The 288,358-nt window shown below is 43.8% G+C and overlaps 1 protein-coding gene across 1 annotated transcript; it reads left to right on the plus strand.

Annotated features, from left to right (window-relative positions):
* The first annotated feature begins 53,059 nt into the window (after positions 1–53,059).
* FBN2 (fibrillin 2) lies at positions 53,060–242,869 on the plus strand. The gene is made up of 65 exons (XM_058677557.1): positions 53,060–53,735; positions 54,553–54,635; positions 59,466–59,564; positions 62,056–62,151; positions 66,054–66,149; positions 102,453–102,650; positions 112,592–112,717; positions 134,142–134,267; positions 144,413–144,565; positions 146,288–146,524; positions 147,421–147,558; positions 153,778–153,897; positions 154,750–154,875; positions 155,644–155,766; positions 157,383–157,505; positions 158,964–159,116; positions 160,783–160,836; positions 162,345–162,470; positions 166,779–166,904; positions 171,017–171,136; positions 176,901–177,038; positions 177,547–177,597; positions 178,039–178,164; positions 179,346–179,573; positions 180,016–180,141; positions 183,145–183,273; positions 183,887–184,012; positions 185,254–185,379; positions 185,742–185,864; positions 186,019–186,144; positions 186,395–186,520; positions 188,098–188,220; positions 190,595–190,717; positions 192,529–192,654; positions 197,755–197,877; positions 198,346–198,468; positions 198,757–198,918; positions 199,509–199,577; positions 199,969–200,094; positions 201,303–201,428; positions 201,963–202,115; positions 205,787–205,855; positions 206,718–206,843; positions 206,982–207,107; positions 207,566–207,691; positions 209,363–209,479; positions 210,871–210,999; positions 211,436–211,555; positions 214,785–214,910; positions 215,530–215,682; positions 216,464–216,529; positions 216,836–216,961; positions 217,837–217,956; positions 218,902–219,024; positions 219,366–219,497; positions 225,537–225,662; positions 227,523–227,729; positions 227,964–228,089; positions 229,446–229,568; positions 230,680–230,796; positions 231,351–231,479; positions 234,658–234,777; positions 239,196–239,427; positions 240,553–240,724; positions 241,862–242,869. Exons 1-65 carry the CDS (start codon positions 53,482–53,484, stop codon positions 242,234–242,236), a joined length of 8,742 nt encoding a protein of 2,913 aa, XP_058533540.1. The 5' UTR covers positions 53,060–53,481; the 3' UTR covers positions 242,237–242,869.
* The last annotated feature ends 45,489 nt before the right edge of the window (positions 242,870–288,358 follow it).

Here is a 288,358-nt window from a genome sequence, read left to right on the forward strand (position 1 = left end):
AGATTAGGTTTATTTAGGAGTAATTATGCTATAATTAAGCTTATTTCTAGGTTCTAAGCCTCATCATGAGCTTAAGGGATGTTTCTTTTTGGAGACAAATAAGCCCTGAATCTAAGTGCATTTGCATGAAAAACTGAGGAGATTCCTGGAAAATAAGTTACAGCGGAGTCCTGCACATTGTCCTGACTCACTTTAAGGAAGATAATGTATAGGTCCTTACAAAAGTGCTTGCTGTCTGCCTTTCCACCTAGCCCTCGTGCTTACATGCTTACAAAAGAGTTGCCATAATCTTGAGATGATGGGGAAGAAGAGTCAAGGTCTGAAGGAGCTGTTTCAGTTGGATGTGCATCTATTACACGGAACCCTTTGCTACAGAGCACAGAATGGATCCACACGTGGCCTCAGCATCCCAGGGAAAGAGTGCTCAGTAAAGTCCACCTCTGGATTTCCTAGCCACTGCTTCACTCCCCAAGTGCCTGAGACATACAGGGCTGGGCCAGACAAAAGCCAGGATCTAGGAACCCTGTCTGGTCTCCCGCATGAGCGGCAGGAATGCAAGTACTTGAGCCATCATCTGCTGCCTCCCAGGCGCATTAGCAGAATTTGGATCCAACTGGAGTAGCTCAGACTTGCATCAGCCACTCTAATTTGGGATCCCAACAAACGGCTGAACGCATCGTGCCACAACACCTGCTCCAGAAACATGACTTCTTTAACTTTGATGTAAATTTACTAAGAAAATAAGACTCAATATCCCCAACATGTATAACACATACTGAACCTCTTATTTCTTAATTGGATTTGTCAGGGAAAGCAAATCAACGCCTGTACAAACAAAACCAACATCTCAGTCATGTATGTAACAATAGTTCATCTTTCCCTCAAAATGTGATTCTGAGTTCCCTCTCAGCATTTTCAGGGTCTCAGACTTTTTCCATTCCATGGATCATTTTACCCATAGATCTAAGAATCCCCTACTAGATTGTCTATACACATCCAGGAAAATGGTGGAGAGAACAACCATGGGGAATGGCACAGACTTTTTAATGGATGAAGTCTGAAAGAATAATGCATCAACTTATCCATATGGAATTAGACAGTATTTGGTTGCCTGACAACATTCAACTTTAAAGAACATTGGCATGTCTAGTCTGTGGTTCCTGGAGAGGAGAAACAAACATTAAGAGTTAAAAAGTAGATTTCTCCATTACAAATTTATCACCCACCCACCCACCCTCACATAAATATTCAAACATTAGGCAGAACTTTCCTATAATGAGCTATAACATACTCTTAGTGACTAGTTACCATTAAACAATTTACATCATAGCTTTAACATACATTACAAATTGCTTTCTCTAATATTACACATGTAGTTTTGGAATTTAGGTATTACTTCTAGAGAAATGCTTTAAATATGCAGCAAATATGACCATGTAAGAAAATAAACCCTGGATAAAGATTATTTTACTTCTTAAGATTTATATAATTAAAATGCAGAGTTGCAGAGAAAGAGGGAGAATCAGACAGACACATACAGAGATTGAGAGAGAGACAGATGTTGGTTTACTCCCCCAAAAAGCTTCAGTGGCAAAAGCTACGGCAGGTAGCAGCTGGGAACCTGGAACTCTGTCCAGGTCTCCCATGTGGGTAGTAAGGTCTCAAGCACTTGAACCACTTTCCATCTTCCAATTCCTTCTCAAGCACATTGGAGGGAAGCTTGATCTAAAGTAGAGCAACCAGGACTCAAACTGGTGCCCAAATGGGATGCTGGCATTGCAGGCAGTGTCTTAATCTACTGTACCATAAGCTGGACCCAGGAAAGATGTTATGATTACAACAGATTTGAATGGAAGACAATTACAGGCAGTTGGTTATCTAATTTTTACAAACTTAATAAGTAAAAAGTGTTTTTAACTACACTAAGATAATTATAGATTACAGAAATTCAATCTATGTTCATTTTACATTCTAAAAGATTATATGAAAAACAAGTCATCTGAAAATCATAGAACAATAATTAAAAATGTGGAGAATATACTTCATAGAGGTCTATTCCAAGGAAAACTAAACAGAAATTGCATAAATTGGAGATCTTAAATGTTCTTTTTGCTTTACAATCTGGAAATGAAATAGCCAAATCCAATTTAAGGAAATACTCCAAGGATTAATTTAAGATGTTTCACCAAAAAATTCTTTAGCTGTCCCAAGGAAACACAATATTCTTAAACAATATTTCAGCAAACCTTAAAACTATGGCAAAAAAATCTCAGCTGCATATTTATAATATTTTAATTTTCATACCAAATAAAGACCTCATATGTCAGATAGCTCTAACAAACTCTATGAAACACCTCTTCTGTGTCCCCTCACAAGATATCCTGCTTGTCTATCTGGTTTCTTTGAATGACCTCCTGGGAAAAAGAAAATGATGCCTCCTTGGAAACACTTAAAAAATCATTTTCCAGTCAGCAGTGTTTAATTCTCCCCATCCATTCACTCATGCAAGTCCAGGCCAAGAACATTCTGGCATATTTCAAAGCTAGAGCACTGGAGGGGTGGTGCCTGGTAGTTTGTTCTTTGGAACAGCTATCATCGCTGGTGGAACAGTGATTTATTGGGCCAGATTTATGTGTCTGAGGAGCAAGCTGGAGCGCCTGGGCAGCAAGCCTGGGTGCAGGCACTGCAGGGTAACAGGTAAGATGTCTTTTCAGCATTCTAGACTGCTGGGCTTTCAGTCCTTTTCCGTCTAGGTTCCTCAGCGAGAGGCTCACTAAGCCTGGATGTGGCTCCAAGCATCGCACTATCATCTCAACCTTTTCTTTGTTCTCTCATCTTTGATTCCATTTCTTCCAGCCCACTTCATTATCCTAGAGTGCATTTGTTGATACGACCAATTAACCTTCAGTAATATGCCTTGTTGTCTGCCTGTTTCTACATACCATAGGTATTTTAATGTAGACCTATGGGATATGGGAATCTTTGACTTCTGTTTTGTCAACTGATATTCTGAAGATGCAAGAATAAAAGGATCAAACCCATGACCTTGACAAATGAGTTATATAACTGTGTTCTGTCTGCAGACTTCTTATTTAATACTGGGCCATATTTCTATGTTTTCCCTAATGTATAATGTGTTTATATGAAGAGGATAACTTTTGATTAGATATTTATATAATTTCATGCTACATGAAGACCCTGATTATTATGTTATGTGAGACCCAAAGTGATGCTGACAAGTTCAAATGTTTACAAGAAGTAGTCAAGTAAAATATAGTGTGAATCTTGTGTGCATACTTGTACTAGAAGTATTTTAAGTTCAATTATTTAAAATTATGTTATCCTGGCTAAAATAAATATGATTGCTTCCTCTGACGTCAGATCCTTAACAGTGCAAGATGCTGAACCCTTAACAAATGTGAAGTGAAGTCTTGGCCTTTTCACTTCGAGGATGTAAGAACTAAGATTTCCAGCACAGCACGTTCAACCTCCTGGTGCTGACGATGCAATAAAAGTGAAATCATCTTTTACGTAATAAAAGGAACAGAGATAATCACATTTTCAGAGCATCTGGCCTAGTAGCTAAGACACTTAGTTCCACATCCCAGGTCTGAGTTTGCACGCTGGCCCCAGCATGCGACTCTAGTTGCCTACAGATGCAGATCCTGGTAAGCACAGGTGATGGTCCAAGTGGTCGGATTCCTGTCATTCACATGGGAGACCCTGACTGAGTTACTGGCTTCTGGCTCCCACACGGCCCAGCCCCAGACATTTCTGGGTAGTGAACCAGTGGGTGGAAACATACTACCTCTCTCTCTCTGTCTCTCTAATAAATGAATAAACAAACAATATTTTAAATAAGAAATAAAAAATTAGGATATTTCAAAACACTGGTGGGAAAAAAAAGCATGGCTTTCAAAAAAAGTTGGAACCCAAATCAACTTATCTTTGAATTCCATTTTCCCATGAACTTCTTGCAGTATCCTCATATGTCCACGGGTAAACAGATGGGATGATTATGGGCTTTTAATTCACTTCCTTATAATCTAATCAACCACAAGTTTTATAGAAAAACAAAAACTTCTTTTGTAATCAGAAAGTAATGAAGTTCCTTTTTGCTAAGATTGTATGTTTACAAGACAGCACTGACACTGGTGTGTTCACATGGCTATGTCTATGTGGCAGTCCCAGGGAGTCAGGCCAGCACGTGAGCAAGTTTCCTGAGAATCGGGGGTGGCTGTGCTGCTCTCCAGCACAGATGCACAATGGATCATTCTGCACTGATAGAATCATGGGCTTTGCTCACCAAGCTGTCCCTATTGCTTACAACTTCTGTGTACTTCTCCAATTTTCTCTGGTTGTTTTTGAGTTCCAGTCTATCCAAATTATAATGAGGGGAAAACAAGAGAAAAGGTTTTTGTCATTATTTCAGCAGAGGAATACAGAGGAACACAGCCCTGGGAAATGCAGCTTGGTGATGGCAGCTACAGCCACAAAGTCCTCCATGAGGTAAAACAAGAAGCTCCAAGTCAGTGGAGCAGGGTTCTTGTTCCAAAGTCTCCCCAGGAACTTGGAGGCACATTTTCCTACTAGGGAAGATGGCATTTCCTAAAATGTAGAATCAAGTCACGGAATGTCCTCAAATCCCCAATTTGTCATTTTCTTTCACGGTCCTCAGACATGCCTTTACAAGAGAAAATGTGAGGTTCAGGCTTAAACCTCAACAACTCCATTTCAAAAAAAAGAAAGCCAAGTGAGTTCACTGAGCTGGAGAGAACACTAGAGAGATCCTCCTCAGCCTCTGAGCGCTGCTCTCAGTCACCATGGCTCCTAAGCAAGAGGCGGGGAAGGAAAAGTCCCTGGCCATGTATTCCCAGGGACACTGGTCTCCAGCAGAGCCAGCAGGGTGCTCTGATTTCCTCTGGTGCTGGGAATCTCTATGCCATCAGCCTGAATTTTGCTTTTTCAGGGCTGACTTCTTACACTGGGCAGATCTAGATAATCCAGGATAATCTGTCAGGTTTAAGGCCTGTCCATGTGTAACCGTAATTACATCAGCAATTCCTCTTCTGCTGTATGAGGTAACACGATATCTCATCACAGCCACAGATTCCTGGGATTAGAAGATGGAATCTTATGTTGCAGACAGGAGAGGCACTTCTGGCACTCTGCCTGCCCGAGTCTCTACTTAGTATTCTCTTCTAAATCAAGACAACCCATTCCCTCAGCCAGCCCCCTAGGGTGTAGTCTCTGCTTTTCATCATCTTGTCTTCTCTTCCTAGAATGCATTTTTTCCTCACACTCTGCTGCTCAAATGCCTGAGGTCCCACTAACACCTCAAAGGGATGTTCAATCATGGATCACTCCTTATTCATCAATTATGATTACTGTCTATCTCTGGTTGCTAATCACACACTGCATTTCCTTTTGCTGGCTTAGTATGTGGTCTCCATTTAAGGTTTGGGTAGCTGGAGTTTGTTCTCTCTCATTTGAAAGTTAGTAACACCCAGAATGACATTTCCTAAAGAAGAATGTTGTTCAGAGGATCCCCATAAGCCTGTTCCAGCCTACAACCGATTTGTTGCCAGATGATAAGTAAGTATACAAGTGAAGATGAAGTTTAGAGGCTAGTCTGGCAACTTGAAAACCCATGATAACTTTTTGAAAAATTTATTTCCATTCAAGAATTCTTCTGTGAAAGACTAGAAATTTAAAAACAGCAACTATCCCTTTACCCCAAATAATTGAAGACAATACACAAAACACATGCTGAGGACAATTTCATTTTTTCACATGGTAGGTCAGCTTATCTCACTGAAAAGAAGCAACCATAATATGTGTTCTAAAATGTTAAAATTAAAGATCAATCTTTTAGAGTTTCAGAGATGATGACATCTGTTCCCCTGAAAAAAACACTCAGGTAAATTCAGTACTCCCCTCATGAAGCGCAGGACTAACTGCTGTTGTCAACTGAACAACCTGCATTTTGGACAATCCCCCATCCCCCAAAGAAACATATTGTCTTTATTCTCTGGCACACTTTTGGTAAAGACTTAGCAATGTTAACAAGGTCCACATGCAAAAGGTGGTGTAAGTTCCCTTTCTAAACAAGTGGAGGATACAATTCTGAGGGCCTACGGTTTCCTCTAACCAAGCGCAATGCATAACCTACATCTTTGCTCTTCGCTTTTAACTTCAACCACAAGTTAAGATGACCCACAGGATTGGGCAAGGTTGTGTGCTAAGAACTATCTTTCGGTTTAACCAAACTAACTGTTACATTTTGTTTGTTCAACAAATATTTATTGAGAGCCTACATTGTGCTACATTCTTCTCAGACAGAGGTAAAGCAGTAAACTAAACAAACACAGATCCCCTTGGGTATGGAAATCCCACCCGAGCGGGGCTCTTCCATTGCAATGAAGCTGGTCTGGGAGTCACCATTTTTTGGTGCCTGCTCCCACCCCATGCTACTCTTTCACAGCCTCCTTTAAAGTTCATTCTTTGCAATCCACTAAGTAATTATCCTTTTGTGCACAGATACCTAAGACACACTGGGATTCAGTTTCAGAATTAACCTTAAGGTGTTAAATCAACAAGATATTGGGAAGATTGCTTATGTCCGGATGTGAAGAGCCCTAGAAAAACCATAAAAATAAGATTTTGAAAGGAAGGAGAGGGATGCAGTTCTTTGTGGTGAAAGCAACAGCTTCACATTAATCTAGGAATCAACATCTTTGTAACTACTACTTAAAGGCCAAATGTCCCAGTCTATCAACACTTCCTCATCTTTAATGATGCATAATATTAGTCATCAACAGAATGAGCATTAATAATTAAATATAATCACTCAATGCTTACTGCCTGTTTATAGATATGAATTTAATCCTCTTCTTCTAGACAAGAATTGGCCTAAACAAAAGTTTGTCCTGTAGGTAAGCCATCAGGAAGTGACTGTTTATGACTTGTTTGAGGAAGAGTAAGAATATCCTCAAATAGTGTAAATTAATACATATTTCTTTCTAGCAACTTGGTCTACACCAAATCATGTTTCCAGATGAAAAATAAGAAAACCTCCCTACTTCCACTTTTAACATAGCTATAATTACAATGTCATTAAATATATCATTAGTTTCAAAGGCATTAATTGAATTCTTCCGTGTGAGTTGACTAATATACATATATATGTATATTAGTATATACATATATATACTATATATATCTTGATTTTATACTTAATAGGTACTTTTCAAGATTGGGAACTTAATTGCAATAATGCTTCTTTGGATCAAAATGTATGCATAGAATGTAGACATCAATTCACTGATTCACTCAGTTTTCAAAGATTGTTTATAAATGTGTTTTTGAAATCGTCTGTCTTGTTTAGTTATTCTGTTAGTAGATTTATTCCATCTGGGCTTATGGAAGACAAATATTTTACAAAAGTTCATACACAATGGGTTGAGCCATAGCTTCCAATAACTCTTTTCTAGTTAACATGAAGAAAAAAAATCTTCATATCTCCATTGAACAGAAGATAATATGGATAGTTCAATCATATATAGATCTTCCCTCCTCAGTGCACATATGTTAGAAATACACAGAGATATATACATATTTATAGAGAGGGAACCTTTCCTGTTCACTGAAAAGAATGATCTAATTCTTCTAAAGAAATAGCACCTGGTGATCTTCCTTCAGGACCTTCTGATGTATCTATGTGCTACCACTTTCAGCATTTTTCCTGTTACAGTCATATTTCCTCTATTCACAGCCACCTCCAACAATAAACCCCTGGGGCACAGGGACTGTCTCATTCATTCATTTGTTTGGCACATGTTACTGAATGTCCCCTTGTCTTAGTGTATTCAAAATGTTAAACTATCATTAACTTAGTTCTCACAGTCCTGGGGGCTACAAGTCCAAGACCCACGTATAACCCATCACATGGGAACGGCTGCTTCTTCATTCACAGATGGCCCCTCCTCGCTGGGTTAGAGCCAGCAGGCTGATTCTCTGGAGCCTGTTCTGTTAGGACACTGATTCCATTCATGAGGGATCTTCAATACTGAATCACTTCCCAAATACCCCATCTCCAGACACTCTCACTCTGGACAGGGAGACTTCTACCGCAAATATTTACTTTCCTTTGATGATAAAGATATTTAAAATACTAGGAAATCATATTTTTTTTCTGAAAACTCAAAAATGAGCTTCTTTCACTAACGGTTATCTGATTTGTGATGCTTACAGTACTCAAACACCACGTCTAGCATATCTACCATATCAACCAGCTTACTGCACTGCCTCCTTCTTACATGATGTTTTTCAAGATGTGGCATTGCCTTAGTGCCAAGTTGTTTAAATCATCATTTGTGTCACAAGAAACTCGACATGCTCCAATAGCCAAACGTTTTGAGAATTCCATCACCAAATGAATTTTCCAAAGTTATATAACATCAAAGTTTTATACTATTCATCCATACACTTGAGTACTAAATACATCAATAGATGTCACCAGGCAACCATGACCTACACAGTTCCTGAAAAGAACAAAGCCCTAGGGAACAGCCTTTGGAACTGGGTACTTACTCACTGTGATGAGTAGAGTCCACGAGACAGGAGTAATAAATGAGTTAGCATGACCCAACATCAATAAATATTTTGTCCACATGCATTTTATCCAAGGCAATTTGAAACTTTTGAGGAGGAAAAAATAGTGGCAGAGATCCTGGAAAACAAGAATATTTTGGAAAACTTTAGGAAGACCTAACATCAGAATTACATCCAAAGAGACTAAAGTATAAAGTAGGTGAGATTAGTGAGATCAACCTACAAAGTGCAAAAGAGAAAAAAAAAGTGTGACTGGCACATGGAATAAATTCTTGTTGAAATAAGAGTTTAGACGTTTTTCAGACGAGTACATATGTAAGGTTTTAGAAATTTCAATTGACTTACAAACTGATGGTGTTATTGATCAACCATGGATTGTCTTCTGATACACCAGAAATCTTCCGCCTCTCAGTCCCTACTCCAAATCCACTCTCCATCCTTCCCACCTTTCTCACTGTCCAGGGAAGACAACTTACCTGGGTTTCATCTGTGGGCTTCCAAATTCTCTGGATTCCAGTGGCTTTGGCCCACAGGAAGGATGGGAGGACATTGCAATATACTTTCACAGCCCATGATTTTGGACCCTAAATCCATTTTTCAGTTGCTGGTGACTCCTTGGAAACACCCTATGCTGCTGGGTGTTGGTAATGAATTCCTGCCATTGCCCTTTCAGATCTGGAGTTGTTCAAAGCTTGCTCCTGCAAACTCTAACTTTCTTTACCATCTCTTGTGTTTCAAAAGCATTAATCTTCCCCCCTACTTTGCTGATTAGTCCCTTACATAATTCAGCTCCCCTTAAGTTTGCCAAATTTGAGAGCGGTATCTCTTCCCTGTGACATCTGCAGAAGTGATATCTACAGTTCTCATGAACTCTGTTTCTACTCTATAAATAACCACAAACTTCAGTTATTTATATAATTTATATATCGATTTTATAGTCACAAGAGTCTGGGCAATTGGCAGTTGTTCCCATGCAATAGCATCATGGTCAGAAATTATATTGGCCCAGTTTTGGCTGATCTGGAGGGGAAGAAGTGATACTGGGAGCTATATTCCTGGCATGGGTGTTCTGTACTAAAATGCACTGTGTGGTCCTGTTGCTTATTGTGCGACACTGGCATTCATGACGCACACCTGGCTAAGATGAAGGGTAAGCAGCCAACAACCCGTACTAGGAAACTTGTAGGAGACCTTGGTCATCTGTATTTAATGTTAAACTGAGTATCCAGGAACTCTCATGTGAATTTTAGTAACTCATCTTAGCACCTGAAATTGCCTGATCTTTGATGATGATTTTGAGGAATACAAGCTTGCGTACATACTGTCCTGGGAAATGGGGATGGTTCTTGTCATTGTGAATCATAGCTGCACTGTTTTCACTCTCTGGCTTCTGACCATGTGAACTCGCATTCACCAGTTGTCCCTGAGACTACTCCCCGTGTAAATCTAAATGTACTCTTCATGTCTGTCAACGTATTAGGAACACGCCTGATGTCGTGATTTAGATTTTACTTTCATACCTTTTCTTAACAACTTGAGATCCAATTCTTAGTATCACACTGTGAAAAATATCAGTAAAACACAAATTCCCAAGGCCCAAGCAAAAGGGGAATCTAAAAATAGAAGAGCTTCCCTGCTTGTAAGACTTAGACCATTGACTTATGTAATTTGTAAGGTAAGCAACAGCACCTCTCCCGGATGGAACCATATCAATGCCTCACTATATAAACACCAAAAAGGGGAGAAATCATATTTAAAGATCAGTCAACCAGAATAACCTGATTTGTAAATGTAATACAAAATGACCACAAAAAACATAATGTTTCTACCTGTTTCCCTAAGGTGGACACAATTCTGTTGGAGGAATCATCAGGATTTGCAGAACTCAAAAAATTCTAAAACTAAACTGATTTTAGAAAACAAGTAGATTATAGACAAAAATAATTTCACAAGTGATGTGGTAATGCCTTCTGAGGAAGAATAAGCAATAACAGCAAACAGAAACGTTGATATTTCAGACACTGGAAATATTAAAACACAAACTGAAAACTAACTTGTCATATTTCAGGAAGTGAAAGACATACCTGAAAACGCATTCAGATAGCAAGAAATTATTCCAAAGAAAACCCACCAAATAGACCTTAAGAATCAGATAAAACTTTTAGAAATGAAAATTTATTGAGGGAAATCACTACTGGGGCCGAGGTTGTGGACTAGTGCTAAAACCAGCCCTCAAGTGACATTTTGTGTGCTGGTTGCTCCACATCTGAGCAAGCTCCCTGCTAATGAGTAGAAGCAGAGAAAGATGATCCGAGCGCTTTGTAGGAGACCCATCTAAAGCCCTTGGCTTTGGGCTTGGACTTGGATCAGCCCTGGTCACTGTAGCCATCTGGAGTGTTAATCAGCAGATGGATGACCTCTCTCTAACTCTGACTTGTAAAAAAATGATCTTTATAAACTAATTACTGAACAAATTTAACGAAAACAATAAAGCATCGTAGCATAGCAGACTAACCAGATGCTTCCAGTGCCAAACTTCCATGAGCACTGGCTCAAGTTCTCAATTGCTCTACTTTCAATCCAGCTCCCTGCTACTGTGCCTGGGAAACTAGCAGAAGATGACCTACATGTTTGGATTTTGCACCAAGTGGGAGAATTGGAAGAAATTGCTGGTTCTTGGCTTTGGCTATTATGTATGGCCTTTGGAGAATGAACCAAAAGACGGGAGAGCGCTACCCTTCTTTATATCTCTGTAACTCTACCTAGAAAAACAAATAAACATTAAAAATGTTTGAAAAAAAGTAAGAAAAAAGATCACTAAGAGTTTCATATGCTTGGCCTTATTCTAACTTATGTACAAGAAAAAAAGCAATCTTTCTTTTACATTTACAGATTCAGAGAATTAAAACAGGTAAACCCTTCAAACAACTTGTGAGTATAAACTTACATGCCAAACCTGACAAAGTACAAAAACAGAAAGATTTACACCACTCTTAGAAATACAGATATGAAGGCTGAATAAAACATTAACAATTCATTCAAACAATGTATACAATGCAATGTGTTATGAACAAATCAACATAATATAAGCCTAATTTAATAAGGAATCTGTTACTATACTTCTTCACCGTAATAAAAGAGCAAAATCGTACGATCACAGCAGGAAGTCAAAAGCATCATTAAAATAGAAACAGCTCACTCAACCATATGAGAGAAGGATTTCTTAAAATATTCACACTTACAAAACACTTACAAAATATTAACACTTACAGTATGATTAGTGATCTCGTGTGCTAGGCAAAACAACAGAGTGACAGAACTATGCCATTTGTTCAAGGTCAAACAGATATTGACAAATAGCCAGAGACATGCTTTGAATCTCTGCAGTAATTTAGTTTACTCTCAGAATCACTGTTCCAGATTTCAACAAATACCACAGCTACTTCATTTTCATTAAATACATTTAAATTGTTCCCTGAGTCCGCAGATGAAAGAAAATTCCATCCCAGCCATTTCGGGGACACCAAATCAATTACTTGAAAGTTCTGAGCCAACCTGAATGCAATTGTAGTTGAGTGCTTATGTGCAGTGGCAACAAATTTATTCTAAAATATCACAGTGCATGTGTCTCTAAACCACAGTATTTCTGCCAAAGTCCCACTTACATGAAGGTTCAGAAACAATGCAGTCAGGTTTGTAGAGTACTCTTTTTCTACAAGTTCATGCTCAAACCTCAGAGATGATTTGGGCCAATGCATTTGGGAGAGACCCCCTTGCCTCAAGGTCCTCCTTGGACTGTAGACCAAAATGGTCACTGAGGGCTGTGCTCATCATCAGTTGTGCCTGGTCTCTGAACATCAGAGGTGCTCCTTTATTTGATGCCAAGTTGAGCCCAATGTGGGCCAGCCTCAATGCAATATCCCCCACCCACCCCATAGGTGTCCTGACAGTGCCTGGGGTGCTGGGAGACAGTAGAGTACAGAAGCTCTCATACAACTATCTATGGTCTAGTTATGGGAGTGGCTCTCAAACCCCTTCTCCTTTCAAGTTATACAAAGATCCTAGACGATCAGAGCCTGCTGCTCGGTGAAGCACTTTTGACAAATCGCTCAGTGAGCATTGCTATTTCTTTGGCAAGTTTCACTTCCAGCCTTTTCATGTAAAAGTTCATATTAATTTCCTTCATTAAGAGACACTTGGCCATCATTTTGAAATGTAAAAGGGAAAATTACCTCTGGCAAGAGACCAAAGGGAAACTCACTTCCTAGATGATCCCACCTCTGGGCATGTTTACTTTAAAATAGTCCTCATGGAAGTACCCCACAGTGCTAATTGCATACATCAGCAAGCCATGAAATATTAAGCTGCTTTTTTTTCCCCTATATTTTTCAAAGTTTTCACAATGATAGTAGATTTGTTTGATTTTTAAAATGTTAATCTTTTATTTCAAAGTGGTCACTTTGGCAGTCTGCATAAACAAATACCAAAGTTCATTTTTTTCTTCATTTAAGAATAACAAGAAAACTTTATAGTTAGAAATCAGACTAATACATCCTAAGATTTATATAGCATGTAATTTCAATAAAGGGGGATTGCATATATTGGGCTTTAATTTAACTTTAAAAATTCTTTAGAGTGAAAAAAAACTATAAAATACCATTCAACGCTGGAGGCAAAAAGAGAGGAGCCAATGGCCACCCACTCAACTGAGAAGTGAATGAGTCGCAGCCCTCAGGATGCCATTCAAATGGCTCACAATGGCTCCACTCACTGTTCCAGAGGAAAACATTTTATTCAGAACTCAAAAGTTAGTGGTGTTCAGAAACAGTGAACATTTATTATGGCGGACCTTGTACACATTAGATCACTTGCAATGATGTCAATCACAGGGTAGAGTCTGACTACTGAGATTAAAATTCATGTCACAGTTACTCAACTCCAGCATATTGTGGGTTTCTTAACTGGCTTCCTAAAGCTGAGTATCCCTCCTGACGCTAAAGGTTAGACACTGATTAGGCGTGTGTGCCAATGAGAAAATGAAACAGACCACCCCAGAAGTTAGAATATTTCTAACATATTTTGGGGGCACAAATCGTTTTCCCAGAAGTTAGAAACAAAACCTGTAATATTAAGTGCTGAAATTCCCCATATTCTCATGGTTTTCCTAAAAAAAGGTTTTCAAGAATTACCTAGAAACTCCATGAAAAATGTTGAAAATCAGCTTCCAGACGTAGCTTAGCACTGAGATGTTAATTAGGATTCTCACACATTTTCAAGAAGGACTTTCAGATAATTTACTATTCATTTAACTTCAATATCGCTGATTTATTTCACTGTAGTAACTCATGTTTGAATTTGTAGTGTTTCATTAACAGTTGGAAGGCAGGACTACCTTAGTAATTTATACTTGAAATAAACCAGGAACTACCTACACACCTTCTGCATGGGTTTCAGGGATGCAAGTCCTTGAGTCATCATCTGCTGTCTCCCAGGGGGCTTATTAGCAGGAAGCTGGATGAGAAGCAGAAGGAAGAACTACTGCAGGCACTCCAAAACAGAATTAGAGTGCCCCACATGCTAACTTAGCCAATTGGCCAGAATGTTCTCCCTGGGTGCTGGCCTTACCAGTCCTAATCATGAGTAAGGACACTCATTTTAGCCAGGAGTTCCTGAGACCAAGTTCCCCCTCTACATCCAATTCAGCTTCCCGCTAAAGAGCACATGGAGAGGCAGTGGGTGATGACCTAAGTATTTGGATCTAACCATGAGGGAGACTTGAATGGAGTTCCTGACTCCTGGTTTTGGCCTGGTCCAGCCCTAGCTGTTTTGGCTATCTCACGAGTGAACCTACAGATGGAAGAGCATTCTCTCTCCCTTTCAAATAAATAATGCACATTTTGGGAGAAAAAAAGCAAGATAGTAAAAAGAAAAATGAACACTTTGGGTTTTTGCAAAGATAGACATAATCTTGATGTAAGTGTCCACATAAGTAAAATGGAAAAATTAAAACATCCCGCCCCTTTCATTTTCATATTGTTACTGTTTTAACTTGTACTTATTTTAAAATATATTTCAATTTACCAATGATTTTTAAACATTTATTCAAAACACTAAGACAAAAAAACCACTCCACTTCCAGTCAAGCTCTCTGCTAATATGCCTGAGAAAGATGGTGTCTGAAGCAGTGAGGCACCTCCCACCCAAGTGGGAGATCCAGATGAAGTTGCTAGCTTCAGCCTTTCCCCACCCTGGCCATGGCAGCTATCTGGAAAATGAACCAGTGTCTGAAGCATTCTCCCTCTCTCCTTTCTGCAACTCTATCTTTCAAACAGACGAATCTTCACGCTGGGAAAAGAAGAAACAGCTATAAAACAAAGAATGAAAGCAAGCAATGTTTAAGCAGAGTTGTGAAAAGCTCCAGTTGGTTCCAAGTGGAGCAAAGCTCCCAGTCCTCACAAAGCGTTGATGGATGGGCAGGAAAAGGAATAGAATCACAAAGATGTCATTTTAGATGTGTAGTAGCAGAAGGAGGTATACCTTAGCATTTAAGATTCCCAAACACAATTTTAAAGTGCTTGGGTCCAGTTCTTGTTACCAGCTCCTGATTGTAATTCCTGCTAATGCATACCCTGGGAGACAGTGCTGGCGGCTCAGGTTATTGAGCCTCTGACAATCATATGGGATATCTGGCTTGCAATTCTGTCTTGGGTTAAGATCCAGTTCCAGTTGAATGGGTATTTGGGAGTGACCCAGCAAATGGGGGCTCATTCTCTTGTCTCTTTAAGCCAGGATGTGGCAGAAGTAAAAACCGGAGCCACTCAGTCCAGGTCTCCAACATAGAGAGCAGAGACTCAGCTATCTAAGTGACCATCTGCTGCTTCTGAGGATTTGCACTGGCAGGAAGCTGGAGGAGGAGCCAGAGGCAGGAACTGAATTCAAGTACTCTGATCATATGCATAGGCATGTTAATCATTAGCTCAAAACCCAAATCAGAACACTCCATTTTAAAAAAAAAGATTTATTTATTTTTTTATTGCAAAGTCAGATATACAGAGAGGAGGAGAGACAGAGAAGAAGATCTTCCGTCTGATGATTCACTCCCCAAGTAAGCCTCAATGGAGCCGGTGCTGAGCCGATCCCAAGCTGGGAACTAGGAACCTCTTCCAGGTCTCCCACGTGGGTGCAGGGTCCCAAAGTGTCCTCAACTGCCTTCCCAGGCCACAAGCAGGGAGCTGGATGGGAAGTGAAGCTGCCGGGTTCTAATCGCCCATATGGGATTCCGGTGCGGTGCGTTCAAGGTGAGGACTTCAGCTGCTAGGCCACGCTGCCGGGCCCAGAACACTTCGTTTTAATGTGAAAAGAAACACCAGGATCACAGCTAGTTGGGATGCATTTAGACTAGTTAGAATACATTTCAGAAAACCAAGAGCTCTAAAAAGGATGTTTAGAGAACTCAGCAAGGGATCTTTCTTGGGAAGAAAAAAAAATGAAGTTGGCCAATTATCTGCTCTCTTTATTTATGATTTTGTTGTATGGAGTTTCACAGATCAGTGACAGAATTTGAATATTATTAGCAACATGTATAGTTGAGTTAGCAAATGTTCTTGGTAACTCCAAGAAAAACAAAGAGCTTTATAAGAAGTAGAATATTTCTACATGATAAGTTTAGCTGTTGACAACATTAATGTATTCAAAAGAATGTAGACACTCAATATGGATTTAGCCAAAATGATGTTATAGCCACACTGAACATGATGAAAGATGGGAATTATGTGCACTGGTGGTGAGTGGTGATAAAAGAAGACTAAATACTTAAGTTTTATAGTTGGACATCAGTAAATAGTGCCTAAAACCCAGAAAAAAAAAATCAAGGCAACTGAAAAAAAAATGTTACTTAGAAATACAGTATAAGAAAGGACTAAGACTAGAAAGCTATCACTGCTGTGAAAAGAAACTATGCAGGCTGGGATACGTGAGGGGCTCTTGTTTCTTGTAAGCCTCTGCTCCCGCTCAGCCTCTGAAAATACATATAAACACTTGCTCTTGTAAACATTATAATTTAAAATCTTTAACTATTTAGTGAAACTGCAGGTAGCTTGAAGATCTACTTTTCCACTTTCTGTCCACTGAAATACCATACATTCCTTGACATATCAAAAAAGGAGTGCAGAGACTTCAAGTAGGGTGATCGTGGTGGATTTACTACATGCATAACGTCAGCATTCCATGCTGGGGGAAGGATCAAGAATTCATTTTCTTCACCAGCGTTTGTGATGCACTGCAACTGAGAACAGCACAGTATCCTAGAAACATAACATCTTTATGATTGTTTCCTTGGATGTTAACAGATGTAACTCCCAAAGGTTTGGCTTCCCTGGTTTCAGTAAAATGTCCTTGATGCGGCATTACTCCACAGGAGAGGAGGTACAGTTACCACAGCAATCAGAATGACCTAACCTGGTAATTATGACAATGGGGTTAATGGGTTTTAAATAGAATAATCCTCTTAAGTCTTATTTGTATAAATTTTGGGGGGAAAAGGGGGATTCGGTAAAGAATACCACCAAAACAGAAATTGAATTCTTAGTCTCTCACCTAACTGCTAGGAAAAGGACATTTCAAAAGATCTAAGAAGCTGTTTTAATGAAAAAGAGACTGTTAACCATGAAGGATAATAAAGCCTCAACTAACTGAAGTAGAGATGGCTTGCATACAGATAAGAACTTGTATTCTGGAGTCATACACTCGGGTTCAAACACTGGCTCCATCACTGCTGGTGTCACTTTTGGCATTTACAAAGTTCAATGTAAAAAATTTGTGTCAGAAAGAAATGAAAATACTCAAATATTTAGACCACTAAATTACATTGTTTGAGAGCCAGTTCTTGAGAAGATAGGATTCTACTACTATCTACCACTATTCCATTATTCCTAGAGTAAAATGGGCATGTTGTCTACCTCAACATAAGCTGAGTCACAGCATCCCACACAACACTGCTGTCCAGAAATACACTTCACAGCAGAAATGACCACTGGATATACTGGTCTTATTGTTGCATCCATCATCTAGAGGCAAGTGGTTTTACAAAGAAGTAAACTCGGTTAATGGAGATAGATTGAATCATCACGTATAATATATACCTAGAGAGTTGGGGGTATAGTTCTCTAGATGCAATAACTAGTATGAACTGGCAAGCAATAACTGTTTTTCCCAAAACTAAATTGTATTTGTTGAGCAATTAAAGACTAATCAATAGCACATAGAAAAACGGTTCTAGTCACCAGTTTATACGTGGTGCTTTTGTCTAATTAGTAACTATACCTTGCAAGATTTTTCCTTGTAGTTCATCATCTCAAGGCTCTACTTGTGGGAAGGTTATAGAAAACTGAGGAATGCTTTCAGTATTTCATGGAACTGAGACTTCCCCTGGGTCATTCCATACTCTTTACATCACTTAAAGAGCAAGGGACTGGGCACTTGTGTTTCAGCCTGATTTGAGGGATTCTAATTCTCAAGAAAAAAACAGGATTGCTGTCAAATAAACACAACACCTTCTCATGTTACCATGTCGAATGCTAAACATTAATCCAGGACTTGCAATCTAATTGGGAAGAACCACCAAAAGCATAGATTCCTCAGGAATGAAGGCTTGTGTGACCCTGCTGTGCAAGGAATCAGCCAGCTGAGGTGTTAGCAGAGGGCAAAGCAAAAAGAAATGTCCAGTGGAGGGAGTAAGTCACAAAGGCCACGACAGCCCCGTGGTCCGTGGGAGAAATAGGCACTACGGCCTCTACCCATGTCTTCTTCCTTCTTGAGTCATCACTATTTCCACATTTTAGTTAAATTCCCTTGTCTCAGAAGCTGATAGTAGTCATCAATGATAATAATGAGTGTGTCATCAGTAACTAAATAAGTGGAAATATGCAGAGTAAAAGCAAATAATAATATTCCCTGGAAATCCTAAACTTCTGACTTCACTTTGGGTTTTCTCACTTAAAAAAAGGAAGGAGCATTGTACAAGGATAATTGTATTATGTTAGGTGATGACATTTTTTAATGTAAAGTACAAGGCCACTTCAGAACATTCATGGAAGAAAAATCGAGAGACAACTTTAATTTGGTGCAAAATACTTAAAATGTGCATATAATTTTCTTGTAGTAGTTTGCATGAGCTGCTTGAAGAACTCCCGTCTATGTAAAAGACTAACACACACAGCCAAAGAGTAAACTGCACTGAACATCAGTCATTCATTGGCCACACTGATCTGTTCCTGTTGGAGAGACATCTCCACTTTGTGTGAGCCCTGGCAGGAGATGCCTCCCACTTCTATATCCAAAGGCCAAGGGAATCCAAGCATGTGTCCTCTGTGCCTGAAGGACTGGTGCCACAGCTCAACCACTGGATTCTTCTACCCAATTTTTGTGCTTTTAGCGAATGTGGTGGTATGAAGGAACACTTCATTGCGGTATCTGTCAGCAAATGTGTGTTGAATGTGAGTGAGACTGACTATGCTCCGGCATTTTCATCAACGGAGTTAGGACCACTGTAAGGGTGTGAAGCAGAGAATTTCTGAGGTGGAACTCCATCCGTGTGCCTACTTCCTGAGCTCCCTTATTCTCTGCTTTATACCACTCCAATAAATTCCATGCCCTAAACTAGACAAATTGTTTTCCATTGTTTGCAAAGAAGAACCAAATGAGACAAAACTGCTTTCACTACTTTAGAAGAAGGAATGACATTACACTGGGGTCCATCTGAAAACAGGAAGGCAGGAAGATGTGGGCTTTGTTAAAAGAGACTCTATATGCTTGTAGTCAGAAGCTATAAATGCTTGAACGTCAGAGAATAATCAGCCAAGATCTCTGCCCTAAACCGTCACACCTAAGAGAAAACATCACATGATATAGGAATGAGACTTGGAAAAGACTGGCTGCAAGCCTCCAAGCACTCAGTTTCACAAAGGTGTCTATTCAAACCACACAAACTGTGGGTAAATTTTAATTAAGTACAGAGACAAAGCCACCAATGGAATCCTCAAATTAATTATGACTGGTTCAACTACTGATTAAATCTTGAGAACACAGAACTAGGCATCACCGTTAGCAAGACAAAGGTGAAAAAACCACAAAGTACATGTTTGTGAGTCAAGGCTTAATTTCAAGAACTGTACCAACTTTCCACATATGTGTCTTTTCTGCAGAATTCAGTAATTCCTCATGAAAGAGAGTTTGCTACAGAATGTATTAACTTCTCTTCACTTAGTAAATTTCAAAATATCCCTTTTGCCTTTCCAATATCATAATTCAGCTGTTGTATTTTCCTCTTCCAGCGCCTGTTGTTCCAAATGGACGAGTGTCCGGCACCACTGACGGCAGCATCTCCCCCCTGGAGTCAATGCCTTCCTTAGAGGATGATAATTCAAGTCTCCTCTGTTAATCTAACTCTGGTGCTGAAAAAAAAATTGTTCCTGGCCAACTACCCCCGTGAGTCAGTTTCAAATGACTTCATCTGAAGGTGCAGTGCAGTCAAGGCAACATGATCCAACAGCAATGCCTCTCTGCTATGTCCTGTTGGAGCCCTGGCCTTCTGCTTTGCTCCCTGTTTCAGAAAGCAGCAGCTGGGGCGATCTTCAAAAGTGCATGGGCATAAATAATGAAGACCTAGTCCTCACCGTGCCTTCATTAGGGCCTCGGACACACGCTGACATTTACTCCTATGCGAAGATGCCAGACTCTCCTTTTCACCACCCTAGCGCCACACTGACACCTTTGTTATTTATTCATTAACATCGTGTGGATGAAGGCTTAATATCCTTTTTTTTCTTTTTGTTCTCCCCGTGGTGCACTGTACTCAAGGAGATACATCATGGAAATGTAATGGAAATTAATACCTTCATAGGTGAAAACAGAGAGAAATAAGTCCTCATGCATGCACTACAACAATGGACTCACAACAAAATGACTGACAATCTCCTACATTGTTGGGAGACACTCCAGCAGCAGCATGGTGGACTTGTGAAAATTCATGAAAGACACCCATTGTGAGACTGGACAGGAGTACCGAGGGGAGTGGAAGGAACTCAGGGGAGGGGGAAGGGAGACCCCAACGCCAACTAAACTCTGTCAAAGAACAATAGAAAATTTTTTTAAGTACATGGGAAATGTACATTTTATTTCCACTTTCCCACCAAATCTACAGATTTTGCTTATTATGAACACAAGAGAGACACAAAGGGAGGAAAGGAAGAAAGGGAAAGAGAGAGATGAACGCACAGTTGTCCTATTCACTGGTTCACTTCACAAATGCTGTAAATGGATGGTACAGCACTGGGGTTGGAACAAGAGCCAGCACACATCTGTTAAGTGGAATGCAGGAAATCGATTACATGCCCTCTGCTGCTGCCTCCCAGGGTTTACATCAGCAGGAAACTGGAGCCAGGAGCTAGAATGATGCCCACACACTTATATTTTTCCACAGACTTTCTGAATGCTCCAAATCAAACAGAACTCAATTCTTAGCTTTTCTCCTCCTTGCCTATCCTCAAAAGCTTCCCACTACCCTCTAGAGTCCTGTGCCAATGCCCACTGCCCTCTAAAGACCTGTGCTGGTGCTCTCCACACCGCACAGGGAATGCAGCAGCGGCTCTCAACGGTTCTTGAAGCTTGACCCTCTCAAGCAGAGTGTACACTCTACCAAAAGAACTTTTCCAAAATGAATCATTCTTCTGCTTTAAATCATTCAAGGCTTTCTACTTCCTTAGGAAGAAATCCATATACAATAGCATACATACTAGAACATACAGAATTTATTTCTCCCCTGCAAAGAGAGTCTAATTTCTGGCACTCCCTGCCTTACAATCTTCCTGTACTACCACATAAGCATCCTACTGTCGCCTGAGACTCTTCCACTGGGAGAGGGGCAAAGGAAGAAACGAAGCTTTGAGCATCATTCTTTCCATCCATTGTTCCCCAAGTTAAATCTGCTCTTCTGTCTATTCTAGCTCAGATACTGACTTTGCAAGAAGGCCCAGCAGTTGCCAAGATCTCAGAACTCTGAACATACCCACAAAGGCTATGCTCATGTTGTAATGTCCTCTTTGTCAGTATCCCCAGTGCCAATCAACATATGCTCTGCAATGTCAGGCAACCTGAAGTCCTGTAAGCAATAAATAGTTGCCAAAGTTTTGATTGATTGACCAACACAGAGGCTTTCATATCATTACCTCCCCCTCTGTAGGCAGAGATCAAAAGGAATCTTCAAAAGGTTTGTACAAAATACTCAGTATGACAAATTAAACATGGATTTCAAACCTCTTTTTCCACCCGTAATATAAACTTTTTATTACATTTCCCCTGAACATTTTCAAGCATCTCATACTCTGTAGGCAATCAGACAATGATTAGTTTCATCTTTTAATGAGTTTCACTTATTAATTTTATTTCTTCTCTAAATGTCTTACATTTTTAACATAGGACAAAAGTAGCTAAGCAAAGTGATGAGGGAAAATACTATGAATATAGAAGATAGGACAACTACATGTTAAAGTCACACTAAAGAGATAAGATCTACCATGTAGAAATGAAAGGAGCTTGTTCAGCAAGTTAGGGTTATAACATATCTCCGCCTCCAGGGAATAGACGCTGTAGACTTTACACACCCAACTGGTCAGCTTCATTTTTACATGCATTTGCTCTTTAATTTGAGTGGCGGAATTTGGAAAGAGACATAGAAGTTCTATTCACAGACACCCACTTGCCAAATGTCCGAAATGGCCATAGCCAGGAACTCCATGCAGGCCTCCCAGGGAGATGGCAGTGACCCAGCCATGAGAGCCATCTCCCCTGCTGTCAGGTTCTGCTTTGGCAGGGAGCTGGAGGTAGGAACCAGAGCCTTTTGGAGCATCTGGAGAGGGAACAGAGGATTGGAACATACTCCATGCATCTCTCTCCTTGGGCCTCTGTGTCTCTCCAGCTCTGCCTCTTAAATAAACACACATGTGTTTTGTTCAATGCAAAGACTTCCAAACCCTGACTTATCTAAGAATTTTTCTGCACCTCAGATTGACATGAACAGTTCTGGGAGACTGTTACGTGTCTTCTCAGAAGTCTGGGCTGAAAAAATATTATGCAAGTGAAGCGCCCTCATGAATGCATTTGTGATTGCATCACCACATTCCATTTTACAGAATGGCAAATTTCATTAACAACCCTGATAATGCTGCCTAGAATCAAGAATATTCATCTATATATTTAGCTCGAGAAATGTATTTATACTTGTCAGTTCTTCAGTTAGTGCTTTTTATCAAATAACATCAATGAGAAAGAATAGTGATAGTGTTAAATAAATTCACATTTAAAGTTATAAGACACTGCAAGACTGTTGGAATTCTGCATTCATTTCCTTTATTATGGAGACCAGGTAAGAAGTTTTTGCAATATCTTCTTAGAATTGCTACAGAAACACTATATTTATAGAAACTCAACCAACATGTATATTTTGGAAGCAACATAATTTTTCTTACTCCAGTTTGCATATGATGAGGACATGAGTGGAAACTCCAAGTGGTGAGCAAATACATATTCATATACTTCTACTGAGACAATACAATTCAGTAAGATTTTTAACAAGTGGGGTATATTCTGAGGAAAATCATACTGTGCGATTTTCTACACTTCCATAAGAAATAGTGATTAAAGTCAGAAGACTATGAATGAGATTTAGAACACAATACAGTGAAGGTCATTTTTATGGTCAAATGTTTAGAGCTGGAACTTCACTTTTTTAAGTGTTTAAAAGCTCCATTAATCTTTCAAAGTACAGTAGTTGCCTAACTTTCCATGAGTGTTAATATGAGTTAAGAGCATGTCCACAAATCCTGAAAAGAAGTTTCCTCAAGTATTTTTTATTATTTATATTTCATTTGAGACTAGAAGGAAGGTAATATTCCCTTTGAGTCAATGAACAATAGCTAAAGTGCTTAATGGGAAATCCATCAGTTGTTAATAATGGAGAGTCCTAAGTTCTAATTTCTGCCTTATCTCTCTGTTATGCTCTTATTCAAACCTGGGAAGGGGATTTTGATAGAAAAAAAAGGGGGGGGGCCTTTGTGAAATTAGCAAGCAGGTTGGGAGGATGAGTTGTGATTCCCTGGTGCCCAACATCTCAATTCCTTTCTTATAATACCAAGTTGGAATCAAGTGCGAGAATGCAGTTGTATCTGATGTTGATGCATTTTGATACCATTAGTGCATTAAGACACACTGTGGTTTGCCCCGTGTGGGGCAGGTTAACAATTCACACAGAGGTTTCAAATTACCATTAGGTCAATCACTCTTAGCAGACTCCCTGAGTGCTGGAGTTTTTGCAAAAGATCTGAGTTGCCTGGATTGAGTGTGAAAGACTTTGCAAAGACAAGTTCTCTAGCGGGCCACATAGAGAGCCCTTTTTAGGAGAAAAGAGAGTGGTAATCATTCAGGTTTCAGTGTTCTAGCCAGCTCAACAGGGAAAAAAATATTCTCTTGTCCAGGTATTGTCCCAATAAAGGAGTGATAGTAGTTAATCTTGTACAAGATGATAGTGTTAGATAAAACGTCCAATTTCCACATGGTGACAAAATTACTGTTCCAAGGATAAGACCCAAATTCTTCACAAGATTTTGTTTTGAATAGATACAGATATAGATATAGATATATTTGAAATGGCGTTTCAAAATTAGAGTATGTTCGGTAGGAGGGAAATCAGTCTTTTGGCTTCCTCTGGCATTTCTGACAAGTAATTTCCTCTACTGTTGTGTAGAGAAGAATACACAGCAGCTATGATTCTCCATGCCACATGGTGCATGTTGCTCAGTCTGAGATCTATGGAAAGCTTCTATGACATTTTCAGTCTTGCTAGCTCTGGCATTTACTACTGCCTCAAGACTCCATCGCATCCTTCTTCCAAATGACTGAATGAAATCAATATTTATTCAAATTCTGTTGTTGTATATATATCTTAATATCTAAAGGAAATACCATTTTTATCTACCAAATAGCTTTAGAATGATGTAAAGAGCTTTAAAAGGTACCTACAGCAGGCAGTATGGTTTAACAGAAACAGGCCTATGGCAGCTTGGCTTCAATTCCAATCATGTTTGGTGTTTTTAGTGTAGGATGGAAGGGTTCCTGCTCATTTGTATCATTTCACCTATCCAATCCATGCCCAATTCCCCAGGGCTCCCATCTCAGTCACATACCATTATCTTCAGACTCTTTAACTTCCTACATCCTTTGAGCATCAACATAAGATAATGTCCTTTACTATCTGAAAAAAAAAAAAAAGTGGAGGCACTAAGAATGATTCCAAACCCTTTTTACTAAACCTTCAATCGCGTCTGCAGCATTTCTTTACTTATTTCATAATAGGGAACATTTGCATTTAAAGGTAAATGGCAAACTGTTGGGTTCACGACCTCTTGGACTCAAAGGGTGAAGAGGATTTAAGTTGCTGAACTTTTTTAAAAGCTCATTTGTGAGACAGAGCTCTCATCCGCTGGTTCATCCCCCTTTCCCTGGAAGGGGTCCCTGCCTGGGACTGAAACAGAGGAAAGGATTAAGTTCAAGTCTCCCAGAGAAGATAGGAACCCAAACACTGGATCCAACAGCGCTGCCTCCTAGGAGCTGAATTAGCATGAAGCCGGGATTTGAAACAGGAGATTTTCAAACTCCTTAATAAATTTTAAATTACCATCTTATATACAAATTTCCTAGATCTCAAAATCATGTCAGTAAGCCATGATACATTGCTTTTCTACAGTTGACAGCTACTGAAATAAACAAGAACATATAATCCCATCATGCCTTCAATTGTCATAATTACACTTTCTGGTATCAGTCAGAGGAATTCTGAGCCAGCTTAGGCTGAGTGGTGACAAAAGTAAAAATACTCATCCCCATTATCAAGAACATATTCAAAATAATTAATGACACTATACAGAAACATGTATACACGCAGAAGTGTTCATGGTTTTTATATCAAACAATAGAATCCACTTGATCCTGGAAGTACCAAGAATATCAGACATCCAGAGACTTTTTGTTAAGTTTACTAATCATGGAATACACTATGAAGAACAACAAATGAATAGCGAAGATTGAGTAGACCTGTTATAACCAACAATATTCTAGACAATACCACAAAAACATGGTGTCTGAATGAATGTTCTGTACTTAAAAGCCTCTGAATGCACACAAAGCCAGATAAATTAATGAATTAATTACTTTAACACTCCATGATTCTTCCTCTCAACCTTTCCAAATGAAACACAAAGTACTTTGCACTATGAAAAACATTATCAACATTTTTAGGTGAAATTGGATACTAAGATCACAATCAACCTTAATTCCAGCACCCATAAAATCACTGTGGCCTAATAAGATTGACCATGAATGGGGCCATGATGGAAAATGGAGAACTTTCCCAAGATCAGTGGAATGATAACCCACCCAACTATTGCTTTTAAAGCTGAGTGGACGATGGACACCTTGGCCACAGAAATAATCCCTATCCTGTTTCACTGAACTGCAAGAAGCAATAAATGATCTTAGTGTTTCTCAATGCAGGGCCTAATACTAACTGCACAAGTTTGAGCCAAAACAGGAGGAGACGTCTTCACATTATAGTCCACTACAAGCGTTTATGCATGACATATTCTTTCACAGTGTTTCAGACTTGTAGGATGTTTCTCACTTAAATCTCTGCACTTTACTATGGCATTATTATCACTGTCTTCATTCACATTGCAGCAGTATTAAAGACTGCAGAAGACATATACCACTTGCTAATGTCTATCCTAAAATGGAAGCCATCATTTTTACTTACATTCCTTTTGCTAAGTCATACTCAAAGGATCACATCTCATTTCAAGGTGTAGAGATATCCTACAAGTAATTTCAGGAGAACTAAAATAATTTTGGCAAAGCATCAGAAGTCTGCCACACGGTACAACACATGAGATATATGCCATGGTAAATACTTAAAACATAATTTTGTTAAACATACACAAATAGATGCATTGGAAATTTATATTGTCTAGGCAATTGAGGAGAAAATGGATTTTCTCTTCATATGGTTTTCTCTAACAGCTGATACAAACTGTTACTAAGTTAAAGCCCTTCTCCAGTCTGTCCCTGAAAGATAATGGGAAAAAGACGATCCTCCCAACAGACCTGTGAGTTATATAGCTCTTTTCCTGCCATTTCTTTAAAGAAAAATAAGCAAATAACAGTTTTGTACTACTGAGTAGGCACTGGTTAATGGTTTGCCCAAATGGGCCTCTGAGAATAGACCATGGCTAGTAATGTTTATGTCCCAAGTGAATGTTCACCAGAAAGCCATCACTGTTTAAAAGGTGTTTAGAAAAACAACAATGACAACAACAACAACATATGCAAAGGATTGTCAAGGGAGGACATAAATAGTAAAGCTTTATGACCAGCTGCAAGAACAAGGGCAATATATCATCTAGAGATTCCAGACTTGAAATGAGTTTACTAAATAGGTATCATCATGCTAACCTACTTCATGGTGCTGAGATCTTGTTTGTGATAGACTGTTTTGTCAGTTGAGGATATTTAAATTGTGTGTGTGCCTGTGTACTTTTATATAATATATATTATGTGTATATATATACTTACGTGTATATGTAGTATGTGTGTATATATGTGTATATATATAGTGCGTGTTTGCATGCCAATAATTCATAATTGGTGTGTTTATGTGCATGTGTGTTGTGTGTATACTGGCAGGCTATTAACAGATTCTGAGCATCTACTGTTTTTCCTATGTAAAGCAACTTACTTATATTTATTGTTTAAAAAAAAAAACAGGATTTTAGAATTAATCTTCCCCATGGACCTCTGTGGATGACTGTATCTATTTTTGTTTAAGTAGTTAGCACTGAATTACTTTATTGTAACCTAAGAACAAAAGACTTAATAGGTGGCTTTAAACATTAACTGGTGCTTTTATGAATGGAATCGTATGTGGAACCCAATGGATCTATTCCTTTGGCCATGCTGTTACCTTACTCTTGGAAACAGTATCACTTAAAAAAAAAAGGTAATGCATAAAATATGGAAAGTGTTCATCCTTATCTAAAATAAGCAACAGTTCTCTCTCTTGACAACAGAATACTAAAAACAAGTATAAAAAGTAATCAAGCTGAAGTCAGTGAGCAAACACATGTTGTACATACAAAGCAGTAAAAGGAAGCTTTATTACATTTACAAAGGAGGAAGAGAAAACTTGATAGCGGATGGTGGCTAAAGGGGAGGTGAGGGATCATGCTGGAAAGGGGTGGAAAGGCAGGTGTTTGAATATTGGACAGAAAATTGTGTCACTGGGATAGAATTCCTCTTTCTTTTAAGATTTTCTTTAGAATGTTATTTATCTCCATCTACCTGAAAGCAAAAAGACAGATGAAGAGCTCTCCCATCTCCTGGTTCACTCCTCACACGGCCAAAAGGCCAGGGTTGAGAGAGGCCAAAGCCACAGCCAGAACTGTCTGGGTCTTCCACAGAATCTGAGCTATCACACGCTGCCTCCAAGAATGCATTATTAAGAGATGGATCAGAAACAGAGCAGCCAGTACTCAAACCAACAAAGCTCCAGGATGGCACACAAGCCTATCAAGGTTAAGCCACACAGCAGGTTAACCCTGCCTAACAATGCTCACCCCTCCCAAGAGACTTTAATCTTCAAATAATGCATGATTAAAAAAAAAAAACATAAGATAAAGGGAAAATAGTACTCTTTGAGTTCTTAATATGAAGAAACGGTACATAAGTACGACAATGAAAAGCAATGAGAATTCTACTGCATCCTTCTAACTTTAATGTTCATATGCCACACAAAACTGCGGCTCCATCTAAATATAGAACGCATCTCCAATTGGTTCCATGTCCTGTATTTAGTCAGAAAATGCTGCATAAAATAAATCTGTGAGAGGGCTTCTACTTGAAAGAGTAATTAACATAACTCCACATGCTATGTTTATTTAGTAGATTTTAATGCCCCCCTCCCAAATCATTATACTGGGGACAAAAAGAAGCCATTGTCTAAAACATGGCACAGTTTCCCAGGAACTATTACAGGAAAAAAGTAACACGTAAGGTTGGAACTGATAATAAAATAACAAAAACAACTCCCTTTTTCCCTCTCTTTTCTATGCTCACCCAGGTCAACCACTTGGAAAGTTTCAGTCAACTTCTCTTGAACTTTCCATCCCGTATATTCTTCTCCCGATTCCTGTTACCCACTTGCTGATTCTTCAACGAGCTCTGAACTTCCGGCCCAGAGGCAACCTCTGGTGCTCCTGCCTTTCACTGAGTACCTTGACTCTCTCCTCAGAGTTTAAGGAAATCTTGCTCATTTTTCAGTTTCCAGCATATGTCACCATTCCTAAAGCCCCGCCTAGAGCAAAAATAAATACTTTGTCATGTGTATCCCTGCCATTTAGGATTACGCCTTCATGCCAGCACTTATCACCCTTCATTGTAACAAGTTGTTCACGTGGTGAATTCTCCTGTAAGCTGCTCAGAGGGGAGCGCTGCCTTATTTGTTTTTATACGCTCTGCATTTAGCACAGTGTCTTGCTCAGCAGAAGAAAAATCAATAAATGCATACTGAATTCTGGGCGAGGAGGTCAATGGAAAGGAGCAATAGGAAATATTCTGGTGTGGAAAAGCAGAACATGAACAGAATAAAAAGTTCTGGCGGGTTTAAAGATCATGGTTTGAAAATATTGTCTCTTCTCCTGAAACATGTAACAATTTAGATTACGTATGAAAGAAAATCCAGATAACACAACAAAAACCAGAGTACCCCCAAGGCCGTGAGTGGAGACAGAGGCACGGGTCTCATTGGTGTTGGGTTGTCAGCAAGTGAGGGTTACAGGCATATCCCATGCCTGTTATGTGCAAGGTAAGATACAGGAGGCTAGAACTCATGCAATATCTGGATGGCACAGGTTGGTTTTGTGATTTCACTTTGGGAGCCCAGTGAAAGCACCAAAATGCTCACATCATGGAATCCAATAAGAAAACATGGCACATGAGCAGAGATTTGCCCACAGTAGTGCCATGAGATGCCCTGGGCCCAGCGCAGTAGTGTAGCCTAATGGCTGAAGTCCTTGCCTTGTACATACTGGTATTCCAAATGGGCGACTGTTCTAATCCCCATAGTCCCGCTTCCCATCCAGCTCCCTGCTTGCAGCCTGGGAAAACAGCTGAGGACGGCCCAAAGCCTTGGGATCCTGCACCCACATGGGAGACCCAGAAGAGTCTCCTGGCTCCCGAATTAGTATTGGCTCAGCTCCGGCTGTAGCATCCATTTGAAGAATGAATCAACGGATAGAAGATCTTCCTCTCTCTTTCCTCCTCTCTGTATATCTGACTTTCCAATAAAAATGAATAAGTCTTAAAAGTCCTGCCCCTTCTGCTTTCAATTATAAGACCTAGATAACTGCTTAACCTCTTTGTTCTTCAAAATGGGGTCCCTTAACCTTTCTCTTACCTTAAAAAAATTACTAGTAAAATTACTAGTAAAAATGTTAGACACATACATAACAGGGAAATAGGCGGCACATAGTAAGAACTCAAATTCTACTTATTTTAACTTCTTTGAGAGGGAGGGAGGAAAACGGGGAGGAAGAGAAGGAGGAAGACAGGGAGAGGAAGGGAGGGAGAGAGATTGAGAGAGAAAGACAGAAAGAAACAAGAGCTCTTATCCATGGTACACATACTCAAATGCCTGCAATAATAAGGACTAGGCAGTGTTGAAGCTGAGCCCTGGGGACTTACCCAAGTTTCCCATGTAGATAGAGGGTGTCTAAATCACTTCAGCCATGGCCACTGTTTCCCAGGAAACTATAGGCGGGAGCCAGAACAGCAAAATGAAGCTAGCTGCTGTAACTTTGGATGCAAACACCTTGATCACTAGGTTAAACACCTACACCCGAGACTCAAATTTCAGACATTTTAACTATCATGGAAGCTTCAGTTTAAATAAGAAAGAGAAACTTTGAGCCATTGGAAAACTGTACTATCAAGAGACTAGATAGGATATCATGTAATCATTCGCTAGAATTAACTCCCACTGTTAAACCATACTTACATTTAAAGACAAAAAGGAAATTTACCAAAAAGCCACCAGGCCCTTGGCTGTTAACTGAAGAAGTTGGAATGGACACAAGATCTTATTTCTCAAGAAAACGGATAATTTCACATTCTTCAATTTTTAATGTTGGTGTACTTAAACTCTCAAGACCACTCTTAGGTTCATGATTCTTAGGTTTCCAGGACTCAATAAAGCTGCCTATTCAGGGTTTTAAGTTTCTGCAGGGAAAGGATACAGAATAGAACAGCAACAGGAAAAGGCTCACCAGAGAGTCCCAGAGAAAGCATTTGTAAGTTTGCAGCAGGCCTTTCCCTGTTGAGTCACACAGACAGAAGTTCAATCTCCCAGCCACAATGTGTGACGACAGAGAGACTCATCCAAGCCCTTGTGTTGTAGGCACACACCACATGCCTGACCAATCTCAGATACCCACAGCCCGGTCCCTGAGGCCAGACTGGTGCTCATGCCCAAAGTCTCAGGTATATGAAAAAAATGTTCACCAAAACCCATACTGCATCCCTTCCTCCTCTTAGTAACAGGGCCCCCATTTTTCAGGTAACCTCCCTCTAGTCCAATAGTGCGGAAAGTAATGTCCAGGGAAGGATCACATGAGCCATGATTGGCACAGGCTGCCAGCTTACGGACAGACAAGTGATCCAAGCGGAGGAAATGAAAATCCCTTTCATTCCAGGCTAATAGAGTACAGAGATCATGCCCAACTCACTGACACTGGTCTTCTTTGCCACCACAGATTGACAGCCTGAGAATGACAGTCTGATTCTGTAGAATAATGGTGAACTGCTCCAAGATTCTTCAAGGTTGAAGCCACCAACCTTCCAAAGATACCAACAGGTTTTTCCCAACCTAAACTGGACTAAGTGCATTTCTGTCACTTGCAACTGGAGTTCTCACAAAAGCATGACCCCAGCCGGAAGACTTCCAGCTGGAAGCTAAAATAAAGGAGGGAATGTTGTGATGTACAGAATAATCAACACAACTGCAATTTATGTTTATGCTAAATATGTCGTTAATGGATGTTAACTGATCTTCACTGACATTAAGAAATGCTTACGATAGGCAAGCATGCAGAATATAGTTGTACTGTATAAGATGACTTAGTTTAATAGTCTTTCTTTTAAACAAGTTTTAGTTATAAAAGCTAGTGAACAATGTAAAGTTTCTGTATGTCTCTCCTCCCCACACATACTTCCCCTAATTAATGATCTATTATTGTGATACTATTTTCCAATGTTAATGCATCAGATTAAGTGAAGTTCATAGTTCTCTGATTTCTTTTCACCTAAATATTCCTTTTCTATCATGGGATCCCATCCAGGTATCAAATTACATTTACTAGCCAGGCCTAGTTAGCCTTCTCTTGGTTGTGACCAAATCACTGGCTTCCCTTGTTTCCTATGAGCTTGATGGTTTTGAGGCAAATGAATGAGATGTATTGTGGGATGCACCTCTATCAAAATTCTTAAAATGTTTTCCTCATTAAACCGGGGTTGGCTACAGAATTTTGGGAATAAGATCACAAAGGTAAAGCATCGTTTTCATGGCAGCATGTTCAGATGACAAGGATCGCCATGATTTATGACTATTGATGTTGGCCTCCATCATAGGCCTGAAACAGTGTGTCAGATTTCTCCATGGCAAAGTTGCTGCTTTGTTCCCACTTTCCATCTTGCATTCTTTGGAAGCAAGTCACTACACACAGTAAAGGAACAGGGACTCATTCTCCCTCTCTCTCAGCATGGAGTAACGATTAAAACTCACTGCTGGGGAGATCTGTGTCCTTTCTTTCATTTATTCATCTACTCCGTAATTTGTTTATACTAGTGTGAACTCATGAATGTTTATTTTATACTTTGGGTTGGAATCCAGTATTACTTTATTTTATTGCACAAATTTTCCTTCTTTGGGCACTGGAAGCTCTTTCTGTTGGCTACTATGCCCTTTGGCACACCCCATCAAAGTCTGGGGTTTTATTTTTTGCTTTTTAAAATTTGTGTTTGTTTTTACCATTTCATTACTTTTCTGATACTAGATGATCCTCTAGGTTCATCATACTTCCTGTCTCAATTCTAGAAACAGCCATTTTTCCCAATTCCATTTTAATGACAATGGAATTATAAAACAAGATCTGGGTACAAGGGGTATGTTTGTTGCTACTGCGTGTGGTTTTACTTAGGCCTCTCAAGTGACAGAGCAGAGAAATGTATCGATGCATATTAATCCATGTATACACACGCATGTCATAAATGATTCTGTATTAGCTATTTCCAGGTACGTTAAGGTGAGAATCCTACTGAAGACTCTCCAATACTCAGTTCTTACCATGTGGGTCATTTCAGCTTCCTCCCTTTGGTTGCCTATAAATTCCTAACCCAACAGTGATAAAGATGGCTGTCACCCTCTTTTGTGTGTTTAAGAGTTATTCAATTCTAGTAAACATGCAGAACAGTAGCAGATTGTTAACTATATCTTGATGAAATCAGGAATCATTCTGTCAACTAATACATGGAGATTTCACAAAACTGTACTTGTTCATTGTTGATGAATAGTAAACCAGTTGCCCTTTCTCTACTGACCTTGTATTCTATAGCCAAGCTATAATTGCTTATTGTTTTCAGAATTTTTGTTTTTCTTTTTGCTCATTTTGTACAATTTTCTACATAGATGATTATGTCAACAAAGTCAGCTTAATTTCTTCCTTTCCAATATGTGTAACTTTTCTTTCCTTATTCCAATACATTGCAGAGTAGGAGAGGTGAGATGAGGCATCATGCTGTTTACCCACTATCAGGGGAAATACATATAGCTTGTTAGTCACGTTAGCCATGGCTGTTTCACTGTTTTCAAGCTGGAAAAGTTGGCCTCTTGGATGACCTTGGATTTTCAGCCTCAAAAACTGTAAGCTGAATTATCTTCATTAATTTCTAAAGCAATCTCCTTCGGTACTTTGTTATAGCCACAGAAAACTGATAGATTAATGGGGCTATGCAGCTGATTGACAAAGCTCTACAATTCAACTATAGCCGTCTTGATGTTCTGGCTGTTAGAAAGGAAGGAAGTACTAAAATCCCTAGCTATAGTAATGGACTTTTCTACTTTTCTCTGCAGTTCCATTAAGTTTTTGCCTCATGTGTTTTTGGTGCTCTGGAGCCCCATTAATGTCATCATCAGGTGTAGGGTGGGAAAGTGTTATTTATAGTTATGATTACATCTCATTCTGGAGTGGTGACCTTCAGAAGCATTTGTTAACATTTTCTTTTCTTCCCCAAGGAAAGGCAGAAGACCTAGGGGGAGGTGGGGCTAACCAGCTTCCTCCCTTGGTGGACACAGCTCTAGTGAACCCCTTTTCCTTCACAGCAGGCCTTTGCTGTAGACTACGCAGAGTATATTTCATTATTGCTGCTGTTTCCCTCCTGGTACAAAGAGGATACGGTTTTTGTTGGATTTTCCTGGAGGCATCTATCACAAAAGCATGAATATCCCCCCAGAGTGGGGTTATGAGTTTCTTACTCTCAAACTAGTAACCACTCAGCCTCCACCGATTCCTCACAATCGCCCTTTCATTGTTCTCTCTGTGGATCTAGCAGCTTCCACTCTGGGTGGATTGGGTTCGGCTGTGATTTTTCACCATGCACTCTGGGTCTCTGTATTTCCCAGTGATGGCTGGCCCTGTAACCTCAGTTGTCTCAGAAGTCTAAGGAAAGTTATTGGCTTTTGGTTTGTTCAATAACTTTCTCCTTGTAAAGGTGTCACTGCAGTGACACCTTCCATGCTTTTTACATGCCAGAGCTGATTTTTTTTTTTCAAAGTCAAACTGGCTACTTTAAGGTGAATGACCTTGTGACTCAATAGGGTCAGGAGGATTATTTTCCAATTGTGTGGATGATATAGAGTTGTACAAATAATGGGGGGAAGCCTGAGGCTTTGAATCTCTGTCAGGAAGGGGTGGTGGTGGTAGCGCATCATTAGTCTGAGTACAAGAAGTTGTTGAAAATGAAAATATAGGGTAAAATTTTAAGAATTTTCCAAGCATGTATGCTAGAGAAAGGTGATATAAGTGGAACAACTTGAGGAAAATGAAAACTGTCCAAATGAAACTTTGACTTATCAGCCTTGCTTTAATGTTAATAATAAATTTTTTAAATCTCTAAAAATAATGATGTGACAAAATACTGATAAAAATTATGAGATTGCACACAAATGAGAACAATATGCTGCTAAACATGACCTTGGCACTATTAGCTAATGAAGCACTCATTACAAGGGAAGAGTAAACTCAAAAAATTACAACCAGTTTAATTATTTGGTAAGCTGTTCCCAGGAACACTCTGTGAGCATACTTGAAAAATTAGTCTTTAGGCAAAGATATAAGAAATCGTCATGGTTCATGGGGAAAGAGTAAAGATGTTTGCAGAGTATATAATATGTTCGTCTAGGTTGATTTATTGCTCCATAAAGCATCTGACACAAGGACAACAGAAGAACAGATTCTTAAGTGTTTAGATCAGTTTTAAACACACCATCAAATAAATTGGCAAAGATATAGAGACATCTGTATTGATGATGAGAAAGCAATGGCGGAAGAGACCCAGGAATAGAAGCAAGCTGTTGCCAAAGCATGTTCAGAGATTCATCGTGCTTCCTAGACAAGCACTGGCCGTTAAGGAAATGAACATCACTGGGAAGAGTTCTAAATGAAGCCAGCCACCACCCTCGGAGACAGTCTCTACCATGCCGAGTTCTCAGAGTGCAGCATAAGGACACGGGCAGGGTGAGGTGCAAGCATCTCCGGAGGCTTTCGGCTCTGCTACCCACACTGAGGACAGTGAAGAACTCCTTCCATGGAGACTGGAACTGCCAGGGTGCTGCTTCTCTGCAGGACAGTGCATAGCAGGTGACTAAATGCTTTAGGTAGTTAGTAAGTGGAGCCAGGCAGCCTTTCTCATGCTAAGACACATTCCCTGGGCCCTGGTACGTCTAGAAACTCTCCCGTCTGCTTCTGGTTGGAGTGCCAGTGACCTCTTCTGTGGCTGTTCAGTTGCCCTCTCTCATGAGGTACCACAGGTAACACAGAAGAGGACAGCAAAAGGAAGGAAGAAGTTGTTGGCTCCTGGAAATGGATCCATCGTGTCCTTGGATTCTCCTGTCAGAGGCAGGCATTGTCTTGAGTCAGTAATCGCTCAGTGTGTTCACTCACACAGGTTTTTGCTGAGCTCAGCCACACTGTGCAAAGCTAGGTGCTGGAACCCAGCTACGCAAGCTCCCCCAGTTATAAAGTAAAAAACCCTATGGTCCGTTAGCCACAACTTAAAGCTCTGTCTTCATTTTACTAGTAAAAGAAAGAGAATTTGTTGTTGTTGTACTGAGTTTCTTTAAGAGTAAGTCAAAAGGTAGAAATATCGCTTGTTACTTAAAGAGAAACACGGTAACTAAAGTATTTCTCAAATGGTGGCCACTAAATCCAACTGATTTTTATTGGCTGATCTCCACATGGGCTGTTCCTAAAGCTACTCACATAAAACCCTTCAGCAAGGGCACAAACACACAGACACATTTAATTCCAAGAAGCTCTGATGACATCTTGAGGAAGATACAGAGGAGTAGTTTACACAGTCACTGCAGCAAACTTTCTAAACATACTCTTTGAACATCAACACCATCTTCCCCATCCCTCAAATCTTGCATGCCTCTCTCCTTCATCCTGCCTGTGCCTTAGTTGCTAGGACTAAGCTGACTGCCTAATTGAGCTTCTGTGCACTGTGATCAATGGTGCCTTCCAGTAGGAGGTAAGGGTAGGCTAAGAGGTTGAGTTTCTTAAGCCCCTGCCAGGCAGGGTGGCCCTGTGCTTTCTGTCTCCTCTAAAGGGAGTTTCACCCCTTTGAAAAAGCCCTTTCGTCATAGGATTTGCTGCCTGCATTCTGCTAACCAGTCTTTCCCTTAGCATCTAACGGTAATAAAACCTTTCCTTCCTACTTGAGGAACTTTTTCTTACCCCCCATGATCTCTCTACACACTGCCTTATTTCCTAGTCCTCTTATTAAATTCACTTCTAATGATCTCATTTGGATATGCCATCTATTTCCTGACAACCACCAACTGATATACATGATCCCCACTTCCCCCAAAGCTTTATAATCAAAGTCCTTGTCAACCTCAGCGTATCTCCCAGCCTCTTCCACACACCTTTGCTCAGAGAGTGCTCCAAAGGGTGACCCTAATCTGCACAATCCTAAGCTCATCCAGAAGACCCAGTAAAATAAAATCTATCAGTTAAAGAGAAAACCATCATCTCCCTCAAATTCTGTTATGGGAAGATTCAATACATTTTTCCAGTTAAGGCCAGTTAAGAAACTGGAATACTCTCTTGTGGCACCTAGAATCTCCCCTGCTATTGATTGGTCTGATACCTGTCTGATCACCCTTCCATTCTCACGGAAGGTGGAGTGTACAACTATTTCTGAATGTATTTACTCTACCTTCTGCGCCCCCCGCCCCTGCTGGGTTCATCAAAGGCCTTAGAAACACAAAACTAAGGAAGGTCCACCTTCACAAAGGCAGACAACAGTAATTTGGGGTCAAAGGAGTAGAGGAGAGTGGGGTTTGAAGGCAGGTTCTTTACCCTGACACTCTAACACTCCTTTATGTTTCAAACCCACATCTACAACAGCACCAAGGGAGCATTTTGCCTTCGGATCTCTGCCTCATCTGAATGTAGAAATAAAGTCAACCTAAAATGATCACTGCATTTTCAGTGAATGCTTGCATCCTCCTCCTAACTTCCTGCCACAACCACAATAAATGAAAGGACACTTCAAACCCCAATGTCCAGGGCAAGCTTCCATTTGATTGTGAATATAACCTGTCATTACTATTTCTTCTGGATGTCACTCCTTTAGAAACAGCAAGGGTTCAGAATGTCGTGCCAAAAAACAAAATTTAAGTCAGAGGTATGATTCTTCTACTGGCTATGGGGAGCGAGTCAGTTCAAATCTCCTCTAGATCTTGCTCAGCAGTTCAGATGCAGGGTGCAAAATCATATGCTCTACATCCTCAGCATCCCTGAGTCAGCCAGGTGGCTACTAAACACTGACAAGCCATGTTTAACCAGTCACTAACCCACTAACCTACTAACCCACTCTGACTCCAACTTACAAAAACTGGAGAGGGCGGAGTCACCGTTGCCCAACACCTTGACACAAGGCTTGTGTCAGTCTCTCCAACCTAAACGTATGTGCAGAGCCAACCTATGCTGCCAATTCACAAGCTCTAAAGCAGACTAGACAACAGAGGTAAGCTAATCTGCCAGGCCCTGCTGCATTATGTTTAGGTGGAGCACAAACACAGATCCTTAACCAAGCCCTAGAATCACCACCTATAAACTGTCCCTTATTCCTCCTGTTCCAAGACCTGAAAACTGCATGTCTCTGAAAGATGTTTGCAATGGCTCAAAGTCATTTGCCCTGTTTGCCACTGTCCTATTTGAAAATAATTTTGTTTTTTGCTGGCAGCTTCCAATTTCATAGTTCTATTCATGATTCCAGCTCTATTTTGATGTCCTCCCACAGGCCTCAGGTGCATCTATTAGTTCATGGATGAGTGACTATTACGGAAAGGCCCAGTCTTATCACTACCATTTGTCATGTAAGCTGTCAGTACCACATCTGGAGATTCAGATTCTGCTCCTGAAACATTCAAGTCAAATGACTTTTGACTAGTCTCTTAGCTTCTCTGAGCGTCAATGGTACTTATTAGAAAATCAAAGGACTAGACGAAATCAGGGAGGTTAGTTAATCTAAGTGCTTTGTCCCAGTTTATTTGAACTTTGGTTGTGACAAAGATTGTATTGTACTGAGAAATACTCAAGAGTCAAGCTCAGATTCAGCAGGAAAGAAAGGCATTAGAGGGGAAGGGTTAGCAGCTATGTTATGTAGCTGCTTCTCATGGACATACTTGACCAAGAGCTGTTAGTGGACTGGCGGATACATCTAGCAGCTACTTGGCCATTTTGCAAGTACAGGTCTGTTACAGTGCAGATACTGGCCAGCGATCCAAGCAATGTAATAAAAGCTATCCTTGCTACTGCACAATTCCTTCTGGTCCTATCTTTGGCCTTGTCAATATCTATGAAAAACAATCATATTCATCCTGTGGTTACAGTAAACATAACCACATGACAACTATACTATTGGGTATGCTGGAAATAGATATAAATTTTCTTCAATATACTGTTTCCCTCAATTACTACTTAAAAATACAAATTACACTTCTTTGCTTTCAAATACAGGGATTGATATCAGCAAAGGAATTGTGCATTGAGTCTCAAACATACTTGTTCCCTTAATGGTAAAATACCAACTCTCAAATGACCATTTTAAAAATTTTTGCCCTTTTTTTTCTGTTAGTAAAACACATGTACAATATGTGAAATATTTTACCCTGGGCTCTAAAGGGGAAGGGCGTAACTAACATTTCCTTTCCAGTCTGAAAATTTACAGGAATGCACTAAGACATCTGTATGGAATTAGCCAGGCTGAGTCTATAGATTCATGGAACTCTCCATTCCTAGTTTCGGTGCTGCTGAGGCCTGCTGCTCCCCTTTTTCCTTCAATAGAAACATGAGTTGTCTACATTATGGGTAGCATAGTTAAGCCAGGATAGTACAAGCTTGTTTAAATATAAGCTCCAAACCATCAAGTTGCTTCATATGTTTGCATTCATTTATAAAATACGATCTCCTGAGATATCTTTCATTGGGCTAAACACCAAAACAAGCAAATGGATTCTGAAAAATAAAAAGACAGCCTTCTGGGATTTCAAAGTTGATAAATTAAGCTTTCCTATGTAATAAAATGATTTCATCTTGGAATCCTCTTATGCTATTTAATTTATGGACTCTACGTGATCCAAGCTTACATTTCATAAATGTGTAAATATGTTTAAGACAGATCACACTTGCTTCATTACTCATGCCATTAGACTTTCAGCCCTCAACGGTAATCTTTCTTATGTGGCTCCACTGGGAAATCCTTCATGAGGTTACTATTTTTAACTCCCAAGGGCTTGTTTATCTTCTTTTTAAACTTATTTAAAATTTAAATTCAAAGTTTTCACATAGAGAGCCACTGAAAAGGCTACAACAATTAAGCAATAGCGACAGACTATGCTACAAGGTATTAGGAGCTATAAGAACCAGACTGCTGAATTTTTTTTTTTATATGAATGGTCCACCATGACAAATGAGCTTTCTTCCATCAATAAAAATACATGTGATTATATAAACACACATTTAAGAGGTAATCTACAAGCAAGCACAAACTAAAGTCCATGGAAAATTTCATGTTTAAGTGTTTAGGACAGTTATTAAATATGTAGTACAGAAGTCTGCTCATAAGGAGAATGTAGAATGGATTCATTTTTTTAGCTGTATTTTGCTAGAAGAAAAATTTAAGTCATGTTCCAGATAAAGTGACACTTACAGAAATGTGGAGAGGGCATGATAATAGCATAACTGTACAGACAGATGGATAATGATGATGATGATGATGATGATAACTATAAGTGAAGAACAGTTAAAAAAAAGAAATCTGATTTGTTTGACAAGTGTAGAAATCCAGACCATGGAAACTACTTAATATGAGATTGGAGTAGTGAATAACGTGGAATATACCCTAAGAAGACAGAAATAATTTTAGAAGCTATAAAAGGGGATGTTTCTGAGCTGGCAATGAGAAAGACTATTTGTTTAATGCGCTCTAAATTTTAAAATCTATACAACGGTGGGATTCATCCTAGCATGAGGGATATTGGATAGCCTATGTAGAATATCATTTGGGGGGAGGGCCAGAGTAGTCTGAAACTAGGCAAGCAACATGTAGAGTTAAACTGAAAACTGCAAATGCAAGTTAGTGTAGAGAGAAGAAAAGAAGCACGAAACTTACAACCCTAAGTAAATCAATGGCAACGTGTTGTAAAATAAAGTGCAACTTCATCATAAAGAGCCACTAAATGAAAGAAGGTCAAATATCACAAGACTTTTTTTTTTTTTTTTTTACAAAAAATAAGTGAATATCCTATGAGAATAAGTTCAAGTCCTGGATGTTCCACTTCTGATCTACCTCCCTGATAATGGGCCAGAAAGCAGCAGAAGGTTGCCCACATGCTTGGGCCCAGCTTCTCCCAGGAACATTGATCTGGTTCATCCCTGATTATTGCAACCATTCAGGCAGTGAACCAGTGGGTGGAAGACCTCTACCTCTGCCTTTCAAATAAATAAATATGTTTGAAAACCCCTCCATAAACTCTAAAATTACCGAATGAAAGGGTTATTTTAAAGGCACTAATACCAATATAATAAAGCTTTCTAGAAAAACAATTTTACCTGCCTTATATAGTTAGGAAATACAGACTTCCAAAACACCAGTTCCTTATCAGAGAGGCTTAAATTTCCCTCCACAATAAGCAAGGAGCTATTCTACATTTGAACAGGAAAATCTTATTTTATAAAGAGCATCCTCATCCTAGAATGCAAAATGTACTAGTGCCACTGGCTTCACATATCATCTCCGTATACAGCTGAAAGATGGGAAATCTGAAACTGAGGACCCAACTTACTTTTTAATCTTTGAGTATTTCAGAGGAATGAAGGCAAGAAAAGGAGGTGGAAAAAAAAAGAAAATGGGAACTTGGGAAAATAAAATACACTATTAATTAAAAATTTAAGGAAAATTTTAAAGACAAAAGTATTTTAGCAACTTACTGTCAACTGCATAGACAAAAATCCCTTTGGTAAACGGGCCAAGTAAAAACTTGTATATTCAGGGCCAGGCACCATAGCCTTGTGGCTAAAGTCCTTGCCTTGCATGCACCAGGATCCCATATGGGCGCTGGTTCGAATCCCGGCGGCCCCGTTTCCCATCCAGCTCCCTGCCTGTGACCTGGGAAAGCAGTTGAAGACAGTCCAAAGCCTTGGGACCCTGCATCTGCTTGAGAGACCTGGAAGAAGTGCCTGGCTCGGGGCTTAGGATCGGCTCAGCACCGGCCATTGTGGCCGCTTGGGGAGAGAACTAGAGGACCGAAGATTTTCCTCTCTGTATATCTGCCTTTCCAATAAAAATAATAAATAAATCTTTTTTAAAAAAAAACCTAGTATATCCATTTGTTCATCCATGCTGTTAGAACGAGTGCAGCGGACATTTACTCTGTAGGATCACCGCAGCATTCATTCCCTCTGTAGAGCTGTGTTTATACTCCTTCCACAAAAACCTTGTGCTACAAGAGAATCTGACTTCACCTGTCCTCAATCACCTGCTCCTGCTTGCTCTCCAGAATGCTGCTGAGCAAGGCTCCATGAACAAGGATATGCATTGGCAGGTGCTTTCTTAGAAGTTATCTGGGACAGTGTCCCTTGGCTCCCTGCTGGAAGCCATCTGCTGAAACAGGGCACATGACACTAAGCTTTCAAAAGTTGCCATCTTGACTGATTTGAATATGAGTCCTCTAGTGAAGGCACCAGGAGAAACAGGAGCACACAGAGAAGGGCAAAGCCGGGGAGATCATGGAGAAAAGAGAAACCTCTGGACAGCCAACACAGCCAAGTCCCTCCAGGACCACACATACCCCTGTGACTGTCGTATTTTTAACTCCTCAGGATGTTGGCTGCTCCCTATGTTGTAAAGCTTACCTTGTTAATACGGAAACAAAGCTATCTTTCTGAAGGGCCTTTGTCTCAGATATAAAGAAACAAGACTTCATTTCTGACATCAGACACACCCAAAAGAGGTCTGAGTTGTATCAGAACTGCACTAGAAACAGAGAGGGTGGTGCTGTCTCTTTGGGGGCGGCAGCACAGTGTGTCCTGCAGGTAGCAGTCGAAGTGGTAGACAGAGCAACAGCTTTTGAGACGATTCAACAACAGCCTCCATCCCTCCAGTCTTCTAGTGACCTCACAAGCTTTCTCTGTTCCTTAACAAACAGCAATTGATAAGAACAGTGAATGCTGTTGTCCACAGCTGAGAACCATGACCAATACCCAGCCCCACTTCTGTGTGCTCCTATTTTTAAAGTTGCTTTTGGCTGCAAATTCTGTTACTCACAACCTAATTCATTCCAAGGTAGCAAAGACAACCTGGAAAAAAAGATTAAGAAAAACTAGTGTTGGCATATACTAAACATTATTAGTACCTGAAAAGATCAGCTGGAGAGGGAATGTCATCAGAGAGTCAGCTGCCAGGGCCACTTACTGGGCTGGCACAAGAGAAAGCTGTAAGACTGAAATTGCTAGGTAATGAGGCCAGAGAAAAATAACACTGCCATACCACTGGGGCCAGGTCAAACATTTTCAAAAACAGAAGGATCAATTATTGCTAAAGTGGGATTGAGTCAAACGATTAAATGAGTAAAATGAATACAAAACAACACTCACTAGATTTAGTAACTTAGGATTCACTTGTTAACCGCGAAAAAAAAAAATAAAGATATTGCTGCTTACAGTTCAGGAAAGACCTTAGCTGCCACTAAGCAACTAGTCACAGCACTAGTTGCTCCAAGACCCTACAGATTTCACATAACTGACTGACATCTGCTCCCTCTGAGAGCAGGTGTGTCAGGGAGTGCCAATGCATCAGAACCCTTCAGAAATATCAGAATGACACCCAAGAAACCACAAGTGGCCATTTGCCGAAATGGTACTGTCCTGCTATATGGTTTGCATGTCCCACCAACAGTCATCTTGGAATGTAATATTCACCATGGAGCATCAACAGCGTGAAACCTTAACCTGGACTATGGTACTTAGAGATGAAACCTTTTTGGCAGCAATGAAGACTAAATGAGGCTGTAAGAGTGAGGACCTAATCCGAGGGGATTGTGCCTGTATAGGAGCAGGAGCTAAGGCTTTAGCTAGGACATTCCATCTTATCATGTGATATCCTGTGCTATCTTAGGACTCCACAGAGCCCCTCACCAGAGACAACTGCCCCATCTAGAACTTCCTTTTGAAAAAAAAAAAAATTGTTTGTTAGGGAGGATGTCAGAAGCAGACACAGTATCTTTTATGTGCTGATTCACTTTCCAAGTGTATTGAGCCAGACTGAAGCCAAGAGCTAGAAACTCCACCAACTCTCTCACTGGAGTGGCAGGAACTGAAGTATTTGTGCCACCATCTTTTGTTTCCCAGATGAATTAGCAGGGACCGTGACTAAATAAAGTAGGGAAAAATCAAACTGTCACTCTAACGTTGAATGAATGTGTCCTAAGAGGCAGTTTAATCCACTGTACTAAAATGCCACCAACAGCTCATGGCTGGGACCTGAAGCCAAGAACTGGAATGCAATCCAGGTCCCTCATATAGGTGTTGGAATGCAACTACCTGAAGCATTGTCTGCAGTGTCAGGAGACTGGAGTCAAGGGCTAGGCTGGCAACTGAATCCAGGTGCTTCAATGTGACGAACCACATTATAACCACACAGTTAAACACTCACTCCCTAAAAATAAAGAATAAATATTTATTTAGAAACAAAAGAGGAAAAGAGGCAAAATATTTTCAACAAACACTGAAGAAGGAAAGGGATTATCATTAAGGCACAAACAGATTTTTATAGGAAGACCAAGAATAAGAATTGGAGTCTCATCCTTCCTTTTAGTTGACTGAAAAGAAAAATATATACATATATACAGAGAGAGAGTCACAAAGATATAAGCTCACTACAGCGAAAGAAACCTGAAAAGAGGGTTTATCCACTGCATAGAGAATTCAGCAAAATTAAAAGACAACCAACAAAAATATACAGTGTTCAACTATTAAGTTTCAGAAAAGTGCAGTGGAAAATGGAAGGACATTGATCAATCATGGAAAAGCTGAACACCAACACTCCTGAGGTGAAAGGAGTTCATGAAATGCTCAGCTGGAAGAATCAAAGAAATTCTGCCTTAGGAAATTTCAGAACCCCAAGGAATAAAAAAGATTAACACACATTTCCTTGGAAGAAAAGAACAAAAGGCCAGCTCATGCACAATGACACCGGAATCCAAATGGCATTCATTCTCAGATGAGTCTGACAGACAAAAAACAAAGAGCAATTTTAAAAGTTGAGGTGCAGGTGCAACCAACAAACTAGATGGCATGCCCCAAAATGTACCAAATAAATTGCAAGTCAGAGTAAATGCTTTCTTAAAATCAGGAACAGTAGAATGTTGTTGGTTTGTTTATATTTATTTGTATTTTATTTTCACTATTGGTTATCCAATCAAGTTCTTTCCTGGAATATTCTCCATTGTGTGAAATTCTAGAACTCAGTTCGCTATCTTCAATAGATATTTTTTTCCTCTAGGGGTGACTTGGGGGTAACACATAAATTCTTCACCTGCAAACCACTACTCATAACTTGGAAGAGGTCAGTGAAGCAAATATGAAAGCACAGAAATAAATTACTAAGTAGAGCTGTATTATCTAGTGTTGATTAAAAAAAAAGCCAATCTGATAAAAGATGGTGGCCATACTTTCTTATTGAGTCTACTTGTTTCTGGAACCTTATGCTATAATCCTTACACAATTCATGAGCTATACAAGCTTCTTCTCATAGATTCCTTTCTACTTATGGTATTATATCCACATTCTGGCTCACTCTACAATTAAATCAGATTGCATGTAACACCTTGAAAAATCAGTACAGAAATCTGAGGAGACTGGAGCTGAAGGTCAGTAGTTAATAATCATATTGTTTCCTTGGTTTCAACTGCCTTCTGAGAGCAAGGCAACTGGAAAAAAAAAAAAACGGATGAAGAGTACAAAGAATCAAAATCCTACTATAGGCACAGGCTACTTCAGAAGGCCTGGTTATGTTTAGAAAAGGAATACCTACCTGATGGATCTTCTCTCAAAAGCATAGTCATAGATCCCCAATGATGTTCCTCACTACACAAAGTCCAGATTCCAGAAATTCCTTGGTAAAACAGAGAGGAAAGAATTCAGACTATGGGATACAGGAGTGTAGATGTGTGCTTATCAAGTGTTCTGTCCACTCCACCCTATGTCTCTGGAAAGATTACAGGAAACTCTCCCTTTATCAAAGGCCTACATCATACAAAGATAAGAACAAGATCACTTAAGAAATGAATAGATAGTCAATAGGTGAATAAAAGGTTTTCATGTCTCACAATTTTAAAAGGCTTTCATGTCTCAGTCCCCTCTTCGGGCCACTCATTGATTAGGTCAGGCCAGCCACATCAGCAAGATTAACCTCATATTTACAAACTGATGTTAGAGCTTTACTGAATCTACAGAATATCTTCATAACTCATAGATTACTAACCGATTGGCATAACAACAATGGCCAACTTGTCACACAAAAATCATCACAAAGTATGCAATTAATAAGTAAAAATAAAGCAATACCTTCTCAGTAGCATCAGAAATCACAAAATATGCTCAATACCTCCTCACTAGAAATTTCACTGCTAACAGAAACTAATGAAAACTTAAATAAATGGATGCTCCTCCAAGTTCACAGGATCTTACACTGCAAGGTTCAACATTGTTAAGACATTCATTCTTTTAAACTTGACCTACACATTCAATGGAATGTGAGTATCTCAACAGGCCATTCTGGAGAATTTTGTACACCAACTGTAAAATTTGTATGGGCCAAGTCTTTGGCCTTGTAGTTAAGGTGTCAGTTGGGGCACCCACAATCCAAACAAGACCTGGCTCTGTTTCCAATTCTGGATTCCTGCCTATCACACCCTGAGAAGCAGCCCACAATGGTTTAAGGAGCTGAGCTCCTGTCAGGCCTGTGGGGACCTAGACTGACTCTCCAGCTGCCAGCTTTGAACTGGCCTGTCCCCGTCATCCCCAACCCGGGGAACTAAATCAGTGGGTGGAAGCTGTTCTGTCTGTCAGCCTCTCAAGTACATAACTAAATTACTTTACACATGAAGTGTAACAGAACTAGAATAGTCAAGAGAATTCTGAAATAGAACAAAGAGAAACCCCAACAATTTCTTTTGAGGCTTAACATTAGGCTAAATTAATCAAGACAATCTGGCATTGATTTTAGATAAAGGTATACAAGCCATTCCATGGGTAAAAGAAAATCTTTTCAACACTGAGCACTGGAATTATTTTGTTTGCACATACTCACAATAAAAAAATCTATTAAACACAAAAATATTCTTTATATCCTACACAAAATTAACTTCGAATGTATCCAAGACCAAGCTGTAACAGAAAATTCTTCAAAACAAAACATGGGTCAGGTAGTGACATCTTAGCTATAAATTGCTACTCACAAAACTGTAAAGAAAAGATAGAGTTCTAACTCACCAAAATATAGAACCTCTGCTCATACACAGACACCATTATGAAAATAAATGGCACCTGTATGCTGCCAGAAAATACCTGGAGTTCCTACAATCTGATAAAGGACTTGTATCCAGACTGTTTAAACCATCTCCACAACAATAATAATGATCCAATACAAAATCAGCAACAACAAAAAATTCCACTCAATCAAGCAATTCACACAGGAAATTACAGAAATGATTAAAAAGCACATTGGAAAGTGACTAGCATCAATGCTCTGTCATCAAGGAAATAAAATTAACATGGCATATACCATATTGTCATTAAAATGGCAAAGATGAAAAAGATTGGCTATACCAAATGCTTTTGAGGATGTGATGCAATCAAAAAGCTCACACATTGCTGGAGGGTGCAAAACGGAACGATCAGTTTTGAAATTGTTCTAGTACAACCAGCCTATAACCAGAAATTCCCCCTTTAGGGGAAATCACTCAGGAGTAATGAAAATCTGAGTATGCAGAAAGATATGTCCAAGAACATTTTTAAAGTCCATCATCAGTGGAAAGAATAAACAACTTGTAAACAATTTTATACTTTTCAGCAATAAAAAGGAATAAACCACAGATACGTGCTACAATATAAATGAAGTGTGAAAATGTTATGCTGTGTGAAAGGAGCTAAACATAAGAGTGCATACTGTATGATTCAACTAATATGAAGTTATACAAACTAATCTTTGATGAGAGAAAAACATACAGTGACCGTGGGATGGGGTTGGGGTGAGATGCGGATCAAATGTGAAGTTGTGTAAGTGATCTTTCTCTGGTGTATTTTAATAGAAGGGGTTACTAGGCTACATGTAATTGTCATAACTCATCAAAATTTACACTTAAGATGTGTGTATTTCACAGTATGTAAATTTTTCCTTCATTCACAGAGGAAAGGAAAAAAATACTTCCCAGGAGTAAGTTTTGGCCTAAGTCACAGTGGAGCTGGGCTCAGTTGTTCCTTAACACAATATTTTTGCATGATTTGATTTGTGGCCATTTGTTTGTATTACTTTGATTAAAATTTATTTAAAGGACTCATACAGACTTCCAAGTTAAGATGGTAGAATAAAAACATCTGAAACTCTCCCTTTCCCCAACTCTAATGATAGAAAAATAAATAGAACCAAACCAGTCAAAATACCTCAGGCTCAATCAAAGACAAGGGGAGGACTTCATGCCATACAACTCAAAATGTGCAGCTGAGGTGGTAGGGTGAGTTCTCTAAACTCACTTGATTCTTTGCAATAAAACATCACTTTTAATCTAAATCCCCAGCACACATGTATAATATAGTATGGAAGAAGCCTGAGTGACAAGTTTCAAACACTTAGATTAAGATCATCAAACATAAAGAACAATGATTTGATGTACAAATGGTGCATGGAACAAGGAAAAAATACAAGGAGGTATAATCTCAATGCTCATATGCTAATAAGAAACTCAAAGGAACGATATTAGCCAATAGTAACTGAACAGGAACTTCTGAAATGTTGCCTTTTAGCTGGGTATAGTAATGTAAAGAATAAAATAAGAAAATAAAGTCAGTAAAAAAAAAGAACAAGTACAGAGAAGCTGCTACACATATGACACAGATAACAATTTTAACTAGAAGGTAATGAAAGAATCAAGAAATTTCCCTATAAATACAAGCTTTTTTAGTAGAGGGAAGGTGTTAACATGACAAAAGGAGAAAACCTTTAAAAAGATATGAAAAACAACACAGTCAAATGAAAACTTTAGATCTAAAAAACTAAGAAGGAAAACCAAATCAAATCCCCACAAGAAAACTAAACTTAGTAGTAGCGTAGTCTTGGCTGATAAATGGATTATCAACAAAGAAATAACCACAAGCTGAACACAGGAGAAGACAGTGAGTTTTAACAAAGAAATTGTAGGGCCCGGCAGCGTGGCCTAGCGGCTAAAGTCCTCGCCTTGAAAGCCCCGGGATCCCATATGGGCGCCGGTTCTAATCCCGGCAGCTCCACTTCCCATCCAGCTCCCTGCTTGTGGCCTGGGAAAGCAGGAGAGGACGGCCCAATGCATTGGGACCCTGCACCCGCGTGGGAGACCCGGAAGAGGTTCCAGGTTCCAGGCTTTGGATCGGCGCGCACCGGCCCGTTGCGGCTCACTTGGGGAGTGAATCATCGGACGGAAGATCTTCCTCTCTGTCTCTCCTCCTCTGTGTATATCTGACTGTAATAAAAATGAATAAATCTTAAAAAAAAAAAAAAAGAAATTGTAAAGAAGAGACATCTGAGAAAAAAAACAGAAGATTGCCTCTTGTAATCAGTAGACAAAGACTGTATCACCACGTACTTGCATCTTATTCCTCCTTATAGAATTTCATAGTTTCCCTCATGTACGTATTGTGTGAGAGTTCTATGACAGCACTTTTCAGTTGCAAATCAGTTGCTTATGGGTAGGTAATAAAGAGTAAAGCAACCGATGTTTTCTACATTGACCATGTATTCAGTAAACTTAATAGAATCTGGTATTAGTTCCAGGAGACTTTTCCTGATACTTCAGGCTTTTCTTCAATGAATCTGTCAACCTTTATTTCTCCCTTCCCACTCTGCTTTCTTGTTTCAGTGAAGTTGGGGGCGGGAGGAGAGCCTTGCCTTGCTCTCATTCTCGGAAGAATACCTGTCCAAATCTTCCCTTATGGGAGAGCATCCAGTTTCTTACCATCACGTATGAAGGTAGCTCAAGGTATTCTGTGGCTCTTTATTAAGTTCAAAAAACTTTTCTTTCTCTGTATTTCTAGTTTGCTGGGATTTTTTTTTATAAATGCTATTAAATTTTCAAATGTTTTTTAATATCAATGGGTATTGGATTGGTGTGATCATAAGATTTTCCTTCCATGTAACTGATAAACTGCTTTGAAAATGTTGAGCCAATATTTCATGTTTGACATAAATGTTTGTAGGTCATAGGATGTAATTCCTTTTACACATTGTTTAATTGTATTTGCTATTATTTTGTTCAGAATTTTCACATCTATGTTCGTGAGAGATATCTGGAATGTTCTTGTACCATCTCTGTTTTTGACATTAGGTTACAGCTAGTACCATGGAATGTTAGGAAACGTTTCTTCTGCTTGTTTTTTAGATTGTACAAAGATGCTGTAATGTGCTCTGTAAACTGTTTGCAAAATTCCATTCAATTTGTAGAAGCCACCACTGAAAAATCATTTGAACCTAGTACTCTCTTTTGGAAAATGATTGACTCAGTTTAATAGGTATAAGCCTGTTTGTATTTCTTATTTATCTTGATGTGAGTTCCACTGGTTGGTGTCTTTTAAGGAATTATACGCTTCATTTATTACCTCTGTAGCACAGGGCTGTCCAGACAATTCCTTTCTTGTCTTCTAATGCCCGTGGGATAAGCAGCGATGATTCCTTCACTTAAGACGCTAGGAACTGTTGTGTCTTCTGCTTCCTTGGCGAGCTTCGTTTTGTATTGACCAACTTCACTGATCTTTTCAAACACCCAGATTTTTGCTCTTAATGATGTTCTCCATTGTTTTGTTTTCAATTCCATTGATTTGTTATGATTTTACTATTTTCTTCCATGCACTTTGGATTTAACTTGCTCTTTTCCCAGTGTCCTAAACAGAAACTTAGATCACAAATATCAGACTTCTCTTCCTCCCTCATACAACATTCAGTGCTATAAAACTCACAATTTTAAACACTTTAAGTAAGCAATTCAGTAGCATTAACTACATCCACATCTGTTGTATGGAACCATTACCACCCCTGTTTCAGAACCTTTCAGCATTGTAAATATAAACTAATTACATTAAACGATAAGTCAGCTTGTTTATTTACTTCAGGCCCATCAAACTTATTTGTCTTAACAAAGTACCTATTCTGTCTGCATTTTGTCTTTTAAAAAAATACTTAACTACATCTATTAAAGCTCATGCAGTATCACCCGTTTTTAAGGCTGCATAGTAGACCACTGAATGAATTAAACCGTAGCCAACCAATCCCTTCCTGGGGGAATTTTGAGTTTCCTGTCTGGCTGTTAGGAACAGTACTATGGTGAACCGTTTCATGTACCAATCACTCTCATTTTCTCTTACATATTCTTACACAGATTGCTAAAACTTGAGTTGCTGGGTGAAAGGGTAAAGGCATACGTTAACTGTGGAGCACTTGGATTCAACGTGCTAGAGACATGGGCTCCATCAAGCACTAAAGGATGTTTTGGAGGGTTTTATTAATGTACTCTTCTTACCCCAGATAGTTCCTTAACTCTCATCGCTTGTTTTGCTTGAAGAGAAGTTCGCGAAAAACACCTCTTCTGCTCTAATATCTTCGAATTTTAGCAAAGTTATGAATTCCTAAATTTTCTTTCTTTGTAAGAATATCCTGAGTGTACCTGGGGGGAAATAAAGAAGGGAGCTATGCCAATTCTCAGAGAATTTTGGCCGTCCAATAGCACATCTGGGCAATGTGGACCAGATTGATATTTATGCAAGAGATGTGTGTGCAGACACATGTACACTTACATATAAAGGGATTTTTTGAAGTCGCTAGACCTGAGTGATTCAGACACAGCTCTCTTGTGCTGTTTTCCCAAACCGTGCTTGGAGAGAGTCATTCTCAGTTTTCAGGGGGCTTGGTGGTTTTAAGTTGTGAAATTGCACTAATGAGGAGGAGGGCTTCACAGAGCCCTCACCAGGGAGGCCCACAAAAGGCGACCCGGGCCTGAGAGGCGCGCTGTGGGTTAATCATTCATGGGAAGCGGCCAGGCCCGAGAGCGCGGGCACAGGCCCCCAGACCCTCTCCGACCCCTCAGGGTCTCTAACCCCTCTCCGAGGCCAACCGGGCCAGGTCTCCTCAGAGCCCCGGGGCACTCCCGTGGGCGCGTCCACCCGCGGCCACGGCCAGGCTCCCGGCCGGACCCCAGCCCTGCCGCCGCTCCCGGTGGGGCCTCCTCAGACACAGGCTGCCAGCGACTCCCACGCGGGCCCCTGCTCGGGGCTGCCGGCCACTCCCTCGCCACCTCCCGCCGCCCCCCGGGCTCCGGCTCGGCTCTCAGCCCTAACCTGGCGGCGTCGGGCCCGACGGGCAGTGCGGCCCGAGGTCCGGCCGAGCCGCGCGCCCTCACGGACCCTCGGGCCCCGGTCGGTCGGTCGCCCGGCGTGGGCGGAGGGGGAGGGGCGGCCGCCTCCGTGCCCAGATCCGGTGCGCCGCGCCCCCTCCCCCGCCGTCTGCGCGCTTTGTACAGGCAGTCAAAACAGGGGCGGCCCGCCGAGGGGGACGGGAAGGCTCCTCTCGGCCGCGGCCCTCCCTCCCCTTCCCCACTTCTCGCCCTCACCTCGCCCCCATCCCCCGCTCATTTCCTCTCGCACCCGGGGCTCGCCACTCCCTCGCTCCGAGTCCCTCAGGCAGCGCCGGCCTTCCCCTCAGGCTGGGCCCCCTTCTCCCCGAGCTGCGTCCTCTCTCTCTCTCCCCTTCACCACCGCCGTTTCCTCCGCCCCTCCCCCACCCGTGGCCCCTCACCGTGGCCCCGCCCACTCCGCGCCGGGCTGCGCTCCACGTGTGGACCGTGGCGCCCCGGCCCCCACTGACAGCCGCCGCCCGCCGGCCCGCCCCGCGCCCCGCCGGGCCTCTAAAAGCCCCGCGCCGCGCCCTCGGCCTCCGCATCTTCCCCGGCGTCCAGCCCGTTCGCTCGCCCGGGCCCCGCGCACCTCCGCCCGGCACCGCAGCCGCCGCCGCCGCCGGCGCGTCTCTGTCCCCGAGGGACTCGGGAGCGGGCCGGGAGGAGACCCTGCTCTTCTTGCGGGAGCGACTTTTGTTGGCTCGTCTGCTTCTTGCTGGTGACTTTTGCAGCTTTCCAAGATCGGCTCCTCTCGGAGCGCAGGGGAATCCGCTTGAGCCGCTGCGTGCAGGCTCCCTCCCCACACCCCCCCCATACACACACACACACACTCCCTCCTCCCTTTCGAGGTCCGCTTTCTTTGTAACTTTACGCCGCGGCTGCTCGGGTTACTTTTGTAATTTCCCGCCCCCACCCGCTGGCGGACCAGGACTCGCTCGGGGCCGTGGCCCGGGGGATGCAACGTGGACCGCGCGGGGCTGCCGGCCACTCCGCTGCTGCCGTGACTCGCCGCCCACTGCGCTAGAGCCTGCGCCCCGCATCCCGCGCCCCTGGCAGCCGGCGGCCCGCGGTCTGTCTGCTGCTCCCGCTAGAGCAGGGTGCCGGAGCCCAGGCGGCCGACGAAGGGCGAATCAGACCCCTGATTGCCCACCACCACTCTAACCGGGCCCTCGCAGGTTTTGTCTTGGGTAGCTGCCTCTCTGCGGGCCTCGGTTCGCGCGCTCTCGGAACCGGCGATGGGTAGACGGTGGCGGCTGTGTCTCCAGCCCTACTTCGTGTGGCTGGGCTGCGTGGCGCTCTGGGTGCAGGGCACGGCCGGCCAGCCCCAACCTCCGCCTCCCAAGCCACCCCTGCCACAGTCGCCGCTGCAACAGGTCCGGCCCGCAGCGGTGGGCTCCGAAGGCGGGTTCGTGGCGCCCGAGTACCGGGAGGAGGGCGCCGTGATTGCCAGCCGGGTGCGCAGGAGAGGACAGCAGGAAGTGCTCCGAGGGTAGGTGGGCAGCGGGCTTGGGGAGGGGGTGTCTAGGCTTGGCCGTTTCCCATCACACCTGGTCCCTGACCCTTGCTCTGGCAGCCGGAGCTGCAGCTGCCTCCGGAGACCTGGAGATCCCCAACGAGCACGTCTCCCCGTGTGGCTGCACGAGCCCTGAGACTCTGCGGGGCTGAGAGCCCTCCCTCGGGGTTTGACTGGCGGTGAGGCTGCGGGCCCAGGGTGCGGATCTCAGAGCGAGTGCGGAGCCCCGTGGGGAAGTGGGTTCTGGAGTTCGAGCAGAACAGTGCGCCCCGCACTGGGGCCGCCGGAGCCTGCGTACTCGCAGCCGTCGGGGGCGCCGCCGCGGAGCCTTTTGTTTGAGAACGTGTGCAGGGTTCTGTGCTGCTCTCCAATCCTCAGCCCGAGCGCTCCACCTTCCGACGCGCCCAGCTTGACACATCGGGCCCACGGAGTGCTTAACTGAGGAGAAAGGAGTGGATTTGGGAAGAAGATAAGGATGGCCGAAAGGGGGATAGGTTCCCTTTGTTCTCTGCATCCGGGGGCTTGAATCGTAGCAAATCACACGTTTTTAGGTCTCCACAGCTCTCTATAAAGGCAAGCAGGGGAGTGTCTGGCTCCCCCATCCCTGAGTCTCTGCCCTGGACCTCCTGGTCTGCATCACCCAATACACACACCAAAACGCCAGGGATTTGGGGTGCTTGGGGTTTGATGGTTCTGATATTTACACGGGGACACTTAGCTGCGGGGGACTTCAGGGACCTCATTGCGCCCCACCCCGCCTCCTTGCGAATGTGACTGCTTTGCTCTGTCACAGGCCCAACGTGTGCGGCTCCAGGTTCCACTCCTATTGCTGCCCGGGATGGAAGACACTCCCCGGAGGAAACCAGTGCATTGTCCGTGAGTGCGGGCCTGGGCAGAGGGTGGACACGCGCTTCCGGTGAGATCCAGGGGCCTCTGGCAGGGATCTTTGGGCCACACGCGGCTCCCTCCCAGTGGTCAGGAGGCAGTATTGGCCTGTGTTAGGGTAGACTTGGAGGCCACATTCTGTTGAAAGGCAATAATGATAAAAGCTTGAACCATATTTGGAACTTTTATTTTTCCATGTCTGCGAAAACTCCAAGGAGGAGCAAAGCAATCTCCCAGATAGCTCAAAACCACTTTTTTCCTTATCAAGTAAATAAATAAATGAATAAAGACCACAGTGTTGCCATGTGAATGGCCTGGCTTTTGAGTCTGGACCTTTACGCCAGCCTTTGGCTTGGGTTGCATCTCAGCTACCTGGCACACACGTGCAGGGGGGAACTGCTGACAGTGTAGTTGACCCAGATGTAAGAAAGTTTTGAACACAACCCTTCTGATTGCCTTAACTGTCCAATTTCCCTTTTTCTCCCTGCTGTTTCTGGCAGATATTTAAAGGTGGGGTTTCCAGACCCCAGGCTCGCGGCGTGCAGTTACTTCTAAAGTGTGACCCTTCACACCAATTCTGCATGCCAGACTTTATTTCATGAGTGAATTCTACTCCTGCTGTGCATAAGGCACCCAGTCCCCTCTTGAGTTCTAATTGGAAGGCTCATTAATCTCCAGCCCCATAGTCAGGCTGGAGGATGTCTTCCTTCACCTGCTTGTGAAGTGGTGACCTGAAGTGTGGCTGGCCATGCCCGGGTCTGCTGGAAGGCGAGCTGGGGATGAGGCAGCGCAGGCTCCTGCAGCCCCTTCTGCCTCCAGAGTGACCTCAGCAGTCACCAGGAAAAAGATAATTATGCGGTGGTGAACAGAGGAAAGGACAAGCTGTAAGAGCCAGGGGATAAACAGGGATGTAGTGGCGTCGGGGACTGTATACTTACTGGTTTTGTGGATTTGAGATAGAAACCCTTCATGCTATTTCTGGTTGCTTTTCAAAAAGGAATGACATCTCAAATGTGCCAAAGACTGGTTTCCCCTTATCTTTTTTTCTACCCTGGAACTCCACAAGAGGCAAATACAGGAAACAACAAATGTGGTCTTGAAAATGATTCCCCAATGTTGGATGCGAGTGCTCCATTGTTTGCCCCTGCTTTCAAGAGAAAGGAAGGATGTTGGCAGTCCTTCCTTCCAACACAGAAGTCCAGTGTGGATGGAGCCTTTGCCCAGGGTGCAGTTGCCCTTTCAAACCAGTAGGGATTACCATGGCTGCTTTAATGTTACAAGGTTTCCTAGAATCCCCAAACAGCTCATGTCACTCACCCCACACCTGCCATCGTGGCCAGGAGTGACTTAGGCGCTGCGGAAAGTCTGACTCACTAAATGTAATGAATGTGACTGCCATTATTGAGTTGGAGAGCAGCCGAGGAGAAGGGGTTGCTTTATGGTACGTGTTGAAAATCTGTAAAGTCAGATTTTATTGGATCAGAATGGAATGGGAATTCCAGAGAGCAAAAGCCACTCTATTTACAGTAGAAATATGTCTGTAGCCCATTTAAAGTCAGCTTTAAATACTTGGGGTCTTTGAGTAGCACTGAACCCTTGATTTGTTTAGAAGATCAGCTTTGAGAATACCAGAGTATTGTGATCTGTGTTTGTATTACTGGTAAAACTCTAGTGTGTATGAGTCACAGTGGAATTTGTATGTATCAGAAACCTATAAAACATAAATTTTGAAATGATGTTTTTGTATCTACAAGAGACATTTACAATGCTTAATGTTGAGAGACCTACAAACCATCAAAAATAACTCAGATACCTGGCAGCATGAAGCAGTGTCCTAAACAGAGGGGAAATGTTTGCCCTTAATGTTCTGTGGTGGGAATCTCCCCTACCTTTTAATTTGTAAGAGAGCACATTAATTATTTTCATATTTGTTTTATATGATCTTTGTGGAGGTCCTAAGCAAACTAATATTACAAATTCAAACTCAAAAATTTTAATTATAGGCTTTAATTGTCCAAACAAAATAAGCTAATTACTGTCTTTATTGAATTTATTTACATTCCATTATTTAGCAAAAGCAAAGTGCTGAGAAAATTGACAAAACAAAAAGTAAAGCAGATTAGGAAGTTCATTTTTGTATATGGGTATGTCAGCAATATTTCTGTGTAGATAGATTAAAATGATCAGCCTTTTGGAATTTTAATCAGTCTCTTTTTGACTAAGATTCATGAGGAAAAGAGAATAAGTGGGAAATAAACTTTGATTTGTGTATGTTTGACTTTCTTCTGCTCTTAATTGTGTCCTGAAAAGTTCAGTGAAACATTTTGAAATGTGCAAATACTTTAAAAAAATTTATTTACTTACTTGAAAGGCAGAGTTACAGAGAGCGAGGGAGAGACAGAAATAGACAAAGGCAGAGAGATATTCCATTCCCTGGTTCACTCCCCAGATGGCCTCGATGGAACTCCATCCATGCCTCCCATGTGGGTGGCAAACCCCAGCACGCAGGTCATCTGCTGCTGCTTTCCCAAGTCACATGAGTGGGGGCTGGTTCAGAAGTGGAGCAGGGACCAGTGCCACGGCTCAACAGGCTCATTAATCCTCCACCTTTAAGAGCCAGCATTCCATAAGGGCACCAGTTCCTGTCCTGGCTGCTCTGCTTCCCATTCTGCTCCCTGTTTGTGGCCTGAGAATGCAGTTGAGGACAGCCCAAAACCTTTGTCTTCTGCACCTTCATGGAAGAATCTGGAAGAGGCTCCTGGTTCCTGGCTTTGAATTAGCTCAGTTCTGGCCATTCCAGCCATTTGGGGGATGAACTAGCAGATGGACAGTCTTACCCTCTCTGACTCTCCTTCTGTAAATCTGCCTTTCAAATGAAAATAAATATATTGTTTTTAAAAGGGGGGATTCAGGTGGACAACCAGGACAGGAAGGAGTGCTTATATGGGCGAATAGCCTCACAGGAGGCAGCGTAACCCCCTGCACCACAATATCAGCCCCTGATGCTTGTTTCTGAAAGGATGGAACTGACAGTTGCACTTTCCTATTGTTTATTCATCTCAGTAGAACATGGGAAAGTTTCTATGAGTGTGTTATAAGATCATGCTAGGAGCAGCAATCTGGTCACTGGAATAACAGTGGAAAGAGCTGGATTCATAGCATTTGAGACCAGAACATCTCTTAAATCGCATCAAAAGGATCCCTCCATTCTGTGTTACTCATGACAGTACTGAATCCGGAGAGGTGGCGGGGTACTTGCGGTAGATCTGTGGCATAAGGAGCACTCAGCCTCAGACTCCTGGGAATACCCCATGCTGCTTGCCTGGCCGTGCTCTGCTTACAAACACTGGACCTAGGTTGTCTCTCTGTGCATTATTCCTAGATCTCATGATTTTTCCGTATGCCAAGTCCTATATTTAGGTGAGCCTTACCATCATCAAAGACAGATAGGAGGAGGGTGAGCTTAAGCCCACTGTGAGGAGGTTCAGCTTTGAGCTCATCAAGACTTCCTGGCTCAGGGCACTTTGACACTCACCTGAGACCCCTAGAGCATCTACTTGTTGGGGAGGAGGGAATTTTGATATAAATGATACTTTAATGACCATTGGCCATTGGAAAGTTATCAGTGATCAAAACTTCAACTCATTTCAGGAGTAGTTCTATAGTGAGAACCATATTTGTGCCTAAAATGGGTTTTTATTTTATGTAAATCATGACACCAGACTATTTGACACTTTTTCTTCTTAGAAGGAGAATACTGACGGTAATACTGCTTATATGATTTGGATTTCAAAAGCCTCCTGGAGGACATGATTTGCCTCCATAGAACATGTTATTTACATCATTTGGGGTGGAGGATCCCAGAGCTCTGTGATACTTGCTGGACACCCCCCTCCCTAGCAAAGGATACCTATACACCCTGGCAGAAATGTGGATAACTGGCGTCAGGCCTTTCCCAGATTATTGTTCTTATCTTGGGGTTTATGGCCTTGGAGTTAGAAGGTTATAGATGTATTGAGTATTGATTAGATAAGCAAGCATCTTTCTCTCCGCTCAGAGAATTCAGTTGTGGGTGGAGAGAGAATGCTGGGATTGACAGAGCTGTCCCATGGGAGGGCATTCGGTCCAGGGTTAGGGTCTGGGGGATGTGTGTGTTTTGGAGCCTGCTGTTCTTGTCAGTGATGACCCTCATACTTCTGTGGTCTTTGGAGGTCACATTTGTGGGCGACCTTGTCTTCCCTCCACCTCCAAACAAAATGTCACAGTAGCTTTTCTGGGCAGCAGAAATAGGCTGGGTCATGGAGCTTATATGAGACAAGAAAACTGGAGGCCAGAGAGAGGGAACTATTAAAGAGAATGAAGATTGATGAAGGGTTAGGTCAGATACCAGCTGGGAAGGAATGTGCGTGGAACCCCTGAGGCTCAGCCAAGTCATTGAGGCCTGGAGTCGCCGGCTCAGCCAATTTCACATTCTCTGACTCCTGGGAAGGCCCTTGACAGAGCAGCTGGGTTTTCCAAGCAGGGCCTTGGGATTTCCCCAATCTTCCCTGCTCTATTAGGTAAAGATAGTCTTCTTTTGGCCAATTGTGCATCTAACTACCAGTCTTGAATGGACAAGGCAACGTTCGTTGACAATATTGAGTTTAAGCAACAACTTCGTTGTTTGCACATCTTGTTAAGGATACTGAAGAGACGAATAGTAGTTTGTACCTACAGTATTTTATATCTTGGATTTTCATGATTACTGTTTTGAAGTACAGTTTTCTTATTTGTAAGCCATGGTTCACCATCTGTTTGCTTTCCTGTTGTGTTTTTTTGTAGCGATTTGCAGAAACAGTTGCGGAGATGGATTTTGCTCCCGTCCTAACATGTGCACGTGTTCCAGTGGCCAAATATCACCAACCTGTGGGTCAAAATCAAGTACGTTTCTTGCGTGTAGCCTTGTCCATTTACTTATTTCAAAGTCAGAATTACAGACAGCGAGAAAGCTTTTCCATCTACTGGTTCACTCCCCAAATGACTGCTTCAGCCAGGGCTGGGCAGAGCAGAAGCCAGAAACGGGAGATTTCTCCTGTGTCTACCATGTTGTGACAGGGGCCCAAGCATTTGGGGCATCTTTCACTGTGGGAAAGATGTGGCAGCTGGCATAGGAGTCAGCACCCATAAAGACATGGACATTGAAGACAGGCAGTGTTGTACCGGCTACACCACCGCACCATACCCTTTACTTGCTTGCTACTACTGGTCCACGATGCTCCTTTTCTTGATTATCACTTTTTATTTCTTCTCTTCACCTACCTTTCATTGAAAGTTCAACACTCCCTCTGGCCCGGTGCAGTGGCCTAGTGGCTAAAGACCTCACCTTGCACTCTCCAGGGTCCCATATAGGTGCTGGTTCTAATCCTGGCAGCCCTGTTTCTCACCCAGCTCCCTGCTTGTGGCCTGGGATAGCAGTCGAAGACAGCCCAAAGCCTTGGGATGCTGCACTCGTGTGGGAGACCTGGGAGAGGCTCTGGGCTCCTGGCTTTGGAACGACACAGCACCAGCCATTGCGGTCACTTGGGGAGTGGATCACTGGATGGAAGATATTTCTCTCTGTCTCTCCTCCTCTCTGTCTATATCTGACTTTGCAATAAAAATAAATAAATCCTTTTTTTTTTAAAATGTTTAACACTCCCAAGAATATTCCTCCCAGGGTGAATTTACTTATCTATAATGATGTATCTAGTATGTTGGCAACAGTAACATGTACTAATTGTCTCCAGAGTAAATTCTTCACTTACATGGCCCTTTGTGACCTGTTTTCCTTCTGTTTTTATCTATTTTTAATTTTTTATTTTTTGTGATACCGTTCTATACGCTCAGGGATTTCTCCTACCTCCCTCCACTCCCCCATCTGATTTCCCCTCTGATTATTACAGTAGTATAGTCCTTGAACAGTCACAAGTCCATCATCCTGCTATGTAAGTGTGTCCTGACATTGTAGATAGACAAAATGACAGAGTCCAGTGTCTGATTGTCAAGATGTATGGAGCAGTTTGCTTGGGAGTCCAGCTTTGATTCGGGAGTAGAGATGAGAACTGCAGTGTAATTCACTTCTCGGTTGTTGGGCATTTCTGCCTGAGGCACAGGTGACACCTGTTGCAGCACCGTGCTCGTTCTGCAGCATGTCCAGAAGGATGCTGCGTTCATTGCTGACCACACTCCTGAGCAGAAGGCGCTGCCAGTACACCCAGTGCCTCCATAACTGCTTCTTCCCGTTCTCCACCTCCACTGTTTCAGCAAGCCCTGTCAGTCTCACTCACAAGTATGTTGCAGCTGGCTCTTCCTTTCCAGTTCCACTGCCATAGCACCATAGCGTGGTTATTCTTCCTCTCTTACCTGAACTCTCACCTCCCCGATCCTCCAGTTTATCCTCCGCAGGCAACCTGAGTCATCTTCAGAGAAAAAAAAATCATATCACTTCCTCCTTAAATTTTTAAACATCTATTCAGTTGAAAGGCAGAGAAATGGAGGCAGGTGAAAGAGAGAGTACTCATGTATTCTCTTTCCACCAATGCCTGCAATGGCCTGAGGCAGGAAGCTGGGAACTCTGTCAGGGTCTACCCTGTGGGTGACGGAGACCCAAAGACTTACTCTGACATCTGCTGCCTCCCAGGGTTTCCATTAGCAAGACGCTGGAGTCAGTAGCCAGAGACAGGACTCGAATCCAGCTACCCTGGTGAAGGCCGTGGGTCTGGTGTCTTAACTACTTCCACCTGACTCTGATATTTGAGCCCTGTCGGTGACTCTCTGGTGCACAGGACATACAGTGTAAGCACTTGGGTGACATTATTTGATGGCATTCAGCTTGGCTTGGCCAGGTCTTCCTCTTCATGATGAGAATCTGTTCTGTTTTTGGTTTTTATTGTTCTGTTTTGTTTTTAGTATTTATTTTATTCTGTTATTTGGAAAGTAAACAGACAGATCTTCCATCCATTGGTTCAATCCCCTAATGGCCATGACAGCCACAACTGAGCCAATCTGAAGCCAGGAACCTCCCCCAGAGTCTCCCGGGATGGTGCCTCCTTTAGGAAGGGCCAAAACCCATCGGCAGGCACTCAGCCCCTGCGCTCTGCGTGGCAGTGAATCTGGCTCCTGCGTGCTGCAAATTTTTCCACTAGTCACCTTCCCTTGATTTCTTTTTGCACCAAAATTATGATGTGTTTTAAATCCTTATTGAGAAACATAGCACATTGGCCCATGAATGCACTTGGGATACAGAGTTGTGAGAATGTGTGAGTTATGGCCTGTAGTTTTTTGGTGTACATTGGTCAGTAAATTCAATGTTTGGTTCATGGTGTGCTTGCTATGACTCAGCTTGTAGTCAGGATTAATAGGTGTGTGTGTGTGTTGTTGTTGTCCTTTGCAGTTCAGCAGTGCAGTGTGAGATGCATGAATGGAGGGACCTGCGCGGAGGACCACTGCCAGTGCCAGAAGGGATATGTTGGAACTTACTGTGGACAACGTAAGGAATGCTGGAGGAGGCTTTGTACACTGGTCGTAATTTTATTTGGCAGGCATTTCGATTAGATTGTCATTTTAAGATCTTGTAAAGCATAGATGGATACGGAAAACCCGGCTAATGAGCTTCTCATTTTTATTCTGAGATTTCTTCTAATTCTTTTAGAATGCTTGAGCTTTGGAAAATAGAAGTTGAATACCACCAATGTCTTAACAAATTTGACACACACCACAGATAAATTTGTGTAGATTTTCAGTCCAGCCCCGTAAAACACACATACTTTCCTGGAAAAATGGTGACTTTTGCTTTTATCTTTCACCCTGTATTTCCTCCTCTTCCTCTCTCTGAGTTTTTTATTATCTCAGAAGTAATCCTGGCAGAGCAAGTCTCTTGAGTTACTCTTCACTCAGATATATTTAATGCCATGTGATAGACTGTGGAATGGTTTTGTAAAAGTTGACATGGTAAAAGATGAAGTTCTAACTCAGGAAAACTATATTTTCACTGGTACACCAATCAAAAACAATCTTTTAGCAAAGATCCAAGAGTTGCAGTTTGTAGATTGTAACACATCACTGGAAAATACTTCTGGTTGGTGTTTGGTGAGACTTGTAAGAATGCACATCTCTTTAAATATGGAAGAGTACGAAGACATGATATTATGCAAGTTCATCTCTTTCGATTCAATTGCATTTCTGTAGATGACAATCAGATTTTATTGTACATCTATTTTACAGACAGTGAAATTGAAGTTTCATGCAATTTTCACTTCCCAGAATATTTTAACTTTTTAAACACTAAAAAATGTGAAAACCTCTCTGATCTCATAAATAGTGCAAAATCCACCTGTGGGCCGCCTATGGCCTGAGGCCCAGGGTATGTACACCTGGCCCTGGGGTTTGATGAAAGCTGAAGAGGTATCCTGAGACAGGCTACAGTTTGAGCAGAATTGTGTAGGTACATAAGAGAACACGGTGCCCTGCGGCCAGTTATCTAGTGTGAATAAGCAGGGCCAGCGGAATCCCTTTCCTGAATTAATGTTGGCCAGGGGAACAAGGAGAAACTGGGTGACAGTGGAACAGAAAATTACAGCAAAGTTTTCTTGTTGTTTTGTTTATGGATGCATTTTCTTTGTACTTTCTGATATTTGTGACAAATTTTCACAGTGGACTCCAGTATGTAAACAACAAAAAAGTGAAGATCTGTTGGGAATACCATATTTATATCAGATTTTTACCATTCTTTATACCTTACAATATTTGTACATGTGATTATACCTGTTTTGAAGAGGTTAGTAGCCAGCAAGAAGACCCAGTCATACTTCCTAAAACTCAACCTTTAGATCTGTGGGGGGAAATGATAATTATTTTGGAATCACAAAGGATAAAGCCTTGTCTCAAACAGTGTTTCATAAGTTTTTCTCCCATCTGAGGTGAAACCAGCTGTTTTCACAGCCAGAATTCAACCTGTCTGCCTGTCTTGAGTGTGTGTGGTGTCTGTTTCCTAAATGTACAGAACAAGCTCTCTTAGGGAGTGTGTTCTCTGTTCTTGGTACAGAAATGAGAAACTGCCCCATGTCACACCATGTTGATGCTGCCATATTTCCCACTTAGGGCGATGTGAAAGGCTCTGGGTCAGGAAACTCAGTGTGTACCCGAATACTTGGTCTTCAGGTGATTCGTAGAATGCAACTCTCTTGGTTTTTGCTCATCTTGTAGCAAGACAAGCAGTGCAGCCCATAAAACTCAATAATGAACAGATAGTTTGAACCTATGGTAGCTGGTAGATACCCATGTAAGAACTGGTTTACGAAGATAGCTTTTATGTCGTTCTGCACTCAGAGTATCACAGTCTTAAATGTAGTTTTTAGCTTGAGATGCCATAAAATTCCTGGAAATACAGTTTTTGCTGGCCTGGGAATGGAAAAGATTTCACCTGCGTAGCTGTTTTCTCAGAAATATAAATACTACTTATAAGTATGTATATAAATGTACATACATATAAGGTCTTTAGTCTACTAGTTCCTTCCCCGGATGGCTACACCTGCCAGAACAGCACCAGATGCAAAGCCAGTAGCTTGGAGGTCCATCTGGTCTCTTACCTGGGTGGCAGGATTCCAATCACTTGGACCACTTCCACTGCCTTTTGAGGTGCGTTTGCAGGGGACTAGAGGAAATACAGCAACTTGGACTTGAACTGGACCCCTATGGGATCCTGGTCACAGGTGGTAGCTTAACTTGCTGTGCCACCATACTTGCCCCAGTATTGCTCTTCAAAAAGTATTCTTTTTTTTTTTTCCAGCAATTCTGGCTAATGACTGTGTGCCCTGCACTGGGCAAGGTGCCAATAATGCATCATTGAACAAGTTCGATAATGCCCTGAGCTTATATCCTAGTAGAAAAAATTATTAATAAATTAGACTAAATACAGCACCCAAATTTTAAGTAATGGGATTCTCTCAGAGGAGAAAGAAAAAGGGTTAGTGGGAGAGAGTCGAGTATAGATTAGCAGTGTTCAGCTATTTTACATCAAGGTCCCAAAGACCTGATTCCATGCTTTTATTTATTTATTTATTTTAAAAGATTTAATTTTTTGAAAGAGTTACAGGTAGAGGGAGAGACAGAGAGATGAGAGAGAGGTATTCCATCTGCTGATTCCACTCCCCAGATGGTCACAGCAGCCAAGAATGAGCCAGGCTGAAGCCAGGAGCTCCAGCTGGAACTCCACAGTCATGGGTCGCTGGAGCCCAACCCTTGAGCCATGCTCTATTGCTTTTCCCAGGCCATCAGCAGATAACTATATGGGAATTACAACAGCTAGGACACGAACTGGTGATCATATGGAATGCTAGCATCACAGGCTATGGCAGTGGTTTTGCTTGCCACTCTGCAAGTCTGTTAGATTCATGAGAAAAGTGTTCTGGGTGGAGGGAAAAACACATCCAGAGGATCTGTGGCTGGAAGCAGTAACCTATGTGTGTCTGGGGTATTGTGGGAACAGGTGTCACCATTGTAATGAGGTCAGAGAGAGAGGTGTACAGCCATACAGGCCAAGGGAGAAAGGTTAGCCGTACCCTCAGAAGGGTGGAGCATTTTGAGCAATTCGCTCAAATTCCACTGTGTTGAGACTGGCCTGTAGCAAGGGCCAGCTCAGAGGCTCAGTGGTACCGGGGTCATGGGGCACAATGTGTTTCGGACTCTTTGGACAGCAGTTTGTGTTGATACATGGACCAGGTGAAATGGGTGAAGAAAAAGGTGGGGAAGACCATGAGTAATAGTGGATTTTGATGGAAAGGGCTGCCTAGGGGTTGAAGGACCTGAGCAGAAGACTTCAGTGTTGTATCTGCAAATTCCTGCAGCAGCTGAGGCCGGGCCAGAGCAGTCCAGGCACTCAAATGAGGAATTTGGAATCCCAAGAGACCTCCTAACTTTCACGGCAGAGGGCTTCCCCTCTACGTGTTAAAGTTGGTGCTTCTCTTTATTTGCCTTCAGTTTTGTTTTTCCTGTTCCCAGTCCCTTTTTTCCTGGTTGTCTTATTTATTATTCTCCCCTCCCCCCTCTTCCTACTCCCTAGATTTTACTTCTTTTTTCTATCTGCTTCTCTAGATTTTAAAATCTCATTACATGTTAAAAGTCATATGATGAGGCTAACAGAATAAAAGTCTGTGTGGCCAGTCATTGAGATTCTGATTATTTAAGAAAAAAAAGTTGTGGACTGCTTGCTTTGTGTGATTTATGGAAATGTGTCTCCATATACGCTTAAGTCTAATTATTACGATATCTGATGCAACTTGTGCTTAAACTGTGTCATTCGATGTAAGTCCCTTATGGCAGTATCTCACCACCCACCTCTTTTGAACGTGGAGGCTTCCTCTGTATTGAGCGTGTTGCCCTTCTCCTGTGCAGCTGTCTGCGACAATGGCTGTCAGAATGGCGGGCGATGCATCGGACCCAACCGCTGTGCGTGTATTTATGGATTCACTGGTCCACAGTGTGAAAGAGGTAAGAGGAGGATCTTGGTGTGAAGAAGTTGTTTATTATAAAAATGGGTCTTCTGGTAAGTGAAATTTCTAAGAAACTTAGCATTTCTGCTGTCCTCTAAGTATATGTGTAAACTGCTCTGCTCTGATTGTGTTTTTAAATGGAATGTTTGCAATTTTGAAACCTAACTGATAGAAGTGGAAATGTCTCAGTTTTTTCCTGTCCCGGTGACCTCAGTTTGTGAGGCCAGTTCGGGGCTGTGACGATTAGATAATTATCACCGAGTGATTGATGGCAAATTGTCACAGAATGCTCAATTCAAAGTAGAGTTCCTTTGAGAACTACTGAAAAACATAAGTATCGGGTGTTCTTTGCTACAAGACTTTCAGAACATGTTGCAGGTTGCTCACAGCAGCATGGAAGCATGGTAAGGGCTGGCGAGTTGCAGTTTGGATATGATCAAGGCTTGCACTCGACTAACTTGACCTCTGTTTGCATTGTTTTGTTGCACCTGGAGTTGTGTGTGTGTGTGTGTGTGTGTGTGTGTGTTTAAGATGGCTCTCAGCAGTCATTGATGCCATGAGCTTCCTTATTCACAGCTCAAAATCCTCTCCTCCAACCATGGGCCAATAACGGCCTCTGGAGATGTTTTCTGTGCTGATTGGCTTAAACTTGACTTTTTAAAACTGCGTTGTCAGGATGGTGGTGGTGCCTGTCGGGTGTAGACCTGTTTTTGCAGCAGGGGATGATGGAGTTTCCTGAATCCTGAGAGTGGGCGGGCTCCGCACCTGCTGAGCAGGACAGCAGAGCTGGCAGAGTGGATGGTTTGGGTTCATACCCAGCGCCTCTGCCCCATCCGTGTAGATGACCAGTTACAGTGAAGAAACCAACCCAGGATGACAATGAAACTCATGAGCTAGAGCCTGCTGAAAATACCCATCACTGATCCAGTAAGTGATCTGATAGTTATGTCTTAATGGCAAGTCATTACCATGACATGGGAAGAAGTTTAACTTAATAAAATGTGATAAGAAGCATGTGTATCTCGTTAAGACACGTGCTGTCCACACTGGAAGTGATTCCTGGCTTCAGCTGCTAACTCTAGCTTCCTACCAGTGTAGACCCTAAGAGGTTTGGTAACTAACTTCTTGCTGCCCATATGGGAAACCTGAATGGCGGTCCTGGTTTCCAGCTTTGGCTCTGGCGCAGCCTCAACTTTCGCAGGCATTTGGAGAGTGGACACATGGATGAGACTTCTCTCTCTCCCTTCCACTAGCCCCCCCCCCCTGTTTGTGAATCTTAAATAAGTAAATTTTAAATGTGTTGAATAGCTATATAGGACCAGGTCTTGAGTAAGAACAAAAGCTTAAGCTCAAGTAGTACTGTCTGTGTAACCTCTCGTTATTATGTATGTCCTCAGCCTATTCTCGCAGAGCTTGTCGTGACCTCTGAAGTTACACAGCACTCTCTTCATTTGAAAGGAGAGTGTGTGGAGTTATATCAGAGAAGTATTGCTTATAAGTTGTGGTGACAGTTGATATAGAGAGAGGCTTTGGATTTCAAAGATGCTATGTTTTACAAGTTATACTCACTACCTTCATAAAACTTCAACTTATTGTTCAGGTGAAGTCTTGAGAAGACACTGAGAAATTAGAATTATATGGTAAAGTTTGAAAAGTAAGATGTATGCAGCTTTTAAACATTCACTAGTATGTATATACACTCAAGATATTTACATTATTCCTAATGTAATTGAGATTTTTTGGGACTAAAGTACATTCCATAAGTGACAGTTTGTAGTTAAAGTTAGGATGAATTTAAATGTCTTTACCAGATGCTTTTATTTTTTGGAAAAATTACAAAATGTTAGCATAATATGATAAATTATTCAGAATAGAATCACACAAGTTTCTTAGATGATGTTAAGTTTATTTAAATGCTATGAAATGGAGAGCAGTTAAATTTAAATTTTCAAATGTAATCATAATTGGTAGAGATTATGTTCATTTTTCTGGCAGTCATGTAAACTCTGTGTGTCTTGTGTCCTGAAGCCAACTTCAAGTTCAACTTGTAATTGGCAAAGGAATGGAGTGGGTGGTCTCAACTGAGAAGCTTCCAGGCAATACATCAGTGTTGTTTAACAATTGTCCGTTCATCAAGTTTGTTAGTCTTTGCGAAATTCATGGGAAGCCGTGAGTGTACCCTTTGCACACACAGTAGTGTATTTCCAGCACTCATTACAAAAATCAATGAGTGAATTTTTATCCTTAAGGATTTTTTAAACATGAGTTTGTTTTTAAAAGTGTTTTCAATCATTCCTTCTTCAATGGATGCTCTATAATTACATTTCTTCCAAAGAAGTAGTTACTCATTTCCACTTAGATTACAGACATGAACTTTTCACATATTAAGATAAATTTTCAATTGTCTTTTTAAAATGTGTAGTGTAATAGTTCATTTTACTCAAAATGAAGTTCATAATTTTTCTCCAAAAACCTTGTTTACATTGATCGAAAAGAGGTAACTCATGAGGTTAGTGACTAGATTTTTATGTTGAATTCGTGTGTTTTTTCACTATTAAGTTTCTAGATATGTGTCGCTTAGATACAAAGAGAAAAAGACTTTTGTAGACTAGGGATCGCTTTCTTCCTCTGTGTTGAATGCACATACTTGCCTTCCAGTTGTCCTCCTGGGCCAGTTGTGTGATAAACCTTGGCTGCTTTTCCAGCTATCTGGGTTTCTGGCAGACTAGTTTCCGGACTGGAGGCAGAGACTGTGATAACTAATGACTGGCAACTTGAGTCTTGGTGTTGGTTCAGCTGTACCTCTTTGGAATTGTCACTCTTGCTGTAAGGCACAATGTCCTTTTATACTTAGCATCCGAAAAAGGAGTTCTTGTGGCCCCTTCCTTACTCTAAAACAGCTCAGCTACATCCAAAGCATAGAGGTTCAATTCGTTCTGCTTCTCTTGGTGAGTAATGTTTCAGAAAACCATCAGTGTTGCACTTAGTATACCCGGGGATAGGTAGAAATTGGGTTATATATCAATTGGGTTTTAAAGATGTTTTTTCTGTACCATTGAGTATGAAATATACTTTATTAATCATCTGTAGAGACTCGTTGAGGGCAGACAGGCAGGATGTGAATTTACCCAAGGGGTTTCTCGACAAAATAAAATAATTACTTGACCGCAAACAAGTATGGCCTGCCTAGAATCTCATTCTAAACTTCTTTAACTTGAATGACTGTAGAACTCTTATTTTGTAATTGAGTCTTCCATGAAGACTTTTTAAAGATCATCTGTTAGAAATATAACCCAGACTCATCTAAATTACACAAAAATTACTGCTACAAAGTTATCATATAGATCTTACTTGAAAATGTCTTCAAATGCTATAAAAATGTTATCTAATGCCCTGATGCTCAGTGACATTACCTTTAAAATGTACGCATTTCAGTAAAATACGTTGATAAAGGAACAAAGTATTTTTTAAATACTAATATTTTCAAGAAAAGAATAGTAGACTGCATCTGTAATGAAAAAAAAAAGCTGTGAGAGCAAGTTGCAATGTTAAGCTTTTATGAAATCTGAACTGCCACACTCTTCCACTCAGTTCTCACTCGGCTACCTCCAGTCACAGGAACGAGCCCCACGTTGTTCTGCTGTTGTCCACGCGAGGTGTTTGAGGTGTGCAGCAAGTCCCTTACTATGTATTTCAATGGGAACGTGACGATGGTAGCTTCTCTGAAGGGAGTTGGCCACAGTCAGGTGTGCCTGACCGCAGATGCAAGTTTATGTAAACTTGAACCATCCCAGGATTTTACTATAAACTGGGGTCGAAAGTAGGATATAAGAAATACTCTTCTAACCAGGATTTATTGCCATAATATTTTGTAGAATGAACATCCAGTTGCCTTTCTGTTCTACTGTGTGCATACTCGTAGTGTTTACAAAAGATGAGATCATTCCACTTCTTACTGGAAACTGTATGTCTTCTCTCTTCCTCACCTGTGTTACTGAATGTAAGGCTCTGTAGGTTGTCATGGCTGCAGTGCATATTATAGTAATGTGTATTAGCCATATACATTCTTCCCAATAGTAAGAGGAGGCTTATGAAGTGAATTTTCTCAATCTCTCAGATGAGGATGCTTTTGTTTAGGCTAAATTTGTAGCTCTGAACATATGAAGCTTTTTTTTCTAACAAAAAGTTAAACTTAATTACTATATTATATACACCTGCACTCAGTTACCTGTCCTGTTACTTGATGTGTTGAGTCACTTCTAGGTTTCATTTTTGTTTTGTTGGCTATTTTGCATTTTAGCTATGTGTGGCAAAAATCTCTGTAGATAATTCTCTGTTCTTGATTATATTTCTAGAATATATTTTAGAAATGTAATTGTTAAATCACTAAATTTTTAGAGCTTTGCTTTCTAGAGCTGTTTTTTTTATGATTTATTTCCTTGATATTATATTTAGAGGTCGTTTCCCATTCCCAAATCGTCTATAAACCCAGATTTTGTCTAGTGCTTTTGAGATTTTGTTTTTTTAAATCTTCTTTATTGTTAAGTTATGACATATAGGAACGTAAATAAATTAAATTTTTTATAAATGTTCAGTGCTGATTCATCCAGTATTTGTGGAGTGCTTTTTAAGTGTTAGGTTAAGTTCTTGAAACTTGAGTTATGAAAGTGCAGAATACACTCCCTGTTAATGAGAAGCAAATTGTCTATTTAAAGACCAACACTAGTCAGCTATTTTAAGCATGCAGATGAATACAGCTCAGTAAAGACCATAATAGGAGTAGAAACAAGTACAGAGCCCAGACATGGTTCTTGATTGCAATTAGAAGAGACTTCCTGTCAGTGAAATAGATGGTTCATTTTCATGGGGATACTGTAACTGATGAATTCTTACATTAATATTATAAGATGCATCATGATTGAGTCTCATGCTAAAGTTGTTGAAACTCCAGGATTCATTATCAGGTACCACGATCAGAAAGCTGAATTTTTATGAAAATAAAAGCCTGTCCTTTCTATGGAGCTCCGAAGATTGGTCAGAAAGAGAGCTCCGTGGAGCGGGAGGAGGATGTTGCCGATTGTTCACGTCGAGCATGGCGCACTCTTGCCTTGTCTTTCTGTCTCGCGCACACACGAGAGACAGAAAGACACTGCACTTGTGAGGACATTAAGAAGAACGTTTTATAACCTTGCACTCTGTAAGCTAAACTTAGCCTTAAATGGGCATCAGAGAAATACCAAAAAATCTGTGGGAACTTAACTCTTTGGAACTAGCTCAGATGACATCTTTATCTTGAATGTCGTTAAGACTGGAGGGAGAGAAAATGAGGGAAGAAAAAGCAGACAGTGGGAAGAGAAAGGAAAGAAGAGGAAGGCTGAGGGAGACAGGAGGTGCAGTGTGAGGCAGTGCATGCTCTGTGTTGTAAAGGAAGGGTTTAAGTGTGGGAGAGAGTCCATTCAGGACTCGCTCTGTCTGGGATAGACCAGGGATTCCACTTCATAGTCCTTGCTTTAAGCCGCTTCTGTTTAGATCTGTGGGATAAGAAGGAATGTTTTGGCAGCCAGTTAGACCCGGTTATTACCCTCTTTTGAATTAAAGCAATGAGTATGTTCGTGTATTCCAGCTGTGAGCACTTACTTTAATTTGGTTGCTGGTTGTAGGTTTAGCTACCTAGAGGCAAGCAAAAGTGGAATATAAAATAAAATATTCAAATGTTTGATATTTGTGAAACTCCTTAAATAGTCTGCTGTTGCAGTTCCACATCATGTTGGAATGTCAGTCAAGGTTTATACGAGTATGGAAACTGGGCAAAGCCATCATACACACAAACAAATTAAACGTAATGAAACATGGGATTTTGTCAAAGGCAATTAGCTGAAATGTGTGTATGGGAGAGAATGGTTTATGTATTATGTGTACTGTATGTTTCAGAAATCCAAAACCTGATAAATTTCTAAATAACATCTGTTTCCAGAGCTTTCAGATAGAGTCATGGACCTACAGTATTGCCACAGAGTGACTGGGAAGATTAAAAACAATAACGTGTTTAGCACCAGACACATAACAAGTGTTCTTGGTTGTGTTTAAGGAACATACAGTCTGATCAATATCAACATCAGACCCTGTATCATTTGAAAATATGATTATTCTGTATGAATCCTGTGTGTATCCTCTGTGTCTATTGTGTCAGCCATGAAATCTTGTAAATTGTAAAATGTTTTTGAAATACTAAAGGATAAGTACAATACCTAGTACCTAATAACATAATGATCATCAAAGCGTGTATCTTTTTAACAGGACTCCTAGCTGGCAATTTCAAATGGGACACTCAAATGCAGAATTTTGAGTGGAAAAGGAGAATTGTTTGAGCTAGTTGAGTCAGGCAAAGGCTAATACTGTTTCATGGCAAGGAGGACTTGGAATAAGCAGGGATTTCTTGAAGGAGAATCAAATGGGAACTAAAGCACCTTATAGTGGCTGGCTCAGAGTAAACATTGTTACCAAAACGCTCTACTACAGCATGCTATCTTAGATAAAATTACCTGGAAGAATGAGAAAGACACTTCAAGGTCAATTACACTGTCCTGCTTCAGGCTACCTCAGTTGTGAACAATGTTAAACTTTACCCTTCTGAGGTCCCTGAGTGTTTGCTACCTTACAAACTGTGAAATACTGTATCTTTATCACCACCTAGCTCGTTTTATTAGGCTTGCTTGTTGGGATGTATTTTTAACCCTAAGTACCAGGGTTGTTCTCAGGAATTACTTTTTAACTGGTGTTTCTGAAGTTCTCTTACTGCACCCGTGCCATGCCATTTGGTTTCACAGTTACTTTCGCTGAAGGTGGTTCCAGCCGATAGACCGGCAGGTGGCTCAGTCTAGGAAGCAGATCAGTGGGGTCTTCAGAGACCAGAGGGAGTTTCCCAAGGCTTTCCTCTCACACCTTCCCATGCCCTGCTGTCTTTTCATCCTAGTCTGCCTGGACTGTGATCCTGCCAGGAGCAAAGACTGGTGTCTTGAAGTGTCTTTGTGTTCCCTCCATGCCACACAGAGCAGTGCAATGGCCGGTAACGGTATCTGACCACACTGAGGGAGGCTAGAAAGAAGACTTCAGATGAAGAAAGTGTACAACTCGTAAAGGTCCTTCAGGCTTAGTCATCTTGAGTCACTGACAAGCACAGTAGGTGAATGGGAAGAGTAGCAGAAAAGGCTGAAAAAAACAGTAAGAGTTGGCCCTTCGTACCCAGTGTGGAATGCCAGTCACGAGGCTGACCGCTGAATGGTAGGACTGTGCAGATGAGGTCTGGGTGACATCTGGGCTCAACAGCAGATCTCTCAGGGACAGCCTAGAGTGATGACCAGGGTGGGACGGACGGAGGGGGAGCCGCACAAGCCCTGAGAAGATGTCTGCGTGTCCCCAGTAAAAGCAGGGAAGGAAGATAATGTGGTACTGGGAGACGGTGACACTTACTGAGGCTTTACCATGATAGGTGCTTTGGAAAATTACTTCTTACAGTAACCAAAAGGGGCCATGTAAGCACGGAGTTAGATTTCATGATCCTATTCGGAATAGCACATACCATAAAACTGATGGATTGCTCCTCTTTTGGTGTGTTAGGATTATCGCTGGCCACTGTGGAGCCACAGATGCTTTATGCTCACTCGATGTGTCAGCTGTCCAGGATGAACACAGACGTGTGGCACATGAGGCTGACTGAAAGAAAAGCTGACTGACTTATTTCAGATTTTTTTGTTAAGGACCTAGGTAAATCCCTTTGCCGTAACGGTTCAGACTTTATAACTAAATTGATAATATGCCTAGTGTATTTTCACGTGTATGATCTTTCAGAATAATTACTCAAGAAGCGCAGTGCTTAATAATGAGACTTTGTTGTGTGGCCGAGAAGGACTAATGGGAATCAGTGAAACTCTCTTGCGTGTAGAGCAGGAGCACAGGTCAGAATCTGCAGCAGCACTTTCCAGGACATTGGGTAGCAGGTTACCCAGATCACGGAATCCCCGACAAAGGGAGCGTTTGATGTCCTCTGCTTGCTGCTAGAGAAGGGTTCTTCCAGCAGTGCTGCAGCGAGAGGGAGCTTGGCAGAGCCTGGATGATTCTGAGGTTGGAGAGAAGGGCTGACATCCTGGTAGGCAGCATCTGATCACTGAGCTGCTGACAAGCCCCAGCAGATGGAGTGCATCCAGTTATCAGAAGGACTGCATAGCAGGAAAAGAAGTATGGCTAGAGAATGGTTGAAACTTTTCCAGGTAAACAAATGCTGTACATCAGAAAACCAAGGCCAACAAGCCAAACCAAAAAAACATTAATCAAGTTATATCCAGGGACGTCATAATCAAATTACTCAAATCCACAGATACAGAGACGATGTACCACCAGCAAGAGAGGAAAACAGGGACCTTTGTTACAGAGGTAAAGAAAAAGAGTGATAACTTTCTTGTTGGAAATTTGAAAGACTGCGGAGCAATAATACATTCTGAGTACAAAATAATAATAAAGATTTTCTATATTCAGGAAAATGCCTTTCAAAAATAAATGCAAAATATTGTTTTTAGACATACAAAAAGCATCCCAAAGCAATTTTAGAAATGATAATGACAGTGTTTTAAGACAGAAAGGTACTCTTATACACAAAGGGAAGAAAAACATCAGGACAATGTAACTAAGTCGAGATACATTTGTTTTGTGCTGAAAACTGAAATATCTTTAAGGAGCACTTGGCTGTTGGAATGAAAGATAGAATATCCTCTGGGGTATATAACAGATGTGAAACAATAACAGATTAAAAATGACAAATGTTGAGGGTTATTAGTTAAAACTTTATGTTGGGCCAAGTGCAGTGGCCTAGCAGCTAAAGTCCTCACCTTGCACATGCAGGATCCCATATGGGAGCCGGTTCTAATCCTGGCAGGCCCACTTCCCATCCAGCTCCCTGCTTGTAGCCTGGGAAAGCAGTTGAGGACAGCCCACAGCCTTGGGACTCTGCTCACACGAGGGCGACCCGGGAGAAGCTCCTGGCTCCTGGTTTAGGCTCAGGAGAAACTCTTGGCATTGTGGCCGCTTGGGGAATGAACCATCGAACAGAGAATCTTTCTCTCTGTCTCTCCTTCTCTCTGTATATTTGCCTTTCCAATAAAAATAAAATAAATCCTTTTTAAAAAACAATATGTCAAAAAATACTACTTGAAGACAGATTGAGAAGTGTGTCTGCATTATATTTCAGGACTTAAGGAACCAGTGTAATTCACCATATTAACAAAATTATCGTGTGAGCCTCTAAATAGATGCAGAAAAGTGACAAAATCACAATTCTGTGAAGTCAACACCAGAGAATTGAAAAGACTTCAAGGTGATACAAAGATGTTTCCAGAAATTCCGAAACTACTAAACCTATCATGAAATGCTTTGTCCTTGCACCTCAGTATTAGTAACCAGGAGAAAGGTGGTGACTTAGCTCTTCTGCTTTTAATGAAGGCTGTAAGGATGAATGAAAACACATTGGAAAGGAAGAAGTAAAACTACTGTATTTGCAAATAAAACCATTGGCTGTTTAGGAAACTTGGTGTGTTTTACAGAAAAAGGCTACTAGAGTGCATGAGTTTAGTAAGTTTGCAAGAAATAAGATCAATGTGTGAAGGTCAGTTGCATGTTTATACTTTGCGGTGATCACTTGAGAAGCTAAATGTAAATGAATACCATGTACAGCACTTTATGAAATCTCAGGGATCATTCTGGAAAAAAGATAGGCAGGATGTGTGTGCTGAAAACCACAAAACACTTCTGAGCTAAGTTGATGAAGACCAGATAAATGTAGACATACACTGTGGTCATTTGTTAAAAGACCCAATTTTGTGGATGTGGCTGTCTTCCCAAATTGACTACAGATTGAACAGAATCCTGATTGAAATCACAACAAAGTTCTGGAGAAATTGATATAACTTATGGAAATCAAAGAGCCTAGAGTAGCCATAGAAATACGAAAAAGAACCAAGTTGGAGGATTGGTCCTACCTGATTGCAAGGTTTTCTTCTTCTTCCTCCGTTATTTCCTTCCTTTCTTTCCTCCTTCCTTTTCTCCCTGTTTTCCTCTCCTTCCTGCTGTCTCCCTCATTATTTCCTTTCCTTTACCCCCCTCTCTTTCTGAAAGAGAGCGAGAGAGAGAGAGAGAGAGAGAACGCACATATGTGAATGAGCTGTCTTATCTGGTTCACTCCCCAGAAATGAACAGCAGCTGGACCTGGACTGGACCCAATGGACTCCAATCTAGGTTTTGCATATGGATGACAGAGAGCCGTTATTCAAGCCATTACTGCTGCCTCCATGGGTCAGCAATAGAAGGAAACTTGGAGCCATGTGTTAAACCCATACCTTCTGTATGGAATGCAACCATCACGTTCACATATACCTGACTCTGCACCATGTACTGACAGCCCCACGTGCAGGCCCATCCCAGATGGGCAGAGGAAATCACCTCTGGGCTTCCCTCTTTCCTCTGGAGAACAAACCCTGCCCCACATCTTAACCACTAGACCAGTCAAGCTGTAGCAATCAAAGGAGTTTAACAGCTAAATGAAGGGCACCCTAGTAGGCCCCATACATACATGGATCACGGATTATCAACACAAATGCAAAGGTAATTGAAGTGTTTTCAAGAGTGATTTCTATGCAGAAAAGATTAGCTGCCTCCTTTGTCCCACCAGACACTAAATTTAAGTCAAAATGGATTGTAGAACTATGTGTGAAACCTAAAATGATAAAGGCTTTAAAAGAAAATAGAAAATCTTGGCCATGGAATAGGTGCAGATCACTGCATAATCCTGTAAAAATAGGTAATTTTTTTTTTCCATCAAAGTGAACAACTCTAGTCTTTGAAGAAACTGTTAAGTCATGGCATGAGCCTGTAAAAACGCTTACAAATAAGGTGCCTGATAAGGACTTCTCCTCAGAGTATGTAAAGCCTTAGAACTCAATAGAAACAGAAGTGAATTCCCAATTAAAAGCAGAGGCAAAGATTTGTACAGATGCCTCGTTATTGAAGAAGATATATTATTGACAAATAAGCATGTATAGATGGAGTTAACATTATTACCGACTGGGGGAAGTACAAATTAAATTCACAGAGATGCTACTACACTGGAACTTTGATATAACTGCTTGTAATGTGCATGGTGACAACTACTTTGGAAAATTGTTACCAGTTTCTTTAAAAACTAAACATATTCCTATTGTATAATTTAGCCTTTCTGCCCCTACTTACTCGCCCTGGCTAAATGAAAGCATATATCAATGCAAAAACCTTATACTCAGAGGCTTTCTGCAGGTGTGTTTGTAGATATCCCAAACTTCAAACCATCGTTTGTCCATCTGAATGAATGGGTACGGCAATGTGTATTCGTAAAATGGAGTGCTTCTCAATGATGAAAAGTTATGGAAGAATTGTTGCAGGCCATAGAGGTGGACCTCAAATATTTATGCAGATGAAAATGAGTTCCTACCCTATAATACTGTTTTCATGTAATTTTAGATGATTCAAGCTGGTGTGTTACAACAGGCCAGTCGGCAGTTTCCAAAGGATACAGGCACACGTGAGTGGGATGGAACAGTTTACGGAGGAACAAGAGGGAACTCTGAAGGATAGATGTGTTTATTCTGCAGGTTATGGTGTCATATTCATGGGTTTATGCCTATGTAAAACATACTGTATGCCTTAACTGTGGTCAGTTTATGTGTTCTACTCTTCACTGAAGCATTTTTTTTTTAAGAAAAAGATAATGAAAGTTGTTCCGTTGATTATTGAGCAAATTGGGTTAAGTTTGGAGACTAATGCTGTCAAGCGTCCATGTCATCTGCTTGTAGAGAAATAGTAGTACACTTTTTAAAACTTGAACGTCACTGCTTCTAAAGAAGTAACAGGCAATGAAGAAGTCCCAGTACTTAACTTATGAAGAGAAGTAACTGGTGAAGGGGGAAGGTATACATATGTATATGTGTGTATCTACATATTTATAAAAAATACATTAGCATTATAATTATATAACCAGTTCTTCCCTAGAAAGATGCACAATCCTTCATGGAGAGGTGGGTTTTTTTGTTTGTTTGTTTGTTTTGCTTTTTGTTTTGGCCTTTGGCTGGAGTTGAACTTGTTTTTAGGTGTGGTTAGTGAAATGACAGTGAAGGACATTTCTGGAATTACGGTGCCCATGCTTTTTGAGACTTTATTTTGGAACTGTGAGAATGTGGTGTTATTAATATTTATTATCTGAGTAGCTGAAGTGAGTTTCTCAAGAGATGGGTAGCCAAGAATCGAGGAGATCTGACTATAGAAATGGTATTTTATTCGTCCAAGCATAGCAAGCACCCATTTTAAAGATGTTATGATGACATGAGGTGTGTTTATTTATTTAGTTTTTGAGTTCATGTCGTTAGCTTAGCAGTTCTGCTTTTCTGACCTAGGCATTCTTCAGTTCTTTTATTTCTGAATACATCTTCGTAGTGCTTAACGTCTATTCTGTAATGCAACGGTGCACGATGTTGCTTTATTTCTTGTTTATATTTTTCTTATAATGGTGTATTCTTGTTTTCTTAATCTGCTTTGTGCCTTAAAATAACTAGTCACGAAATGTTGGGTGGTTTCTATACCTTTCTGAAAACTTTTTTTTCTGCTTGCTTAAATTAGGCAGTTGTGCCCAGAGCTTCTGTGAATTTGAGCAAAATGTTTGCAAAGAATGGATTTCAATAATGAGTTTCCCAATGCACAAAAGACTACATGCATGTGGTTTGCATGGTATGTGTTTTTCATGAGCTTTCCGAAGACTTTTCGTTATACGTGCATTTCAGAATTTTCCTATCCTGAAGTAACTTGATCATTAAATTCCATATTTTCCAACAACTTGTTAGAGTGCCCTCATATTTGAACGGCTTTCATGAGGGTCCGTTTTCCTGTTCTGCCTTGCAAAATCACCTGAGGGAGTTGTCTTTCCTAGCTGCTGTTGAAGAACCTGGTTCCTTAAGTGCTTCCTGTGCTGGGCCCACCCAGCGGAAGCTGGCATGATTTCTGATACTGCAGCTGAGATTGACAAGGTTGTGGCGGTTTATTTACTTGAAAGATTCATTATTTGAAAGGCAGAGAAAGAAGTCTTTCACTGGCTCACCCTGCAATATGGCTGCCAAGGTGGCACTTGCTCAGCCAGAGACTAGGAATTTCCTCCTGGTCTCCCATGCGGATGTCACAGGGCTATCTGCTGCTTTTCCAGGCATATTATTAGGGACCTGAATTGGGAGTAAAGCAGCTAGGACTCGAACTCATACAGGACACCTGCGCCTAGCAGCTTAACCTGTTGTGCCATGACACAGGTCCCAGTAGTGGCAATTTATTAAATTTGCACTGTTGAACCAAGAACCACTGGTTTTATGGCTTTCTCATCTTCTGTGTATTCAAAGCTGTGTTTCCCATGGCCATACTTAATGTCACAACTTAATACCTGCCAACTTCTTCCCTATGGACAAAGTCACATGTCTGTGAGTGTCTTCATTTGCTTTAAAAATAGCAAATTGTGGGGCCCGGCATTATGGCCTAGCGGCTAAAGTCCTCGCCTTGAACGCGCCAGGATCCCATGTGGACGCCGGTTCTGATCCCGGCAGTTCCACTTCCCATCCAGCTCCCTGCTTGTGGCCTGGGAAAACAGTCAAGGACTGCCCAAAGCCTGGGGACCCTGCACCCATTTGAGAGACCCGGGAAAAGCTCCTGGCTCCGGATCGGCACCGGCCATTGCGGTCACTTGGGGAATGAACCATCGGATGGAAGATCTTCCTCCCTGTTTCTCCTTCTCTCTGTATATTTGCCTTTCCAATAAAAGTAAATAAATCTTTAAAAGAAATAGCAAATTGTGAACATGATTTTTTTCTTCTAAAGAATTAGTTTGTTAATTTCACAGTAGAGACTTTAATTACATTTTAGCATTATGTTCTTGAGCAAGTCCATTCACAGTAATTTCTTATTTAAAAAATAGGGACATTATGTTAGGTCAGCATCTATGCATCTTTGTTGGTTTAAAAAAAATGTCTTAAAGCATCCTGCTGTATCCTGTCATTATGTGCAGCTGATTTTGTGTCAGCACAAATGCCTGAAGCCATGGCAGGATGTCACGCGTGTCTGTGCAGGTGTGTAAATCGCCAGGACACTTTTGCCAGAAGCGCTCATTTCTGTGCCTGTGCAGACTCCGTCTCAGTGCTCCCAATGCAGTGATTTTCAGCTGTGGATTAGTAGGACTGTCACCATGGAGACGTTGAGTCTTCATCCAAGCCAGTGAGGCCAGGCTTTCTGGAGCAGTGGGATCTCTGTCCAGATGTTAGCATTTTTAGAGCCGCCAAGGTAATTTCACTGTGATGTTTGTGAAACAGTGACTTAGGATAAGCCCCTTCCAAAAGACTCCAGGATATTTCTGTAATAAGACCAGCTTAAGAAATCACCCATTAAAGTATCTCCAAGGCTTTATCGAATAATTCAATTTTTGCATTGAATAGAGCCAAATGAAGTCATTCTGGCAAAAATTTACTACTAGATTATTTTGAACAGAGTTACAGTGTTTTAAATTTCTGTCATTTTAGTAGATTTTGCTTCCCTCTGATTTGGCAAAATTGAATTTGGAATGAACCAAATGTTTCTAACATTTTCTCGGTATCACGTCATTAAAATGCACAAAGACCTCAATAAGAAGCGTATACTTTGTTCAGGGCCCAAAATTGAGCCAGGAGTGTTTATAATGTTTTTAAATCTTGGTTTCGTTACTTTGTGGCGTACTAAGAAATAACCCAAATATATTGTTAACACCATATTTTGAAAGTAGCAAACTTTTATTTGGTCTTTTTTAAGGTAAAATCTCACTTGTTTGTACCATCTTTTACTAAAGATAAGCTCTATATTTAATCGGATGATTATATTATAGAGTTGTAGGTTATAGCAAGGTTGTACTGGGTAGATCATAGCAAAGTAATTACAGACCATAGTTTTTCATATCACCTATATTTTATGATACATTTTTTAGAATTGTTCTCATTCAGAGGTGTTCATGTCTTGCTACACAATTGTTTCCTCCTGTTAATGACTCTGAAAATAGTTCTATAGTAGACATGGCAATAAAATAGCTGCATGCGACGCCGGGGGAACTTGAACTCATTCTTGTCATAAGGGCAGGAAAGAAGGTGCAGGAGAAAGAGTCTGAAAAGCCCTTTGGTGAGCAGACAGGCTGGAGGGTCGAGCTGGTCCTGGGAAATACAGCAGGCATCCTAGGGTCCAGGCGCAGGGCATCTGAAGAAACAGTTGAGCTAGAACAACACAAGATCCAAAAAGAAGCTATCAGGGAGACAAAGGAGCATGTGCTTGAGGAAGTTGCTGGAAAAGCACTGCCCTCCCTGTGTTGACATGTTTGAGGGGTCTTTGGTAGGTGTGGTTCTGAGAATGCTCCTGCAACTTCGGGCTCCTGGGCGAACCTCTGCATCAGCTTGCTTGAGGTATGTCTGCCTAGAATGCTCGAAAGGCCAATGTGCTCATTCTCATGGGCGTGCCCACCACGCGCTGTACACCCGAGCTCCCGTCGCCCACCTGCGCTGCTTCCCTGGTGCTTGGCACTGCTTTCCCTGCTCTCCTTTCTGCTTGGCCTGTGCTTTTCCTGCAGCCGGATGAATGCTTGCAAGGGAAGAGGGGCCTGAGGACCAGCCTTTCTCAATTGGGATTCGTATCACAAAGTGCACTGTGATACATGGGAAGAATTCAGGCAACTGTATGATATGAATGGCTACTAGTGATTTTCTCTGCTTAAAGTACTAGAATTGTGAAACGAGCCCACCCTGTTAATCAGTTGAAAGCTCTTAGGAGATTTTGCGGTAACTATTTTAAGAATCAGATCCTTTAGAACATCTCAAACCAGTGTCAACCCTTCGACTGTCAGCTGAAAGACACCCCCGGGCACAAAGGTGCCTGTGTCTTGGTTTGCCCTTTTTTTCTGTTTTTTTTTTTTTTTTTCAGGGAATGTCTCCCCATGTATTTGTAGTTGGAAATTTCTTTGTGCCACCTTTGTACTTCACAGGGCATATGTTCTGCAAATCTTTTGTCAGGATTACTGAAGTGGTATTTCAAATGAGCTTGTTTTCTGAATTTTACTTTGGATTGTTTGCCACTAAAGAAAAGAAATACAGTCCGTTTTTCTGTGCCTTGGTATTGCATCCTGCAGCTTGCAGAACTGGTTGTGTAAACTAATTCAATCAGCACAAGTGGTTTTGATTGGATAGGTTGGAATTGTATGTTTATACGTTTCTATGACATGTATGCTCTGGTTATCTATATAGTTTACGTATTTTTTCCATAAGCAAAGCTTTTTATTGCCTAATTTACCTAGTTAGGACATGAAGTGAAATGTTGACTAGAAGTGGCCGGAGTAGATGTCCGTGCCTTATCCCCGATCATTCAAAGGAAGCTGAAAGTCTGTCACCATTATAGTATTTGTGGTTTTTTAGATGCCCTTTGTCAAGTTCATGAAGTTCCTTTCTACTGGGAGTGTTTACATTTTTATCGTTTAGACACTTTGTATTTTCAGATACTTCTTTTCTCTTGAAATAATCCTGTTTGTGTTTTTTTTAGCATATTTGCATCACTATTCGTATATAGAAATATTGATCTGTAATTTCTTTGTGATATCTTTCAGTTTTGATAAAAATGTAATTGATGAATGAGTTCAGGAATGTTTTCTCATCTTAGCAATTTTGGAAAAATTTGTGCGTACTTACTCCTTGATAGTTCTTTCCTAAGTGTTTGGTAAGATGAATCTGGACTTTACTTGATGGGTAGTTTTCTGTGCCCACTGTCAGTCCAATCAGAGTTTGTAATTACTCTCTTTGTAGTTGATGTCTTTCTAAAAGTTTGTCGATTGCCCATTTGTGGCTTGTTGGCACACTGTTATTTGTGGTCCTGGTGCTACTCTAGGAACATCTTTATAGAATCAGTAACTGTGCACTTTAGTGCCTGCACGCCTGGTATTTGTACATTTAATCTTCTTTCTTTTTTCTGGACCACTCTAGATAAAGGTTTGCCAGTTTTTTCATCAAAGAACTTTGTCTCTTCCTGGGTTTTCGGCATTTTTGTTTTGTTTTGTTTTTTGATTTTGCTCACATCTTCAGTAGCTCTTCTTTCTGCTTTCTTTGGGTTTGGTTGCATTTCTTTTCCCAGAGTCCAAAAGCTTTTTCTGTCCTCAGTTGTTCTGAAAAGAAATCATTAATTAATGTGTGGGGCTTCCACTGAAGGTGGTGAGATGGTTTTCTCTTGCTACCTTCAAGATTTTCTCTGTTTTTAGCAGTTTTGCTATCCTCTAAGAGTACTTCAAACGATTTGTGAAAAAATGAAATTAAAAGGGCATTTTATTTTGGTGCACAAGTTTTTTAATTCTCTGCATAATTTTTTCATGATATTTGTGAAGCCTTTGAAAACTTTCTGTTTGCATGGATTTTGAATTTTTTGTTCTAAAGCAATTTATTTTTAACTTTATTTTCCACAGACTTTGTATAGTGTTTTCCCCTATGTAGAGTTGGATCTTTATAAATTGCTTGGAATCTGTTTAACTTCTTGGGAAGAGTAGATTAATAACATGTTTCCTCTAGTGTGGGAAATGCTGTGCTGCCATATCTTTGGTTGATTCTTTCTGCTTTTTCTTCTCTTCTCACACCTTTCCTCCTATTGTGCGTATTTTGCAGTGCCTAATTATGCTCCACACTTTTCTGAGATTGTGTTCACTGTTCATTCTTTTCCCTTTTCTCTACCCTTGAAGTAAGTTACATCTGTAACAAAGAAGCCCAGGGATTCTTTGTTTTGCTGGCTCACATATGCTGTTGATCTTTTCTAGTAAATTTTTCCTTTCTGTTACTGCATTTTCTAACTCCAGAATTTGCACTTGATTCTTCTTCATGATTTCTGCCTTGTAATTGATGACTTGGTGATTTTGGAGAGAAATTGTTGTCATGATCGGCTTTCGCAGCATGGTTTCCTGTAGGTTCTGGAACACATTCCTACTTGCTGCTTTGAAGTGAGTCCTGGACACACTCAAAGGCAGCCTTTAGTGCCTGCTTTCTTCTGTGGACTTTGATGTTGGCTTTTTTTTTTTTTTTAGGTTCCCAGAAACTTCATGAAAACTATGCACTAAAAATAAGATACTGTAACATCTCTTAATATTGTCTTCACATATGGGTTTAGTATTATTGCTTACTTGTTTGGTGACTTGACTGGAGTTTTTAGTGGCTTCTATTTTGTCTTCAGAGCAAAGCCTCTCGTATTTATCCTCAAAGGCTTCAGCTTATTCATAGCCACCCCAGGTGGACAGTGGTTTTAGCAGGGATTTGTGATGTAGCAGGTGGCTGTTCTCTTGATTTCTTTATTGTGCTTCTGTTGGTATAGCACCCATCTGTTAGGTCCTACTAATTGTTTGATAATTGCTTTATTGTTTTAGAAAATAGTGTCTTAGAGTGTAAATGGCTCTATAGCTTGATCTCAGTTAAATTCTGGCTCATTTGTCAGAGACGTTTTTGAGAGCAATAGACTTTTTGTGAACCTGGGAAGCTTTCTTCCATGTCTGTCTGTCCTTTGTGACACTAATTTGCCTGTGGCTCAGCTCCTAGAGGTACCAGCCTCCTCTTGGTGCTGCCCATGGAAGTCTAAGAGCGCTTTGAGGTGTAAGCATTCCTCCTTTTTCTCATTCACATAAGACTAGTTCTGCATGGGAGTACTTCAGAGATCTTTGTTATTACAGCCTACCTTTACCTCTGAGAAGACTCTCAGAGACACTGACGTGGAATGGAGATGAGGACAAGTGTAAGCCTTGGATTGCAGCACAAGGCTTTCACCTTGGGGTATCTCAGCTGGTCTGTTCTGGTATAACACACTGAGGCATCCTGATGGTGCAGGTGTTGTCAGGGCCCCAGTATTCTTGGCGTGCTGCAGTTAGAGGAGAGCCTCCACTCCACAAGAGGTGCTCATGGAGAAAAGGGACCCACCATGACTTGTCCACCATGCCATCCTTAAATTTAGTTTCCACATGAAAAGGCCGCTTGCCCTTTCTGAAGAGATAGCACCATCCCTGAGAAGTAAGGGAGTGAAGGAACTCCACCTTCTTTGTCACGCTTGCACAGATTACAGATTCAGGCTCTTTTCATACCGAGCTGAGGGAGGAGTGAAGAAGTGGACTGTGGCTCTGGTGACATAGACCCTACTGCTTTGCAGAAATTTAAATAGATTTTCCTGACTAGGTGTGTCTACATTTCATTTTTGTCCATAACACTTTTAAGAGTGTCTCACTGAGGACTGACACGTAACAGCATTCTCGGGCTGTAATTTTCTTCTTGTCAATATCATTTATGGAAATTTATGCTTTCTTTATATAATTTGATTTAGTTTTGTTTTTGCTGGACAAAAACAGCAAGAAAAATGGTTACATTAAAATCGATAATATTTATACCACTTTGTTTTTCTCTGACTTCCTCTATTTAAAACCGTTGCTGGGCCATGTAGAATGTGTGCCATTCAGCTTGCTGCAGGTACCATGTGCACCATGATCATCAGGATCATGGGAGATTATTTAGAACTGTGTCAGTAATGGGTCTCAAGCCACATGCAGGACTCAGTTGGATGTGCATCTTCAAGGAGCATTGCTCATTCATTGTACGCATCTTGTACTTTCAAAACCAATGAACACCACTGTGGGGGTGGCGGAGATGGAATTGTGTCCATCACTTCTGTATAGAACTCATTTCGTTTTCAGATAAGAGTTATCATCCTTCCAGGCAGAGTATTCCACCACTTTTAAAATGGTCTAATTGTGTCTAACAGTGCTGAGAAGGAGTTCACAGTCCCCGCAAGAACCACCAAAGTGCAGCTCTCCTAGCACAGAGGTTCAGTGAGACCTTGATCACAGAAACGATTCAGTCCTCTACACCTACCGTCTGTGTACAGCTGGGCTTGCTTTGGGGCAAAGTCGGAAGTCAGTGAAGCAGTCCCTTGTCCGTCGCAGATTCTTTACACAAACTGAAGTGTCATGTCTGCCTACTTCAGAAAGAGAACTGAACCGTCAATTCCCTTGAATCCGTTTTGTACAAAGAAGACCCAAGTCTGGCTGAGTGAACTCGGATGGGTGACAGGAACCCTAGCCTTCCTGTTAATCATTTTCTACCTCATTGGTTTTGATATGTTTTAAAATAACTCGTGTCTTTGTCCGTTGAAGATTGTTACTCCCCTAAGATTCTTTCTGTGCCAGTTCTCCACTCTCCGCAGCTCGCTCGATCTCTTGGTCAACAGTGGATGCTCAGAGCTCTATACTTAGTGTTACTTTTTTTAAAATAAGATGTATTTATTTTTATTGCAAAGTCAGATATACAGAGAGGAGGAGAGACAGAGAGGAAAGTCTCCATCCGACAATTCATTCCCCAAGTGGCTGCAATAGCCAGAGCTGCCCCAATCTGAAGCCAGGAAACTGGAGCTTCTTCTGGGTCTCCCACATGTAGGTGCAGGGTCCCAAGGCTTTGGGCCGTCCTCGACTGCTTTCTCAGGCCACAAGCAGGGAGCTGGATGGGAAGCGGGGCCTCCAGGATTAGAACCAGTGTCCATATGGGATCCTGTCATGTGAGAGGCAAGGACTTTAGCTGCTAGGCTACAGCACCGGGAGCCCCATTTAATTCCATTTTCCATGAAGTTTTTGAAGTTCTTTTTGAGAAATACTTTGTATTTATTGGTACTGATTAAATGAGTTTATGACATTACAAAGGCAGTAAAGACGGTTGCAAGAATATTAAGGTCTTTAATTGTATTAGGAAAGAGGTATGCATTGTCTGAACATATGATAATTTTCTGAGTAGAATGGAAAGGAACAGATTTTTAAAAGAAAGGATTTGAAACTAAGAGACTCAGGACATTTTGAAGAGAAACTCACTGACGATCCGTGGCTGCTATATGGTCACTGGCAAAAGTGTGGTCACTGACAGGGACTGTTTGTACAACAGGCCTCATGCTTTACATGTGACAGTTGTTGCAGAATTAGGGCTTTAGTGAATACCAACTGAAAATTTCACTTTTTTTAATAGATTCTAGAGTCTAGCTTTACTGAAGCATGAACTCGCAAGGTTTTATCCTGGCAACCAAAGATATATGGAGAAGAAATAGTCATAAATATGACTGAGACATTTATGAAATTGCCGGGAGAGAAGTAAGAACCCTAGCTTAGTAGATGTGTTCTTTACAGCTTCAATAAAACACCACGTTATAATTCCCAAGCCTTCAGATGTTGAGTAACTTTAAGCCTGCACTCTGCTTATATGAACTGTGTCTGAGTTTAAAATATGTTTTATGATAAATCAAGAAATTCCCTCTAACATAAGGTTCTCTGAATTGAAGTGGTTATATCCTTGATGTAAGATGCACACTTTAATTTAGGGTTCACATTAGAAATTATGTGTTGTCATTGGAATTCTTGTTGACTATGGATCAAAATTTAGAAAAATAGCTGATAATATTATTTTAGGTTAAGTAAAGTGAGTCCTTCATTCATCATATGTTATCTGCTGGTGCTGAATAGCCAGGTGACCACTGCAACCAGGGTGTTCAAAGCCTTTTGGTGTAGTGGCTAAAATCCTCGCCTTATATGTGCTGGTAATCCCATATGGGTGCTGGATTGTATCCTGGCTACTCTGCTTCCCATCTAGCTTCATACTGGTGGTCTGGAAAGGCAGTAGAAGATGGCCCAAGACCTTGGGACCCTGTACCTGCTTGGGGGACCCAGAGGAAATTTCTGGCTCCTGTTTTCAGATCAGCTCAGCTCTGGCTGTTGCGGTCATTTGGGGAGTGAATCAGCAGATGGAAGATCTTTCTCTATCTCCTCTCTATAAATCCGCCTTTCCAATAAAAATAAATAAATCTCAAAAAAAAAAAACCCCTATGTATATATTTCAGATTCTTTTGCACCAGAATAAGCTTGTCTTCCATCCACTTTCCAAATTGTTTCAAGTGCTTGAGATAGCCAAGTATCCCATGTATGTTAGTTGTCAGGGAGCTTTGGTCATCATAGTTGCAAAGGGGCTTGGAGTGCAGGACACTCTGTCTCTACACATGCAGCTGTCCTTGCAGAATCCAACGAAGTGGGGATGTGATGAAGCTTCTGTTCTCAAAGTGACCTTCAAAAGCCTCTTGGTATAGTTGCAAAATGTTCATTTTCTCATGTACCTGAAAAGAGGAAATTAATCAGTTGTATAGATCCACAGGTTGGGTAGGAACTGGCTGTTTAAACAATTGAAGGAATAAGTTTTTGGTCGAGGACATTATGTGGGAAAAGGCCCTGAGGTGGTAGGGAGATGAATGTGTCTTAAAAACATGTAAGAACAGAAAGGAAACTGGAGTGTTCTAAACACGTTTTCATACAATAGTTTGGTTAGAGACTCCTTGTTCTGAATACCCTGCTTTTTCCATTAACAGTGTTAGTGAAAGTAGTAAGTGACCAATATGGAAATATTTTCTAAGTGTTAATCACCTAAGTTTGTTTCATTTGGGTTATCTTTAGCTTGAAGTGTATTGTGTTGTGTTATGGTGCGACTGCAGTGGTGTGGACCATTGGGTCATGATAGCCTTCTTGCTTTGTGCTTCCCGTCACTGTTAAGGCTCTTAGGCTTGTAAGAACAAATGTGTTGTGTTTCTCCTAGAATTTGATTTGTCTCTGGTATCCTCTGTTGGGTAAGAGAATTAAAGTTGTAGGGAAAAAGCCTATGAGGCAGATAACACAGCATTCTAAATGTGAAGTTGTTTTTATATATGGGCATTATTGAGATATCTGATCTTCTGCAGTTCAACTCTGAGAAATGCCTCCAGATAAATCCCATACTTATGTGATAAGTGTGATTTAGTCCTGGAACATAGGAAAGAATTCCCCCTGATCATTCAGTTGTTTAGAAATGTTCTGTTCTTCATTAAGAACATGATCTGTTTAAGTATAATGCTTGGATAATTTTTTAAAAACCTGGAATGCAGCCAAGGACATTTCAAGAAGTGTTTCGTGTGCTTACCATCCAAAGGAAAACTAACATGAAAAAATGCATGAAGATCAGTTTTTGCCGTTCCTTTCTCTCCTTCAAAAAATGCAAATTTACTGATAAAAAATTCCTAGCCTTTTGATTCCCCTTCCTCTTTCTTCGCCAGAGGTAGCGGTGTCAGAGACTGCAGTGTGTTTAATCTTCGCTTAGACTGTTGCTGTCATGTAAGGTATTAACTCCGATCACTGTCCTTGTCTGGAAGATTTTAGTTTTAGCTGATTTTCTTTACTTATCTCTTATGATTTTTTTGCTTAAAATTAAATAAAAATTTCTGGAAAGGTTGAAAGATAAGAATTCCTTTTTTAGGTAATCCTTACGTCATAATAACTTGAAAGTACTTGCATATCTATGTTATTATTGAGAAACAGAGAGAGACTATGAATGAAACTAAGTGTGTTCCTTTATGGATAATAGAACAGTGTGGAAGGAGTTGTTATTCTGTGAGAACCTGAAAAAAAATTCAGTGTACTTGTACAATAAGCATTACCTCCATGTCCCTTGCCCATTCCATACGTGCTTCAGTCTCTGGGAGTTGGCTAGACAGCCCCATCATAGCTTCCATCACACATGTGGGGAGAATTGTTACCTCCTAGAACTGAAGTCAGACATGATGGTAGGTTTGAAATGCTGTTAAATAGCCTTCACTGGCAACTAGATTTGTTCACTCCTTAAAGAAGATTATGTTTTTGAAGAGAATTACTACATATTTAATTTTTTTTCCAGCTATTATCACTTAAAATGTTTTAGTAACTGCCTATTCATAGGATACATTAAAATTCCCTGATGTTTTTCCCACCAGACAACTCATTTTTTAGTGCTTCGTATAATGTTATGGATCCAATCATGTTTAATGTGTCCCACAGATTGACTTATCCTGGCTGTTTCATTAATATTTTAGCATAGAATTAATGAAATTTCAGAACTTAAAAACGAGCAGACTTTAGGCTTTCTTGGTTTTGCCGTCCTAAATGTTAACAGCTTGCTTTCTCATTGTTGGCCCCTTCCAAAAGAAACGAAAAAGTCAGCCAAACCCAGCTTGTGTTCCAGAAACTGTCTTGCATTTTCGGTCAGCTTATGTTCTCTCCGTGACTTGCTCGATGTCATCTCTCGTAAGGTATCTCATATTCATTTCAGCCCTAAATCAGAGCAACCCTAGCAACTCATCATTCATATCTTTTAGAAAACAGTCAGGTTTGCACATTACGATGATTGCAAAGACTCTCTATTGAAGCATGTATGTCTTTATAAGGGTTACTCCTCATTTAAGCATCTTAATCATTTGCAAGTGGTGTGGACAAGATTTAAAAATTGGAATTCTGCTGGAGTCTACTAATTTATGAATGTTTTATAATTCTGTTGTAAACTTGGACATGCGTGCAAAGAGTGGTAACTGTCCATGAGCTCCACTCTCTTTCTGCAAGTGTACAAATGGATAGAATGGTGTAGAGTGCTTAGGTTAAACAACATTTTTCTTGTGAATTGGGGTAACTTTTTTCCATGAAGGGTTTTAGTTTAAAAAATAAAAAGAAGCCAAATGTGGTTCATTTAATTAAACATAACAACAAAAGAAATGGGAAGATGTTGAGTAGATCCTGGAACCAGTGCATGGTTTTGAGAAGCAAGCTTGGCAGGGTAAGGAAGCGGTCAGCAGAAAGCAGACCTGGACCTGCTGGTTGGTGCTGTGCGGGTCCTGTGCCGTCTCCACTGTCCTCTGTGTTCCTGTCCTCAGGAAGCACATGATAGAATGGCCCCCACGGGATAAGGAGACTTAGACACAGGAAAAGGCAAATACATCCACACTCGCCATCCTTAGCTCATCATATATTTGTGAAGTTTGCACATGTGGACGTTCCGCTGAGGGCCTCTTGACTGTCCAGGTCATCAGGGCCTCTACCAGCAGCTCTGGCACAGACTGTCCCCCTGGGTTCCATATGCTTATAACTCCTCCTGGTTCAGGGTCTGCTCTTGTGGCCCCAGGCATCGTCTCCTGGCAAGGAGAGAGAGGCTGCAGGTAGGAAATCTGAAAACCAGGTAATGTCATGGCTAATCAGGAATTGATGATGGTGCTTTTACTGCCAGGTGGGAGCAGGACTGCTGGCATAAAGGCTGAGGGCCATGAATCAAAGGGGTGCTCTCTTTCACAGACCACAGAAATGAATAAATGTGGTGCTTTTTTATTTGCCGACTGTACTTTCTGGCAAAGTAAAAAGGGAGGGTTTTTTCCCCCCTTAGTAAAAATGATGTGGGTCTGGCATTCCTCTTTGCAGAATAATTTATTTCTGGCTGTACAGTATTAATTTTCAGCCTGTGAAACCTGGCTTTGGTTCCAAACAGATCTTTGGGAAAAAAAGAATCTTGAAGAATAGAGAAAATAACTCTGTAAGGAAGTGTATTATTTCTTGGAAGGATCCTGCTATCCATTTAAGTGGTTTCCTCCAGCCTTCACATCCAAGAAAACTTTATCCATATATAATTACGAGGATCAAAGCCATGGAGAAGTTTATGGAGAAGTCCAGCCTCTCTCTTCATCCTTCATCCCGCAGTGTCACTGCGGTAGCATGATGAAGTAAAGCACAGGGAAGTGGTTCGTAAAATGTGGAGTGCTGTCCAGTGCTCATCTAGTCATGGCCTCCACAAGAGCAGCTACCAGATGCAGTGTTGTGTTCTGCGCTTAGGTTTTTAGTCGCATTCCATGCACACATTCACGTCATATGTTGTAGATGGGGTTTGTGGGCGCGGGGTCTATGGGCCTTGTTCTAGGTTGGGAAGGGAAAGGTGGAAGACAGAAGCATTCCTGCCACTCACCCTGTGTCTGTGGCAGAGAGGTCCTCCTCCTGTTCCCAGGCTGTATAGGACCCAGGAAAGGGGTGTGTTTACCTGACACCACCCCCAGGCTCCAGGGGAGGGGAAGTATATCTCCAAGAGGGTCATTTGATTGGCAGGCCAATAGGATTTACTGAATGGGGGAGATGTGACTTCCAACTCATGACCCTAAACTAGCTACCAACCTATCCCATTTCGTTTTCTCCCTCAAAGATTTCCAACCCTTCATCTTTAAAGGATTGCTGGAAGATGCAGATTCATCACTTTTTCTGTAGTTACATACTGATCGATAAACTCATTTTTCAGTTGAGGCAAAGTAACGTACTCATGGCCATAGGCAAGTAGTTGGTGACCCTGGAATTCTGGTTGTGAATGGAGAAGTGACTGCAAGCCAGGACTCTTAGTCACTATGCTAAGTGCTTCTAAATGTACCCATCTACACAGGCCGAATCAAAACTGTCATCAATGTGACTTTGATCAGCTGAGGTTCCCAGCCAGACGGCAGACTGCGCCAACAGCTCAGTACTGTGACGTAAGCCTAGGTGCTTTGCTTTATCATCATTCGTAGGTTTTGAGAATTTTTTGAATCTTTATGAAATATTTTCTCCTGGTTCAGCTGCTTTTTATGTCTTTTTACTTAAAAACAGTTTTTAAAATTTTTATTTGAAAGAGAGAAGGAGATACAGAGAGAAGGTCTTCCATTTGTTGGTCCACTCCCCAATGGCCGTAGTAGCTAGAGCTGAGCCAGTCCGAAGCAGAGAAGCCAGGAGTTTTTTAAGGTCTCCCGCATGTGTGCAGGGGCCCTAGCACTTCACTCATGCCCCACTGCTTTCCCAAGCTGGAAGCAGGGAGCTGAATCAGAGGTTTAGCAGCAAGGACGTAAAAAGGCACCTGTGTGGGTTGCTGCTGCCACAGGTAGAGGCCAAGTTGGCTATGCCAGGGCACTGGCCCAGGTTTTTATATTTGTAACCTTGGGCAAGTCATCTCATTGTGCCTTGGTCCCCTGTCTCTAAAATGGATGTTATAATTGTATGTATTTTTAAAGCTTTAGTTATGTATTTGAAAAACAGTTTCTGGGAGGGACAGAGGACTTCACATTCACTGTTCACTCCTGAAATGACTGCGGTGGGTGGTAGAAGGGGAAGGCTGGGCTAGACCAAGTTCAGGACCCTGAGAGTCCATCTAGGTCTCATATTAGATGTTAGACACTCTGGCAGTTGACACATCTGCTGCTTCCCAGGTGAATCAACAGGCAGCTGGATCTGAAGTGGAGCAGCCAGGACTTGAACCAGAGCTGCTATGGGATCCTAGGGCTGCAGAGGGTGACTAAGCCCTCTGAGCCACAATGCCATAGCCTGATAGTTTATATTTCATTGTGTTGTTTTGATGATTACAAAAGCAAAATGCATGTGGATTATTATGCATGATCATGTATTACAATACTGGTAAGTTCTAACTGTATATACATACGTGTCACTATTTTCAGAATTTCTGGTAAAGCCCTCTAGAAGATTATGAGATCACATGATTTCCATTGCTAATTATGACACATTCAATTTTAGGTGCTTGAAGAATCAGACTTTGTCCACCTTTAGTTCATAGACTAACAATGCAGGAAAACAGAAAAACCGCTGAATTTTGGTCACTAGTAAATATTTCAAATATTGTGTGGTGCTTAGGCAGTAGTTTGGCAACTAAGAAAAAGCATTGTTATTAGTATGTCACAAGTTTCTGAAGTTTTCCACAACATTTATGATAATGGTGATGTCATCTAGAGGACACCAGTAATGTTAATGATACTGCAGTGTTAAATAATTCTCAGGCATTTAACGTATGAAAATTCAGCAAGGGGCCCTAATGCTGATACAGTTATAGGAGTGTTTGCCAAAGTGTGCTTCATCCTGCAGTAGTCTTCAGGAATGCTATTGAATAAAAATATTTTATGAGCAAATAAATTTTGAAGCCTGCCTTCTCTAGCCGCCTCTTGGCAGCTTATCACACACAAGTACATGAAGGGCTCCTGAAAGTCATGCAATTTCACCAGAAAAAAAAAATCCATTTTCAATTCAAGTCTAATATATTTTCTAATATATTTGACTACAAAATCCTGTCAGTGACACAGCACTCCTAACACTCTGGAGCCGGTATTCCATTGTGGGGTAGTGAATTGGAGCGCTTTCTGCATCTTGGCTGCCCAGGACCCCTTGACACCCTGGAACCAACCAGTTGCAGGTGTACTATTCTCTTTTGCCTTGAGTACTGCAATAGGGCAGGAGGCCCACGCGGTTGGCAGCAAATCCTTTTTTCTTCGGGCAAGTTGCTGAAGCTTTCTGGACTTCCTCATGTGCTGATCACATAATCAGATCCAATGGTTTCTAAGGATCTTCCCTAGGTAAAAGCTACTAGTGAAAATCATCACAATGTATTTATTATTTTTCATGATGTGATTGTACAGGAACAGGGATCCCCGCCTCCACTCTGCCGCCTCCTTGGCCCCACTGTTTCCTCCCGTATTATTACAGCTGCTAAGATCCTTCCGCAGTGCCTTTCCTTAGGACTGTCTGGGATACCTTTGGGGGAGCTGGCAGCAGAGCCCGACCCCTGCTCAACAATGTCGATTATGTTCAACCCTACTGAGTTTGCCTGCTGTAGGTCGGCTGTGCAGCTTCTTCCGCGCTTGGCCAGTGTTGTCTGTCTTCTGCCACCACCACAGCCTCTTGAGCTTCAGAGTGATGCTTGTTCAAGGCTCTCCCCATCAGAGAAGAGAAGCTTGAGCCACGTACTGTGTGAAGGGAGCTGTGAGAAAGTAGTGCCAGGATGAATCTGCACAGTTAGTCTAAGAAGGGCTTGCACTCTGAAAGTGCTAGGAACTCTCAATGCCAGGGAAAGCCAGCAAGCTGAGGACTGTAGCATCTCAGACGGCCAGAGAAGCATTTAATATACCAGGCTCATTTACCCACTCATAAAAGGGCTAACTTAAAACAAGGGAAAGAATCAAAGCATATAGAAAATGGCATTTTACTTCAGAACAAACACTGTTGATCAAGCACAGTCACACGCACAGTCACACACAGTCACACACACACACACACACACACACACACACTCCTTCGTGATAAACAGTGTACCTGGGAGATAGCAGGTTAGACGTTTGGGAGTGTGAATTTTGGTGTCACATTTGGCATTCAAATTCTGCCAATGTTAGGCTTCATCTTGGTTATGGGAAATTCCACTTCAACTAAGGCTATTATCAGCTGTTAAGGAAAGCTGTTTCTGTTGATTAAATAAGGATGTTTAAGCAAAATTAGAGATAAACCACTACACAAACAATGTGGCTGCTTTTATGTCATAATAAAAGATATCATTATGATTAGTCTTATCTCTAAAACTTTGGGACTTTCTGTTGCTTTGACCGGCTAGTAGTTCTAGAACATGTCTGAATTTTCTCTCAGTGTCCGTCAGAATCCACCTAGTTTTAAGCAGAGCCTGTGAAGGCCTGCTGGCTTGACAGCAGCCGCTGTTTGATTCTGCACTTGTCTGTGGTGCTGAGAGCTCACGGCCTGTTGGCAGACCGTCCTGAGACAGCAGAAGTGGTCTGTGTGCCATGCAGTCCCGAAGCCACTAACCACGGGCAGCTCCTGGGCACTTGACATTGGCATGAGCCTGGGAACCAAATGTGTATTTTATATAATTTGCACTTGAGGTTTAGAAAGCCTCATGTGGCCAATGGCTACCGTGCTGGGCTGCACAGCTGAGTATACGTGAGGGCAAACTGTACTGGATGCACTGTTCGAAATAGTGCAGCTTCTTCTTCTAGGTAATCCATTTCGTAATCGAAAAATTCTTTAATGTGCCTGTGATACAATTTTTTAAAGCACTCCTTTACTCAGTCAGCAGCCACATTATTTGAAATCCAACGTGTGAAGACTGGGAAAAAATGCCTTTCATCTGTGAAAGAGAGAATTCTCGGTAGAGAACTCAGGAATCAGTCTCTAATTGAAATACTGATGTGTGGGCCCAGCGGCGTGGCCTAGCGGCTAAAGTCCTCGCCTTGAACGCCCCGGGATCCCATATGGGTGCCGGTTCTAATCCCGGAAGCTCCACTTCCCATCCAGCTCCCTGCTTGTGGCCTGGGAAAGCAGTCAAGGACAGCCAAAAGCTTTGGAACCCTGCACCCGTGTGGGAGACCTGGAGGAGGTTCCTGGTTCCTGGTTTCAGATCGACACAGCACCGGCCGTTGCGGTCACTTGGGGAGTGAATCATCTGACAGAAGATCTTCCTCTCTGTCTCTCCTCCTCTCTGTATATCTGACTTTGCAATAAAAATAAATAAATATTTTTAAAAAGTGATGTGCGGGCTAGTACCATGGTATAGTAGAATAAGCCTCAGCCTGTAGTACCAGCATCCCATATGGGTGCCAGCTCCTGTCCTGGCTGTTCCACTTCTTACATAGCTCCCTGCCTGTGGCCTGGGAAGGCAGTAGAGGATGGCATAAAGCCTTGGGACCCTGCACCCGTGTAGGAGACCCAGAAGCAGCTCCCAGCTCCTTGCCTTGTGTTGTCTCAGCTTTGACTTTTGCAGCCATTTGGGGAGTAAAACGGGGTGACAGACATTTCTGTCTCTCCTCTCTCCATAGATCTAATTTGCCTTTTCAACACAAATAAATACGTCTTTAAGAAATTTTTTTTCTGGAGTCAGCTCTGTGTCTTAGTGGGTAAAGCTGCTACCTGTGGTGCCAGCATCCCAAATGGGTGTGGATTCAAGCCCTGGCTGCTGCACTTCTGATCCAGCTCCCTGCTAATGCATCTGAGAAAGCATCAGAGAGGCATGCTCGAGTGTTCGTGTTTCATGACGTCACTCTCCCTGCGCCCGTACTGGTCAGGTTGTATGGACAGTTGCAGGTCCAGCGCGGCTGTTGTGCTTTCCTGAGGTGGAGCTTCTGCGCTGTGATCTTGCAGGTGAAATGCGGCTGGGGGTCGTCTCGCTCTTGAGTCTTTCCCCTTGTGTAAACCCGAAGGTGGGACTCCAGTCGGCAGCCGGGAATGATTTGTTTTATCAATGTCTGGGTCACCAGTGCCAGTAATATCTACTTTTCTTCATGCAGCATGTAACAGGTGCATTCCACCCACCCACGACACCTTTTCAGTTCAAATGCATCTGTCGGTAAGCTGGCTGTATTCTCAGAGGAGGCCAGGGGATCGAAGGGTCTTTCTTTGTGTTTTGGCATTTTTCCTAAAATCTCCAAATAATGAAACCTCATTAGCGAATCACGTAACTTCTTTCTGTGTAAAAATCTCAGCCATCTAGCTGAAATCCTGTATCAGGGTGCTGAACCGGCTATTTGGTCTTCCTATCGTATAGTTCATCAACTTCCTAGGAAAGGTGTGATTGATTAGATTTTATCAACTTAGTGTGCTTGGCCACCTGTACCGCTCAGAGGGCACTGATTTTGGCAGAGGTTTCAGCATGACAGTACTGCCCCAGAAAGGCTCTGTTAGATGAAGAGCTTGGCAGTAAATCGTGGGTACTGAATGTATTCACTGCCACCATAATCGTAACCAGTTTCATGAACTCATGATGTTTGGAACTAGGAAAGTATTCATGTAAGATTTATTCTAGATGTTTGTTTCCATGAGTTCCATTTCTGACTTCCATGATTGTGTTTTGTGAGAATATGCCACTTTTCCCTGAACCTTTAGTCTACCTAACTATGCTTGAGGTTTTTCTTAGATGCCCTGATGTTATCTTGCATGTGATCCATCCTTGGTGTTAATCATTTGCATCACTGATCCCTCCTTTATTAACTCATGTCACACTATTTTTGTGTCTTTGTTCTTCAGAAACTTCTGCTCAAGTAACCATCTTAGTTCTTAGTACTCGGTGTTTTATGTTGTCCTGAAAGCACGTTAATTAGCTGTGCTCCTGGGAGAGTGTTCTTCACATCCACTGGCCACAGCGTTTAGGGCCACATCTGTGACGGCCTTCATCTTTATGAAATGTGACATCAAAGATAGCAATTTTGCTTGCATCATTGGCCAGCACCTCATTATCCTTCTTGCCTCTTCATTCTTACAGTGCTCTTTGATGTCAGTCTTAGCCCTGTGTAGAGGGAGGTGAAAGCTATGTATCTTTGCCAAGGCCACATTCCACTGATGCATTAAATAGTGGCATTATGTTAGGAATAAAATGTAATGCCACTGTGACAACGAAGGCTGCCACTCATCCATTGGCAAAAGCAAAAATCTTTCGTGTTTCTCTCAAAGCAGAGGCAGGTTGCTCCTACCTGATATGACCTGACTTGATGGGGATCCATCTTGGAAAGAAATCGCAAAAGAAGCAAAGCTGGGCTTGCTGCTCAGGATTTGGAACACATGTTGGTAGGAGGAAGCTTCTGTGGTGCTCACTGAGGCGGTGATGGGCTTTGGTCAGTTAGCAGAGGGCAGAGTTACCCCAGGTGGAGAAGGCAGCTGACGTGTGTGTGTGTGTGTGTGTGTGTGTGTGTGTGTGTGTGTGTGTGTGTGTGTGTGTGTAAGGGGGGCGATGGAGGCACTCAAGGAGTGAAGCTTTTCACAGCTACAGCTAAGCTGCCATGCCACCTGGTCTTGTGATTCCCTACTTATTCATCTCGGCTCTTGAGTTTCTTCTTTTGTGAAAGTGGCAAGAATGTTTTTTTCAGGACAGAAGAATCTGCTTCGTGGGAAGGGGTATTGCAAGGTACCCATCATCAAATTTAATTGCCCTTGATTTTCACGAGATGGGATGATGTGATGTTGTCATCATTGGAAATAACAGCAAGGCATAATTTTTCACCCCTTTAAGTGGATAAAAATTAAAGCTGTTTTCTTCAGTGCTGGAGAAGATGTGAGGAAACAGATTCCCTTTGTCATTGCTGATGAAAGTAAACATTGGTGCCATCTGTCCCCAGGACAGTTCTGTGATATGTTTGAAACTGGACCTTGAATGCAGCGGTCTCAGTGCCTGAGCAATTAGCTCACAGAAACACTCACCCTGGTATGTGGCCAGCAGGTGTGACCCTGGAGGGCCATACTGCCCTGGACGTGTTGTGAACAGATAAAAAAAAAATAGATCCCATCATTCTTTTGGAGCTATTTTATATATTGAATTTATTTCTTTAGATACTTTGGATAGATACCCTAGAGACCTTTGTAAGTACTCAATTATAAGACAGTACATTTAAAACAGCTTGTAGAAGTATTCCAGTTAATGAATGTATAAAAACCTGAAGTTTGCTTAAATGATTCAATTTGTATGTAAACCATAGTAACATTTTAACTTATAAATCGCAAGTATAAATATGGTACTTAACTATTTACTCTAAATCATAGCTGGAAGACAGACCCATGAAATGGTCCCTTTGCTATGAAACGGAATGTTTGCACTGATACCTTAAAGCTGAAACATTAAACATTTCCATACTTAATTCTAAAACTTCCTGAGGTTGAATGAGTTTTACTACTGAAGGACGACAATGGCTCTGTCAGTTTGCTGAGTTTATTTACCACTTCAGATTCAGAGCTGCAGACAACCAGGGCCACTGTTAGTGTCGCTAAGGAAACTCTGATCCCGTGGGATTTTAGGGATGTCGTTCTCAGCATGCTCTGCTTGTATTGGTCACCAGGGACTTCAGAGGTGCACTTATTAGCTTTTTAGTTAGAACTATAGTGAGGTGCATGGAACCCTATTTATAATTGCTTTCAAAACTCTGTGACTCAGAGAAGTCACATAGCTAGGAAATGAGAATCAGGTTATTGTTCGTATTTGTGTTCCCAGTCTAGTGGGTCCAACTTACCGAGCGATAAGCGGCTCTTCCTTTTACACTTTGGAAGCACGCTTGCAAGCATGCTTTTGACTGTCAACAGTGAGCGTGGTATACAATAAGATTTTCCCCATGGTGAGTCTTTTATAAAGGTAACACATGGCCAATAACAATCAGTTAAGGTTTTCTTAACACCCCTTTGTCCCTGACTAAAATGCATGAAGAGTTTGTGACAGGGTGCTTTTATAACGTTAGGATATTTATATGTTTTTTTTTTCAGTATCTAGTGTTTGCTCTTATTTTATATGTTAGTAATTATTTTTAAAAATTAGGTTAAGAATGTAAGCTTCAAGTTTGAGGTATTAACTGTCCATACTATATAAAGGTGGACACAGCACAATTTGTAAGGAAGAAAATGCAAGCAAATAAAAAAAAGAACTGGTACACTTGCTCCTGGGTGGAGAAGTCTGAAGTCACCATCAGAGACACAGAAGGTGACCGAGAAGACAAACAGCTGTCCTTGTCCAGGCACTTGCCTTCTCCCCAGGGACTTGAGAGGATGCAGTTACAGTCCAAAGAATGAATGCGCTGGCCAAGTGATTTACTTAAAAATGATGTTGTGAGGGAAGCCAGCATCCGGGAATCCTGCAGGTGTACAGAATAGAAGTATAGGTCTGTATGGATGACTAAAAAGCATTTAATTTTTTTGCAAAAATTAGACTGTTTCCCACATTTTCACAACTGATTGTAATTTGTAACCGAGAGTCAAATATTTATTTTAAATGGCAAAATGTGTACTGTCTAAAGGATGGTTGAATAGGTTTGAAAGATTTACAATTGGTGGTAGAGGAAGTGTGCTTATTTATACGGTTGACACATCCCTGCATCTACTCCAAAGATAGTTTTTTTTTTAATATGAAAAATGCAATTTGCAGCCAGCACATCTGCTGTTCTTATGTAGGGGATTAAAATGAGCTATTTTTGTTAAAGTCTATCAGCAGAATAACAGAATATTAAACCAGCTTGCCAAAAAAGTTACCTATTCTTGGTTTTCTTTCTATGTGTTGAACCTATAAAATGTTGTCTTCCTCTGTGAAAAGGCCCCACTTCCATTTTGAAAATAGAAGTTTTCTGTTAAACACCATTTTCACATGCTGTGGCCTCCACCCCAGCGTTCTGAATGCTGCAGTATGTCTCCGTGTGATGCTTCCCAGTGACAGGTGGTTTTTTTTTTTTTAATAAAAATCACAGTAATATTGGCTCTTCTACCTTTGAAATAATTTTGTCCTCACAAAAGTCAGTTCAACCTCTCCTGTTGCCCACTTTGAGTGGAGTGCCCCCATGTGTATGGGCTAATCAGACAAGCTTGAGTGAAACATTCAGTATTCCCAAGAGTTAGTATGTACACAGTCTCTAAGAAAGGAAAAAACAGAACGACTTTTGCATGTCTTTCTGCTGTTAGAACAAATGTGAAGCACTAAATTCATTCATTCTCAAGAAGCTGATCATTTCCATCTCTCAGAACAGCAACAGCCTCAAAGCTTAAACTGAAAAATGGTTCAATTCTTGGTGCATGTCTGTCTACCAGAATGTGCATCAGTTATCTGCAAAGCTCCCTGAAGTAAATGGTGGCAGAAAGAGGGATAGAGTAGAACGACCCAGCAGTGTGTCAGTCCTTCCTAAGCATTAAGGTGTCTGAATCGCCCAAATGTCTGTCAGTGATTGTGGATGGAGATCTACAGCTGGTCTGTGGGTCATACGTGGAGATGCAAAGGCTGCAACCTCAACCCGTGCGTCACATGTAACTCACATTTTCTGAGGTTTTTGACCATCGTTGTTGCAGACATAAAGAGTGGTGCAGTCACCTGCCGGAGAACCCACTCTTGTGACGGACTTGTTCAGGGTCATGGTAGGACTTTCTTCCTAACTGAGCCAGCCAGGAAAGTAAACAGACTGACACAGAAACAGAAATCAGACTGTTAGAGAGCGAATCGTTTATGTACAATTCAGGCTGCCCAAAGGTACTTGTGATAAGGAAGAAGTATTTATTTCCCGAGCTCTTGGCCAGCTCATTGGAACGAGGAACTTTCGCTCAGTACAAAGCAGGTGCCTTCTGGGTCTGCATGGGCTTATCAGGGAGTGATGAGAGCAGAGAAGAGGGAAGGCTGTAGCGTGGCATGATGTCCCAGGGAGAACCGTTTTGCTCCTCCCTTCCCCTGGTGGCGTGGCATACCTAGTGGGGCCAGAACCTCTAGCTTAAAGAAAAGGCAAAAATAAAAATTTCATGTGAAATGTCCCAATTTTATAGCATTGGCTACTAATTGAAATTCCTCAAGAACATGAGCTGGGCCAAGAAAGCACATCTGTGCACCAGATACGGCCACGAGCCAACCCCTCACAGTGTCTGCTGTAGCAGGCATGGACGTCTCCAGCGCTTCTCGCGACTGAAACATTACCAACTTTCACAATGAAGCTGCCCGGGTTTTTGTCTTCAGGTCCTTTGTTTTAAGTGTGTGGAGCACTGGCCTGGTGTGCAGTCACAAAACCTGTCTTTCCTCCTTCTCTCACATTCCAGATTACAGGACCGGCCCGTGTTTCACTCAGGTCAACAACCAGATGTGCCAAGGGCAGCTGACGGGCATCGTCTGCACCAAGACCCTGTGCTGTGCCACCATCGGGCGGGCCTGGGGCCACCCCTGTGAGATGTGCCCAGCCCAGCCTCAGCCCTGCCGCCGTGGCTTTATCCCCAACGTCCGCACCGGGGCTTGCCAAGGTGAGTCAGCCGCCGGTCCGTGTCATTCCCCGGCCCACCAGCCCCGCCGCCCCTGTCTCTGCTGTCACCAGAGCTGGGGAATGTGGTTCCACAGATGCAACCTCTGACATATTCCCCATGGCCCAAAGAGGCCCTGTTAACAAAGCCAACTACAGGCTGTCAGTTTATTGTTTAGCCACCTCATAAATAAAGTTGTTTCTAGTCTTGACATTAACAGCGGGAAGCAAGTGGGAGGGAGATATGAAACACTGGGGGAATTCAGACATGAAGATTAGCTGTAATCAGAGGATGAGCCGCTTGTGTGTTCATCCCAGTGGCATGCCACATCCCACTCCCACAAATTGTACCTGTGTGGACAAGTGGGATCACATTCCAAGTTGTGGAACCTGAATGCCGGTAGCAGGGAAAAGAGAGCCTCCCTATCTTCGCCCATTGTGCTGAATGATGTTCTAAGACAAGGTGTAAATTCAGTCCGCACTCCTATCAGAGCTGGTGATCCTGGGACAGTCATACTCTGGATTCCCAGCAATCGTCTGGACTCCCAGCCATGTGCATTCATGACCTTCAGTTAGGGGGCAGGGCTGGCGAGTGCTACACCAGCCACCTCCAGTCCAGGCAGCTGATAATTGTTCTGTGTATTCTGCTCCTACATTAGCATGAATTTTCAGTCACCAGTTCCTGCCTTTTCTGGTACTGTCCCAGAATACTCACGGCGCTGGATACAGTTCTAGAGCCTGTATGCATGACCTCTGTTGAGTCCTCAAGCATAGCAGTCAAACCATAGGGAAGCTGCGTTGTCTTTGGGCTATTTACAGAAATGGAGTTGCTCACATCTGAGATGAAGGAAGGTGGTTGATTTGCTCTGATTCAGTCATGCACAACGTGAGACCTGAAGGCTTTCTAAGTGATAGCGTAAGTAATGTTGCAGTGAATATGCAGGGCTGGCATTGTGGAACAGCCAGGGAAGCTGCCACCTGCAACACGGGCATTCTGTATGGGTACCAGTTCATCTCTGGCTGCTTCACTTCTGATTCAGCTTCTTGCTGATGACGTGGGGAAGCGGCAGAAGATGGCCCAAGAGCTGTGCCCTGTGCCCATGAGGGAGACCAGAACAACTGCTGGTTTCGTCTTGGCACAACCTTGGCCATTGTGGCCATTTAACAAGTGAACCAGTGGATGAAAGAGCTCTCTCTTTGTCTGCCTTGCTGTAACTATTTCAAATAAGTAAATAAATAAATCTTTTAAAAAGATAGAGGTCTGCACAGTGTGATAAACGTATTCCCAACCACAGCCTCCAGGACTTTTTGTTAGTGTTCTAGTTTTTATAGTAACATAGTACAGGTGGAATATCCCTAAGCCACAAATTCAAAATGCGCTAAAATGCTCTGAAATGCTTTGTGAACACTGGGATGTGGTGCTTCAAGTGACAAGTTCCACACCTGACACACTATATTCTCATCACGTTTTTTGAAGTAATTTTCTCTAATCTCTAGTACTTGTCACCTTCTCACGACATTGCTGATTTTCTCCTCCAGCCCGAGTGGAAGCTTCGTAAGGGCAGAACCTTGGTGTTCACCGATGCCCCCGAGGCGTGTCAAACAGTTCTTAGCATGCTGCAGATGCTCAGTAAATATTTTCACAGGGAACAAGGGGCCTTAAAGTTGAGTTGCTTTCCAAACCCACTGTTTCAGAGACAGAGACCCATTAGGTTGAGACAAGTTTTTGACTTCAGCCAAAACATCCCAGTGACAGACTCCCCTCATCCTCTGTCTGTATACATGTGCTTTTCCACTTGGCTATTTCGTTGAAGTTTTTTTGAGCAAAATCATTTGAAAGATCTATCATGTAATTTGTAATTTCTGAATTTTGTTTAGGATTTAGTAAAGCCTGAAGACTTACTAATTTGATTTTGTTTATGCATCAAAGATAAGTTTTAAAGTTTGTTTGTCTGAAAACCTAATGATTTAACTCAGAAATAGGAACAAAATGAAACTTGTCCCATAGACATAGTATCTGGAAAGGCAAGTTGAAAAGTTCTGTTTTATTTCAAAGTTGTGGCATCATCAGAAAGTTCTCGATTAAATACTAATCCTCAGTTGAGGCTATTTCAAGATGATATCCTACTGTGATTTCATTTTTCTTCTTAAATTCCTAGACAGTTTCGCAGATCTTTTAGCCAAATTAATATGGAAGAGATGAAGCATGAAGAAATGAAGAAATGACATACTAAAATGTGTTGTAGAACCCAGCATACTTCTTTATAGAAGTGTCAGTGTGTGGGCAATGCCTTAAAATGGCTTACTATTGTTGCTAAGCTCTGGCTCGTATCACTCAAGCCAAGGTGTGCCTGAAGGTCTGAGTCTCGTGCTGTTCTGTAGTGAGACTGAAATACGGCTTGGTAGCAAACACGGCTCCTGTAGAAAATGAGAACAGAACATTAAGGTGCTACTTCAAAAATTAAAGTGTGAAGAAGTCATCATTTTTAATGCATTTTTTTAAGGGCTGGCAGGTTGGTGTTTTGGACTTGACTAAGCCATGTAAGAAGGTGCACATTCCTCAGGGGCTGTCGGCTCAAGCCTAATGGTTCTTGACTTGAGAGCTGTGCGAGCCCCAGCTTTTGTGCTTAATCCCCGTTTAGTCTTCTTCCACTTTATGGTACACTGAGGAGACCTGTATTAACTCATGTGGCCTAAAAATGTAAGCTTTCGTAAATTGGGTGAAATACTTTCAAAACAGCATTAAGCCTGTTTCTGAGAATATTTACACAGTTTAACTATGCCACAAGCTGCCACATGTATAGAAAGGCATTATTTTCCGACAAATGGTTTGTTCTCTTTTCATCCGTAGTCTGATAAATGTAATTGGAGGTGATATTTTATTTAAGATTAGTACTTGATGTTGGGTCTTTGAGTTTCCCAAGTGAATACACGTAAAGTTTCAAAATGTATGTTAAAGTAAAACTCTTAGTTAGGTCATTCCATTTTTAGGGATAAGTTATACAGCATTCAATACACAAATTACTCTAAATGTTTTAAAACTGAAGACTTTCGCTTGTTAAATTCCATCTGTTGCTTTATCACTGACTCCAGCAACACATGGATTCTAAGTTTCTGCTGTGTTCCAGGTTACAGGAGAGAAGCAGAGGAATTTTGCATTTCCGAGTCAGGCCCAGGCCAGGACCCAGGCTACACAGACTTGAATAGGCAAGCATCAGGACAGACCCTCGCTCAGTGCCTGACTAGCAGGTGTGGGTGGCTGCTCATGGGGGGCACATTGTACAGAATTGGGTATTCCTTTAACCAGCCTGATCATGCACAGAGTAGAAGTTAACATAACTCAAACCAGGCTGGTTTGGCGGGCTCCTTCAGTTGTGGAAAGACAGGCTCTGAGGCTCCCAGTGGAAACTGCTTTTCTGGCCTCCTACGATTTGCTGTGATCTGAGCAGTGGCTGCATCCTCCCAGGCTCTGCTGCGGCAGGAAGCTGGAGGCAGAAGGCAGGAATGGGATACAAAGCCAGGTACTCTGTCATGGGGAATGGACATCCTCTGGAGAAAGTTTGTTATCTGGCCATGTGCCGACCCAGACTCCTGAGTAAAGGTAACAGAGGATGTAGCTTTTGTTATCCCTCCTCGGATTCGTATGAGAATTAATAATAGAGGACAACAAACACCACCTTCTAGAAGCTGTAACATGTAGTTGAAAAGCACTAATGAACCCATGCAGAACAGTAGGTAAATGGTTATAGAACTGACACATGTGATTCTAGCAGACTAACGTTAATTGATGAACTGGAGATAAAATTCTTTAAGAGAATTGAAACAGTGAAGGACTTCAGTGTGCATATTGTAAGATATGAAAATTTATTTAAAAAGAGGAGAATCTCATGGACATAGTAAGAATAAGTGCTGTATTTCTGTTTAATGTCTTTAGATCCTTAGGTAATAGCATGCACTTGATTAGATTTATACTTTGATGCAGTTACTCTACTGACAAGGAACTGGGAGCTAAACTACCACCTGTTCATACTGACGTTCCGTATCACAGTGGCTTCTAGTCCTGCCTTCCATTTCAGCTCAAGACTCAGGTGGAGTTCCTGGGCTTTGGCTTCAGCCTCCAGCCCTAGGCATCAATAGGCCTTTTGGGGAGTGAACCCACAGATAAAAGATATGCTCTGTCTTTCTTGCTCTCCCCTCATCCCCTCCATCCCTCTCCGTATTTCTCCCCTGTTCTGCTCCTCCCTTCCTATCTCCCCCCTTTGTCTTTCTTTCCTGCTCTTTTCTCTCCCCTGTCACTGTGCCTTTCCAATAAAGGAATGTTAAAAGAAGAAGTAGTTATGCTAATGTTGCTGTGTAAAGTCGACTCGGGGGTCCCAGGAGTGAAAGCAGTAACAGCAGGCACTAGGTGCTGGCCTTGGCACAGGCAGTAGATGCTGGAGACCTGGCGAAGGCTGGGGACCCACCTGGGAAGGAAGTGCTTGCGGCTGCTGCAGAGATGTGGGAGAGGTGAGTGGGAAATGCCAGGCTTATCTCCTGGGTTTTTCTGACTTTGACCGTGGCACTTGTTGAGATAAGACTGTGAGAAGACCTTGCCTTGTTCCTTCATTGCAAACTCAGAGTTCTGCAGGTGGTGAGTCAGCCGTATTTGCTGGTTGTGGTGATCAATTATTCATCGTTTGAATTTTTATGTCTCAAGCATAAACATATTCCACTTGAATATCTTCATGAAGATTTCAGAGACAACTGGACCTGTTCTTTCAAACAGTGCTTAAAATCTGCTATTTTGGTAAAGATTAAAAAATGTGCTTGAGTATTCAGAGTATGGGAATAAGAATTCCCATCTTAAAAATGGATTTAATTTGATGGTAGGAAAAGCTAAAAATACCATCCAGTGTAGTAATCGTTCTTTGTATACCTTGGTTCCCGCACATGTAAATTAAATTGACCATTTTATAAGCCTGTAACACTGCATGTATTTTTCCATATTTGAACATGACCCCAAAAATAGTGTAGCACCTCATACTGAGTTATACAATAAAATAAGTTTTAGTCTTTCTGGACAGGTTTACTTAGAGAAGTCAGGGAATAAACAAGTTCATAAATAAAGGTTATTTCACCTTTGTTAATAGGTTCATTAGACAGGGGCTGAAGTGATTATTTAAGGTTCAAGTTTTGTAATGTTAAATTTTATGCTATGGGTCCTTATGTATGATTTGAAATAATTCACTGTTTAATGAATTTAAAAACAAAAACTGTGCCTAACCTGAAGGAACAGCATCGCACCTGCACGTGTGAGTGGTGAGAGGCAGTCACGTGGCGGCACCTGCCCACGCTCAGGCCCTCAAGGAGTCCCTGCACCCTTTGGAGGGCTTAGGCTTCCGTGGTTTGTCTTAATGAGATGTACATTTGTGCACTTCTACCTCTGAATTGGTTATTTCTACATTTTGTTTTTAAGTTTTTTTTGATTAAACTTTTGTTATAACTTCCTTGAGAGAAACTAATTCTATATAGGTGCGTAGTGTAGGAGACTTCACAAGTAAAGCCGTTTTATGTTTTCTGAGAAAATACTTTTTAGACAGTTGGAAATTAAACCATGTAATGTTAGATGACTTTTCCTTTGAAAAAAATGACTGAACCTACTAAATATGTAGTCTTAAGATTTTCATGAATCATATAAAAGGATTTATAGATCTGGCCTTCATTCTCAGCCTATACCATAATATTCTTCCTTAAGTCTGCCAGGGAAAGTAGCGTTTGGGGCTGTTTCATACCACAGTGTAATCAGGGTGGGCGTGTAGTGCATTCTACAGTCATGAGGTTTGAAATGTTCTGACTTAAACTGTGCAGGGTATCAACGTCTCTGCTAAGTTTCAGTCTGACTGATCTCAATTGTATCAGTTAGCCTTTAATAATAAGACCTTGAAATCTGTTTTAATTTCAGCACCAAAAAACACGGACTTTGGGCTGTTACCCTTTAATGGATACAGCTAAAATGAGGAGGAAATAATGAAAATGCTAGCCCTCTGGTAGGCTTGAATTCTCTATCTTGTACATAAAAACATGCGGTACTGCGGACCTAGTGGACCTAGTTGATACACACTAATGTGGAGCTATGTATCCACAACATATTCTTTCACTGAAGAAAGCCAGATACAGAGCAGTCTGTGTGGCAAGTGTGCCTTCCTAGGCACATGAGCAGGGAGCTGGACTGAAAATGCAGCAGCCTGTGCTCAGACAAGTCAGCATTAAGGGATGCTGCCATCACAGGCTGCAGCTTATGGAGCTGTACTACAAGCTGGCCCCTATCTGTTCTTGAGTGGACCTTCACCAAAATATGAGCCACCAGGATCCAGCAGCATATCAGGCAGGTCGTCTGCCCGGAGCAGGTGGGGTTTATCTCTGCCATGCAGGGATGGTTTAACATTCGCACATCAATAAATGTGATTCACCACATCAGTGAATTGAAAAATAAAAGCCTCGTGATTATGTCAGTAGATGCAGAGAAGAGATTCAATAAAACCCAACACCATTTCATGTGAAAAACCTTAAGCAAGATAGGCACAGAAGGAACATTCTATAACACAATCAAAGCAATATACCAGAAAACCAACACAGGCATCATACTAAATGGAGAACTGGAGGCTCTTCCACTAACAACTAGAACTAGACAAGCATGTCCACTTTCAACCACTGATCTGCAATATAGTATTGGAAGTCCTTGCCAGAGCTATTAGGCAAACAAACAAACAAACAAACAAAAACAAATAAGGAATTCAAATTGGGAATGAAGAATTAAAATTATCCCTGTGTGCAGATGACTTGAGTAAACCTTGATATTTATGCCTTTCAATGGAGTTGTACGTTTCATTTTAATTACTACGCTTAGTTCCTTAAAGTTACTTGTATTATTTCCTTTGACTCTGCCATGTCTATAGAATCTGTAGCTGTGGGCTTACTTTGGTCTGTTGTGTTGATAATTTTTCTTCCTTTAGCAGTCTTAATAGGGATCTATCAGTTTTGCTTATATATCTAACAAGCCTGATTTATAGTCATTAACTTGTTTGTTTTATATCTATGATTATGAGTTTCTTGCTTATAATTGCTGTAGGTTTGATTTGCTTTTCTTTTTAGTTTCTGAATGTGAAATTTAGTGCACCGGTTTTCTTTGCGTAAACATTTTAAACTGCTCAGATTACTTCGAAGAACTGTTTTAGCTACATTCTACAAATTTTGATATGATCTGTTATATTCCAGTTTTCTATGTAATTGATTCTTTGATCCCTGTAGTTCAAAATACGTTGTTTAAATTAAAAATACTGCAGAATGTTCCAGATGTCTTTCGTTATTGATTGTTACTTTAACTTTGCTTTGAAAACATACTTTGAAATGTTAATCCTCCTTTGCAGTTAATGAGCCTTGTATAGTGCCTCAGAATACAGCCTGTCTGGGTAAATATTCTGTGTGCATTTGACAAGGAGGTGTGCTCTGCTGACATGGAGTAGAATGTTACACAAATATCAGGACGGGGGATTGAAAGTGTGGTTCTGCATGTCTTTACTGATTTTTCCATCTATTTGTTCAATTATTTACTACAAGAAGTGTGGGAGTTGTTAGTATATTGTGGCTTTATCTGTTGAGTTCTGTTTCTGAAATTCTGTTTTCTCTAAGTGTTCAGTGTTTCATGTCTGTACTATATCATACTCAGTACTTACACAAGTGATTTGATTATGTCTTCCTAATGAACTCGGAGTCACTATGAAGTGTAAATCTCTCTTCACAGTGGTATTATTCTCAGGAGCACTTTGTACAGGGTTACTATTGACCCTCCTTTCTTTTGATTAATGCATATTTAGTGAATCTTTTTCATTTTTTAAAATCTGCTCAAGGTATATAAGCAATACAAAATTGGGTCATGCATTTTTTTAAAGATTTATTTATTTTTATTGGACAGTCAAATTTATAGAGAGAAGGAGAGACAGAGAGAAAGATGAAGTAGCCACAGTGGCTGGAGGTGAGCCCATCCAAAACCAAGAGCCAGACACTTCTTCTGGGTCTCCCATGCCAGTGTAGGGTCCGAATGCTTTGGGCTGTCCTCAACTGCTTTCTCAGGCCACCCACAGGGAGCTGGACGGGAAGTAGAGCAGTCAGGATACAAACTGGTGCCCATATGGGATCCCAGCGCATGCAAGGCAACGGCTTTGGCCGCTAGACTGCTGCACAGAGCCCAATGGGTCTTGCTTTTTAAAGATAAAAGCTGAGTGTCTCAGCCTTTTGAATTTGATTATTTATAATATTTACATTTTGTGAAATTACCAATATAATGGGTTTAAGCTTATATTATTCTACTTCTTGTCTGCTGGTCTCATCTGCTCTTGGTTTCTCTTTCTTGCCCTGCCTCTTTTAGATTGAATTTATTTGGTGTCAATATTTTATTTTTTTAATTGGATTATGGATTATACCTCCTTTTTAATGTTTATTCCAAGATCTGTAATTTACCACTTACTATTTGGAATTAATATTATGCCATTTCACTGAGACTAGTAATTTTATAGTAGTATTTTTTTAAGATATGCTTTTATGTATGCGAAAGGTAGAAATACACAGAGAGAAAGAGACCATCCATTCACTGTTTGACTTCCCAAATGGCGGCATTGGCCCTTACTGTGCCAGGCTGAAGCCAAGTGTGAGAACCTTGATTTGTTCTCCCATTGGAGTATAGGGGCCCAAGACTTGGACCCTCTTCTGCTGCTGTCTCAGGCACTATAGCAGGGAGGTGGATTGGAAGTGAAGCAACTAGGACTCGAACCAATACTTGTGGGGCTACCAGCATTGCAGGCATCAGGCTTAACCTACTATGCCACAATTCTTTTCCCTGAAATAATATTCTTGCATTTCGTCTTCAGTGCCCCATGCTATTACACATTTTTGGTTTCCTACCACCTCTAAAATATAGGTTGTTTTTGTTAGTAATTACCTCTAAACTTGCTTGAAAATTATAAAATTGCATTTTATACATATCAACATATTTACTATTTTCAGTGCTTTCCAATCTTTTGTGTATAGATCATAATTTCCACCTCACTTTATTTTACCTGAAGAACTTTTAACGTCTCCTGTAGAATCTCAAACTTTGTTTGAAAAAGCTTTATTACAATTTGGTGAATTTCGTTCTATCAATATTGAAGATTTGTTTCCATAAAAGTATGAAATTCATAGACAGTTTAAAGTGTAAGGAAGATAATTGCAATGTATGAAATGGATCATATTTTAAATTTATGATAAAGCATCAACTTCAATGTGACAACATACAAGCAGTATGGAGATATTATTGCTAATACACACAGTAATTAGTTTTTTCAAAGAAATGAGAGCTAAAGAAACAGTTAGTACCCCTTATAAATATTAGGCCAATGAACAAAGGAATATGACACAGTGGTATCATGTTCGCAGGAATGAGAAATGCAGGGCCCTTTACGAGCAGTAGCGTGTGCAGACCGCTGCTAGTGTGTAAACTGCTGGTGGTGTGACAGCTGCCACAGACACTGTATCTGCTCTGGACTCATATGAAGTGTTTGTCCCCTGTGGCCTGCTGACTCTGCTCTGGTGCACAGCAAAGGTGGGAGGTTCTCTCCGTCTTCCAAGTCCATAGGCGCTCATCTCCAGAAAGAGGCCCAGTGAGGCCATTGATGTTATCCTTCAGTGAGGTGGTGAGAAGGGAGAGGGAAGCCAGCTGGCTTGCATAGTGTTCTGTGGCAAACCAGAGCGACAGATGCTGCACGTAACAGCAAGCTTCAGATGTTAGCAGCACAATCTCCAAAGAGTTTTGTGTAGAATAAGAAGCAAAATGACGTGTATAGCATTACACTGTTGACATCAACTGCAATGTATGTTTATTCAATATATTTAAGAAATACAAGTAAGAATACCTTCTTCTTCTTCTTGCAGATGTTGATGAATGCCAGGCTATCCCAGGGATATGCCAGGGAGGAAACTGCATCAATACAGTGGGCTCCTTTGAATGTCGGTGCCCGGCTGGTCACAAGCAGAGCGAAACTTCTCAGAAGTGTGAAGGTGAGTGTCTTTTTGACTTTGAATCTGAGAAAAACATCAGCTGAGTTGGAGTCTTGTAGACTATTACTTAACATCATTCTTTGTTTTAATAGGAAGATGTTGGCATAGCAGTAAAAGCACATTTGGATTGATTTAGATATTCAAGGCTGAATGGGCTTGATTTGGAAATTACCAGTGAATATTTTGCAGCTGCCTTTTATATCTCAGTTACTGTTAGGCAAGAGAGGAATACTGCCATTGATGTGTTTCCTTAATAAAATCGTTTTGACTTTCAATCAGAAAATTCGTCGAAAATTGAAAGTAGTATAGAAAGAAGTGCAGGTGAAATGTAGTATCATGTGTGATATATGGTAGTAGTTGGCACCAAGTCATATATTGTTAACATTTTAATTACTGTGTTGAAAATCGTTGCTTGACTGGACACCAAATTAAAAAGCAAACAAATTTACCCAGGAAGAATTTGGAAATTGCTTCAAACACTATATGTAAAAATAGTTTGCTAAAATAGAGACTTTTAAAAACTAATGGTTTTCTGGAACATGAAATAGGATTTTGACAGTGAGTTATCAGCTCTACCGTATTCCTCAAGAAGAATAAACCACATATTGACCCGTGATCAAAACTTCTGTTATTGCAAAATTCAAAAAAAGTTTCTACATGTCTAATTTCAGTAATCATGGTTATTTACACGAATGTTGATTCTTCAAGAGTGTTGAGTATGTTTATCTTTCTCTCCTTATACTATTTAAATTACTTTTTTCATATGATAGTTTTTCTAACGTGAAGAATAATTTTTCTTGTTTTTCTGTGACATGAGGATTCTCATGAGCTCCAGTACCTCTTTTTTCTCTGTCTAAAGGTCTAGAGTTCAAGTATAGAAAGAAAGTGGGAGCATCAGGTGTGATGTCAGATGAGAGGTAGGCTGTAGGCACTGCAAGCCATTGCCTCAACTTCAGAAAACACGATCCTACCTGACCAGTTTCCACTGGCTCTGCGTTCATCCTTAGCTCCCAACAGGTCGTTACATCCTTGTAACTTAATTTCATGCTCCCCCCAGTAAAAAAGAACAACAAAGATGCAATTGATTATTTTAAGAATAAGTAAATTTTCTCTCCAAATTTTCCCAAGAATGCTCAGTTTGTGCTACTTAAATACAGTTTGACCATCTGAATATGCCTGTAATGATACAGTTAAGAAAAATACTTAGAAGTTGGAAAAACATTCTCTTGATTAGCAGAAATTTGAGGATCTAAAGAAATCTGGGTTGTACTGCTGTTTCTTTTTTGTGCTTTTCCTCTTGTTTTTTGTTGTTGGGCAGAATTGGGCATTGACTCTTGTGCTCTCATCCTTTTGTCACTTCCCTTTTACTGTTCTGGAATAATCCTCAGATCAGATCAAAGGTTGCAATGGTACGCTTAATTCAGAGACTGATGGAAGTAGGATTCCTTATGAAGGACCACACCATTGTAGCAAAATGGGGAAAATCTGTCGGGGGTGAGAGTTTTGAGGGGGAATCCCAGTCTATATGAAATTGTACCACATAATTTAAAAATTCAAAATAAAAAAAAAGAAACAAAGACAGTATTTGAAGGTGGATGAAAAGACATGGCTGTGTACTTCTAGTGATTTTAACATTTCCATTGCTTAGCTAACGATTTCTTCTTAGTTGAAAATGGAATGAATGTTTTCAACCTCACATTTAATCGAAGCAAGGCTAGCCTATTTGGAAAGACAGTACGCCTCTTTATTCGCCGCTGTCTGTCCTTTGGGCAGAAGGGCCGTGAGGGAAGGTGGGCTCTGCTCGGAGCCCTGGATCCAGGCGTGCCCCTGATTACTTCCCGCCTGGGCAGCCAAGTCCATTTTACCAATGCCCAGAAAGAATTATCTGATTTTATGTTTAGCGTTGATGGGGAATAACAGAACTGGAAGAAGTAGTAATTAGAATTTGAAAACTAAGGTTTTGTGAAGTCTTTACTGGAATATCAGGCATGTTTAGGTATGTCTTAATGAATTTGACCTGTTCTCATTGGCTAATATTGATCCTTTAGGTGAAAGAACAATGGGTATTTTCTTATATAAAATTAATGTAATTATGGTAGCATATCTAGAAAGACTCTAAAATCTTCGTATATTTAGTAATGTGTTTTGACTGGAGTCAGTTCTTGAATAGTGTCCACGTGAAATATAATCTCATAAAGTTAATGTTTACTATCAAGAAAAATAAAACCATAGCAATTATTTTTGACCAACTATCGAAGGAAAGATAATTTAATATCTTGAGTTATAATGTGAATATGAAGTATAGTGGCACAGGAAAATTTATTTTTAAATAATGCTCTTCCTATTTTAGCATTTTTCGTAGTTCTGTTCATACAGCACTGGAATTTTAGTGGAAGCCTTTTCAAAGACTAAGTTATTTTAAGTTCATACATAAAAGAGATGACATGAGCATTTGGGGTGTGAGTGCCTGGGAGTTGATGGTATTCTTAATAAAAGGCTACACAGAGAGCTTAGTGTTTGGCCCTTGTGATGGTGTTTCGTGCCTGTACTTTGTGTTGATGGTCTCACACCGGTCTCTGAGGAAGATTCTTGAGGACAAAGACACTGTCTAGTGCAGGATCCTGGAACCTGGGTTGGTTCCTGGCATGCGGCAGGCTGCTGACAAAGCACCTTGGCGGCTAGGAAGAGGGTGCCTAACAATTAGTTTATTTGATTCGGGTTGAATGTATGAAGAGAACCTAAATTATGAGTCCAGAGTTCAAAATTGCATTTGGGAAGAGGCTAGTGGTGTTCTTCACGGGAGTTTCCCCTTCATCTCACTCTTCATTCTATTAAAAGTGTGATTTGCCCTTAATGGGCTAGTGCTGCTGGGGAGTTGGAGCTCTTCCATGTCATTGTTTCTTTGGGGTGCCTGGGTGAAGGTGCTGCTTCTAAGGTGAAGGACCTTAGAACACTGCTCCTGCAATCTTACCCTCAGAGGCTTCTTCTACGCAGTTTGGGATTTGAGCAGATTCAGTCAGTGTTAAGATTTTTAAAAGTGGGGCCCAGTGCAGTAGCCTAGCGACTGAAGTCTGCACCTTGCACATGCCGGGATCCCATGTGGGTGCCAGTTCATGTCCCAGTTGCCCCGCTTCCCATCCAGCTCCCTGCTTGTGGCCTGGGAAAGCAGTCAAGGACAGCCCAAAGCCTTGGGCCCCTGCAACCGCATGGGAGACCCAGAAGAAGCTCCTGGCTTCAGATTGGTGTAGCACTGGCCATTGCAGTCACTTGAGGAGTGAATCATCAGACGAAAGATCTTCTCTGTTTCGTCTCCTTTCTGTATATCTGACTTTCCAACAAAAATTTAAAATCCTTAAAAAAAAATCCACATTGCACATTGGCGTACCTAAATTCAGTACCCAGCCCTGTCCTGCCTTCAGCCTCCATTGAATGTAGATGCTGTGAGGCAGAACTGGTTGTTAAAAAAAAAAAAAAAAAAAAAAAAAAAAAACGATATTTAAAAATGCTAGGAGAGGCTTCGTCTCCTGATTTAATGTCAGAAACACATGGCATACTCATTGTTCTTATGCATTCTGCAGAGCCTGTTTGTTCTCCCCCAGGGTAAGGAATGAAGCACTCTGTAAGGTACAAATCTAACCTAAAGCAGAGAGTGTGCTTCTCTCGCTTCACGGTCGTATTAAAGACAATAGTGGTCACTCCCTCCTTTGCTCAGGGCCCTGCATTCTACAAAACTTCTTATGTTGTGTGCTGAGATCAACTCCTGTTTCTTCTGGGTCTGTTTGGTCCCAAAACCCAATTTCCTAATTCTGTCATGCAGTGTGTAGCGTGGTCCTTCAGTGGAGCCCACCATTTCATCAAATCCAGAAAGAGGAGTCTGTTGGTCACCTGATCTATGCAAACATCCATTAATCTGAGGGGGAAGAAAATACATGCTTATGTTAGGAAGTGGCATGACACCAGCCAGCCCGGCATTTCCCACCTTTAAAAATAGGCCCCTTTGAATTTCAGTCCCTACGGATGAAGTTAGGAAGTGCCAGATGTCCTTGTATGACCATCTTTTCTTTTACATTCCTTCAGCTGTTAGTCTTTCCTGGATTCTATGAGAGGTACAAAAAGAGCATCATTCTCTTGGGAAATCCCCTTCAAAGGCTCTTTGTGTATCAGAAATGTTTTTTGTAATTTACTCCATAATCTACAGCTTTGTTCTGTTAACACAGCATTTTGTTGTAGGAGATCTGATCTGTGATGCTGGGCTTATTTATGCTCATGAACCTTATAAAATTTGTTGGTACAAACTCTGTAGTTGCAACTCTGATAAACATTGGAGAATAAAACATTTCATACTCCACTGAGAAGTTCTTGCTTTCATCTGCATTGCCAAAAGTATGTTCTTTTTATTAATTTTAAATTTTATGGTACAATTCAATAGGATCTGGGATTTCCATACCCCCTTTCGCAAATTCCCAACCCCCCAACTGATTTTCCCCATATTATTACATTAATATTGTCCTTCATAAGCAGTCATAAGTCCAACAGTCTGTTATTTAAGTGTGCCCTGACATTGCTGGCACAGACAATGTCAGATAGTCCGGCATCCCATTGTCTGGATATATCCAACAGTTCCATTGGGAGTCCATCTTTGATTTGGATGTATAGATGCGTGCTGCATTGTATCTTCACATCTGAATATGGTAGTCTCTATTATGCCATCACTATACATTCCCGTAAATGAGAAGCCACGAAACAAAGTCAACAACAGGTATGAAGTTGAAACAGAATATTTACAGCACCAGGGAGTAAAAAAAATGCACCACTGAATAACCAACGCATGGGTGAAGAAATGAAAAAGAAAACACAAAAGCTTCTTGGATAAAATCATGCCACCATGAGGTCCATGAGCCAGCAATTAATTCAACAGAGAAAAGAAACTATTGGGAATAAATGAAAATAAAAACAAAAACATCAAGGCACATGGGATGCAGCAAAAACAGTATGGAAAGCGTTATTGATCTTACAATTTGCATGAGGGCTGACTTATATTAGAGAGAACATGTGGTGTTTTTGTGATTGACTTATTTCACTGAGCATAATTGTCTCTAGTTGAGACCATCTAATTGCAAATGGTATAATTTCATTGTTTTAATGGCTGAATGGAGTAGATATGCCACAGTTTCTTTAACCACTCCTCTTTGAATGGGCATCTGCCAAAGTATATTCATTTTAAAATAAATTAAAAAAATAATAAGTTCATTGACTGGTTCCTAATGGAGAAAAATGGAGATTGAAGTAAGGGGGTTGTCAATTGGAAATAAGTAATTATTTTTAGATTATTAGGGTAAAACTGTGAAAATGATCACCTTTTACAGTTCTTTAAAAAGAAAATCGTCACAGTTAGGAGATGTATTCCCTCCCTGCTAAGTGAGAAAGCTGGAATTCCTGAAGGTTCTGCCTGCTGTGACAGTTGATTCCTTTGTCACTAGTCAGCTAAATGGTTCCTTCCACATGACTTGAGCAGTGAATTTATATACACAACAATAACATTAATAAAAACTAGTACTTATTGAACACAATAGCTAGGCAATGCTTCTGAGCCATCTCACATGGCACAGCAGAGCTGTGAGGATGGTCATTATTATTAACCCACTTTACAGAGGGGCACACTGAATAACCTTCTCAAGATGAGACGGTAGGAAATAACAGAGCCAGAATTCCAACATGCTGTGTTCACTCCAGAGCTCTCTCTCTCTCTCAAATCACCCTGCCTTTTTTTTTTCCCAAATAAACAAATAAGTATTTCTTTTTAGAAATTGTCTATTGCTCGCATACTGGGAAGTGAAGATACATTGCAGTATGCATCTCTACTCCCAAATAAATAGAAGATGCAGCCCAATGAAACTGGTAAATATCTCTTGAGAACAGAGTGTCAGACTTTCTACCATTGTCTGTACACACAGTGTCATGATACACGTAAATAGTGACAGTTGTTGAAGGACTATACTATTGTAATAACAGGAGGGAAGTCAGTGAGGGGAGGGCTAAAATAGGGAGGGTGAAAAGGGAAATTCCTGAGCCTGTGGAATGGTATCAAGAAAAAAATTGCATAAAAAAGTGTCAGTTGGTAACAAAGGAAATGTCAGTGACTGTTATAACGGCAAAACAGGTTTCCTTACTCAGAAGGCACAAAGTGATAGCACTTATTTGATGTATACTTGGATGAAAGAAAAATTTTAGTGGTAAAGTGTATTGATGAAAACGGTGGGAAACAAACATAAAAAAATTAATCTTTTAATTCTAAGGAGTTACCATACGTGTCTGTTCTCATGATCAAGAAATGGCAAGCAGGTGAAGAGCTTCCAGTAGCTTGAGCCGTCGCTAGTGCCTCCCAGGAAACTTGAATTGGGAGGTAGAGGTGGGAGTTGAACTCAGGCAGTGCAGGGTGGCGTAGGAGCCCCTTAACCAGTATCTGAACCAGTAGGCCAAACACCTGCAACCCTGCAGTTATTTTAAACCTGATGCTTTAGTAAGAGGCATCCATGAAGTGACCCAAAGCATAAGTAGCCTGCTGTAAGGATAGTCCTAACCTGCCTTATCACCAACACTTTGCTTTGACTCCTCATTTCCTTTAGTTTTATTACATCTGTAGATACTCCGTTTTTCCATTATTATCATTTCCTTGTGATTTCTTTAAACTTTAGAAAAAGAGGGCCTGACATGATGACTCAATTGGCTAGTCTTCCTCCTTCAAGCGCAAGGATCCCATATAAGTGCCAGTTTGTGTCCCAACTGCTCTACTTCCCATCCAGCCCCCTGCTTGTGGCCTGGGAAAACAGTAGAGGATGACCCAAAGCCTTGAGACCCCGCACCCAGGCAGGAGACCTGGAAGAGGCTTGTGGCTCATAGCTCCTAATTAACTCAGCTGTTAACTGCCACTTGGGGAGTGAACCAGTGTGAGTCACACTTGTTTCCAGGCTGTTTAAAAGAGAACTGTTAGAGAAGCTGAAGAAAACAGTATTCCGTCTCTTTTTTCGGGAAGCACTGTGAGCTATAGCACAGGAGGAAGGAGGTGGGAGTGGAGCTGCAGTGACATCAGGCTAGCTATGCATCTCCAGAGACGGAGCAGCAAGAACACCAGAGTTCATGCCTGCCAGCTGAAGGCTGGACCAGCAAGGCAGCGCTCTGAGCAGACCCGCGAGGGCCTCTGCTCTGACTGCTGCCGCAGGGAGGGTGACAGAAGGCCGAGTCGGCTGCCCTTGTTAGTGACTGCACAGAGGTGGTCTCTTGGGGAGGACTGGTGAGAAGCTTTAGTATTCAGGTCTCCCTAAAGGATAACAGGTGCTGTAGGCTCTGGAACCATCCGCAACACCAGAGCCAAGGGTGTTTTCATTCCTTCGGAAACATAGTTATGGAGCTCCTGCTGTTCTTCTAGACCTTCGGGATGAAGTAAGGAACAGAATGAACCAAAGTCTTTATTCTCAGAAAAGCTTCACTGCAGAGATGAATGGTAGATAAAAATAACTAGAATCTTCGACAGAAACAAAGTTTCGTGAGAACCTATTACATACTAATGAGGGTGCAAAAGTCACTGACACAGGGGTGTTCAAAGATCTGATGGAGATGAAGGAATCAAAGCATGGAGGTTTGAGGATTTCTGGCAGGTCAGTGTATCTAGTGGCCTTCAGGCAGAGGCATGGCACGGGTGAATTGAGAGGGAGGCAAGAGTGCCTGGAGCAGAGTGGTGTGGCTCTCACCACAGTACGTAGGAGGAGGGATTTAGAGGGACACACTGGGTCCAGCTTTTGGGGACTCTATGCCCACTTTGGACCTTAAGCTTTCTGGATGGGAGCCATGAGAACGTTTTCAATTGAAATAGTCCAAGCTTGCATGTAAAAGATTTACTCTGGCTGCTGGATGGTCAAAATATAATCAGGATAAAAGTTGGGAACACAGACACCAACTGAAATGCTGATGCAGTAATCTAAGTGAGATTTCATGATCCTGACACAGATATTTATTGAGAAACGGTTGAATTAGCAAAGTAAAAGAATTAGATAATTCCAAGATTTGGGTAACCGAAAGATTGACAACACCATTATTTGGAATGGAGAGTATCTGAACGGAACCTAGCCAAGCAGAAAGTTATCAGGAGGGTAATTTTACATGGTTCATTTGAGGAATTTAGTAGACATCTAGGTAGATATTTTTATGAGCCAAGGGCGAGGTAGAGACTGGCAATACAAGTTTTCTATTCTTCATCTCACAGGTAATGTTTAAAGTCAGTAGACTGGCTAAGACCAGCCAAGAAAGCCATGTTTAACAGAAGAAGTTCATGTGCTGAGGGCTGTAGTGACGCTAGTGGGTAGATTTCCAGGTATTGAGGAAGAGCTAGCCTGGAGATGGAAGGTAGGCAGGTGCGTGAGAGTGCAGCTCCACCAGGGACGTGGGGTCGGAGCTTGCAGTGCCTGTCCTCTCCCCTGCCTGCTGCAGCCTTGAGTGTTCGTGGGAGCTGCTAGCCAGGAAAGAGGCTATGGAAATGGAAAACAGGACACTGTGTCACTCCATCCTGAAGACGTCTAGTCCTCAGGGAGGCCCAAGCTGAGGCAGAGAAAAAAATCACCTGGAAGAAGAAGGAGAACTGCAGAGTTTTCAGTGTCTTTGTGGACATTTTGTCCCTGTGAAAATGGACGAGAAAAACCAGTGGATGGTGCCTGAGATTCCTAATGTCAGGAAAGAACTGGTCTAGAGAATGTGCAAAATGGCAGTGAGACAAATGTCCGCAGCCTCGCTGTTCCCAATACGATCACCATATGTTCTCTCCATTACTCTGATACCACTGAGGACATTTCCAGCTTTGTGAATTACAGTTCTACGTCTACAAGCTGAAGTTTAGCTTTTGCATAAATCACCTCATAGGTGCTGTGAGTAATGTAAGCAAAATGGAATTCCAATTAAGAAATCTCTCAAAATCTCAGTCAAGGCTCTCGAGGTGTCTGAGCACCCTTTAAGGATTGTCCAAATAAATGTGTATGGCAAAGCAACAAATCTGTCCCTTGCTCCACAGTGCTCATCCAAGTGCTCTATGTGTGTGTGTCCCAGTGGAGTGTGCATTCAGGAAGGATCACTCAGAACATCGGCAGTCTGCTGTGGCATTTGCATTCTGCATGTGTTGGGTTTGTGCAGGTCCTGCACCCCTTGAGAAGTTCAGTGTGTGTGCCCAACAGGGGTGACCCTCCACGCTCACACATGCACATGTACACAGCCGTTTTGGACATAGACACCAAAGTGTCCGGGGGATTCAGTGTATGCTAGCTAGCTTTTACCTTTTAACTGGATGGATGTGAATGGAAGCTGTCAGGAATGTCAGGAAATCAGTACAACGATGTCAAAGTGAAGATTTACTCACTTTGTAAGAATGGCACATAACATGCACTGAGTGACCAAACTGTTCTCACTGATTTTTTTCCTTTTATGCTAATGAATATGAAGTACTAGGGTCAGTGCTCATTTATATAGCAATTCAGTAACAGAATATATGACACATTTCTTTTTCACCTGTGTGCCGTTTATTTAAAACTTGCAAAATCAGTACTGTAGTCATTAGAGTATTGATAAAAGACTTCCTAAAATAATAACTTTAATGTAAAATGTTGAAAATACACTTAGAAGTTCTCATGGTTTCAGGATTCTATTTTAATATCCTGATACTTAATGAGAAAATACTGAATTCTTGCAATTTTGCCAAATTCAGGTGGTTATAGTAAATTTAACTTTGGAATTTCCTGACTTGGATATTACTGAAATTTTGGATTTTACCTAACATGAAGCCTTTCAATTTACTTTCTAAATACAAAAGTGATTCAAAAAGTTCCTGGGGAATTAAACTAAGCAAAAATAATTTTGGTGGAATAACTTGGAGATCTGAGTAGCTCTTTTCCTGATACACATTTTTTTTCATGTTATTTCTGGAGTACCCTCTTTTTTTTTTTTTTTCAATTTTAGGCAGTTGAGGAATGCAGGGATAATTTGAAGAAAGATGCTATAGGCCAAGGTTTTAACAGCTGTTACTTAAGCTGTTCTACAGAAGCTCAGTGTCATCATGCGAAATCTTTGGTAGTTTTCAATTTGTAAACAGTTTGATCTAATTTGTCTTGAAAGCGGATGTTCTAAGTTTAAACTTTGTCTTTATGTCTTCAAAGTTTAGGTTAACAGAAGGGCAACCAAATGTTTCCATCCTGTGTATATCCCCCAAAAAAAGAGAGGGCGAAGAGAGAGAGACAAAAACCACTTCTGGAAAATGGTTGTGCTTCCCAAGAAATGTAATTTTGGGGTGCAGACCAAAAACTTGAGGTCACATTGCTTGTCTATATTATCTAATTTTTATGCATTTTAAATAGAAATCACTCTATTGTAGTGTCCAAAGGCGCTGTGTTGGAGTTGCCTCTTGCTACCGTTGCTTCATGCCTGAGTTGCTCCAAATGAGTGTTTAGAATGATACAGTGCATCATTCCCTTCAGGATTGCAGTAGCAGCCGTTTAAGAAATGCCAAAGTGTACCAAAAAAAAGAAACCCTCTTAATTAAAGAGTTCCCTAAAGCATTCTTTCAGATAAGCATACAGAGACCACTTTAAATGTACTCCCATGGAGTGACAGAAATAGGAAAGAGGAGCCAAGAAACAATGAATCTTGGTAGCCAACACAGTGTGCATACGGTGGATGCAGCGAGATGGACACCAGGCCACCAGCCTCTGCGGAGACCACAGTGTTTTCCAGCACACTGTTTCCATTTGTTCCCCCCCTTGGTGTGACTGCCCCCCTCTTCCTTCTCTTCACATACTGTGTAATGTGAGGAATGGCCTCACCCCTCCAATGCAGCGGGTTTCATAACCATTGTGATTATGAATCATTCCCTTTCCTTTCTGAAATCCCTGATACAATCGTCGATATGTTATTGACTCTCCCAGATGGAAAAGACTCAGAGTTGAATCTTCTAACTTCTCGTGCATCTGTGTCCCAGGCATGCACACCTTAGACACCCCACAGTCACCCCAAATTCAGCATATAGAGTCCTTAGCGCCACTACCACATTCCACATGCACCTTGTCACCATTCCCCGTGTTCCCTGACACATTGATTGGCACAGCCAGTCTTTTGCCCAAATCTTAGATGAGCACCACTGAACCATTTTATCAAGTCCTTTAATTGGATTCTACTTATGAAATGAATAGATTCTGAATGCATCCCCTCTCTGGCCTTTTATCACTACCATCTGTTCTTTCATTTCTGTGGTAAAACTCTTTTGAGCTCCCTCCTGTCTCTTCTGTTTGAACCCAGTCTCCATAGGGAAGCCACATTGACCTAGATCCCAAGCTTGGCCGCACCCTGGTTCTCAGGGTTGAGTTTTGTGTTGATTTTTCTGTTTACATCTGTAGCCTCATTTCTTTCCACATGCTCTCAGTCAGACACATTGATATTTACTTAATTCCTTGAATAAATCATGCTCCCTCATACAACCTCTTGCCTGCACCTGGAAAATCATACTCTGCTGCATTCTCGCAGCCTGTCCTAAGCCTGGCTGTCTACTTTGGCTTGACTTTGGCTCTCCTGTGGAAGTCTTCCCAGTCCATTTCTCCTCTCTGTGTTCCTGCCCCACTCTTCATCATTTATCACACGACACTGTTCTCAGATGTAATCCTGGTCTCCTGGCCACCACCAAATTCTGGGGGAGATGTTCAGCACAACCGTAATTGAAGATAGGCTCGTGGCTTTGCAGTTGTATTCCTGGCCCAAGGAAAAGTTCAGCTTGTGTTTTGAGACCAGCTGGATCTTTTGTGGTGGTGCTTTTCTCTCTCTACATGTCATCTGTCAGTGATGTGTTTTTGGATCACAAGGGGAGTGCCAAAGCATCGTGATTGGAAATGGAAGTCTGCATGCTTAATAATCTGTCCAGGTGATTCTCACACACAGTGATGTTTTGTCACATCTGGTCTCTATTTTACCCTGCCAAGAAGAATGAAAGTATCTGACATGAATTTCCTCTGATTCTCTCTGTGATCGCATCCCCATTTTGCCTCTCCCCTGCCTTTGATGAGGCTTCTCCTCCCCCATCCCCCCTTTTTTTCAGAGAAAAAGGTTCCAAGCCTTTGCTTTGTTGAATCAGTTTTGCATCGTCCTTTGGATTCTGGCCATTAATTATTTCATTTTCTAGCTTGCATGTTTCTTTCCTGTCTTTACAATCAGGGCCATCCTGTAACACTTGAAAGCAAAATCTTCTCTCTCATCACATCTGTCTGTACTATTTCTTGCTTTGTTTCCTGTGAAATTTTCAGAAAATTTAGTCTGTACCAGTTATCTCAACTTCCTCAACACCAACTTGTCTCTTACTCTTTTGGTTCTTTCATTGTTTCTTCTTCAAAAGCCTTCCCTATTATACCAGTTCCTTATTGCTGCCGCTGCTGCAGCGTTTTACCACAAGCCTGGTGGATTAAGCTAACACAGCTTTAAAGTTTTGTAATCTAGGGTCAGAAATGGGCCTCCCTGAACTGAAACCAAAGTTTGAGCAGGGTTGTCTTGCTCTGAGATTGTCTAGGGGAAAATTGAGGATCTTTCTTTTCCCAGCTTCTAGAGGCCACTGTCCTTTCCCTGGCTTGTCATTGCAGCTGCACAGGCAGCAGTGCAGATTCCTCGGGGGGCCTCTGTGAATCCAGCGCCTCTGTGGCCCCGCTCCACTCAGAGGCTCGGATGACTACTTTATGCATAGGACGAGGCTCACCAGATTGTGTCTACATCTCAAGCTCAGCCCATTAGCAACCTTCATTCCTTTTTGTTATATAATCATGGGTTTCAGGGATGACAATCACTAAATGGCTACTTGTCGCTGTCCCGCAGCGATGGACTTGGTGCACGGAGCCGATAATAACACGCGTGGACCCTGACTGATGGTCAAAAGCCGGGGTTTATTAGTAGCATCAGACTTTATACTCTGAGGGTCATATAGGATAAGGGAGGAAGTGCTGAGCTTATTAACAAAACCATTAATGCTTGTTTGGAACTCCTTTTGTCTTGTATATTCCACCAGGTGTTCTCATATACATATGCAGATGATATCCAATAAGGTATACAAAAGGTAGCCATTTGGTTATTCTCCTCCAAATATTATCCAACCAACTGTAATCCTGTGCTCACTGACCTTTTAGGGTCACAATGTCCTCCTACAGCTACTGCCTTCTATTCCCATATCCCACCACTCACCAACCCCCCCCCACCTTCTACTTTTTAAAATATATCTTTATCTGAAAGACAAAATACAGAGTTGGGGGTGCGAGAGGTGAGAGAAGGAGGAAGTAAGAGTAATCCACTCCCCAAATGGCTACAACAGCCCGAGCTGGCTGGTCTAAAGCCAGAAACCAGGGGCTTCTGGGAATCTCACGTGGATGTAAGGGCCCTAATACTTTTGCAGACACATTATCTCCCTGGTTCAGAAGTGGAACAGCAGGACTTGGTATGGGCACTCGTATGGAATGTCTGTGTCTCAAAGATGGCTTTAACTGATTCCCTGTGATGCAAACGCCTACATACCATTCTTGGCTTCCTAAAATGATATAGCTTTTCAGTGTGCTTGGTGACTTCTCGTTTCCTTTTTTACCTTAGTCACTGGTTTTAGCATCTTCCTTTGTGATGTCTTTATATTCTGCATCTTGCTGTTCTTGTCCACATCTGTGGTCCCAACTGTCAATAGAAGCCATTTACCTTCCAGAAGCCATTTGTGAATGTACAGCTGGTTTCAGATGCTATTAACTAAAATGTGAATAACAAAGCCATTTGCACTTACTCTTTTCTGCCCTAGTCCCAACCTCATTAACTGAAACTTAACCTCTGTCATCTCTACTCCCCCGTCCCTGTGTTTTGCCAGCAGTGGAATTCTGATCATTTTCCATGTAATGCTTTAGTTGATCTCTGTTACCTATAAATCAAGGACAGATTGCCGATAATAGCATCTAGCCTTGCGCTTAACTTACTGCCGTATATTCCACATTAACTCCTTGGCTCATGGAATCCATTCACTGCTCATCATTTCTTGTGACTGGTCATCTCCGTTTAACTCAGTATTTTCTGCTTGGAAAAATGCCTCCCATCATCCATGCTTGGAGAAGGTGTGCTCCATTCTTTATGGACCCTTATCCATGATCACTGTGCCCTTCAAGAATATTTAATCGTTCTTTGAACTCAAACAGCCTATTGTTAGAAAATATTATGTTGGGGCTGGCATAGTGACTCAACAGGTTAAATCTTCCACTTGCAAGCACTAGCATCACATGAAGGCACCAGTTCCTGTTCTGGCTGCTCCATTTCCAATCCAGCTCCTTGCTGCAAAGGCAGTAGAGGATGGCCCAAGGCCTTAGGCCCCTGCACCCATGTTGGAAACCTGAAGAAGCTGTAGGCTCCCAGCTTTAGATCAACTCAGCTCTGGCTGTTGTGGCCCTTTGAGGAGTGAACAAGCGAATGAAAGTCCTGTCTCTCCTTCTTTCTCTAAAAAGTGCCTTTCAAATAAAGATAAGTAAATCTTTAACCAAAAATAAGTGGTGCTTTCTACATCATTCTATGCCTTGGTTTGCATTTATCTACTTAGTAGATTATAATTTCCTCCAGATCACAAACCATATATAATTGATACTTCATATATGACAAATCAGAGGTTCTTCATCATTAATAACTTAATGATCTCAGAAATTATTAATAAATGCCAAAGGACCTCAGTAATCCTTCTTTCCAACAAAACAAGAATTTAGCCTAGGAAATTTGTTTTTTAATACCAAGAGTTTAACTCTCTGGAAATTAAAAAAATCCAATGTAGTTTTAAAAAGAAATTGTATCATATAAAAAGTATAAAAAAATTGCATACTATTTCAAATGAAATTTATCTCAGATGCAAGATTGAGCACCTGAAAAATCAGTCAATATAGTGCATAAGCCAGATAAAACATACAAGCTATTTTCATCTCTGTAGGTGCAGAAAAAGCATTTTAAAAAAGAATTCATGATTCTTCCATTTAAAAATGATCAACAAATTTAAAAACTTCCTCATCTTGATGAAGGGAATTTATGAAAACTGTAACATAATTTTTAATAAAATCTAAAGACCAGACAAGACAGGTACAACTCAATCTCTGTAAAAACTCCAGCTTTTTTGTTGAAATTGAAAAGATGATACCAAACTTCATATAGGAATTCATATAACTGTGTCATGTATGGGGATATATAAAGAATTCTTATAAACCTTTAATCAAAAAGCAACTAAATTTAGAAATGAGCCAAATAATTCAGTATATATTTCTCTAAAGAAGACAGCCAAACGACTGAAAAATGGAGATAACTAAAATGTTTGTTAGTGGAGTTATAAGTGAATAAACCAATATGCCAAGTAGCAGACTGTTACTCAGCAGCGCAAGGAGTGATACAAACCACAGCATTGATGAACCTTGCTAATACTGTGCTAAGTGGAAGAAGTCCATCACGAAAGACCACATATTTTAAAATTCTGCTTATGTGAAATGTCCAGAACTGGCAAATGTAGCTTGACAGACATTAGATTAGTCTCACCTGAGGCTTGGATGGGGAGAATAGTGCAGCAGTTGCTAATGAGGTAGAATTTTTGGGAAATGAACATTTTGTATTATTATCTTGTAGTCATGATATAACTCCTGTGAATGCAGTAAAAACATGGAATTTTACGTATCAGATATGTGAATTACGTAGTGTGTGTATATTATGTCTCAGCAAAGCCACTTATAAATATTCAGTGAAATTCTAAATGCATTTTCAAAGCTTGAACAGGAGAAAGCAAACGTTGCTTTTCCTAACTCAGTTTAATCATGTTGATATTCCTGCTGTCCTTGGAGAACCTACAGTGATTAATTTGTTGTTTGTAATACTGCAGGTGTGAATTTTCCCAGTATCAAACAGAATATGTTAATAGAGGAAACAATGTAAAGTAAATGTTTACTTTTTTGTATTCCAACAGTCATTATAAAATACAGACAATTCATGAAGTTCCTTGGTATTGATATAAAGAACATATTCTAAGAATACTTTCTAAGACAGGATTTCCTGTCTCATTGGTACTAAGTTCTCTGCATTTTCATTGTCACACGACGGCTGTGGGTGTGACTCGTGCCTGTTAGCACTGAAGGAATTTAGAGGGCATTGTTCTTAGACTTCAGTGGCATCTGAGATCACACCAGCTCTTCTTACCCAGTTTTTCCTCTTACTTTGCTTAGAGTGAGATTCACAGTGAATGTTGTAAATGTTGGTTGACAAAATAGGAGGTTATGCGGTTTGGCAGTCAGGAATCTGTCAGATGGTTTTGTTTAGATCTAATTTTCTTTTTTTAAAAAAAAAATGTGTCTTGAAACCCTTTGGGTCGCCAAAGCCTTTCCAGTGCCTGTTCGTTTTGCCCCACCCAGGCTCTCTGGCCAAGCCACCTCTTGTGCGGTCCCCTTCCTTCACACCCACCCTCACACTTCTCTCCCCTCCCTGGCTTTTTCTTCCCCTCCTTCTTGCAGGAATGGCTTTCGCTGATATTCGCTTGGTTATGGGTGGTTCTCAGGTGTTCCCTTACTCAAATTCAACTCTTTGTTCATGCTTGTCTGCTTTGCAGATCACCTCTATTGTTGCAACCACACCCACCATCCATATACCTAATGGTGAACCACAAAAAAACCATCTTTAAAACATTGTTTCATTGCTGGGGTTTCCTACCCATGTTTTTGCCTATGTTTTACCTGTTTCTCTTAAATATTTCAGGTTCAAAATGTCTGAGACTCACCCTCAAAATCTCTTCCCACGTCCTATTGTCTGTTAGTAGCTCCTACATCAACCGCGTTGTCAATCAGTCAAAGTTGGAGACATCCTTCCTGTGCAGAGTCCCACTGATTAATGTTTCGCATGATCTCTGTTTTCTTCCTCCTCGTTAAGCCTTACTTTAGGTTCTCAGCATTGTATCACTGGACTCTTACTTCATCTTCCACATTAAACACGGGGATTGCCATTTTCAGATACTGATTTGCTTGTGTAATTCTTGTTTTTGATGTAAACTTCCATAGGCACTATCACTCTGCTTTACAATAAAAGCCTTCAGAATAGATCCCCAGGCTTTGGCGTCTGCCTAGCCTGCTAAGCTTATCATTCATTTATTTCCCCATCTACACCTGTGCTGTGCTTTCAGCCTCACTCTCCCATCCTGTTGGGTGGAGCTCCTGTTAGTCTGAATGCACCTTCATTCCACTTGTTCAGAACTCCAGGATGTACCAGGCAGTACAGCGTTTTAAATAAGAACTCACTTACAAACTGGCCTGGAACTCAAGTCAGAACATCAGGGCAGGAGATGTGCTGGTACCTTGTAGGGGAAAACTGTCTTCCTATAAGACAGGACCAGTAGAAAGGCATTCATGAAGGTTTTGCCCAAACCTAGTGCAAGCCATGTTGCCGCCTTCAGAAAGGGCAGCCTCAAGATACCATGAAAACACAAAAGACAGAGCTGAGTGCATGGCAAGAAAATGAGCAAGGGGCAGTGACTTAACTCCATTCTAGAAATCTCTGCCACCTCTGGACTGCAGTTATTGAATGTCTGGTTAATGAACCTGGTGCAATGGCTCAGTTGGCTGATCCTCCCCATGCAGGTGTCAGGATCCCATATGGATGCAGGTTCATGTCCCAGCTGCTCCACTTCCCATCCAGCTCCCTGCTTGTACCTGGGAAAGCAGCAGAGGATGGCCCAAAGCCTTGGGACCCTGCATTCATGTGGGAGACCTGGAGAAGGATGTTCATGGCTCTTGGCTTCAAATCAGCTCAGTTCCAGCTGCTGTGGCCGTTTGGGGAGTGACCCATAGGTTGGAAGAGCTCCCTATCTCTCCCTCTCTCTGTAAATCTGCCCTTCCAATTAAAAAAAAAATCTGGGGAATCCCAGTACCTATAAAGCTAATGCAATGTAATTAATACTACTACTACTAATAAAATACTGAAGAAAAACAAAACAAAAAAATCTGACTAATGTCAGATTGGATCAGTTTTTCTAACATTTGTAGATCAAAACAGAAAGCTTATGAAGTTTCAGAAGAACCTTAAAGATGGTGGGTGTTTGATCTGTAGTGAAGACCCTGCTTGAAACATCTGCATCCCATGTACTGGTGCTTGGGTTTTGGCCCCGGCTCTGCTTCTAATTCTAGCTTCCTACTAATACCCAACCTGGGAGGCAACAGATTTATAAGCCAAGTTCTTGAGTCCATGCCCCCCAAGTGAAAGACTCAATGACTTTGGCCTGGTCCCGTTCTGGCTCAAGTACCAGCCAGCTGTCACGGCTGTTTGGAGTGTAAAACACATGTGGGAGCTCTACGTATCCAATTTCTCTTCCTTTCACAGCATATATATGGATTTTTAAGCAAGTTTAAGGAAAGATATAAGCACAGGCACATTGGCTGTATGGAACTTGAATGAGTGTACATGTAACATTAGGCCACCTTGTTTATCCATTGGTCAGACACGAAAGCACTTGAAAAATTCTGGAATCCATGCATACTTGGACTCTTCTGAAAGTTCACCAAAAAATGTGTCTTTAAAAAAAAAATGCTGCGTGGAGCCTGGTATGATAGCCTAGAAGCTAAATCCTTGCCTTGCATGTGCCAGGATCCCATATGGGCACTGATTCGTGTCTGGGCTGCTCAACTTGCCATTTAACTCCTTTGTTGTGGCCTGGGAAGACCATAGAGAATGGTCCAAACCCTTGGTTCCAACCTGCACTCATGTGGATGACCAGGAAGAAGCTCCTGGCTCCTGACTTCCAATTCACTCAGCTCTGGCCGTTGTGGCCACTTGAGGAGTGAACCAGCAGAGAGAGGATCTTTCTCTCTCTATCTCCTTTTCTCTAACCCTTGATCTGCTTTTCCGATAAAAATAAATAAGTCTTTAAAGAAATAAAAATTTAAAAACGGTACATGGATTTCAAAACATTGTTTATACTAAAATAAATGTGTGTTTTAGTTCTGTTTTCCAGACAGTTTTTGAAATTCCCTCCTAAGCTTTTTCTGGGTGAAGATATTCCTTCCAAATCTGACTGTAACTGTAACATGGTCTCTAAGAATAAACAGATAAAATAGCCGAGTGCATTCCTTTTTCTGACCATAAATGTTCATGCTGAATGTAAGCTGATGGCCAGGAAAGGCATGACTGTATTGACAGGCAGGGTGTTCTGTTCAGATTTTGTAAAGAGCATTAAATATGTAAATTAAAGTCTAGGAACCATCTAGCCCAAATATAAATTTAAAACAGTCTTCTGCATAATTCTTAAATACCTCCCTGAGAGCTTTTTAAGCATAATTATCTCACTGGTAACTTTTTTAAGGTTCCTATTTAATTCTACGAAGGATTATGAAATACATAGTTAGAGGTTTTATACAACAACATATTCAACATAAAAAGCATGAATTTAATATTGTTTTGTGTGCTCGTTTCTATGACCCATATTATTATTCCACAAGGAAAATGCCAAACATCTGAATTTTTTGCTCTTTGTGCTGTTTCGGGGTATTCAGGAGAAAGAAGTTTTTTATTATGTAAGGAACTGTCTAGAGGTTTTTTTATGCTGCAATGAACTTAATTATGATTTTTAACAGTCTGCATCAACCCTGGGCTCTGTCAGCACCTGAGTTGTTGGTATTACTGTTGCTATTATGACAGTAAGTAGGTAAGATTGAGTCCTTCACGTTCTTACTCCTTTCTACTTTATACTGTTCTTTATTCAATTAGTTCTTTGGCCTTCTTTTTCCAGACATGGTTAATTAGTCTATTTGTCGATTTGTGTGTAACTTTTCTGGTTTTTTCAGCTCTTTTCTGAGTCCTAGTTCGCTTATGGTAACACTGAGCGCTGTACTGAGAGAGTAATGCAGAATGCAACAGGTCCTCGTTTCACACACATGGTTTCATTTTGTTGGATTAAGTCTGCTGGTAACTCTCTCACCACATTGCGTATTTGCTCCTCATGTAGTCCGTCCATCTTCGGGGCACTGGTGGGTTTTGATTTGTACCTTCGTGCCTTAGCAGCTATCTGTGAAACCTCAAATGAAGATATTATTTCAGCTCAGAGAATGTCAGATTCTGGTAGCTTTTCTGTGAGAACATGCCAAGGAGATACACAAGCATCTCTTGATACAGCTTGGAGGGAAGAGTGACTTGTAGCTTTTCTGTGAGAACGTGCCAAGGAGATACACAAGCATCTCTTGATACAGCTTGGAGGGAAGAGTGACTTGTCAGAATAAATGAGGAGGGAAAGTGGATAGACCATAGAGGAATAGAAAAAAAATGCATTGATACTATACATTTTTTAAACTATGGAACTTAAAATTTTTCTCTTCTCTTTACATAAGAATATAATTGTTTTTCTTCTTATTATTGATAGATTCTATAGGAATGTATATAACTATAAAGAAAGAAATTGAAAACTCAAATTTCCCTTGGTTTTTAAGCAATTATTTACGTGTTTTGACTTATAATTGGTTCCTGTGTTTACTGGTCATTGCTTCCTCTGTTCCTTAACAAAACAATCATAACCTGTGACTTGCCAGGCACCTCTGGGCTACATTTTCCTCATAAGGGCTCATTTCCTTTCAAATATATTAGTAATTAACTCCCAGTGCACCTAATGGTAACTTTGTTTGAAGGTCCACCTCTCTCTGCAGAAATGGTCAGGTTTGCACCTCTAGGGGAAATTTGTAAGAAAGCAGACATTTCATTAATGGGGAAGGAAATGGACTAGTCCTAGCAGTGGTGAGCTGAGTGCCTAAGTGCAGGGGGTACTGCAGGGAAACTGGACCTCCCCAGTGCCCACCAGAGTCCCCCTTTGCCATGTTTCTGTGTTACTTTGGATTCAAAGTTATTCCCAGATGGCAAATGTAAGTACAAAAACATATCCTAAAGTCAAACAGAAAAAAAAAATACATGTTATTTGTCACTTTCAGTTGGCTCGAGTAGTTAGTGGGGAGATTAGGTATACATTTTCAAATGAGTTTTCTCATCTTCAAAGGATAATCTTGTGTCTATTTTTTAAAGGCTGAAGTGGGATAATTTCCTAGCTAATGCAGAGTGGAAACTAAAACATTGTCATCTATACTCATTTCCAATTTAAATTATGTGGGGGTGGAGGATATAGTTTTGCTTTAGTTGGCCTTGGTTTTACTGCCGTGGGAGTTTACTTTTGTGTCAGTTCCCATAGATATGTGTGAGAAATTCTTTAGGGCCTGAAACAAGAGTATCTTCTGGGTTATATGATCTGACTTAATCAACCATGAGTGTTTGCCCTACTCTTTTCTTAAAAAATCCCTTCTAAAAGCTGTTTATTGAAAGCCTTTCTCCATCATCTTCTTCTCCTTCCCTCGATCAGATGTTGATGAGTGCAGCGTCATTCCTGGGATGTGTGACACGGGCGAATGCTCCAACACCGTGGGAAGCTATTTTTGTGTGTGTCCACGTGGATACATAACCTCCACAGATGGCTCTCGGTGCATCGGTAAGCCTTGTGCCTGGAAGGCACAGTTCCCTGCTTCTTTTGAGTGAAGATGGCAGTCAGTATCCAGCCAGAGGGAAAATTTTTGAGATATTGATAGACCCAGGTAGTCTTTGCAGAGACTTGAGTTTCAGAAGCCATCTGGATTTGTTTTGTGTTGTCAGAAATCATTCCTAGAAGAAACTAAGACTTCCTGAAGACATTTCTCTTGCCCTAGCGGTAAAGACACAAAGGCATGAGAAGGATTTCTAAATTTTGCCTTTGGAGACAGCGTGTAGTAATTAAAGGTTCTTGTTTTGCTCTGAATCATGGGTGCAGTCACCATCTTATTTACTCAGAGTTTGTTTATCCTAGTAAAAATAGTTATTACAAAAAAGAAATTGACACCTTTCATTTTGTGTTTCGAGCATATTCAGATTACAGCCAAATGCAGTTGTGTGCTCCCGTTTGTTTAGAAAGATGAGGCGTGCCTCTCAGTCACTGGAGAAGTCATCCGTCCCTGGGCACGCCTCAGGCCTTTGCCTCAGTGTGGGCAGACGGGACGGAATGTCCCCTGATGCATCGTGAGGGCATGGCGAGCTACAGTTCCATTTCTCTTCTTGAGCATTCAGCTGGGTCAGTTCTGCGCTGAAGCTGAAAGTAGCTCAGAGACAGAGAAATGGGCCCAGGCCTCATTATGCAGGTTTTAGGACAATCTGTTCTATATACAAAGCTTGGAGTTGCTTGATCTGCTAGAGGGTGGTGGTCTGGGCAGTGACTCGTCACTGTGTCAGCACCTCCCTGCCAGGACCTCTGGAGATCTTAACGATGATGCCCAGAGGAACTGGGTCAGTGGCGGTGGCAGCAGGTTCCAGGTTATGAGCCAGCAGTTGAAGGACCATGGCCTGAAATAACTTGTGCTGCACAGCCCTGACTCTAGTCTGCTGACTCCAGGGCTGAGACTATGCTACATTCTAGACATTGGCGGCTTTGATTCTTGCTCTTTGTAGGAAAACACATAGGGCAGGAGAGTTTACATGGGTGTTTTAAATAAAAAGGCAAAACTTTTTTTCATCTCATTGTGTACTAAATCTGTCAGATTCCTAATTTAATTTGATGTGGTATAAGTTTTTAAATATCCAGGAAAGCATTTTTTAAAATACGGAGTGCTAACATACAACAGTGTAATCAAGTGTTGAGACATACACGATGATCTTAAAATAATTTTTAATAGCACTGCTTAATGAGCCTTCTATTATCTGTTGGAATTGATGGTGACTGCACTATCTGTGGCATCATAAATACCTAATCTCCACATTGCGATGTAGACGCATCCAGGAATAAGGCAGCTGTACACGCGGCATGCAGAGTGCTGTGCACACAGAGCTCCCACAGATGCTCTGCAGAGGCCTCACAAGGGCCGTCAGTGGCCAGCAAAGATGATGCCTTTGGAAGTTACTGCAGTGACAATAAACTGGCTGCCATGGACTCCATTATAATTCCAGCGCACAGTACTGTTATGTTGTGTTCCTGAAAACAGTATGAGAAAATGCATGTATTTTAGAGGCAATGGTTGAATAATTGCTAAATAATCTACTGATACTGTTACTTTTAAAACGCCTAATCATTCTGGTTAAAATTTTCAACATGATGAACACTGGCGTTGATTATGGAAAACAGGTAGATGACAGCCAAGATGAGTCAGTGTGAGCAGTGATGAGTCAGTTTGTCTCTCCTCCTCTACATATATATCTGACTTTGCAATAAAAATAAATAAATTTTTAAAAGAAATGAGTGGGCTTGGAAGGAGGAACCCACTGGATAGAATTTAGGAAGTTCTGCCTGTGAAGGGACTGAGCAGTGGCCAGGATAGGTTGGGGTTTTGTTGTTGTTGTTGTTGTTTTGTTTTTTAAAGATTTATTTATTTTTGTTGGAAAGTCAGACATACAGAGAGGAGGAGAGACAGAGAGAAAGATCTTCCATCCAGTAATTTACTCCCCAAGTGACTGTAACAGCAGGTGCTGAGCAGATCCTAAGCCAGGAGCCAGGAACTTCCTCTGGGTCTCCCAGACGCGGGTGCGAGGTCCCAAGGCCCTGGACCATCCTTGACTGCTTTACAGCCCACAAGCAGGGAGCTCGATGGGAAGTGGGGCTACTGGGACATGAACCAGCGCCCAAGTGGGATCCCAGCATGTGCAACGCGAAGACTTTAGCCACTAGGCTACTCCACTGGGCCCCAGGATATATATATGTTACAAGGCAAGTTTCAGAATTAGTTTTATACAATACAACATCCTATGTGACAGTGTGTTGATTACATCTGCATGTGTGTGTATTTGCAGCCAAACGCTGTGGGAGAATTCGTCACCATGTTTAACTGAAAGCGGAAGATGAAGCCAGGCTTGAGACAGCTTACTGAAGGATAGTTTGGTGACCGTTGGATTCTTGCAAAGGGGCCTCATGAAGCAGGGAGACCAGATACCAGCTTTACTTAAGTGTTAGAGAGAGATGGTTGGGCAAGAAGAGATGCTGCCATGCAAGAATTTCGAGAGGTTGATGTGGAATCGAATTCAAAGATAAATATATTTGGTGTGTGGGAAAATGGAAGTCCCTGAGTAGTTGCTGTTGTGAGACCCATTTCCCATGAACTTGGTGAAGACCCCACAAGGGAGGCCCAAGCTTCTAGTTTTTCCATTGTGTGTATCTCTGGTCCCTTTGGGCAGATAGGAACATGTACTTTTGCATGAGCGTGCATGAAGCATTGTGAGAATGTGCAGAATTCATCACGGGGGACCCACGCTGGAGCCAGACCCGAAGAATAGGGGGTCAGTGGCTGTCCCTTAGCGAACACCTCCTCTAACTGTGACCTTGGCTGACCTTGGCCGAGTTTTCTGGCTGAACCCTTTCCTTATAATGAGCTCAGCTCATTCAGCAGGAAACTATTTATTTCAGGGTACAGTCCCCACTTCTGCCAAGGTTTCATCACATTGTATAATTAGCCATTAGTTCTCTTAAATCAAGTTTAGACTAAATGTCAAACCATGAAATACAAACTTTGATAAGTGTGCCATTATTGTACTCCAAGTTAAACTTATATTTTAGTCAGGGAAGATGAATTGCTTCCTCTTCCTCAGTGTAGCAATAAGTAAGACTCCTGTAACCCCAATTCAGGAAATATAGTGAGGGGTAGAAACTGATTGGAGGAATAGACTTTTTCGTTACTTATGACTTATCTGTTTCACAGTTGAACAAAGACCAAGCTTTAAAGGGTTTTGTTCTTGCGGCCCTTCTGCCTTTCTCCCTAGTGAGTTGCCTGTTTGAAGAGATGCTCTCTGTACCTGAACTGTTACTTTTATAGGTACTCTTCTATTCCAAATACTTCTCCATGTGAATCCATGTTTTTTAATACAGTACTTCCAAATTACTTGAAATTGCAGGCACACGAGTGCGGAAGCTCCTAGCCTCTAGTTTACCTTGATATACACAGTTGGGGGCATGGTATTGTGGCAGGTCAAGATGCTGCTTGTGACACTGGCAGCTCTTGTCAGAACACCGTTGGAGTCCTAGATGCTCTGATTTTCATCTGTCAGCCTGCTAGAGGTCTGTGGAAGCAGTGGATGATAGCATGTGTCCAGGTAGGAGAGCCAGGTGGAGCTCCGGGCTCCTGGCCTTTCCCCGGCTGCTGTGGCCATTTGGGAAGTAAACCAGCAGATGGAAAATGAGTCTATCTCTCTATTTCTCTCTGTCAGTCTACCTTTAAAATAAATAAATCTTGATGCCTGGCACAGTGGCATAGCAGGCTATCAATTTTCTACCCACAGCGCTGGCATCACATGGAACTGGTCCCAGTCCTGGCTGTTGTACTGCCCATTCCAGTTCCCCGGTAACGACCTGGGAAAGCAACAGAGAATGCCCCAAGTTCTTTGGTCCCTGTACCCAAGTGGGAAACCCAGAGAAAGCTCCTCGTTCGGAACTTTGGACAAGCCCATCTCACTTCATTGCAGCTATCTGGGAGAGTGAACCAACAGATCAAAGCTCACTCTCTCTCTCTGTTTCTCCCTCTATCTCTTTGTAACTCTTTCAAGTAAAATAAATCTTTTTAAAAACTAACTTCAAATATAAATAAATACTTACCCCCCCAAAAAACACCTTTTTTGGGACCTTAACCAGGAGACACTGTATGGGTGTGTATGTTAAGAAAATAAGTTTGGCTCAAGGACCTGGAAGTGAATTGCCCGTCTCTGCATTATTAGAGGTACAGCTTGTGCAGACTAAGGAAAAAACAAAACATGACTGCCTTCCCAGACTTCCTTGCTGTCCCCATATTCTTGCACATCTATTCTTCAGAATATATGATGTGACCCGTTGGGGGTCCCAAACTATACAGAATAGTAGTGGTCAGTTTTTCTTTTTTTTAAGAACTGTCTGTCACATCAAAAAAGTTTTTTAGATCATGATATGACATTGTATTTTCTTTCAGAAAGCATGTAATGACAACTCTGTATTTAATATTAGTTTTCCATGAATTTAGATTTTTATTAGTCATCACGGTATACCTGTAAATCTAGTATCTTTTTATCTAAAAGTTTGAGAACAGAGTTGTTTTGGATTTCAGATTTTTTTATATAAAGATGTATCTGTTTTTTGTTTGAAAAACAGTGACACAGAGAGGTAAAGAGAGGTCTTCCATCCTCTGGTTCCCTCCCCAGATAGCTTCAATGGCTGGAGCTGAGCGGTCTGAAGCCAGAAGTTGTTCTGGGTCACCCTAGCTGGTGCAGGATCCCAAGGCTTTGGCTTATCCTGCACTGCTTTTCCAGGTCATAACCAGGAAGCTGGATGGGAAGTGGAACAGCCACAGCGCAAACCAGTGCCCATATGGGATGCTGGTGCCGCAGGAGGAAACTTAGCCTACTACACCACAGCACCATAATTATTTGAGAAATTACTATTTGAGAAATTATCACATTTATGTTATGAAATGTCTTGGGGAATGGAACCACATCTAAATTTTAAAATCATTCATATTTTATATGTAGTGTAAAGGTGTTTTTATTGTTTTTAATAACTTTGTGCTTGAAACAAACTTTATGGTGTAAAATTTTTCCATTTGTATTGTCAAGTCAGCGATGCTGAAGGATTTGAGTCTGCATACCACGTAGCATGATTCATTCACCGTGCAGTGCACCATGGACATGCACAGCATGCCCAACTCCCAGTGCCACTGCACATGCTCAGTCAGGCCCATCACAGAGCGGATCCTGGACAGTGCCTGCTGTGCGGTGCGTCTTGTACCTGGTGCATTTGGCGCTGGGCCGTTTAGAAGCGTATGACGTTTCCCTGGCCTGTTCATCGCCAGCTTCATTACAGGCCTCCATTATGGTCAGGAAGCACAGTCAGGCCATCCCAACCCTTGGAAACATGATGCTTGCCTTCTGGCTTAGAATAATCAGTGCTTGAACATTTTACATATGTTCTTGGAAAGAGCGAATTCTTTCCAGTTGGGAAGGTTTGATTCTAGGCATACGTTGGATCAGACTTGCTGTGCTGGACCTACTTTCTCTGTATCTGTAATATTTCATCTGCAATGTATGAATTACTGAAGAGCAGTGTAAATCTACCATAATGGACTTAGGTTTATCAGAATTACCATTAGCTTTGCAAGTTTTGTTTCACATGGTTGGATGCCATGTTATTAGTGATAGATGTTTGAAAGTATTATATTTTCTTGGTAAATTGAAACTTGTTCCACTGTGAATTGATTTTCCAGAATTATTCCTCTATTTGGAAATATTTTCTCGTTGTCCGTTTTATCTCATTTTATCATTCTTTGGGATCAAAAATGGAGAGTTTTGAGAAGTTTTCTGTTTTGTGTTCTTCCTCTGAACTCTCCCACTTCCTTGTGTCTTGAAAGTTTCTTTTCCACTTTGCTCAGTCTTTCTCCCGAGGAAGAAGTCCTTGTCTTCCCAGTTGAGTTTGAAGCGAGGACTTTAACCACTAGGCTACCGCACTAGGCCCAATATACTTGTTTTCATTTCTAACATCTGTTGTAAGCTTCCTATTTGTTTCGGACTTTTCTTGTGGCCAAATCTTTTCATCTTCCTTTTTTCTTGTAGATTTAATTCTGTCCTCTTCCACCGTTTATGAAGCTGAGTACTTTATTTCTGTAGCTTCAGGGGCTGTCTTATGTGCTTTAAGATGTACATATAGAGTCTGACACTGTGATGTCGTGGATAAACTGTGCCAGCATCCCATATGGGCACCAGTTGATGTCCTGGCTGCTCCACTTTCAATCTAGCTCCCTGCCAGTGGCCTAGAGAAAGCAGTAGAAGAAGGTCAGACTATGGCTCCTTCCACCAACGTGGAAGACCCAGATGATGTTCTAGGCTCCAAGCTCAGCCTGGCCCAACCCTGACCGTTGTGTAGCCACCTGAGGAATGAGCCAGTTGATGGAAGAGTGACCTCACTGTCTCTCACTCTACTCACTATAATATATATATATATATTATAAATATATATATTATATATATATGTAAAACTTAGAGTCTAAAAGTAACTTGTATTTGACCCTTATTAAATAGTAAAACAATGTTAAACTTCAGTCGTCTCCTTTCAAAAATTTTAGTGTGTTACATCAAGTTTATCACTACTGTGTTACTGCACACTCTTTACTTATTCAGTAGTGCTTTTTACTCATCCTTCCTTGATACCTCTCAGAGTTCCAGGGGAATCTTGTTCTTTTTGCCTAAAGCAGCCTTTTCAACATTTCCTTTCACATAAAACCTTTTGGGTAGAAAACTGCAGTTTGTTTCCTTGAAAATGTGGTTGGCTGGGTGCAGAGTGCCCGCCCCGGCTGTTGGCCAGTGACTGTTCCCCAGTGTTCTAGGGTGCCTCGCTGCTCATTCACAAGTCAGCACTAGATGGTTTTCAAGTACCGTTCCCTAACAGGTCGTTTGTCTTGACTGTGGATCTGCCTTTAGGGCTTCACTGTCTTTATTATTCCACAGTAGCGGCACAGTGAGGAGGCTGGTTGTTGGTATCTTGACACTTTTCTTGCTTTCAAAATATTGGACCTCCCAGATCCGGGGTTGTCTTACGACACTGCCAGGAAGTTGTCAAGACAGTGGTGCTCAATATCGCCTCTTCCCGTGTGTGTTGCTTCTCTAGTACTCCTTCTAGAAGTACGTTACCTTGCACACTCAGCTCCACGTTTCTTAACCTCTCTTGACACTTCTCATCCCTTTTTTGTTTAAGAATTGCTTATTTGAAAGAGTGAGTAAGAGAAAAAAGGAGCGGTGGGATCTTTGATCCATTGATTCCCTCCCCACAAGCCTGCAACAGCCAGGGCTGGGCCAGCCCGAAGCAGGGAGCCAGGGAGTCCATGCTGGTGTGCCACACAGATGGCAGGAACCCACGTGCTTAAGCCCTCACCTGCTGCCTGCTCTGGCATATCAACAGGAAGCTGGGCAGGAAATGGCAGCGGGGCTTAATCCCATCATGCCAGCATGGAGGTGGGTGTCATAAACAGTGACTTAACCCAGTGTGCCGCAATTCCCGTCTCTCTGAATAACATCAGAGGCCATCAGTATCTGTCAGCTCAGTATGCCTGCTTACTCTTCAAGTATTTTAGTTTAGTTTTCATTTATGAAAATTGAGCTGTCAAATCTATTCCTTAGTGTTAATTGATTTTCCCCCATTTATATTTTCAGAGCTTAACTTAAAGAAGCATTAAATATAATTTTAGTGATTATAATTGAATTATTAATATTTAACAATCATGGTTGTCAGACCTTCCCGGTGTCTGGCACATGTTGTTTGCGCGGTCAGTTTTGCTGAGTGATCGTGTGTTTCTGTACCGTTAGTGACCTTTCTTCCTGGAGGAAGACAGTGTGTGAGAGTCTCTTTAGCCTCCACGTCAGTGCTTAGTCCTCTGCCTGGCCTTTTGTTAGATGTTTAGAGAATCTCTTCTAGGAAGATGTTTAGAGAATTTCTTCTAGGAACCACCTTATCCCATATTCTTGCTTTGGCATTTCACTAACCAAAACCTAATAGGAGTTGAGGTGTCCGTGCTGTTTCCACGAGGATACGTTTTCCTGTTCTTCATACGATGTCAAGCAGAGCTTGATCAGTTTCTCATCTCTCCTTTCATCCACATTAACAGTATGTAAGGGTGGTCTCATCTTTGTACCACAAATTTCTTCTCTTAAGCTCTGGGCCCTGCAAAACTGCCCAAGTTGAAATTGAGAGTCTGCAGAATTTAATTCAAGTGAAAGCCCTGTTACCAATTCCTGTTGTCACCTCACTGGGGTCCCCTGTGATCCATCCTTTCATCATTGTGTAACTTGGTAGTTTTTCCTATTTCATTCAGGATGTTTTGATTGGAAGGCACATTTAGGGAAGCTAGTTAACCACTGTACTAGAAACACCCAGTTCTGAAGTTTGCAAGATGTCTGTAGCGCCATTAGGTAATAAGGATTAAGTACAGTTCTAACACCAAGCAGTTCATCCTTGGATGTGAACGAGGGCTCCAGATCCAAGTATTCAGTTCAATAGAGTTTTGCTTTCATTTTTTTAATGCCTTAAGTTACAACCCCTTCCTTGTAGAGGATGTGCAGAGAGAAACACCTTCATCCAGGTTTTCATTTCACAGTATTACTGATTATTAAGTTTGAGAGTTTCCTAATTTTCCTGATGAGTGCAACAAGAAAATTATTCCAGTGGCTTCTGACAAATATTCCATCAATTGTTTTCCTGATCATTCTTCAGAACAGGAATCTACCTGTGCACCTGCTCCCAGCGACAACTTGTCCAAGCCCTACTCTGAAGTTTGAAACATGCCCGCAGTGCGTTTAAGCATGCATGAAATTAAGTTCTTTGCCTTTGAACACGTTTTTTTCCCCTTTGGGGGAGGAGCTATTAAAAAGAATGGTAACTTTTACATGAAATACCCTAATTTATTTATTTCATGATAGCTTAGAAGCCACTCAAGGCACAACCTAGACCACTTAATAGTGTATTTTTTATACTAAGTGGCCAGTGGCATAGCAAGTTATGCCTCTGCCTGTGGTATCAGCATCCCATCCTGCTCCACTTCTGATCCAGCTTCTTGCTAATGGCTGGGAAGGCAGCAGAGGATGGCCCAGAGCCTTGTGTGCCTGTATCCATGAGGGAGACCCAGAGGATGCTCTTGGCTTCAGACTAGCTCAGCTCCAACTATGGTGGTCATTTGGGGAGAGAACCAGGGGATCATGGAACATTCTCTCTCTGTGACTATCTCCAACACTTTCCCTGTAACTCTATCTTTCAAATAAAGATGAATAAATCAAGTATTAAATTTTCAAGACTTTCTTTCTGATCTCCTTCACCCAGGCCAGTACACATTGTCTACCATGGATTCACTCTCACTGCTAGCGTCCTCATCTCTCACCTGCATATTCTACACTCAACTACAGTCAAATCTTATAGCAGCCAAAGAAATTATCTTAAAAATGTAAGCCATCATCTTTCCTCCAGTTAAACTCATCCCACAACTCTCATGCCCGCTAAATAAAACCTGGAAGTTCTTCCTGAGTGGCCTCTTTGGCCCTGCCTCACAGTCTTTTCTCTCCTTTTGAATTCACTTCTCCTGTTGTGCTGGGTGCACCTGCATCCTAGTCTTCGTGTTTGAGCTGATTTTACCCTGGAGCCTCCCGTGGTTCGTGCCTTGACTTTAATACAGCTGCTCAGATGACACTGTCTGCAGCTGCTTCGGAACAGTGTTTCTGCGACCCTGTTTGAGTCATTTGCTGTGTGAGACACAAGCACAGAACTTCACTGGCATAAAACAGTGCCCACCTGCAGACAGCTGAGGTTTGGGATGGTTTGGCATTGGGATGTTGCTCTTCCTCAAGCTCTTTCCAGTTGAGGCTTCTTCCTGAACATCAGCCTTATACACCTGCCCCACATCCTTTATTTTTGGGTCCCCGGGGTTATGATGTGAAATAGATGTTCAGCCAATATTTTCCAGGTAAATCAATAAAGTACTAAAAAAAGCATATTGAGCTGAGAGAACAAAGACATGGGTAGAATGAAGCAAAGCAATTCGCTTCTCAGAGACTTTTCTGTCATGTGAAATGATTGCTGTAAAGTCAGAGGTAACTTGTGTCTGCTGTTTTTTATTTCTGCATGATCAGATCAGAGAACAGGCACATGTTTTTCGGGCCTGGTGAACGGCCGCTGTGCACAAGAGCTCCCGGGCAGAATGACGAAGGTGCAGTGCTGCTGTGAGCCCGGCCGCTGCTGGGGTGTTGGAACCCTTCCTGAGGCCTGTCCTGTCAGAGGCTCCGGTGAGCATGGAATCCTGCTGCGAAGATGGTGTTGGGGCAGTGACTGCTCTGCTCCTTGCAGTCACGTTGCATTTGCATTCCTGTCAGAACGGTCTGCCTGATTTGGTGTAGTTGGAAGGGATAAAGTAGCTCTGTTCATTTGGGGTCAGTTTTGACCATACCGGATTACTAGCATCAGATTCCTGCAAGCCGGTGGACTGGCTTCTGTGCAGGTCCCATGGTGGGCCTGCACCCTGAGGGATGTGTGTTGCAGTGGCTTTGTCCTGGTGCCAACATCCTGGACTAGAGCTGCACAAACCTGAGTGATGTAGGGCTCTCAGCTCAGCATGGCCTCTGCATCATTGTGGTCGCTACATAGTACAGATATTTCAGCTATGTTATGATCACACAAAGCAGCCATTGAATGTGCAGTGGCCGTTGAACCATTGAGCAGGATGTCATTTTATAATTCATGACTGTACTGTAAAAAGTTGTTTTGAGTGTATTTAATTCAGATTTTGAACCTCCCCATCTTTCATTCCAGAGTTTATTTCTGAGTAACAAATTTCTACCTTCATTTGTGTCTTTTATCATAGGTACCCTGGTTTACAATGTCACAGTTTTGAAGCTCTTCCCTGTCATGTCACTACCTTGAAAATTAATCATCCTGACTTTGAGGGTACCTCTCAGTCTCTCTATTGCAGTAGTGGCTATGTAAATGAAACTACATTGGTAAATTACATCAGGAGCTAGTAACTGTTCAACAAGCTCCTCTTGTTAAATATAATGTGAATTAATATTTATCACATTAGTTTACAAGTGGCGAGATCCATCATTATCTTTTTCGTACTGAAAAATGTCATCATGAACAATAATTTTTGAGACATAAATATAAGTACCTGCTATGTACTTTTAAAATAGAAAAAAACCAAGTCATACTCTTCATTCAAAATTCTGAAAACAAAAAAAACACCAAAGTCTGGTAAATAAAAAAAGCAGACTTCATAGCTAGTGGATAATTTTCTGACTTCTTTTTCTACTAGTGATTATAAATCGTTATTTTTATTTCTAATGTAATGACCTTATTCTGCAAACTGTTAAGAAAATAGATCAATTGCTGTGAGGATACTTCAGAAAGTTCATGGAAAATGGAATTAAGACATACATTTATTGTAGTAAAATCCAGGCATACAAGGAAACATCAGGAAGTTTAGAAAAAGTGTGTATTATGAACCAAAAAAGTGAATTTCAGAAAAATTATGCACTAAAATTTAAGGCATCTTTTAGTTCTGTCTTTTCCTAACTTTTGTACTTGGACAAATGAAAAACAGATTTAAGGTTTTCTTGATGCTGTTTGCTACTGAAGTTCACACTGGAAAGAACCATTCTGAAGCCCTCTTTATATATAATATATAATCTCTAAAAGGAAGAAAAAAATCCATTAATGTAGCACATAAAACAAAGGTTTAGAATCTGAACCTTTTAGTTTTCAAAATTCCTGCGTTTACAGTTAGACCTGGAATTTCTACATTGTACTTAATGGGCAATAAAACTAAAATGCACATATAAATGATTCTTTGGTATGTGACTCAGTTACAATAATGTGACGTGTCAATTTTAAACTTTTCTCGAATTTTGTAATCTATTTATTGACATTGGATAGTATAGGCTAGCTTTTGCAAGTTGCTCTTATTACGTGCAAAGACTTCCACTTGTGTTGAACTAACCCTTCTTTTCTTCTAGAGGAGTATCGCAGACTTTGCCTGGATGGACTTCCAATGGGAGGGGTACCAGGGAGTGCTGGTGCCAGACCAGGAGGTGCTGTGGGCAACGGCTTTGCCCCAAATGGCAACAATGGCAATGGCTATGGCCCAGGAGGTGCAGGCTTCATCCCTGTTCCTGGAGGCAACGGCTTTTCTCCGGGTGTCGGGGGAGCTGGCGTGGGAGCCGGGGGCCAGGGACCCATCATCACCGGATTAAGTAAGTAGCCATTTACCATGGGACATAGTTTTTGCATCACATCATAATATGATATGTCTTTTTTAAAATTTATTTTTGGAAAGAGGTGTGGGAAGGGAGAAAACATGCTATTTCTGGATCTAAAATGTAGTAATACTCAACTTAGGAGAGTAGATTTCTGTTCTGTGAGCTTTCTGCTAAATCAGTGGAAAAGAATGTGTGGTCCAGGCTCTGTGGAGTGCAAACGAGAGGCTGATAGTGCTCCACTCCGAGCAGCGCCACGAAGAAGTCCATGCTGAGTCCCTGGGGATTCGCTGTACCATCTCAGCAGCTCTGTTCACATTCTCCTTAGATTGTTTTCCAGAATTCTTCCTCAACAGAAGTAAGCTGAGTCTTGTTGTGTCCTGTGCCCCTAAGCATATGTCTCTCCGTTGCTATCTTTTCCCATTAAATTGCTTAAGAAATTGAGAAAACTTGGATTCAGACCAGGATTGGCATTCAGGTTTATTCAGTTTATTCTTTGACATTTCAGTTTATTCTTTGGTAAAGTGTTGCTCTTGGTAGTAATATTGAATGGTATCCTGCAGGGCTGTGTTTGTTCTTTTTGGCATATTGCCTGCTTAGTGTATCTGAATAATCAGCAGTTAGAAGAAAGAAATGGAAAGCACTCATGTGTAGTAGACTATTTCCAAAATTTTCAAGACATTGTTACAGGCTGTGTTTCTAGACTTAAAATATCTGTATGTCCCAAGAGTAGCTTTAAAGTCTTTCATGTTGAAGGTTTAATGCAGTATAGAATAGTGTGGGTTTCTCACACATACCTGACTAATTTACTGGTAAGTATCCTTTAAAAGAAGCAACGCCAAGAAGACTGACATTGCGGTGCTCACGCGTTGCTTGTTCTCGGCTTTCCGCAGCGATCCTGAACCAGACGATAGACATCTGTAAGCACCATGCTAATCTCTGTCTGCATGGACGCTGTATCCCAACTGTGTCCAGCTACCGATGTGAATGCAACATGGGCTATAAACAGGATGCCAGTGGGGACTGTATAGGTGAGTTTGTGGTTCCAATAGATGAGACTGTAAGGAGAAATTGGCCTGAATAGACAGCAACAAGAAATAAAAAAGAATCTGTAGTGGGTGTATTTTTAAAAACAATTTGTGAGAGAATGAAGCCATTTTTAAAAGATGACAAGATGATAAAAATCCACGTAAGTTTGGTACTCCAGGATAATCTCAAATACTTCCATCTCAAACCTGTTTAAACCCTGAAAAAATAGCATTTCTGTTAATTTTCTTAGAAATCAACAATGAAAAAAATTTGAACACGTGTTTGCTCATTTAAAAGTAACACTAATAGTAATAATCCCGTTGCATGTTAGCGTAAGTAATATTTTTATAACAAACTGTGTTTTCTAAAACAGAGCATTTTGGAACCACTTTCATTGTTTTACACTTTTGCAAATCTCTTTAATGTAGGCCTTTATAGAAGCCAGCTGAAATCTCATGTCTGCTTCTGTATTCCATTTGTTGTGATATGTTATTTTGAATGGAGAATACAGTGAAGGTGCATCCGCATACAGATCAGCCATTGGGAGAAGGAGGGTCCACCTCATGGCTTTTCGGTTAATTGTGAACATTTTGGATGCTCCACTAAAATTAATACACAGATTTTCTAAGACTTGGCTGTGTTGTGGAATCTGCAGCCATGTAGCCAGCTTTTTGGTTGCACTGTGGAATCTGGAGCCGACCAGCAGTTTTCTGTGCTTTGTTACCTGAATCTACTGGTCTCCCTTGTACTTGGGATGGACTTTGTAACATGAATGGGTCGTTTAAAATGTTAACTTGCCATGTCATGTGGATCTTTTCTAAGTTGGCATATTCTATTTTTCTGTCAAAAAAAATCACTCTTGATAATGTGGCAATTAAATTAATTGTAAAGGTCTGTAAGTATTGATGAACTGTCAAGAACATAACAGTAAATCCTTTTGCTCAGTTTTGGCACTTATAAGCTGAAATTGTATCCTAGCATCAAAGTCAGTCTGTTGTTGGCCTTGTGGTGACTAATTCACTTCATTATTTTTAAGAAAACATCTACCACAAGTCTTATCTGCTCTGTCAGTCAGGCTTCAAGTACAAATAGTATTCTGTGAGGGAAAGCCTCAAATTTGTCATAGAACTCGAGCAGTTGCCCAAGTGCACTTCCATGGGACATCCCTGGCACAGGACTGAGATCCCAGTTAGCAACAAGAGGGTGCCATGTTCATTTTATCATGGACTTTATATTCTCAAGGGACATTGTATAATGTCAGTTCTTATTGCTTTATTATTGAACATCTTAGCTAACGTACACATCCTTTATTGTAACACACTGTAAGTTCTTGGCATTGACAGGACAGTGTGGTGTCCCTGCCTTCATCCCCACCTAAGCCATCACAGTAAATGTTAGCAAGGTAGGAAAGGTAATAACATATTGATATGGTTATGAAAAGGATTTTAATCAAGTAGCTCAGCAAGCTCTTGGGGCTCACAGATCTTTCCTTGGAAACAAGCGTCTACAGGGTCCCCAGCTTTCTTCTAGGTCCCCCACAAAAGGTTATCCATAAACCAAGCTCACGAGACATTTTCCCATAGAGTCACTGGTGGACATGGAAGATCTGTTGCCCCAAATGCGATTAGATTGAATCCATCTTGCCCTGACGTGTTGGAAGAGGCAGTGAGGGACACCTGATGCACCAGCAAGGGCTGCAGCATTTGGGAATTACATTAATATCAAAATGGAATAAAGAATCTCCCTGGGGAATTTAAAAAAACATCATATGGGTGCATATCTTTTCCCTTGTCTATTTCTCAACTGAAAGATAAATACATCTATTCAATGAGTAGTTGTAAAGATTTTCTTCTTTTTTTTTCTATTGTAAAGATTTTCAAAACTACAACTATATGTACTATTCAGCTCTCGGCTAAGCTTTTTTGAAGTCTTAAATAAGCTGTGATCCTACTATGTTTATAGATAGTAAGTTAGGGCACAGTTAACACTCCCAGCTTCAGACCATGGCTGAAAAAAGACAACTAAGTTTGATTGTCAAGCAAGTCTTGATTTTTCTAAGATTTATTTATTTCTGGAAAACAAGAAGAAATGTCTCTGACCTCTTTTTAATTAGTTTTTTTACACATAGTATGAAGTGTGGATCAAATTTAAGGTTGTTGTATATGAAATACCATTTACTGGGCAGAGTATCTTTTGTGCGATTTCAGATTATCTCTATTTTAAACATGGGTATCTTTGACTTACTTTCTTGCCTTATTCCTCTGCTTAAAATCTCAAGTTCAGTGTTATAATGAAGCACTGAGGTTGGATATCCTTGTTTTGTCCATAATCCAGGGTGGAAAGCAAGCAGTGTTTTACCGCCCAGCTGGAGGTCAACTGCAGTTTTTAAAGGTCCTTTGTCGGGTTAAGGCAATTCCCTTTTCCTAGCCATCCAAAAGTGTTATCTGGCATGTATGTTCTGTCAAATTCTTTCTTGTTTTTCATAAGAAGAACATTTGGATTTTTCTTTTTAAACTCCCATGCCTGGGGTGATCGGTCTTGATTATACTAAATTACTCCTGTTGTGTTGTTGGATTTGATTAGGAAAAGATTTTTTTTAAGTTTTTATATCTGTGTTAAAGGATAATGGTGTAAGATGGCCTATGTGTTTGTGTGGTTTTGGTGCATGGTAATACTGGCCTCATAAAATGTATTAGGGTGTAATTCCAAGCATTTCAAATTTCTGGAAGTTTGTGTAGAGTCTAGAAAATAGCATCATAAATATATAAAATATCCCCTCTTGCACTTACATACATGCAACTGTCTATCACAGTGAAATCTTATTGCCCATGTTTGTTAATATCTGTCTCCCCCTGCTTCCTCCCCTGCCCCGTGTGTGTGTGTGTGTGTGTGTGTGTGTGTGTGTTCCCTCCCCTTTTCCCTCTCTTTGTCTTTGTGCCTCTCAAGAAAAAAAAGGCAAGTTTATTTTGGTGCAGACATTTTTGAAATCCATGCATGTGCAGGTCTTCAAAAAGTTCATGAGAAATACCTATTACAGGAAATAACACATGGTTTCAAAAATCTTCGCCCTAAAATAAACTTATCTTTTAATTTCATTTTTCCCATATGTCTACACAGATACTCTGTTAAAATAAACCTCTAGACATCTGCATTTTACCCAAACATTATCACAAATGGTTCCATTCTGGGTGGATTTCACCATTTAACCCTGCAGTGTTAAAATTCCTGCAAGGTTTTCTAACAGTTTTCATCCGGAGTCGTAGCTTAAAATTGAAACATATTGTCAGGAAATAAATTTTTAATATTTTAATGATATGCTCTTTGCTTTCTAATTAGCTTTAATCTATAAAGAAAAATCAGCATGTTAGAAAAAGAAGATAACAAATGAATTAGTATTTTTAATTTAAAGAACCCAAGAGTGGTAAATGTTTTAATTGTGCCATTATTTTAAACAACAATAAACTGCCCTTTCTATCTGAAAATATTTATGAGTCATCTGATAAAGCAATATAACTTGGAAAGCAGTGACTGGAAAAAAGGATCAAAGACAAGGAAAGTAGAATTGGGTTCCTTCAACTGTTAGAAGAATTACCCTTGAGGTCTAAAAACACATTTATTCACCATATTTTTTCCCCTTATCTTGAAAATGTCTGCTCTGATGTGAAACTCTGTCACTCTGCTAGTGCCTGTTGAAGTTATCCTGCTGTTACCAATGATTTCAGTTCATTTCATTGTGGTTTGGAAGGTTAAAAAAAATTTAAAAATGCCTGTTCCTGGCCCGGCACGATGGCTCAGTGACTAAACCTTCACCTTGCATTTACTGGGATCCCATATGGGCTCTGGCTCATGTCCCGACTGCTCCACTTCCCGTCCAGCTCCCTGCTTGTGACCTGGGAAAGCAATAGACAGGGGTTCAAAGCCCTGGAACCCTGCAGCCTTGTGGGAGACCCCAGGAGGCTCCGGCTTTGGATCAGTTCAGCTCCAGCTGTTGCAGCCATTTAGGAAGTGAGCCGGGGATGGAAAGGTCTTTCTGTCTCTCCTTCTGTCTGTGAATTGTCTTTCCAATAAAAATAAATAATTCTTTGGTTAAAATAAAAGAATACCCATTCCTATTGGGCCACATGTGGTCCTAGAGCTCTTGTAAACAGAGAAAAAATCATTTCTAAATTGATATATAAGGTATTGTTCAAGGGTAAATGTTCCTAGTGTCACTAGTACTTGAAAATTTAAGTGACTATTGTAACAATCAACCTTTTCCATGATTTTTGAGTTTATTTTAGGCGTTAAATTCCCATGAAGTCTGCTTAAAGACAGTTCTTAATAAAAGCATAGAAAGAACCCCAAGTGGACCAGTGGGAGGTGTTTAGGTCCTTCTAATCGTCTTAAGAAAAGGCAAGACTAGCAGTGTTACCTGGAGGTCCTGCAGTGTGCAGCACTGAAGGGGAGGCATGAAGCGCTCACTTCAGAAGGCAGCAGAGGTCATTGGTGAGGAGTCTGAAGATTTCCAATCCTATCTGGATCTCAGAAAGCAGAATCAATGGGGTTTTAAAGTCATGCAAAATATAAGCTCCCGAATAGGTCTTGTGTTTGTTTTCAGTCCTAAAGGAACAAAAAGTCAGTAAGCAGTTGTGAAGCACTGGTGAGGCTGGAAGGCTCTGAGGGGATGAGGTCAGTCACAGCCACGATGGCACAGCATGAGCACGGCTTTCGGAGCCATGGGGCCCTAGCTCCGGGTTCTGGGGGAGAGTGGGGAGCTGCTCGGTAAGTGGGTTTACCTGTGAAAAGGCCAAGTGCAGAGCTAGGACACTTTTAAATGGTTACCGTTCAGTCATTTCCGCACCAACAGTGTAAGTGATCTTCAGCAGTGCTCACTGAGGTGGTCCTTGTCACGGGAGGCATCGTGAAGTATCCCTCATGTGCTTGCCTAATGCTCCAAATTCTCTTCTCTCATTCTGCTTCGTTCCTTTGGCTCAGTAGAAGTGATGTTACCGACTCAAAGCTTAAACGTAAGTGGGTCTTAATGGGCTGACGGGGTCCATGGATGAATTGAACACACATTTAATCCTGTTATTCTCTGTTTTTATTTTATACCAAGAGGTTTCAATTTGTGTTTTCCCCTTCACCAGAGGGCATTTAGTCCAAGTATTTACGCAAATGAGGTTGGTCAGTTTGATAGAGAACAGTTTGTTTTGAAGAACATCTGTGACAGGAGTAATCTGTAAACCTGCGAGCTGATTTTATTGTTGTGCCCTCCAACGTAGCTGAAACTGTAGATGTTAATGGCTTCTAAACTATATGAAATGGCAAATCATTAGGCTTCACCAGCTAGGCAGGTTTTTAATTTGCCAGTGTTCAGCACAGTATTTAGTGGGCACTGATGGGTTCACCTTCTTAGACATGCATACATAGTTTCTCGGGGTTTATTTGGGCCCACTGTTCAGTTTGTCAGTTGGTTTGGCAGCGCCTAAATTATGTAAAGCATTTCCACTTAATCAAGCCATAGGAGACTCTGAATTGTAAAACGTGACTTCCTCAAATTTAACATCAGAACTGCTATTTGCATAAAGTACATTTTATGCACAAAAATTCCTGTGCCAAGGTTAATTCTTAAAGAAACCTGAAGCTTTTGAAAAGAATTGACCTTGTTTTCGCCCTCAGCTATTTTCTGTCTCCCTATGTTTGTTATTTTAAAATTCTTTACAAACTGCTTGTGTATAGAATTGTATATTTGGATGAATTCACCATCAAAAGTGCGAAGAAATGTCAAGATGCATCTCTTTGTTTGAAACTAGTGACAGTGACAATGTGTGATGTAAATATACATCTTGGAAACCTCTCGTTCTTCTGATACCAAATTAAGTCTTGCTGTGTGTCTGCCCGGATTGCGATGGGTAATAAGCATGATAACTTGCTGGGATGCATGCCTCTCTCTTTTCAGAGCCCATGCTTTTAATCATTGGGCATTGTTCCAGCTGAAAAATAATTATTTCTTGATTAAAGCAAATTCCTTGTACTCTCGTATAAGCAATCATTTTGTAAATCTTCAGACTGGCCTCTGTGTGTGTTTGAAGAAAGGAATTTTCATTCATTTATAAATACTCTACTATTTAGACTGTTACCATAGACTGGCCTTCTTTCAGATTTGGAGGGTTGAATGTACTTTAAACAAACCTTTCTACAAATGGAGTGAAGTCTGTAATGGTTTCTTTTGCTGCCCACAGATGTTGATGAATGCACATCAAATCCCTGCACTAATGGAGATTGTGTTAACACACCTGGATCCTATTATTGCAAATGTCATGCTGGATTCCAGAGGACTCCTACCAAGCAAGCATGCATCGGTGAGGCAGTTCGCTTTCACACATGAAAATGTTCCATGAAGCACAGTGACCAAAGCCGTTGAGGTTAAAAGAAGCATCCATTAAAAATCGAAAGCCATGGGATGAAATAAATGCTGTTACATTATTAAAGGTTTATATTATCAGAGATTCTTCCTGTATGCAGAAAATGTACTATTTGTATGGAGAACTCAGGCAGTGTGGTATTTGACTTCACACAAATTCAGTTGCTCTTCCTTCCTTGGAAGGAAGCTTTCTTGCCCATGTAAGGACAGCATAGCATGAAATGAGCCTGAAATTTGTAGCTGTTTTCAGCTGCAGTTGGAGCCTCAAACACAGGCCGCCACCAGACTATGCCTCTTCTGCACGCGAGTTCACTGCCACAGACTGGACCTCAGTGCTGGCTCATCTCAGAATCCTGGTGCTAGATGCCTCCCCAGGTCTTCTTTTGCAGTGCTCATTCCCCCAACTGTAGTTGCTTAAACCAATTTCCTCCAGCAGTTTTCAACTGTTTCTCTTGGTCCAGAAAATCTGCGGTGACTTGGCACTTACCCTTGTCAAGGTCTTCAGCCTCTGTGCATGAAACTGCTGCTCCAGCAGCTCCGTCTGCATGCCCCACCCTCACACTCCCTCTGCTTCCTGCTTGTTCCCCTGCTCAACTTGTGTAAGAGCTGTGAAACTGCTTACGTGTACCTATCAATTAAAAAAACATGCAAGTGAGAGATGGAAACTTTAAGAAAACACTCTGATTTTGAATATTACATTTGAAGAGAAACTGCACCTAAAATTACATCTATGACTGTTTTTGTAGCTGCGAATATTAGAGAAATGTTTGGCTATCCTTTATCTTCCCAGATATTGATGAGTGCATCCAGAATGGAGTTCTTTGTAAAAATGGTCGATGCGTGAATACAGATGGAAGTTTCCAGTGCATTTGCAACGCCGGCTTTGAGTTAACTACAGATGGAAAAAACTGTGTTGGTATGGAAATCTTGCTTTCTTACCAAAGAGTTTTAAAGGATTTGCATTTTTATTGGGAACCATATATAGTACTTCCATGAAAGTTTACATGCCATATAGGTGAGGATACACCAGATAAACAGATAAAATACAAGTGTTTGTAAGACTGTTACAATGATGGAAAAGGTGTGTTTTGTTTTTAATGCTGTAACTGTGTACATTAGTGCTTCTGGAAATGTCAGGGTTGTTTTATGTTTAGGTGGTGGTTATTTTTCCTAAGTTCAAGCACCTATTAGCAGTGTGCGCTATATTGGGATTATAACGCTGGCAAGACATTATCCCCATTCTGGAGGCATCGAAGTGTTTGGCATGTGCAGTAATGAAATCTGACTGTTGCCCTGGGGCTGTCTAGCAGTGTGATAGCAGTATTCCACTGGTCATGGCCTGTTCACGCTGCAACACACTACATTGCATCCACTCGTGGAAGCCCACATTAGTGGATTTACAATACAGTTTGCTATTGCTCTAGTCTTTCTTTTAGAAGAAAATATGATGTTCTTCAGTGCTTGAAACAAATCACTACCCTGGTGGTTTTGACAGCAGCTTAGTGCTAAATTTATTTAATGCCTTTCCTATACATCCTTTCCACTAACGGCCTTTGTGTCCTGCACACTGCGTGCTGTCATGTATGTGATGGGCACAGGGCCCACTGGTGTAGTGGAATGTCACTGGGGTTGCTTAGGGAAGGGACCCTCAAGCCCTGCGTGGCCACCATTCTCTTTTGTGCAGATCATGATGAATGCACAACTACCAACATGTGTTTGAATGGGATGTGCATCAATGAAGATGGCAGCTTCAAGTGCATCTGTAAACCAGGATTTGTCTTGGCTCCAAATGGGCGTTACTGTACTGGTATGTATGGCTTTGTGATAGGAAAGTAACTTGATCAAAACCATCCTTTCTGTTTGAATGAGCCATGCACGTTTTCTTCATGTGCATTTCATAGTGTTCTTATCTCTTGCTAATTCAGTAAGGCAGGTGTCTAAAGCTACCCAGAAAAGCTCACATTGTGATCTGTGGAGCACTGTGGCTTTTAGAGAAAGAGATAATGTTGTAGTAAACATTTTAGGGAAATGCAGGCTGACTGTCATGAGTCTTGAGGTGATAACGTAGAGATAATTTCTCCTTCCTGACCGAACATAACGAGGCTTTATATTGAAAAGGCTTTCGTTCTGTGTTCTCAAAACTAGATATTTCACTATCATTTGTTACTGGCTTAGCATTATATCCTTTTCTGGATATGCCTGTAGCCATTGTACAGACCGTTTGTGACCATTTCAACACCCTGAAGAAATATTTATTAATGGTTGACATTGCATCTTTCTCATAAAGCCAATCTCAGATCATTTGTAGCATATGAATACTCCCGAAGTCTTACGTTGTCTTGAGGAAGACAGTTTATTTCTTTGCTTTGCTTTATGGAATCATCTTAAAAACCAAGTTCCAGTGATGGCTAGTCAGCAAGACAGGGCTCTTAGAATGTGTGCATTTAGAGTGTTTATTGTTGCAGCTGGAGTTGGTGAGATGGCGCACATTCTCAGACTCTACTTAGAAGCTTTTTTTTTTCAATATCTTCCTGTGTACACAGTTAACTCGATGACTGCTTTCTGCCTTCACTTGCACGAAATTAATCTGAATATCAAATAAGATGATCGCCAACCCTTATGTTTTAGGTTAAAATGCCAGGAACAGGAAAGAGAGAAAATTGAAACTGTGTCTTATTTTCTTGAAAAGTAGCTTTTTGACTATCCAAAGAAAAGGAATGTAAGATTGAATGGAAATACTATAATCTGACTCATTGAATTCATAACGGGGGTGTCATCTCAAGGTTAGCTGTGTTGGCTTTAATCCAGGAATTGAGACTTGTACCTTAAATACGCAGAGATGAGTTGGGGCTCACCGGACCCCGCCCTTGGGATAGCTGTAATTCGCAGTCTTGACATCTTCATGATTCTCCAGCTATGGGTGTGACCTTTGTTTCTTCTCTTGGAAAGCTCTCAGTGTTGGATTACATTTGACACATTAAAGTGGATTAAAAGTTAGAAAAGAGACCTCAAGATTATGTCATTAGTATGAAATGGCCAAAATCATATCACAATGACATCTTCTTCAGTCTATATTTCTGTGTGGGAAAATTGCAGAATTCATCTTAATTATTTAAGAATTTGCTTCCCTTAACTGGACTGAATTATATCAACAGGGTTGCCAAAAATAAGAGTGAAAAGTGAGTTGGTAAGATTCTTTTTTTTTTCTTATTGGTTAAAATAAAACTTTTTTTTTTTTACTCAGTCTTTCTGAAAATGTATTTGGGGGGAATGCACTTACCTATGATATCTGTTAACCTATCTATGTGTTCTCCCACAAATTATAAAGTTCAAAAGGAAAGGCTGATGGTAGAGAGTGGTGGTAACAGACAGATTGTAGTGAAGTTCCTCAGTGATGGTTTGCATCTGTCTCCCTCCTGACAGATGTTGACGAATGCCAGACCCCTGGAATATGCATGAATGGGCACTGCATCAACAACGAAGGGTCCTTCCGCTGTGACTGCCCCCCAGGCCTGGCCGTGGGTGTGGATGGACGTGTGTGTGTTGGTAAGTGACGTTTTTCCAGCTATAAAGTGATCTTTGGAAAAGGGATAGAAACGTGTGAACCCTGGCGTTCTGTTAAGCCATAAACAGAACCTGCTGAAGAAGCCCTGAACACATGCCAAGTGAAAGGAGCCAATGCCAGAACATGCCCCAGTGTTTGATTCCATTCCGATGAAATGTCCAGAACAGGCGAGTCGCTGGAGAGGAAGTGTGTTATTAGGGGGAACGTCGGGTAGTGAGAGGGAGCTGACAGCTGAAGGACATCTTTGAGGGGGTGAAATGTTTTAAATCGACTTTAGTGATGGCTGCACAGGTCTCCCAAAAATATTACACCGTGCACTTAATTGGGTGGACTTTGAGGTATGTAAGCTGTACATGTTAAATCAATTTTTATAGAACTGGTCAGTGACCCCAGAAATTCATCTTCCAAAGACTCTGATGAGATACACATCAAAAATGCCAGAGGAAAAAAAAATGTTCCTGAATCAGCATTCTTGGTAACATTAAATAACTGAATTCTAAATACAGTGGGTTTAGGTTTTATAATTAATAATAACGCATGGAGCATATATTGTTAGTTATGGTTACATTGTTTTACCTGAATGAAAATTGAAATGTAAAATTTATGCTGTGGTGCTTTGACTTATGTCAAAAACTAGAAGTGGTTTTTAGTTATTCCTCACTAATACACAGTGAACTGTAGAAGCAAGGCGACGGTGAGAGCGGCGGGAGGCATTTTCTTTTAAAGGAGTTGGAGTTTCTTTGATTTTCGTGACATGTAAGTGACAAGAATAAGAACATCCATGAAAATGACCAAGTGCCATCTTTGCAGAGGCAGGTACAGCACTTAAAGATCTGGTTTGTCCCAGTGACAACGAAAGCAGTAAGTTGCAGAAATCCATTCTGTGCGTTTTCTCTCCAGCTCACCTTCATGACACCGTGAGGGCGGATTAGTGATTGCAGACCTTCTGTTTTCCAGGCTGTTCTGTAAAACAAGGCTTTGGTTTAAGTCTGTGTAAGAGAATGGGATTGTTAGACATAGCTGTTAGTACTTTAATCTGACCTGAGAATCAAACCGTTTGGATCCCAAAGGAAGGCGGAGTCTGAACAGCTGAAGAAACGGCAGATGGAAATCATCTGTCTACTCCTCTTCATCCACTGCCGCGCCTCCAAGGGCTGTTTCAGCCCTCGAGGCTGTCAGTGCTGTGCTCAGGGATAGTTATTTAGATGGCTGGAGAGAATGTAGCTCCTTCCTGCTTTGATAGCAAAAATTTTTCAGTAGGTTTGTGTGTTTAGTTGCTTTTTTTTTTTTCCTTTTTATTTACCTAAACGATCCTACTGAAATCTACAGGGAATGCAAAACCAATGTGGGAGGGGGACATGATTTTTTTTTTCCGGTTACCAGCGCATTCCAGTCTCAGCTGTCACCCTCTCAAGTCCCGGTTCTTGGGTCTCCTTCAGATACTCACATGCGCAGCACCTGCTACGGAGGCATCAAGAAGGGGGTGTGTGTGCGTCCATTCCCTGGCGCCGTGACCAAGTCGGAATGCTGCTGTGCCAACCCGGACTATGGTTTTGGAGAGCCCTGCCATCCCTGTCCTGCCAAAAACTCAGGTGATCATGAACACCAATTACATACCTGGGAAAAGGTGTAGAGTTCATTATTAGACCTTTAACCGCGTGTTTGGTCATTCTGACCTTAAAAAGAGAAATCCAATTCTCTGCTTATATATGAAACATATAATGAGATTTACTTTGTATATTTGCCTTTCCGATAAAAATAAGATAAAGCTTTTAAAAATTGCTGTAAGATTAGATAAAAAGGTAAAGGGACTGGTTGAATCTAGACACAAACCTGGATACAAGTGGAAATGGTAGACTATCAAACTCATGCATTTTAGATTAGGAAAAGTGAACTCAATAATAAGTTATTGGTAGTGTGTGGGGAACCTGGAAATTAAATTCCTATGGTAAACCCTGCAAGTAATTTGCAGAGAGCACTTTGCAGCACAGTGAGTTAAGTTGCCACATGAAACCCACATCTGAAAGCCAGCTCAAATTCTGGCCACTCAGCTTGTGATCCAACTCCTGTTAATGCATTCTGGGAGGCAGCGGATATTGAACAGCTAAGGTGCCCATGCCACTCACTGCCAGCCACGTGGGAGTTCCCTACTGCTTCTCAGCCTGCCCCAACCGTGACTGCCTTTGGGGTGGAAACCAGCAAATGGAAAATCTGCCTCGTTCTGTCTTTTTTCCTCTCTCACACATCTTCTTTTCAAGTCGATGAGAAATTTAAAAATAAATATTTGAAACATTGATTTTCATACAGACGGCAGTATGTATGTGTGTATGTGTGTGTTCCCACCCCTCACCCACACGAGAGACCTGAAAGAAGCTCCTGGCGTCAGACTCACCCCTCTCTGTTGTGGTCACTGGGGAGTAAACCAGTGGACAGAAGGCTTCTCTGTGTGTCTTTCCCTCTGTTTCCCCATTAGTCTACCTTTCAAATAAATAAAATGTCCTTTATAAAAAAGTGAGCACTCAGATTAGCAATGGAAGGGTAACCTGGGACATTTAAGGAGAGAAGAGCTATTGAAATCTTGAAAAGCGTGTCAACTTGAAGCAGTTTCACTTCCAAGAGGCTCTCTAGTGATAGAATTACACTCGTTACCTATTGCTGGTCGCTGCAATGTGATGAGCCTATAGAATTACACTCGTTACCTATTGCTGGTCGCTACAATGTGATGAGCCTATCATTGTGACACCTCGACATAAGTAAGAGAAAAGGACTGGCAGTCTTGTCTAGCATGTTGACAGGCAGGTCTGCAATCAGAATCCGGGGAACCACGTCTGCTCCTCCCTCATAAGTGACAGAGCTGCTGCGTGTCTTGGCTCTTCCTGATTTACATTAGAAATGGTCGCGTCCAGCATAGGGCATTAGGAAGATGAAGCAGATGACTGGATGGAAAACGCTAGAACAATACCAGCCTCTAGTTAAATGTCATTACCTAAGTTCTACCTTTATTATGTAGAAAAATATCAAAAAGGATATGTTAAAGTGGCTAAGTATGCAGAAAATATTAGTAACATCCACGTATTAATGGCATTCAGGGTAATGATGAAAAGTGATTTTAATTTCTGTTTTATGCTTTTTCATGGTCATTTGCGAGAAGCAGTCATTTCTTTCATTTTGAAAACAGTGCACGTAATTCCTTCCAACAGTAAATGACTGCCGAGAATGAGTGCCCTTCTTACTGTTCCTTTCTGTTGTGTCACACAGCTGAATTCCATGGCCTTTGTAGCAGCGGAGTAGGCATCACTGTGGATGGAAGAGGTAATTCCATTCATTCTCAGTTTTGCAAATGCCACATGGTTAATCATGCACCTTTATAATGATGATACGAGTGTGATGTTTAATATGAAAATTCTCTATGCAGCAGTGTAGATCATGTAGAACAGTGGTTGTACGTAGATGATAACAAGTGATATTTAAATCTGTACATTCTCACTGAGTATCTCACATAGCATTGTTACAAATGTCACTAACTATACCTGTGATTTTAGGGGTGCTGTCGCTTAAGAAGCTAGAGTTAGTATTTATATTTCCTTAAAGGGGTTAATATTTTTAAATATATATGAAGTAATATACAGTTTGGGTTGGAAAAAAGTCTTTAGAAACTATCTGAATCTGAATGTAGTTTGAAATATACAACACTAAAATTTTTTATGAAACCGTGTCTAAGAATATTAAAGTATTTCCCTCCTCTAAAGAAGCAAAAGTCATTGCATTTCCCTCATGTTATATTTAATGTTGTGGTTTATAAAATCCCCATGTTGAATCTCAAACGTTTAAGTACATATGTATTTGCAATTTTAAAGTTTTTGTATATTTTAATTCACATCAGATTGATGGTTATTTCAAGCTGTAGAATACAGTTCATCTTCACTTGTTCTGCTTTTCTGTTTAGAATGCTTCAGACAGGTTAGTTGCCCAAACAGTTGAATCTATACAGTGAGTATTCAGAAGAAGCCAAGTTTTACAAGTATAGGTTTCCCAACCATAAAATGAAAAGGCTAAAAGTGTTGGAGTATTAGCCACAGTATTTTAAATTCTTTTAAAAAAAATGGCATCAGAATTCGAGCCCAATGATCCAAAATTTGATTTGGGGCCTACTCTTCTTTTTCTTACTATTGGCCCATATGACACCCTAGAGAAGAGCCAACTGCCCAATGGTGGATGCTGGTTGTTATGTAACAGGTACATCATTCTCACATCCACTGCCCTGGGTAACAAAGTCATCCTACCCATGACTCTTTAGAAAACATGGTGTTCTGAAACAGCTGTTAATCCTCTTCACTAATTTCACCTGTCAACAGCCAGAACCACTAAGTATCATATTATTTAGCTGTCTGCAAAAAAAAAAAAAAAAAAGGATAATAAAATAGAAACATCCTGTACCTTCAGAGACCATAAAGTTCGATAGGCCACCCCAATAAGTCTTTCTTTTGAATAATTATAACACCTGTCAAGTTGAGTTTTCCTTTAGATTTTGAGCCAAAAACCTGTACATTTTTGAATAAATTTTGTCATGAACATGGGCCTGTTGCATGATTTGAACGCTTTGAATTTCAGCCAGGTTTTTAATATTTTTTAACTTGGCAATAATGTATCTGTTGATTTTGTTCTCTTTTTTTTGGTTTTGGTTTCCTTTTCCTTTCGGGAATGCAGTTTGTGGGTTTACAGTGTTAAGTACTTAATGGGATGAATGATCCTTATTAGACCGGCATTTGTCAGTTGACAGTGCAATACTTGTGAGCATTAAACTTGATTATTTAATGTAGATATCAATGAATGTGCTTTGGATCCTGATATATGTGCCAATGGAATCTGTGAAAACCTACGTGGTAGTTACCGTTGTAACTGCAACAGTGGCTATGAACCAGACGCCTCTGGAAGGAATTGTATTGGTGAGTTCTTTGTTGGCAGGTAACAACTGTCTGTATGCTTTAAACTCCCGGTTTGGGGAGAAATCACGATACAAGGAAATCAGTAAATGAAAGCTCTTACAGTTTCTCACTTCATTCATACTGTAGATTGATACAAAAAAGTCAAAATCAAGCACATTTCTTTGCCTAATTACAAACTTCTTAGAATGATACTGACATTTATGAATGTTTGAAATACTCTACTCCCAAATTCCTGGATATTTGCTCAACTAATAGGCTTTTGTTTTTTGCATGTGTGCTGTTTCTGTATTTTTTTTTTTTACTAATAGCTAAACTTCAGAAATTAATGAGACACTAGAAAATATCCAGTTAAGAAAATGAAAGGTTGGAAAGAAAAGCAGCAAATTGCAGTGGGTGCCAAGTAGCTCACAGATCCTGTTCTTGCTTAGTAAGATATTCTAACACAGGACCTTCAAACCCCAGACAGCTAGAAGAGATCGGAAAAGAGAACTGAAGTTAAATCCGAATCAAGACAGTGTCTAGGCATGGAAGGACAAAGCGAGCAAAATGAAAAGAGAAAAGAATTAAAGGCAAAATTTCAATTAAAAAAAGAAAATGAAAGGTTACAGCTTGTGTTAGCTTTTATAAAATATTTTATGATATACTGAAACATAACTGAGACAAAGGAATTTCTCCATTTAACTTAAGAAAATGTGTGTAATTTATGTTTATCATAAATGGAACTTCTGACTGTGTTTTGCCATTTTTTATTGGTTCACATATGGAATTGCTTCAGAAAGTTCATGGGAAATGCATATTGCAAAAAAAAAAAGCTGTGATAGATTTCAAAATGTACCATTGTCCAAAAATTGAAGTTACCTCACATGCAAGAATCTAATTTTGATTAAAAAGAAGACATTTTCTTCAGAGTCTCATGAATTTTTTTTTAATGAACATTTTGGCTTGATCTTAAGTTGAAAACCTACGTACAGATGGATGTAAAACGCTGTATGGAGAATAGGGACTCATAATACAGTAGGTTTTGATACCTGTTATATAGGGAAGGCACCAGACAAACGTTACTGAAACTTCTAGGGCAAACGCGGAAGGTCAACAGGCTAATTAATCCTTTACCTGCAAGAGCTGACAATCCATATGGGTGCCAGTTCATGTCCTGGCTGTTACACCTTGAATCCAGCTCCCTGCTTCAGGCCTAGGAAAGCAGTGGAGGATGGCCCAAGTCTTTGGACCCTTGTGCCCACTTGGGAGACCTGGAAGAGGCTCCTGACTCCCAGCTTTGGATGCACTCAGCTCCAGCCATTGCAGCCATTCAGGGAGTGAACCAGTGCATGAAAGAGCTTTCTCTTTCTGCTTCTCTCTATAAATCTTCCTTTCCCATAAACAAATCTTAAAAAAGAAACTTCTAAAAATCTGCAAATCACACTAGCTTTTATTCCACAAGTCATTTGCAGGTGAGCTTTTAGAAGCACACACACCTGAGAACATGAGTATACTATCAAACCTGGGAGATTGAGTGAGTGCTGATAGCTGTAGTGTGGGTCATGTCACTGCCGAACTGAAGTAGGTACACTTGTCCCACAACACCTGAGGCATATTGGCCCCAGTACCTGTGGATGCAAAATCCAAAGATGCTCAGATCCCGTGTATAAAACGACGCATGTGATCTGTACACATCTGCCCCAAAACTTTAAATCATTGAAACGTGGGTGATGTTATGGTACAGCAAGTTCAACTGCCATATACAGTGCTGGGATCGCATATCTACACTGGTTTGAGTCCCAGATTATGTCTTGTTCAGTTCCTCCTAGTTACCTGGGAACTCAGCAGAAGATGGTCCAGGTGGGAGACATGGACGAACCTCCTGACTCCTGGCTTCAGCCTGGCCCAGCATTAGCTGTTGTGGCCATCTGGAGACTGTGCCCACTGTCTCTATAACTCTTTCAAATCAATCAAGGAATTAAAAAATAATAAATAGATAAAATAAATAGTAAACAATCGTAAATTTCTCATTCTAGCCATGTGAATATTATATAAGTTGTTGCTTTGCTGTGGTATTTAGGAAATAATGACAAGGAAAACTATACATGTTCAGTCTTAATACGGTGTTACTGTGTTCACATATTTTCGACCCATGATTGGTTGAATCTGTGCATTGGAGAGCCAACTAAGCTGCAGAATTGCGAGAAAAATTAGAAGCAGATTTTAAAAGATTAAAGATGGAAGTGGATTTCAGTCCTAGAGTGCTTCATTTCGTGGAGTTGGCATAACAAAGTACCCAAAATGGGATTGCTCAAAGCGTAAATGCCTGCTCCCTGCTGGGGAGGCAGAGGCAGAGGCAGAGGTCCTGCATCAGCAGGCCAGGCTCCCTGGGGGTTTGAGAAGGGAGGCTACCTTTCCTGCCTGCAGCGCTGGAGAGGGCCAGCCTCCGGGCACCCTCTCCAGCAGGTGGCCCTGTGCCCTTCCTTGTCCTCATCACCTGTTCAGTGTGTATCTATGTGGGAACTTCTGAACTTTTGTGTAAAGGTAGAATTAAAAGAATCATATAATTTTCCTGAAAGCCATGCCTCGTGTCTTCATATTATATTTTTTCCATAAAGTTTTTGGAAGGCCCCTTGTATGCCAGCTTTGTTCTTTTTCATGTGATATTAACGCTCGTGTGAATCCATCTATTTTGAAAATAGAGGTAGGCTGTGAGATGCTGGGGAGGTAAATGTCAGATTGTCTTTGAGAGACACAGTTCTATCTAGCATGGAGAAGTGGTTAAGAAAACTGGTGCAATTTTGGGGGAAAAAAAATCTCGTTTTTCTCATTTGATAAAACATTATAAAGCCATGCAGTCCTCAAACTATAGTGCTGCTTTTACAAATAATAGGTCAGCATTAGATCAAGAACAAAGATCAGATTAAAACCTCAAAAAATTATCAGAGGTGATGAAGTTGGAATATGTCCTCTGATCTGTGTTCTGTAGCCTCAGTTTCCCTACTGTTTGAGGAGGGTCACTGTTACTGACAGTACTGAAAATACTTTAGGTGGAAAGAACTCTTCACCCCAAGCCACGGTGTGCTGCTTCATGCCGTTGATGAAAGTTGAACAATGAAAGTGTAGGCTTAAGGTAAAAGTCAAATAGGAATGTATTTCTTTTTAAAAAAAATTATCTTTAAAACAAGATGTATCCATTTACTTGAAATCCAGTTATGGAGAGAAAGACAGACATCTTCCGTTTCCTGCTTGACACCCTAGATGGCTGCAATGACTAAGCCGGGAAAACCGAACCCAGAAGCCTGGAAGCTCTTCTAGGTCTCCCACATGAGTAACAGGGTTCAAAGCACTTGAACCATCCTCTTTTCCCCAAGCTGTTAGCAGGGCACTGAGTCGGAATTAGAACAGCCAGAATTCAAACCAGCTCCCATATGGGGGTGCCAGCATTACATGCAGAGGCTTTACCCACTGTGTCACCACTGTAACCCTGCCCACCCCACCCCACTCCACCCCATCCCCAAAAAAGAAAGAAGCAGAGAAAGATGTTCTTGTAGTTGATTATTCACTCCCTGTGTGGATATTGAGTCCGGGTCTCCCTTCTGGGTGGCAAGAACCCAGGTACTTGGGTTGTCACTGCTGCTTCCCAGGATCTCCATTAGCTGGGAGAGTGAAGAAAGAAGTTGAAGCTAGGCACCCCCGAAGTGGCAGATGGGTGTCTCAGTGCTTGACCAAGTGCCCACCCTTTGTTGCAACGCTTTATGGCAGCATTAGAAGTCCTCTCTGGCTGTTCTGAATTGTTCAAGGAATATACCGAATTCATCATTAGTTTTCCCTTGATAACTGCTGTTTCAATGTAAAATCATAATGGAAAATTGGTATCACTTGATTAATTGCTGTTTAATGCACTCTTTTTTAGAATTTTAACCAGAAAAACATTTTTAAATACCCTCTATTATTTTTATTATGCACAAGCAATTGTATAGACAAATTAGTTTAGTTTTATGATACATTCCATTGGTGTTTTATAGCATGTCCAATAAAATCCATGGCAGGACAAAAAGGAAGTAAAAGACAGAGGCCTGCTAGGTCTTTCCCATACTGCTACATACTTTCCAGGGACTACAGGAAATCTTAGGTGTATCTGTTAGCATGAGAAGATTCCGTTTGCGTTAAACTGGGTTTATTTTGCTTTGCATGAAAAAAAATATGCTGTAGGATAAAGAACCCAGCAGAGAGGGGCACGGGAGTAAAAGAGCAGTAACAGTAAACCCTGCCACCCCCCCGGTGCCAGACCTTAACTAGGTGTGTCTCCTCTCTGTTCCATCGCAGACATTGACGAGTGCCTGGTGAACAGACTGCTTTGTGATAACGGGCTGTGCCGGAACACGCCGGGAAGCTACAGCTGCACATGCCCGCCCGGCTACGTGTTCCGGACAGAGACGGAGACCTGTGAAGGTGAGCTCACTGTGCTGCAGAGGGGGGAGTCCCCGAGGTGTCCCCTGGGCCGCAGAGGAGACGGCACGGGCAGCTTCTTCCCAGTCACATCTTGATGAACTTTGCGCCTATGCCACACAAGCATGAATTTTCTCCATGTCATAATCTCTTTCAGCTGACCTGCCAGTTTTAGACAGACACCATCAGTCTTGTTCCACTCAGATAAAATAATATCAAAAACATTTGGAGCGAACTTTTGAAGTGAGAAGATAATAAAAAGGGGGCCATATTGTTTTACTTGCTGACATAAAATGTCAGATTGTTGTTTGCTTTGCTTTCCTCCTTTTCAAACTGCAGAACACACACGCCTGGGGAGTTGCCCTGTAACGGCGCAGTCAGCTGCTGTTACTGGCGACATGACTGATACACTCAGGAAGCAGCACGGCCCAGGAAATATTTAAAGTGAATATTTGCTAAATAATATTTAAAGTAAAAAATGGCCAGAGTAGTTTAACTTAGAGCCTAAGAAGAGTGTCCTTTCCATTTGACAATCTATAAGAGAATCATTGGGATTTATAGATCATGAGACTTAAATGGGAAGAACCAGCAGTAGGCGCATTGCAGATTATTCTGAAATACGGAGTACCTAGATGAAGAGGTGCACAGATAATGGGAAGCACTGAGTGTCTCACTGAGTATGTGGCCTTCAGGAAGCATTGAATTCACTCATGCAGCTTCCACTGCTGAGAAACATGGTAAGAGAGAAGGAAGTTTTGAAACATTGGGTTTACAATATGTAATGACGGCTGCCAAATAATAACTATTGAAACAAAATGCTTTTATTTTTAATTATTATGGAACAGCCCTTTCTTTATCTGTTCAGATTGTTAGCTTCTAAATGATGCCACAGCCACGAGTAATATGCAACAAAGATGTTCACGTTCCCTCATCCCCCGGTGGAACGTCAAAGCATTCTTGGGAACGGAACAAAGTAGGGACTCTGGAACATTCAGGGCAGCCAAACACAGACAGCTCTGCTGAAGCCCGTGAAAGGCAGTTACTAAGTGCAGTCCTGAGTTTGGATTGAACTGGAGGGAACGCTGACAAAAAGACGTTCGCCCAGAGGGCAAGAAGAAGACTTCAAAACAGAAAACTTGAGGATTGCTTGACATTCAACCTCCCTGTGGTAAACCAGCTTCCCCAGGGTCCACAGCTTTGGGGCATACCCTGGTGGAGCAGTCAGGTACTTGGAGAGCCACCTGCATAGCCAGGCAGTGGGCTCTCGTGATGTGGGGCGTGGCTCTCTGCAGGGGCTGAGAGCTCCCTTCTGAGCCGGCCCAGGCCTTGGCCTTACAGATGAGTTGAAGGATAGACCTTCTGTTTTCTAGCCCCAGCTCCTGTTGTTAGCAGCTGTTGTCCTTCAGAATTGCCCTGAGAAAAACGGATTTCCTACCTGATGTTCTTGGAGGGGCGAGAGAAGGGAATTGTGCCGTTTTGGTTCTTGCCTGTGTGCTCCACATCCTGATGCCCCGCCCTTGAGCCATTGGCTCTTTATCTAGGGGAAGGTAGGAGTCTGTGACATCACGTTGCGTCAAGCCTGCCGAGGAAAAGCAACTTCCTGGTCACATGGTCACATAGTAGCAACTTCCTGGTCACATGGTCACATAGTAGCGGTTCATACCATCAGGCCTAATAGAAAGACCCTCAAGGGGCAGCAGAATGGGTGGTGTCGGCGGGTGTGGGGCACCTGCGTGGAGATTCCCTCCATTTTAACAAGATGGAGGTGAATAGCACTGAGAAGGAAAGCAGCAGTCCCAGGAAGACACCTGCTAGCACGAGCACGTAGGAAGAGTGGGAGCCGTGTGAGGCTGAGTGACTCTGTAGATACTGAGGTGCATTCATTCCAAAGGAGGCAGCAGTGAGAGTTCCCAAGAGCCAGCGGCACTGCTTTTGTCCAGAGGGTGAGCCCATTCTGTAATGGGGAAACTCATGTTGTATCTGTGATGAGTAGGAAAGCAGCTCACATTGCATAAATAAGGAAGAGAGGACAAGAGAGCTGTTTTCGCTGTGGCCTTCCAACGCTGGTGGAGACAAAGATGAGTTATCATGAGAACCCTGCCCAAGCTGCCTACTCCTACCCTGGACACCCACTGTTGAGTTATTTGCAACAGTAGACCAGAAGGCCACTCATCTAGTCCCGCGGGTCTTGCGCTGATGTCCACCGTCGTGTTCCTGCAGAAAACCTGTCTGTCTGAAACAGTGTCGTCTTTCCTTTCTTGCTTTACCAGACGGGGAATGAGCAGCAGATTCATTGCGGAGCCCAGGTTTCCCTCTGTGTACTTGCCATGTTCGCTCATTCTGTTTGGCATTCAGGTTTCAACAGGCTCTTTTAGATGTATAATAAATAGCAGTGATGATAAAGAGAGCAAAGTCCATCTGTATTTTAAATGAGAGTTAGCAAAACTTTACTTTTTTTTTGTTTGAGCTCTGAGAGCCTGTGAAAGTTGCAATTTTTACAGCAAGCCCTGTGGTTTAGGTTGTGTTTCCAGTGACATAACTGGTTAAATGTAAACCAGATGTGCTTTGAAGTTCATTTCCAGGAATGTACAGTGAACTGTTTCAGTTCCTGATTCCATGACATTTTTAATATAAAAACATTATATTTAAAGGAAAACTAAGTAGCTGGTATTTGTAGTTGTCACTTCACATGTTTATAGTTTTTGAGTCTATAATTGCTTGATTTCAAATAGATATTTGTAAAATATATGATAATGACATTTTTCGTTGGAGAGGGATTTGTGACAGATGAAATTAGAATTACACGTGATGTTTCTTAAATTGGTTACCTGCTTCCTTTTTGTTTCTATAGTTCCTTAGAGAAACTTCGCTGCAGCAAAATAGATGTTTTTATTATCAATCTGTGCTGTGCTTACAGAATCTGCTCTTGTATTTGTCTTAAAAGGGATTTTTTTCTCACTAAAAATAACCTGATAGCAAAAGATATTCGTAATTTCAGAAACAATGCATATTCCAAGTATAAAATTAGTACATATATACTTCTTAAAAATTTTTGAAGTAGTGATACCTGCTTCCTGAGTTCCTAGGTTTGCATTTCAAGTCTTCTGCCCTGCCGTTCTGGGATCAGCTTAGTTCCGATTTGACCAGAGATGCTTACGAGTAAACACTTCAGCTTTTTCCTTAGCTGTCCACATGCTTTCGTCCATGTAATGAAATGTTTCTGGTGAACTCAGAAACCCTAGTGTTTAATGTAAAATATGTTGAGGGAGTGTCCCGTTCCAGATAATTAACCAACCAACAGAAGAACTGTGTGCCCCTTTTTAAATGAGTGCTTGAATTTATGTGGAAAATGCCTTTGGTAGTGTTTCTAGTCCTTTAGTTGGAGCTTCTGTTTATTTTTCATTAGCACATGTGTTAAACTACTTAACTTTACAGGCCTGACATTTTCTTTGGTCACCATTTGAGAACATAAGCATGCTGGAACTCCCTTGACTTGTGACTGTCTGTAGTTTGAGGCCTGGAATAACATTAATGATTACGGTGGACTGTGTAATTCATTGTACTTCATTAAGAATTTCCATTTTGTCAGTAGTAATTGTGTTTGAAAGGACTTTCCATGACTTAGCATGAACATGTGAAAGGGTCAGCAGAGAGAAGAGATGGCAGGCACAAACTGATGGAGAATTCTGCTTAGTGTGGAGTTCTGAGTCCGCGTGTTCCCCCTGTGTGCAGGCATTTGGAAGGAGAGCCAGCTGACGCTTTCCTTTGGTGTTGAGAATCGTGGGACTGTGAATGCCAGTCAACCTTTGCAGCTCGGTTTACATCTTAATGTTGTTACAACTTACCCAAAGAACGTAAAGTTGCAGTCCCCTGTTGAAGAAGGACACACTGCACCCTGTCCCAGCAGACTGATCCTTGTGTGCCTCCTGAGTCCCCACTAATGTCGATGTGTAGGTCTCCAGTCCCCATTCCCCATTCACTTTATGCCTTGTAGATCCATATTAAAATCACAAGAGCCAGAATTACCAGACATTCTGGCATAGTGTGCTTGTTGGAATAATATTTTCCAGAAACACATGGCTATTCTAACACAATCTTTTCCTTCTGGATTACAGACGTAAATGAATGTGAAAGCAACCCCTGTGTCAATGGGGCCTGCAGGAACAACCTTGGATCTTTCAACTGTGAATGTTCCCCTGGCAGCAAACTGAGCTCCACAGGATTGATCTGTATTGGTAAGATTCCTGCTGAGAACTGGTTCAGTGCTGTTGCGCAGCCATGATCTGTGTTGGGAAGATTCCCAAGGCGAACTGAATGGTTAGAGCAGAGATAAGCACACGCCTCAGAGCTCCTCCTGAATAATGAAAAGGACAGGATTACAAGGTAGCAGTCTGGGGCTATTAAAACAGTAAATTGTGTAAAGTATGCTGCCTCCTAAATTTTGATAGATTCCAGAATTTCCTCTTTAAGTCAGTAAACATAGTCTACTGTTAAATTATAAGCATTTCCATTCCTCATGCTCACACATGCGCACACACATGTATTTTTCATCTAAAAAAAGCCATAGACATTGATACAATCAAATCCCCACTGCATACTTCTTATAAACAACCTTCGTTAGTAAACAGAAATGGGATAGGAGTTGGATTCCGTTTAAGAAAACAGGAATTTGAAGATTTTAAACTCAGGGAATTTGCTATATTTTCCATTCTCCCACCAATCATGAATTTATAGACTCTAAAGAGCAGAAAATAATACTTTTTTTCCCTCTTTTGGAAATCTCCAGGGAAGAAAGATTCCAAAACCCCTCAACTAGGATTTCTTAATGTATCTCAGAACATAGAAAGTCCATTCTTAACAGTGACACAGAACACATATCAAGTTAGTCTAATCTATTATATGGAAAATTCATGTGTAAGGGAAAAAAAATGATCCAGTAATGTTAGTAGTTTTTCCTTCTTTCTAATGTCTGTGCCTGCACTCAGTAAACATACCACAATCCTTGCCTTTAATTAATATCCATCTTTAACATTAACTGCTTGTCACTTCTAGATAGTTACAAAGAGGTTTCAGTTTTGTGCAGTGCCAAATAGTCTGACAGATTTTGTTTCCTGTTCCTTAGCCAAGCTGAATTTTCATCTAATATGTACTAAAGGCAATAGGATATTCAGTAGTGTGTTTGAGGCTAACTGTTCAGCTAAATACTGTCTAGAAATAAGTCTGTTGAATGAACAAAAATGCCAAGTATGAGGTGACCAGTGAAAGCCTGACCTGTAGAAACACTGGCTCTTCATTTCCAGTGAGATAGGAAGTACAGTGAAACAGGAGCTTTGTTCAGCTCTCTCTGTGTTTAGAAATAGATTGTCATCTGGCTGGATTAGGAGTTGGGGTTGGAATGAGTAAGGCAGAAACGGATTTTCTAAGGTTCAGTTTCCAACTTAGATGGAGTCATTTCATTATGCAAAGGAAATGAACTCAACCTCAGTTCATTAATGTCTCTGAAAACAAAATCTGTGTGCCACCTGAGCATCAAAGATATCTGAGTTTTCTCTTCATCATATAGATTTATGTTCTTTTGGCCTGTTGTCCTTACATTTATTAATGAAACAAAAACAAAGACTTTTTTACGCCCAAGTCATTATGTCATTCTTCAAATTGCCAACAACTAAATACCACCACATTTTTCTCACTCAACATGTTAACTGCATTCATTCATTCATGACAGTCCAATTAAATATCCCTGCCAGGATCTATTAAAAAAGAAATTGACCTAATATTTTGAAGGGTTAGACATGACTTTATCTATTTCTTTCATTTATAAGGGAATTCTACTTGAAAAAAAAACAATAAATAGCAACATATAGGAGAGATCATCCATGTATTATTTTTATTATCTTTATTGGAAAGTCAGATATACAGAGAGGAAGAGAGACAGACAGGAAGGTTGTCCATACGATGATTTACTCCCCAAGTGGCCGCAGCAGCCGAGGCTAAGCAGAACTGAGCCAGGAGCCTGGAGCTTCTTCTGGGTCTCCCATGCGGGTGCAGGGTCCCAAGACTCTGGGCTGTCCTCGACTGCTTTCCTGGGCCACAAGCAGGGAGCTGAATGGGAAGCAGGGCCACCAGAATTAAAACCTGCGCCCATGTGGAATCCCGGTGTGTGCCAGGCGAGGCCTTTAAGCAACTAGATTACCACGCCGGGCCCATATGTTTTCTTTGAAGATTCACCACTGAGACTTCCAGGTTTGGCAAGGCAGACATAAAGAGAGAAGGAGACACAGAAACATTTTCAGTCCTCTGGTTCACTCCCCATGATTCCGCAACGGTCAGAGCTGAGCCAATCCAAAGCCTGGAGCCAGGAGCCTCCTTCAGGTCTCCCACATTTGTGCAGGGTTCCAAGGTCCTGTGCCGTTCTCCACAGCCTTCCTAGGCCACAAGCATGGAGTTGGATGGAAAGTAGAGCAGCCGGGACATGAATAGGTGCCTCTTTGGGATCCCAGTGGATGCAAGGCAAGGATTCAGCCACTAGGCCATCATACTGGTCTATATAATAAATAACATGTGTTATTATATATAATAAAATAATAAATAAATAAATAATATATATAATAGAATAAAATAACATGTGTTTTTTTTAAGAGATTGCCTGCAACTTTTTCAGAATACAGATGTCTAAATGTTGAACTAAGTAAAAATTTTGGAATGTGCAAAATCTGTACTCTGAAATATTCTTTGTATCCAACTAATTTTGCACTATTTCAGGGTTTGGGATCTGTTCTTCAGACTTTCTAAGTATATAGTATATAGAAAGTCTGAAGTATATATATGTACTAAGCATATATATGTATTTCTAAGTGTATATACTAAGTATATATATATTTCTAAATATATATATATGTAAAACCTAAACTCCTATGCAAATTGTATAGAAATATTTCTGAACTTTAGGTTGTACAACCAAATGTAGTAGAACCATAAATGTGTCTAATCCATCCTGTGCTGCGTGGCTGTGGTTTGAGGGCACATGTAATGTGAACTGGTGTTTCTTGTCTGTGGTTGGGTCTGTACCCTGTTTAGCACGTGCTTGGAGGTGCTCAGGGCAGCCACGCCCTGCTGTGCACCCAGGAATCTGCTCCTGTTTCCATCAGCAGCTGACCCCAGTGTCTGGTGCAGTGCGGCTCCCACTGCTCAGGTTCTTCATTTGTGACCTCTCAAGCACAGCTCTCTTCTCTAGGCTTCTCTCATTTTCCTTTGTTAAGTCTCCTTGTTCTGCCTTCTGGTACGTGGCATTCCACAGTCAGTCCATGACCTACTTGGCTTCATTTTGTCCGTCTCTAGATGGCCTCTGCCTTGGCTCCCAAAGTCACTGCTGCATCCTGAATCTCCCCTTATTCCCAGACTTGCACTTCCAGCAGTGTGCACAGCATCTCCGTGCAGATGTTTCAGAATTTCATTGTCCAAAGCCAGATTTTTACCTTCTTCCCTCAGAGATCCCTCTAAAAGCTGGGTTCTTACCTTCTCAAGCACCTCCATCTTGGCCAATAAGAATTCCACTTTTCCTGTTGCCACCCACTGAAACTTGGTTCATCCTTGATGGCTTTTCCTCAAGTTGAACATCAAATCCATGAACAAACCCCATTAATTTTACTTGAAGTTTATTTTATAAGAAAAATTCAATCCCTCCTCCCCACCAACAGCTCACAACCCAAATCACCATTATTTTTCTTTTGGATGGTTCTGGTAGTTTCTGTGTGCTCTCTTGGTCGGTTTCCGATCCCACAGGCACTATGTTGACCAAGTTGTTTTGCTTCAGAATTGCCTGAGCAAGTACAGCAAGTGTAGTTCCTGGACTACACCACGGAGACTTCCAGGTTTGCATTTTAACGGGGACCTTGAGATACTGTGCATGCGCGCCCGAGAGTAGCAATTGTACAAGGGGAACAATATGTGATTTACTTGAACTAGTTACTGTTTGTCAGATCTACTCTGATTGGATTCCTTATCAGTGCTTTGAAAAAAAATCAGTTAACAGTCATTTATCAGTTGTTCACTTGAAAAATGTATTATATCACTGAAAGATTTATTGCCCATTATTCCTATAAATGCACATAGAATAAATATTTTAAAAATCATACTATTATACAGAGATACTTCGATTTGATTTAGAGAGTCTGAAAAGAGATTATTACTTGAGTTTTATTTGATAAACTAAATATCAAGGCATTTATCATAAAAGATAATTCTTAGGAATATTTTTAACACAAATGATGCTGTTATCATAATTATGCACCGTGTTTCTAAGTTTCACCATAAAAACTTTGGTGAACAGTGCCTTCTCCTAGAACTGGGCTGTAGAACTTCTGTTCTCTCTCAAAGACATCTGGTTATTTGTAACATCGTTCACAGTCTGGAAGATGTAGCGTCAAAGTGAGCTTGGTATAGATTTGTTGAATTTCACATCCCACCTGCAGTTGCCAAGGCAAAGCCATATCAAATAAGTATAATGGCTTTATATGACCTGCAGGTTAAACAGTCCCCAATCCTGTCTGAGAATATCAGTAAATATAATTGTATTAACTACCATGTCATATAGGATATACCTAATGAGATATGTAAGCATATTACATTTCCACACCACCCGGCCTCTGGTAATCACCATGCTGTGTGCAGATTGAGTTTTAGTTTGTTAGGGAGGACTGTCATAATTGTCTTTCTGTGTCTGGTAGATTTGATTAAACATGATGTCTTCCTGTTCCACACGTTTTGCTACAAATGATAGAATTTTCTCCTAGGGTGTTTTTTGTTTTGTTTGTTTCTGGCGGCCAAGGAGTTTTTTTCATTGTATGCATTTACCTCTCAGGATGCACTGGGTGATTCTTTACCTTGTCGGTTATGAAAAGTGCTCAGTAAATATGGAGAGGTAGATATCTCTTTGCTACTATGATTACGTATCTTTTAGATACAAACCCAGTGGTAGGGATGCTGGATTTATATTGTCTTTTTTTTTCTAGATTTTTAAGCTCTCAATACTGTATTCCATTGTGAGAGTACTAATTTACATTACCCAACAATACGTAAGAGTTCTCATTGTCCCATACTCTAATCAGTGCTTCTTATTTTGCCTTTTCTGTAATATCCATGGTTCTCATGGTTACAGGGATGAGGTGGCATCTCCTTGTGTTTCTGATTTGCCTTTCTCGGATGACTGTGTCTTTGGAGTCTCACCCAAAATACCCCCATCGTGTTTCCTCTCTGTTTTCTCCTAGCAGTTTCATGGTTTCAGGTTTTACATTGGGGATTTTGCTCTACATTAAGTTCATTCTTTTATACATGGTGAGAGATGGTGATCTAGTCACATTCTCCTGTCCATGTATGTGTGGTTTTGCCGACACCATTTATTGACAAGACTGTTGCTTCTCCGGAGTATATTCTTGGTGCCTTTGTCAAAGATAAGTCGGTTGAATGTATGTGAATTCATCTCTGGATTCTGTGATCTGAGTTGTTGACCTGTGTGTTTTATGCCACGGCCATGCTGTTTTTGTCACCTTAGCTTCATCAGGTATTGTGATGCCCCCAACTTGTTAGCTGAAGATTGCTTTGGCTCTCCCAGAGCTTTGCTGGTTCCATGTGATTCTTAGGAATTTTTTTTCCTAATTCTATAAAGAACATCATCAGTACTTTGTACATTGGTAGGCATTGCATTGATTCTGTAGATTAAATCATTAGGTGGCATGAACAATAGTATGATGATATTAATCTACAGCCCATGCACTAGGAATATCTTTCCACTTAATTGTGTACTTGATCACTTCTTTCATGAGTGTTTTAAAGATATACATAACATGTGACTGTATTTGAAGGATATACTAAGAAAAGTTTAAAATAACACTATATTATAATATAGTGTTTTTACTCTATAATAATACCTTCAGTGTATTCACCTGAATTAAGTTTTTCTTCGAAGATAAGAGGCTTCGAACCTTTCCTGTTTCTTTTCAGACAGCCTGAAAGGGACATGCTGGCTCAACATCCAGGACAACCGCTGCGAGGTGAATATTAATGGAGCCACTCTGAAATCCGAATGCTGTGCCACCCTTGGAGCAGCGTGGGGGAGCCCCTGTGAGCGGTGTGAACTAGGTAGGCGCCAGGTGCAAGGGCCTCGGGGCTTCTCCGTGGAAGGCTTCCCCTTCAAGGAGGGCACATCTTCACACTGAATTTCCCTTGGAAGGAAGACCATAGAATCATATATTGCCTTTTCTGGCAAAGTTTATCCTCTTCTTGAACTCTAAGCAGGCCTAATGGAGAGGAGGCAGCTAGAACCCCGTTACCGCGGAGTGGTGGCTCCAGAGTCTTGTTTGAATGTGTCCTAGTGGGAGAAGATGGCTCAGTCCCTGGAGTCTTGTCATTTAGTTGCCAAAGTGGAAGCAAAAGGGAGTTCTAGGAAGGACGAGACTCTCCTTGAGGGTCAGCACCTGCAGAGTTCCTTCAGCAAGTCTTGCTCCCTGCTGCAATGGGGTGGGCATGGGTGAAATCCAGTCTCCAGAATCTCACCTTCAGCTTTTATTCTGTTGATCTGTTCCTTGAGCTTAAGCCGATCGTGTTTTCTTTGATAACAGAGTGAAAGTGGGTCCCCTTATTCTTACAGATGCAGCATGCCCCAGAGGATTTGCCAGGGTTAAAGGTGTCACTTGTGAAGGTGAGTACGTTGGAATTATTTAGGAGCAGTACATGAAAGTAATATTGGCTCTCATGCTCTGGGGATATTTATTTAAAAGCTGAACACTGCAATGAAAGCACTCCGCATCGTCACGAAATCCGTAGGCGTAGTAGTCTGAGGAACCAGCTGAGAGTTTTCCGTTTCTCCTGCTGACGTAGTTGAGTGACTCTCCTAAGGACATCGCCAGCGTTTCAGGCACAGTCGAGCTGGCGAGGGAGCATGTCTGGGTTGTGTTCTAGAGACGGACCAGGCTGTGGTCATTTTCACAGCTGGTGCCTAGGAAAGTAGGTGGCTAGGTTGTGGAATATTTCAGCTTAATTTAAGTAGTAATCCACAGTGTATTACACACAGGAAATAAGGCTACACCTGCTTTTTCTATTGGTGACATCTTCATCCTCTGCCTGTTTCATTTTCCTGCAGACGTTAATGAGTGTGAGGTGTTTCCTGGCGTTTGTCCAAATGGGCGCTGTGTCAACAGCCAAGGATCTTTTCACTGTGAGTGTCCGGAAGGCCTCACATTGGATGGAACTGGCCGCGTATGTTTGGGTAAGACTCATGTGCTCATGCATTTTATACATAAAGCAGCCCATTTTTTGTTTTGTTTTTATTGTTTATTTTTTGTTTTTATTTTATCCCTTGGGCAGTGGTCAATTCAGAGCCATTGAGTCTGATCTTGGGAAAATTTGTCTTCGACAAGATGTGTTGGGGAACATCACTAGAAGATGTTTTAAAAGTGAGAGTATTTAACTGGAACTGTTAATGTTGGGTTGATCCTGTCTGCAAGGTTTGATTTTCTGTAATGCTATACTTCAGGCAGTTTCAATCTTCCACTTTGAATTGAGTAAGAAAAGGTTACATGTTACAAACATGGGAGGACGACTGGTGTTTGCAAAGTAGACATTCATCAGCTGCAGTTAAGCATGCCCAGGCAGGTCCTGGGCAAAGTTAGGTCATTCCTGTTTGGAAACATTGACTTATCCTGCTCTTCCTTTACCTACTTCAGAGCTTACATTTTATTAATGCTTTATTTCCTACACATCTAAAATGAGCAAATGTGTTCTCTCAACACCCCATTATGTGGGAGAACAATTTGAGTCATGTTAGCCTGAGCCTGAATTTCATCACTGAGAGAGAAATCTATGAATTTTACATTTTTTACATACCCAAAACACTGTTTTTGCTTACCTGGAATTCTTCCCAGTAAGTTATAAGATAGCAAATTTGGGGGTTATTGAATGAACTTTTGCAGATTTGTATTTGAAACTTTTAAATTTTCCAAAAATTTGTTTTATTTACTTGAAGTGTGAAGACAGAGAAAGGCTTAAACTGAGCTGAAGCCAGGAGAATAGAACTCAGTCTGGGTCTCCTAGTGATCCTAGTCTGGGTGACAGGAATCCAGTCGCATGAACCATCACCTGTTGTACCCCTGACTCTGCCTCTCTGCACACCCACCCTAGTGTGCGTTAGCAGGAAACTGGATCAGAATGGAATCAGAGCCCAAACCCAGACCCTCACATGTGGAGAAAGGGCATCCCAAGCCACTCTCCCCTGTATTTCAAATTTAAACTTGTGGTCAGGCATAAACAATCACACTGTTATATTTGATGTTTAAATTTATCAGTATTTTTGAAGTTAAGATTTTAAAAAATAGTTTGCAGGACCTGTAGGATGCCCATGTCCAGTGCGCACGCAGCTCACAGGGCCTCGGGGCTATGCTCTCTCTGCAGACATCCGCACGGAGCAGTGCTTCTTGAAGTGGGATGAAGATGAGTGCACCCACCCTGTGCCCGGCAAGTTCCGCATGGATGCCTGCTGCTGCGCCGTGGGGGCTGCCTGGGGCACTGAGTGCGAGGAGTGCCCCAAGCCTGGCACCAAGGAGTACGAGGCCCTGTGCCCCCGGGGACCTGGCTTTGCCAACAGAGGGGATGTTCTGACGGGACGGCCGTTCTACAAAGGTAACCATGGCCCATTTGCACCAATACATAATACCCACATGTGTAGGAGAACTGGCTTAGCTTTAAAAGTCTAATTTGGTCTTTGCTTTTTCTGGTAAATGGATTGGTGGGCAGCCTGCTCTGCACCACCCAGGGCAGTACTGAAGAAGAGACAGCTTATTCCCTCTGTTGCTCCTCTGCTGCCCATTGCACCGTGGGAGATGCAGCCATGGCACAAAACTGCTTGACCCTGTGTCTTTTAAAGACGGGTGATCAGACACCTGGGGCTCAAACTTCTCTTTTGAGAATATAGAATCATTTTCCTAGCGGACACTTTGTGGCGTCAGTGCTAGCACTGAATGCCACCCTGCCCGTCACTGGGTGCATGATCATTCTGCATTAACTTGGTGAGCTGATTTGCTGGCACCAACCAGCACTAAAGCACAGCTTTATTCTGCTGCAGATATCAACGAATGCAAAGCCTTCCCCGGGATGTGCACCTATGGCAAGTGCAGAAACACCATCGGGAGCTTTAAGTGCCGCTGCAACAGTGGCTTTGCCCTGGACTTGGAGGAAAGGAACTGCACAGGTGAGGTGGTGGGGGCTTTTGTTTTGGTTGATAAGCCTTGGCACCTTGATTCTGTGCTCTATGCAAAGGCGCTACCTTCTGATACCCTTCATGTCCCCAGCGTATGAAATTTTTATTTTTCTCTTCCCTATGCTTATCTGAGTTCCCCCAGTAAAGTTATGAGAGAGCTTCAAATGAGCACAAAAGTGTTATTTTTGTCTTACATACAGGAGTGGCATCCTGTTCCCCGCTTGGACCTCTCAGTCACCTCCTGTAACTGTGGTGCTGATTCTCTTGTGTGTCAGTCACATCTGCATACTCCTGAAAAACAACTTTTGTTGAGTTACTTTTGCAAAAACACCATGGCAGATGTCCCCCTTGACCTGTACTGGCCAGACCCTGCACTGGCTTAGTCATTCCCAGTCAGGTCTACAGCCACTTCCCACAGCCACATCCACTGACACAGGTCATCCCAGGCCTAAACAGAGGCTGCAAAACATGACCCTCACCTCCCATCGTGGGAATGACCTTGGCAGAGTCCCTTGTTGTCTCTGACACTCTGGTTTAACTGTGCAAGACTGACGCTTATGAACAGCACTGCCTTCTTTGGCAGTAGGGCGTGAAATTCCATAGTTGATGTCCAGCTGCCTTCTTCACCACCAACACAAAGATCTTCATGTGCAGCACGCTTGGTGATCCTGCCGCTGCGGCTGTCCCTATCAGCTCACATCAGCTCTGCACTCTGCAACTATAGCTGACAGTCTCAGAAAGCAGTCCTTCAGCTGTGTGCTCTGTCTCTGGCTTCTCTGTTCCACATCTGTTGAGCTAGGATTTCTTTCTTTTTTAAGATTTGTTTGTTTGAAAAAGTTATAGAGCGAGATCTTCCATCTGCCTTTTCACTCCCTAGATGATTACAAAGGCCAGCGCTGGCCCAGGTGAGGCCAGGAGCCAAAGCTTCTTCCGGCTCTCCCATGTGGGTAGTAGGAACTCAGAGACTTGGGCCATCTTCTGCTTTTTTTCCCAGGCCCTTCACAGGGAGCTGTGTTGGAAATGGAGAAACTGGAACATGAACTGAGGCCCATATGGGATCCTGGCAACATAGGCCATGGCTTGACTTGCTATGTCACAAAGCTATCCCCTGTTCAGCTAGAATTCATGTCCAGCCTTCAAGGACCAGACCCAATGCTTCTTCCTCTGAAATGCCACTTTTTGAAAATATTTAATTACTTAGGAGTCAGAGTTAGAGAAAGAAAGAGAGTTTTTCCACATAGTGATTTATTCCTTAATGGTAACAACAGCCAGGCAGAACCCGGGAACTATAGCCAGGTTCCCCACACTGGTGTTGGGGTGCCCTGTTTGCCCAGGTGCATTAGCAGGAAGCTGGATTGAAAGCAGAGCAGCCTGTGCCTGTAAGGGACACCAGTGCACAGTAGCTGCTGAACCTGCTGGCCTCCAAAATACCGCTTGTTTACAGAGAGTTACCAGTGCTTCTCTAGGACAGCACCATTGTCTACACTCAGCAATGCTGATTCTCAGAATTCTATGAGTTCTGTTACAAAGAAGGAAATTGAGACAAGGCAAAAGGACATGAGGTCCCACAGGGCCAGTAAGCGGTGGATAAGGGGCTCCGATCTGCACCCAGAGTGCATCGTCTGCACTGTGCGGTGTCCACCACCTCACAGCAATTGGAAGTTGTCCCTGTTGCCCCTTGTTTCTTAGGCGTCTCTTTTTGTCCATCAACAATGGACAAAAAGAGAATCCATGTGCAGATTGCTGTAGTTGGCAAATTCTGGTTTTTTGTTTAAAGGAAGCATTTAGTTAGAAAAAGTGCAGCCTGTGATTAAGGAAATGATTGTAGAAAGGCTGGAAGTGGGAGAGAAGCAGGAACTGAGACTCCTGGGAGAGCATATGCCACAAGTCACTATAAATCCTCTGACAGACAAACTACAAACTTAAGATGAAACGGGTCGTGAGAGAAATTCTTTCCACTGTAACAAAAGAGGCTCAGTAGGTCATATTTTTGTAACCTACAAAGGTATGACTTCTCTACAACCATCTTTACTTTCAAAGTTTATACGTATTTCTTTGAAAGGCAGAACTACAGAGAGAGGAGATCCATCTGCCACCTGCTGAGTCACTGCCCCCCACCTCCCGCTGCACACATACACCTCAGATGGCCACAGAGGCCAGGGCGGAGCCAGGGCATGGCCAGGAGCTTTGAGCTCCATCCCAGGTCTCCCACATGGGCAGAGGGCCCAAGCTACCTGTGTCATCTTCAGCTACCTTCTCAGGCACATTAACCGGGGGCTGGATCCAAAGCAGAGTAGCTAGGGCTCAGACTGGTGCTCACATGGGATGCCACAGTCAGGGGTGACCACTTACCACACTGCATCACAACGCTGGCCCTGAAACATCAAAATTGCAGGCATGGGACATTTCTCTGAGAATCCTGCTCACGGAGATACAGATTCTACATATTGTAGACAATTTGCTATAGTATAGAAAAAGTGAAAGCCATACGGTGTTTCTTTGTTAGTAATCCTTTCACAGAAGAACATGACACAGAAGCAGCTGGGGCTGAGCCCCACAGCCCTGCGCTGGCCGTGCACTCTCATCTCTGGGTAGAGTAGGTGTGAGCCCAGAGGCAGCCCCAGGTCTCCAGGGGCACATGAGCGCTGTAGTAGAGCTGGGGACCTTGGGGGCACATTCAGCCTGGGGTGCTGCCCTGTCTGCCTGCCGCACCAGCTCATGCAGCCCTACCGCAGCAGCTTGGTTCAGCCTTGTTACCATTTCTAAGCCACCAAGGGGAATCCAGAATTCCAGGGTTCTTGAAGGCACCACCTGCTAGTGGGCTGTGACAGCTTTGGCAGTTAAAGGAAGGGACACGCGTAAAGCCCGTGCCTAGTGTCAGACCCTGATTTCCCCAGGGTTCCGAGTGTGCAGCCTTTGGCCACGAAAGGCCCTTGCCTGGAGTGCTGCCTTCTCTCAGTGACCTTTGTCTTTCTCTTCACCAATGGGCATCAGACATCGACGAGTGCAGGATCTCCCCTGACCTGTGCGGCAGTGGAGTCTGCGTGAACACGCCGGGCAGCTTTGAGTGCGAGTGCTTCGACGGCTACGAGAGCGGGTTCATGATGATGAAGAACTGTATGGGTAAGTGTGCTGGGCCGGGCTCACACCCTGCGCTGCACCCTCTGCTGGGAGAGCAGCACGCCCTGCACGGGGTCATGGTGGACAGAGAGGAGACTAGCTGCAGCCCCTTGCTGCCTTAGGGACAGCGAGATAGTAAGACCAAATTGTGCTTATTCGTGGGGTCTGACATCTACACTCAGGGGGAATTTATTTGTAAGGAATGATGGCATTGTATGGTAACCCCAAAATTTGCCTCCTGCCATGCTCACCCCGTATTGTTTTCCAAAGTTCTGTGTTGTTGCAAACTCATTTGATGCTCCCAACCTGTAGATTGTTAGTTACTTCCTTGTGATTTGACATATAACTGACAGTAGCAGTATGCTTTAGCCTTTGATGCAGGGTGACATAAAGAAAACATTGATTATTCTTAGCTTGGTGAGCTTGCTTGTTTCATGCTGGCAGATTTCATGATAGTTTACTGCCTGCAGAAGCAGGCTCTTGGCAGGTGAGGAGGTCATGACCCCAACTCCCCATCAACGTAGGACTTCCCTTTGAGTCACACCCTTGCCTTGGATAATGTTCTTTCTCCCATACTGTTTGCGTGAATAATGGATCTCACGTTTTTACCTTTCAGACATTGACGAATGTGAACGTAACCCTCTCCTTTGTAGGGGTGGCACCTGTGTGAACACTGAGGGCAGCTTCCAGTGTGACTGCCCACTGGGACACGAGCTGTCACCATCACGGGAGGACTGTGTGGGTGAGTTGGCCCCTTCACACACAGTCCCTCCAAGCTCTGTTGATAAAAAGATCCTAGGTCCATGCTGGTAAAACTGGTGGGTACAAGAAGTGCCACTTACCAAATACCTTGGAAACTCAGAGAATCTGGAATGGATGTCTTGGTGTAGCTCATTCAGTGGACCTTGTCTCTCTATCTTGTATTATGCCTGTCAGATGACTTGTAAGAGGAACTGGGCCACACTGTCATTGAGTAGTTATTCCTTGAGGACTGCACTATTAGTATAAGTTTATGTGAGTCTTTTAAGGTGCTTGTCCATCATGCAAAGGTTAGTTTGTTTTTAATAGGTAGATGGACTTGTCCAGGCACATGGGCACCAACAATGAAAGCACACAACATAGTAGAGCTGGGGACCTTGGATGATGGTCCCCAACAAACGATGGAAGTCTACCTGATCAACACATGCATTGCTCTACCTAGTCATCCTCCTTGTAGAGGGAGCATCCGTTTGTTTACAGTTTTTATTATTATTATTTATTTTTAATTTATTATTATTTTAAATAATGATTATGTGGCTGATAAGAGTGGGAAGGATCAAGGTTTAGGGAAAATTGGGTGAATTCATTGCTTCCAAATTTGCTATTTCTTCTTGTTGTTCCTGGGGTAAGGGAGAGACAAAGGGGAAAACCACTCACAACTTTCCACATGTCCCAGGACCCAGGGATGAGGAACCACCACCTCGTATCAACCCAGAGTCTCATGTGTACCCTGTTTACACTTGTCAATCACGCCGATTAAAATGACAAAACAAGTAAAGGGCCCCTGTCCTGGCTGTCTTGTGGGGTAGACTTGTTTACCTCTACCTAGGCAGGCAATGCTTGGTCACCGGTGAAGCTCAGATGAGCATGCTGATGTAATTTCATACATTATGTAGTAGTGGGCTCTGTTCCAGACGTATGCTGAATCTGTGTAATGTATTGTTGCTAGCTGTGTGTGGTTGTGTAAATGTGATTGAAATTGAGCAACATTCAAAATTCCCTTGGTTACATGCATTTCAGTGCTTGGCGACCCATGCAGCTGCACATAGGATGACGTAGCTGAAAGACTCTGCAGGCAGTTTCTCCAGAGAATAAAGTTGTGGATAGGATAGGATAGAAGAGATACCCCAGGAGATGCCTCATTGCTTCAGTCAGCACACTCTTGATGGGGTCAGTGATTTGACTGTTGGATCCCAAGACCTGAAATCTGTGAATCTGTCATAGATGTGAACGAATGCTCCCTGAGTGACAATCTCTGCAGAAATGGAAAGTGTGTGAACATGATCGGAACCTACCAGTGCTCCTGCAATCCTGGCTACCAAGCCACACCCGACCGCCAGGGCTGTACAGGTGAGAGCAGACCAGCTGGACGGAGACTCACATGTCTCAGGTCACTGGCAGAACTTTCGGCATTGAGTAGACAAGGAAGCCTTTGTCCCAAAAGCAAGTCTAAGAGTTGGAGCAGAAGGGGTAAGGGGTATGTTGATCCTATTACAGAAAATGCTCTCAATATCATAGGTACCATACCTGGGTTCTTGTACCTAGAATTACTGAAGGAAATGTCCAATGGAGTAATGCCCCCGAGGAAAGCAAGCAATGGCAGGATGCTAAGTCAGCAAAGACATCATCTGTTTGAGACGAGGGAACCTTGACCTCCACGTTTGTTAAGGAAACCGAATCCACCTGTCATGTGGTGGCCTTCTCTTCCACAGACATTGATGAATGCATGATAATGAACGGGGGCTGTGACACACGGTGCACAAATTCGGAAGGAAGCTACGAATGCAGCTGCAGCGAAGGCTATGCCCTGATGCCGGACGGGAGGTCGTGTGCAGGTACAGAAAGGGGAACACACTCTTCAGACACCAGATCTGCCTTGTCCTAGAAATGATGTTCCATGTGGCACAGAGTGAACATAGACCAGGGGGAAGAGCTAGAGGTTGATGAGTCATGTTCTTATTGTCATCACTGCTCGCTTTGTGTCGTCAGATATTGATGAGTGTGAGAACAATGCTGACATCTGTGACGGGGGTCAGTGTACCAACATCCCTGGAGAGTACCGCTGCCTGTGCTACGACGGCTTCATGGCTTCCATGGACATGAAGACATGCATCGGTATGTGCCATGAGCAAAGCTCAGTGTTGCACACAAGAGACATGCAGAGAAATGCAGGCATTTGCACTAGAAATGATTTTTTTTAAAAAATTGAAAGACACAAGTAGCATATTTATCTGCTCAGCTACACATTGGCAAGCAGATTCTCTTTTAAATTTTTCTGTTTCAGCATTATGCTATTCACTCTAGAAGACAGCTTTTAAGTTAGCTCTGATAAATGGTAACTGGGCTCTTATGTGCATTTTTCTAGATGTGAATGAGTGTGACTTAAACTCAAACATCTGCATGTTCGGGGAGTGTGAGAACACCAAAGGGTCCTTCATTTGCCACTGCCAGCTGGGTTACTCGGTGAAGAAAGGGACTACGGGCTGCACAGGTAGGTGCCAGGCCTGGATTCTCCATGCCGTGGCTTCTTCAGTTCCATTCACCAGTGCAGGGCTGAGGGGAAGGTGAGCGTGGCATCTGCTTCCCAGGGTTCTCGTGTGTCCCTGCTGTCCTCCTTCAGCTGCTGCCTTAGGGGAGGCCCCACACGGAGAGCAGGAAAAGCCCAGAAGCGAGCCAGCTCTTGCTGTAGCTGAAAGTTCCTGATGTTTCAGCTTGCTTTCCTTGTCATCATGCCGCTTTCTTTGCTCCATTTGTTTTTGGCTTCTCCTTTCTCTGCCTAGATTCTCCTGAGATTTTTTTTTTTAACTCTCTCTGCTCACCCCACCATTCCATGCCTTGTTCCTTTTACTGTACTGGGCAGGCGGCTGGGACACAACATGCCCAGGTCTAGGTGTTGGGCCGGATGTTCCTCCATGCTCAAGCTCAATTGTAAGGCTAGTGTATGGGATGCCTCACAGGGCAGGTAGTGGGTGGCTTAGACTGCAACACAGCCTCTAGGTTGGTCCCTTTAAGAAAATCAAGTTGCAAAATAAGGTGTGTTTGGCAAGTTGGACACTAACAGGGCTGATGTGAAGCCAGAAGCGTTTCTGCATATGTGACTCCAACAGCTATACTAAGAATTAGTTAGTTAGGTGAAAACACACCGTTCTTTATATTCTATAAAGCTTTGGAGAACTAAATCTACATGGTTTATAATACACAAACACACATACACTTTTATATTCATGTATATAGCCATGTGTCAAAGACAAGCAAGCATTCTGATAAATGTGTCATTAGGCGATTTTCTTGTTTGTGAGTCTAGTAGTGTGTGCTGACAGAAACAGACCACCACAGGGTCACTGGATAGTGCAACCTGATCATCCCACTGCCATATTTGAGGTTCGTCATTGACCGGCATCACTGTATAACACGTGACACAGTATGTGTGTGCAGACGTGTGTGAAAGACATGCACACTCACACACACACGGCCAAAAGCATCTGCTCATTTCCCAGATAACATTCCTAGGGAATATTTTTCTATACTCTCAAAACAATAGAAGTAACAAAAACTAACACCCAAATGGCAGTTTTCAAAAATGATGTAGAATGGTACATTGCTTTCAGAACTGACATGTGATTGTGTTGTGTTACCAAGAGAAAACACTTTTTTTAAAAGTCAAACTTGTTTGTAGTATTCATGAAAAAACGTGCAGTGGACATGAAAAGAGGAGGTCTCTTGGAGGCAAAATTTCTCTTGGCATCTGTAATCTGAGCTCTTCTGCTTTGAGTTTGATCTGGGCCTGTGTAGGGAAGGAGGTTTTGTACCCACTGGAAGGGTAACAGCTGCTAGGTGGCACACCTCCCAGGGAGTGGCTGTCCGTTTCTTCCAGAGAAGCACCAATTTCTTGTGGATCATGAACTTCCAGGTCTTGCTGAATTTCTCCCATAATTAAGAATAAAATGTTACCAGTGCTTTCTCTGGCCAGTTCTAAATTTTCTTCTGCGTCTTAACTATGTGGAATTACACATGGAAGTAGTTAATTGGCTGTGTTTTCTCTTTTTCATATGAACTGTGATTTCCTAGATGTGGACGAATGTGAAATTGGTGCCCACAACTGCGACATGCATGCCTCTTGTCTGAATGTCCCGGGAAGCTTCAAATGCAGCTGCCGAGAAGGCTGGATTGGAAACGGCATCAAGTGTATCGGTGAGTTTACATACGCCTGTATCAGAGAGAGAGGGAGAGACAGAAAGAGATGTTCTGTCCACTGGCTCCTTCCAAAGATGGCCACAGCAGGCCCGGGCTGTGTCAGACCTAAGTCAGGTGCCTCGAGCTCCATCCGAATCACCCACATAGGTAACGGCGGCCTAGCACTTGGGCCATCCTCTGCTGCCTTCCCAGGAGCCTGAGCAAGGAGTTGCTTGGGAAGAAGAGCAGCTGGGACTCAAACCAGCACTCTAATACAGGTTGCTGGCATTGGCAAGCAATGGGTGCCACAATGCCAGGGCAGACCGCAGGCATGAAATTCTTAGAGGAACTTCTTCACATGGCTGCTGGCCCCAGTAGAGCAGGGGCATGCTCGTCCTTGTTATTTATTCCTTGTAAATCAAAGTCTATCTTTAGTTGCAAGAGAATTCCTGCCTAAGAGTTTCCTTCGCATTAATATAAATGATCGAATTACAACAGTATGCCTTGGCATCTGCTTTCTAATGTGTTGTTCAGTAAAAATTATTTGATGTGCAGCCAGTGATCCAAGCAGCTGTATTTTTCCAGTCTTTTTCATAGAGTAAGTAATGAGTAAGATTTAAGACCCAGTGAAATGTGTAGAGGAAATGAAAAGGGGTTTTGTAGATGGTATAAGTCTGTAGAAAGTGGTCAATACCAGCCTTTTACTGGAACATGGGATTCTTCTTACGGGCAAATCGAAAGGTTTTGTTGGATTCCAAGAGGTCTGATTTGGAGAACGGAGAGTGGGAAGGCAGCTTTCCCAGGTTTTATAACTCTTGAGCCAGAGTCTAATAATAAGTCTTTTATAGCCACGGGGCTGGGGACTGGCTTATACCCTTGATGTCATTCACAGTGCTGTGTAATGTGCTCAGTGTTCTACATCGTTAACAATAGAGCGTTTCTCCACCTGGTTGGAATTACCCAGGATCATTTAAAATAGAAGAAGCTTTGCTGACTTGCCTGTGATGGTTCCTCATTAAAGCCTTGTAGAGGCCCACAGCAAGGACTAAAAGAATAATCAGGAGAGAAGTTAAGTGGAATAAACCTTCCTGTCCATTCAAATATTTTATTCTCTTCAAATGTTATTGAGCTGACTGTAGAGCCTCAGCTGTCCTGGTTTCTCAGCAGCTTTGCTGTGACGTCCTGTGATGGCCTTGTGAAGTTCTCAAGCTATGTGTCTGGCATTCATCATGCAACTTTACAACCATGACCTCATTTGGATTTTTCTAGTCTAGATTTGCCTCTTTCAGCCTCCCCTTTTTGTGTTTCTTTCCCATCAGGCACTGGCTATCTCTCATGAGGGGGCCTGGCTCCAATGCAAGAGGTTCAACTGTCCAGGCACCTGTGGTCCCCGTTCCCATCCTCGTATGCTCTGTCTTTACTGCCCTGCCTATTCTCACACATTCACTCACTGTATCTTCCCCTCTGTGCTGACACAGAAAGAACCCCTCGTGTGTTGGCTCACTCTCTTCTGTAGTCTGTTTTTCACACAGCAGCAGGAGAAAAACTTTAACCCATTGGTCTGATTCTTCTCCATGATTGTTTTAGCTCACTGGTTTGAGAGAAAGACCCAGCTCCCTTGCGTGGCTTCTGCGATCCTCCAGTGGGCAATCTGGGTTTCCATCCTCCACCTCCTTCTGTCTCCTGTCCTGCACTTAGCCACTCTGACCTCCAGCCATTTCCTTGATCATACCACATTCTTGTCTTCCTCGGTGTCTTTCCATGTGTCAGTCCTCTGCAAGGAGCATCCTTCCATACTGTACTCCACAGGCGAATTCCTCCTCATCCCTTCAGGCTGGAATTAGCCCCCCCACAAGAGGCCCCTGGTTACTGCCATCTAGTTGATGCCTGGCTCAGACTCTCATTGTGGCCTCTAATTTTGAGTCACCTACAGCAGTGTGTAACATTTTCCTGTGTGTAACAGCTATCTGTTCTGCTGGACTGGGGGATTCCATGTGGTCAAGAGTCCTGTTATGATTCCTTTATCTGTGAAGTAAACTTGGAAACTCTATTCTGATTCTCTCTGCTCTGAAACTGTCATGTCTTCAGAATTGACACCTTTCGAGTGGTGATTGGTCACTTCCACCCTCACTGGACGTCCAAATGAAGTCCCAGTTTTCTTTACACTATTAAAATTCTGGTCAATGAGATGTGTCACAGGAAGTTTGAATTCATCACTTGGGCCCCTCTTTGCAACAGGGACGTGTGAGGATTTGAGTTGTGGCCCAGCAGGCAAGCAGAAGTGCATTCCATTTCTCCAATTTAAAAGAAGACAAATGGAGACATAATCCTGGGTGTGGAATGTTCCATTTTCATTTGTGAATCTTGTTGCTCTGCTCTCTCGGCATTCCAGATCTGGATGAATGCTCCAACGGCACCCACCAGTGTAGCATAAATGCTCAGTGCGTGAACACACCCGGTTCGTACCGCTGTGCCTGCTCTGAAGGTTTTACTGGGGACGGCTTCACCTGCTCAGGTGAGTGACAGTCCAGAGGTGTGTTGTGATGCATTTGCCACACCACCCTTCATTTGCTTTCCTTTGAGGAAAGTTAAAGGAAGATGAACTCTACCTATTAATATACTTGACTCATTGTAGAATAAGTGTTGGATTCCTATGCTACACACAAAAAGCAGCAGTGTTTCCCAAAATGTTGGTGGAAATTTTGAAATAATGACACTTTTACTATCATATGCTGCTAATAACTTACCTTATTCATCAAAGGCATTGTCTAGAACTGGATTCCATCTTGCCTGTGCTACCTGTTGCCAGTAGAAGCTTAAGTCAATCGTTTAACCTGTCTGGCCTTATTGTTCCCATTTTAAAATGGACATAGTAATAATGCAGTTTCTTCTTTTTTTTTTTTTTCCTTTTTGGCCACCTAAGTTACTCAGCTATATAAGCTGTGTAAGGTAGGATCTATGCAAAGCTAATCACTGTGCTCAGTATATCACATGCTATTGAGAGAATTAAAGGAGATGAAAAATATTTAGAGTTCAAAAAATTTAGCTTCAAGGTTTCCCCTGTAGACTTGTGTAGCTTAATTATTTATTTACTTTTTTATTTATCTTACCTGTTTCAGAGATACACAGATGGAGGCCTCCCATCTGCTAGTTCATCCCCCAAATGCGATAACCAAAGCAGTGATGTGCCAGCCCAAAACCAAACGGCAGGAGCTCAGGCCAGGTCCTGACAGGTGGCACATCCCCAGCTGCCTGAGCAGCAGCCACTGCCTCCAACACTGTGCCTTAGCAGAAAGCTGGAGGCAGGAGGGGAACCAGGACTGCACCCTCCGATAGCACATGCATGAGGCCCCAGAGGTGTCACCCACCCCTCCACCAGCATTCTGGAGGGCGCTGGTGTGCGGCTGGCTCCTCCTGGTGAACTCAGTAGGACAGGTGTGTTGCAGCTACATTTTGGCACAGACTTGAAGCCCATTATTAATAGATGGAGTCTGGTGAATGACATCAAAATTGCAACTTTTAATTTTCAAATGCCTTTTTTAGAAAACATGTTTGTTGACCTTGCAAGCTGTCCTGTTTTTAAGCCTTGGACATTGTGCCTTTCCCAGCATTCCTATGCATTTTGGTGTCATAAACATCTGCATACAGTCGCTGACTCAGCCAGCATATTAGCTCAGTGAGCATCTCACAGCTCCCCTTCTAAACGTTCCTAGGATTGGTGAACTCAGTGAGAAAATGGCCTGTTGGGTAGGGCACCCCAGGGGCTCTGAACTCAGTAAAAACTAGCATATCCGCCCTTTCCCTCTTTTCTACATCATAGAATCCAAGTGTCTCACAGTCTGAGTTACACCTGTTTGCACAATTAAGATAGGAGTGCTTGTGTCAGATTGTAATGACATGAAAGAAACTGTCCATTCCCCTGTTGTTCCTGATTTGTTTGAAAATATTTGGACTCATGAAAAATTTGATTTAATTATTCCAGTGTAACAATGTTTTCAGAGGAGCAGGCATTGCAGTTCACTCCAGGGTTCTCTTTCATGTTAAATGATCTTGGCATAGCCCTGGGACATTAGATGAAGGTACAGAGAGCAAAGGCACATGTGAGAGACACCTGCACATCTCTTACTAGGCTTGTTGCTGTTGGATGTAGGATTGTGGATGAGCCACCTTTAGGTTGTTATACCCTAGTTGAGGTGAGTGTGATTAATTGCTGTTTGATGTTAATCAGCACAAAGTGAAGCCAGGAAAACCGGTTGAGTTATGGAGCATGAAAAAAGTGCCATGACATTTGGATCATGATAGAAATGTAATTTACTTCTCCTACAGATGTCGATGAGTGTGCAGAAAACATCAATCTCTGTGAGAATGGACAGTGCCTCAATGTGCCGGGTGCTTACCGCTGCGAGTGTGAGATGGGCTTCACCCCAGCCACAGATAGCAGGTCCTGCCAAGGTAGGTCCCCAGGACTCCAGCGCTTTCTCAGGTTGGATCAACTATAGCAACTGAAACCATAAAACAGCCTGGACCAGGCTCCATAGCACATGCTACACATAGAAAAGTCGTTTGTTTAAGTGCAGATACTTGCAGAATGAATAATGATGAAGGTGGCTTTCATCTCTTATGAAGTTTTCCTGGCCAAGAGCCAATGGTTGAAAGTTTGGCTCGTTCTTTCTTCCCCCACCCCTACCTTTTTCTGTGACTAAATGAATGACATGTGGCAGAACTATCTACTGCTTAAAATGTGATCTGTCACCTCGCCCAGACCCTGCTGTTAACAGAGCTAACTTGTGGCATTTGGCTTCATGTTTGAATCAGCTATGTGTCAGAGCAGAGTGCTCCTCAGGGAGTCATCAAGAACTTCACCTGTGCTTGACACAAACAACTCCCTCTAAGTTATAACCTCATCCTCCTTTTCCACGTGAGATCTTTAGGCCTACTGTGCCATTCTAAGAATTTGATAGTTTTCTCTTACTGGAAAACAGAGCCACAGAGAGACGAAAGAGATCTGAAACCTGGTTGACCTCTCAAATAGCTGGAACAGCTGGGGCAGGGCCCTCCAACCTAGTGTCCCACATGGGTGATGTAAATCCAAGTATTTGGGCCAGCATCCACTGCCTTCCCAGGCATGTTAGCAGGAAACCCAGCTAGGATTCAGACCAGCACTCCTGAACGAGATGCTGGCATGCCAAGCAGTGTCTTAACTCATTGCATCACACTACATGCTCCAGCTTTTTTAAAATTAGAGATCAAAATCACATTAAGTATGATTTGGACTATCATTGTGTTATAGGGGGTACATAAAAATATAGATGAAAGGGACACAATTAAAAACAATTCACACCAGCCATAAGGCCTCACCAAAATCTGTGATTCACAGGAGAAAAACAAAATCAACGTGGGTGAACTTAGGGCCAAAAATGATAAAATGAAAGCATGAAACATGTTAGACTTTCTCCCTGCACTAGTGAATCCCAGCACAAACACACACTCATCCTAGCATCTGAGATGGCTCAGAATACCCCGTAACAGCCCCGCTAGCGGAGGGAATGCTGACGAAGCAAAGGCTGAGAGATCCTGAAGCTATTGGCAGGTATCCACCAGTCTGGAGAGAATGGGAACAGGGGGTCAGTAGAGGGCCTGGGGGAAGATTCAGGAAACTGTCAGCATCCAGCTCCTCTGTTGACCTGCTCGATGAAGCCAGCTCACCCCTTCTGTGCAGTCCAGCCGTGTCACACATCGTGTGGACTTTTCTCTTCTGGCTGGGTTCCAGAAGCTGGTCAGTAGAAAGTGGGTGTGGAGAGGGGATTCCTTGCCTGCTCATGTGCGTCAGCTGGACGAGGAAGAAATCAACAACTATTGGTACTTTGGCTCACAGGAGCCAGAAGCATGCCCTGCCATGACAGCCCTTTATCTGTGACATGCAGCTTTTTCCCAGAGCCACCCCCAGGAGAGAGTTGGGTGATTCCTGTTTAGTATTTCTCTTCAGCTTGTTTTCCTGTCTCTCAGGTAGTCTCTCCTACCTTCCCACCTTGGCATAAATTCATGCCCCTCTGAGCTGGGTGCGGTCAGAATTTTCCACTCAGTATCTATTACTCCAGATTCTCAGAATCTCTTGTCCAAAGCATTCCTGGAGTTGATGTGTCCCGCCGTTTTCCGCCAAAATAGCAGATTACAGAACCTAGAAGAATCTCCATAGATGAAGTGAGCCTGCCTACAGACCACTCGTCCACTGTCTGCGTCGCACACAGGCCAGGCTCGTCGACAGTGGGATCGGAGTCCAGCGGACCCCTCACAATAGCCTTGTTAAAGAAGCCCAGAGCCCCAGCAGCCTTCCAAGTGGTACTGCGCTACAGAGGGCTCTCAGGAGCCTCCAGCTGGATGGCTTCACACTCAGCAGCAGCTCTTGAGAGTGGACCCCCACGGTCTAGAAATAGGCTGCCAGGGAAAGCAACCTTGCAGGCATCCTGGGGAAACCAGGGAAAAGAACAGCTATGAGAAAGGAGAGGAGGCAGTCCAGGGTGGAGGAGGATTTCCCAGCTGTATGTGGTGCCATGGAAAGCTTAACCAAAACAGACTTGAGCAGGTTTGAAGGGACTATGGCAGAGCAGTGTAGGAAAGGGCAGAAGGAGAGATGGCAAAGTTTAAGGAACCAAGAAACAGGGACCAACACGACAAATTCAGGGGAACATCACAGAGCACAAGAGATGGCAAATGAAAATAAAATCACTAGTGTGGAAATGAAGGTCCTAGGGAAACCACAGTGAACAAATAAGCAAGCAAAAGAGGCAAGACCACAAGCTTATGTCTCCCTTTCAAAAGAGCTACTTTGTAAGAAGCATTAGAGCACTCTAGCAAAGCATAAAGCAAATGTTATCCTGAAATGGAAGAACCAAATGTGCAGGAAAAGACCACAGTGTCTCTGGTCTGCAGCACCCATTGGTTCCAGTGGAAGACAGGGCTGGAAACAGAACCAACCCAGCAACTGCAACCACCAGCTGATGGGGGCAGTGGACTGTGCCGGGCCCTGTACTTGCTAGTACATACAAGAATCTGGTCTGGGAACACCTCAGACAAAATTTCTTTGGGGATCCTCCTAATCAAACTGCCAGACTCAGAACCCTAATCATGAAAAGACAGAGGACAGAACAAGTCAATCAACCACCTCAGCTATATGTTGGCAGTGAAAAACTGGGCAGAGACTCTATGGTGGACTATGTCAATCAGTGGATTCTTCAACGACCTCATCGTGCTTGGAGTGGTGAGATTGGCAGCAATTCATAACTGGTGAACCATCAAAACCACTTGAGCAAGACCCTCAGAGCATGCCCCACATCAGGGAGCTGGGATGGGTGGGAGACTGGGTGGGGCTTCTCCCTTAAAATCCCCCTTTACCTCAGACATGTGAAGGAAACAATATGGAAGTGATAGTCTTACCCATTTTCCTATAGCCCTTGAACCTTTTTACCCTAATTAACTATGCAAAGATTGTCAAAAATATAATTAAAAAAAAGAGAAAAAAAAAGACCACAGTGTCAGCCACCAGCCCTGCTACTTCTGGGAACATTAGTCATAAAGGAAGAGATATGTGGAGTTTATTCACCCTGTATATGTAAAATAGGTTTTTAAAATGATGGTAGAGAAAAAGTCCCTCTTGATGGTAAGGAGGATGTCTGGAATGAAGCCAGTGGGCAAGTTCTAGGGCCTGGCGTGATAGCACTGGGATTCCGTGTGGGCACGGGTTCTAATCCCGGCAGCTCCACTTCCCATCCAGCTCTCTGCTTGTGTCCTGGGAAAGCAGTCGAGGACGGCCCAAAGCCTTGGGACCCTGCATCCGTGTGGGAGACCTGGAAGAGGCTCTGGACTCCTGGCTCCTGATCAGCATAGCTTCAACCATTGTGGCCACTTGGGGAATGAATCAATGGACTGAAGATCTTCCTCTCTCTCTCTCTTCTCCTCTCTGTATATCTAACTGCCCAATCAAAATAAACTAAAAAATAATAATAAATGGGGAAGTACAAATGGAACTGCTATTGATCTCTTTACATAAATTAATAGAAAACACTGAAAGTTATGTAAGTCATTAAAATGGGGAAAATTACATAACTAAAGTGAGTTGAATATATTGTACAGAACTATTCAATATCACCCATCTAAGCTTTAGCAAAAAAAAGGAAGCCAAAAAGATTTATTTTCTATGTTTCTTAACATTAGTGAAGTGTTTCAAAACTTACAGTAGGGAGAAATTTGTGTAATTTTTTAGTTTTACTCTCTAAATAAATGTTAGAAATATTAAATGATACACATCAGTGATAGCTCTTTTGTTTTTGCTGTCTTATTTTCTAAATTGTTTGCCATCTCTTCTGTTTTGCTGTCAACACTTTCCTGTGTTGAAAATTTTGAGTATGTATTAACAGTAAAGCAATATTCCTTTTAAATGTGTTATTTTACCCCAAGTATCACCTGAATGAAACATATTTCCAATAAAGGTAACTTAAAGGTAAATGTATACTCAGAGAGCTAATAATATTCTGTTTTCACTTACAGATGAACATAAATCAGCTTTAATCTCACTTAGGGGATATTTGATCATTTATATAAAGAGAATTGCTTTTTCTAATTCCTGACATGATGACACTTGCGCACATGAGCAGAACAGTTTCAACCTCTACCATAAATCTTCCGGAAGTTGAGACCAGTTATTTTAACTGTCAGGAATAACTAGAGACCTGCTATACTTTGAAGATGTAACTGTCTCAAGTGACAGATTGGGACGACTTGTCTATTCTAGCTTAATATACGACAGACCTTATCTGAATTCTCAGAATATGAAGGAGTTTGTGTGCGTGCCAGTCCTGTCTGAGTAGAGGTGCAGATTTTTTCACAGCTGTTTATACATGTAAACATGTTCACTTCTGCATTAGTGAAGAGTGACATACTGACATTCATTGACCTCGAGTTATGGCCTCAGGGAAACATTTCAAAATAGATTTCTGATTTCAGTTCATTACTTAATGAATATATAATTTAATGAAATACGTAAGGAAACAGGAGCAGTAGACCATCTTAGCACATGGCGTAAGTCCCTGTTTATAACTGACTTTATGATAGATAATAGAATAAAAAGTTAAAATTGAAAAATAATGTTAATGTATTGAATATCTAAAAAATGTATGTTTTTAATTTTAAAAGTTCTAAGACATCTGCCATTTGCACTATTTTGTTAGAACCTTTGAATTTTTTTTTCTGATCTTACTCCTTAGACAGTTTCATATGTATTTTTGGCATTCTTTATCTAATGCCAACTCTGTTCTTTAAAGTGTAAAGTTAAAGTACTAGATACTCGTGTACCGAGAAAACAGGATTTCTTTTATGTCTTAGTCCCACCAGTGAGTAGTGGCTGCCTACCAGTTCCATTACTTACTTAGACAAAGACAAACTTACTGCACATAAATAATATGAAGAACTCGTTCATGTTTTGCATTAAATCAGTGTTTAAATGTCTTCATCGTCGAAAGAATGTGTGGTTTTTTTTTTTTTTTTTTGCATTTTCAGATATTGATGAGTGTTCCTTCCAAAACATCTGTGTCTTCGGAACTTGCAACAACTTGCCTGGAATGTTTCACTGTATCTGCGATGATGGTTATGAATTGGACAGAACAGGAGGGAACTGTACAGGTATGTTCAGTCGAAGGGTTTCCCTGAGCTCTGCTTCATTGGCTATGAAAGTTTTCTGCCAAGCATAAAAGTGTTTCAACCGTGTGTTTAGCCAACCTATGTATTATTAGATTATCCATTTTTCTGAAAAAATTACATTTGGGTACATTGTTCTTACATAGAATTAACCCATTTTCTAACATATAACTGACTGTAAGTATGTGTATATGTACACACAGAATCTCTAGATCTGTAACACTTTACCATAAACATCTGTTCAGGATTTTTAAATGTCACTGATATAAATGCCAATTGGCTTGATGCTGTAGAGTCTTTTTAAGGTACATAGAGGATTTTAGAATCTTTATGGCCTGGTGCTGAGTTCTGCTTAATAATTTTTGATCTACTGACTTGCAAAAATGTGCCAGAATTTTTGGAAAGCGGATATGGCTTGGATAGTAAAGATGTTCCATTGTTAATGCCTTGTAGACATTGATGAGTGTGCAGACCCCATAAACTGTGTCAACGGCCTCTGTGTGAACACGCCTGGGCGCTACGAGTGTAACTGCCCACCAGACTTCCAGCTGAACCCCACTGGAGTAGGCTGTGTTGGTAAGCAAACCCTGCGTGAAGCAGATGTGATTATGCAGAACTAAATGCCCAGACTCTGTTGGTAATGAACTGCCATGAGTGTTGGCTTGAATTAACTTGGAAAGCCTGCCCCTTCTACACCATGGTCCTGAGGAGGTCTGAAGCCCCAGGCTGTCTCAGTGCTGGGGGTAGACTGACCCTGTCATCTCAGAGTATGGAATGTGACTGTCTTCCTCTGAGTGCCCGTTGTCTACAGTGGGACTCGCTGCTATGGCGAGGGGGAAGTTAAGCTCATCTGTTGCCCTGCAGATAACCGCGTGGGCAACTGCTATCTGAAGTTTGGGCCTCGAGGAGACGGGAGTCTGTCCTGCAACACGGAGATCGGGGTGGGCGTCAGTCGCTCCTCCTGCTGTTGCTCCCTCGGGAAGGCTTGGGGAAACCCCTGCGAGACGTGCCCCCCTGTCAACAGCAGTAAGTATGGAGGTGCCGCAAGGGGAGGAGGCAGACACTGGCACGAGGTGCGTTGTCATGTATGCCACTAAAGAATGGGGAAAGCTAGGTTTCCATGGCAGTGGTGGTGCTGAGTCACTGACAAAGCAATTTGATTTCCTCTCTTCCCTATTGTTACAGTTGTAATCCAGTATGAATGGCAGTAATGTCAGTGTTCACTAATGTCATGGATCTTTACCTTACTCCTCTTGGGCCGTTTAGTTCAGGGCCCTAGGTGTGTTGTATTCCTGGAGTCAGCCACAGTGTATCGTAAATTGAAGCATATGTCCTCAGTGCGGACATGAAATAAGACCTTTCTTAGCCAAAAAAAGTTGTGATTTTTATCAGCTAAAAACAAAAGGTTTTGGCATTCTGCTGTGTGTAGAGAAGGAATGACCTTTTTTCAAGCAGAGTGTATTCTATATTAGTTTATCTGTATTGGAGAAGGCATGAAGGAGGCTGTGGATCTGATCCTTAAGCCGGTGAGTTGGAGCCGCAGAGCCAAGCTGTGTGTCATTGTCTCAGCCACTCAGGCCCAGGGTTCCAGGCTCTGACTTTGCATTGTTTTGTAGCTGAATACTATACCCTGTGTCCGGGAGGCGAAGGCTTCAGACCTAACCCCATCACAATCATCTTGGAAGGTAAGCTCCTCTCTGTCCCATCAAGTTGATTTTAGAGACAAGCCAGTTGGCACAGAGCAGGCCCTGCAGGGTTGTTGAGCAGAGTGACTCCTCGTTATCAGTGGACTGCCAGGATGCATAACGAGGGAGTCATGAGCCATCACAGCCGTCCACAAGCTCTCCTCCATCTTCCCCCAAACATTTCCGCAGCTTGCTCTTACAGCCCTGCAGAGTTCCCCACAAGAGCCAGGAAATCTGTGGCCAGCAACAGCCTCCCACCTACACGCTCCCGTGTGGATGCCTCCCCCCACCCCAGAGGTGGGCAGGCTCCGCAGGGTGGCACCTTTGCACACTCTCAGGTTATACCTTGTCTTTGACCCTGGTATTGGCTGAACTCTGTTCCCTTCTGTAGACATTGACGAGTGCCAGGAGCTACCAGGTCTGTGCCAGGGAGGGAACTGCATCAACACTTTTGGGAGCTTCCAGTGTGAGTGTCCGCAAGGCTACTACCTCAGCGAGGAGACCCGCATCTGTGAAGGTGAGGCCATGGCGCTGTGGCTGCTGGAGGGCAAAGGGTGTCTCGGGTCTGGGGAGCCGTTGCTGCTTCACAGCTGTTTTCTCATCCTTTGCATGCTGCTCATTTGTATGTTGATTTAAGGCGAATCAGCTAATTTCACATTGTTTTTAAGAGTAAGAAGTTGACCATGTTGTGAGGAGTGTGAAAACATACAGCACAGGTTTTTTCCTAAGTCACAAATCCGGAATCTGAGCTGCTCCAAGATCTGAAACTTTTGGCATGCCAACAGGAAAATGACAACACTATGAAACTTTGTTTTGCACCCCACATTATTTTTAACAGTATGTAAAAATCTCTCTGTGCTCTGTGTGTAAGTTGCATATAAAATACCAGTGAGCTTTGTGGGTATACACAAATATTCCAAAAGCCAAAAGCCCAACACACCACAGTTCTAAGCATTTCGGATGACGGATACTCCATCTAGATCAGAACATCTGAGGAAATACTGATAGAATTTATATTTTATAGGTAAGCTTAAATGCCACTTGGAATTACTTTGTAGTTGCTTAAATGTTTGATATATTGTAACATGCACAGAGGCTGTGCATATGCCTCTGTTAGCCTCAGTGCCCTCACCTGCCACATGACCCTGTCATCAACCCCGCGTCTTCCTTGTCCTACACAGCAGTCTCCAGGTTTACTAGGGAAAATGAATGAGCGCTTCTGAACAGCCAACATCAAACAGGGACCGTCCTAACTCTGGCTTTGGGACATGTTAGATACATGCATCTGGAGAAAATGTCATTTAACTCTGGGCCGTCCAGCAGCTGGGGACCACAAGAGAAGGGCTCTCTCTGTTCCTGGTTTCATTCCATTGGAAGTTTAGGGAAAGTGACTTAACGGAAGAGCAGGCTTGGAGGAAGTTCTGTGAAGAGTTAGCCTTTCTATTGTTAAAACCTTGGTGCATGTAAAGAGTATTTTGTTACTGTGCGAATTATTTCCTTCGATGACTTGCACCTTTTAATTTGGAATTTCTTTTCCTTTTGAAGAATGAATGCCCTTTATGTCATGTGAAGGCAATTGGGGAAGTTTCTTGTACGGTTTCTTTGAAGGTCAAGAATTCTCTATGTAGTTATTTTGAGTTCTAATTGGGAATCGTCTCCAGGCTTTGTTCAAATAATGTCACTCAAAAAACATGTCTCGTAAATGTCTCTTCTCGCCCTCTGCAGACATTGATGAGTGCTTTGCCCATCCTGGTGTCTGTGGTCCTGGGACCTGCTACAACACCCTGGGAAACTACACCTGCATTTGCCCCCCCGAGTACATGCAGGTCAATGGAGGCCACAACTGCATGGGTAGGTGAAGGTCTGGCCAGTCAGTTGGCTCACAGTCACTGAGTCCACCCACCAGGTGCTTAGGTCCCAGAATGACTGTTCAGAAAGTTTGGAAAGTAGATCTTGACCAATCAAGTGCTTGCTTGTAAGTGGCTGGCACTGTGCATCTTGGCTGTTAATCCTTAGCTCACATGAGTATGAGACGAATCTTCATCAGCTATCACAGTTATTTCTCCTTAAATTTAGTTTTCCATCCATATGAATACAAAGTGAACATGATTATATATGTAAGACTATTTAAAGTTTAGTACACAGTGGTTTTTAATGTTTTGAGTAGGGAAACAAATATACATTAACCTTGTCACCAAATAAAATTACAAATTTCTTATCCAAAAAGCAAAGAGGTGCCCATCCTACAGAGAGCGACACACTGATCTGAGTTCCTTGCAGACCCGTGTTGCAGGTGCCTGAGCCATGTGTGAGAGTTGTATTAATAGAGGACTCACAGTGTGCACTGTGTTGTTACCTGCTCGCTCATGTCCTTTCTCTGTGCAGACATGAGGAAAAGCTTCTGCTACCGCAGCTATAACGGAACCACCTGTGAGAATGAGCTGCCATTTAATGTGACCAAGAGGATGTGCTGCTGCACATACAATGTGGGCAAAGCCTGGAACAAACCATGTGAACCGTGCCCAACACCAGGAACAGGTGAGCATGCAGCCCACGTCTCTGCTGAACACGGGAGCAGGGGACGGATATATGACCTGTCCAAGCCGTGAAGTCCCTGGGTGCTATAACCGGAAATGCCCTTCCTGGAAATATCCCACAGCAGCCTGTGCCCCATTCGCCAAGGCACCCTCTGGGGTACAGGCACAGACTTCTGCGACATATGTTGAACAGTCTTCTAAACTTCCTGAAACAAGGCTCCACTGCTGAAGAGTTAGAATTTGCAGCTTTGGTCTATTTGAACTCGCCATCTTCAAACCATGCTGCTCAATTATTGATCTGTTCACTGCACAGTTGTTTTCTTTTTTAAGCCACTGTTCATGTATCACCAAGCTACATATGGAAGCTAGAATATTTTCATTAAAAACTTAGAGTCATTTAAAAGCCATCAAATTCCATAAGTTCCAGAATTGTGGTGGAGCAAGTAAATTCGTCTCCTATAGTGCCAGCATCCCGTAAGAGCAACTGGTACCAAGTCCAAGCTGCTCCACTTCAGTCTAGCTCCCTGAGAGAAGCTTGGGAAAAACGGGGGAGGATGGACTAAGTAGTTGAGCCCGGAAGTTCCTGGTTCCTGACTTGGCTGTCTGCCGCGAGAGCCAGTGGACAGACCGTCTCTTTCTTCCTCCCGCTTCCTCCCCCGGTGTTCAGGATGAGACACGGGCACCTTTGGAAATGACTGAAATTCTGTGGTGAAAAGGACATTTAGTCCTATATTGCCAACTTTATGTACTGTAAAATTAGGTAGACATTATTTTTTTTAAAAAAATGTAAAGGTTATTTATTTGAAAGACAGAGATTTGGAGAGAAAGGGAGACACAGAGAGAACTCCCTTTCTGCAGTTTACTCTGCAAATGGTCACAATGACTGGGCTGGGCCAGGCTGACGCGGGGAGTCAGGAACTCCGTCCTGGTCTCCCACATGGGAAACAAGTGCCTGAGTTCTTGGGCTATCTTCTGCAGCTTTCCTAGCTGCTAGTAATGAGCAGGGAGCAGGACCCAAACTAGAACACCCAGGGCTTGAACCATTGCCCATGTGGGATGCTGGCAACATAGGCAGCCGCTTAACCCTCTGCACCCCTACACTGGCCTTCATTAGGGGCAGGCGTTTGGCGTAACTTTGAAGAGCACTGCTTGGGACTCCCTCTGGCTCAAGTCCTGTGTCCACTGTCGGTTTGCTTTCCTGCCAATGCACAGCCGTGGAAGGCAGCAGGGGACGGCCCCTGCCAGTGGGGCCTGTGCCAGCCACAGGACAGTGTCCACTGTCAGTTCACTGTCTTGCCGACGCGCAGCCATGGAAGGCAGCAGGGGATGACCCTAGCAGTGCTCCCCCCGCCCCCCTGCGGGAGAGACCAGATGGAGTTTCTGACTCCTGGCTTTAGGTTGGCCCAGCAACGGACATATCAGGCGTTTGGAGAATGAACCAGCAAGTGGAAGACCTGTCTCTGTCTCTCTCTGTCTTCTCTGCCTTTCAAATTAGATGAAAATGAATTAATTTCTTTTAAGCAGAAGTTAAAATTGCCTAGTTAGAAGTTGAAGAGCACTGCTGTAGGGAGGTACAATATCGGTTTCTGTATGGGGATGTGAAAGGCCTAGGCCTGTATTTAAAATCCAGCCTCTGCCATTTACATTGTATGACCTCATGTAAAACATTCACCGCTTCTCAAGCTGATTCCTGCTACATTAAATAGGGGTATCAAGGCAATGTATCCGTGGCTAATCCACACGGTGTAATAACCAGTAATGAGATGATGTGTATGGATTATGGTTTGTTTATTGCCAGGCAGTTCGTAGCTGTCACATTGAGTGTATGGAGGATGCCTCTCTCACTCTTCTGGGCGCTTGCTATGTACTAGTGGATGAACCAATACAGGACTGCTTCAGATAGTTCATGGAGAAGGTGGAATTTAAAAACTTATTTTTAATGTGAACTTTTTATTTGAAATCTTTGCTAATAATATGCTATTTCTGTGAACTTCTTAGATACCCACTCTATGGGTTTTTGCAACAAAATGAACTTATAATTTCATTTTTCTATTTTGTTTTAATTTTTTAAGATTTGTTTTAAACAGGAGAGGGATTGGGGACAGCGCAGTAGCCTAGCAGCTAAAGTCTTCACCTTGCACCGATTCTAATCCTGGCAGGCCTGATTCCCATCCAGCTCCCTGCTTGTGGCCTGAGAAAGCAGTCGAGGACAGCCCAAAGCCTTGGGATCCTGCACTCGCGTGGGAGACCTGGAGGAGGCTCTTGGCTCCTGGCTTCAGATCAGCTCAGCTTTGACTGATGTGGCCACTTGGAGAGTAAATCAGTGGACGGAAGATCTTCCTCTCTGTCTCTCTTCCTTTCTGCATATCTGACTTTCCAATAAAAAAATAAAAATAAAAACCTTTTTTTTAAAAAAAAAAAGGGGGGGAGAGGAATGGAGAGAAAAAAAAGATGGATATTCCATCCATTCACTCCACTGATGGTCACAACAGCTGGAGTTGATGAGGACAGGTCAAGAGCCTGGAATGGATCTGGGTCTCCCCTGGGTGTCAGGGACGCGGGATACATAGAGCATCTTCTGTGCCTTCCCATGCACAATGAAAGGGCTCTGTCTGTGGACTCCACCGCAGCTCTCATCGGAGGTGCTCCTGAAGCAGAGGGCGTGACCTGAGTCCGCGTCCCTTCCCGCCAGCACCTGCAGCACAGTACTGAATTCTAACTTACGTAGCTGTGGGCATCAGATGCATTTTATGATCAGAATCACAAATTCTTGCACATTTCTGTTAATTTGTTGGTAGTTTCTTTTATGTCATAATGCATTGTTTTTTAATGAGTCATATTTCATATTCCTATAAAGACATTTCTGGTCAAAGAGAAAAGATAAAAGTTGCCATCTCATTTACTACTCTCATTGTCAACCTGTTTCTCCAGTAAAAAATGGTTTTTATCTTTTTTTTCATGGTATGTCTTTGTGAAACCTACAATCCCTTCCTAAATATCTGCTCTAACCTGTCTTAAGTCCGTATCACTGGATCGTTTTTAAAGCTCTGACTATCCTGAGAAAAGAGAGCACCTGGTATGAGTTTTGAGCTTAGATATGACTTACTTAGCTGCTCAAATCAAGAGAACTAGAAATCACAGAAAGAACAACAGTAACTTTATTTTTAAAGATTATTTATTTTTATTGGAAAGTCAGATACACAGAGAGGAGGAGAGACAGAGAGGAAGATCTTCCATCCATTGATTCACTCCCCATGTGGCCACAATGGCTGAAGCTACGCTGATCAGGAGCCAGGAGCTCTTCTGGGTCTCCCACGCGGGTGCAGGGTCCCAAGGCTTTGGGCTGTCCTCGACTGCTTTCCCAGGCCACAAGCAGGGAGCTGGATGGGAAGCAGGGCCACTGGGATTAGAACTGGTGCCCATACAGTATCCTGGCGCGTGCAAGGTGAGGATTTTAGCTGCTGGACTGTTGTACCAGGCCCAACAATAACTTTTAAAACACCTTGATCATTGCATAAGCTGGTAATATTCTCAGATGCATGTAATTGAAATTAAAATGCCTGGTTTGGATAATATGATATACATTTGCTTATGAATGTAATACTTGATAGACTGGTATTTTGAAGCAGCCTGAGAATTCTAAGAGTGCATTGCTTTATTTCTGTTTTGTAGCTGACTTTAAAACCATCTGTGGAAACATTCCAGGATTCACATTTGACATTCACACAGGAAAAGCTGTTGGTGAGTTCTTTGGGGACTCTGTTTATTCTAAAACACACACAAATATGTCACATGTTGTCAAAGTGCACTTGATGTTTTTAAAATCTGAGAAGACAAGACAGAATCAGGATTCCGATCTACTACAGTTGCTTGAGAGAGAAATGCCAGGTTTACGGGCTCTAACCAAGTGTTAATAAGGGTATTATTTCACCAGCATACTCTGTGCTGGAGTTATGTTAGTTACGTGACTATCTTAGGATTTTATACATACCAAGCCGCCTTCTCATGCATCTTGAGTTACATGACTCTAAATAACCAGCTCCAGTTTAACCTTTGCTTGCTGTTTTCATCAAGACATGTTGTAGTGCTTGGTCTATTCTTGCAGTATCCCTTTCTACTGGTCTAGGTACGAATTTGCAGATGTGTTATCATACAAACCGCTTCCTTCTGAATATACTTCCTGTTGACTGTGCGTTACCTCCTCAGAGGTTTTGGGAAGCAACATAATTTTAAGTTTCTAGTACCAGTCCAGATATTAGAAGCAGGTAGCTTTCTTCATCCAGTGAACAGCAACAGAAGTTAGGGCAACTAATAACAGTGGTGAGGAGGACCTGGTCTTCTGGAAAGAGCATTTGCCATATAGACACCAAAATCACTTGAGCTGTCTTAGAACGACTTGAATTTGTCCGTTTCTACTTAGAAGGACTAACCTATGTTGTGGTTCATATGTTTTCATAAGCCACAAAATTGTAATTGTTTTTTTTCCCCTTACACGGAATGTGTGTTCCTTCTCCGGGTCCTTCAAAGCACTGTTGGGGTTAGATGGCAAACACTGCTAAGCAGAACCGGAAAATGTGTGATGACCCAGTGTTTTTCATTTCAGACATTGATGAGTGTAAAGAGATTCCAGGCATTTGTGCCAACGGCGTGTGCATTAACCAGATTGGCAGTTTCCGTTGTGAATGCCCGACAGGATTCAGTTACAATGACCTCCTCTTGGTTTGTGAAGGTACCCTGAACCACACATAAGCCCGGAGAGCTCGTTAGGCAGAGGGGGTTGTCAGCAGACTTGGGACTGACTGCGTGCTGAGGGTTGATCCTGGTGCAGCCCAGGAGGGTGCTTCACGTGGAGCTCTTGCCCTTTCAGACATCGACGAGTGTAGCAACGGCGACAACCTGTGCCAACGCAACGCGGACTGCATCAACAGCGCGGGCAGCTACCGCTGCGAGTGCGCCGCGGGCTTCAAGCTCTCGCCTAACGGGGCGTGTGTAGGTAAGAGAGGGGTGCTCCAGACGGGTCCCCCAGCACGAGCCTCTGTAGATTTTACATGCTCCAGGAGTCCATGCTTTCCTTTGAAGATTATCTTCAAGGATAATTTGGAAAGGGTTTTTTTTTTTTTTTTTCCAGCACAGAATGAACCTGTTTCATCATATCTTTCAGGTCATTTTATTGAGAAAAAGAGGCATTGTCAACAGTTTTCCCTTGAATTGGTCCAGAAATAAAATAGTAGCCTTACAATCCCAGTCAACATTAAACACAGTTTTGTCATTTTTATAAAAAGGCTTGGGCATTTTGAAGCCTGGCTCATTTCGATTCAGCTGTCGTTGTGGGTCATTTTCAGCCTGTCTGTAGTAATTAATAGCAGGCCAGAGAGACAAGGTCTGTGAAGAATGAAGAAATCTTAATAAAAATCAGATATGTGTGACATGTGTTTTATTTTTCCTTTTTAGATCGCAACGAATGTTTAGAAATTCCTAACGTTTGCAGTCACGGTCTGTGTGTTGATCTGCAAGGGAGTTACCAGTGTGTCTGCCACAATGGCTTCAAAGCTTCCCAGGACCAGACCATGTGCATGGGTGAGGAGGGCTTCAGGCCCTGGGGGCCCATCTTGGCCGCCGTGTGAGTCAGTTCCATCACGTGCAAGAGAGACGCCATGTCTCTGCCACAGGCAGTCCACGCTGAACCCGATAGGAATGGACAGACCACGCCACCTTCTTTGGCACTAACGAGTCTCAGGCTTTTTCCAGATGATTCATGTGGCTTGATAGATACTGTTGCCCCCACAGGGTTCTTGTGAGCTTCCGGGTATATTCACCTGCCCTCTGCCCTTCTCACACTCAAGAAAGCACTGCAGAACACCAGGGAGTTCTAAAGAGAACAGTATTCAAATGCATGCATGCATACGTGCGCTTGTTTTTACCCAGGTCATTGAGATGCATCCTCTTTTGTCCTGTCTTTGAGATGACTTGAGAAATCAACAGGACCAAACCATTTCAAAACTCCCAACAACTTTAGCCTAATCAGTTGGGTAGCAGTCATGCGCAGTCAGTGCTGGCTGGGACTGAACCGTATGCCTTAGATCTGACGTCACAGCTGTGCCTGCCTCTGGCAAGGAATGCTGTCTGTTTCACCCTTGGAGGAAGCCAGCTCCAGGATCCCCCTGGAACTTCCCCCACAGTCACAGGGAGAGCTGCCCTGGTGCTGTGGGCTCCCAAGGACGCCTGCCCACACTGCTTCTCCCTTCTGTGCTCAGCTGGGAGTGTAATGTGCCATGTGAGATTGATGATTTAGAAATCCACGTGGGGGAAGATCTGCTCCTGCCCCTAGTGCTGCCCTCACAGTCAACGTCCATCAGATTCCTTGTCAGGCTTTTGTTAAACGGAGCCTTCCTTCCAGAAGTACAGGGTGTGTGTGTACGCACGCTGCCGGGGGACTCTCAGCCACCTGGAGTTCGTGGGCCGAAGAGCCCGAGCTCACGTGGTGAATGACCTTTCTTGCTGCAGTTTTTGGAAAGGCTAACAACACTGACTTCAAAGTCCACTGCTTCACAAAATTAAGGAAACTAAAGTGTGGCTCTCTTTTATTTTCCCCCTTGTTGAAATCAAGGTATTACCAGGCAAGCATTCATGATACTTAACAGAAAAGATTGTTGTAAAAATTGACTGACTGGAAAGGCAGCACACCAGAGAGAGAACTCATGCTGGGGTGTTCACTCCCCATTCATCCACAGTAAGCCACAGCCAGCAAGCAGGAACTCCGCCTGCCCTCCCACCTCGCCTCTCCTGTGCTGCCTTCCCAGACACATGAGCAGGCAGCTGGATCTAAAACAGAGCAGCTGGGATTCCTGTGTGGGACACTAGCATTGCGGGCATCAGCTTAACCCATTGCACAGCAACGTTTGTGCCAATACATTGTTTTGGTTATTTTCAATCATCGGTAATAGGTAGCTAATATATAAAAACAGATATGCAGACTGACTCGCTATAACTTTTCTGCTAAAAGGATATTCACAAACCCCACTTCTGATCATTGCACACTGCTAGAAATAAGAGTATCTTTCCTGTCACTGCGTAATTTTGATTTTTCTCTACCTCATGCTCATTTTGCTAAAATATGTGTGGATTCCTCAGATAGAATTAAGAAAATCTCAGTAATTCAGTAACAAAAAGAACAATTGTGCAAGTTTGATAGCTTTTTTTTTTCCTGGTTATAAAGCTGAACTCCTTTGAACCACTGTTTCTTTGCAGATGTTGATGAGTGTGAGCGACACCCGTGTGGAAATGGAACGTGTAAAAACACCGTCGGCTCCTACAACTGCCTGTGCTACCCAGGGTTCGAACTCACTCATAATAGCGACTGCCTGGGTAGGTACTGTCGCCGGTCCCCACTTGCTTCCATCTTTCCTCCGCACAGTCCACAGGGATACAAATGAAAACCCAAAAACCACTGTGCTGTTATTAAACTCACATAGGTGGGCCAAAAAAAAGATAAGTAAGGTCATCTGACTAAATTCTAGTTAGCAAAAACCATTTATTGGCCTAAATCATCACACACAGAATGCTGGTTTGCCCACTGTAGGGCCATCCTTAGTGAAAGTAAACATACAGGGACCTTGGATGATATGGAGGTAGATCCTTTTTTATTTCAGCGTTGTTGCAAGCTCTTAATCTCATTTCAGCATCTGTTAGGCACCAGCAGACTCCCGCTTAGAAGATGTGATGTGAAACTTCGTTTTGATGGTATCAGCTTTGTAAGCCTTGAGACTTCTTCCAAGCTAGGCCCAGAAACCTCTGAGACACCCTCACGCTGACACATATGTGTGAAGTGAGGTAGGGTGGGGAGTGGCAGAGGTTCCTAAAGCCGCTGGAAGAAGTGAGAAGAGCCGTGTCAACTTTGTGTACCCCTACTTCAACACAACCAGGTGCTGTGCTAGACCTTGGAAGCATCACGTGTGTTAATTCACACAGCCCCACAGTGTGTGAAACCCACAGTGCTTCCACCATAGTGGGTCTACCAGAGCTCAAGTCCAGCTCCAAAGTGAACCCAACCCAGGGTCCTGTCGGTTTTCTGTATATTTCACAATTCTGCTGTTGTGGAAAACATGTAGGATTAGTTGGATGTTTTATTGATCCACCAGCTTCTTCACTGTAGTTTTCTCAGACTCTCTGTGTGTAATCAGAAAGAATTGAAAGATTACAACAGTTCACTGTAGAATCTTCAAACAGCCCAGGAAGTTGTTCACTCGTAATCAACCCTGTGCTTTGACTAAAAACACAGTGCCTAAAGCCCCTTTTCACCAAAATTCTGGATTATGTCAGCAGCTCTAGAGTGGCTGTGACTGGCCTTTCCATAGTTAATATGTTCATTTATTTGTCCTTTGGAGTACAGGCAACTTATCTTCAGGTATGCTGTCTGCAAATGTTTAGGTAGTCCAGTGGAATCCCACTGTTTCCTTGCCTTCGGGAAGACTAGCATTTTCAGTTGGAAACAATGGAAAGCTTCACCCTGTACCTTAGACTTTTACCAGGTTAGAGTCATACCACAACGGCACCTTCTCAGTTACAAATGTACCAGGCGTCTCTGTGACGTCATTAGTTAGATGGTGCCCAGCGCGTGAGCCTTGTCTTCTATGCCATTGGGTCATTGCAAAGGGCTTTGCACACACCTGTTGGTGAACGTGTTCCACCACCCTCAGGGCCATGTGTGCCTCAGATTTCCCCCCACCCCCGAAAAGCTGATTTTTGTTTTCTTACAGATGTAGATGAATGCAGTTCCTTTTTTGGTCAAGTGTGCAGAAATGGACGGTGTTTCAATGAAATTGGTTCCTTCAAGTGTTTATGTAATGAAGGCTATGAACTCACGACAGACGGTAAAAACTGCATAGGTGAGTAGCTGAGCGTGGGACGGTCTGGATGGTGGTTGGTTTTGTAGAGCACTGATGTCAGACGCCTCCCCCACTTCTAAACCCGTTCACGTTTCTTTGGATCCTTGGATCCTGTGGCCAAGATAAGCTGTGATGGGAAGTTTCACTGTAAGCTAGAAGGCAGCAGTTGGGACAGTCTCATAGGCAGTGTTTTCATTGGGGACAGAGCTCGAGGCCATCAAGGGCCCAATAAAAATACACAGAACAAGTCAAGAAAATGAACCACTTACCAAGTAATATGCAAGATGTCGGAAGGTTCTCTTGGGGGATCCCTGCCCACATGGGCCAACAGATCAGAGGGTCCAACTTGAATCTGCATTCATTTCATGTAACAGATAGATATGTCTGTGGGACACTGACGTATTAAAAGTCTTCCATCTCATCTTTCTCCCTAAAGATACTAATGAATGCATCGCCCTCCCTGGCTCATGTTCTCCTGGGACCTGTCAGAATTTGGAGGGCTCCTTCCGGTGCATCTGCCCCCCAGGATATGAAGTCAAAAGCGAGAACTGCATTGGTAAGACCAGGCATGTGCCCTGAAGCCCGTGTATACTAAAGAAAGACCCTCGGGGGTGCACCATGTCATGGCCGCTGCCAGTTGCTAACCCACAGTGCTGACAGATAGCCACCTGCATCTGCTTCACGGAATGAAAATGATTTCTAGAAATGATTCTTCGGGGAGTGTGGGGAGGGGTGGCAGTAACCACAGGACGTGGCACTTCGGTGAACAGAAATCTGAGGCCAGTCAGAGAACACGAGCCTGCTCTAATCTTTTTCTCTGCATATCAGCAGAGACTTTGCCAAATTGAAGGAATATCCACAAAGCTCCTCATTGCCACACCCCATTCTAACCCAGCTGTTAAGGTGCCAAGGGTCCGCGACAGGAGAAGCAGATAATCCTGGCTGTGCCGTGGAGAGTTTTCTTTGCCTTGGGAAGGCCTCACGTCACACAGAAAATGGGAATCCTCTTATCACAGGAGCTGTTTTCTGCTGACGCCCCTCCAGCACAAGAGAGCCTGGCCAGCACATGCATAGCGGGTCCCACGCTCGCCTGGTGGATGCGGTGAAGGCCCATCTCTGTACAGTTCACATGATCTCACTTTGACATAGATGGATTTTTATAGCTTGTAGAAATTCAGAAGCACCCACATCATATCATGAAATGATTGCTAAGAAATTTTTCTTTTTTGCCTTTGGATAATCCAACTTTTTTTTTCAATTCTTTTACCCTTGGCAAGATTCTACCTAAAGATAGAGTCTACTATTCACATTCAAGGAGGTTATGTAAACAGAGCTGAAGAAAACTACTTTATAGGATTAAATTTTTCTTCATATTTTAGAGCGGGGAATGCCTGGCCCGTGGACCATGTAAGTCTCGCAGAATCACTCTGCACCTACCAAAGCAACCACAAGTAGGACTGAAATTAAGTAATCCTATAGCAAGCTAAGTTTTAGATTGATCATTTTGTGTGGTCTGCAAATGTATTGTAAATATCCCAGTGGCCCTGGGGCAGAATGAAAGAGTCTCCACTCTTGTTTCTAAGAAAGTTTCTAAGATATTCTGACTTGGCATTGTAAGGTTCACTAAGTTTTTTGCTGTTGTTGTTTTGTGTTTTCTTTTTTAATACTGTGGTCCTCTTAGTGAGAAAATTCTTGGGAAGTTGAAGGGACCTTCTTTCTTCCTTTCTCCCTTGTCATGTTTAATCTCGGTTCATTATTGTCTCCATGAGTTGCCTACCTATAGAGCGGTAAAAGCCGCTGCATAGGAGCCCCGCATGGGAATGCTCATTCATGGGCTTCTATGTAGCGGGCCTGCTTGGCTATCCTCTCTCTCTGAAAGGAGCTACATTTTTGGTTTGGTTACTTTGTCCTAGATTTTTTAAAAGAAAGAAATCTTTTTTTTCCTAATCCATTGTTTGCTGCTCCACTTTCCTCGCTTCTGAAATACTGGCTTTTAAGTAACTAACCTGCTGTAAGAATATTTGCCTGACTGGTGTCATTTGTACCAGTTTTTGAGACAAAAGCCTTCCGAACATGATCGTAGATGCACTCACACCCACACACACACACACAACGTCTGTTCCCATATTCGGTGCTCATCACAGTAAACCTTTACTGCCTTTCTAGGTAATAGAAATGCAAAAACACAATCTTTGCCTTCTGAGTTAGTACCTCGTAGGAGAGGCATGTTATGTGAGTACAGCTGTTTTGCAAAAACAACCTTGTAGCATGGTGTAAGAAACACGATGCCGTCAGCACGCTCAGGATAGGGGATCACAATAGCAGAAGGTGTGTAATTCCCGCAGCAGTGAGAGGGTGGCCAGCCAAGCAGGCTCATCACAAAGGGTTGGTGACATGCAGGTCACTCCTTAGTGAAGGATAAGAATTTGCTGATCATAAAAAAAGAAAGGGATTGGAAGAGGGTATTTTCAAAATGATTCAGCATGAACCTATTAAGAGGATTAAAACTTTTGGCTTCAAAGACTGAGTGTGGTCCTGCACTGTGAAATTCTTGCGGGGGTTGGTTTTTAAAAGGCATAGGCTGCAACTCTTCTATCACCATCCTATAGATACAAATAGAGAACTCATTGTGTGCCAGACAGCACTGCGCAGGACCTAAAGGTGCAACAGCCAACCAGACAGACACATAGTGGCTTCAGGCTGGGACTGAAATTGTGTGCTATTGATTCCTTTAACTAAAACAACCCTGTAAGTAAGCAGTCTTGTGGGAAATGGCCAAAGATCCCTGGGGAGGAAGCCTTGTTTATTTTAAGGAACCATCCTTGGAACATAAACACAGACTTTTGACAGATCATCAGATCTGTGTTGGAAAGGCAGTTCCAGAGTTGGCATGGAAAAAACGAACGAACCTGCAGAGGTCAGCAGAGAGCCTGATGGTGACGGGGGTCGGGGGCGGGAGGGCAGTGGTGGTGCATTGGGAAGTGCAGAGGTAGAATGGCAGGCCACATGCTGGTCACAAAAGAGTCAAGGTGACTTCCGGATCCATGTTACTGAAGCAGGAAGCAGGGAGGGGACAGGGAGTAGCCATGTTGAGACACACATGTGAGGTGTGGCCTGGCCTGTGACAGGCAGGCAGCAAGGAGTGGAACGTGTTGTCCACATTGAGGTACACATGTGAGACAAGCCTATGAGACATGGACTGACCCGCATCAGACAGACAGCAGGAATGGGGTCAGCTGGTGGGGCCTGTTGGCCATGTTGAGACACGCATATGAGACATGGACTGGCCCCCATCAGACAGGCAGCAGGAATGGGGTCAGCTGGTGGAGCCTGTTGGCCATGTTGAGACACGCATATGAGTCATGGACTGGCCCCCGTCAGACAGGCAGCAGGACATGTGAAGCACTTTAGCAAGTTTGTGGCAGTTGTGATTATATAATGGATTGATTCTGGTGCGACTGCATGGTGAAATCTATGCCTATAGTTTTCATAACTCGCATGAGCCATGGATTGTGCGGACCCCCCTGGTCCACACATGCTAAGGGTTAACACTCAGGGAGCTAGAGGTAGACCTGGGATTTTTCAACAAGACTGGTTGAAACCCTTGACTTTTGGAGCACTAGTGGCTTGGTTTTAAACAATACGTTAGCTAGGTATACAATGTAATTTTTTATTTTGTGTGAGTTCATCCCACAAGTGGGAGACCGTTAGTTACAACGTACACATTGTGATGCTGAGAAGTTTGATTCTGTTTAATGAAACCAACTGATTGATCTGTTCTACAGATATCAATGAATGTGATGAAGATCCCAACATCTGTCTGTTTGGATCCTGCACCAATACCCCTGGTGGCTTCCAGTGCATCTGTCCCCCTGGTTTCGTGTTGTCTGATAACGGACGAAGGTGCTTTGGTAAGCTCTGTAGGCCTGCTCCGTCATGAGTCACCGTTAGTGACCTCACATGAGAAACCAAGCCTGCTGCTGGTGACTGTCGTGGCAAAGGGCTTGTGTGTGCTAACTATCACCCGGATGTTGAAAGCACAGATCTCAGAAGCATATGCAGTGGACAGTTGTTTCTGTGTTTTCTTAGAATTTTGTACTAAAAGAAAGATTGTCACCCTCGATTGCCATTTTTACTTGTTCTCATCATAGTTTTTCTATGCGTATTGGTGTCTGAATTGCTTCCAATGTAATTTTAATTTATCAGACTGGTTTTGTTCGGTTATAAAGGAGCAGTGTGAAAAGTATTCTGTGTGGAACTCGTTTTGACATTGAGCAGGATTCCTCAGATTTCCTAAGTACATTATAAAAATATTTTAAACACTCTGAATAATTGAGTAAACTGTTACAGACAGGTCAATTTAAATTGCCAAATGAAATTAGCCTTGAGGACTTGCAGACCTGCCTTTTAACGGCTGATCTAATGTGCGCGATGTCTCCTGCCGTTGCAGCAGGTTCGGACAGGAACAGAGTTACATACTCTGTCTGGATGACCAGTAACGAGCTCTGTGACGTTTGCTTTCTTGACTAGATACTCGCCAGAGCTTCTGCTTCACGAATTTTGAAAATGGAAAGTGTTCAGTGCCCAAAGCTTTCAACACCACGAAAGCAAAATGCTGCTGCAGTAAGATGCCAGGAGAAGGCTGGGGTGACCCCTGTGAGCTGTGCCCCAAGGACGACGAAGGTAAGAGTAGCAGCGGAGATCACCACCTTGCACCTGCTTGGGAATGCTGGCCAGGGTCGCTTGGACAGTGTGTGTGGTTTGGGCATATGTAGAGGGTGTACATCCTGTGATGTACATCCTGAGTGTTCAGTGAGCAGCCCAGCTTCAGGGAGTTCTTCCCAAGGCTTTGGAGGGCAGCACGTATGGGCACAGACAGAGTTACCCTCAGGTTCCATCTTGTTTGCCTCCACAGTTATTTTTACTTGCTTTTGAGTGAAAGAATGTGAGCCAGACAGGCAGGAGACCTTGCAAGATAAGAGAAGCCATAGTACTCAGTCTCCCACATACGTGTCCCACTTATACCACAGGCTGTGGCCCTCAGAAGGTTGCAGAGAGGGCGGAGAATTTGACTGCACCGTGGCTGCTCACAGCGCCCCAGGTGTCTTGTCTGCAACCCTGAATTGAAGGGCAGTCCCCAGCAGGCTCCATCCAGCTCTGTTAGGGTGCCTGTTGTATACAGTGGGCAGAGCAGTGCCTAGCTGCTCTTCGTGAAACTAGCCAAAGAACCAGGAGGCCATGGTGGGCAGCCCTTGGAAAGGCAAGCTCAGGTGATCAACTCTAAGATCACCTGAAAAGCAACATTCTGAGTTGCTTTTTTTCCAGTCAGTCAGGAACCTAAAAGACTCATGCTAAAGACAGTTTTACAGAGAAAAAAAAATAGCTCAGTACAATTCTGTAGGGTCTTCGGTTCTTAGGCCCTTGAGTCTGCTTGATAATGGGGAATGTGTGTTTTTCTCTATAGTTGCATTCCAGGATTTGTGTCCATATGGCCATGGAACTGTCCCTAGTCTTCATGACACACGTGAAGGTATGCTTCAATGTATTTTATTCCTTTGTTTTTATTTTATACCAGTAAGGGGTTTACAGTTACTTTATAAAGCATGCTAATTTTATCATTACATGATACATTATGTTTAACATACATGGGAAATGTTTGCACATCATATGAATTATATATCATAATACAATATCATAATATATGAAATACAGTCATGTCTTTCTTTGACCCAAAAACTCATGTGCATACATCATGGACTTTAGTGTGTATTGAGCAGCCGCACGGTCTCAGCGTGTCCTTTTCCACGAGGTGGCTCAGGGCAGTTCTGTGTTGCAGATGTCAACGAGTGTGTTGAGAGCCCAGGCATCTGTTCCAATGGTCAGTGTATCAACACCGACGGCTCTTTTCGCTGTGAGTGTCCCATGGGCTACAACCTGGATTACACTGGAGTACGCTGCGTGGGTGAGTGTTGGCTCCATGATGCACGATTTTAAAGTCATGTTTTACTTCTCATACTCACTGGGTGGTGGTGGAATTTACTCAGGTGGAGCAAGTAGCTAGTAACACCCTTTCCTCTTTTTGTTTTGTTTACATAGATTTGTTTTATTTATTTGAAAGGCAGAGTTACAGAGAGAGGGAGCGACATAGAGGAGGAGAAGTCCTCCTGCCACTGGTTGACTCCTCAAATGGTTGCAATGTCTGGGGCTGGCCCAAGCCTAAGCCAGGAGCCAGAAGTTCCTTCTAGAACTCCCACTTGGGCGCAGGAACACAAGCACTTGGACCATCCTCCACTACCTTCCCAGCACATTGATAGGGAACTGGACCGCAAGTGGAGCAGCCAGGACTTGAACAGGCACCCGTATGGGAGTCTGGTGCTGCAGGAGTAGCTGAGCCTGCTATGCCACAGAGCCACAGTACTAGCCCAGTAATACCCCTTTCACCTGTTCTGTATTTTCTAGTCACATTTGGTTTGTGTGAAGATGGGGAAAGTTGTTCAACTTGTGTTTGGAACCAAGTATGCAAACACTAATATGTCTGGAGACTTAGAACTGCCAAAACCTCTAACCAGGAGGCAGCTGCTTTTCCCTTTACAACTTCCTGCGCCTGGTCTTTGGCATTGGCGGGCTTCGGGATAACGCTCGCTATTCACAGGTCAGAGCTTCACCCAACGACCTGTCAGGTGAAGGCCAGCCAACTCGCAACCTGGAATGCAGGGGTCCTGTGAGCCCTGCACAAACCCTGGGCGAGTGTCAGGGCCTTTGCAAGACTTCAGGGCAAGTTCCAGGCACACCACAGTTTCCCCCTACTTTGTGGCACTCTTTGTTTTTCTTCTTCAGATACTGATGAGTGTTCCATCGGCAATCCATGTGGAAATGGGACATGCACCAATGCGGTTGGGAGTTTTGAATGCAATTGCAACGAAGGCTTTGAGCCAGGACCCATGATGAATTGTGAAGGCAAGTGGTCCTTATCTTGAGCATTGCTTATTCCTGATATGTGAAGTGTTTTTCCAACACTGTCAGTTTGTGTTTATATTGTCCTGATATTCCACGGATCATAATATTCCTCGTGGGCATTTCTTTGCATGCCAGTGAGTGCATGAGCTCTCTCTGGATCGCTCGGCGCCTGAGGCATGTCAGGGTTGGCATCTGCTGTGTGTCTTCTCCCTTGAGATGAGGACACATTTTCCTGGCTCTTCAGTGTGCTGGTTAGTTTCAGATTTGTACAGTGTGAATGATAACATTCTGGAATCAATTATACTACTCTGGAGAGTGTTGGTGCCTTTGTCCTAGCAGACAAAACAGCAGACTGTCAGGCCTGTGCAGGGCAGTGGCTCAAATTCCAAATGTGTTCCTTAAACCTTAGGCTGGCTTCCTTGTTTTGTTCCCCACCCCACCCCCATAGAAACACATACGCACCCGCACACGCACACATTGTTTGGTCAGCAGCTGGACATGAGTGTGTCTCTTTTCCTGGCCCTCTCCCTTCCAACAGACTTGCTATCACAAATCAATCAATCACTCTCTCTCTCTCTCTTTCTCTCTCCTTCCCCCTTTCTCCCTCCCTCGCTCTCCCTCGCTCGCTCTCTCTCTCTTTCCTTCCCTCCCCCCTTCCTTCTTTGTTCTCTTAGAATCTCAGAAGTTTCTATTGGAGACTTAGTTGCCAGGTGCTGTCACTGCCAGGACAGAGGTCCTCAGAGGGATAATCATGGGGTTATTACAAGTTTCCACTCACCACTAGAACTCTTTGGTAGTTTCTGTACTTGCCACATGTGGTTTGTTGCAGGATGAGCCTAGGAAGTGCCCTTAGTGTATTGCTTGCAGTATGACTGCCTTGACGCTTATCTGAACAAATAATTAGAACTCCAGACTGAGCGTGTGCCTGTCTGTTTCTTTGGACAGATATCAACGAATGTGCCCAGAATCCGCTGCTCTGTGCTTTCCGCTGCATGAACACCTTTGGGTCCTATGAATGCACTTGCCCCATTGGCTATGCCCTCAGGGAAGACCAAAAAATGTGCAAAGGTAAGGCCACAGGCAGGGGAGTGCCTGTGGAATATATTGTTTGATAGTTCCCAAGCAGCTGCTTGTAGATCTTTTCAGAAATGTACATGACAGCATTTTTTGCTGATGAAAGCAGTCCCCTGGAGCTGCGGAGCACCCTGTTGTCACAGTCCTTTCCCTGAGCCTGCTGCCATTGGAACCCATAAAACTGCCCTGCCCCCGGATGCTGCTGACAGTTAGAAAAGATGGGGCTTTGCTCCTTCGTCACACATGTGAAGACCCAGGAGACCAAAACAGAGACTGAAAGGTACCCAATACAGCCTGCCCTGGAAGGTGTTCTGGTTTTGTTCTTTCCCTTGTAGATTTGGATGAGTGTGCAGAAGGGCTGCATGACTGCGAGTCACGGGGCATGATGTGCAAGAACCTGATCGGCACCTTCATGTGCATCTGTCCGCCAGGGATGGCGCGCAGGCCGGACGGCGAAGGCTGTGTTGGTGAGTCCCCCTGGGAAGTGTCGGCTCGCAGGGGCGGGTATGCCATCCCAGACTCTCATACCTGCAGACTCCCTACCTTCCCAGCTGCACTGTAGCCCCCTGCCTTCTGCCCTAGGGACCATTCCGATGTAATCACATCTGGATAACGCAGAGGAGTTTGTACCTACTTCAAAATGTGTCCCCTTTGTTTCTTATAATCCTGTGGCCTGTACATCGAAAACATGGAATCTGGCAGCCCTGCCCTTGAAATAAATCACCTTGCAGGATATGAGCAAGGTGCAGGGCCCTCAGAGAAGCTGGCTGTCTTTGTGACTTTGGCCATGCCTGTTGTGGTCCACACCAAAGCCTCAGGGCATGGGCCACCATGTTCCTTCTGGAGGACGATGCCTCCTCCTCCTTTGGCAGTGAACCTGCTGCTCCCTTCCTCACCTCCAGTGCCTGGGAAAATGCAGTGTTTTTAGAAAAGCACCTAAAAGTCACTAGTCTTGTCTTATTTGGGGGTACAAGGATGAAGATGCTAGAGAGAAGAACAAGTGTTCTTAGAAATGGCTGTTAGAGATTGCCTGCATATTAGGACATGGCAAGAAGTCTCAGCGAGGGGGTCTTTTGCAGAGATGTTGTAAACTGGATTGTGGTGATGGCTGCGCAGCCCTATAATTTACTGAAATCCGTTGAATTGTATACCAACAACATATAGGAACTTGGTGGCATGCCCATTAGACCTCGAGAAAGCTATTTACCACAAAAAGGCAAAAGCCACAGGATAAGAAATACGCGATTGTTCACCGCAGTGCTCTTTACAGTAACAGAGGAGAGTGGGTAGAAGCCATGTGAATCCTCGTCACGGGGGCATGGGTGGGTAAGTTTAGAGCAGTTTAGAACAGCAGCGTTTCTCTGTGTGCACTGAGGTAGAAACGACTCTAGGCTTACACAGAACAGGTGCTGGGTCATAGTTTAAAGAAAAGCGTAATACTGTCTATTCTCCGTAGTTGCATATGTAAGCAAACGAGTGTATACATGGGAAAGGGTTTACAAAATGAATCTGAATTTGTGGGAGCAGTTACCTTCTGGAAAGAGTGAGATTAGAAGGAAATGATCTGAGAGTGATTTTAACTTAAACTCCCAGTTTTCTCCAAACATGTAGTCACCTGCTAAATGGTGATTGATTTCATAGTTTCTTTTCATTGCATAGCTTGTCCTAAGTATTTCATTCAGAGCTCTGTGACTTGCTCAAGTTAAACAAGGACCTGCAGGGGGGACTTCAAGTCAGTGCTTCTTTGAAAACACTGTTCTTCCAAGGCTCGTCTCCCCAGAAGATGAACCAAGACTCTCAAGTCAGAAGACATGTTCCTCAAATTCTGGCAGGGGTGCAATGCTAGCACATGAGGAGGGAAGGCGAGGGGGTGTTGCTCACCATGCTGTCTGCATACTATGCAGGAAGCTTGTTGCTGATGCCTGAGTGTGTGTTCTGACTTCATCCAGCAGAAACACTCAGGGAAACTTTTCATGCTCGGAGTGTTTTAGTCTTGCTGGTAGGTGGGCTGCAAAGCTGCGTGTTACCCCGCCCTTACTCTTCTGCCTGTGTTTCCTGGGGAGACGGGGATGTGTCGTGTTTGGATGAAGACCCCAGGCTGCCAGCTCTGAATCTGCATGTAGGAGCCAGGTGGCTTGTGATGTAAATCCCTGTGCCTTCAGTTCACCTCAACATGAAACTGAAGTCTGTCTAGTGGAGGGAGGAAGGCTGGGGAAGGGAGTGTCTGTTCCCGCTGTGATGGTTTGTGATCCTGTGACCTTGCAGGGCAGCACAGTACACTTGGAATTTCTTCCTTGGTAGCAGAGAGCAGTTCTTAAACTTTTCTGACCCCACAGGCTTTTCTTTATACCATTATTGACACTGAAACTTCGCACAGCTTTGTCGGATCATCAGAGCCTTTTGTGGAACAGTTGAGTTTTTAGCAGACAATATTTTTTTTTTACAATACAAATTCTGTTTTTTCAAAAACCAGCCAAAGTACTGTGATAAACAAAACAAGTGTTTGCAAAAGTTGGGCTGACTGTCTGACATTCCCTGTACCAGCAGTATCAGGGGAACACTTAAATGACAGACTGACAGAATCATGACTCGTTATAAAGGACTATACTGTTGTAATAATGTGGGAAAAGCAGTCGAAGGTGGAAAGGTTGGGCTGAGAGCTGAAGCCACACAAAAAAAATAATCAGCACTGCTGAGTCATTGGATTGGAATACAGCAGTTCACCAAAGTCAGGTGTAGCAGACACTAAAAAGTATTCCAGGCCAGGGACTTAAAAGCTACATAGGAAATCTAAAATTATAAACTTTATCTCGGCTATGCAATGTATTATTCCCCAGGAAGTATTTTAAAATAAATAAGTGAATGGAACTATCTAATAAACAAACATTTTACTGTAATCGTGGAGTCTTGATGGAAATGGCAGCGGAGTACTTCCTGGGATTCGTTAATATTTTAAAATGTAATTGGGGGAGGGTAGGAAGGACAGTCTCATTTTTAAGATGGTAGAATACGTTTTTCTTTATTTTACCCCCAAACCTCTAAGGGATGAGGGATGGAGAGTAGTACACTATCCTAATGTCGCCAGAACAAACTTTGAAGAGGATCTTTGAGATTGTACACAATTTCAGACAAAGCCACAGGAAGACATTCAGGGGCACATCCTGATACTGCACTGCTCATCCTACGATCTTAAATCACAAGTCGAAGGACACAGGTGGAGTGTTGCGTTGTGGACCACCTGGTCTCTCGGACAGGGAAACCACTGTTGGTAAAGCAGGAGGAAGAGGGGAGGAAGTCACCCTGAGAGAAGAGAATTGCAGGATTTCGCGTAGAGCCACACCACTCTCCTGCACGACCCGAAAGCCCAGTGTAACGCTTGTGGGCAGACAGCATGACAGACCTGGGGACAAGCATGGGTTCAAACAGGGAAATGCCAAGGTGAGCACCCGAGACTAGTTACACTATTTTTCAGCAACAAGATGAGACCAGAGGAAAACACTAGAAGGTGGATAATCATCCAAGTTCTGCAACTAATGTCCTGGAGTGAAGGAAGAAAGGAAAATGAAACTCTTTTTTTAGTACCTCAGGAAAGAGAAGAAGTTTAAATAGTAATTTATAAGTGATGTCATCAAAAGCCCAACTGGAAAAGAAGATTGAAAATGAGCATACAGGATGGATCTTTGGAAAAGAAAAAGCGTGCCCAAGGAATTAAAGTCACCTAAGAGATAATAAAAAGTACAAGTGACTGAAAGCAGTCAGAAATGTGGATATAGATGTGATCAGTGAGAAGACCTCACTGTGTACGTAAGTGAAGGCCCCAAGAAGAGGAAGCTCGGATGAGATAGTGCCAAGGCGATTAAGATGCCCGGGTCTCCTGTCAGGGTGCTTGGGTTCAGTCCAGTTCCTGATTCAGGCTTCCTGATGTTAGAATGGAAGAACACAGCTAATGGCATGAGCTGTTGGATCCCCACCACCCACACGGGGAAACTAGATCGAGTTCCTGGTCCGACGTGTTGTGGGCATCTGGAGAGTAAACCAACAGATAAAAGCGCTTGTATTTCTTTCTCTCTCACTCACTGTCTGTGTGTGTTGTGTGTTCATGTGTGTCTCAGAAAGAAAAGAAAGGTAAACAGAAAATTCTAGTCATTTGATAACTTACAGAAGAATTGTTTGCAGAAAATGTAGAAGTTGCGGTCCTCTGAAAACCTGCAGTAGACGAGTTATTTTCTGATTTCCTGAGTACATACGCCTGCTGTGTTTGTGGTGCTGGCAAAGCAGAAGGGTGTTGCCTCCACTCAGGTTGTCTCTCTATGCTCAGGAAGATGAGCAGGTGTCACAGCCAGGGAGCAAGGAGATGCGACCATTTCCAACAGTGGCGGGTCCTTTTCAGAGAAGATTTCATGATTGCCTGGGAGTTAGACAGCATTGTCAGGGAAGGCGTTTCTGCTGAGGGGACACTTGAACTGAGACCTAGAAGTAAGATGCAAAGACATTCCCTGGGGTAGAAGTGAAGATGGTGTAGGTGGAAGTGGTGCAGCAGAGCTGCAGGCAGGGAACCCCAAAAGGGGACAGAGGCGTTGCCAGCCACTGTGAAGAGCTTGGTTTTGTGCGGAAAGCTTCCCTGGCATAGTGATACCAGGCGCTGGCCCAGGAGGTGTGGACTAGGAATATGCAAAACAGCATTTCTTGTCTACAACTCGTGGGATCTAGAATGGGTTAGCTTCACCACGTGCCTGAAATTCCTCACTTAAAAACCACCAGGAATGGTGAAAGCCTTGACTCCGTGGGATTTGGGAAGGATTAATGCATGTAACCACATTGAAAAGGTGCTTAGAACATAATGAAATGTCAGTGTTGTATTGGTTGTTACTGCCTAATTTGCATTTCTGTGATCTCAGGCTGCCTTACAAATAACACACTTGAAGGAAGTAAGAGCAGAAGCAAGGGTTCCATGTGGGTCTGTTTTAATCATCCAGATTAGAGAAGAAAGCTGCTGTTAGGGCCATGCTAATGTGAAAAGGAGTTAAGCGGGAAGGGTGAGAATAGACACTGAAGGGCCTGGTGTGCTAGCCTAGCGGCCAAAATCCTCACCTTGCACATGCCGGGATCCCATATAGGGCACTGGTGCTAATCCCGTGTCGATGCGAAGTCAGGAGCTGGGAGCTTTTTCTAGGTCTCCCATGCAAGTGCAGAGTCCCAAGGACTTGAACCCTCCTTCTCTGTCCTCCCGCTGTAAGCAGGGAGGGGGCTTGCAAGTGGAGCAGCTGGGACGCGACCTGGCACCCATATGAGATGCTGCCATTGAAGGTGGAGGATTAGCTTACCAGCCCCAGAAATAATTGTTATTGCAAAAAGTCGAGTTTGTGCAGGGGAGGGAGTACAGAAGAATAAAAGTTCTGCTGGATCTTGCCAAGTGTTGAATGTGCAGTTCTGAGCTTTCCACTAAGAGCATCAAGTGGACATTAAGTAGCCAGAGATACATGCCGGCTAATACGGGATACTGTAAGAAAAAGAGAGGTCATGGATGGCTGAAGAAACAGAATTTGAGCTTAGTGTACTCCAGTATACAGAATGATGGAAAATAGTAACACAGAAGATCAACCAGCCATTTCCAAATGTAACATGGAGCCATCCTCAACTGCGTTCCCAGGCCACAAGCAGGGAGCTGGATGGGAAGTAGAGCTGCCTGGATTAGAACCGGCGCCCATATGGGATCCCAGTGCGTTCAAGGCGAGGACTTTAGCCGCTAGGCCACGCCGCCGGGCCCGACATAGTTTTTTTAAATTCTCTTTAAATACAGATAAGGTTGCTTTGTAAAGTAAATGTACCTAAATCAAAACATGAAATATGTTGAAAATAACGGACTAGACTAAGACCTTCTAGGTAAATGCTTATAAAGAGAAAGCACTTCAACTTTTAGTTGTATCACTTAGTGGTTAGTAGCAGCCTACTGACGGTGTGCAAGTCTGGAAGTGTCCTGCGCTGCGACAGCGGAGCTGGAGAAAACGCCAAGCGGGATTCACAAACGGGGAGATGGGAGTCTATCATCAACCGTGGGAGCAGCACGGCCTAACTCCCCTCTCGCACTGACTACTGCCCCGGACCCAGTGGCCCCGGGATTTTGTCCCTTGGCCTGGACGGCTCTCAGCTTCACTGTGTCTGCATCCAGCGCCTGCCACCTGCCTTGTGTCACGGAAGGTGGCATCCTCATCTGTTCTTTGGGTGGCATCTTGACCCAAGTCTCACTCTGAGAGGCCAGTTTCCTGCCTTTTTATTTAACAATATCCCTTGTCCAGGAAAAAGAGAGGAATAAATGCTGTCTTATGGAAGAACTACCTGGGAATAAAAAGTAGCGTTAGAAATTCATTAATATTTATAGACAGCCATCTTTAATCCCATGCTGTTAGTATTTTGGTGAAGAGGTTTTTAGGTAAAATTTAAAAAACTAGAAAATGATTAGTAAATGACAGTCTGCTCATTAATCCATGTCGATTGCTATTTCACAGATGAGAATGAGTGCAGGACCAAGCCGGGAATCTGTGAGAATGGGCGCTGCGTTAACACCATTGGGAGTTACAGATGCGAATGTAGTGAAGGATTCCAGTCCAGCTCCTCAGGCACCGAGTGTCTGGGTAAGTTGACTAAGCGTCTGTTTCCCTGGGTCAGCAAAGCATAAGCTGTGTGATGTCACCACAGCAGAGATCCACATAGACTCGTGTCTGCTAAAACAGTCCCCCAACGTGATTAATCCACATGCATCACTCTAAGGGACACATCTATGAAAACGTCATGTCTCTCCGTGTGTGTGTTGCACATGTGTATGAAGTCAGTAGCAACTTTACAAAGTCTTTCCAAGGTTGATTCTTTAATCTGGAAGGAAAATATGACTTTAGTAAAACTCACATCAGGGTATGATTTAATTCCAAAAGAAAATATTTGTGCTGGTGAGGTAAGCTTAGCCGGTGTTCATGCTATGAACGTGCCACGCTGCAGAAGCACGGCGCCCATGTTGTGTGTGATGCGAAGACACTCCTTCCTTGCTGAACGCCTGTCTCAGACATTATGTTGTGCTTTAATGCTGAAGTGCCCGCGTTGTGCGCCGTTGGAGTTGCTAGTGGCAGGAGTGGAAATGCGCTCTGGTAGGTTGTAAGACACACCAGGAGACATCAGGCCTTTAAACCTGCTGACGAATTATTTCCTTTGTTGTCAGAAGAGCTGGGCCACGTTTTTCTCAGGATAACATCATCTGCTTCAAATCCTTAGAGGGTTTTTTTATTTAAGATTTATTTTATTTTTATTGGAAAGACAGGTACACAGAGAGGAAGAGACACAGAGAGGAAGATCTTCCATCCATTGATTCAAGCGGCCGCAATGGCTGGAGCTGAGCCAATCCAAAGCCAGGAGCCCAGAGCCTCCTCCAGGCCTCCCACATGGGTGCAGGGTCCCAAAGCTTTGAGCCCTCCTCATCTGCTTTCCCAGGCCACAAGCAGGGAGCTGGATGGGAAGTGGGGCTGCTGGGATTAGAACCAGCGCCCATATAGGATCCCGGCACATGCAAGGCGAGGACCTTAGCCACTAGGCTACTGCACTGGGCCCAAATCCTTAGAGGTTTTAAATCAAGGAAAAACATATTGCTTCTTGTTGTCTTCAACTTAGATTCTCATTAGCAGTCAATCTTGAAGGAAGTAGAAAAGGTAACCCACAAGGAAGATGTGGTTTTTGTTAACTGTTTCATTAGGATGACTCAGAAAACCCTATTACAGAATTTTTGGCCTGTTTACATAGAGAAATCCCTGTATTTATAATTTTAAAAATCTATTCAGCCCAAATATTTAAATAGTCCTTTAGATGTAGAAAACACAAAGATCAGATTGAACGAGTCACAGCAAGCTTCTAATATAGTCTAGAATTTGCTTTTTAGAGATAATGCCTGTGGCCTGGTGCATTAGCCTAGCAGCTAAAATAATTGGTTTGAGCATGCGCCAGGATGCCATATGAGCACTGGTTCTAATCCTGGGAGCCCTGCTTCCCATCCAGCTCCCCGCTTGTGGCCTGGGAAAGCAGTCGATGATGGCCCAAGGCTTTGGGACCCTGCACCGGCATGGGAAACCCGGCAGAAGCTCCTGGTTCCAGAGCAGCTCAGCTCTGGCCATTGCAGTCACTTGGGGAGTGAGCCATCGGATGGAAGATCTTTCTGTCTCTCCTCCTCCTCTCTGGGTATCTGCCTTTCCAATAAAAATAAATAAATCTTTTTAAATTTCATTTGCACTCTAGAGAAATGATGTTTTAATATCATTTAGTTACTAATGATTAGTGGGGGTAAAATGTATTGCTAAAGTGCAGAATACATTTGCCTGCTGTGAGAGTGCAGTATATGTATATTGTGTACATAATGGCTAAGGAAAAGAACAGAGATGGGCTCAGTGTACTTGGCAACCCCAGCTAGGGAGTGCCAGTTCTGTGACCTGGCTCTGCCTCCTCGGCCATTTCAGACAATCGGCAGGGCCTGTGCTTCGCCGAGGTGCTGCAGACCATGTGCCAGATGGCATCCAGCAGCCGCAACCTGGTCACCAAGTCGGAATGCTGCTGTGACGGTGGGCGAGGCTGGGGCCACCAGTGTGAGCTCTGCCCGCTCCCTGCGACTGCCCAGTACAAGAAGATCTGTCCTCACGGCCCCGGGTACAGCACTGATGGGAGAGGTGAGAAGGGGGGCTAATCCAGGCCTGCTGGCAACTCGGGGCTGCGTCACGTGGGTGACCTGGAAGGAAAGGTGGGCAAGTGATGAAGTGATGCCTTGGGGCTGCTGTGGGTGGCACTGTTAGCTGTGGAGTGTCCTAGTCCTTTCATTTCTCGTCCTTTCTAGCCAGTTTGGCCCTGCGTTTTTGTTCACCTGCATGTGCCTGCATTTGCTTGGCTCTGTTTTCGACCCACAGATATTGATGAGTGCAAGGTGATGCCGAACCTGTGCCCCAACGGCCAGTGCATCAACACCATGGGCTCCTTCCGCTGCTTCTGCAAGGCTGGCTACACCACGGACATCAGTGGGACCACCTGCGTGGGTAAGGCGGGGTCTGGGGGTGCTGCTGCGCCCCACGACTCGCTCTGTTAGAGCAAGGGGTGCACATTTTGGCAAGGTGACGCTGCTCCTCTGCCACGTGGCTTCTAGTTCCTCAGGGTCTTGGTTCACCAGAATGTAAAACTTAGAAAAATCCACTTGCAGCGTCTTACACTGTATTCGAAGTGTGTCTCTGCTCATTTGTGTGTCCCCTGAGAGGGAGGAGCAGGGCTGTGCTTGCTCCTCGTCCATCTTTCTGCGTGAAGGAGACCAGAGAAGCGCCGTCTGCCGGGTGACTGGGTGCCCCTCCTGGTTTTCAGTTTTGACTCCTTATGTAATTTTGTGTTGTCTCCCCACACTGCTCCGTGACAGTTACAAGAGGCTCAGACCGGTCTTTACTGACCAGTCTCCCCAAAGGACTCGGCTTGGTTTTCACTAATGAAAAAAGGGCCCTCTTCTCACCTCCATACTCCTGTCAGCTCACCTGCTGTTCTTTTGGGTGACCTAGTCCAGTAACAAGCCTGTCTGGCCCAAAAAGGTTTTAGAAAAACCAAGCTCGGCTGGCTCTGGGTAAGCATCCGCCCCACACGGCAGGAACAGAAGGGCATGCAAGTTCGAATAGGCTGTTCATCGTGAGCTCCTGCCTCCGTGGCCATCACGCCAGGCTGCTCTCGGAACTGGGTGGCCTGCTGTGGGCCAGTCCTCCAGGAAGGAGGGGGCTTTTCCAGTAAGGACAGGGCTGGACACGGGGTGCTATGCCACCCCTTGAGTCGAAAGAAATGAGGGAAGGCAAAAACTGGTCTCCTCGGGCCATCTGCAAGGGAGCAGTGACCTCTGTCCTAGCAGCTGAGCCAGGCAGGGCCCCCCTTGCAGGGAGGAGGAGCGGCAGGACCAACCAGTGCACAGGAGCGTGAGGGCCAGGTAATGCGGTCTGTAGAGGCCGGCCTCCCGTGCGTGAGGGCAGCATGAGGACTGGCCCTTGAGGAAGATTTCCAGCATAACCTGTGATCCCATAGGGGACTTTAAGCTAAGAAAATTTTAGGAGAAATTCTGCTACATCCACCTATTAAAAAGAGACAGTCTTTAAGTGTATGATTTTCAAGTTGTGAACCAGAGTATGTTACTCCAAAGAACTTAGCGGACTTACTCCTGTGGCGCCTTGGCAGTGATGCTATTGCTCTGAGATGTCCGGATGAAAACCCAGCGTGAATCAGTTTCGTTGCTTTGGGGAAGATTGTGTTGCCCATCTCTGGTTCTCTCCCTTTTACATTTCAAAACGGAGACAGAACACCCACAGGGAGAGAAAGGTCACTTGTTCCCTTGAAGCAGGCAGTTAACCTCCCTGTCGCTCTTGACACAGACCTTGACGAGTGTTCCCAGTCCCCGAAGCCCTGCAACTTCATCTGCAAGAACACAGAGGGGAGTTACCAGTGTTCCTGTCCGCGGGGCTACGTGCTGCAGGAGGACGGGAAGACGTGCAGAGGTGAGGCGGGGCCCCCAGCCGCCACCATGGCCGTGGCTGCCTCTCAGAATGTGTCCTTCCGGTGGCCAGGCTGTTCATCCTGACGCCTGGTGCAGGGCAGACAGAATTCAAGCCCAACGTACCAGGCTTCACTGCTCCAACACAAGAAGAAAGCAGAACAAAAGAGGAGGAGGAAAGAGAAACACATCACTAAATAAGATTTTTGGTTTAGAAAAGTGAAACTGAGTGAATAAATTTTAAGTTTTTTACTTAGATAATATTAAAGGTAATTGTGAATAGCGCCAGTTCATTAAGATAGCTTCAGCACTGTAATCATTCCTTTGATTTTATATGAGATCTCACCAGCATGAAATGAATGAGCTGAGAAAAAAATATATAGATTGTCTTTAGTAAAACGGTAGTTTTATTCTTAAGACATATTTAAAAATGAATTAATAGACACTGCCATTATCTTGGAGTTGTTTCATGAGCTGCTATGGATTGATTTAATTTTGTAGATTGCTTACAGATGAGTACAACCAAAATATTGCATAAGCAATACAATAGGGAACTAGTCTTGTCTACACCTTATATGGCAAAAATGAGCCTCAGTCTAACCAACGTTAAACCTGTTTATATTAGGAGAGTCCAAATAACACTACTACTTGGGGATGTGACTACTACTACTATCAGGGGGTGTGACTTTATTCCTCCACTAATTAATGACGATGCTTTTGTTGGGGTCTGACTTGTTGTTGCCTAGGATGTCCTTCCCTAGTGTCCAGATTCTGTTCATTTAATTCTTCCTTTGGAAGGACCAAATAGACAGCCGTGTGCTGAACGACATCAAATACAAGTGGATATGAGTTTTGAGGAAAGTTTATGGAAGCTGCGGGGATTCTGTCATTCCTCATTTTAAGAAAGTGTGCCGTGTATCAGCTTAGCCATATTATCATAGTAGTATTTAGTCCACGTAAATGTACAAAAAGGAGACGTTTGCCGTTGGCATGCAGACACGCACCCCGATCCCAGCACAAGCAGTCCACCCGCTCCGGATGGGCCGTGCGTGCCTCCCGGGACTCCCTGGGAAAGCCCTGCAGCACAGTGAGCCCCGCCTTCTCTTTCCTTTCAGACCTTGATGAGTGTCAGACCAAGCAACACAACTGCCAGTTCCTCTGCGTCAACACCCTGGGAGGTTTCACGTGTAAATGTCCCCCTGGCTTCACTCAGCACCACACTGCTTGTATTGGTAAGGCAGCTCCTAGGAGATGCATCCACAGTGTGTTAAACAGCAGCTGGAGTACCGTCTCAGTGCTGGTCTGTAGAGCCAACAGCTTGGTTCTGAAGCAGCTGCTGATAATGTAGAGTCTTGCACAGGAGTACTCCTGCTCTGTGCACAGCTGGCCCCTTCCAAGCAGTGCCTGTAGACTGCGTTCGAAATGCAGCCCTGGTCCCCTGCAATCAAATGGGACTCCCTGCCCTGGCGAGGGTGCTACTGGAGCGCGCTAGGGACATTTTCTAGTTTGACAAAGCACATTGAGAGACTTTGAGTCTGCACTACCTGGAATCATCCCTTCAGTCACCCCCAAAAGATGTACAATTCCTAAACTGTAGAAAAGTATAATGCTTTTCTGAGCACTGTAGCTTCCAATATGACTGTGAGTTCTGATGTAAATTTTAAAACGCTGCTTTTGTGTCATGAAGTCTAGCTCTTGTGGCTTCTTCCTCCGTGTAGTAAACTTTACGTGGCACAGAGGTTGGAAAACTTGACCCTTCTGTTTCTCTCTCTTGGTCCTTTGCTAGACAACAACGAGTGCGGGTCTCAGCCGTCACTGTGCGGGGCAAAGGGCATCTGTCAGAACACCCCTGGCAGTTTCAACTGTGAGTGCCAGCGAGGGTTCTCTCTGGATGCCACCGGGCTCAACTGTGAAGGTGAGTGTGTAATACAGTAACTGCTTCCTCTCACCTGTCAAACCACCAAGGAAGACGTTGAAGTTATCGCACAAGAGAAAAATAAGGCCTAGCAACTGATTTTCCTTCAAAAGTTTTCATTTTTTTTTTAGCGCAGAGGAAAATGTTAATGTGATGAAACAAAAGCACTGTGATTATGATTTTTTTTAGACAACAGAATTAACTTTTAAAATAACCAGACTTGTCTCTGAGAAACAATTTAGTATGAAAAAAAATTCTCTGCCTAATATGGTTTACAGTGGCGTATGAGCTTTTACCAGGTAAATAGAATACTTAAGCTTTTGTTGAATATGCAAAAAATTAGGTGTCCAAGAACACGCACTCACTGCAGGAACCTGGAGATACTGAGCACTCGTGGGGGGCACTCATGGGGGGCACTCGTGGGAGCACTCGTGGGAGCACTCGAGGGGGGCACTCGTGGGAGCACTCGTGGGGGGCACTCGGGGGCACTCATAGGAGCACTCCTGGGGGCACTCGTGGGAGCACTCGGGGGGAAACTCGTGGGAGCACTGGTGGGGGGCACTCGTGGGAGCACTTGTGGGGGGCACTCGTGGGGAAAACTCGTTTGAGCACTCGTGGGGGACACTTGGGGGCACTCGTAGGAGCACTCCTGGGGGCACTCATGGGAGCACTCGGGGGGGAAACTCGTGGGAGCACTTGTGGGGGGCACTCGTGAGAGCACTCGTGGGAGCACTTGTGGGGGGAACTCGTGGGGAGCACTCAGGGCACTCGTGGGGGGCACTCATGGGAAGCCGAGGCTGTTTCAGTCCCCACTCTTGCACAGCAGGCATCCCCTATACACTCACTCCTGTCAGAGTCATTTCCTATGAAAGCAAAGGCAACATTTCCTCAAACACTAGACATGAGTGTACCTACAGTCAGTAAAATGCCATAGGGGCCAGTCAGCCTGGATGTCTGTCAACTGATGACTTCATAGACAAATTGTGGTATCATACACAATGGAATGCTACTCAGCCAGAAACAAAAATGGAATCTTTTCGTAATAAAATGAGTGCAGTTGGAGACGGTTATGCTCAGTGAAATAAACCGGCCCCCAAAAGACAAAAATCGCGTATTTTCTCCAATTTGTGGTGCCTGATCTAGTAAAGTACTTCTAAAAAGTTACACAAGTGAATAAAATTGAGATTGGATTATTGTTTATAGCCCTTTGTCTATATTCTTAAGGAACAGTGATATTTCTACTTACTATTTAGTGAATTCTTTATGTGGATTAAGCTTGTGATTATAAACTAAAGGTGTGTCAGCACCAGAATTAAAAATAAAAATGGAAGACTGCAGAAGGCTGGGAGTGAGGAAGGGAGGGAAGGAAGTCTCATTAATTATGTGCTTAAAATCTGTCGCCTTTATATAGATAAATCTTCAAATGTTTTTCTAAAAAAATGACATTTTTCTCAATGTAATTCACATTACAGATGCTGATGATTTTGGTAAAGCAGGTATTTTAAGGTTGGTGCCTTTAATAAAATACCCAGCATCCAACATCATGAAACCAAAAACCTTTTATGCTTTTCTTTAATATGACAGCGAATATTTTTACTGATTTGGGTCACTTCCATTTCGTTTTTACATTGGAGAGACAGACATCAGGAGGTGAACAGATGAAAAAGAGCTTTTGCTCACTCTGGTTTGTACTCCGAATGGCCAGAATGGCCCTGGGCAGTGGCCAAAGCCCAGCCCTGTGCTGAGCTGGGGCTGGAAGCTGGGAGCCAGGCACTCACCCCAGGCCTCGGCAAGGGCTCACTGGAACCAAGTACTGGAACATGATGTGCGATAGCAAGACTGGGGAACATGGCTAGGACTCACACCCAGGACCTCTGATGGGAAACGTGGGTATCCCAACCAGTGGCTTAACTGCTAGCCCAAATACCTGCCCAGGTTATTCTTGGACATACATGATTTTGAATTCTTGAAACATATTTAAATAATTTAACAATGCTTGTTGTAAGCATTCAAAAACTTTTTTAAAAAGATTTATTTTATTTTTATTGGAAAGTCAGATATGCAGAGAGGAGGAGAGACAGAGGAAGATCTCCCGTCCAATGATTCACTCCTCAAGTACCGCAACGGCTGGAACTGAACCAATCCAAAGCCAGGAGTCCCAATCCTCTTCCAGGTCTCCCAAGTGGGTGCAGGGTCCCAAAGCTTTGGGCCATCCTCAACTACTTTCCCAGGCCACAAGCAGGGAGCTGGATGGGAAGCGGGACTGCCCGTATTAGAACCAGTGCCCATATGGGATCCTAGTGTATGCAAGGAAGACTTTAGCTGCTAGGCTACCACGCTGGGCCCATAAGCATTCAAACACTTTCATTGATATCTCATTTTCAGCCAAATGAATTTTTATTCTTAAAATTTCCATTTTGATATTTTGTATTTGAGATCTGTGTCATTGGAAATATTCTGAACCTACAGCTGTTTGCCACGTGAATTCAGTTCGTGACCATCCACATAAAATACCGTTTATTAATTATCCATGTAAATTTGTTACACACACATCAGACATGCCAATTTCATTTCACTCCTTTTGGGCGTATTTCAAAGCCTCAGTTGTCATTCCAAAAGAGTGTGCATATATGAGCAAAGAAATTATTCCATATGTACCCTAATACCACATCTTGTCTAAAAATAACATGTCCACATACTTTAAAGGAATCTGCATCTAATTAATCATGAATGGCAATAAAAAATTTTTTCTTTCAAAACAGTGACAACTTCTAGGTATCTCTGTAATTGTATCATCCCCAAGATGAGAACTGTTCACGAATCATTTTTTTAACCTACTGGAATATGTAATGCAAATATGTGCACATACAAATATCTTAAGAGAAAAAATCAGAGCATATGTGGTTAATCAGTCCAAAATGCATGACATTTGTGGTTGCTATGGTTGATTAGCCATTGGTGTGCCGTGGTCTGGCAAAAAGCAGAAGAATGAGGCGGTTTCTTATCTCAGAACCATTCGTTGCATCACTGCTGGCTAATCCCATGTGCCTTGGAAAAGGACATCACAGCGTGTCCGTGTGTTCCTCTGACATGAGCCGCCCCAGGTTGCGCTTGTCCACACAGGCGGGTGTCGGGGTGAGGGAGAGTAACAATGTGCCTCCTGGGTTGTTCTCTGCAGATGTGGACGAATGTGACGGGAGCCACAGATGCCAGCATGGCTGCCAGAACATCCTGGGAGGTTACAGGTGCGGCTGCCCTCAGGGATACATCCAGCACTACCAGTGGAACCAGTGTGTCGGTAAGCCGTTGCTTGCAGAGCGCCTGCATTCCTCCCTTCCGCGTGTCTGCCCGTAAATAGGCCACAGGACTCGTGGGGTCCATGTGGCCAGGGAGTGCCAGGACTTAGAAACCAGTGCTCAGTAGCATTTGTATGTGGAGGCTCAATCCAGAGTTTGCATACTGAGGTTATGTTTGAACCATCCACATTTAAAATGTTGCTGTGGAGCACTTAGATAAGAACATGGACGCGATGTTGGGTGCAGTGGATAAAGAAGCTGGCATCCCTCGGGAGCACTCATTCCTATCCCAATTGGTCAGCTTCTGATCCTGCTAAAGAGCCTGGGAAAGCAACAGAGAAGAGACCAGGTTGGAGTTCCAAACTCCTGGCTTTGTCCCCAGACCTTGGAGTGTTCTGGGAAGCGAACCAGAGGATGGGAGATTGAGCTCTTTTCTGTCTCTGTCACTTTGTCTTTCAAGTAAATAAATAAAAAGGGATAAAAGTTCAACTAGGGGCTTCAGTACTCCAACTTTCCTCTAGTTGTTCCTTTAAGTTTATGACGATGGTGTCAGGCATCATGTGCTTCATTTGCCAGGGTCATCTGCTTCTTACTAGTAATTTGATATCCTTGGGTCTGGAGTTGAAGGGAGTCCACCCGCTCTCTAAGGGCCTCGCATCAGCTTCAGCAGGACGCAGGGCCTGTGCTCCCTCACAGAGCTTCCTGCAGGATGTGAGAGTCACTGAGGGGCAACAACACCTGTCCACAGCCGCTAGCCTGGGCAAGTCCTCGCACGAGTGTTTATAGTTTAGAAGGTGTCCTCATTCCACACCCTGCCCCCAGTAGCTCTAGGACAGCATTCCTCTCCACTTGATGGGCCAGCTAACTTGTCCAGCCACTTCGCTCACCTGGCTCTGAGTGATGCACCTCACAGACTCCTCGTCCAGCCCCCTTGCCCCTCACCGGCTGGTGTGGCCAGGCAGGGGCACAGCAGCCTTGCTCGGGGCAGTCACACCACTCACCTGCGACCCTGTAGGGATGGCTGGTTAGGTTACTTGACTCTGTCCTTCATGGCCTTCTCCAAGGAGGTTTGTGACAGCCGCTTAGTGGATTAAGAAGGAAGTCAGGTGGAGCGTCCGAAGAGGGGAGTTGATTCTGAGAACAGGAGACTGTCAGATCACTGCAGATGCACTCGTGGGAGAGGAAGGCACGTGGGGTCCGTGCACAAGTGAGGACAGTGCTGAGGGGTCGGCAGATCCATCAGTTACACCGTCGGTCAAAGCAGTCGCATCATGTTAACTTTGGTCAAAGTAAGTTGATAAATCCAGTTCCCTCCTTTTCCTCTTTATGGCAAAAAAAAAAGTGGCAAAACTCCCTATGGCCTGGTTTATGGAGTCATAAATCATGACAAGTTGGTCCTACAGTACAAAGAACAGTATGTTTTTGGATAGCTATTAAAACAATATAAAAACTATTTGATAATATGATAGCAGTTACAAAATATAAGGCCAATTGTTGTGGGGGTTGGTTCTTTATTTGTTTTAGGAAAAATAGAAACTTCTTGGTTAATTCTGTGGAACTTAAAGTAAAAGGATGTTCTGTAAAAGCCAACATTGTGTCAACTTCAATAGAATTCTTGCTTTTGAAAAGAAAACAGAGAGCAGGCAACACGTGCAGTATCAGCCCGAATCCCCAGGCCTTGTGCCCCCAGCGGGCCCTGCCTGTAAGCCTGCAGTGCAAACGTGGCTGCCAGGTCGTTCCTGAATTCAGCGCCCACCTCTGCAATGGCCTGGTTTGACGTCGGCACGGTGCACTGAGCAGCAGTCCCAAAGCCAGCTCTTCCTAGCAGGTCCCTCTAAGTGGCAGCCCCTTCTACATTGTTCTGTGTACAGCTGAGGAGTCCAGCTATTGGCTATTTAAATTGCTCATCTTCTTACCTTGAATGCAAATGACACAGGTGGAAGTTTTATTCACGTATTTGGCAGAAATAGAGAGAAGTAGCCATCAGGAAATAATGCAGGCAGCAATTAGCCAAAGAGCAAGAATCATGACAGAATGGGAATTGACAGGCCACAGATCATTTTATCTATCACTGCTGGCATGGATACTATCAGCCATTTGCATGAGTGATGGGGAGAATATAGAAACATCTGTATATCTCAGGCAACAGAACCGCTAGTGCATCTTAAAAATGTACGTATAAGAAATGGTAAGCCTGCTCTGGAATTCACAGTACCACCAATGGAAGAGAGCTCAGAGTCCCTTGAAAGCATTAATAGCAGAACCCAAAGAAGTTTTCAGTCCCGTTACCTTTAAGAGCATCGCTGTGCAAAGGTGGGGGCAACGTTCCCAGCTTTATGCTGACATCACACCTATTCAACATTGAAAATTAACACTTGCATATGAAGAAATTATGTCTTCACATAGGAAGCTTCCGTTACTTAATGTCAGTAGCTTGCAGTTGCTCCTATAGCTGCTTTTTCCCCCTCTTAATTTTCATTTACTTAAGAAGCAGAGGAAGAGACACAACTACACGTAGGCAGTCACCTGCTACCTGGTGGGCGTGGCTCACCGCTTACCTGCCCGTGACCTGAAGCACAGCTACGTGTGGAGCGTGACCTCTGATATGACTAGAAGGTCATCAAGGAACATAGACAGGCCTCATAGCCAGTCACACGTCTTTGGTGGGTGGGGTGACCGCCTGAAGATGCCCTCCTGCCCTCTCCTTCCTTAGCCTTAAAACACTGTAACTTGTGCATACTGTACAGCAGACACCCCTCGGCAGCTTTCTCCCATGATTCTTCGGCTGGAGAACACCGTGGTCTCACCCCTGATGACCTCGGGACCTGCTGGCAGGTTTAAACCTGGAGAGGTACCGTCTTCTGGTTCAGTCTCCCAGATGCCCCCAACGGTCAGCTCTGAGCCGGGCTGAAGCAGGGAACGGGAAACTCAAATCCAAGTCTTTCACACTGGTGACAAAAACTCAGTTATTTGAACCATTGGCGCTGCTCCCTGGGGTCTGCAGCAGCGGGAGTCTGGTGCCAGGATCCAGAGCTGCATGTCAAGCCCCAGACAGACCAGTATGGAATGACAGACATCTGAGTCAGCATGCTAACGGCTAGGCTAACTAGCCTGCTCCTCTTCCAGCCTTTCCCAAAAATTACAAGCATAGCTTGGTGAGGTCTAAGTACAGTATGTCTCAAATAAGAGCATGTACATAACTATAGAACTTGAACTATTATAATTACAGTATATAAATATGCAGCAGCATATGATGGTGATTAAAAATACTATGCAGGCTAATTCTCCACCTGTGGTGCTGGCATCCCATATGGGTACTGGTTCGAGTCCCAGCTGCTCCACTTCCAAGGCAGCTCTCAGCCTATTGCCTGGGAGAACAGCAGAAGATGGCCTCTGCTACCCACGTGGGAGACCCAGAAAGAAGCTCCTGGCTCTTGGTGTCAGACTGGCCCGACTCTTACTGTGTGGCCATTTGGGGATCGAACCAGCAGGTGGATCTTCTTCCTCTCTCTGTAATTCCTTCAAGTAAAATAAATAATCTTTTAAAAATATATTAACCTGTTTTAAAGTATTCTTGTAAACAATATGTTTAAATGCAGTAACATGTTTTATGCAATTTGTTCAGTTTTGCTGCTGATTTTTCTAAACATGATGTCTAATACTACATTCATGGCACAACTGTTTTTTAAATTATACTGTAATTTGGGTCCCCTGTTAGAGGAGAAATAGTGCCTCTGAATGTCAGATCACGTCAGGGAAGCTGATGGGCCTTTGTGGCAGAAGTCTAAGCCTTCTGTGTATACAGATAAAACAGCAGTTAAATTGTCACATTTAGCCAGGTTACAGATACTAGCTTTTGAAGGGACCTTCTGTTGAAAGAACAGAAGATGCCAACTGCAAAAACCTGTCCCCGAGGGCTGCCCACCTATCAGGGACAGTCCAGATGAAAGAGTGAGGCAAAGTTGTTTGCAAAGTTACAATTTGATGGCATTTTCTGTCTCATACGCTGTTGGTACATTAGTCATCAATGTGAAAAAAGATTAATATCCTTGTGAGCGTTTGGCATTGGTTAGTTCACCACTTGAGACCCCATGTGCCACAACAGATAGATACCCGATTCAATCCTAACCTGCCCCAGTCCCGGAGGGCAGCAGGTGATGTCCACATATGTGGGTTCCTGCCGCTCGGATGAGATCGGCTGCTCCCGGTACCTGGAGAGTGGACAATAGAAGATTTGTCTGTGTCTCAGTGCTTTTCAAATAAAACATGAAAACCAAGTTTTTAAAATAAAATTTTACAAAAAGTACTAATGTTCTAGTGTTATCGCCTTTGCTGCACTCACAGGTCTTCAGGCCTTGTAGCTCCACTGCAGGCCGTTGTCCCTGGCCTCTATTAAACACCCTTGGTGTTGCTTTCACAGATGAGAATGAGTGTTCCAACCCCAATGCCTGCGGCTCTGCATCCTGCTACAACACCCTGGGAAGTTACAAGTGCACCTGCCCATCCGGGTTCTCCTTCGACCAGTTCTCCAGCGCCTGCCATGATGTGAATGAGTGTTCGTCCTCCAAAAACCCCTGCAATTACGGCTGCTCCAACACAGAGGGAGGCTACCTCTGTGGCTGCCCACCTGGATACTACAGAGTGGGCCAGGGGTAAGGCAACCCGTCAGACTCCCTCCACAGGAAAGTGTGGTCCCACAGGGCAGCCTTCCTTCCCCGCAGAGTCAGAGCAGCCAGGCAGTCCACCACATCAGGGAGAGGACAGTGTTTAAAAGCTCACAAGGCCACAGTGTTGGTTGGGACTCTTTTAGGGGGTGAGATGAAGTGCCAGGTAGGCACAGACTCAGCTCAGAGTGGCCTCCTTGGCAGCAGGGGTGAGACTTCGTGTACACGTGTAACGCACTGCCCCTCAAAGCGTCCTGAAATTGCTCAGTCTGACCCAAGGCCGGAAACGAACAGATACTGAGAAGGCAGCTCCCATGCAGCTACAGATGGGCTGTGAGGTGGAGGTGGGCATGGCCCCTCCGTGTGTTCTTGTGCCAAGCTGCAACTGCAAGTCCCTCAGGGAGAAGTCTGTCGGTCTCACTTGCTCACTGGGTTTTTAGACTGCACAGGCACAGGATGGTGTCAGGGTTGGAATGGCCCCACGCAGCAGGGGCCATGTCAGGCTGGCCTCCTGGGACCCAGCAGCTTGGCATCAGGTGCTGGGCACTGCAGCAGCTAAGGTGCTGCCCCCTGCTTCCTTCTGCGGAGCACGGGATGTGGGGTGCATTTACAGTCGGGGTATGGGAACGTGAGGCCAACACTGAGGAACATGAACATCTGGTCTCGCATTGGCATCTGATAGTACTGAAAAGAAAAGCCTTGGTCTAGGCATACGTGCTACAGAGCCACTTCACAGACCTTTTCACTCACCAGAATGTGGCAGTAGAAACCTTAGTTGCTAAAGCAGGGCGCTCCTGTGCCAGGAATAAGTGCAGGCTTCAAACTTGTTACACAATATAACCGTTCTTTAAACATTTGGCCCTGCTTGTTCCTTCTGAGTAGATGTATCCACAAATGCCCCATCCCAGGTAGGGCTGGACACATGGGAAAGCTATGGTGACCGCTTCCCAGATCTGTCCTGCTGGGGCACAGTAAGGGAGAGTGCTGTGTGCTGGGTATTGGAGAAGTCATGCCGGGCATGAAGAGTCAGCTTGGAGAAGTGTTGGTCCTGCCGCTGACAAAGGGCGGTCACGTGGGTGAGAAAGTCCAACTGTACTTGCTCCTTGTCAACAGCCACTGCGTCTCAGGACTGGGCTTCAACAAAGGGCAGTACCTGTCACTGGACACAGAGGTGGACGAGGAGAATGCCCTGTCCCCAGAGGCCTGCTACGAGTGCAAAATCAACGGCTACCCTAAGAAAGACAGCCGGCGGAAGAGGAGCGCCCAGGAGCTGGAAGCAGCAGCTGTGAGTAAATGCTGCCCCGTGCAGCGTGACCACATGCATGGATAGTACGCCTTATGCCATTTTCAGTGCTGGTTCAGGACAGGGGTTAACAGGGGCCAGATACAGTAAAGATGAGTAAATGAAAATTCACTGAATTAGTAGCACACAGACTGAAGGGAAAGATTGTAGGGTTTACAGTGTTCAACCTGAGTTTGTGTATAGGTTTAAGAGCCAACGGTATGCTTTTCTCGGAGCTGTTAGAGCAATCCCCTATCTTAGTAGGTTTTGGCATTTGCTATTAGTATATAACGCTGTTTATGGAGTTACAAAAAGAGCCACAATATCAGGTCACTTCCTTTAGTTTTAATTCTTGATTTGTATGATAAGATGTAAGATACTCATCTAGAAAATAATTCTTTTGAAGTGATTACAAAGCGATTTCAAACTGTTCCTGCTTGTGATCTGTGCAGTACGGGGCGTGTTTCCCTAACCTAGCTAGCAGCTGACAGGCTGGGTCAACTGGACAACTTGCTTCAGTTTTCTGGGCCTTGGAACACTGCGCATCTACGAAAGTGCCCGCTCCTGTCTTAGGGTCATGACTAAGTGTGTGTCTTCCTGATCTTCGGTAGACAGAGGTGCCCAAGGGGTGGCTGATGGTGTCCCCAAAGCTGCACACGCAGAACTGTGCTCACACAGCTTCGCCCCAACACGCGGGGGGCTGAAATCCAACTTCTGAGTTGAGTCTGAGAGGGCCTGTGGGCCACCACACAACTACCCCGTCAGAGTCGGTGCATTTCTGCCTGCCCCCCGCATTCACACAGATTTTCCACCTTGAACCCCATCCCCATGACAGTTCAGGCCGGGTTTCCAAAGAGCCTGTACCCCCATGAAGTCTGCAGACCACTGGCAGTGCTGGGCACTGCCAGCTCTGGGCAAGCTCATGCCAGGACTGCACCTTGGGCCAACAGAGCTGGGTGCCCATGGCAGGGGTGGTCACAGGAACAGGCCAGAGTGACAGCACTAAACAAAATGCTGGCACATGCCGTGAGTTCGCTACAAACTGCAGGCACGAACTCCCTATGCGCCCTACCCCAACCCCACACACACTCGATGGGCCATGCCACAGACCCTGCATCTGCCGCCCTCTGCCCTCCCCAGGTGGAGCCCAGCACCCTGCAGAGCATTGCCATGGATAGCCCTGTCCACGTGAAGCTGAACGTGTCAGGCCTGGGCTCCAAGGAGCACATCCTGGAGCTCCTGCCGGCCATCGAGCCCCTCACCAACCATGTTCGCTACGTCATCTCCCATGGGAACGACGCGGGCGCCTTCCGGATCCACCAGCGCAACGGCCTCAGCTACTTGCACCCAGCCCGGAAGAAGCTGGCGCCTGGCACCTACACACTGGAAATCTCGAGCGTCCCTCTCTACAAGAAGAAGGAGCTCCAGAAACTGGAGGAGGCGAACGACCACGACTACCTCCTGGGCGAGCTGGGGGCAGCTCTGCGCATGCGTCTGCAGATCCAGCTCTACTGAGGGGATCCCCTGCCCACCCCGCGGACGTGCCCACTCATGCGCATGCCATGCCAGCCTGGAGGGAAAGGGGGCGTCGGCCACGGAGGCCAAGGACGAGGCCCCCAGAGGACTGGGCTTCGTGCCCTCCCTGCCGCAGACTGCCTCACGCTGACCCTCCCGGGGATGGAGTCTCTGGGACTCTGGTGTGGCCAAAGATTCAAGTACAAAAGGCAACCGTGGTTACTGTATTTTTTATATATATATAACTTCATGTTAAAATATATTTTTTAAAGAAAGAAAAAAGCTGAATGTCCAATAGAGCAAGCATATGGCACTAAATGCACAGAAAAAAATAATAATAATGTGAGTTTTTTTTTTCCTGTTAGCAGTCTGTAACACTTTGGGGTATTTTGCTATAGTCGCTAATGGAAAAAAAATATAGATGTTTATTTATTTTTAATGCAGTAATATATGGAGAAATGAACAAGCTATGTAAACAAAAAAGGGAAACGTGCTTGTTTTTCTTTAGATTTATAAATTTGAGCTATTTCTTTCTAGAGGTGCTTTTTTGAAAAAGAAAAAAAAAAAGAAAGAAATTCAGTAGATCGCAGAGATGCAGTTTCCTTTGGCTTCCTGCCAGCTGGGCAGCTGGCACACAGCCGACTGCCCCTTGGAGCTCAGCGGGCAGCGAACAACGAGTGACCCTCACGACCCGGATGTGCCTGGCTCCTTGAGGGAGGAGACGGAGCCAGGGCAGCTCGCCGTGGCTTCTCTCTCTTCCCCACACACGCCAGGCGAGGCAAGCAGGAGCTTATCGCTGTAGCAAAATACCCTGACTGCTAAGGAGACCGGTAGCGTCGCAGGCCAGACTGTACTGTATTTCCTCCTCGTGACCTCACGGAAGCACCTGTGCTCCCAGGGCGCCGTGGCCAACCTGCGGGCCCGCAGGCAGCTGGCAGAGGCGCCAGGCCTCCGAGCGGGGGCCCGTGGCCTTCTGTAGTGTTTGGTGCTGTCTTCAGTTCATGGTGCATTTATTATGTTCAAGCTATTTCAGGATTGCCATATGTGCAAGCGAATCATGCAGTGCAGCCGAGGAATATGTGTTGTTGTTGTTGTTGTTTTTAAGTTCCATTTTTTTTTATTTTTAGGATTTTCTTTACTACTATAGTTATATACCATAAGCCTCATTTTATCATAGCCGATCGTGTATGAAAGACATTTGTACAATGAATTGATGTGTAGTTCACTGTAGTCATTTAACACATACCAGGAGGTGCTAACGAGAACGTGTGTTTCCATGATCTTCTCGACCCAAGACCCTGTCCCCCAGGCCGCGCTTGTGAAGTGGCCGAAGCGCACGCCAACACCCGGCCACTCCTTCCGCACCTGTGCTGACCAAAGATTAGGAACCTATTATATCCAGTGTTTGGGGGCTTTTTGTTTTGGTTTTTGTTTCATTTTGATAAATAAATAAATAAATAAATAGAAGGAAAACAGTGTAAATTTGTAATCAAGTGTTTCTGAGGAAAAAAACTTTAGGTTTTTGATTTTGTCTGTTTCTGTGGGTCTGTGTATCAAATATGACACTTTTCTTGCAATAAAGCTTATTTTGGGGTAGTTCTGTGGCTGAGAATTTTACGGAATTCTGCCCCATCTCCCCATCCCCTTTCTGGGAGAGGCTGGGGGCTTGCTTGGGCCCTGTAACAAGGGCTGCACTCAGCCGGGCTTAAGCGCAGAGTAACCGCAGCATCAGTGGGACACTGCAGGGCTCAGCTGGCCGCTGCAGCTCCAGTTACCTCCCAGTGCAAAGCCTAATCCAGACAGGTCTTTGTTTCCTCCTACTACCTGGACCCCAACTTCCTGGACACCTCAAAGATTCTCTCCATGCAATCCAAAATTCTCCTGTGGCAAGGCTGTAGATTTCATTCAGTGTGGAAGCAAACAGATTCAACAAGTGATCTGACCTGAGCTCGAAGCAAGCATAGAAATGTCTCCATGGGTCTGAGAAATTAATCCAAGTATATCATTTCAGAAATTAATGTGCAGGCCCGGTGCAGTAGCCTAGTGGCTAACATCCTCACCTTGTATGCATCGGGATCCCATTTGCCAGTCAGTTCATATCCCAGCAGCCCCGCTTCCCATCCAGCTCCCTGCTTGTGGCCTGGGAAAGCAGTCGAGGACGGCCCAGAGCATTGAGACCCTGAACCCATGGGGAGACCCAGAAGAAGCTCCTGGCTCCTGGCTTCAGATTAGCTGAACTCTGACCATTGCAGCCACTTGGGGAGTGAACCAAAGAACGGAAGATCTGTCTCTTCTTTCTGTAAATATAAAATATTTATAATAATATTAAATATATATTTGATATATTAATATATTTATAAAATTAATATATTTAATATATTATATATTTAAATATAATATAAACATATAAATAAATACAAAATAAAATATAATTTTAAAAAATAGTGTGCTTAAATTTTTCATCCAAGAAATAAAATAGTACAACCTTTTAATGTTTTTCTTTGTCAATAAGAAATTAGCTGTGTGGACTAAAAGTACACACCTTGGGGCATCTTTTAAAACTTCCACATGCGCCTTCAGTTTGGCCAGCGTGAGCACTGTCGTGGGAGATCACCAGGAACCGTAACTCACAGCAGCGTTGGCTGTTGAGAAGTAACCCTCCACACTCTTCAGCCTGCGCCTCAGGAGCCTTGGGGAGCCTCACTAACAGATGCTGTGTGCCCAAAAGAAAGGACCGTGAGGGGCGTTGCATGGGAAATGCCAGCCACAGGCAGAGGCTGCCTCCTCAGAAGCTGTCTGGCACCACTGGCCAATTCAGACTCTTGATGAGAGCCCGACCAGGCTCCACGGTTGTTTTACCTGCCTCTGATAACCGCTGATGGACATCTGAACAACTTCGATATCCCCATGAATTTGATTCATCCCCCAGGTCTGCAGAAGCATCAGGAATGCCCAGACGCAGAAGCTGGATGCGGGGCTGCAGGTGTTAGTCGCTGTAGGCAGCAGTGTGGTCTGGAGCTGTGGCTTGGATTTTCTTGCCACCTGGGCTCCGACTTGGAGCTGCTGAAAGTTGAGTCTTGTTCAGAGCCTGGGCATTTTGCTGCTTACCGATGGGTAGCTGAATGTCGGTTTGTTGGCACATGACTTTGAAAATTGGACAAGGTAGCCTACAAGAATGCCAGTGCACTCTTAACACGGGACCCTATTCGCTGTATAGGAATATCGGGGGCATTCATGGAAGCTTTTGCTTTCGGATACTTAGGGGTTGTTTCGTGGTACTTCCCTTCTTGGTTCTCAGGATTCATGTTTAGGGAACAGAGGGTAGGGGAAACAACGAGGAATTACAGGACAGTCATCTGAGTTCTAGAAAGATAAGTTGGTTCCAACACACAAATTGAAGTATGTAAAAGTGCCAATATTTGGCCACATTTAACCTACAGGGTGACAGTTTCCTACGTTTCAAATGAACAGTTGAGAAAGAGTCATATTCTGTAAGAATGGACTGGAAATCTCAATCCATTCTCCCATCGACTGTGAATTCCATTGTCCGCCTTGCGTCCCATGTGGACTCTGGTCTAGTCCACGAGAGGCAGTGTATCATCTCTCTGACCTGCCGCTTTCTGCCATATGCCCAGGATGCTGGAAAGAACCTCTATCGTGCTCCTTCCGGACATTGAAGGGATCACTGGGAGCTATGTAAAGTCAAAGGCAGTCCAGGGGAAAGATAGGAATCATCTGTGGGAGGTGTGGGTGGAGGATTTTAAGAACCTTTCCATGTAAAGGAACAGATTCTGTACCACCCACGGGAAGGGTGACAGCCATGTTTGCAATCTCAATCTCAGATTTGATAGTTGACTTCTGGGTTTGTGTTATTTTTTTAAAAAATGCTTCTTTCTCAAATAAATGCAAAGTGATGTTGTCCCTTCACTCTTTCAAGTCCTCACAGCGCGCAGAGCAGGGTGGCGCTGTGCAGCTCACTGAAGGCAGCAGCTGCCCCAGAAGTGGGTCCCCTGGTGTTGAAGCAGGCTGAACCCCGCAGACCTGCAGTTCAACTCCATCTCCTCCAACGTGGAGGCCGCACTGCCGCTCTGAGTCTTGCTGCGTTTCCTGAGATGCTTCTCTCCTGTCATGCACTGATGGCTCTGAAGGACAGAGGGCAGGCAGCCGGGTCAGCCTAGGGTCCAGCAAGGGTCACCAGTGCTGGCCCTCCAGTGCCCTCCCACCAGCCATCACCATCGCCCACTGCTAGGAGCATGAGGTGCATAGGTGTGTCTGCACAAGGCGCCATCCCAAAGCCGCAGGGTCACGTGCAAATACAGCAGCATCCAGGTGAGCCTCCCATGCACCCTCACCCCCTGGGAGAACCTCAGAAACCCCGCAGTGCTCGCCAGCTTTTCTGGTCTCCACGCTGAATCGTAGACTAGAGCCTTGCACATCCAAGCCGCCCGCCCAACCAGACCCCTCAATGTCACAGATGTCCAGGAAGGCCTCTCCAGGGGAGACAATCTCCAGATAATTTCTTTTAGGAGACTGTATCAGTGAACATCAGAGCTGGTAGGGCTGCTGAAAACCTCTTCACAGTCGCCCGGGGTGCAGGGGGAAGGCAGGGTGCGGAGTGGTGACGGGTCCGGTGCCACGCCAGTTCCTGTGGAGGTGAGAGTGGAGGCGCCGCGTCTGCTTGCCCGCCGCCGCTGTTCATACTTGCACTCCATGCAGAGCCTGTCTGGATCGCTTTTAAGCCCTGAGGATATAGGCCAGTTCCCATGGTTTTGGCTCCTGCTGAATCCAACATTTTGTTTCAAGCACGATTCAAGCGCTCCTTTTTGTTTTGTCTACCACACCCTCTGTAGAACTGCTCCCCACCGAAATGCCAAGATCCTGGCCGCCATGGAGCACACCCCACCCAAATCCTGTACTTCCCATACACACTGGCGTCCTGGCTTACTAGGGGTTAAAGGTTTTATTTAAACCAGACCCTCCAAATTTTAAACACACGCACACATTTGTTTTATTCAAGAATACTTATAAGGGAAGCACACTAGTGGCTTGTGTTGCTTAATTGTCGTTTTCTCCCCCACCCCACCCCCCATTTCCTGTGAGCCTAGGAAAGATCTTACTAGATTAAGTTGGCTTTTCTTTCCCAACAACCAAGAACCTACATCTTGCATTAGTCACCCCCGTGAGGGCTACAGATTCAATGTCAGGATGTAGTGTAGACATTTTCTGAAGACAGGAAAAAGCTTTACCTTATTTTGAAAGCAAACTGTAAGAAAAGCTACAGTTTCATGTTTGAGATCTCTGAATGAAACAAGAGAAGCCATGAATGGTCATTTGGTGACAATGTATCAATAGAAGCCCATGGGCTGGCTTAAGCTACCTGGTGTGTCCCAGGCCCACATCCCTCCTCGCCTCACCTGGCCTTCTCTCCGCCAAAGCAGCCCACTTGCACAGAGGTGGGCTGGGGGCCTCCGTCCCCTACCTCTATGACTCTCAGACCTAAGGCAAAGTTCTGTGAACTCTGAAAAGCTCCTTGGCCATGTCCCCAGCACCTGGAACGTCAACGGGGATGAACCTGTGGTTTGTCAGGCTGGTTCAATTCACAGAGCCCCGGCTAAAAGATGCTCAGTGGATGAAAGAAGAGAGGGAGATGACTTGATTCCCCCACACATGCACTGCCACACAGAGTCAAGATCATATCGCCACAGGGAGCTGAACTTCATCCAAGCAGTGTCTGCCTTCATTCAGGTGGGCTTTTCAGATCCATGCCCGGTACTGTCCCTTTCTGGGGAGGCCTGCAGATCTCCGCCTGGGAGAGCAGGACAAGAGGGTCAGTAGGCCTGGATTGAGACCACATTTGTGTAGTGCCAGGAACAAGGGAGAGGCACGGTCACCTCTCTTCCAAGTGGGGTGTTCCACAGATCTTACTGTTAGAACAAGATGAGTGGATGAGTACTTGCCCAGGCCATAAAAATTTTCCCTTTCAAAAAATATATAGGAAATTCAGGGAGGCATGGAGTCCATAGCAATCATTTCTAAAGAGAGTTGCCAGAGTCCAGCTCCAGCCGAGAGTTCGGAGCTCGGGAAGGGTGCGTGGAGTCGGCGATAAAGAAAGACACAGACACTGACACTTGGTGCGTTCTCACAACAGCCCAAGAAAAAGCTGTCCTTTTTATTTACTCAAAACCTCACAAGCTTCTGCACAAGCAACTAATTGTTCTATTTTTTTACTTCAAGACTAAGGGGGCATGTACAGACATTTGGTCATTCCGTCTGCACTTCAGGGATAAGCAGGTGTCCCCAGAGATAATTCCTTAAAACACTGTATTCATGTTCTTCAAAGCAAGCCATTATTCATTCTTCAACAGTAGCCATGGAGCTGCAGCCAGGACTCCAAGGCCAAGGCACATGCGATTACCTGCTAATCAGTAGTACATTCCTACCACATTTCTATTTCCACAATTTGCTCATTATTCAATGGGAAAATAGTTTACAAGGGAAAAAATATAAATCTAAAAACAAAAATTACAAATATTAAATCCCTCTACAACTATAGACCCTGCAACCCCATAAATAAAACAATAATCAAAAACATTTTTCTTTAATAAAAGCATCCTTAATTCCTCTAGCTAAAAATTATAAAAGCGGCTAAAACTACATTTTCTATGCTCCAAAAAATTGCAAAAACAGGCTAGCCTATAAAATAACAATAACTATACTTATTGCCATAGCAATTTCAGCTCTCACTCCCATCACTTGCATTCCCGTGGGTCCACTGGGTGCTACCTGACTGGCCAGGCCCTGGAAAGGAGGCAGATCCGCCTCACCTGTGACCTCCTGTCTTCCTGCTGCCTCCTGGCCTTGAACCAGTCATTATTTTAGGGCAGGGCACTCGTGCAGTGCTCCCAACAGAGAGTGGTCAAGAAAACAGCCACTATAGAAGCTCTCCTAAAAACGCAAGGGCATGTGCACAGCAAGGCAGGTTTGCATATGACACAGAGTAAGAAGGGATGTTATGGAAGATAAAGTAGCATGCACACACGTTGGGAATTGCATCAGAACACAAAGAAGAGATAAGCCAGTTAGTGAACCACGGAACCAGCAAGAAGGCAAGGCTGTCAGGTAGTGTGGGGCCCAGGTAGGCGGACCCCTGGTGGCTGTGCTGAGCCGTGCTGAGTTCATCTTGTTCACACCAAGGGCAGCTGGTTGGGTGCGGGGTTGACATTTGAAGAGAAGAGAGCCCAAGACCAAGGCCTGCAGAATCCCCGTCTAGAAACAGAAAAGCCAGAAATGTTGGCATATCAGAGGAGGATCGCTTTGTTCCTAATCAAACCAGCTTTCCCATCCATAGCTACTCTTCACTCCTGCCAAACTCATCTCCCCGGGACCTTTTGGCAAGCAGTCACAGAACCGCATGCTTCAGCTTTGCCTGTAGGCTACTGTACTGTGGCCAAGGGAAGCCAAACTGGCTTGCTTCCCAACGGCCATTCAATTGCTGAAGAAGGTTACATTTGGCTCAGTTTGGGTGCATCTGCATTGCTTGTATCTCCAAACAGCACACCTATTTTGCTTTGGGTGACCAGCCCCCAAAGACATACCAGGAAGTGAGGGGTTACTTCTCACTCAAGTCAGATTCTCCCTCCCTGGAACTTTAATTCTAAGCAGAAGCGTGTCGGAAGAGCTCTCCCATGTGTCCGTACAACATCAGAGTCGCACAGTGAGTCCGTCCCTCACATCTGCTTCCCGGAAGCTGAGCCCTGCGTCTTCTGAGCCTCGGTCTCACTGAGTTTGCTCTGAACTCTCTGGACTATTCCCATACTCTTGCAATCAATCACTTCTGTCATCAGAAATTCTTGCTTACACTCCCAGGAATCTAACCAGTATTCACACAACTATAGGGTTGTTCTGAGGAATAGAAATGCTCCAACTACATGGCCCCGAATACAGAGGCCAACAGCTACTTTCCTGAGGTCAAGAAAAAGCTAGCAGTTTGCGTTCATCTCTTCTGCGCCCTCTTGATACTGTGAAAAGCTTAGTCAGGGTCCACAGTTCAAATTCCTTCTGCCCCTGTCATTGGTTACTTCTGGCATCTTAGCCTCTCTGGTTTGGGTGAGATGGAATTGGGCCATGCTATGCTGGGCTCAGGCACAGAAGAAGTGCATCGCAGCCCAATATCTTTATTAGTGAAGTATATGCTGGCATAAGGTTGCATCACCTCTGCCCCAAAGCTAGTTCCTCGCATTTCCCAAAGGACTGCAGCAACAGCAGCCAGGACCGGAGGAGTGTTTGGCTATGAGCTCCCTGGGGGAGTAAGTCCGGCATCCCCAAGCAAGGTCAAAATAGCCCAGCCGAGTAGGCAAGAGAAATCCAGTGCTGTGGCCTCATGGCAGTAACGGACATGAATGAGACTTCTTCCCAAGCTTTCATCCCTGCTGTTCATCTCGCACAGACTGAGCGCAGGCACAGGAGGCTCCGTGCCGAATGAATAATCACACAGGGTGTTTCTGAAAGGATAAATGCACTTGGCCTAACAAAGCCAATTCTCCCAGAGCCAGCTCACCCAATGCCAGTTCTGTCTAGTAACTGTTTCCCCAGCAGCCTGGCATGGCCCATATTCTTCTGTCTTCATGGCTGGGCTGTGCTTGAATGGTTCTTAGAATAAGAAACAAGAACCCCTTCTGGTCTCTGCTTTCAGCGTCCCTGCCTCTACTTTATATGCCCAACTTTGTCTTCCTATTTATTTTACAGCAAAAACAAAACCGAGGAAAGAGATCAGTCCTGTCCCCCAACGTTTATACAAGTTCCTCTGTGTTGTTGATAATAAAAAGCTACGCTGTTTTAAGGAATGGGGCCTGTCCCATGGACCACAAACATCCCCTTCCTCCATTTCCTTCAAGTCTCTTCCGTGGGCTGATGAAGTGATCGCTGGTGAGATGTGAGTGTCCCTGCGGGGTGACTGTCCAGCTGAGCTCGCAGGGGCTGGAGGAAGCTCGCTGCCCACTCACTCCCTGAGAGAGGAAGCTGAGCTCACACTGTGCAGCGACAGCGGGGTGAACAGCTGTGTCCTACAGTCCCCATTTGTCCTCTAACAAGTCCTGCGTCCCAGGACAACATGTGAAAGGGCTTCAAAAGTTGAGAGAAATTGCATGTTATGAAAACATGGTGTATGGATTTCAAACTTTTTGTGCCAGAAGTCATCTTTCCATTCCATTTTCTATGAACTCTTGGAGGAACCCTTGCACAGGCCTGAGTAAGAGCCAGCCCCAAGCATAACGCAAGCACTGTTTTCCCAATGGAGACTCTGCAAAGAGGGAAGAGACGAAAGATGAATATGGGACAGGATTAAATCCGTACATCTTAGGAACTAAAGAAAAGAATGGCCTTTTTAGTTACACTTATGAAGGTAGTCTCACATCTATGTAAATTTATATATCTAAAATATATTATAAATTTAAAATATTTTTCCACATTCTTATAAGCCAATTTGATCTCTGAGCTGTATGCATTCTGTGTTCTACTCAAACTATTCACCGCATTGACCTCTTGTCCTGCAGTCTGCAAATTTGTCAGCCTCCACGGGGCAGCCCTTCTTGAGCTGCGAGGCTGGAGGGCACACTGGGCGCCGAGCTGCCCTCTTTCCGTCTCCCCTTTGGCGCCTAGGGTTTAACCTGCTCTGCCCTGATCCGGGCCCTGCTAATTTTTTTAATATAATGAATTTAAAAAAAAAAAATAAAAATACATTTCCTCTTGGTATGTAGAGGAAGACCTCTCATTCAATTGCTTGCTCCTTTATTTTATTTGAAACCAAGACATCGTATGTGAGACAGAAGCAGAGAGAGGAGACAAAGAGATCTCCCTGCCCAGACGCCCACAACACCCAGGACTGGAGCAGGAGACCCAACCCAGCTCCCCTGCAAGGGCGGCACAGACCCAACTCCGTGAGCATCACAGAGCGTGCACCTGCAGGGCACTGAACCAAGGAGCACAAGTGAGACTGCACTCCACACACTGCTGGGGAGCCCCTAAACCACTAGGCCAAAGACCCACATCCTCAGAACGCTCTCCAGCAGCTACCACAGACAGTGCCTGGCAACTCGTCTTCAAGATAGCATGGCTGTCCTGCAGCCTGGCTCCAGAGTTAGACATAAGGAGAGATAGTAGGGAACAGAGAAACCTGATCCTGGCAGGTCACATTCCAGCTGGTCAGGACATCCGGGTTCACGTGTTTGCAGATGGATCCATTTCAGACTCCAGCCACTTGGAAGAACAAGCAAACCGCACACGGAGATGGTGTCTCTCCCCCAACCCCTGATTCTCTAATTCCCATGTCCTCCGGTTGTGTGAGCTTCAAAGTCCATCAGTTCACAGCGATGAAACTAAAATCAGGTGCTCGCAGTGTTCTTGCAGACAGTCCTGTGGCTTCTCAGGTTTCTCATCGCCTGGACATGCAGGGAGTCTAGAGAGAGGCTTACCAATCCCTGGTAGCAAATGTTAGCCCCTCAAGTATCTGTCAACTACCTCGAGTTCACACAAAGCTGGCAGGCACTACACAAATCCACTCAAAGCTAAGGACAACGTTCTTTAAGACAAGGCATCCCAAATATCAGTATAGAGGATTTCTTTTGGGATTCTAATATGGCGCAAGGAATAACGGTAAGTGAAGATAGCTTTTCAATGTGTAGAAAAGAGAAGGCAGACAACAAATATGTGGGAGGGGGGTTGAAATAAGATGCATAGAAGCACAAGGATAAAGAAGAAAAACCAGGAACGAAGCTAACAAAATCTATCAATTAAGCACTTCTTTTCTCCAAACCACAAGCGTGGTATGTGGTTGCTTAAAAGTAGCCACAACAGCTTGATACTTCTCCTGTAGGAAGAAACGCAGTGAGTTGCCTTGTGACTTGCTTTGTCCCATAATTTGCGCTAAGTGTGACAGTGTGCTTTCTTCCCAGGGTAGACATCAGCACGTCGTATGGTCTCAGCTTGCTCCCATCTGGACCCCGGTTTGTAGGTAATGAACTTGTGCACAGGTCCAGCTAACAGCCAGCGTTAGCTAAGCACCAGGTGAGAATAGCCACGTGGGTAAACCAGCTGCCAAGCCCAGCACAAACTGCGGGTCCACTGGAAATCTATTTAGTTATTTTATTTTCTTATTTATTTTGAAAGGTAGAGGTTTTCCATCTGCTGACGCGCTTCCTGAATGCCTGCAACAGCAGGTTAAAGTGAGAAATTCATCTGGATTTCCTTGCAGGCCTCACAGGGACAAAACCACTTGAGCCAATCTCTACTGTCTCCCAGGGTGCACATGAGCAGGAAGCCGGAATGAGAAGCAGAGGCAGGATTCAAATAGGGGCACTCGAGTCATTACTCAACCATTGCAGCAAAGGGCTGCTCCAATGCCTTCAGCTACCCAAATGCGCGCTGCTGAGAACAGTAAGCTTCAGGGAGACTATTGTAAAGGTAGGTATGACTGAATTCAGCAGTAAGCTTTTCAACAGGCAACACAAAAAGGAACATCTTATCATTTGTTTGTTTTAAAGATTTATTTTTATTAGAGTGGCAGATATACAGAGAGGAGGAGAGACAGAGAGGAAGATCTTCCATCCATTGATTCACTCCCCAAGTGGCCACAACAGCTGGAGCTGCAGTGATCTGAAGCCAGAAGCCAGGAGCGAAGAGCTTATTCTGGGTCTCCCACATGGGTGCAGGGTCCCAAGGCTTTGGGTTGTCCTCAACCGCTTTCCCAGGCCACAAGCAGGGAGCTGGATGGGAAGCAGGGCCAACAGGATTAGAACCGGCACCCATGTGGGATCCAGGCAAGACAAGGACTTTAGGTGCTTGGCTACCACACCAGGCCTGGAACATCTGGTCTTTAACACAGCTCCAAAGAATCAATATAAAAGCCAAGGAATTCATGGAGAAAACCCAACGGAATGTGATTAGCTTCCCAAGCCAAAGCTTGTATTCTAAATGGGCAAAACTTGTTTATAAATCCTGGTGCTCAACCAATGTTATGAGTTTCTGCTGTGTCTAAGTCTCAGCTGGCCAGCAACAATTCGCTGCCGATTCCCATTGCACACCACTTGGAACTGGAACCTTAGGGCTGTTAGACCACCTAGTCCAAAGTGTAAGGGGTCGATGTGACTCGCCTGTCCTCCCACACAACAGCCAAGCCTGCCAGGCACTGCCCTTATTTGGGGTGAGCAAATGACTACTTTCACCCCTTCCCTGCAAACGCCTTGGCTACAGCACCTGTCACTGCTGCCTGGCTCTTTCGCCAGAGCCTCCCATCTGGCTTTCCTCCTTCTACTCTGCCCTCCTCCCCCCCACCACCACCAAGGGATGTGTTAAAAAGGTTAGTCTGATCATTTAACCTTGTAGCACCTTCCTATGTTCCAGGGAGATAGCTGAAGTTCTCACAGTGCTCCACAACATCCCATGGTACTCCTCTCACTCCCTTGACGACCCTGCTAAGCTTCTTGTTGTTCTTGGAATACACCAGATAGACTCTTGCTTCAGCAGTGTGCCCATCACACCAGGAACTCTTCTCCCATCGACAGTCACCTGCCTCTTCTCTCCAAATATCACCTGCAGAGATTCCTTTCCTGATGACCATTTATTTGAAAGTCACAGATCTTCACACCTGCCTACCATCTTAAACTTTGCTGCCTCCATCACCGTCTGGCATCTGTTGTGTTTCTTCTCTGCAGTCCCTCCCCCCCGCCCGTGACACGCCATGTCCCTGAGGCAAAGGCCTTGCTTGGTAGGTACTCTGCCAAATGAACCTCGATAGTAGGTCATCCAGGAAGCAATTAAACATTTCTTGAGGCGATACAGTTCAGACTGTTACAGACGAATCGCACACAGACCTTCCGTTCCCCCGGCTCACTGTTGGTTGCTTCTGCTCTGGCTGTGCTATTTACTCAAACACTTATTTCATGAACTGTATTAAGGATCTACAGCATGTGGATATTGTTTAAGCCCTGGAGATCCAGTAGGAAAAAAAAAAAATATTTAAGGTTACAAAGGTGTGCAACACACAGGAGAAAGGGGAGGCAGAAACAGGAATGAGAAAGTGGTAGCCAGTGAAAAGGACTCGGGGATGACCCCACGAAGAATGGCGGGGCAGGGCTACCTCACATGCCTCTGATGCACCAATGTACGCATTGGGGCTGGATATCAAAGGAAGCTGTGCCAAGATCTAGGGAAAGAAATGATGGGCGGTGACAAATTGCCAAGGACTGTGAGCAGGAATGAACTTGAAATGTTCATGCGAACAAACAGAGCATACAAGTGGAAAACAGAAAAGAAAGAGTGCTGGAGAGCTGAAGGAAGGTAGGGCCAGGTGCGACCAGGTGCGGGGGCTCAGGGCCTTGATTGAGAGGTGGAGTCTTATTGAACTGAGTGAAATGGAAGGTGGTACGGAGCTTTAGGGCAGAGGTGGAATGATCTGATTGTCGTATTTTGCACAGGGTGTTTGACTCCTGCGCACCTGTACAACTTTAAACCCCAGGGTCACAGGTTGGGAGTGTAGGCGGGTTGGGATTTGATTGTTCTGGTTTTGGAGGTGGGGCTGGCAAGAGGCTTTAAGTAATGAGGGGCGTGCCTTAACTGGACTCAGCTGCGTTCTGCCTCCCCACAGGGCCCGTGATGCTCTTATACCGAGCTGCTGCCGCTCTCGGCCTCAGCAGATGCATGTGCCGGGGAAACCTGCCTGACTTCGGACCAAGAACTCTCCAGAACCGTGAGTCCAAGTTTACCTTTTCATTTTGAAGCGAATGAAGTTGGCAGGTATTTGTTACGTGAAGAAAAAGCCGAGTAGCACAGAGAACTGGAGTTGAGAGAAATAGTTTTGAAAACTAACGTTCTGGAGGAGTTTGGAGACGCAGCCTGGAGAGAGCTGAGAATGCTGGAAGCAGAGCGTTGGCGGTGGTCGCGGTGATGGCTCGGAGGGAAGACTGGGCAAAACCATGGCAAGGTTCAGGTGGGAACCCAGATTGGCCTGGCAGCTGGACTCAAGGCCACCCTTGTCACACCGTGACAAACTGGCTGCAGTGTGGGTTGAGACACGGCGAGGTGGTGCCTGGTATGTGTGTGTGGAGGAGATGACTTGAACGCAGCGCGTGCAGGCCGTGGCCTGGGTGCCATCAGCGGCTGTTGGTTTTGTGGTGAGAATGAGGAGTAAGGAGGAGCAGAGCTCAAGAACCCGGAAACCTAACAGCCTGGCCCGAGAAGGAGTGGAGGAAGTTCAGTGTGTTCCACACAGCTCAGTGCCGGTCAACCTGCGCTGAGACCAAACAACAGAAGAAAGACCCATAAGGTGTGTTAGGGCTCCTGGAGCCTTCCTGTGCCTTGGCGAACATTGCAGTGAAAATTGGTTTCACAAAGACCCCCATGCCAGCCACAGATGGTGGGTTGCCTGCAAAGTGCTGGGACCTCCTGCAGCCCCTGTGCCGCTGAACCCAGCTGTAGCTTGTTCTGGCTTTGGCGTCATTTTGCAGGTGCGTGGAACGCAGGAATAAGGAGTTGTGGCAGTTTGCAGTGAAATTTCCAAGGAAAGCCGCGCAGCCAGGCAGAGCGTGCGGGTGAAAGCCCTTAGTGGGCACGGCTGAGGGGAGCAGTGGCGACAAGACACACACCTGTGGTCCACAGCGCTGTCCCCACCAGACACTGGACAGGCAGCGTTAGGATTCCGTACACGCTCTGTTGGTTTTCGGTCTGTCTCTGAGCCAGTCGATCCGTTTTATTTCCCCATCTCCCCGTTTGGAAATGAAAACGTATACCTTGTATTTGTCCTGTGTTCATAGCTTTGGAACGTGTCATTCAGTTTTCCTTTCACAGGCTCGTAGCTGGTGGAGTTTGCTGTGGGTTGCACATGAGGCTTTGGACTTGGGACTTAGGAACTAATGCCCAGTTCAGACTCGGGAGCCAGTGGGCATGGACGGACTGAAAGGTCTTCCATTGGAAAGACCCGAGTTCTGAGGGGCCTCAGGTGCAATGCTGCGTTTTGAAAGTTGCTTGGTTGCTCAGCTCCTGTAGGGTTCTAAGTTTCAGGGTCATGGACTGGCGATACTGGGAGAGCTCAGACTCCACTCTGATGATGGTGTTTGAGAGGTGGGCCTGGTGGGAGGCTCTCAGACCCCTGGAAGAAGGTCCCGGAGAAGGCGGGTCATGTTGGTCTGGGTCAGGCCAGTGTGGTCCTTGTGCTGCGTTTATTGCATACTTGCCATCGCCCAGCCGCCTCGGGAGCCAAGCCACAGGAGCTGGGCTGTTGTGGCATGGGAAACAGAATAGAGGTGGGAGAAAGAGGCTTCTGCTCTCCATGTGCCTTCATGCACTGCTCTCAGCGTTCCGGTATGGGATAGAACAGCAAAGACCAAGGAACATAAAATGATGCTGGCACAAGGAGCGTCCGAGTGCTGACAGAGCCGTTGGCGGGCTGCTCTGGGAGGACGACATTTGATGTTCTTGGGAACGGCCCGGGCTGACCCAAAGCCAGGAACCAGGAGCTTCTTCTGGGTCCCCCACTCAGGTGCAGGGTCCCAAGGCTTTGGGCTGTCCTCAACTGCTTTCCCAGGCCACAAGCAGGGAGCTGGATAGGAAGTGGAGCTGCCGGGATTAGAACCGGCACCCATATGGGATCCCAGCACATGCAAGGCTAGGACTTTTAGCCACTAGGCTGTCTTGCTGGACCCCCGTGACGTTGCTGAGCCACCCTTTCAGTATGGGTCTGGTCAGCTGCCCTGGCCCGTTCCTCCAGGTTGCTCACAGCTTCACACCACCATGCATTTGTTCCAACACAGTGGCTTCAGTCATTGCCTCTGTCGTGTCGCCGGGCCTCCCGGGAAGAGGTGCTTGCCATCCCCCAACTGCCCACACAGCTGCTGCCTTGAAACCCCGCCAGACCTGGCAGCACAGTTATCTGAGTCTTTTTTTTAAAGATTTATTTATTTTTATTGGAAAGGCAGATGTACAGAGAGCAGGAAAGAGAGAGGAAGATCTTCCATCTGGTGATTCACTCCCCAAGCAGCCGCAACGGCTGGAGCTGCACCAATCTGAAGCCAGGAGTTTGTTCCAGGTCTCCCACTCAGGTGCAGGGTCTTAAGACCTTGGGCCATCCTCCACTGCTTTCCCAGGCCACAAGCTGGGAGCTGGATGGGAAGTGGGGCTGCCGGGATTAGAACCGGCACCCATATAGGATCCCGGGTATGCAAGGCGAGGCCTTTAACCACTATGCTATCGTGCCGGGCCCTATCTGAGTATTTTTGTCTCCCAGTTGCCATCTCCAGTGATGATTCATGTTACAAATCACGAGGGCTTTATCACACTGAAAAGTCTCCTCTAAAGGCGTGATTCTCCCAGGAACCACTTGGCTCTCTGTGTCCTCCTCCACCCGGCACATCCATTTTGTATGAACAATGCAAATTAGAGTCTGGAAACAGTGCCATGCCCCTTCCCACCCCCTGTACGGGAGGAGAACACAATTTAAAGCAGTGGAATCGGGAGGAGGAGGGAGCAAGATAGGAAGATGGAACAGTGAGCAAAACCATCTAGAGGGAAGAATGCTCATGCCTTAGAAAGCCAGGGCATTGCAGGGAAAGGCAGGTGAGTAATTCAGCAGGAGGCCAATGCCCTGAAACCCTGAGATTCCCTCTCTTTATCTTCTTCTAATCCTGATTTTGGACCCCTTCCTCCAGCTGGCTTGCACTCAGAAGGCTGTTTGAAAGCAGGTGGGGTGAGACATTCATTCCAGTGACAGTCATGAATCGTAACTTCCTGGTGGGTGATTCTAAACACAACGATGGTCCACACATTGCCCCAGTGCGGGGAGGGGAGTGTGCTTGAGGCACAGGCCAGCTTTGAAACTCGGCAGTCAGGTCCGTAACCCAAACAACCCGCTAGTTCAAAGCACAGCACGGGGAATGGCAGCGGGATGGATGGGAACGTACGGAAAGCACAGACAGCCCGAGCCGTAGGGAGCAGGAGCTAAACATAAAACTGCACCTATCAAAATGAAGGATGGGAAAGAGATAAGAAAATAAGAAGCAGATGGCCACATCATTTTATCATTTTCCGTTGTGGTGTTAACCTTCTTTATATACATACAGGTTTTTTTGTGCTCCAAGAAGGTTTGGACACCTCCCTGTGCATTCTGCCCACCCCCCCACCGCCCCACCCCCCGCCAGGGGCCAGGGACTGTGCATTTCAGCCGTTGAAGCTCTGACTGCTCAGCCAAAGGCAGCAGAGGGCGCTCTGGGCAGGTGCCTGGGGACAGCCTTCTGCCTATACCTGGTGGGGATCAGATTGGTGACCTACCCAGCCCTTCACAAAGGAGCTGTGTGCCTGCCTTAGAGCCCATCCTTTCCATAGGGGTTCCAAGAAGTCACAGTTAGGATGAAAAGAAAGCTCCTCTTTAGCCAAAGAATCTTCCCTCCTGGTTGGCACGGTCAGATGAACTTGCTCCTCTGTTGTCCCAGCAGAGACTTTCCAAATGAGAGAACGGAGATGAGAGTGGTTGGCTTGCGTTTGGGGAAAGTGTTAGATTTGAACGTGTGGGTTTCGGGTTGGTAAATTGCAATCGTTCTAGAAGAAATGAACCCTCCAGTGGCCTTTCTCACTGAGTGTACAAATGACCACCCCTGCACAGGGAGAGGCCATCCTGGTTTTTAAGCTATAGCTAGGACATGAAGACGGGCACTTTGGAGCCACGGAACAAAGTGTGAGGTCAGCATTGACATGGACCCTCTGCATGACCTTGGCATGTGACCAAGGAGGGGTCATACTCCTTACCTCCCCGAGGGTTGCTGCAGGAGTTAAATGAAGTAAGGGGCTTGGAACTCTCCCCACAGTATCAGGCTGCGAGACAGTGCTGGGCCCGCGTCTACCTGCGCTCCATGCTCACTCACCACTGGCCTTCCTAAGCTTCCCACCCCATGTCAGGATGCTGGGCCAACAGTCTCCCTCCCTTCTCTCCATGTGGGAAAGTCTAGGTTCTAAGATCTGGAACACTTTTTTTTCTTTTGGTGTGACCTCCAACTGTCTCGAGTGTTTCTTGTCAGTGTGAATTGACTCAAAGATGGAGCTGACAGTTTTTCTCCACTTCGATCAGCAGGTGGCCACCAAAGCCAGGCTTCATCCCGCCGGCTAAAATTGTCAGCTCCTACTCACTCCAGACCTTCCCTCCCTAAATCCTCCAGAAAGAGGACATTTCTTAGCGATGGAGTCAAGTTACTCCTTGAGCAGGGAGGAGCCTGCTCAGAGTGTGGGGAGCCCAGGGCTAATCCTGATCCAGAGTGAGTTTGGACCTCCTTTGCTGGGTCATTTGGGGTCACCTTGCAAAACAAGGAATTAACTTTGCTCCTGAAAAATGTTGAATATAAAAAAGCACAGGCAATGAAGATCCGAAGGACCTGAGCAGCCAGACGGGCTGGGGAGGATGGTGGGGTGGGATGACAGCAGAGTCTTGGCGTTGGCGTACTACACACTGCAGTCAGAAGGCACTGTGGACATCAAGGTGGGGCCTTTGCCTAAGCATGGGTCATTTGTGTCTTTTAAAAGCCCTGTGGCTAGTCCTCTACACTGTGAATGACAATGATGCACTCTCCAGGGTACCAACAGCATTCCTAGTGGGGTTGTCTTGCTGCCGGGGCCCACAGGCCGTCACTGCTTGTGAAATGTTGGAATCCCCATCTGCACACTGTGCTCAGAGCAGGCCAAGGAGACCACCATGTAAGATTGAGAACACCCATTTAGGGGAGCGTAGTAACCAGGCCCACAGCAAGCCAGGACAGTGCAAGACATCTTAGGGATTAAACTTGGCTCCTAGGAAAAGGTAATGACTGGATTAGGTGGGAGTGGAGTGAAGCCATGTACAACAGATGTTGTAGCAGAGAGGGACAATAAAGGTGCTGGCTGTTCACACGTGTGCTGTTTGCAGAGAACCTGGGCAGGAGTTACCAGCCTGAAATGGCCCAGTCCTGGCGAGGTCAGCCAATAGCACCCTTTTGGAAAGAATGAGAGGCTAATTCATTAGCACAAATGAAACAAAATGAAAAGTCAGCGTAGTGAGTTAATTGTCTCAGGGTTAGCACTAGCAGCTTTAAGAGATTGTCACTAGTTTTAGAAGTGACATCTTTGAGGAGCACAGGGGAATGGATGTTAACTGGCTGGTTTAACATTTTTCCTTCCGCTGTCTCTGGGTAGATGACAATGAGACCCCAAAGCTGGTGCCAAATGAGACCTGTGGTTATGATGAGCAAAATGTGCACAGGACAGCAGGGCTTCCCGGCAGGGATCTGCATTGCCTGGCAGGTGTATGTAAGGGAGCCAGGTGTGGGTTGTTGTCGCCGCCGCCCAGCAGCGGCTACACTAAAAACGCCGAGTCACACTTTTGAGGGTCCGGGAAAAGCCGGCAACTGGACCTCTCACTGCCAAAAGCGACTGCGTTTAAAACCTCTGCTGCGCCTGTACCCATTGGTCTAAGCTTTCCTACCCGCTTCTTCCGCCACCCTTCTTCCCACATTTCTTCCTGTACTGTTTCATTCCCCAGTCTCCTCGTCGCCCCCCAGTCTCCTCATCGCCCCCTAGTTGTCTCTGAGTCACCCCCCCCAGTCGTCTTCTGTCCGTCCGTCCCAGTCGTGCCCTGTCCTCCATCTTTGTCCGCCTGTCCTCGTCCAGCTTTTACCAGCTACTTTTATATTGTTCTCCACCAATCACTTCTCCCATGGGTCCACGGGGTGCTATCTGATAGGCCAGCAATTGCGGGGCGGGGCAGGGAACTAGCCTATCCTGTTTACCTGCTGGCGAGACAAATCCCGCCTCCTGGCCCTCGGCCAGCCGCCATCTTGTGACCACCTAACATACACGTGGGGTCAGCCTCTCCCCACAGGTTGTTCTCTCAGTACCAACACAGAGCTACTCCTGGATTCAGAGACGGCGCCTTTTTAGGGGAGTGAACCACTTGCTAGGCCGGCTAGCAGCTTGTAAGTTGGTACAACACTATCAGAAGGGCAGAAAGTGTTGAGCCCCTCAGCCAGGTGAGGGGATGCGTGTGTGTCATGACGTCATAGAGTCCCCGAGTGTGTCACTGCTGAGGAGTAGGGTAGATTGTTCTGGAAGTATGTGCGTAGCCGAGGAATGGTGGATGCGTGGCTCCAGTGCCGCCGTGGGGGACGCAGACCTGGCTGAGTCGGAAGGCACTGAGCATAATGGCTTCTTTGCCACTTGAGCTCTGTGGCCCAGGCAAGAACATGTTTCCTATTGATGTTTTGTTTTCCTCAGACAATGGGTGCTTCAAAGTGGAAAAAGGGGGCCAGTGCTGTGCCATAGTAGACTAAGCCTTTACCTGGAGTGCCAGCAGCCCATATGGGTCCTGGCTGAAGGCCCAGCTACTCCACTTCCGGTTCAGCTCACTGCGAGCCTGGGAAGGCAGTGGAGGTTGCAGTCATTCGGAGCTAAGCTAGTGGGTGGAAGATCTTTATTTCTCTGTCCCTTCTCTGTAAATCTGCATTCCCAATAAATGAATCTTAAAAAAAAAAAAAAGCTAAACTTTGGAAATCTGTGCATTGTTTTTCATAATACATGTTTTTCCTGGACTTTTTGAAAAGTATGTTGATTAAAAATTTTTTTTTAAGATTCATCTATTTGTAAAGTCAGAGTTGCGGGGGGGCGGGGCGCAGAGGAAGAGGTCTTCCACCTGTCGGTTCACTCCCTGTGTGATGACAACAGACCAGCCTGGCTGAAGCTGGGGGCCAGGAACTAGACCAGATGCCTAAAAGCTTGAGCCATCTTCTGGTTGTCCCAAGCCACGAGCAGTGAGCTGGACTGGAAGTAGAGCAGGCAGAACAGAAACCAGTGCCCTTGTGGGACAACTGTCCTGCTGGCAGCAGCTTTCTGTGCTGTGCCGTTTCTGCCGGGCCCCTCAGCATTTTTTCAGCAGGATTAACTCTCACATCCATTTTACCATGAAGACTTTTACCATGAAGCACTCTAGTAGGCAGAATAGAAACAGGGTGTTCAGGTTGTCCCTGCGGCCCCTTCCAAATGGAGCTGAGTTTAATTCTTTGTTTGGGGAGGGGAGGGGTTCTTTTTTGCCTGGTAAACCTTAACTCAAAAGCTTACAACTCCAGCTTCCGTTATGCAGGCAGATCTCTGGTTTGGAATTCAGCATGAATGCAGGAATAAGACACAGCAGGGCAGGCCAGTCAGCTCTGCGGGAAGCCACGTCTTCCCAGACGCCCCCCCCCCCCCCCCCCCCCGTGGCCGGCAGTGGCCATTCTGCAGGCACACAAGCATGTTGAGAGGCGAGTCAGCTGCCTCTTTTGGAACTCACTGGGCTCTCTGTCCTTGACCATGGGCTGTACGTTCCTGGACCTCTGCTCTTGTCCCACAAACCCCACTCGCAGAAGAGCAGAGTCCACTACTTCCTGTAGCAGCATCCAGGGTCACATTGCACACCCATTCCCTTGACCCCCGCCACACACTTCTTCCTTGCCCACTGCAGCTATGACAGGCCAGAGCTGGACCCTAGACCAACTCCCCATGCCCTTAGCTTCCTTTTGGGGGTGTCTAACCTCTGGAAGATTGGGGGTAATAGGGTATTGGGCGCTCCGGGTAACCCACTGGAAGCTTTATCTCTTTGCATTGAAAAGCCAGCAGGCTTCTTTCTGAGTCTCCTGGCCCATCTTCTGTGCATAGTCTAGGCTGTTCTGCCCTGGAATGCCGCTTCTCTGTTGGGAGTCCTAGTCAAGTATGGTGATGTCCTAGGAGCAGAGGGACAGTCAAGTTAACTACGTGTAACCACTAATCCTGCGCCGGGCTGCCTGCACTCCAGGCTCGCCTGTTTGGAGCGCCCCAGGGGATCCTAAGCAACTCAGACGGGTCTGGGACATATCTGGAGATGCCAAAGCCAATAGACACGTCCGTGTTTGTAATAACTGAACATGAAATGCTGTACGGGTGCCAGTCCGCTGCTCAGAGGAGCCAAGGCCCCGAGCCCAGAGGTTCCTTGCACTCAGACCCTGCTCCCGGCCCGCGTGCTGGGGACCCACGCTGTCCTGGCCTGCTGTGTTTCCCTCCCTGGGCACCTTCTCCAGCCCCTCCTGCGGTGCGACCCGCAGTGAGAGGTACTGCCATCACTTCCTGTGCAGGCTGTGGCAGCTGTGGGAACCCAGATGGTCCAAGTCGCTCCCTGGCAGTGGTGCCGTCCCTGCGTTGCCTTCTTGGCCAGTACAGGAGAGAGTTTTTTTTTCTTTTTCCGTTCTAGAAGCACAATTGAAAGATGCATTCAGGTGAAACAGCATTGGAACGTTAGCATGGCGTTTGTTTGCTCCATAACATGAGACTTCAAAGGCACGTTCTGTCATAACGCAGATGAAAAGGGTGCAGTGTGCAAAAACCAAAATTTCGTTAGTAACATCACCACGTTCAACTCTGAGTGCCAAGAACAAAGCAGCCTCACTCTCTGGCAGCCCCCTGTTACTTAATACACATTTAGAGCTCACCCTGTGTGAAAAGGTGGGCAGAACACACGTGTGGGCACCTTCCCGACTGGACTTCATGGCCAACGAGGCCAAGCCCGCATCTGGTGTGTCTTTTCTGCGGGAATGTGAAATGCCATGCCAGCCTCCTGCAGCGGCCTGAGGTCCCATAAACCTGAGCATTTATGACAGCCGCAGGCCCGCCCTGTCTGCCCGGCGGCGAGGCACGTGGTACAGACCGGGAAGGACAGAGTCCTTCATGTGACAGAGCTCTGCTAGACACGGGAATATGGAACCAAAAAGATGGGACAGGCTCTCACGATGCTCAGGCGCAGTGGCGGGAGACGGAGCTAAGGCAGAGGTGGGGTGGATGAGAGAGGACTGATGGTGAGGGGCTCCTGGGAGTTGGCATTCCTGTAAGCAAAGAACGTGTCAGTTGGGGGAGGGGAAGCGGGGCAGGAAGAAGCCAAGGAGGAAAATAGTCAGGGTTGTATTGCGGAGTGAGATGCCTGCCAGCTGTGTGGACGGAGTGGGTAGACTGGAGCGCCGCTAAGCACAGCCAGGGAGAGCCGGGGGCGAAAACACTGTGGGCTTGGCTGGGATGCCTGCCTTCTCTAAGCCTCACCTTCCTGGTTGGTTTAGCAGGGTTGGGTGGGCCTGTGACTCTCCTGGGAGTGCTAGCAAGGGCCCAGGATGACAAGGATTTTCATACCCGTTCTGGAGGAGGGACTGGGTAGGTCCAGTTAGTTGACTGGCTTGTTGATGTGTGCTGAGAAGATTGTTGGGTTTGAGGGGCGCGTCTTCACTGTGCTGAAGTGTAATGCTCAGAAACTCCTAGAACGAATCCTTGTTAAAGCTGACCAGGGGTCGGATGCCGTGTCCCACCTGTAATCCAGCTCTCTGCTGCTGGCCTGGGAAAGCAGTGGAAGATGGCCCAAGGGTTTGAGCCTCTGCCACCCACGTGGGAGACCTGAATGAAGCTGCGGTCTTTGGACTCTCCCAGCCTGGCTGTTAGGGCCAGCTGGGGAGTGAATCCACAGATGAGTGTCAGCTCGCTCTTTTTTTTTAAGATTTATTTATTATTGAAATGCAGGTTTATAGAGAGAAGGAAACACGAAGATCTTCCTCTGGCTGGTCCATTCCCCAAGTGGCCACAATGGCCGGGGTTGAGCCAATCCAAAGCCTGGAACCTCTTGTAGGTCTCATACCTGGGTGCGGGGCTCCAAGCTTTGGGCCATCCGCTGCTTTTCCAGGAACATTAGCAGGGAGCCGGATGGGAAGTGAACCAGCCGAACACAGACTGACAACCATATGGGATGCCAACGCTTGCAGGTGGAGGAATAGCCAATTAACCACAACTCCAGCCCCAAATAAATACATGTTTTCTTAAATATATCATTTCAGGTAATTCAGTAAAAGAACAATAGGGTCAGAGCCTTCACTGAATACAAACCTAGTTAATTTCCATCTTAGGCATTACATTGTGCTTCCGGGCATAATGTGTTACTCTTCTGATTTCTTTTCATTGTCAGGCTTCAATTTGGCCAGAGAGATGATGGGACGTACAATCTAGGTGTAATCCACAATATTTGTTTCCCCCGAAGCCCAGACCGGCCCGTGGTCTGACTGCGTCTGGCCTGTGGGCTCATTGTCCAGCAGAGCCAGAAAAGCCACAGTGTCCTGGCCCACAGTGAACTGCTTGGCTGCTGCACCAGGAGGTTCCCAGCCCCAGGCCTGGCTGCTCAGCAGGAGAACGTGACTTACCCTTGGTGTGGGCACGTGGGGGCAGAAAGCCTGCCAGGATCAACAGTGCAGCTCCTGGTAAGGCCTGGCCTGCTTCCCGCAGCACTGGTCACCAAGGGCCTGCGCTGCTCCTGAGCTGTGGGTTTTGCAAATGACCTCCCGAGGTCTGGCACACATATGGCTTCTTAGGTGATGCCTGCCTCCAAGGGGGTTTAGGAAAACACAGCGGGCTTCTGCTCCGCGGGGACCCAGTGACAACGGCCTTGGCCTCAGCGTGGGTTGGTATCTGCCTGGGGCAGGCGACTATGCAGCCAGAATAGGGAAGTGCACACCTGCCAAGCCTGAGACAGGACTCCGCCACACCTCACACACAACACTGCCGGGCAGTGGGCCACACGTGGCCGCCACCTCCCTCAGCCTTTTTGTGTGTTGGGCCTTCCACTGAGCTTGAGAAGGTGGCACTGCAGGCTTCGTCCACTTGAAAAAAATCTGTCAGCCATTGACCTTCATGACTTGGTGGTGTTGGGTCTGGCCACGCCCCAGCTTTCTTGTACAGTCTGCCCAAGAAAGAGTGGGAGCGGGGGGCCATGAGTCAGGACAGGGATGAATCGGGTGAGCTGTCACCCTGGCCAGGGTGGGCTCAAGGTGCCCAGCTAATAGCCATCCGTTGCACCTGTGCTGCAGGGCACCTGTAGCAGCTTCAAGTACCGGGCACAGGGCTTGCCTGGGAGGAGAAGTAGAGCATGGTGGGAGAAGGCAACTGACTACCGCAAGGGTAGGGCCATGGCATCTGAGATCCAGGGGAGGGGCTGGGGCCAGGAGGCCTGGGTGAGGGACCCATCGCACCCCACCACCCCTGGATGTCTCTGCATCCATGAAGTGAAGCAGTACTGTGATCTTGAGCCGTGACCTTGGGTTTTGAGCTCAGCAGCAGTGTTTGTAAGCTGTGTACATCCTGCTCCCTTGCTGGGTGCTGGGTCCACAGTGCGGTGGCCAACACCGGGCTCTTGGCACATCACTGCCATTGTCCCTGCCACCCCAGTCTGTGTCCTTGCCTGTCTTCTGTCTGTGTACTTCCCACCCAGACCTTTGCTTCTGCAGAGAGCTGAACTGTTTCAGCCTCACAGACACGCACGCATACACACACACACGGACTCCTGGGCACTGGGGAGCCCATCTGTGTGTGTTACAACCTGAAGAGCTCTGAGAATCAGCATTCCTGCAGGCCAAGGGGACACACTGGATACCTAAGAATGAGAATAACTGGGGTCCGAGACCTTATGTGTCACTCCATTTGCCAACCTTGAAAGTGTTGAACAGGAAGGGGGTTGGGAGGAAGGGCTGAACTCAACTCAAGCATCAGGATTGGGGTTTCATTCACCTAGGTGGTCAACCCACGAACTCCGGTCCCATCCAGAAATCACCAAAGGAGGTAGGATGTGGCTTGTTGACCCAGACCTGAGAGTTGAAGGAACACAGAACCTCAGCTAGGGGCCACATTGATTACTTTCTGCCTCTGTGATTTACCAAGTCCACATTCTCGCAGTGGTTTCGAAGGCAGCCTGTGGAGGACCGCTGTGTCCTGGGATCCTTGCGCTCTCCCGGGCTAACATCCCGAACCTGCACAGCCGGCCTTCTGCGTCCCACTGGCAGAGGGAGCCGGCTCTGCTTTCAGGAGTGGCCTTGAGGTGGCTTTCGGGGTGTGTTTCCATGTCGCCGCCCTGCAGCGACACTAAAATGACGAGGAATTTCAAGGGCCTGGAAAAAACAGGAACTGCCACCGCAACCGGTACACACACACGAACGAAAGAAAATGGGAAGGCGAACGAAAAGGCTTTATTGCCGAAAGCAGGCCGTTTATATACTGTTCTCCACCAATCACTTCTCCCCATGGTTCCACGGGGCGCTCTGATAGGCCAGCAATCGCGGGGCGGGGGAGGATTAGCCTATCCTTGTGACTCCCTGCCTGCCTACTGGCGGGACAAATCCCGCCTCCTGGCCCTCGGCCAGCCGCCATATTGCGGCCCCTCACATACTCGTGGGGTCGGCCACTCCCCACATTTCCTCACAGTGGCCATGAGTTGGCCCAGTATCCTGGGACCCGGGGTATCCACGCCGATGCCATGCGTGACTGTGTGCCATGATAAACGGTACTGGCCAGTGGTCCACAGTTACGCCCAAGTGCAGAACAACTTTTAAACAGCGTATTGTGTTGATGGATGACATGGAAACTTGTGAAAGCTAGTTTTTCATTCCACAAAGCTCTTTTGAATCTAAATTACTCTCATTGAAAGATAAGCAGACAGGCTCCCGCCATCTGTATGCTGTGTTTTAAAGTTATTCACAGATGTGAACCCGCATTCGGTCTGGTTGTTTTAAGGTAAGATATAATGGGCTCTAAAAAACAGCTTCCATCTCGGCCCTTTCTGATGTGTGTACATTTTCTTTGTGGGTTGTGCCAGTTCTCACGGCAGTGAGCCTGTGTTTATCTGGGTGAGCTTTGAGATGGTGAGAGAGATAGGTTTTATGGTTTTGGGAACCCTGTAAAATGGAATTTGTGATGATCCAGGGTGTAAAGTAGGACCCTGGGAAAAATCCAGAAGCTCACGTGACTCTAGGGTGGTGCTACCCTATGCCTGGGTCTCCTTAAGAATCCAGTAAACAGCAGGATTGTAAAAGCCGTGGCAATATGTGGCTGGTGTTTCCACTCAAACTGGTGGTGTGTGTCTGTGATGCTGTCGTCATTGCTGGCTCTCATCAGTTCCCGAAATGTGTCCTTGTAAAAGTCTATCATTTCTTGCTAAAACCAGGTCTGCTTTTTCAGCCACTTGATGCGTGGTTGGCAGTTCCTGCCAGCTCCCTCTGAGTACATTAGAAAGTTGGAACACAGGCCTGGGGATAGCCCGTGCAGACAGCCTGCATGCAAAGAGTGGTGCGAGGAACAGCACACACAAGGCTGATGGGAGAAATCGGTTCCTTTCTGAGAAGGTCAGCCTGGACTGGGCCGCCAGCCTCCCCAGCAGCCGCTTCCCCAAACACAGGGGCAACAGCGCCATCTACCGTTGCCAGGTCACAATCACAGAAAAGAAAATGGCTTTGTCTCAGGCATCCCAACCAGCATCTTAACCACTAAGCCAAACCCCTACTCCTCAGTCTTTACTTTATATGTATTTTGGCTTTAAGCTTCTAGATACTTGCACATTGTCATTGGTTTTTATGGGACGGAATTTTTTTAAAGATTTGTTTGTTTTTATTGCAAAGTCAGATAAACAGACGAGGAGAGACAAAGATCTTCTGTCTGATGGTTCACTCCCCCAGTGACCGCAATGGCAGGAGCTGAGCTGATCTGAAGTCAGGACCCTGGAGCTGCTTCCAGGTCTCCCATGCGGGTGCAGGGTCCCAAGTCCTTGGGCTCTCCTCCCTGCTTTCCCAGGCCACAAGCAGGGAGCTGGATGAGAAGCGGGGTTGCTGGGATTAGAATCGGCGCCCATATGAGATCACAGCGCATTCAAGGAAAGGCCACTGTGCTGGGCCCACAATTTATTTTTCAACTGTATTTGGGTATATTAGACAAGTAAAATTGGATAAATTTAATGTATATAACCTAACGCTTTCATATATACTGTGGATTAGTGTGTAACCTGCCACCTGTGGTGCCGCCACCCTGAAAGGACCCTCGTTTGAGTCCACCTGCTCCAGCTTTGATACAACTCCCTGCGAATGCACTTGGGAAAGCGGTGGAGGATGGCTATGTGCTTGGGCACCTGCTTCCAAGTGGGAGACCCAGAGAAGCTCCTGGCTTTGGGCTGGGCTGTCCCTGGCTGTTGTGGCCACCTAGGGAAACAGCAGGAAGGCATTCTCTTTATCTGTGTCTCTCTCCCCCCCTCTGTAATTCTGACTTAGAAATGAACAACTCTCTAAGAAGGGATGATGACCTCAATCAGGTTAGTTAAGCTATCTCTAAACTACTTCTCATTGTGCATACGCATCCAGAACGTAAGATGGCTCTTGGCAAGTGTCAGGCATACGACGTCACTGCACTCTAATGTAGCCGCTCAGCCTTCCTTCATTTTACGACTGTAAGTTGGTATGCTGCGGTCAGGACTTCCAGCCATGTGGCGACCCCTTGCTGAGTTGGACTTTCCTTAGCCTCACGTAAGGAGCTCACACCGTGTTCGCCTGACCCGCCCTGCTTAGCTCTTGCCTTCAAGTCTGTTCGGATTGCTGCAAGTGGCAGGGCCTGCTGCCCACGTGGCTGGATAACAACTCCTTGTGTCTCCTAGGCGTCTTGTCGGTTCACTGGTTCCTCTGGCTGGCTGGTGGCTTGCATTTCTTGAATGATAATGCGGAGACCATGGGAGTGTCCACGGCGCCTCAGGACGCAGAACCTGTGTCCTTCGGGGGAGTGATGACATCTGGTAAAATGTTGTCCTCCAAGAGCGGCTGGCTTTATGTCTGAGTCGGGCTTCCTGCTGAGAGGTTTTGTCTGGTGATGGCTCCAACAGCTTGTCTTGGAGCTTCACCAGGTACGCGCTCCGTCTTTTCCTGTCAGGAGCCGAGGGACAGACTGTCTGCATCTCCCTGGGCACTTCTACCTGGAGGCACACTTGATGGAGGTGTAATGATATGACAGTGTTTCATTTTCTTGCATTGCTGGCATTTTGTTTCTCTTGGTCTTGATGGTTTAGAGATGCTTGTTTTTCACATTTAAAAAATTATTTTACTTAGCTCTCTACAAGTTGTCCAAATACCCATTTCAGTTGGTTTTTTACACTATGAGTTTTTTTTTTTTAAAACCTGAACTCGGGCCTGGAGCGATAGCCTAGTGGTTAAGGTCCTGGCCTTGAGCTTGCCAGGATCCCATATGGGCGCCGGTTCTAATCCCGGCTGCTCCACTTCCCATCCAGCTCCCTGCTTGTGGCCTGGGAAAGCAGTGGACAGCCCAGAGCCTTGGGACCCTGCGCCCCTGTGGGAGACCTGTAGGAAGCTCCTGGCTCCTGGTTTCAGATTGGCGCAGCACCGGCCATTGCGGCCACTTGGGGAGTGAACCATCAGTCAGAAGATCTTCCTCTCTGTCTCTCCTGCTCTCCTCTATATATCCGGCTTTCCAATAAAGAAACAAAACAAACGAACAACTCACCTCATGGTAATCGCATCATGGCGTCTGCACTAAGATTTGCCCATATACTGGCTGTTTCCTCTTTGCTCTTTTATCTAAGCTATTCTTTCCACATTAACTTTGTTCCTGTAGTTGTCTTGTGAAGGAAAGCTGTGGAGTCTGCGCTCTGCTTTCAGCTAGGACTTCTGTCTCATGCCCTCGTTCCTATTTCAGAACTCCCAGCAAATGCGCTCGGCTCACTCCCCCTCCCACGCCACGCCCCTCCCACGCCACGCACCTTCTCTCCCATACTTCCTTTCTGACTGTTACGTGGCCTATACTCCAGTTTATACTATCCAATTTGTTACACTATCCAATTTAAAATTTTAAATTTCTAAAATTTGCAAGCAGTTTGATTTTTTGTTCCTTTTTAATTTTTTTATTTTTAGAAATTTTAGTAAACAAAAAAATTACATATCTGGGGGGTAGTATATGATGTTTAGAGAGAAGCATACGTTGTGTCATGTCCAGTGGGGTAACTATGTCTCTGTCTCGACTGGTTCACATTTCCAGCTAGTGAAAATGCTCAAGATCCTGTGGGGAGAAACACAGGACGTGAACGCTGTCCGTAGTCACTCAGCTGTGCAGTAGGGCCGGGACTGCGAACTCCTCCAAGCTGTCCCTGGCCAGTCCTGGGTCACCATGTCCTCCTCTCTCCTCCCCGGCCCGCTCCCTCCTCTGCCCCTGACAGGCACCGTCACACCCGCAGCCTCTGGCGCCTCGGATGGGGCCACGTGGTATTTGACCTTGCGTCCTCGCTGACGTCAGGTTTACAATGGCCTCTGGTTGGATCCACCTGTTGCAAGTCACGCGCTGGATGGCTGAGTGGTATTCCTGGGGGACTGCACTCTGCATCTGCTTGTCTGCCCCTCAGGCGTGGGAACTGGAGTTGTTCCCATTCCTTGGCTGTTAGCGGAGTGCAGCCAGCTCTTGAGCGGACTGGAGCCTCTTCCCTGGACGTGTATGACGTGGCATTGGGGACAGTTGTGCCAGCTGCCCGAGGAAGGACCCTCCTTCGCCATGGCTCTGGCGACTGACATTTCACCAGCAGTGTGCAGAGGACGGGTTTCTCCTTCCTCCACCTTCCCACTCTTCACTAGGAGTGTTCTGCTTGGCCTGCCGTGATTGTAGTTTTGATTGGCATTTTGCTGATGAGTAAGACAGTGTTCTTCACACACCTAATGGCCCCTGTGTGTTTTCGTTTGGAAAGATTTACTGCCTATTTTTAAATTAATTTATTATTTCTCCCCTACCTCCTTCCCAAATTCTCCCCCCCCAGCTGATTTCCCCTGTGTTATTACAGTAGTATAGCCCTTCATATGCAGTCATAAGTCCATCATTCTGTTGTTTGAGTGTCCTGACATTGCTGGTGCAGGTGACATCAGACAGTCCAGCATCCTATTGTCAATATATACCCAACAGTTTCACTGGGAGTCCCTCTTTGGGTTGGAAGTAGGGATGCATGCTGCATTGTATCTTCACGTCTAGATACTGCCCATGCTTAAATTGGACTATTTCAGCTTTTGCTATTGAGTTGCTTTTCCTTGTATATTCTGGTTATGTATTCTGCTTGTCCTGACTCATATTTATAATGTTAGAAGTGGAAAGCCTCTTGCTTTGTTCTCTTAAGATTATCTTGGGTCTTTTGGAGTCTTGTAATCCCATGAAAGTTTTAACAGGATTTTTTTCATTTTTGTGAAAAAAATATCACTAGCATCTTGTTAGGAATTGCACCAAATTCGCAACTTGTGTTTAGTGATGTGTGTTCCCAATGCATGGACAAGACATTGTGTTTAGTAATGTGTGTTCCCAATCCATCGACAAGACAGGTCTCCCCATTTCTTTGTGTCCTCTTTGATTTCTCTCATCAACATTTTCACTGTAAAGATGCTTTGATTCCTAGGTATTGTTTGTAGCTATTGGAATCACATTTCCTTTTGAAGTACTTTGAGCTCATTTTGCGTTGGTCTGTGACGGGGCTGATTCTTCAGCCTGCTAGCCTTCACTGTGATTAACTGCTTCTGATAGCTTTGTAGTGGGGACTTTGGGATTTTGTGCTAACAGCACAGTTTGTTTTCTAATGTGGGTGGGTGGGTGCGTGGGGAGGTGTGTTTGGAGGTGTGGGGTGTGGTGTGTGTGGTGTATGGGTGTGGTGGGTATGGTGGGTATGGGATATGTAGTGTGTGTGTGTGGTGTGTGGATGGGATGTGTGTGGTGTGTGTGATGTGCTGATGTGTGGATGTGTTGTGTATGGTGTGGTTTGTGTGTAGTTGTGGGATGTGTGGATCTGTGGCATGATGGGTGTGGGTGTGGTGTGTGTGGGTGTGGTGGGTGGGTGTGGTGGGTGGGTGTGGTGTGGGTGAATGTGGTGTGGGTGGGTGTGGTGTGGGTGGGTGTGGGTGTGGTATGTGTGGGGTGTATGTGTGCTGTGTGTGTGGTATGTGTGGGGTGTATGTGTGCTGTGTGTGTGGTGGTGTGCTGTGTGTGTTTGGTGTTTCCCTCTAACCTGACTGATCTGAGTAGGCCTTCTCAGAGTTGTATCTAAGTAGTGAGACTGAGAATACTCGGAGAATACTCTCCATTTAGTTTAATGATGTTAGCTGTGAACTTGTTAGAGATGCCCTTTACAATACTTTTTAAGATTTGTTTTATTTTTATTGCAAAGTCAGATACACAGAGAGGAGGAGAAACAGAGGAAGCTCTTCGATCTAATGATTCACTCCCCAAGTGACCGCAACAGCCAGAGCTGTGCTGATCCGAAGCCAGGAGCCTGGAACTCTTCCATGTCTCCCACAGGGTTCAGGGTCCCACGACTTTGGGCCATTCTCTGCTGCTTTCCCAGGCCAGAAGCAGGAAGCTGGATGGGAAGAGGAGCTGCCAGGATTAGAACCAGTGCCCATGTGGGATCCCAGTGCGTTCAAGAGGATGACTTTAGCTGCTAGGCCACTGCGCCAGACTCTGTCCTTTGCAATATTGAGATACGTACAGCTTCCACACCTAATTTGATCAGGGATTTTTATCATGGGGTATAATCATCCATCACTTTGGATGTGGGTGTTGTATTGATTTTGTGTGTGTTGAACCATCTGGTGTCCCTCAAATGAATCCCATTTCATTGTTGCAATATTTCTAATGTGATGTTTAAGTTTCTTAGTATTTTCTTGAGGACTTTGGCATTCATATTCCTTAAGGATTTGGCTCATAGCTTTCCTTTGTTGAGTGTTGCTAGTTTGGTATCAACATAATGCCAGTCTCTCGGAATGAGTTTGGAAGAATGCCCTCTTAGACCTTCTAGAACATTCTGAGCCAAGTTTTTGTCAGCTTCTGTAAGTGCTGCCTGGACTTCAGCTGTGAGCTCGTGTGCTCATCCGATTGTCTCTCAGGAGACTTGGCACTGCTGACTGACTCTCACTGCTCATTGTTGGTATGTAGGGGTACTTTTTATTCATAATTCAACTATGGCTGGTGTGCATGTGTCCAATCTTTCAGTTTCTTCTAGGTTATTGAAATTGTTTAGTGCTTCATTCTGTTGAATGTCAAAACATCCTTAGTTTATAGTGTCAGTTGGAAAGTACCCCTGCTGCTTTGTGAACTAAAGTATTTAATCTTGTGTATTTTTATGTTAGTCTAGTGGAGAGTCCATTTTGTTTCTTCTCAAAGAACTAGTTTCATGTTCTGTGTCATTTGGTCTGTGCCGTCCATCTTTTCTCCTTGTGATTTGTGGTTGAATTTCTTTTCTTCTGACTCCTCGAAGCATTGTAGTAGGTTGTTGGAGATGTTTTTGCTTTTTCAAGTAGGCCTTGATTGCTGTCACCTTCCCTGTAACACTGTGCTTGCCGCTGCCCATTGCTCGTGTTCATTTTCATTTGCTTCAAGAAGGTTCTATTTCTTCCTAGCTTTCTCTGGAGTAAGGCTAGATGTTTCCATGCTTTGATTCCTCTAGTCTCCAAGGAATTCCTTCTGGTTGATGGCTAGTTTTGTTGCACTGTGGACGGAAAAGACGTGATGATTTTAGTTGTTTAGGAATGTTCGTGACTGTGTGACCCCCCACATGAGCTCTCTGGGACTGTTATTCTGCAGCCCTGGATGGCTGTTCTGTAGCTGCCGGGTCCTGCTGATACGGAGTACAGTTTTCACTTTTTCTGGCCTGGCTCTGTGCCTGGGTGAGTGGTCCACGGACTGTCCACTGCTAGTGCTATACTGGCTCTCACCTCTCCCTTTAGGCTTGTTGGGCCTTCAACTTGATGTGTTTAATCTGGTTTGATTCAACTCTTTGACTTCCATAGACTGCTCTTGCTACTTTTGATTTAAAATCTGTTTTATTGGGCCTGGCGCATTAGCTTAGCAGCTGAAATCCTTGCCTTGAAGCACCGGGATCCCACATGGGTGCTGGTTCTAATCCCGGCAGCTCCACTTTCCTCCAGCTCCCTGCTTGTGGACTGGGAAAGCAGTGGAGGAGAGCCCAGAGCTTTGGGACCCTGCACCCGCATGGGAGACCTGGAAGAGGCTCCAGGCTCCTGGCTTTGGATGGGCTCAGCTCTGACCATTGTGGCCGCTTGGGGAGTGAATCATCAGAGAGAAGATCTTCTCTGTCTCTCCTCCTCTCTGTATGTGTGACTTGGCATTAAAATAAAGCAGGTTTGGGTTTTTTTAAATATATTTATTTATCTGGCGGGTATTGCCGAAAAAAAAAAAAAGCTCAGTGGGTTGTTTCCTCAGCTTACTATAGAAATAAAAGGCTGGGATTTGGTTTTATATGTAGTAAAACAGATGTCTTCTTTGCAGAGTGACCAGGTAAATGTGGGAAGAAGAGGGAAGCAGAGCAGCATCAGTAAGGGCCCAGCTGAGCGACTATCAACTAGCTAACCTGTATTAGTCTCTGTCTATCTGAACTAATTTTGGGGCTCACAAGCAACCCTGATGGTCGGTGTAAGAGAGGGCTGGGAGCCAAGGCTGGAGCTAGATAAGGACCAGAGAAAGCTGCTCTCCTGAGTCCAGAAGGAAATTTACAATCCTTTTATCTCTGCGTGCCAACCGGGGCTCCTGGCTGTTGTTCCGAGGTCACCAGACCCTATGAGAGGGTTTGGGGCTGCCACCATGCTGTGTGGGAAGTCCAATAGGAAATGACTGACCTCAGAGCTCTTGACCTCCAAGGACATTCACCTTCCCTGTGATCGCCTAGGCAGTCGGGATACGGGTCTCAGTGTCCACACTGACAGTCCTCGGCGAAGTATCCATCGCTTCTGTGGCGAAAGCACTCAGGAGGCCTCCGGGGGTCTCCGGGACTAGGATCCAGCCCTCCTCCTGCCCTCCCGTTCCACTCTGAGAGCCCCTCCTGCTCTGTTCACACGACCTCCTTTTAAGAGGGTGTCAGGGTTGTTCTTGGATTCCACCACACATTTCTATGGTTTCTCTAATGTCTAAGGCCGTTAAGAATTTGTTATCTATAAATAATAAGTTCCTCCCAGGAGAGAACCAGGAGGTGGGGTGGCTTTTTAAAGGAGGGACACCAAAGGTTTTCAGAAGGGTCTTGGGATTTTAAGCATTCCCAGACCCCTCCCAGACCCCTCCTTGTTGGGCAGGACAAATAAGACACTCCCCACCGGTGGTATCTCAACCAGTTAGGAAAGGGCGGGGCAGTTCCTGTGCCACCCTCTCGAAGGTGCGGCCAGGATTTGAGTGGTCTGGGCCAGCCTCCACGGAGAGTGACAGCTCCTGCCTTCTGTTAAGTTCCATTCACTCCAGCTGCTTGCTTTTGGTCTATTTGTATCCTTAGAAGTGAGGTGAATTACTTGTAAGCGGCGTGAAGTTGGGTGGTGTTTTCCTGTTAGACTGTTTTTATCCATTTGGTTACTCTCAGCTGAAGAACTGAATCCATTTGCATTTAAGATACTTACTGATAGATGAGTCTGCCAGCTGCGGACTTGATGCGTCTGTCTAGCTTCATTGTAGTTTCTTTTCTTACAGTATTTCTACCTGGCAAAGACAATTTTCTATAGTGTAGATTTCTTTCTGATTCCTTGCCTATATTTGATAATCTATAGATGATTATTAAACTTCTATGGTTACCAGGAAGATTATAAGATAGGAATTTAGTTGGAACAAGCTCTTTGGAATTCTAGCAACTCAACGTTGATCTGAAATCCTGAGAAACAGAAAATGAAGACTTCGGTGCCCGTTCTCCAGGTCCTTCCGTCTTCATTTTTGATGTTCCATTTGCCTCTTGCGTTTGCTGTCTCTTGATATTTTTCAGTTTTGTTTCCTGGGTTTTCAGCTACCTCTTTGACTGGTGTGTGCACCATGTTTACAATGTCACGCACAGCATCAGGAGTTTCCGTGGGTATCCTGCCGGAAACTCGGCCCTTCTTTAATGGCGTCTTCCAGCTTGTTGACATTTTGTTCCTTTGAGTTTCAAGAACTTTGATCAGCATTTCTTGTGAGACAGATGTTGAGGTAATAAATTGTCTCACCTTCTGTTTGACAAGAGATGTCTTTGCCTTTCATGCTGAAGTGTAGTTCTGGGGCGCAGAGCCGGGCTGGCCTCTTTGTTTCTTGGGGCAAGGCCGCCCGCGGGTGATTTGGGACAACCTCTCCAGCAGGGCTTGTTTTCTCGTCCAGATTGGAGGATCCCTTCCTTCTTGGGTTTGGCTGAGTGTGACCTTGTGGGTGTGGGAAGCCTCCTGTTGGAATGCTACCTCTTGGAGTGTGAGCTCTACCGCTCTGGCTGCCCAGCACCTCCTGGGCCCTGCTGGCTTGCCTGTCTGCTCTTCTGATGCTGTCTCAGCCTTCCCAAACACCTTTTCATGCTTGCTGATTTTTTTTCTTTCTTCCTCTACGCGCATCTTCAGATAGCCTGTCTCTGAGCCCCGTGACCCTTTGTTCTGTTGAATCTGTGCTGTCGTGGATGAGTTCTGTGTTTTAAATACTGCTTAATGTTCAGCTGAATGACTTTTGTTTTTTTTTAAAATCACTTCCATCTCTGTTAAGTCTCTCTGTTGGAATACTAAATCATTTCTCTGCATTCTCTGGAAGTTAATTGAGTTTCCTTAAAACAGTTACTTTGAAATCTGGAGTTACTTGAAAACTTAACTCCCTGGGCCTGATGTGGTAGCCTAGTGACTGAAGTCCTCACCTTGTATGTGCCAGGATCCCTTATGGGCACCGGTTTGTGTTCCTGTTGCTCTGCTTCCCATCCAGCTCCCTGCCTATGACCTGGGAAAGCAGTGGAGGACATCCCAAAGCCTTGGGCCCTGTACCAGTGTGGGAGACTCAGAAGAAGTTCCCGGCTCCTGGCTTCGGATGGGCTCAGCTCTGGCCTTTGCGGCCACTTGGGGGTGTGAACCAGCAGATGGAAGGGCCTTCTCCCTAGAGGGCACCTGAAGTGGAGGTTTGTTGTGGCTCCACTGAAGTGTGTTTTCACTGTTTCAGTCCTAAAGTGCACCATAGGCTCAGGTGTCTCCTAACCCAGAGTTGGTATCTTGTGTAGAATGTATTGGGACACTTCCGGAAAGGGCAGGTGCTTGTTGGAGTACATGGCTTGTGTAATGAGACCACAGAACTCTGTTGGGTCCTGGAGCAGAGACTCTGTCCTCAGGCACTGGCTGCGGTGGGAGCTGTTAGTGTCTCCCCCCATCCGGGCTCTGAGTCCCATGATAGTCCTGTGATTCCTTGCTGTCGGCTCCAGGTTTTAAAGAAGGGCGACAGAGGTAGCTCCTCATCTGCCCAGGCAGGCATCGAGTGGGTCCCACCTGACTGCACAGTGGTGGGGCCCTGTGGAGAATTTTGGAACTGTTTTGCCTTTGAAGAGACATCATTAATGCGTGCAGTAATATTTGTCATAGCCTCAGTGAAGTGTGAAAATACAGCTAATACAGCTTTCAAATAAAAGAGAGGGATGGCCTACAGCAGAGAGTAATTACAAAGACATTTTTCACCACTCAAGCCAGCTAGTGGGCCTCCCTCCCTGGCCTGAACGCCTGTGTTTAGAAGCGTGCCAAGTACAGCGCACGCTGTACTGAGTTTCCGTTGACTCAACTTTCATCCTAATTAGGTTTATGAAGAAGCGTGGTGCCAAATTGGACGCCAGAGCTGTTAGTCCTGCACCATATGGAGTTCCTAAGATGGCATACATCACCTACTTTGGGAATAAGGTGCATGAGGTTTTATTTTCCATAGTCTTTGGAATGAAGACTTTGAAAAGTTCTCCAGGGGAGAGGCGTTCTCATTTTCCCTTCGCTCAGCGTCTGTGTGTACTCCCCCGTCACTGGCTCGGTCGGGACTCCCCTGTGGTCACTTGGGGCCACGTTTCCCTGCGTCCTCGTTTGAAAAGCACACAGGACAATACCTGGGTCAAAATACCAGAACGACTGGATATCAAATAAGATCGTGTGAGAGCTCTTTGTTAGCGTAGTCAGAGACATTTTTATTTCCCAACCTTAGAGGCAGACAGAGCATGCTCTCATCTTGGTTGCATGGTTTCCCATTCATACCATAAATAAAATTCGAATAAATAAAATTCAGACACATAGTAGCTCCGTATGCACACATCCATTGTGTTTCTTGATACCCTAAACTTAACCCGAACTATCCAGAACTATCCAGAGATGAAACTGAGAATACTGTCCCATTCAAAATGGGACCGACAGAAACACAATAGTTCAGAATACACTTAACGAGGCATTTCTAGATGTGTCCACTGAAAGCAATAGCAAGTTGTTGAAACAGAGGATCAGAAGAACCAGAAAGATGTGCATGCTGCTGTGAGACGGTAACAACATTTCCGAAATGAACGTCCAGGTCCAGCACAACCCCTATTAGAATCCTACTGGAATGATTTGTGAAAATCACCAAGCTGATCCTAGAATTCATCTGGAGTTGCTGAAACAGCCACAAGTGTCAAAAAAAAGAAAGTAGGAATGCTCACACTTAGTGATTTCAAAACCTAGTCAGCAGCAGCAAGCCAGGCCCGCGGGTGAAGGGATGCAGGGAAGCTCCACAGCAAAGCCTGGGTTTCTTAGGGTTAGCGTGTGCATTTACAGAGAGGAAAGACAGATCTTCTGTCCTCTGGCTCATTCCTCAGGCAGCTGCAACAGCCAGAGTTGAGCCCATTCCAAGCCAGGAGCCTCTTCCGGGTCTCCCAAGTGGGTGCAGGGTCCCAAGGCTTTGGGTCATCCCGGACTGCTTTCCCAGGCCCCAAGCAGGGAGCTGGATGAGAAGTGGGGCCACCAGGATACAAACCACCGCCACAGGGGATCCTGGTGAGTGCAAGGCAAGGATGTTAGCCACTAGGTTACCATGCTGGGCCCTAAGACTAATCTTTATATCCTTAGATTTGGCAGTTGACTTACAGATTTTACATCAAAAATGTAAAAAGTATTGTAGGGTTTTTGACCCAAAGTACAGCAGCCGCCTCAATTCTTGTGTCGCAGGAAAAAAGAATTTGCATGTGGATTGTTGTGGGGTGCGGCCAGTGATAGCACCCATTGACCGCGGGCAAATGAAATGTGGCTGTGTCCCCTACCCTCTGTCCTGAAGGTGGGTCCTAACAGCAATAGAATGTTAATTCCATCTTCAACCACTTCCCTCACATCCTAGGTATCTGCTCCTGCCCACCTGTGACTCACCTGTCACCTGAGAGGGAACGGTGTTGCATTGCGTAACCACTCCCCTCACAAGCCCCTTTAAAAGGCCCATGAAGCAGGGGCTTGCTCTGTTTCTGGCCAGGTGCTTCCGTTACTCTGGCACCTCGACTCTTGGCTGACCCAGGACAGGCAATCCCCTGAGCATGGTCCCTGTGTACTGCTTAGATGGGACAATGGATATAACAGTGTTGTTTCTGGTTTGTGTACTGTCAGGAGTTCCAGGAGAGGTGAGGCCTAGCAGTGATGGAATGTGGGCAGAGAAGCCAGGGCAAGGTGAATGTCTGCCGCTTTGTGTGTCCAGGTTATTCATTGCATGCCTGTTAGGACAGCTTATATTGTTGGGGAAGCTGGGACATAGGTCTTCAGCTGAATGGATGGACTTGAGAGTAATAACCATTTGTTCCCCTTTGGATTATGTGTGGTTGGCTTGCCGTATGGACTTGTGATTTGCTGTTTCTAGTATGCTCTATTATCCCCAAGTTTGGTTAACAAACACTCCTTCATAAACCTTAGACATGTCTGGTGTGATCTCGCTCGTACCCCGTATCATGGACAATTTTTTTTAAGACTTATTTACTTTTATTGGAAAGGCAGATATACAGAGAGGAGGAGAGACAGAGAGGAAGATCTTCCATCCATTAATTCACTTTCCAAGTGACCACAACAGCCGGTGCTGCGCCGATCTGAAGCTGGGAGTCAGGAACTTCCTCCAGGTTTCCCACGTGGGTGCAGGGTCCCAAGGCTTTGGCCCATCCTCGACTGCTTTCCCAGGCCACAAGCAGGGAGCTGGATGGGAAGTGGGGCTACTGGGATTAGAACTGGCGCCCATATGGGATCCTGGCGTGCTCAAGGCAAGGACTTTAGCCACTAGGCCATGGCGCCGGGCCCTGACACAGTTTAGTTTTAAAGCAAGATTTATTAGAAAAGCTGAAAAGAGAAGCTCCTGTCTGTGATGGACCGGCTCGGCCGGGAGCAATCAGTCTGACGGGAACGGGACCCTGGGAACGGTGGACAAGGATTCGGCGAGTGACAGACACGACAACTCAAGGCAGTTGTATCTGAGTGCATTTTGCAAAAGCAAGGCATCAGCTTATATACAATAGATTATTGCAAAGGGACATTTTCTTTGTTTATTCATGTGGTTACATTTCTACAGTTATTCCAGGGAGGTAAGCAGGTCTGTCGAGAAGATGTTCTCTGATAGCCTGGTGACCGACTGCAGTTGCTGTTTCTTGTGGACACAGTTTGGCACCAGCTGCAGTTTTAATCATTAAGCGGTTAGCTCTCATTGTGTTTTGCGCCTTACATTGGTTTTAATATTAACTTGTCTATTTTTCTTAGTTTTTCTTCCTGTATGGCTTTTTAAGCTATAGATTTCTACTATAATCTTTTTAGGAATTCTCAAATAGTTCCAGGTAGGTTTATTAAAGCTAGTGACTTAATAGTTTTTATCCCACACGCTTGCTATCCTTGTCCAGTCTCCTGTCAGAAGGCTTCATAGAACTATAAAGAAACATTGAGCATTTGCTGCACATAAATAGCATTATTCCAGCCCTAAAGATAAGAGTAAAGAGAGTACAGCCAGGAATGCCAAGGCCACTGGAGATGCAGCCGAGTCCAGGAGGCATCCTTCCTTGAGGCTTCTGCCTCGGCCTGGCGATTTCTCACGCAGGCTCCACTGGAGGAGGAGTGACACCCGTCCTAGTGACAGGTGGGGGCTTCAAGAGAGAAAGAACCGTGCACAGGGACTGTTGGCGTCTTTTAAAACTTAACTTCAAAGGAGTGTCTCCAAAAACAAAAAATTCCTGGTTTCCACGGTACCTGGCTTTGAGACAAAAGGCCCAAAAAGGTGTTACTGGCTAATGTCCCCAGTCCCTTTTTGAACAACAGAGACTAGTCTGACACTGCCCTCTTGGCAATGGCCCAGAGACGGAACTGGGCGGGTGCTTATGTGGGAAACTGATACGTTAATGTAGCTCTTGTCTCTTGGGGAAGTGTGTTGATACGTTAAATATGCACTGTCTCTTGGGAGAAACTGCTCTGGTGAATCCAAGACATGGTGGAGATACCATTTTATATTTGAGAACAGATACCTGGGGATCCACAGTACCCTAGCTGCCTACTACTCAGTCTGCCTCCTCACACCGCAGGAGGAAACAAACATATTGGACTTACCCACAGTTAAAAACCTTTGTGCCTCAAAGCATAGTATGCAAGTGAGAAGCCAACACACGGGAGGACTTGGGAGTTATGTGTGTGCTAGAGAGAGGGAGAGCACTCATTACGGCTCCTGGGCAGTGGTCCGCATAGCTGGGTCTACGAGGAAGCTGGAGCAGCAGCTGACCCACCCTTGCGCGGGGGCTGCACACTGCTCACAAGCAGAAGGCACTCCTAACCCCTCCCGGTGAGATCATACCCGACTCCCTGGGAGGCTTGAGCAATGCCCAGTGCTGGAGCAGGTGTGCAGGACCCTGCTGCGCAAACACTGGCGGATGCCGAATGATACACCTGGCAAGTTTCTGAAACGGCATACATTATCATACGGCCTTAGTAATTCCCCTGCAAGGTATATCCTCCACACAAAGAAAATGTGTCTACCCCCAAATGAGCACTGTTATGGGGTGCGAGCGAGATCACACCGGACATGTCCAAGGTTTATGAAGGAGTGTTTATTTACCAAGCTTGGGGATAAGAGAGCATAGGAAGACGAATGTGTGCTGCAAAGAAAATGAGCGTCTCCTCGATGAGTTCCTGAGAGGCTCACCCCTGGCTCACCCCCGCCACCTGTGCTCCGCCCAGGACGCTTCTATTGGCTTTTTTTTTTTTTAAGATTTATTTATTTTCACTACAAAGTCAGATATACAGAGAGGAGAGACAGAGAGGAAGATCTTCATCCGAAGATTCACTCCCCGAGTGAGCACAACAGCCAGTGCTGTGCCGATCCGAAGCCAGGAGCCAGGAACTTCTTCCAGGTCTCCCACACGGGTGCAGGATCCCAGGGAATTGGGCCATCCTCAACTACTTTCCCAGGCCACAAGCAGGGAGCTGGATGGGAAGTGGAGCTGCTGGGATTAGAACCAGCGCCCATATGGGAACCTGGTGCGTTCAAGGTGAGGACTTTAGCTGCTAGGCCATGACACCAGGCCCTGTATTGGCTTTTTAAACGTTGTTGCAAAGACAGTGTTTAAAGAAACAGTGGAGATACATGCTGCACTACCGGCACGCCCCACATGGGAGCGCCCCTGCACATACACGCAGACAGCTGGCTTTGCCATCAGTGTGGACAGCGTCTCCTGCCCTGGGCCTTGACTCCCTTTCTCCTCGCCCCCACCCCGCCCCTCACTGCCCGAAGGGCTGTTTACACTCTGCACGTTGTATGCAGTGTAAGTGCCATTAAAATAAGCAGAACGATGTGCTTGAGAAAGAGAAGCTCTACACATACGCCTCCTTACTAACGGAGACTGGACAAGCACCCAACAGTGAAGAGAAGGGAAACCGAGTCTGTAGGGCCAGGAATGTTGGGGATGGTAGTGGAGTGGTGGCAGAGGAAGGAGGGCAGCGGCAGGTGGAATAGGAGTGCCTGACCAGCTGTGTGGAGCCCTTCCGTGCCCCGTTCAGGGCCTTGGGACAGCCCCAAGTCACCTGTCAGGCAGCAGGATCTGTTGCCAGCCGTGACGGCATTCACAGCAAAGATGGCTTTGGGGGACATCTGGAGGATGGCTTGTTCCCAAAGCCTGGTGCAACAAAGGCGACCCAGAAGGCTGCCCAGGCATCTGGACTTGGACAGGGCGGTGACCCGCTTGGGTCACCACTGAGACACCTCAGCAAACTGCAACCTGGATTTAAGCCAGCCCAGCACTGCTGCCCTCCCCCCTCAAGACCAGCAGCCCCTGGGCGGTGCTCAGCTTCCTGCCAGCTTGGGATTCCAGCCCTTTGTTTGTAACGTGTCTTCAAGGAGGGGACTGAGTCCCTTCCACGGTCCTCCTCCTTGTCCTCCCCCACCCCAGGCACCCTGCCCCCACAGCTCCTTGGGTGGCATCCCAGCACATAGAAGTTGCATCAGTGTGCAGCACCCAACAGAGCTCCGAGCCATACCACCTAGAAGGCTGCAGTCCCGACACGGCTCCACAGCCCTGGCTCCCTTCTCATCTGTCAGCAGGGAGCTTCCCCCGTGATATAACCAGAGGTCTCGTGCCTTGGTGTACAAATCCTGTGTTAAGATGAGCCAGTGGAGATGCCAGTGTGATGTGGTCAGTTACTGTGCCTGACAAATGGAAGAACAGTGGGGGCATCAGGTGTTAGGACTGCATGTGGCAGGTTAAGCCCCTGCTGGTCGTGTGGGCATTCCATACCAGAGAGCTGATTTGATCCCAGCTGTTTGTCCCCAGTCCGGAGGCATACCGAGGCACCTGTGAAAGTGCTGGGTGATGGCTAAGGTGCCTGAACCCTTGCTGCCCGTTTGGGAAACTAGACTGGACTTCCTGACTCCTGGCTTCAGGCTCACCACATCGGAACCAGTGATGGGCAGTTGGGACACTAGACACTGTTACAGTATTGGACCAGTCTGCCTTTCCCTGTGTGACCTCATCTCATTGCTGCCTTCCCAGGCTTCTTCGTTTCCTGCGGTCACTAGTTTGAGTTCAGATCAACTTTGATGCTAACTTCCAGAGATAAGCAGGAACTAGTAATTGTGTGTGTGTTTTGTTACTAATGTCTGGTTACATGTATTTGACTGCGAATGTCAGGATTTCCTTCTTGCCCATGGCTGTGTGACAGCCCACTGTGTGTACAAACCTCACTGCCCTTGCACGTTCACCCGCCGAGGGACACCTGGGTGAGCCCATAGCTTAGTTTTTGCAAAGAGTGCTGCAACGAACATGGGCATGCAAGTATCTCCTTGATAGCGAATTTCCCTTCTTTTAAACAGATAACCCAGAAATAGGGTAGCTGGATTATCCAGTAGACCTATTTCTAGGGTGTGTGTGTGTGTGTGTGTGTGTGTGAGAGAGAGAGAGAGAGAGAGAGAGAGAGAGAGAGATATGGGGGATGGGACAGACGGAACAAAAGCACCAGCGGTGAATTTCTGCTGGATGCACCTGACAGGGCAGAGAAGGTGGAGGCCTCCTGGGGGTCCTGATGCTCTGTCAAAGTCGGCACCCCAGGACCAAGCTTTGGGCGTCAGGTAGCCTCGTTCTCTTCCCTGGCCATGGGAACAGACCTGGCACGGCCAGTGTCAGCCTTGGGAACCTGAGCTGCTCACCTCCCTTGTGGAGTTGATAGTTTTTGTTTGGTTTCTGTGCCCTGTGTTCGTTGTCTTTGTGGGATTGGCTTATTTCACTAAGAATAATGGTTTCTACCCAGGTCCATTTTGTTGCAAATGATAAGATTTCATTCTTCTTGATGGCTGAGTAGTATTCCTCAGAGTCAGTGCGCCACATTTCCCTTATCTGTTCATCTGTTGATGGGCACCTGTATTGGTTCCACGTCTTAGCTGTTGTGAATTGTGCTGCTAAAAGCTTGGGGTTTCAGCTGTCTCTCCTATACAGATGTCATTTCATTCGCATCTGTCCCTAGGAGCGGGATGGCTGGGTCATAGGGTGGACCTGGTTTCTGGTGTCTGAGGACTCTCCCTAGTGAATCCTGTAGTGTCAACCCTTCCTCTTACAAACAACAGGGCTGGCTGTCCTGTGACAGCTGTTCCGGTACAAAGTCCCATGGAACGTGTCAGCTGTGTGGGCTACGTGGGCGCCTCTGCAGCTTTTGAACAGGCACTCCTTGCGTGTGGTCATTCCAGACACGGTGGGGAGGTTGTGATGTTTTCGAACAGTTCAGCCTGTTGGAGGCCACAACTTGACTTGACTCATTTCTACAGACAGTTGTGTGAAGATGGAAGGATTCTTTGGAAGTAGATAAACAGCCTCATAGATTAATATCTTACGTATACTTTTCCTTTTTCTTGCTTTTTTTAAAGACTCATTTTTACTTGAAAGATTTATAGAGAAGATAGAGAAAAATCCATCCACTGGTTCACTCCCCTGAAAGGCCAGAACTGAGCTGATGCAGAAGTTTCTTCTGGGTCTCTCCCCTGGGTACAGGGTCCCAGGGACTTGAGCCATCCTCCACCACTTTCCCAGGACATTAGCGAGGATCAGAAGTGGAGCAGTCCATAGGAGATGCCGGCACTGCAGGTGGAGACCTAGCCTACAATTCCATGGTGCTGGGCCCACAATGTACTTTTTTGACAGTAAGGAAAAACAAAGGGTCTGTGTGACTTAGGTCCTTTCCAGCAAGAGAGAATGAAAACAAGAGGTGTCACATCTCTGTGCTGGTTCTTCAGGTGGGACACCTGTGACAAAGAAGAGTAGATGTAAAATCAGCAAGTGTGTCTGCCAGGAACAGTACAGAAGTCCAGCCAAGGAAGACAGACATGTAGCGACTCAAAGAGCTGCAGTATTCCCTCACAGAGAGCCATGAAACATGGAATTAAAAGACAAGTTTAATGCAAAAATTTTGAAAGCCATAGATTCTGTTTTATAATATGCAATTTTTATTTTACTTTATATATATGTATTATATATTTTTATTCATTTGAAAGACGGGGTACAAAGAGTATCCACTGGTTAACTTCTGAAATGCCCATGATAGTTGGGGACGGACCAGGCCAGGGCCAGGAGCTGGGAATGCCATCCACGTCGCCCACAGGGACCATCCAGGTCCCGCACACAGGGGGCAAGAGGTTAGATACTTAGTGTACACCCTGGGAGGCTCAAAGTGACTGCTAACAGGAAGTTGCACTCAGAAGCGGAGCTGGGCCAGGCGTCCTTCCGGGCTGTGAGTCGAGCAGCGGCACCGTACGTGCCTAACACGGCCTTGACAAGGACGCCGCGTGTGCGTGGACCTCAGGTCTCATGACACCCAAAGAGACTTTGGCTGTAGTAGGATTTTCCATGAGCTTTTTGACATTCTCTTGCATCAAACATATGCAATTTGAAATGATAAAATCATGCTCTAGTTAATTGCCAACAAATTTGAACACCCAGGCATTTAGAGCCAATTACAAAGATTGATCCAGCAGGAGATAAAATACTCTCTACATAAAAAGACG

Source organism: Ochotona princeps, chromosome 19 (assembly GCF_030435755.1).
Source record: "Ochotona princeps isolate mOchPri1 chromosome 19, mOchPri1.hap1, whole genome shotgun sequence".
NCBI classification, from domain to species: Eukaryota; Metazoa; Chordata; class Mammalia; order Lagomorpha; family Ochotonidae; genus Ochotona; species Ochotona princeps.

Bases quoted from the DNA above. Each gene is read 5' to 3' on its own strand.
- FBN2 (XM_058677557.1), top strand. From the start codon at position 53,482: ATGGGTAGACGGTGGCGGCTGTGTCTCCAGCCCTACTTCGTGTGGCTG. The intron at 227,730-227,963 runs GTGAGAAGGGGG...TTCGACCCACAG, and splicing joins GTACAGCACTGATGGGAGAG to ATATTGATGAGTGCAAGGTG. The intron at 234,778-239,195 runs GTAAGCCGTTGC...TTGCTTTCACAG, and splicing joins CCAGTGGAACCAGTGTGTCG to ATGAGAATGAGTGTTCCAAC.